At 44.2% G+C, this 212780-nt stretch overlaps 4 protein-coding genes and 1 pseudogene across 18 annotated transcripts in view; 3 read left to right on the top strand and 2 right to left on the bottom strand.

The window, feature by feature from the left end:
• Positions 1 to 4479: 4479 nt before the first annotated feature.
• On the bottom strand, positions 4480 to 100535 carry GRK4 (G protein-coupled receptor kinase 4). 2 transcript variants are annotated; one of them, XM_014607656.3, is made up of 16 exons: positions 100384 to 100535; positions 76165 to 76251; positions 74478 to 74590; positions 64873 to 64950; positions 63570 to 63670; positions 57765 to 57857; positions 56595 to 56658; positions 55685 to 55825; positions 48026 to 48216; positions 32134 to 32171; positions 21721 to 21810; positions 20914 to 21122; positions 19860 to 19997; positions 18984 to 19121; positions 14131 to 14262; positions 4480 to 11256 (listed from the first exon to the last, which is right to left on the bottom strand). In XM_014607656.3, the coding sequence occupies exons 1-16, from the start codon at positions 100433 to 100435 to the stop codon at positions 11203 to 11205; spliced, it is 1719 nt and encodes a 572-aa protein (XP_014463142.2). In that variant the 5' UTR covers positions 100436 to 100535; the 3' UTR covers positions 4480 to 11202. The 2 variants fall into 2 exon arrangements, with proteins under 2 accessions (XP_014463142.2, XP_059577512.1); XM_059721529.1 differs by lacking the exons at positions 63570 to 63670; positions 64873 to 64950; positions 74478 to 74590; positions 76165 to 76251; positions 100384 to 100535 and adding an exon at positions 62925 to 63554.
• Positions 100536 to 100734: 199 nt separating this feature from the next.
• Positions 100735 to 131737, top strand: NOP14 (NOP14 nucleolar protein). The gene is made up of 18 exons (XM_006262640.4): positions 100735 to 101065; positions 104378 to 104512; positions 106063 to 106204; positions 106659 to 106804; positions 108039 to 108176; positions 110849 to 110971; positions 112619 to 112750; positions 115729 to 116020; positions 117291 to 117421; positions 117671 to 117756; positions 118962 to 119097; positions 121216 to 121317; positions 125797 to 125950; positions 126861 to 127020; positions 128681 to 128828; positions 130285 to 130403; positions 131046 to 131201; positions 131583 to 131737. Exons 1-18 carry the CDS (start codon positions 100889 to 100891, stop codon positions 131680 to 131682), a joined length of 2577 nt encoding a protein of 858 aa, XP_006262702.2. The 5' UTR covers positions 100735 to 100888; the 3' UTR covers positions 131683 to 131737.
• A 15216-nt stretch (positions 131738 to 146953) lies between these two features.
• On the top strand, positions 146954 to 182799 carry MFSD10 (major facilitator superfamily domain containing 10). Of its 4 annotated transcripts, none has more exons than XM_019479035.2 (14): positions 146954 to 147044; positions 148772 to 148851; positions 149665 to 149860; positions 152588 to 152684; positions 153677 to 153780; positions 158053 to 158211; positions 159853 to 160041; positions 164804 to 164912; positions 165331 to 165442; positions 166958 to 167066; positions 172893 to 172983; positions 176116 to 176163; positions 178503 to 178592; positions 181698 to 182799. In XM_019479035.2, exons 3-14 carry the CDS (start codon positions 149672 to 149674, stop codon positions 181802 to 181804), a joined length of 1404 nt encoding a protein of 467 aa, XP_019334580.1. In that variant the 5' UTR covers positions 146954 to 147044; positions 148772 to 148851; positions 149665 to 149671; the 3' UTR covers positions 181805 to 182799. The 4 variants fall into 4 exon arrangements, with proteins under 4 accessions (XP_019334580.1, XP_014463245.1, XP_014463243.1 ...); XM_014607757.3 differs by having other exon boundaries at positions 147026 to 147172; XM_014607759.3 differs by lacking the exon at positions 148772 to 148851.
• A 2702-nt stretch (positions 182800 to 185501) lies between these two features.
• Positions 185502 to 185671, top strand: LOC132248975 (U2 spliceosomal RNA; annotated as a pseudogene).
• A 1877-nt stretch (positions 185672 to 187548) lies between these two features.
• ADD1 (adducin 1) overlaps positions 187549 to 212780 on the bottom strand; it is a 126783-nt gene continuing 101551 nt past the window's right edge. For 2 of the 11 annotated variants that reach the window (XM_059721524.1, XM_059721526.1), the window contains exons 11-16: positions 211353 to 211454; positions 207044 to 207133; positions 206124 to 206216; positions 197127 to 197283; positions 194527 to 194622; positions 187549 to 190142 (exon numbers count right to left, since the gene is read on the bottom strand). In XM_059721524.1, the coding sequence (XP_059577507.1) occupies positions 189784 to 190142; positions 194527 to 194622; positions 197127 to 197283; positions 206124 to 206216; positions 207044 to 207133; positions 211353 to 211454 (897 nt within the window). In that variant the 3' untranslated portion in view covers positions 187549 to 189783. Of the gene's footprint in view, positions 190143 to 193743; positions 193779 to 194526; positions 194623 to 195426; positions 195814 to 197126; positions 197284 to 206123; positions 206217 to 207043; positions 207134 to 211352; positions 211455 to 212780 lie in introns of those variants that run through there. The other 9 variants (XM_059721527.1, XM_019479007.2, XM_014607670.3 and 6 more) reach the window with 6 other exon arrangements.

The raw sequence follows: 212780 nt of genomic DNA, 5'->3' as shown, positions 1-212780 counted from the left end.
CGGGCATACAACTACTACCAACCACCAGGACAGCCAGGGGTGAACCAGCCCTGGATGCAGGGGAAACCAGAAAGCTGACAGATGGATGGGTAAAACAATGGGAAGATACCGGCATTGAAAAACTGACAAGGTGTAAGGAGCTTGATAGCAAAGAGTTTCCTGAAGAAGGGCAACGTCATCCTCACTTAAAGTGATACCATGTAGTGTGGCCCAAACTAAGTATTAGGCAAGGAGTCCTAGTGTGAAAGCTTCATAGTGGTGCCAGAGAAGAAAATACCAATAATTCTGCAAGCCCTGCATGATTCCAATACCAGGGACATTTGGGCATGGAGAACGTCTCTCCTAAGTTCCAAGTCCGGTATTTCTGGTTAGCCTGGAGCCAATCTGTTGTGGACTGATGCAGATCATGCAAGGTGTGCGGCGCATGAAAAGGGATGAGGAGCAATCCCAGGACCCTCATGGTCTCAATGCAGTCTCTACAACCACCGAAGAGAACAGCCATGGATATCCTGAGCTCCCTACCCACTACCCTACATAGACACCCAGTACCTTAAGTGTGTCTTAGTAGTGCCTAACTATTTCTCAAAGTGAGTGGAAACCTACCCTCTCCCTAATCAGGAAGCACAGACAGTGGTTAAGATTTCTGTGAGAGATGTGTGCGCTACCATGGTATACTTCGATCCCTTCACACCAAGGGAGAAATTTTGAATCACAACTATTCCATCACACACGAGCTTTTGGAAATTAATAAAATCTGCACCACACCCTATTACCCCCCAATCTGATGGACTAGTGGAGTGGCTCAACCATACTCTAGCTGGCCTGTTATCATCCCTGATTCAAGGCAACCAGACAATGTGGGATGTGGGTACTGTCATATGTCATGATAGCTTACGGGAGCAGCATGCATTCATTTATGGGGTTTGGGCAGGAGATTTGTCTACCTGTCGATACCGTCTCTGGAATAAATGTATTGGAAGAATTTAACAATCTGTCTGAATATGTTACAAAAGTGACAGGTTACCTCAGCTCAGTTAGCCATGCTAAGACGCATCAGGCTTCAACTACACGTAGGCAGAAAGCACTATGACCTCAGGGTCCCCGGACAGGTGTATGAGCCAGGGGAGCTGGTGTGAGTGTGGAACCAAACTAGGAGATGGGGTCAGTGCCGGAAGCTCTGCAAGAAGTTCAATGGCCTCTATACAGTCATCAAGGAATTGTCTGAGGTGCTATTTGAGCTGGTGAGCAGACCCAAATCAAATGTTCGTAGATTCATAGATTGTAGAGTCAGAAGGGACCACAATGGATCATTGTGTCCAACCCCCTGCCCCCGGCAGGAGAGAGGACCGAGGTCAGATGACCCCAGCCAGGTGACTATCTAGCCTCCTCTTGAAGACCTCCAAGCTAGGTGAAAGCACCACCTCTCTTGGAAGCCCATTCCAGATCCTGGCCACCCTTACTGTGAAAAATTTCTTCCTAATACCTAACCTGAATCCACTCTCAACTAGTTTACACCCATTATTCCTAGTCACTCCCTGGGGCGCCTTAGTAAACAGCGCTTCCCCTATTCCCCGTTGACCTCGCCTAATACATTTATAGGTGGCTACAAAATCTCCCCTCAGCCATCTTTTGTGAAGGCTGAAAAGATTCAGCTCTCTCCACCTCCCCCTGTAGGGTCTTTCCCGAAGGCCACTAATCATGCAAGTGGCCCTCCTCTGAACCCTCTCCAGATTCTCCACATCCCTCTTGAGGTGTGGCACCCAAAACTGGACACAGTACTCCAACTGCGGCCTGACCAGTGCCGTATAGAGGGGGAGCATCACCTCCTTTGATCTATTAGTCATGCAGCTGCTAATGCACGACAAGGTGCGATTGCCCTTGTTGATGGCCTCGTTACACTGTTGGTTCATGTTCATCTTGGAGTCAATTATGACCAAGATCCCTCTCTGCCTCTGACACTCCCCAACCTATAGGTGTGCTGGGGATTCCTCCTTCCCAGGTGGAGTACCTTACATTTATCTTTATTAAATTGCATCCTATTTCTCTCTGCCCATTGATCCAACCTGTCCAGGTCAGCCTGAATCTGCTCCCTGCCCTCCAGTGTACTAACTTTGCCCCATAGCTTGGTATCATCAGCGAACTTGGAGAGGGTGCTCTCCATGCCCTCGTCCAAATCGCTGATGAAGATATTAATAATACCGGTCTGAGGACCGAACCCTGCAGGACCCCACTGCCCACCTCCCTCCAGGCTGAGAAGGAACCATCCACCACCACTCTCTGGGTGCAGTCCCTAAGCCAGTCGGCCACCCACCTGACCATGTAGGCATCCACTCCAGTCTGCTAGCTTCCCAATGAGGATAGGGTGCAAAACTGTGTCGAAGGCCTTCCTGAAGTCCAGGAAGATGGCATCAGCCTCAGCTCCCGCATCCAGGAAGTGTGCGACCTGATCATAGAAGGCTACAAGGTTTGTTAGGCAGGATCTACCTGTGACAAACCCGTGCTGGTTTCCCCTTAGCATCGTTTCCCCTGCTGGGCCTGCACAAACGTGTTCTTTGATTATTTTCTCTAGCATTTTCCCAGGGATAGAGGTAAGACTGACTGGCCTGAAGTTACCCGGCTCATCGCTTCTCCCTTTCTTGAAAATGGGCACCACATTGGCCCTTCTCCAGTCCTCAGGGACCTGGCCGGAGCACCACGAGTGTTTGAACAGCTGTGCCAGCAGCTCAGCTATGACACTGGCCAATTCTTTCAGCAGCTGTGGATGGAGGTCATCCAGACCTGCTGACTTGTACCCATCCAGCTCCTCCAGGAGCTCCTTAACTATTTCAGAACTAACCGTAGGTGGACTGGTGCCATGTGGACATCCGTCAATGATCGAGTTGGGGGAATTGGCTTGGTCGGTACTTAGAAATACTGAAGCAAAGAACTCCTTGTAGAGCTCTGCTCCCCCCCCCCCGAGTCAACCACCAACTGTCCTGATTTGTCCTGCAGGGGCCCTATGTTGCTCTGAGCTTTCCTTTTGCCTGCTATATACCTGAAGGACTTTTTATTGTCCTTGATTGTTGAAGCCCGCCTGAGCTCAAGCCCCGCCTTGGCCTGTCTCCCTGCAATAGCGCGCCAGGGAGATATATTCCTCCTTGGTGGCTGCCCCTGCTTCCATTGCCTATACATCTCTTTCTTTGCCCCCAGACTCTCCTGGAGTTCCCTGTTCAGCCAAGGGGGCTTTTTTGCCCCCCTTACCTCCCTTCCTATGTAATGGGATAGACTCTTTTTGAGCCCCAAGGAACACTCCCTTGAGATGCCTCCAACCCTCATGGACCCCCATTTGCTCTAGATTCTTGATGTTAACAATACACTATAATCAGATGAAACCCTGTGTGTGCTCATGGAAGAGAGATCCTGCCTCCACAAGGGAGGTAAGGAGGCCTTTTCATCAACAACCAAGATGCTACTACGGGCTTCATAACTGAACATCCACCAATACAGCCCCTATTATTAAGCCCAATGGTGTGCTGCCAGAGGCTGCTTCTAGACCAGGAAGTGTCAGGTGGGACCCAGGATCTGACAGGAATGATGATACCAAAGAGAAGTGGGTGCGACAGAGGACTGAACACCCACTAGAACCAGGTTGGGGGTTTTACAATCAGCTGGGGCTCCCATTCCTGAACTCTCAGGTAGATCACAGAGGGAGCAAAGACCTTGCAGATGGCTGAGTGACTACATGATGTAACCTGAGTAGGATACAGGGGCACATTCAGTTAAAAGGGTAGGGGGGAGGGTAATGTAATGCATGTGTTGTGTAATGTAATACATTTTGTGCATTGCAAATGACACGTGTGCATGGATATGAATATGTAACAGAAGGAAAACAGCCCTGTGGAGTCCTGCTGGCTGTGATTTTGGACTACAAATCTCAGAGACATCTGAAACCTGTACAGAGCAACTCTGGACTAAAGGCTGGTTCTTGGAGACACCTTCAGAGGTGGGGGAAAGGAACTTCACGTGCTGAATGTGGTACTGACTGCTTTCCCTTTAAGTGACGTTGTTATACAGTGAACATCTAGTTACCTGTATTTGTCCCTCCCTTTTGGCCCATTGTCTTATGGCCCTAATCCCTAGAACCTCCTATATAAAAGTGAGAAAACCCCTTGTTGGATGTGGCAATTGTGCCTGAGACTGCAGGGCTTTGCTACACTATTATATAATAAAAGGTAATTAGTCAAAAGAAGCCTACTAAAAATCTGAAATTCTTCTATAGCTTGGAAGCCAATTAAACAAGTACATTATATATTTCCCATACTTTGTTCCTTATTTGAGAGTCTTAAATTGCTAAAGAATTATGTTATGCAATTACATTTGTTTTTAATTAAAAAGGATTGACATAAAAAAAAATTGAGTAAAATAAACAAACAAAACACTGTCACCGTAACCTGCTTCCCATGGAGGACGTTAAATAAAACAACTTTCCACTACAGCCCATGCAATCTAAGGACATGGCAGTGTGTTGTTTTTATTTCAGGAAAAAAAACGCTTAGTAGATTAACCACTAAGGGCTAAATTAAAAACATTTCAGTGGTTAGAAGACACTTATAAACTGTTAAGTTGATCGCATTTTACAATGAAAATGAGTATACTTGGAACAACAATTCTGGTGCGTTGGCACTATTATACAGAGACGACGGGAAAGTTACATATGCTCAAAACTTAAATAAGTGGCATCACATGGAATATATATAAAACCCCACACTTTTGTATAAACATTCAGAGGAGACAACATTACTAATAGCATCCAGAATAATTCAAGTCACAGAAAACTGTAATTTAGTTTAATGCTCCCTACTGTTGTATTAAAAGTAGATATTGTGCTTATTGGTCAACTATTTAATAAATGAAAGTTAATCTAGTTTTGAAAACTAGCATACATCTCAATATAGCTGCACACTTAATATTGAAGTTCATGTAACACCACCAAAATAAGTGCAAACTATAGCACAAAAATCTAATATTTTAGTTGACCTGTTTCCAGTCTCATGTAAACAGTATTTCTAAATGGTATTAGTAACACAATAGGAAATTTCTCTGCACCGTGTAAAGTGTTTAATGAATACAAAACACCACAAATGACATGGGTTGGGAAAGCACATTAGCCCCTTGCTAGAGTTGACCTTTAGTATAATTTCCTGTGTATTCTATGATTGGTTTCTCAAAATAGACAACTTTCCTTTTGAAACTAAAATATTTCTCTTTTATATTCAAGAAGAGGGCAGGCTAGCTTATGTTTAAAAACTGATTGAGAAAAACATGCTGCATTCTTCAGAGTCACCGTTTGCTAATGGCTACCACAGGTGTTCCCTGAGACAACACAACATGGTGCAGGAATTCTTCGTAAGTGGTGACATTTTCAAATGGAGACATTTGCGTGGGTGATGTACATCTCTGGGGCTGGGAAACAGAGTAGACCTGTTGAGGCCCCTTTCATCTCCTCCATGATCTGATGACCACAGAAGCATAATGCCATTTCAGTAATTAACAGTAAACACAACAAGAAAGCAGAAGAACTCTGTAAAGAAAAAAGACACCCTGAGGCATGACAATTTCACAGCTTTGACAATTTGAGCTAAATATGCAGATTCATGATGTTATGATGTCTGAGCAAGCAGACTTGAAGAAATGAAGAACTTACAGATACCAACATAAGAGAACACGAACTAAAGGTAAGAGGGATTGATTTCACACTCCTGAAACTCCACTGATATCAAATTAATGTAACAGTGCCATCAGGCCCGGAATTTTGTCACTTTTTTGTTATTATTAAAGCCACAGGAGTAACACACAGATCTTTAATCTTCTCTCTTATCTCTTGTTTTACACAGCTGTAGCTCCAGTGAAATCAACTGAGTTATTTCTGAGCTACACTATGCAAAAAAAAAAATCACTTTAGGTTTACAACTCGATAGAAAAAGCTGAAGGGACATCTTTGCAAACAGAACTTTTCAGTCCACCAACTCCTTTTTTGTCATTAAAATATTATATGTAGAGATAAAAAGTTTACATGAACAGTACTTGTTTTCAGCTCATTTGGAAAATTATGAAAATGGACAATTTGACCAAAAAACCCTAACAGATTGGGGTGGAGAGCAGAGAAGAGGAAAGAAGGGAGGGAGGAAGAACATCTGATCTAACTTTTTCCATTCAGAGAGTAATCTCAAGATCATTACATAAACCTAAGCTCTCCCCTGTGGTAGATGGCATGTACATTTTGCAGCAATGATCTGTAAAATGTAAGATGCTGGCAAAGTTAAGAAGAAAATCCAGAAATCTCAACTGGGAGTCCCTTACTCCATGGTTCATGTTTCATAGTATCTAGGGTCAGGAGGGACCTGAACAGATCATCTAGCCTGACCCCCTGCCACAGGCAGGAATGAATGCTGGGTTCATAAGACCCCAGACAGGTGATTGTCCAACCTCCTCTTGAATTTGCCCAAGGTAGGAGCAAGGACCACTTCCCTGGGAAGTTGGTTCCAGATGTTTGCCACGCTAACTGTAAAATATTGCGTTCTGATCTCTAACCTAAACCTATTCTCCATCAGCTTATGACCATTGTTCCTTGTCACCCCAGGTGGTGCTGGGGAGAAAAGGGCTTTGCCTATTTGCTGTTGATCTCCCCTGATGAGCTTGTAGGCAGCCACCAGGTCCCCCCTCAGCCTCCTCTTGCTGAGGCTGACCAGGTTCAGGTCCTTCAGTCTCTCCTCATAGGGCCTGTCCTGCTGCCCTCTCACCAAGTGGGTGGCCCTCCTCTGAACCCACTCCAGGCTGGCCACATCCCTTTTGAAGTGTGGCGCCCAGTACTGGACACAATACTCCTACTGCGGCCTGACCAAAGTCGCATAGAGAAGGAGTATCACTTCCCTGGACTGGCTTGAGATGCACCTTTGGATGCATGACAAGGTATGGCTGGCCTTGCTGGCTGCGGTCTGGCATTGGCAGCTCATGTTCATCTTGGGAGTCAGTAATAACTCCAAGATCCCTTTCCGCCTCAGTACTTTCAAGAAGGGAACTCCCCAGCCTGTATGTATGCTGTGGATTCCTTCTCCCAAGGTGCAGCACCCTGCATTTGTCTACATTGAACCCCATCCTATTCTCATCTGCCCACTTTTGTAGCCTGTCTAAATCTAGTTGCAGCCTCTCTCTCCCTTCAAGTGCATCCACCTCGCCCCACATCTTAGTATCATCAGCAAATTCGGACAGCGTGCTTTCCACCCCCGCGTCCAAGTCGCTGATGAAGATGTTAAACAGTGAGGGCCTGAGGACTCACCTATTTATGTAACTCACCTGTTTATGACAACAATGCTCAAAACATTCAGTTGGTGGCAAAGGTTGAAACAGTTATGATTCAAACCACTCTTACTTTTTCTGTTTGTTCATGTAAGAACAGCATTTCCCTTTGGGGGCAAAGTTACTGTAAGAGTGTGTTGATCTACACAGAGAGCTAAAAACAAATGTTATTGGGTGAGAGTATGGTGGGAAGTGATAGCAGCAAGCATCTGACTGGGTAGTTAAAAAAGCTCTTAGTTTTCTTCTCAAAACAGGGCAGGACTGCCTTTTTCTTCTTTGGAAGGTTGCCTGTAAATATAGGCTCTATAGCGATGACACAAGATTGAACAGGGATCTTCACAGACCAGTGATGCTCAAGTTTTTGGCCCTATGGTCAAATAAATGGTGCAGGGCTGGTCCATGAGTTGGATGTGGGATCTGCTCAGCTGGGATGAGGCTTCAGGGCACCACCTGGCCCTGCTTGCTGGGATTGGCCCTGGGATCCTGCACTGCCTCCACATGCCAGGATTGGGCCCTGAGCTGATCCCCCCACACTCCACATACATGTTGATTGGGCCTTGTGGGTCATATGACACTGTGCTGGGGGCCAGATCTAGCCCACAGGCTAGGGGGTTGAGCATCCATGCCCCAGACATTTGATAGGAACTGCAGCTTTTTGATTAGCAGAAGTAAAGGAGCAGAAATATAGTTTAGTATCATTTATCCTAATTTCAAACAATATAGTTCATGCTTAGTTACACATAAAGTCACATTTTGCTCATATCCATACGCACATATCCCACAGAAATCAGCAGAGACCTCACCTCCCCATTCACAGGACAAATCTTGGCCCACTTTCTTTTCAAAAGGAGTTTAGTAAACAATACTCAACTGCAAAGTTATCATTCACCTCCTAACCACAATGAGCCAAGTGAATTACTGCTGCAACTACTGAAATGAAGTGGTACATCATTAAGCAGAAAGTTGTCTCAGTACCTTTTTCAGTTTTGGATATTTTTTCTACTTAAAGCAGGGGTGCTCAATCTCTGGCCCGTGGGTCAAATGTGGCCGGCAGAACCATTTCATCTTGCCTGTGGGGCTTCCCATGAGTCAAGAAATTTGGTGGTGGGGGAGCAGTGGCCATTAATATGGCCACTGTCCCCACAGCCAAATTCCTAAACCCCAAGCTCTGCACAACTGGTTGGAGTCATGCTATGCTCCCTTCCCCCCATGGACCACACCTCCCTGCACATCTGGATCAGAGTGGGTTGGGGCCAGGCCATGCCCCCTTGCCCTCCTGTGGGGCCATATTGGGGCTAGGCCACATCCCCATTCCCCCTTGGGTCCAAGCTATGCTCCCCTCCCCTGCTGGGCCAGACTGCCCCCAACACTCTGTGCAGCTGGATGGTACACACTGTGCCCACCAGGGGTGCCAGATCAGGACCACTGCCTTGATCTGGCTTACAGACAGACCTGGCACTGCCCATGTGGTCCACTGAGGAAAAAGGTTGAGCACTACTGATCTAAAGCATAGATAACTTACAGTACATGGTAAATATAAATATAGTTTTCCTTCCTTTGTTACAGTTGCTTCTTGTGGCTTTGTCATCAAAACCACTCAGCTTGTGTCCATAGTATTCCTGCCCAAATTGCAAGTTGCTCTAAGCAAGCATTAAATCCAAGCTGTCATTCCGTATGTCCAAGGTTAATATCACCTTGATATTACTACAATAAGCCTGAGGATTTCCACAATTAAAGTGATCACATTTGAGAATTACTATTTAACAAATACAGAAAAAGTAAATCTCACAAACTTCAGTTCCTCCTCCAGCCCCCTATAAACTCCAGGTTATATCCAGGCCTTTCTACACCTGTGCCACATTTGCCCTTGTCTTATTCTGCTCCACATCCTAACCCCATTCTCTCTGGTCCCATCTAATAAAGTCCCTTTAGCTATCTTTCAGCTCCCCTGTGCATTACAGTGAGCACTCTTCCCTCTTCTCCGTACTACCCAGGAGGCAGCAAAAAAAAGAGTACTGAGAGCACAGGAGAACACTTTTTTCTCAGAGCTTGTGCTCAAGACAAAGCAGCTTCTACCAGCTAAGAGAAGAAATTTCAAGAAAAAGAGCTGAAGCAAGCTCTGCTGCTCTGTACACATAGCACATATGTGGTCCAGTTTGTTTGTAGCTGTGATCGGTTGATGTATGTTCACTGGAGGCACAATCTTCAGGGAATTTACCAAGCAGGCAAGTTTCTACTGTGCAAATCAGTTTGTTCAAAAGCTAATAACTTGAGCACATTTTTCTGGAAATGGCAAGAGGCATATCTGACTCCAGGGGATGGCCCTATCAAATGTAAAGTGTCTGATCCAAAGAATATACCAGGAGAGCTTTGCAATGAAACAGCTGTTTCAGGAAGCAACTGAGTTTTATCTGAAACTTTCAAAAACAGACAGAAATCTGATACACAAAGCTCTAAGACCAAGAGGTTAAAGGATATGAGCTACAAGCAACTGAAAAAGGGGCTTTTAACATGATGTTTCAGGAAATCTTATCTAGAAGTAACAGTACCTGGCTCCACCTACAAAGAGTATCAGGGGCACCCAAATCTCAGAGAATTACTTATCCTTGATATGTTTGAAAATTCATGAAGATTGTCAGTATTAAAATTAATTACACAAACACTTTGATTTCCCTCAGAGGTGATCATCAACTCAGTGATCAAATATAAGAAACTACAATGGAAATAAGTAGTGAAGTATTGTGTAGTAGTAAAGTTAAATCCTATCCCTTTTACAGTTCATGCACAGTATACCACATTATAGACTACACAGCCTGCATCACGGGGGTGATAGCATAGTCTTAGTTAAGAAGGGGGAGAAGGAAAAACACAACATTATGTATGCTGCTTTTATAGTAATTATAGTTATAAAGTATGAAGTATTCGAAATACAGTTGAGTTGTATAGGAGCATGGATCTACTTGCAATGTAGACAAGAACCTTATTTGTAAGCTTTATCTAAAGGGAAGGAGGAGGAGTTACCAGAAGCATAAATTACCACTTCAAAAAGAAAAAAAAAGAACCCAAACCTGGAAGTCCTCTCTTATGCTCAGTCTTGCTTCAAATATATGAACAGAAAGGAAATGATCCCAACACTACAGAAAGATGAATAATCTTAATCTTTCTTATAAGGCATGTGGGGGACAGGGTATATAAATACTTGCTGAGAAAGCCATTGTTATCCCCTTCTATCAATATTTAGCAAGATGAAGTTTGTTGCAAGATCAAGGCAATCTTCAGAATACACAATATATAAAACATACATTTTGAAACACACTGAAAACAAAAACATATCAAAAAAACTTTACATAAACTGGTCACAGTGTACTAAATTCATTCCTTCTTTTCCTAATGATTTCATTTTAAATTATTTAAGAAATACATTAAATTGCAACCTGAAATCTAATAGTATTGAAGTGCTTTTAACACCAGAAATATTTGGCTAAATCAATATAACAACTGTACTGTTAAGAATACCCCACACAGCTCTGCTGAATACGAAATAGAGCCTCCAAGTTAAGTTGTTAGGAACAAAACCAAATATCTCTAGGCACAGATATTAGCTGTGCTCTAAAAACCCCTTTCAATATTTTTTAGACTCATTAGAATTACAAATGTAATTATTTTACACATGCACACACACTTTTAAGTGGTACTCATGGCTTTCTGTACAAAAAAAAAAAATCGGGAAAATATACATCTTAACTGAAGTACAAATGTACAAAAGCATAGCTAATTTTTATAAAAGTTATAATATACTCTGCTACAGAGATATAAAACATTTGAAGCTCATTCATCCTTTTGTTTTTTGGTGATAGTAAAGTTAATTCAAAGTCTAGAGGACTCCTCTTCATTATCACTGTAACTCGATTTAAAGCAGACCTGAGGAACAGACCAGACAAAATGACTTCATTTAGTTAAACAATAGCTGGTGATTTTTTTTTTTTTTTAAGAATATAGCTTTTCTACTACATAAACTACTTTAGAAATATCAAAAGGAAAATAAAAGGCTTCCACAAATCAAAGTTCAGACTTTTAAAAAACTTCATCTTAGGTTCTTGATTTCCATTTCTGAGTTTACTTGGAAATAATACAAAATTTATTAATAAAAATATAATGATTGAAGGACCTCCAGTCATATTTGAAGAGACTGTTCATCAATGCAAAAAACAGTTCTTAGGACAAAATCAAAAATATGATCCAAATGGGTGAAGCAGAGTTGTGGCAAAAGACTCAAATATTGATTTCAGTCATACAAACTGTTGGTATATTTGCCAATTCATTATTATCCATTCACCAAATGAAACAACTGAATGAAATTCAGCAAGCTGAAATTTTTGGTATTTTGTTATGTGTTCTGTATATGTTTGATCAGCAAGGTACTGGGTTGACTCAGTAATAGAAATATCACCATAGTTCCTCACCTACAGCATGTACCTTTCCCCATAAAATCAGCCCCTGCAAAATTGGGGTGCATGTATTAAGTGGGGAAGATGATTTTCTGATTAGGATTGAAGCACCCTGCTTTGATTCCTGCTCCACAGTACACAAGTGTTATAGTAGTATTCAGACAGCTGAGTCAATTGACTTAATGGCTGTTTGTTCTTCGCTCCAGAGGCGTTAATGATTATTTCTCCTCCCAATGGCTTGATGTTCTACTAATTAAACTAATCTTTGAGCAGGCAATTTTACTGTCAGCTCCTGTTTTGACTTATGATTTCACAGCCTGGAGACTCTTAAGCTCTTTTCAAAATAAAAATCATAGATCCAAATCATAGATTTCAAAATCATAGATCCAGCTATGGAAACCAGTCTTCAACAACAACTAGGGTTTCAGCTTTAGTTAAGCAGGAAAGGGAAGGATGAGTGAGCTGAAGCTCTGTCTGTTCTATGAAGCCATAACTGAAAAAATCTTTTTTTTTGTTCTTCTTTCTTTTTTCTTTTCTTTCTGCATTTCAAAAAACAAGGTATGTTTTATATTCAGGGACATGCTGTATGTGAGAAAGAACAGTGTTTTACTGTATACATATTCTGACTTTGTGTTTGAAATATTTTGACAGTGCATTATTTTTTGAATAATTAATACTACCTCTTTTACATCTTTCATATAAGTTGAGTAACAACAAAAAGGAGAATTTAAACCAAAAATATGCCTTCCTTATGGTTTTTAAAGATGAAGGTTTTTAAGGTATATTAAATATTTATTGAATGCTAGATTTGGAAAATGAATTCAATCTTTCTTTAGGAAACACGGTACATACCCTAAAATGACTGAAAAAACTGTCAGCTCCATCTATAAAACACCCTTAAAAATTCTTAAAAGCCTCTATGCATTTAGTCATTTCAGGTATCTCCTCCTAATCCAGGAGTGGGCAAATTATTTGGGCCTGAAGGCCACATAGGGAGTTTTGGGGAGCTGTCACAGGCCACGTCAGTCCATCCCCTCCTCCACTGCCTCCATAACAGCTCACCAAACCTATGTGCGATGGGTTGTGGGACGGGAGAGAGGAGCAGCTGGTATGGGTGTGGGCACCAGCTTCAACCTCAGGCCCATCCTTCTACCCCTAGGAAGGGCTTGGGCAGATGCCCCAATCCCCAGGGAGAAGCTGCTGCCTGTGTCCACAAGTGATCCTGGCACCCACCCAGCGCTGCTTCCAGCACACAGGCTGGGAGCTGGTGTAAGCTGCGGGGCTGTGCTATAGGTACAGGATGGTAGGGGGGGGACAGGAGAGGAAGGATGGGGGAGAAAGAGGTGGCCCTGCCCATGATGAGCAGCAGTGGCTAGTGCTGGGCACTGGGTAAAAGCAGGACCCAGCAGTGGGCGCGGTCGCCACTTCTAGGACCCTTCTGGCTATGGCTGCCTAGAGCCCACGCTGGGGTTGCCCTGCAGTTCCTCCCTGCTGCTGCCCCTCTGCAGGCCCAGGGTGACCTGAATGTGGTGTGGGGCAGTGGCAGAAGGGAGGAGCTGCAGGGCAGCCATGGTACAGGCCATGGAAATGGCAAGCGTGCTTGGTGCCGGGTCCTGTTTTTGTCTGGCACACGGCACCAGCCACTGCTGCTCATCATTGGTAGGGCCGCCTTTCTTTATCTCTCTTCCTTTCTCCCCCTACCCCCCTAACCGCTCTGCACCTACAGCATGGCCCAGAAGCTTACACTCACTCCTGGCTCATGCACTGGGGGCAACACTAGGCAGGCGCTGGAATCAGCTGCAGATGCAGGTAGCTGGTTCCCGCTAGGGATCAGGGCATCCTCCCAGGCCCGCAGGTGATGTTACTATAGCACTGTGTCAGCTGTGGTCCAAGGCAGTCATCCTGATATCTGGCAGGAACCTGTAGACACCATCCACAGCTATACCAGCATGCACCCAGCACTGCTTCAAGGGTGTGGGGCCACAGCTGGTGTAAACTGGATGGATGGAGTTGGGATGGGGCTGGGACGTGCTTGCCTACCCAGCACAATGCAGCAGCTGGAACCACCAGTTCCTATGGGCCAGATCCTATGACTTTGCAGCTGCTGACCCGTGGGCCAGATATAATCAGTTGGTGGACCAGATCCAGCCGGGAGTTGTATTGTGCCCACCCTGTTCTGATCTAATACACTTTTAAAATGCATTACATCTCCATTTTAAGATAAACTATAAAAGTGTTGAGTCTGTCACTTGACAGACATAGCAAGGTTGGTCTTCCCTTGTGACTTTGCTTTTTAACTATTACTTTGTATTTTATTTCCCACAAAATGCACAGGAAGCCCTCCTACCATTCCTCTGAAGAGTCTATGAAAGAAGCCTTTCTTTGGTCTAGGAGTATGTTTGCTCATGTCCACATCTGGTGTCAAGGCGCTATCCATTTCATATGCATTGATATCTTCAAAACATTCTGTTTCAATCATCTACATGGAAAAATAAGTGATGCAAATGAGAAGTCAGTCACATGAAGCCTCCAAAACAAGGTGCCTTTTGGATACAAGCTATGGTCTGTAGGATCCTGGCAAACGACTCACAGTGATTAAATTCTTTGTTTCATCTAATTTACAGCCTGTGCAGGTTGATACGAGAGACAGCACAGAAGTAGCTTTGACCACCTTATGCAATCTAAAGGTACTTTATTATTTATCCTATATCCAGCTACAAACCATGCCACCACAGGAGCCATGGACTGCTTGAGAAGCCTTCTGTCCAGTCATTCTCCCTGTGGCATAGATCCAATGATTTGCTATCAAGGGTTGCATCCAGACAAATGTGGATGTTTGGTTTCCTGAGGACAAGTAGTGGCAGTGCACTTTGCACTGCCGCTACTTGTCCCTGGGGAACACCTGTGCCACGTGTGCTTTGGTCCACAACTTACTCTAGGCTGAGTAGGGAACAATGTTCCCTCTAAGGTGTAATGATCTGTGAGCGTGCTGCTTCACTCTGTGAGCGTGCCACATCAGTCCATTCCCAAATTGGTCCCATGTCTCCCTTTTGGTGTGCGCTGCTTTGGTCCACCCCACGGTAAAATAAATAATCATCTTTTGTTGTTAAACTTAAAGAAATAAACCAAAAACCAATTATTACACTTGGATTCAACTGTAAGGCCAATGACCATAAGTCATCTCCGGGAAGAGCCCAGGCCCCTCCTAATGGGTGCCAAACAGCCAAGTGAGGGCACGTGGGTGGCCCCTGATGGGAAGATAAATGAGCTGTCTTGTTAAACTTCTAAGTTTCTGCCCCTTGGGCAAAAAGTTTACCTTGGTGCCCAGCTCTCCCTGAAATCCTGGAGGAAGGACAGGCCTCAAGCATGTACTTGGGAAATTCAGAGTCACACCTGTTCCCATCCTTGCAGGCTTGCCCTAAATTTGCAAACTGCACCCCTGCTGCACTCCTGCTGTTGTAGCAAACTCCAGTTTTTCTTTTTTTTTTTAATTTTAAAATGCATTCCCTCCCCTTCCCCAACCATTTCTGACTTTTTCTCTCCCTCTCTATTCCCTATAGATAAGTATAAGTGAGCTAAGACATCGGATAAGCTTCAGCATTTTATTTTGGTAGCAAGTTGTATTTGTTTGATTTTTTCTCCTTTATATTGTATAATTATTGTTTACTGTTCTATATTACTGTTTTACTGATACTATATGATTTAGGCCTACATATGTAAGTCAGCATAAGTCATGTCAAGTTTCCATTTTGTCTGTCAAGTCTACATCTTGCCCCCATGCCTAGGTGCGCAAGTATGTTGTAACCTATGACTCATACCTACTGCTCCTATGTAACTTGGTTCCTGAATGAATGGGGATGAATGAGGGTGCTTGAGAGACCATGGCAGTAGGTCTAAAAATAGCTCCCTCTGAATGACCGAACCATCAAAACCAATACCTGGACTAACAACCCAGCTATTGGAACCACCCTCAGTATTCAAGACACAAAAGATGAGGCAACCCACCATTGTGCCAGGCTGCACACACTCAGTAAGAACACCTGGAGCCCTCTGGAACAGGACTGACCTTGCCTGGACAGGACCTCCCCATAGGAGATCAGAAATAGTCTGCCCCATAAAAAGGGGTAGCGAAGACTGACTCCTTGGGACACCCTCTCCATCTGGACCAGCACCATGCCACACCACCTATCCACCCAGAGGCCCTGCTGGTGACCCCCTCTGGACAACACCTGCTGGACAAAGACCCCTTTCCAGCCTGGATAGGTAAGGGGTCTTTGTCCCCCACCCCCTCTTCAACCAAGGACTTGGATTCTGTTTCTCTTCCCTACCTGGACTACAACCCTTCCACTGAGTCTCTTTCTCCTGCTGCCAGTGTGTGTGTGTGAGCCAATAACTTCATGGGGCTGTGTAGTGTGTTGTCTGTTTAATAAATCTGTTATTTTGAAACCCCGAGTTCGGTTTTTGTCTGTTTCCTGACTGTTTCCTCCTTGCCACCACTTATCTGCCCCCTGATCGCCCAGCTTCCGGCCCCAAGCTCCCAGCTGCCTGCCTCTCTCTCTTTCCTGGCCGTCTCCTCCTTGCTACCAGGCTTTTTCCTTTGCACCAGTGACCTTGAGTAACCCTGGGGCCACTTGACCTTAAGTAACCCTAAGCCTCAGTTCCTCAGCCAGCTTCTGGTTTCTAATCCTAGTTCTGGCAACTTTCACTACTTACACTTTCTCTGTCACCTTAACCTTCCCCCAGGTACCCCAAGTACCCCAAAACACACACATACATACCACACCATCCAAGTTAGGAACTCATGTGTGTGTATGTATACGTGGGTGGTTTGTGTGAGAACTGGTGAATATATATATATATATTATTGTGTGTGTGATATACGAATTAGTGATCCATGTACATGTATTGGGTGTGCGGGTATTGACAGCTGATTTTTGTCTAACTTTTCATGTGTATAGTGTATATGAGCATGAATTGGTACTAGGTGTGTATGTGCCTAGGTTGGTAATTTTGGATGTGTGTGTGTGCAAGAAGTTGGTAGTGTATGCGTGTATGTACCTAGTGTGCGTGTATGCACCTAACTGACCAATTGATTTGTGTGTTTGTATATGTGCAATTGTACACCACGCCCTCCCATCTAACAGAGCGATATTGAGCTCCTGAGCGCTGGCCTGAGCCCACAGGGCACACTGTGACCCCTCATCATTACGCATCTTGACTCTCTGAGGGTCTCCTTAAAGCCCTGCCATAAAGTCCAATGCTCCTCAGTCATATAAACGGTACAACCATGCAGTCTCCCATGCTCACTGCACCACTGCAACAGTCTCTGCACAAACTTCTACAGCCCCTTGCTGCAGCCTTTGAAAGCAATGTGGTGCCCTGTGCATCCCACCACTGGGCAGACCAAGCAGTGAAGAGGCACATGGCGTCAAGGCTCGGGGCAAAGCTCGCCCGAAGGGGCTGGGGAGCAGAGCAGTTCCCCAGAGCCAGTGGAGCCTGTGTGCTGCCTGGCTCTGCCCTAGCCCCAGTCTCTGCTCCCACCTCGCCTCGGGGAGGAGCCGCTGCCTGCCCCGCGCTGCTCTCCCTCCCCATGGGGATGCTGGTGAGGAATGCAGCTGAGCAGAGTGGCCCCCTGCACAGCTGAAGTAACTTACCGCTGGCAAGAGTTCCATGCCGGCCCCAGTGCCTCCGCCCTGAGCTGTGCTCTGGGGGCAGCACCTAAAGCTTCCAGGAAGCCGCAGCCCTGCTCCTCTCTGGACAGATGCGCGGCATTAAAAAGCTAGTGTGCAGAAAGATTTTTTATCGTGCGCAGCTGTGCACACATGCAGCTTAGCGGAAACCTTGGTAAGGAAAGCTGAGGCCAGCACTGGACTGGCCCCAGCAGCCTTTCCTGGGGTCCTGGGGTCTTCCTGGGGCTGCAGCAGTGGCAATTCTTCTGCACAGAGCCTGGCCAGCAGCCAAATCATGGCTCCCAGCAGCCCAGCTCCCCTTCTGAGCAGTGCACATTTCCCTTGCATGCGCTGCTTCACTGTCTTTTTCCATGGAAATAAAAAGCAGAGCAGCACAAGCATGGGCAGCACGCCCTTGCAGCACAGAGAACATCTAAATGTGCAGTATGTGGCACCGCAGACGTGTTTGCGGCGGCACATACTGTACAGCTGCACTCATCTAGGCACAGCTAAGGTGCCTATAAATAAGCCTAAAAGTAGCCATGTACTGAAGATGTATGGAAGTTGCATCTCAAGCCAGCTTTCTATGATTCTTACTTGAAATATAAAGTAAGAACATTTGAATTAGTGTCTCTCACTTTTAAAACTTTTGGAATGACCATGGAACACCTGTGTGCATGGGGAATAATGTGGACATGGTCATGAAGATGATCACATATATTCTACATATCGATTTTCTGCTGAATTTCCATTGGCCATACTGCATTAAGTAGCAGCTCTCTCAATTGCCACTGGATTTTATCCATGGAGGATATGTAAATATAGATAATTTGACCTTCAGCTCTCCTATCTTCAGAGAGCTTGGCCTAGAAAAGGGAACCCTGGGTATGCAGTTTCATTAATTACAATTAACCCAGGTTGCCTATAATATCAGTAGAAAGAACATAGTCTATGCAGCATCCTAAACCCCTTATTAAGTAATCTGTTTCCAATGCTTAGAAAACAGTAGCAGGTTGGGTTTCACTTAACAAGGGATGTTAAGCAACATCTCGTTCTGAATCCTTTAGCAAGGACAATCCACAGCTCTGGCACTGTACACCATGGCTGCATAGTTTACTGAGAAAAGCATGACAGTAAGCACTGAATGCATCTCACCCACCCACCTCCCCATTTGAACAGCATTTTGTAAGGTCCTCCTGCTTTGAAAGTCAATACTAGATTTATCTTTCTAAGAGGAGACAAAAAAAGAAACACATTAGTATTAACTGGTGGGTGCTACTGTTCTACAGGCTGCACCTGGCACAACAGAAGGTGATGAAGCTTGCATCTGTTTCATTTATGTGAATTAAGTGTGGCCCATGGGTTCTTGTTAATTTCTTAATTTGACCCTTACCTGGGAAGATTAAAAGAAAAAGATGACAATGACTTCATAAAAAATAATTAATAAAGTTTAGAGCATAGTCAAAGAATAATGCATTTTTTTTAATCTTTGTTATTGTTGCACTAACAAAAATTGCTGAAAGTACAGTACCTCATTTTGCCAAGGGATTGAAACACAACCAGTAACAAATCTGGAATAGAAATCATCATCTGCAGTATCCAGGTTCACTCCTTTTACTGTGGAGAACTGTTCTATATCCAAGACATCCTTACAATACACTGCACGTGGCTGCAATATGAAACAAGAAGGGTTTTTTATTTTGGAAAAGAATAAGCATTTCTCAGGCTCCTGTTGTTGTATATCACTAATCGTTATCTGAATTTCAAAAAAGGATGTCACTAAACTGCTTGTATTATATTGCTATTACCCAGATGGGGCTGTGAAACCTGTAGAGGGTCATAAAAAGAACACCTGATGAGTTGCATGCAGCCAGTTAAGAGCAGCAAAATTCATAGCCCCTGGGACCAAAGGGAGCCCTGAGAGGAAACAAAGCACAGCTTGCTCCCTTCCCTGCTTCTGAGACTGTAGCAGTTGATTCTTGCTGTTCCTACCTATCACCCCCATTCCAGTGCAGCTTTAGGCAAAGAAAGCAGTGACTGGAAGAGCTGCAAAGTCAACCGTTTAGCCCCTTGAAGCAGTATCTCCTTTGCAAATTATTTTGAGATCTAGGGATGAGGCACCATCACAGCAGCCGAATATCATAATTAACCAACACTTAACTTGTGGTGCCCATTTATCTTGTTTTATTACATCTCTCTGGAGTTCCTCACCATCTCCAAGTCTTGACTAACAATATTTAGAGGTCAGTTATCTACAGATATTGCTACCTCCCTGTTTGCCCATGTTTGAAGATAAAATCCATCTACTATACCCTTCTCATATTCAAATGGATGCTGATTATTTGACGTTCAGGGGCGCATGTCAAATCTTGTTTCAATACCAGACAAGTGTGTCTCACCTACTTACATCTGGCAAAAAAGGTGGATCTAACATGTTTGCTTCCAGTCGCTTGAAGTTAATACCATTGAAAATGGGATGCTGTTTTACAGAAGCAGCTCCATCAACACCACAGCCCAATCTTTGCTTTGGATCCTTGGCAAGTAACTGCACAGAAATAGGAACAATGTCTCTGAGGCTTTTATTTTATAAAGTACCAAAATAAAAGTATATTCTTACAGAGCATTTCTAGAGAAAAAAAAATATGAAGCGGACTTGGCTCTTTTGCCTTTGAAACATGAAATTTAATGCTCTAAGCAAAATGAACAGGAAATCTAGCCTACAAGAGCCATTTCAAAGCATAGAAATAATTTCATGAATTTAATTATAAAGCACTTATAAAAACAAAACATGATAGATTTTAGCAACTGAAGCTTTTACCAAAGATATTTAATGTAGAAAATCATAAAGTATACGCATATGTTTATGAACTTAGTAACACTGACTTCCATTAAATACAGATCAACTAACTCTAGCATAGGTGATTTTGTAGATGAATGACAATAGAATAATGGAAAAATATTTTTTGGTAAAGTTTTCTTCTGCTGCTGTGTAGGTCTGTGTTACCAAAATTTAAGTAGATTTTACTTCAAGCAATTAGGAACTTATTTTTTAACCTTATCTTGCATGGATTGTTTCTTGCACATGAGAAGTTCTATTTGCTTTCCATATTAAATTTCAGGATTTTGAACTGAATAGGCTTAACCATGCTCCATGCATATATTGTATGTACTTTAGCTTGAGTATACAAACAACTCCATTTGCAAAGTACACTATTCCTCACCAGACAATGCACAAATAAGAATTCAGAACTCTGAAAAAAGTAAGTTTGACAACAGCATAGAATTATTCATATAATAAATTTGTTGGAATTAGAAAGACACCTACATCAGCCATCTAGAGCCAGGTCACTTGACTTCTGAAATACTTCTGAGGGGAAAAAAAAAGACTAAAATTTAAAATGTCAGTTTTTTAAAAAAGTGTTAGAAATTTAATTTCCAAACCTCTATGTCTCTTCACCCACCATCCTGCAGATAGATTTTGCCTCCTCTGAAAACTTGTCTGAATACACCTCCTGCTCTTCCTTTACTCTTCGTTCAATCTCCTCCCGTTTGATTTTTTCCTTGCGCTTTCTGAATGGAGATTGTCCCTCAATCATTTCATAAATTAGGCAGCCGAGACCCCACCAATCAGGACTGAATGTATAGCTTTGATTGTTGATAACTTCTGGAGCTATGAGAATAATAATAAAAAAAAAAGATTCAGATATATTGTTCTTGAACAGTAAAACAAATCTAAACTACAGTTGCAGTTTATCTGAAGAGATGGTATAGTAAAAAGTATGGGATGCCCTTTGAACTCAAAGATTATGCTCAGAGGAAGCATTTGTCCCTTAACTGAGGACTCTTTTGCTCTTTATATACCCCACTAGCGAGTCCCAATTGCCTTTTTTCCCTAGATCAGCATTATCCTTAATCACCTTCCCCCCCCCACCCTTTCTTTTTAAAAATCGAGGATAAAAATGTTTAAAAGTGCCTCACTGACTTCTGCACTTCTACCTTAAGCCTCAGTGAACCTTAGGGGAAGTTAGATGATTTGGAACGTTTTACCCAGAACGATTAAATTATAAAGGTAAATTTAAATTGAATTTAGTTAATTTATCAGAAAAGTTATTATTTTATTAACATCTTCCCACATACTGGATCTTTTCTTTTTGCTCTACAATCAAGTTGGAAACAACATAGCTCTGTATGATATAGTCTTCCATACTTATTCAAATATAACATAGCTCACTGATATGGTACTACTTAGCTGAATGCATTTTACATACCCATGTATCCAACAGTTCCAACTCGCCCTTTGACTGTTTCTCCATCTGGGATTTGTACTGCTAATCCAAGGTCTGAAATTCTGATGTGTCCTGTTTCAATTAAAATGAATTACACAAATTCAGCAACAAATACAAGTACATTCACTTTTAAAAATACTGAATTTCAAGATTTACTACTATTTTTTAATTTTACCAAAACTCACTACAAGTTGTTTTCCTCCCTTTCTCTGTATTAGAGAGAAGCAAGCCATGGCACAGAGAATGAGCAGCATTTGAGATGATGGGAAGCCTGTGGCTCAGTTTACAATAGAATACTCTGCTGAAGACTGGTTTCCATGGGTGGATCGATGATTCTGAGAAAAGCTTAAGAGTCTCCAGAGCTATGAAACCAGAGACTAGGAGGTAGCAGACAGCAAAACTGCCCTAAGAAAGGTTAGCTTAATTAATGGAACATCAAAACCATTAAGAAAGGAGAAAAGATAGTTAACACTTCTGGAGTAAAGAACAATGAGCCATTATGTCAACTGACTCCCTCAGCTGCCTGAATAGTAATACAACACCTGCTGCAGTGTGGAGCAGGAATCAAAGCAGAGTACTCCTATCCTGATCAGAAAAATCATCTTCCCTGCTTAATATACACACCCCAATTTGGAGGCGGGGGGGAGAGGGGTGTTGTATGCAAGCAAATATGGTAATAAAGAGGAGGACTCGGCATTAATGAAATGGCCTTTTTTGTCTCTCTCATGGACTCCTAATTTTCTATTCAATATTAAGTATAAAAAGAAAAAGGTTTTTCAAGCAGCAACCTAATCAGAATGAGTTTGCTACTAAATCAGAGTGAAAGATCTTTGCTCATCATTGCTGCTTCAAGATTGCAAGCTAATGAATCTTGAAAAACAAAAATCACAATATATATTTTTTATTCCTCAAGATCTATAAAACAGGGCATGTTGCACTTCAGTTTCTCATTAATCAAGCATTCTGAAAGGAACTCAGAAATACCCAAGTTTCTGCAAAACATATCAGTGGCAATCTCATCATAGGCAATTCTCAGCAGTCAAGGATGATTGTCTTGTCTGTGGGTCCAAAGAGAGATGACAAGGCCTATCTGGGATATGTGCAGCTTGGGATATATGCATATTTCCATGTGGGGTAGGTGGCTCTGGGTTCTTGGTTTGGTCCATGACATGCTGTTTCTGCTGCTCCAACTTTTCCATCTCCCGTTATTGCTGTAAGTTTTCAAAGTACTAAGATTCTTGCAACAGACTCTTCCTCCATTTGTGGTGGTCCTGGGCAACAAGTCTCCCACAACTTGATGTTGATACTGTATTTTTTCAAGTTGGCCTTGAGGATGTCCTTGAAGCATTTTCTCCGCTATCTCCGAGTGTATGCCTTGCCTGATCTGGGAGAATAATACTGGCTTCAGGAGTCTGGAGTCACGCATCTGGATGACATGGGTGGCCCAGTGAAGTTGATGTTGGATGATAATCACCTCAATACTTGTGGTGTTTGCTTGTGAGAGAATGATAATGTTGGTATGGGTGTCTACCCACTGGATCCAAAGGACACAGGCAGCTTTGATGGTACTTCTGCAGCAACTTGGTGTTTTCTGTAAGTTACAGTGTGGTGGGAATCATGACTGCTTGATAATCATCAGCTCGGTTTCAGATCTTTGAACACCTGTTTGCTCAGGCATCTAAAGGCTGCACTTGCACATTTGAAGCAATGCTGGATTTCTTTGATGTCAGCCTTCTGCAAAAGATGGCTTTCAAGGTACGGGAAACACTCAATGTTCTCCAGAGTTTCACTGTGAATCTGAATTACCAGAGCTGAGGACTGCTCATTAAGAGCTTTTTGATAGAGGAATTTCATTTTCTGAATGTTAAATGTACCATTTTCTCATATGCCTCAGTAAAGATGCCAATGATTGCCTGAAGGTCTGTTTCCAAGTGAGTACACACTACACCATCAACAGCATATTGGAGCTGAATGAGTGAGGTCAGGATGGTCTTGGTTTTGGCTCAGAGTCAGCTGAGATTAAACCACTTACCATCCATTCGGTAGTTTAGCTCCACTCTAACTGGAAGCTTGTTGCGGGTCAGATGTATCACAGTAAGAAATATTGAGAAGTGTTGAATTGATGACCAGGGACCCAGGTTTTCCACTTCCCATGGAAAAACAGAGAAAACCACGGATTTTCCCCTTTACTAAAGGAAAATGTGGATTTCTCATTTTAATGAAAACCCATGGATTTTGCAAAGAGCTCTTTGCAGGCTGGCAGGGTTCCAGCCTGCAAGGGGCTGGGAGGAAGTGGAAGGGCAGTCAGGCGGGGGGGCCATGTGCATGTATATGCACATGGCTTCCAAGCAGCTTAGAAAGCAGCTCCTGCAGGTAAGTGGGATGGGGTCATGGGTGACTGGTGCCTCCCGAGTCTGGGGGGGGCACCATATCACCAACTGGGGGGGGAGGGGAGGGGGGAGGTCCTCCAGGGGCCAGCTGACAAGCCAGCAGTGAAACTGGAAGTGCATGGCCAATCTCAGGGGCACCCCCTATGCATCGCCAATGGATGGATGGATTGGGGGGGATGGGGCAGGCAGGGAGATTGAGGCCTCCACTGTGAGGGACAGAGGGAGTTGGGCAGGGCTGGGACTGCTGCCCAGCTGGGTGGTGCATGGGACTCGGGGCTCAGGGCTATAATGCGTAGCTGCAGGGCCGTGACTGGGAGTGGAACAGGGTTGCGGGGCAGGGGCGGGGTGGGCTGCCTGCTGCAGACTTGGGCTCCTGTCCTGCTGCCCTCCCCTAGGGCCTCCAGAGCCCAGCAGGTGCAACCTGGTGCTACAGGGCCCAGCAGGGCTGCCCTGGGATCTCCTTGCCACTGCAAGCTCTGCACTGTCCTTGTAATGCATTCCCTACCTGCACAACAGCAGCAGGGGCAGCAGCACAGGGTTGAGCCCCTCACTGATGCCGTCTGTGCAGTGGACGCCTCACCAGGGCAGCATGGAGTTTGCAGCAGCAAAGAGATTCCTGCACAGCCCTGCAGCACCAGGTCACACCTGCTGGGCGGCAAAGGCCCAAGGGGAGGGCAGCAGGGCAGGAGCCTGAACCTACAGCAGGCAGTCCACAACCACACCATGCACAGATCTGGGGGGTACAGGTCCCCTCTGCCCACCGGAAGTGTGCACAGTGGTAAGAAGCCAGCCCTCCCACCCATGCCCACAGCAGGCAGGCAGCAAGGGAGAACTCTGCTGCAGCAGCCACTGTTTCCTGCCAGGGCCCTGGCCCCATAGCTCTGGCAGCTGGAGGCCCCCTCCGGCAGGGACTAAGCAGCACCAGCAAGGCCAGGGGGCTGTGGGGCAGGAAGTGAGCAGCACCAGCAGGGTCAGGGGGACTGTGGGAGGGAGTGAGGGGCCCTTCATTTTAATAATGGATTTGGGGGGTTTTAATCAGAGAATTTGTGATTTATCAGATAATTTTCAATTTTTTTTTAATCAGGGAAAACCAGGATCCCTGGTGATGACACAACCTTGCTTAAATTCCACCTTAACCTCAAAGGGATCTGCGATAGATGCATTACTGAGAGCCAGCACTTGCATACTGTCATGAAGCAGGCAAAGAATGGCAATGGATTTCAGTGGGCGTCCATACTGCAGAAGGATCCTCCACAAAGCTTCTTGTGAGGTCAAACACCATGTAGAGAAGTTTATGTTGTTCCTGGCATTTTTCCTGCAGCTGGCAAGCAGTGAAGATCACGTCAGTTATGCCTCTTAATGCCCTACAACCATGTGGAGATTCCAGGAGGAGTTCTTCAGTAAGTAGAAGGAGACTGTTTAGGAGGGTTCTCACAATGATCTTTCTGGTGTTGGCCAGCAAGGAATCCCTCTGTAATTTCCACAGTTGGACTTGTCTCCTTTCTTGAAGGCAGTCATGATCACAGCATCCCTGAGGTCATCTGGGATTTCCTCATCATTCCAGATCCTTAAGACGAGGGCATGGAGCTGTGATGTGAGCTCCTCTCCCCCCTGCTTGAAGATTGCAGTGGAGAATCCATTAGCTCCAGATGAAAGGGCGCACCAGCATTTGTGCCAGGTGCAGGGGTCAGACTAGATGGCCCACTGAGGTGCCTTCCGACCTTAGAATCTATTAATCTAAGATGGCTTGTCATTTTTCATCTGCTTGATGGCTTTCTTCAACTCATCAAGGGTTGGAGGGATTCCAAGATAGTCTCTCACTGGGTGTTGCAGAAAGAAGTTGAGAACACTTTCATCAGCAGCACAGCCTTAATTGAAAAGGTCTTCAAAATGTTCCTTCCAACAGGCATTGATGGCTTCCCTTTACTTGATCTGGTCTCCTCCATCCATAGGTGTCAAGGGCATTTGTCCTGAGTGCTCAGAATGTAAATGGATTGAGTGGCACTGAAAAAATCATGCATATCACCATGATAGCATGATGTTGAATCTCTTTTGCTTTGTCCTCCCACCATCTATTCTTCATATTGCCAGTCTTCCTTTGGACCTCTGCCTTGGCTTGTTGGTGATTCAATTTCTTTTGCCTGGAGTTGATGTCGTCCTGCTAAGTATAAAAGACCTTGCACTTGCAGTCCATCAAGTCTTGGATCTCCTGGTCATGCTCATCGAACCAGTCTTGATGTTTTCTGATACAGAATCCAAGTGTCTCTTCACAGTTGCTGATGATGGTGGACTTGAAGGCACCCCAAGTCCTGCTGACATTTTCCTTCCTGTTTACCCTTCCAGAAAAAGGTGTAGCTGTGTCCTTGTTCTTTAAGCTGCCCTTCTCCCACTTGCCAGCTCTCACTCACTGCAGCAATGTCAATGTTGTATTGCCCGAGTTCAAGCCACAATTGCGGCGTGGCACTCTAGGTATTTGCTATTAGGATTGTCCGCAAGGGTCCTGATGTTCCAGGTCCTGAAACTGATTGCGTGTCTTCATTGATTTTGACCACGGTAATGGTACTGCCTTTGTGCCAGTTCATGATTGACAGCTGTGAGTTTCCAGACCTCACAAACTTACTCCTGTTGTCAATAGTTGGTTGCCAAAGGACTTGAAAGATGTGCTGGAAAAGCCGTACTCATGGAAGACGCCTGTATGTGATTTCTTTTACTGTGGAGAAGCTGCTGTACATCAGCCTCCAAATAGTTCTTGACAGAACAGGACCTCGATCCGATGGCAAGGGGGACAAGACAACTGGAGATCTCATTGTGCTGCAGCCTTCGTCCACTTTCACAGCTGTTGAGATTCTAAATCCAACATCGTTTTTTGCCTGCTGTGCTGTCGAGGACCCAAGGCTGGGAGAGTGGGCAGGCTTATTATAATGGAAATCTTTACTCACCATATCACAGCACTATCAATGGATATATGTGGCTTTTCAAACCATTACCATCTGCTGTCCCCACCACATCCTGATGGTGTTGCCACTGATTGGTCTACAGCTGCTTATTAGTCAGAATTACTTCTATTTATTTTGCAACTAACCTTCCTGGAAGGTCATTCCATTATCCAGCACCTGACTACATGGATTACAAACCCAAGGAAATGCAATATAATGCATGGCAAGAAGTGGTCAAACTCATTTCTGTTCTACAAGGCAGACCAGAAAGTCCAGGTGCACATGTTGGGGGGGGGGGGCAGGGGGCAAAACTGACACTCTCACTGTGGTATGTAAGGAACAACTAAGGGCATGTCTATACTGTAACTGCAGCATGTATAGGTATATCTGCATTAGCTTTAGTAAATACAGAAGTTTTGGCATGACTTCAGTACAAACAAGCAACTTTAGTACATATCAAGGTTCCAGTGGTCTTATACAACCCAAAGTGAAGTCTTCTGTGCTGCCATGTCTTTGATGCTGTTGTTACTCAAGCTAACTAAACTAAAGCCAATATAGGTCTGCTGCAACCACACACCCTTCCAGCATGTGGACATGAATCCATGTAAGAAATAGATTTTGAAAAACCACATGATAAAAACTAGAACTAATACCCAAAAAAGCACATATCCAAATTTATTGCATACAGTTCTATTCTCTGTCAGATGTAGTAGTTTTAGGTGTTACTTTTCAATGAGTAGGCAAAGGGTTCTCAGACATAGGTAGTTAGATCTCCAGAGTTCTTTAGGGAGACTTTTTTCTTCCCTTTTTAGCACAGAGCAAGAATTTTACTGATGCAAAATATATAATTTAGGTAGAAAGTTCAGAGAGCTGACTGCCTCTCAACACACAGATCAGGAAATAAATACGAATTTGAATTCTTCAGACTATTATTGCAAATGCAGGAGGATGCTTCTCCACTCACTGACATCTGGTGATACCATAAAATACAGGACCTAGTCTCCTGAAACCATTTTCTAATTAGCCTCCTTTGCGCTCTGAAACAAGAATGCCTTCTCTCTGTCAGAGGCATTGTGCTCTAGAGCAGCCATGCAAGGCCACAATTTTCCAATTAGGTTGTCAGGTTGTAAGCCTTTACTTGAGAAAAAAAAAATTAATATTAAACTTGCTGTCTAGTAAAGTGTTAGCTTGTGGAAGGTGACTTGTTCCTATGTACCACTTTGGAAATTTACCACCTGTTTGACTTGTAAAATGAACATGTATTAGTGATTTCATGTAACAGTTTTCCCTCAGAATTACAATATTTATCAGTTAAAAATAATAACAAGCTTGATGGCTGAGCCCAGCTTTGAGAAAAGAGAAAAAAGCTTAATAGCAGCTTTCATCTTCTATAAGGAAGAGTTAAAAGATTATTTTAACATTAACAGTATAAGAAGGGGATAGGAAAATGAAGGTGGCATCCTGTATGGATTCTTGTTTGCAGAGAAAAATATATTTGACTCATGTCATGTATACTGATTTCTATGATTTTTTCCATTCAGCCATAATATCATAATTTTTAGTTCAGATATTAAAATAATTTTTATCTAGAAGAAAGTTGTGTTCACGTTGCATATAATGTTTTCTGCCCATAACAGAAGATGTCAGAAAGTGAAAATTCTGATTATCCAGATGGTATCCAATGCTTAAGGCTTGTATGAAGGACTTCAAATTCAGTTTTTTATATTTTTTGGAAAAAAGCACACTTTTTAAAGCACAAATAGGTACACTTGCCTACTAATATACTGTGATTGGTCATTGATTTGATAAGGAAATATCTAACCTTCTAATATCTGGGCTTCACCTGTCCCCCAAAGGTCAGTGTGTGTTTTCTTCTAGGTTGGCGGATCTCCTCCGGCGGGCTTTAAACTAGGCTTGCTGGGGGGAGGGGAAGATGAGGGCGGGGGAAGCTGTGGACCACCAAACCATGTGGCACCCACAAGGACAGCCCAGCCTGAAGAAAGAGAACATTGGGAACCTGCAAGCCGCGGGGCGGCCAGCACTATGGCACAGGTAAGAAACAAGAAGGTAAGAAATAAGGGGTCCCTTGGGACTCGGAGCGGGGGGGCAGCAAAGGCACCTGTCTCAGGGCTCAAGTGCCTATATACTAATGCTAGGAGCATGGGGAACAAGCAGGATGAACTAGCGCTCCTGCTTGCACAAAACACCTACGACTTAGTAGAGCTAACGGAAACCTGGTGGGATTCATCCCACGACTGGGCGGTACATATTGAGGGCTATAGATTGTACAGAAAGGACAGGGTGGGGAAGAAAGGGGGAGGGATTGCGCTCTATGTCAGTGAGCATTATACATCAACCCTCATCAAGACAGAATCCAAGGATGAGGAAGTAGAAGGATTGTGGGTTAGGCTACATGGGGGGCAAGGAGAAAGGGATTTGGTGGTAGGGGTCTGCTACAGACCCCCACATCAAGGGGAAGAAAGAGATTCGGGGCTCCTGAGGCAGCTCACGGAGACCATAAAAGCTAAAGAGGCGGTAGTCATGGGGAACCTAAACTACCCGGACATCTGCTGGGAGACGCAGATGGCAAAGTCCCACCGCTCACGCAGGTTTCTAACCTGTGTACAGGACCTCCACCTGACACAGGAGGTACATGGTCCCACTAGGGGGAATGCCATACTGGATCTGGTATTGGCAACGGGGGATGACATGGTAGGGGACCTACAGATTGGTAGCCATCTGGGGGACAGTGATCACCTTATAATAGAATTCGCCATAAGACGTCGAGTGGGTAAGGTAACTAGTAGGGTGAAAGTGCTAGACTTTAGGAAAGCTGATTTCAATTAACTCAGGCGATTAGTCAAGGACACACTGCAGAGTAGGAGTTTTGAAGTGATGGGAGCCCAAGAAGGGTGGCTGTGCCTTAAGGAAACGATCCTTCGGGCACAAAGCGAGACAATACCCATGTGAGGTAAAAGAGGGAAAGGGGCCAGGAGGCTTCCCTGGCTGACCGCAGAAATCCAGGACCGCCTAAGGGACAAAAGGGGAGCACATAAAAAGTGGAAACAGGGAGAGATCACCAAAGACGAATATACCTCCTCTGCTCGTGCTTGTAGGGAGGCAGTTAGATGGGCCAAAGCTACCATGGAGCTGAGGATGGCATCCCAAGTAAAGGACAACAAGAAATTGTTTTTAGATATATAGAGAGTAAAAGGAAGGCCCAGGGAGGAATAGGACCCCTGCTAAATGGGCAGAAACAATTGGTGACAGTCAGGGGGGACAAGGCTGAACTCCTCAACGAGTTCTTTGCCTCAGTGTTCCTAAGCGAGGGGCACGACAAGTCTCTCACTGGGGTTGTAGAGAGGCAGCAGCAAGGCGCCAGACTTCCATGCGTAGATCCTGAGATGGTGCAGAGTCACTTGGAAGAACTGGATGCCTTTAAGTCGGCAGGCCCAGATGAGCTCCATCCGAGGGTGCTGAAGGCACTGGCCAACATCACTGCAGAGCCACTGGTGGGAATATTTGAATGCTCGTGGCGCACGGGCCAAGTCCCGGAGGACTGGAAAAGGGCCAATGTGGTCCTCATTTTCAAGAAGGGGAGGAAGGAGGACCCGGGCAACTATAGGCCAGTCAGTCTCACCTCCATCCTAGGCAACGTCTTTGAAAAAATTATCAAGGCTCACATTTGAGAGAGCCTGGCAGGACAAATTATGCTGAGGGGAAACCAGCACGGGTTCGTGGCAGGCAGATCATGCCTGACCAATCTAGTCTCTTTTTATGACCAGGTTACGAAACACCTGGACACAGGAGGAGGAGTGGATGTCGTATACTTAGACTTCAGGAAGGCCTTCGATACGGTATCCCACCACATACTGGTGAACAAGTTAAGAGGCTGTGACTTGGATGACTACACAGTCCGGTGGGTGGCGAATTGGCTAGAGGGTCGCACCCAGAGAGTCGTGGTGGATGGGTCGGTCTCGACCTGGAAGGGTGTGGGCAGTAGGGTCCCGCAGGGCTCAGTCCTTGGACCGATACTCTTTAATGTCTTCATCAGTGACCTGGACGAGGGAGTGAAATGTACTCTGTCCAAGTTTGCAGATGACACAAAACTATGGGGAGAAGTGGACATGCCGGAGGGCAAGGAACAGCTGCAAGCAGACCTGGACAGGTTGGACAAGTGGGCAGAAAACAACAGAATGCAATTCAACAAGGAGAAATGTAAAGTGCTGCACCTAGGGAGGAAAAATGTCCAGCACACCTACAGCCTAGGGAATGACCTGCTGGGTGGCATGGAAGTGGAAAGGGATCTTGGAGTCCTAGTGGACTCCAAGATGAACATGAGTCGGCAGTGTGACGAAGCCATCAGAAAAGCCAATGGCACTTTATCGTGCATCAGCAGATGCATGACGAATAGGTCCAAGGAGGTGATACTTCCCCTCTGTCGGGCACTGGTCAGACCGCAGTTGGAGTACTGTGTGCAATTCTGGGCGCCGCAATTCAAGAGGGATGCGGATAACCTGGAGAGCGTCCAGAGAAGGGCCACTCGTATGGTTAAGGGCCTGCAGACCAAGCCCTACGATGAGAGACTAGAGAAACTGGACCTTTTCAGCCTCCGCAAGAGAAGGTTGAGAGGCGACCTTGTGGCTGCCTATAAGTTCATCACGGGGGCACAGAAGGAAATTGGTGAGGATTTATTCACCAAGGCGCCCCTGGGGGTTACAAGAAATAACGGCCACAAGCTAGCAGAGAGCAGATTTAGACTAGACATTAGGAGAAACTTCTTCACAGTTCGAGTGGCCAAGGTCTGGAACGGGCTCCCAAGGGAGGTGGTGCTCTCCCCTACCCTGGGGGTCTTCAAGAGGAGGTTAGATAGGCATCTAGCTGGGGTCATCTAGACCCAGCACTCTTTCCTGCCTATGCAGGGGGTCGGACTCGATGATCTATTGAGGTCCCTTCCGACCCTAACACCTATGAATCTATGAACCTCCTTCAAAACTCAGTGTTGAATTCAGAATATATTTAACAATTTTTAACATACATGCCAGCAGGTGAAGTTTGAGTTTACTTACCACAGTCATCAAGAAGGATGTTTTCAGGCTTCAAGTCTCTACAAGGAAAACAAAACAAAAAGCCAGTCATCAGAAAGGGAAAGTTACAGCCACTATCAAGCAGAGTTTGCACAACCCGATACTTATAATCAGTTATTCTCTTTAGAAACTGAGAGTTAGGTACAAAATAGCTATAAGCATCTCAAGTTTTACAACTTCATTTTATAATACACAATATTACAACTTCACATACTGTCGATGAAGAAAGTTAAGAAGAGGCTGAGGAAAAAAAAAAAGAAAGGTCCCCTTCCCTCTGCCCCTCCCCCAAATTCTCATGGAAATATCAATAAATGATTTGGGGATTTTGATATGTTCAGTATTGTACAATGAGTATTGTAACAAGAAGCTGACATTTTCTCTAGAAAGCAGATTCTCTTTAGAAATGTTTCATATAACTGAATACCTAGTGTTTTATTGACAAAGTTAAATACAAAATTCTTACCAACAATAGCCAACAGTCTTCTGTACTGACAACCAAGATCAAACACATGCCAGCTACAAAAAAAGCTTTGATAACCCATTTCTTACAATAAACAAACATTCCAGAATAGCCATCCTTACCCTTTGTAAACAAGGACTTCAAAACATCAGTGAGCTCAGGAGGTTAGTAAGCAAGGCACTGAAGGACAAAAGCACAGGTGAGATGGGAGTCCAGGAAGGGTGGTCGCTCCTCAAGGGAACAATCGTTTGGGCACAGAAGGGGACAATCCCATTGCACATAAAAGGGGGCAAAAGGGCCAAGAAACCGTCTTGGCTGAACAGGGAAATCCAGGAAAGCCTAGGGATGAAAAAAAAGAGGCATACAGATTGTGGAAGGAGGGGGTAGCTACCAAGGTGGAGTATACCTCCTTGTCTCACACTTGCAAGGAGTCAGTTAGGAAGGCCAGACAGCAATGGAAATCAGGCTGGCAACAAAAATTAAAGGGAACAAAAAGTCCTTCTCCAGGTATATAGGGAGCAAAAAGGTGCATAGTAACACAGGACCCCTACAGGAGAGACTTGGGCAATTGGTGACAGATAAGAGGAATGAAGCTGAGCTTTTCAATGAGTTTCTTGCTTCTGTATTCCTAAACACAGATCAAGACAAATCTCCCAGTTGGACTACTGGCAGGCACAGAAGGGACACCAGTCCACCAACAGTTAGCACCGACTTAGTGAAGGGACACTTGGAGGGGTTGGATGTGTTCAAGTCAGCAGGCCCAGATAATCTTCATCCAAAAGATGCTGAAGGAATTGGCTACTGTCATAGCAGGACCACTGGCACAACTGTTTGAGTGCTCGTGGCGCTCAGGTCCGGTCCCAGAGGACTGCAAAAGGGCCAAAGTGGTCCCTATTTTCAAGAAGGGGAGGAAGGAGGATCCAGGTAACTACAGGTTGGTTAGTCTCACCTCTATCCTTGGGAAAACCTTTGAAAAAATTACGGATCACATTTGTGGGAGTCCAGCAGGAAAAACAATGCTAGACAGCAACCAGCATGGGTTCATAGCAGGTAGATCCTGCCTGACTAATCTTGTTTCTTTTTATGACCAGGTCACAAAATGCTTAGATGCAGGAGTCAAGATTGATGTCACTTACTTGGATTTTAAAAAGCCCTTCGATATGGTGTCTCACCCCATTCTCATAAATAAACTAAGCGGCTGTGGCATAGATGATTACGCAATCAGGTGGGGTGGCAAATTGCCTTAGGGTTCGAACCTAGAGAGTGGTGGTGGATGGGTCGGCATCGAACTGGAAAGATGTGGGCAGTGGGGTCCCCCAAGGCTTGGTCCTCGGACCGCTGCTGTTCAATATCTTCATCAGTGACATAGATGAAGGGTGTGGAGAGCACTCTGTCCAAATTCACAGATGACACCAGATTATGGGGCAAAGTAAACATGCTAGTGGGCAGGGAATAGATTTAAGTGGATTTGGACAGGTTGGAAAAGTGGGCAGAGCAGAATAGGATGCAGTTTAACAAAGATAAGTACAAGATACTGCACCTTGGGAGAAGGAATCTCCAACACACATACAGACTGGGAGATGGCTTCCTAAGCAGCAAGTATTCACTTTGGATTCGGATTCGGTGGGACAACGATTCGATTTGGCGATTGAAATCACTGTCCCAATTCAATTCGGCCGAATCTGAAGATATTCAGCCATAGGACTATACAGGCAGGAAGTGCTAGTGGGAGCAGCTGGACGAGCCCTGGCTTGAGGCAACAGCCCTGGCTCCCATGGCTGCCACCCCGCCAGGGTGAGGCAGGCAGTGCTGGCAGCCCCGGGAGGAGCCGCAGGGGCTGGGGGGAATGATTGGTGAGCTGAGGTATCGAACTGGGAACTGGGGGGAAGCCCCTGTTTGTTCCCACAGCTCCTGGTTCAATCCCCCCAGCCCCCATGGCTTCTCCTGGGGCTGCCAGCACTTCCTGCCTCACCCTGGAGGGAGGGCAACTGGGGGAGCAGCTAGATGAACCACAGCTTGGGCTGGCAGCCCAGGGAGAAGCCACAGGGACTGGGGGGAATGACTAGAAGCTGGGAGAATCGAACCAAGAACTGGGGGGAAGCCCCTGTTTGTTCCCTCAGCCCCCTAATTATTCCCCTCAGCTCCCAATCATTCCCCCCAGCCCCCACGGTTTCTCTCGGGGCTGCCACCACTGCCCTCCTTAACCCAGTGGGGCGGGGGCAGCCAGGGGAGCAGCTGGACAAGCCGCGGCTTCTCCCAGGGCTGCCGGCTGAAGCCGGGGCTCGTCTAGCTGCTCCCCCAGCTGCTCCCATTGGCACTGCCTAGTGCTTGCCTGTACAGTCTATGGCCAAATCTCTCTGAATCCAATTTGGAGAGATTAATGGGTCTCCTGATTTGATTTGGATTCGGCCACCGAATAGGGCCGAATCTCCTCCAGATTGAAATGGCTACCAAAGCTTTGCACAGCCCTACTAAGCAACCCAGCAGCAGAGAGGGATCTCGGAGTCATAGTCGACTCCAAGATGAACATGTCGTCAGTGATGAAGCAATCAGTAAAGTGAACTGCACTCTATCATACAAGTCTAGGGAGGTGATATTCCCCTCTATGTGGCATTGGTCAGGCCGCAGCTGGAGTATGGCATTCAGTTTTGGGTACTGCACTTCAAGAGAGATGTGGAAAACCTCAAGAGGGGTCCAGAGGAGGGCTACTCAGATGGTTCAGGGCCTGCAGGTAAGGTCCTACGAGGAGAGATTGAGGGCCCTGGATCTCTTCAGTCTCCACCAAAAGATGGCTGAGAGGGGATCTAGTGCCATTCTACAGACTAATGCGGGGGGTGGGGACAGCAAGGAATAAGAGGTGCTCTATTTACGAGGGCACCCCTTGGAGTTACTAGAAACAATGGCCACAAACTGACAGACAGCAGATTTAGATTAGACATCAGAAAGAACTTCTTTATGGTAAAGGTTACCAGAATCTGGAATGGGCTTCCAAAGGATACGGAGCTCCCCCCTACTTTTCCTGCCCAGAGCAAGGGGTCAGACTTGCTGATCTACTACTCGATGATCTACTAAGGTTCCTTCTGACCCTAAACATCTATGAAATCTATGACTTTTCTCCCTAAACTGTTACCCAGGCCTCTGCACTTGCACTTTCTATTAACGCAGTATGTGTTCACAGTTCACAAGCAAGTAATTCCCTATCCACTTAGGTCCTATGTTTGTTGCCATACCCAGATCAGTTTTCATGAAGAAAGCATCATAAGTAGAACTTTCCATTTAAAAGCACTAAATACCATATTTACTTGCATACCACACATAACCAAAAGCTGCTGTCAAGTTAGCAGCAGCTGTGACAAAGTTAAAACCTCAGCTTTGGAGCTGCAAGGAGAGGGTGAGTGATCCTGAGAACTAGACAGGCAAAGAGAATTCAGTTATGGTGAGCCCATGCTGTGGCAGGGAAAGTTTTGAGGCAGGGGAGGGGAGGTGGAGGAGGAGGAGGAGGGAACAACTTGCATCTCTTCATTCTGCCTTCCCAAAACAAGATGCAATTCTTATTTGTAGGCATGTGGTAGGTAAGAAAAGACAGGTAATGCTTTAAAAAACTTGACAGAAGGAATCATTTGCACGACAGACTTGAGAAGCCACTTTTATCCAGCCATTAGGGGTTGAAGGGAACTTTCTGTGAAAGGTTAACTCTCATGTCAGGAACAAATTTTAATTTGTATATTATTGTGATCTCGGCACCCATACTCTCCCTGCAGCTTCAAAAAGATTAGCGGGGTTTACACTGCTCTGAGATACTGAACTGTTAGTAACGATAATTCTTCACTAAATACACTGAACTATGTAGAAATATCAAGTCAAATATGATAGACAAGCTAGGATTAATATTCCCCAAGCATTATAAATGTATGGCCAAAGAAATGGGCTGTGGTTATTTTTTGAAGCAGGGGAAGTTGTACTTTTAGAAGTGTGTTTGCCTGGGTTTAGCAAGATCAGTTAAATGATGACTCCCTATAAAAACAAAGAAAAAAATGAATCTAGTCAGAGGGAGGAGTTATATAGCAAGGTACTAACACTAAAGAACTTAAAAGACTAAGAAGGTCAGGGAGATCAAGTCGCGTAGGAAGTGTGGAATCCATTTCAGTTTTAAAAAGAGAGAGAGTTAGTTATTTGAGACGAAAAAAGAGAAAAGGGGAAAAAAAGAGAAAAGAAAAAGACACAGGGACTGTACACATTTTAGGCCAAAACTTTACATTCATTATGAACTGAAATAATCTCCTTGAAACAGAGGCACACAAGTCCTCCATTCCAAACACAACTCTCCACTAAATTAGGACATCTTTCCTGATACTGATTAAAGCCTACCCAAACTTAACCACGATGCCTGCTGCTTAATGGGTTTTACAATTCACTTCTAGCATGTTTTTAGCACTTAGTAGCCCAACACATGCTGGATTTTAAGTCCCATGTGTTGGAATACATGATAAGCTCTAGGCACGGTGATGTGAACTTTGGAGCTATCAATAGTTCACTGGCTAAAACATGCTCTCTCTTTTTCTTCTTGGGCTGTTATCTAAGGCAGAAGCCTTTTCTTTTAGCAATGGCAAGAGCTGCCACTCCTGTTGAAAATGCAGACCCCAAGTCAGTCCAGTGGAACAACCAAGACATCAAAGAATCAGAGAATCACAGACTGACAAGGCACACAGGTTATTTCCTCTAACTCTCCTTTAGGATAAAGTTATCCTGCAGCCTTGACAGCAATTAGGCCTGTGTGAAGTGGCAAGTATTCGATTTGGATTTGGCTGATTCGGAGGGACAGCGATTCGATTCAGCGATTTGAATCACTGTCCTGATTCAATTTGGCCAAATCAGATCCGAAGATTCGGCGCTGCTTCAGAGATTCGACCACAGACTAAACAGGCAGCAGTCCTTGATGCTGGACACAGCTGCCTTCAGCTGGTAAGTCTGTTGTGGTGGGTGGATGGGGGAGGGAAAGGGGGTGGGGAGGGCAGATCAACGCCCCAACAGCGAGTGAGGGATTGGGGCTGGGACAAGCTGCCCAGCCAGGGGTGGGTGTTGGTGGACTCGGGGAAGGGGGTCACGCTACTGGTCTGGAAAGGCATAGGAGTGAGAGTGGGCATGCCCCAGATCTGTATGGGGTGGGCTGGGCCAGGCTGTGCTCTGGGAGGCTAGCCTCAACTGCCCACCATCAGGCCGTCTCTGTGGAACAGGTGGAGCCAGGGTTGCGCTCCAGGCAGCAAGTCCCCACTGCTGGGTTGCACTCTGCAGGGCGGGCAGAGCCAGGGCAACTGGGGCTAGCCTCCCGGAGTGTGGGCCTGGCTCTGCCCACCCTGTGAAGTGCAGCCCAGCAGCAGGGTCTTGCTGCCCGGAGCACAACCCTGCCCAGGGAGGGGGTGAGGCAGCTCATGCTGCTGCATGCAGCCTGTCTGGGAGCTGCTCGTGCGGCGGTTTGTCCGGCAGCTCTTGCTGCTGCTTTCACTGCCAGTCTGGGAGGGATCTGTGCAAAGCGGGCAGGACCAAGGCTGTACCAAGCAAAAGGCAGAAGGTGCTGGGAGCAGGGGCTATGCCCCACACACTGCTAGCCCAGCTGGTGTGGGGCCAGTGCGAGACTGAGCCCCTGTGCTGCCTCTGGACAAGCAGCGCACAGCAGCAGGAGCCAGCTCGGTCTCCCCACACCTCACGAATAAGCAGAGGCTTCACCCTGGCTGGGCAAGTGGCAGCGGGGCATGGGGGGGGGGGGGGAGGAGCATGTGGCCCTTGAAAACGCACTGCAGCCCTGCTCTGCTGCCCACCCCGCCCCGATCCAGAGGCACATATTCCCCCTCCCCCCCCCCCCCATATGCCCTGCCATTGCTCGCCCAGCTAGGGTGAAGCTGCTGCTCATCCGGGAGGTGCAGGGAGGCCAGGCTGGCTCCTGCCACTGAGGACCACTTGTCCAGAGGCAGAGCAGTGGCTCAATCTTGTGCCAGCCCCGCACTGGCTACGCGAGTGGCAGGGGGGCATACCCTCTGCTCCCAGCAGCTTCTGCCTTCCATCCAGGGCCCTGGCCCCACCCCGTGCAGATCCTGGGGCATGTGCCCCTGCCCCATGCCCTCCTGGACTGGTGGCGAGAGCAGCAGCGAGAGCCACTGGACAAACCGTCACACAAGCAGCTCCTAGACTGGTGGCATGAAGTGGTATGAGCCATCCCACCCCCTCCCTGGGCAGCGCTTGCCCCAGGTCGGTTCCCAGCCCGAGACCCAATCCCTCCCTCGCTGCAGGGGCATTGACCTGTGTCCAGAGCCTTCAAGAACTGCTGCCTGTTTAGTCTGTGGCCAAATTTCCAAATCTTCACCGAATCTTTTCTGAATCAATTTGGAGGCTTCCAATTCAATTCAGAACTTTTAATGGGTCTCCCGATTCGATTCAGAAATCTGGCTGCTGAATAGGCCCAAATCTCCTCCGAATCAAATCAGCTACCGAAGCCCTAACAGCAATGCTTCTCTCCTCTCCCTGCTACTTAATGAGGTTTGGTTTTGTTTTAAAGTGAAACAAAACCAATTGTAAAGAAAAGAGAATTAAGCTTAGTTTCACCTCTGGATTCAGGGAATTCTAGCCACAAATAATAAGTGAAGTGTCCTAATTAAGAAATTACATTGGACTAAGACTGTCTTGTTTATTTGCCTCTTCAAACACACACTTCTTGCTCCATATGCAGGCTCCATAAGAACAGCTCAAGTTAAATCATTGCCAGAAATATGTGGATTAGTTACGTTTTTACTGAGTAAACAATTTTAATCATGTCTATTGAGAATCTCTTTCAAAAGGGCTAAATATCCTTACTCAACTCCACTGAAAGTAAATAGGAACTGAAAAGCTCTGAAAAGTCAGGCCTTGGATAATTAGACTAGGTAAATGACTAATTAAGGCTTAGTCTGCAACACAAAGAGTGGTATTCAGTTCCAGTTTTCAAGATCAATTAGGGACCATTTTTAGAGTGACAGACATTGCAGTTCTATTCTGTATTTAGAACAAAGCTGCAATTAACATAGCTGATGGCCTCTAACATACTTTTTCATGTAGCCAAAGGGGATAATATTCAACTCTAGTTGAACTTCTTTCTTGTCCTAAAATGAAGTTCTCTCAAGGCTGGTTTACATTTGTAACAGGTTATTAAAAGTAATCGGCGCAGGTGAGGGAGCTCCGGGAGGAGGTTAGCAGGTTGAGGGGGATCAGGGAGGCGGAGGATGAAATTGACAGTTATTTCCTTTCCCTGCAGGCCCAGGCACCCAAGGAAGAAGCAGCCCGGGGAGTGCCCTCCACAGCAGAGTGGCAGACGGTCACAGCCAGGACCGGAGCAGCTCGCAGCGAACCAGTACCAGCTTCTCCAGTCCGACTGGTGAACAGGTACGAGGCCCTGGTGACCCTGCAGGAGATGGAAGGGGAGGAGGAAACCCTTGGGCAAGAAGAAACGCCATGTTCTTCAAACTCCGAACTGATCAAGAGATCCACGAGGACCCAGAGGAGGAGGCGACGAGTGCTCGTCATAGGCGACTCCATCCTGAGTCTTCAAGAGGAGGTTAGATGAGTATCTAGCTGGGGTCATCTAGACCCAGCACTCTTTCCTGCTTATGCAGGGGGTCGGACTCGATGATCTATTGAGGTCCCTTCTGACCCTAACATCTATGAATCTATGAAACAATGCACTAACTTCTGAAAAAATAAAGGATTTTACTGTTTTTGCTTTGTTTTATCATTATGTTCTTATATTCTTAAACTAGTACATGTACTTGATTTCAATTTAAATCAGTATGGGAATCACCCACAAACAGAGAGTAGTTACAATTGAGACGATTCAAATACACTTCCTAGCTCAGAACTATGATATACCAATGAATTAATGCTCCAGTCCTACTGCACACTGTACATCCTTAATCCACAACACAATTAATTGCAACTGAATCTGTTCAGAATCTGGTGGGGTCAGGCCAATAGTTGTAAAGTGATATGGATACTAAGACAGTAAAATTGTGGATACTAAGACTGAAAAAGCAGGCAAGGTTCTTTGGGTAGATGTGATATCTTTTATTTGACCAATTTATTAGTTGGAAAAAAGAACTTTTTCCCCAACTACTCAGTTGGTCTAATAAAAGATATCATGTCTACCCAAAAGAACCTTGCCTGTCTATGTACTTAGACCAACATGACTACAACCAAAAACCTAGCAACATGTAAGACTGAAAGGGTATTTTATGAAGCTGGGTTCTCAGTATCATTTACTGCATGCAGTAAACATGTTCTGCTTAATTAGGCTACAGCAGGGGTGGGCAACATACAGGGGTGGGCTGTATCTGACCAGCCAACTGATTCTATCTGACCTGCGGCCACGTTTTGGGTAGATCTGTATTATGTTTGTTAAACACTAAACCGGCTGAGAACCGCTACTGTGCACAGCCCCTCTGGCTGCTATGCTTGCCCTTGCCCACCATGGGCAGCAGCACTCTGGCTGCAGTCTGCATCAGCCACTTGAAGCAGCAGGGAGAACAGCGTGTGATCAGGGGCATTGTGTGCAGCAGCCATACACAGCAACGGAAGAGGAGTGAATGCACCCTAGGCTGTTATGTGCACAAAAGGATGGCTCTGACTCTTGCCTGATGCAAAGCAGCCTAGAAACATCCAGCAGGGAGGTGAGTGGCAACCCCACTATCTTCAGCCCCTGTCCACTCCCCTCCCTGAGCCACCCTGAGTGCTGGGGGTCACGGCCAAGCAGCAGGCAGACATAGGCTGCTCTTCCATGGAGCAGCAGCAGGCATGTCGGGGGGAGCATATGTCTCGGGATCGGGGCAGGGCAGGTGGTAAAGCAGGGACTATGGGGGGGCTGCAGCAAGTTTTCAGGCGGCACATGCTCCCCTTATGCCCTGCTGCTGCTTATCCAGATGGGGCAAACCCGCTGCTCATCCGTGAGCCATGGGGAAGCTGGGCTGGCTCCCGTTGCTACGTGTAATTTGTCTGGAGGCAGCACAGGGGCTCAGTCATGCACCAGCCCCATGCTGGCTGGGGTCATGGTGGGCGGGGCATGGAAGGTGCTGGGACCAGGGGCTGCCTTTCATCTGGCATAGCCCCAGCTCTGCCTGCCCAGCGCAGATCCTGGGGCACATGCGCCCACCCCATGCCCTCCTGAATTGGCGGCGGGAGCAGTGATGATAGTCACTGGCAAGCCGCCACACAAGCAGCTCCTGGACCGGCAGCGCGCAGCGACATGAGCTGCTCTACCCCCTCTGTGGCCAGTGCTGCACTCTGCGGGGCAGGCAGAGCCAGGGCTGCGCTCCAAGAGGCTAGCCCCAGCTGCCTGCTGCCGGGCTGCACTCCACAGACCATGTGGAGCAAGGGCTACACTCTGGGTGGCTAGGGCCAGCCACAGCCCAGAGCATAGCCCTGGCTCCACCCGCCCCACAGAGCACAGCCCAGCAGCAACCGGAGAGCAGCCCTGGCTCCACCCGCCCTGCAGAGCACAGACCAGTGGTGCACAGTGGTGCGAGCCGCCGTACCCCCTCCCTGGGCAGTATTTGCCCCAGCCCGGGTCCCAATTCCTCCCTTGCTGTGGGACCATTGATCTGCCCCCCTCATGCCCCTTACCTCCCCGCTCCACAAGACTTACCAGCTGGAGGCAGCTGTGTCCTGTCCAGCGTGGTAAGGACTGCTGCCTGTTTAGTCTATGGCTAAATCTCTGAATCGGCACCGAATCTTTTGTGAATCAATTCAGAGGCTTCTAATTTGATTCAGACCTTTTAATGGGTCTCCGATTCAATTCGGATTTGGAGATTCGGCCGCTGAATGGGTCCAAATCTGCTCTGAATCGAATTGGCTATTGAAGCTTCACACAGCTCTATTGTCCACCCAGGCCTTAAGAGCCTCCAAGGATGGAGATTCCACCACATCTCAAGGTAACCCGTTCCAGTGCTTCACCACCCTCCTAGTGAGAAAGGTTTTCCCTTCCTAGACTTCCCTTGCTGCAACTTGGGACCGCTGCTCCTTGTTCGGTCATCTGCCCCCACTGAGAATAGTTTAGCCCCATCCTCTTTGGAATCACCCTTCAGGGAGTTAAAAGACTGCTAATTAAATCCTCTCCTCAGTTCTCTCTTCTGAGAAACCAAAAAAGCCAAATTCCCTCAGCCTCTCCTCAGAAGTCATGTGCCCCAGCCCCCTAACCATTTTGGCCGCCCACTACTGGACTCTCTCCAACTTGTCTACATCCCTTCTGTAGTAGGGGACCCAAAACTGAACACAGTACTCCAGATGTGGCATCACCAGTAGAGAATAGAGGGGAATAACCACTTCCCTCGATCTGCTGGCAATGCTCCTACTAATGCAGCCCAGTATGCCATTAGCCTTCTTGGCAACAAGGGCACACTGCTGACTCATATTCAGCATATTGTCCACTGTAACCCACAGGTCCTTTTCTGCAGAGCTGCTGCCCAGCCAGTCAGCCCCCAGCCTGTACTGGTGCATGGGACTATTCTGTCCTAAGTGCAGGACTTTGCACTTGTCCTTGTTGAACCTTGTGAGACTTCTTTTGGCCCAATCCTCCAATTTGTCTAGGTCACCATGAATCCTAGTCCTACCCTCCAGCATATCTACTATTCCCCACCCCACATCTTGATGTTATCTGCAAGCTTGCAGAGGGTACAATCCATCCCATCTTCCAGATCATTAATGAAGATATTGATTAAGCCCCAGGACCAACCCCTGGGGCACTCCACTTGATACCGGCTCCCAACTAGACATCAAGCCATTGATCATTACCCGCTGAGGCCAACAATCCAGCCAGCTTTCTATCCACTTTACAATCCATTCATCCAACCAACCCATACTTCCTCAGCTGGCTTGCAAGAATGCTGTGGGAGACCATATCAAATGCCTTGCTAAAGTTAAGGTATATCATGTCCACTGCTTTCCCCACATCCAGAGACAGTCATCTCATCACAGAAGGCAATCAGGTTGGTCAGGCATGACCTGCCCTTGGTGAATCCATGCTGACTGTTCTTGATCACTTTCTTCTTCTCCAAGTGCTTAGAAATGGATTCCCCGAGAACCTGTTCCATAATTTTTCTGGGGACAGAGGTGAGGCTGACTGATCTGTAGTTCCCTGGATCCTCCCTTCTTCCCTTTTTTAAAGATGGCCACTATATTTGCCCTTTTCCAATTATCTGGGACCTCCCCCAATCACCATGAGTTTTCAAAGATAATGGTGAGTGGCTCTGCAGTCACAACAGCCAACTTCCTCAGTGTCCTCAGATGCACTGCAGCTGGCCTCATGGACTTGTACACGTCCAGCTTTTCTAAATAGTCTCTAACCTGTTCTTTACCACCAAGGGCTCCTCACCTTCTCCCCAAACTATGTTACTCAGTACAGTACTCTGGGTGCTGAACTTGCCTTGTCCAGGGTCCTTGCTCTGCTGCTGTCCATTCTTCCTTTTGTCAGGATCCTGAACTTGATTATCTCATGCTTACTGTTGCCCAGGTTGCCATCCAATTCTACATCCCCCCACCAATTCTTCCCCATTTGTGAGCAGTAGGTCAGGAAGAGCATGGCCCCTAGTTGGCCTCTCCAACATCTGCACCAGGAAGTCGTCTCCAGCATTCTCTAAAAACTTCCTAGATTGCCTGTATTGCCCTCTCAGCATGTGTCAGGATGACTGAAGTCCCCAATGAAAACTAGGGCCTGTGATCTGGAAACTTCTGCTAGTTGTCTGAAAAAAGCCTCATCTACCTCACCCTTCTGGTCTGGTGGTCTATTGCAGACACCCACCACAACATCACACTTGTTACTCTCCCCTCTGACCTTAATCCAGAGACTTTCAACAAGCCTATCTCTAGTTTCACTGGAGTTCCAAGTGATCATACAGCTCTTTTACATACAATGCAACTCCTCCTCCTCTTCTTCCTGAACAGTTTATACCCAGCCATGACAGTGCTCCAGTCATGTGAGCTCCCACCACGTCTGTTATTCCAATCATGTCACAGTTACCTGACTGTGCAAGGACTTCCAATTCTTCCCCTGCTTGTTTCCCAGTCTCTGTGAATTTGTGTACAGACATCCAAGGTCACTAGCCGAATGCCCTACTTCCTCAATAAAATGAGGCCTCCCCAGTTGTCCCCTTCTCCTTGTGCTTCATAGATTCATAGATGTTAGGGTCGGAAGGGACCTCAATAGATCATCAAGTCCGACCCCCTGCATAAGCAGGAAAGAGTGCTGGGTCTAGATGACCCCAGCTAGATACTCATCTAACCTCCTCTTGAAGACCCCCAGGGTAGGGGAGAGCACCACCTCCCTTGGGAGCCCGTTCCAGACCTTGGCCACTCGAACTGTGAAGAAGTTCTTCCTAATGTCCAATCTGAATCTGCTCTCTGCTAGCTTGTGGCCATTGTTTCTTGTAACCCCCGGGGGCGCCTTGGTGAATAAATCCTCACCAATTCCCTTCTGTGCCCCCGTGATGAACTTAAAGGCAGCCACAAGGTCGACTTCCTCCAAGTCTCCTGCTTCCCCACTTACCTCAGGGCTTTGGTCTCCAACCCTCAGCGAACCTAGTTTAAATTAGGGTGGTTATTTTCTAATTGTAGCTAATGTGAAGCTGTGTTCAGTTCTGTTGTTCTCCTATCTGTACATGTTATAGTATTCAATATACATGTAATCTTAATATATTATTAGGTTTCAGCTAAGGTTGTATTAGAGTAAGGCAGCAATTATCTTGAATCACCCACAACTGTTTGCACTTATAGTCAATGGTGAAGAATTAACATTTGACTTGGTTTGTGTTTTTGTTCTCCATTCAGAAGTGCTAAGAAGCAAGGAAGCCCAGGTCTGGACAGACAATTACATATTTATATTTTAAAAGAAGTCCAACACCTAGCTAATGAAACTACTATGCAGGAGAAAAAACAGCCTCTCAGGTGAATGAATCTGCATATCTAAAAGGATACAAGATTGCAGTCTGGTAAATATGCATTTTCAGGGGTTAGGAAATTACTGGCATAGTGTGAAGCACCCAGTAGAAATGAAGGGTTGGCATGTTAATGGCCAGACTGCCTAGAGAATATAGCTTTTGCCTTCAGTTTTCCCAAGTAAAAGGGAGTGGCTGAGTCCCCAGCTAAGGAGGCTGGGTAAAAAAGCTAATAAGGAAATGCAGGAGGCCCTGATAGAAAGGGTCAGAGCCAGAGATTGCATTTAGACCCCTGAAATTAGCTAAGGATTGCATTTTTGGATTTAAGGTGTAAGGTAAGAACAAGTCAATGTTTTGGTATTTCCTTTTGTTTGTGTACTCTTATATTTGTCTGTCTCTCAACATATGGTCACTGGTTTGTTATGCTTATTCTGCTTTTTAATAAATATTTTTGTTGTTTGTCTCCTTACTGGTTACCTATGACTTCTGGGCAGGTGATTTCCCAGGATGACCCTCTCCCTGGAGAGGGAGACATATAATTTCTTCCTTCATTACTTAAAAGTGGGAAACCACTTGATGCCAGCAGAGATCACTCACTGTAGCCACAGGGTCCAGCATAAGGGCAGAGGAGCTGAAGTGTGGGATCAAGAGCTCTCTTGAAGCAACCTTAGTCTGCTCCTTGGAGCCAGTGGCAGGACAGTGGGAAGAAACTCAGAGCTCTGGAGGTTGCCCGAGGACGAGTTTGAGACAGAAATATCCACACCAGTAAGGATGCAACTTCCATCTGTCCAGCACAGCACAGCTTCTCGCCAGCTGGAGACTGACCCGACACTTCAGCTGAGGAGTGAGGGCTGGGGAGAAGCAGGACAAAAGCATGGGTGCAGCTCCCACCTTCTTGGCCTCAGTGCAGCTCACCTCTGGCTGGAAGCCACACTCATGCCCCGAGCAGGGAGGTAGGACAAAAAGGTAGTGTTGATGGTGCAGCTCCCAGTTGCCTGGCCCTGGCACAGGCAAATCCTCCTTGCTGGTAACGCGTTGCCAAAGCCACCTGGCCATGCCAGGCTGGAACTGGGTTGTTTCATCCTATAGCTTGAAAAGGTTGCTAGCCTCTGCTCTACAGCTTTATTCAGTCCTCAGTTACAGGCCTCAGATGCAGTTCTAGCCCGCTGGAGGGAGCAGTAGAGCCGAAGATCTGCCAGTCTGATCTCTGCTCCCATCTTAAGGCCATATTAGAAACCTGTACAACTGGTACAATTAGCAGAGCCTAGCGCTTGTTCTATTAGACAAACAGGGTTGCAAATTAGATGCAGCTGCAGAGTTATTCAAGTAAGCTTGGAAAGCAATAGCTGCCAAACTAGTGATACAAATCATCTACTTCCATGAACATATTTCATTCAAAACATTTTAAAATGTTGCTGGCCTCCTGCTTGAATTAAATGGTTTAAGTGCAAGAAATACCCTGGCACAGACAGAGACATTCTATTTATGTCATGTAATGAACTGAGAAAGCTGGATTTGCACTTTGGCTGGCACCAATATCCACAGACAAGTCACTTGACTTCTGTGTCTCTTGCCACCCCCAACATTATATGTATGAAGAAACAAGAAGACCACGACCCCAATATTCTGAAAGTGTATGATAATCATCATATGTTTTTAAATATCTGTTTTGGCCCAAGTTATTGGTTACTTTACATACATTTGAAAAAAAGATAAAAGAGCTGATCCAAAGTGTTCACAAATTAGTTTAGCCTAATGGATTATAACATCTAAAACCTACCACTAGGTTTTAGTGTCTTTACACTGATTACCTACCTATGGAGGTAATCAGTGTAAAGACAGCCATAGACCACAGCAGTAAGGATAAAAGTTACTCTGTGATAGCACATACATCTTGATGGTTCCATTAATTTAAAAAAAAAGAGAGAGAAACTTTCCTTGTAGAAGACATTAGGGTCTGGGATAAGCAGTGCCAGAGACAGACTTGAGAGAGATTTATACAGGGCTACCTTGCCAAGGGGCATTTCTTTACTGTACAGCATTTCTGTGTCCCCCGCTTCCCCCCCAATGAATCAGTAGTTGGAGGGGAGCAAGAGAAGGGCTCTTGTTGAATCCCTGAAGCTTATTGGCCATACACTAGACTAGCTAGAATTCTGCGGGTTTTTTTTTTGTTTTGTTTTTTACAAGCCCAATATATGATTGATTTTTTTTCAAATTACATGGACTTTTGAATGGAACTTTATTTTACAGAAAAAGACTATAAAAGCATTAAGGACACAAAGTAAATCAACTTACTTTAAAGCAAGAGGTATTTACCCATGTTGATCTAAAGTCAGGCAGAAGGCAAGCCTGGGGGGCATCTTAGAAACTAATTGGTTGCCCTTATTTTAAAGCAAGAATCCTGATATTCATTCTACAAAATAATATGCTGAGTAGACAAGCAAGTTTTACTATTGCAGCTAACACTTACCTGTAAACAATTCTTTCTCTCTGCAAGTCCTCCAGGCCACAGCATAGCTCTGCAGCATAAAAAACAGCTCTTTTTTCATCAAAGCCAAGATCTCCCATGTTGTATATATGAAACTTCAAATCTCCTCCATTCATAATGGTTAATACTAAACATAGAGCATCCTTAGTCTCATAGGTGTAGCATAAACTAACCTGAAGACAGAAAAATATTTTCTATTTAATTCATGAACCCCAAATTTATTTTTTTCATCTTTCTAAGTTAGTCAGTATGTAAATCATATTTGTAAATAGCCAAATAGGCAATACATAAATTCTGCTAGTATTATTTTGGGCAACCAGTCACTTTCATTTTTAGAGAATTGGGGATACCCCAACTAACTACAACATCTTTAGCTTTGGCATTATAGATTCCAAACCATTTTTTAGTCTGGACAGAAAAGATACAGGATAATTTGACTTATGTCCAAGGAATCACCATCTCTTATTGGTGGTACCTCAGCTGTCAGTCCACATGAATAATGAAAACAACATGTATTTATACCATCTTTTATAGTCATTCTACAAAACAGTGATATTACCTATTTCTAAGTCTGCACGCAAGAGTTATTTTCTACCAGGAGAAATCATCCATCGTTAGAAATGATTCCAGGAGAGGAAGCAGTACATTCTACTCAGCCTGCAACTGCCCTCTCTCCCGTGCTCTTCATGCCTTTCTAAAACTAGGGTGATCCTGGTCTGGGGAAAGTCCAGTTTCCAGTTTGGCCTGGTCCAGAGTAAGAAGCAGACAGGAGGTTTGCAACACCACTCCCTCTGTTTGGTTCCAAATGTCTGGGAGCCAAGCAGACTATGCAGCAGGGCATAGCCTCCTGCCCACTTTTCACTCCAGGTTCTCAGATGTTCAAGGAGCTGATAGGGAGCAGCTTGTGGCTGCTCCTTCTCTCCTGGTCTACAGGAGGGGTCACAGCAGCTACTCCCCTCCCCTGCACCTTCTCCAGGTCAGGGTGACCCCAGTATATGGAAGGCACAGGAGCCTTTTCCTACAGCTCTTCCCCTCTGCTAATCTCTGGAAAGAATTAAGCCACTGGGAAAGTGTACAAGCATTCACTCTCCAGGAGTGACTTTAACTGATTGGAGGTGGGTTATTTTTCTCCTGGGACTGACATTTTTTCTCTGGGAGCAAAAGCTGGAATGTCTGTACACTCGTGGTGTCTATCAGGAGAATTATAATTCTCCCAGTAGAAATGTAAAGTCTGTACATGGCCCAAATAAGACTTTGAGAAACCCAGAGAGGCTACACAGGAATCAGCTGTAGCCCAAATTATGTAACTCAGAATACTCAGCTTCTAGACCCTTACTATAGCCACTAGATGATTTTTTTTTCTTGGTTACAGCACCTATTAGTAGTAAAATAAAGATATGTATTAAAACCAAGTATCACTTCTTGCACTGTTTGGCAAACAAAGTGAAAAAAGTGACTTTACAGTGCCAAAATTTTGTATAGTAACTTGTATTAAAAATAAACAAACCTAAAAGTATTTAATTGAATTCAAACAAACCTAGCCCGTAAAACATCAGGCAATGACAAAGAGAGGGAATAATGAATAACATAAAACCCTCATTCATACAGCCAATTAAAAGATGAGACTGACATTAGGATTCACAAGAGGAAAATAAGTGCATTTGTCCTGTATAAGAAATTTACTTAATGATATGAACTAGAGAAGCCATTTCTCCTGGCCAAACTGAAAAAGGAAGTCAAATATCAGTGTAAGATGGCATGAAGACACTGAACGTTGGCTAGAGACATGTACTCACCCCTTTAGATGAGTTCTTGGCTCTTGTTTTTACACAAGTTAATTGACTTGGCTCAAACAACCTAACACTGTGTCATCTATATATTTCACATTTGGCCTAAAAAGGAAAACACTTGCTCTGTGTGTTAACACATGCTGTGCATGTTAACCTAGAGCCCGGCATTTATTAAGATGTTAAATCAGATTAACAGGCAGCCTATTTTAAGACTGAAACTGAGTTGTATAAAGGACTAATCTGAGCATAGCATATACTGAAGCCAGGCTACGGTGAATAGTGGTTCTCAACCTTATTAGACTCCAGGCACCCTTTATTAGATATGAAGTACCCCTTGGAAAATTCTTGCTCTTAGCTTGCTTCTTTTTTTCTTTGACTATGGAAAAAATAATAAAGCAATTCTGTTGCAAATAACTTGGAAAGACCACAGCAGGTCAGAATGCTTTGGACACTAAGGATTCTTATTTCAAACCTCAGGGATTTTCTTACAAAATGTGTCTGGATGCTTGCACATCTAGCAGTGCTAATACTAAGCAGCACCCTACAACACTCTTAAAAGCATCTTGTAGCACCCCAGGGTGCCAAGGCAGTCAAGGTTGAGCATTGCTGCTTTAGAATATTAAAAAGGCAGGGCACGCTGGCACTTTATAGACTAACTCTTTCAGACAGACATAAGCTTTTCACAGCTAAAGTCCAACAGCCTACTTTTGCCTAACATCAGATTAACACAGCTAACTAACTCTTCTCTAGAGTATTAAAAATACAGAAGAAAGGTCTCTGTGGTAAGATATTTTATTGAACCAGCTGTTAATGACCCTTTTCCATTCAAATGGTCTTAGAATCATAGAAAATTAGGGTTGGAAGGGACCTCAGGAGATTATCTAGTCCAACCCCCTGCTCAAAGCAGGACCATCCCTACCTAGATCATCCCAGCCAAGGCTTTGTCTAGCTGGATCTTAAAAAACTCCAAGGATGGAGAGTCCACAATCTCTAAAGATAACCTGTTCCAGTGCTTTAATACCCTCTTTGTGAGACAATTCTTCCTAATATCTAACCTAAACTTCTCTTGTTGCAACTTGAGACCATTGCTCCTTGTTCTATCATCTGCCACCACTGAGAACAGTCTAGCTCCATCCTCTTTTGAATCCCACTTCAGATAGTTGAGGGCTACTATTAAATCTCCTCTCAGTCTTCTCTTCTCTAGACTAAATAGGCCCAGATTCCTCACCCTCTCCTCATAAACCATGTGTCTCAGCCCCCTAACCATTTTTGTTGCCCTGTGCTGGACTATCTCCATTTTGTCCAAATCCTTTCTGTAGTGGGGGGCCCAAAACTGAACACAATACTCCAGATGTGGCATCACCGGTGTTCAATAGAAGGGAATAACCACCTCCCTTGCCCTGCTGGCAACACTCCTACCAGTGCAGCCCAGTATGCCATTAGCCTTCTTGGCAAAAAGGGCACACTGTTGGCTCATATTCAGCTTCTTGTCCACTAACACCCAGGTCCTTTTCTGCAGAGCTGCTGCCCAGCCAGACAGCCCTAAATCTGTACCAATGCATGGGATTATTCTGTCCTAAGTGCAGGACTTTGCAGTTGTCCTTGTTGAACTTCATGAGGCTCCTTTTGGCCCAATCCTCCAATTTGTCCAAGTCACTCTGAATCCTTGTCATACTCTCCAGAGTATCTACTTCTCCCCCCAGCTTGGTGTCATCTGCAAACTTGATGGATGCCTCTATGCCATCTTCCAGGTCAATGATGAAAACATTAAACAAAACCTGCCCCAGGACCAACCCCTGGGGCACTCCACTTGATACCAGCTGTCAACTAGACATCAAGTCATTGACTACTATCCTGAGCCCAATGCTCCAGCCAGTTTTCTATCCACCTTACAGACCACTCATCCAGTCCATTCTTCCTTAGATTGCTTGTGAAAAAATGTTGTGGGAGACAGTATCAAAAGCCTTGCTAAAATCTACTAAAACTTGTTAAAAACATTCACTGGTCTCCCCACGTCCACAAAGCCAGTCATCTCATCACAGAAGGCAATGAGATTGATCAGGCATGACTTGCTCCTGGCAAATCTATGCCGACTGTTCCTAATTACCTTCTCCTTCAAGTGCTTAGAAATGGATTCCTTGCTCCATGGTTTTTCCAGGGACTGAGGTGAAGGTAACTGGTCTGTAGTTCCCTGGTTTCTCCTTTCTCCCTTTCTTAAATATGGGCACTATGTTGCCCTTTGCAAATCATCTGAGACCTCTCCTGATAGTCATGAGTTTTCCAAGATGATGGCCAGCAGCTCTGCAATCACATCAACCAAACTCCCTCAGCACCCTTGGATGCATCCCATCTGACCCCATGGACTTGTACACATCCAGCTTTTCTAAATAGTCCCTATCCTGTTCTTTCACCACTGTTGGCTGCTCACCTCCCTCCTAAACTGTGCTGCCCGGTGCAGTAGTCTAGGAGTTGACCTTGCCTGTGAACACTAAGGTAAAATAGGCATTGAGCACTTTAGCCTTTTCTGCATCCTCTGTCATTAGGTTGCCCCCCATTCAGTAAGGGACCCATGCTTTCCCTGATCCTCCTCTAGTTACTGACTACATACTGACTCCCAATTATACTGATGGTCTAATAAAAGATATTGCCCCTGTGCCTTCTCCAACCCCCCCCGCAAAAAAAAAAAACCCAACAACTTGCTCATTATCCCCTGGACCATGACCACTTTCCTACCCAACTGCAAAAATAGAGACAGGTTTAAAAACAGGTTTTTCTCCTTGAAGCAACAATTTTTTAAAATAATCAAAATGACTTATCCATGTTAGCCTGTACACATGCTGTACAATATGGCAATATCAACATATTTTGGGAGGAACTCTGAGCACTTATTCCCTCAACGTGTGACAAGGCAAAAGATTTCTCACAATTCTGAAATGTCGTCCTACACAGACACTAGGCAGTAAGAGCACTGGCTAGCTCAGTTATAAGTAGCAGGGTTGGAGTGTTATTGTAGCTGTGATGGTGCAGGAGGCACGCGAAAAATCAAGGGTTTTTTGGTGATATCTTTTATTTGACTGACTGCATAGTTAGGTGATATGTTAGGCAAGCTTTCAAGCACAAGAAAAAACATTGCTTCCCAGTTAAGGTGTCAGGTCAATCTGCCTGTGCAATCAAAGGACTGGGTTAGAATGAAGTTTCAACCTAACCAAGTTTCAGTCCTAGTTATAAACAGACTTGAAACAAGATATATTCACACAGTTAAAACCAATAATACTATATGGACATAGTCATGGTACAGTTTCACATCTATAAATATGACAGGTCTTTACATTTCTCTGCCATACCAGCTAGACAACTACAACTCTCAAGTGACCTAGAAATCTGACCTACCCTCTAATTCTTCAAGATACAAACCCTATGTTTGAGAAATAATGAAACTTCTTTAGATAAAGGCAGACAGAAAGTGACCACTTCATCAATTTTTCATCAGATCCTATATTGATAAATTCTGTAATGCACAAATTAGTCTTGAAAGTTAATTGGCTTTTGTTTTACAAAGAGCAATGCATTTAGCTTTTATGAGGTAATGCTCACTAGTGTGAACTAATAGGGATAAGGATTGGCCACAGGATCAGAAGGGTTTGTACCTCTTATGTATTTTAAGACTAGAAGGGACTATTATTACCAGGGATCCTGATCTTCCCTGATAAGAAAAAATAAAATAAAATAAATCACAAATTCTCTACTAAACCCCCCATATCTGTGATTAAAATGAAAGGCCCCTCACTCCCCTGTACAGCCCCCACGGCTCTATTGGTGCCCCTCACTCCTCCCCCACAGCCTCCTGGCCCTGCTCATGCCCCTCACTACTACCCATAGCCCCCCAGCCTTGCTGGTGCCCCTCGCTCCTCCCTGACAGCCCCCAACCCTGCTCATGCCCCTCACTCTCCTCCACAGGCCCATGGCCATGTTGGTACCCCTCAATCCCTCCCATAGCCCCCTGCTGTCTCCCCAGCCCTGCCAGAGGAGGCCCCCAGCCGCTGCATGTACTCCCAGGGAGGGAAGGGGGAACCCGCATCCTTCACATTTGTGTATGGGGTGGGCACGGGCTGCCTGCTGCAGGTTCAGGCAGCCCAGCAAGTGTGACCCAGTGCTGCAGGGAACAGCGGGACCATGCAGGGATCCCGTTGCCACTGCAAGGTTTGCACTGCCCTGGCAACGTGTCCCCTGCCCACACGGCAGCAGTGGCGCAGTGTTGTGCCCCTCACTGCTGCCATGCACACAGGGGACTTATTGCCAGGGCAGTGTGGAGCTTGCAGTGGGAAGGAGCTGCTCTCTGCAGCCTTGCTGTGCCAGGTCACACCTGCTGGGCTGCGGAGGCCCCAGGAAAGGGCAGCAGGGTAGGGAGCCCAAGCCCAAAGCAGGCAGTTGTGCCTGCCCCATGCACAGATCTGAGGGGTACAACTCCCCCTGCCCCCCAGGAGCATGCACAGTGCCAGGAAGCTGGCCCCACTTCCCTGCCCCCTGGACAAGCTGTCCGCGGCTCTGTCCCACTCCCTGCCAGGGTGCTGCAGCCACGCAGTGTGGCCCTGGGCCCCAAACCCCACCCACAGCCTGGCTGAGTCTCAGCCCCAGCCTCAGCCCTGCCCAACTCCCTACCTGTGGGGGCCTCAATCCCCTCCCCTGTACTTACCTGCAGGAGCTGCTCTCCAGGCTGCCTGGTAGCCATGTACACGTACACACACGGTGCCCCCTGCCTGACTGTCCTCCTGCCGCTTCCCCCCAGCCTATTGCAGGCTGGAATTCAACTGGCCTGCACAGAGCTCTTTGCAAAACTGCAAAATTTGTGGGTTTCTCCAATAAAATGAGAAATCTGCATTTTCCTCCAGTAAAAAGGTAAAATCCTCAGTTTTCTGTTTTTTTCCATGGGAAACGGAAAACCCAGATCCCTGGTTATTACATAGTCTGTCCCATGTGAAAGAGGCCATAGCATTTCACTAAACAGTTCCTATAATCAAGCCTAGAAATACAGGTTAAACAAGAACTTATCCTATAGGAAGGTATTCTGTCTTGATTTAAAGAGACTTTGGGAATGAAAAATCCCTTATGTGCCTTGCTATATTGTTCCATTAATAATTAGCCTCACAAAAATTAGTTTATTTCTAGTCTGAAATTGCTTAGCTTCAATTTCCATCCATAGCTTTTGTCTGCTAAAGGACCTTATCTGAAAGTTTTCTCAGTTAAGGTGCTTAAAAAGCATGATTAAAGTTAACTCTAAGATACTTCTTTTGGATAAATTAAATAGATTGAGCTTCTTTCTCTTGGTGCAAGCCATGTTTTCCAAACTTCAAATAATTTTTTCTTCATTTCACATTTAATTTTAAACAGACTATTTTTAGAAAGAAAAGTATATTTAAATTTGATTTTTTAAACCTCTGTTTATCCACCTTAATTATTGAAATGCTTTCTAGGTTAGTACCAACACCTTTAAAAGGATTTGGACACATTTGAAAAAGTTCATTGTGACCGCAGTAAAATACTTTTTTTTCCGCAACAGGTGAAAATCTGACAGAAGTTTTATATACATAAATAAAATAAGACATGTTGCCTGTGGACCATGAAATACTTGACAGTCTACTAAATGGGTGCATTTCAGATACAGGGGACACTTACAGATTGTATTATACACTCCAGATTTATAACAGTCTGAAAATCATGTATGTGAAAAGTTTTCACAGTTGAAAGGATCTTTACAAAAAAGGGCTGCAGTAATGCCTCTAGAAAAATAGGAATAAAGGCAAAAATGATAAACATATATACATATTTCACAAGGCCAAAAATAGATACTTACTACAAATCTACTATTCACTTTTTCTAAAATTCTTTTTTCATTTAAAGCCATTGATTCTCCTTTTCTCTTCTTTATTCTTTTCTTTTCTAGCTTTTTACAAGCGTACATTTTTCCTGTTGCCCGCACTTGACAGGCACATACCTAACAGAAAGGAAAAAGAGGTCTCAGAATGAACAAAAACTTAAGTTTATAGTTCCACCCCCTTAAATGCTCTCAGGACAAACAAAACACAGCGGAGCTAATTAAAACTCTTCCCTGGACAGAGAGTGAAAGAGACAGCATGCATGAAAACGCTGTGGGGGGAGGGGAGAGCGTAATAAAAATTAAGGATAAAAATTGTTTCAGAGGAATACACTGTCTTTTATCCCAAATTTGTGTTTGAAGGTAAAATATTATACACACATACACACACCCACCCACCCCTCATTGGAGTGAATAAGTCAGATTAAAATTCATATCCAATGCAAGTAGATAAAAGACCCTATTCATGATGTCAATAATTCTGTCCTTTTACATAACAATATTATTAAAAATACATAGAAAACATACAATAATGAAAGAATGAAAACAATAAGTTGAACGAAATAAATCTGAAATTGGCCACATTGAACTATTATGGTACTAAACAAGAACTGAATTACATTCTCACTCCAGAAGAAGCATTAAATGGAAGACTGCAATGCTTTTTTAATAATTCAGTGATAGATTTTTTTTTTTATTCTGGTGCAGAACTTTATTATCAACATGTAGGATACTAATAATAATGTTTAGAGTATCAATCTTTTTAGTTTGGATCAACTGTAATTAATTCAAGTCCATCACTTATTCACTGAATTAGGAGTAACAAGTTACTTTTTCCCCATATTCCCTTTAAGAAATGTCTAACAAACAGAGATCTCACAATACTCACCTCTCCAAATCCACCTTTGCCTAGTACTCGGTAATGCCTAAACGTGTGCTTGGTTACTGGTTGCCTAATTGACAAAAAGAAACAATTAGTCTCTAATTTCCTGTTACATTATTTGTTTTTCTTTCACAATCCTGTTTGTCTCTATCTATTCCCTCCTATCATGTAACTGGCACCCAACTGATTGGTAAATTGGAACAGAACCAAGTGCCATATAAACAGTGTGCTTCTGCTCATGGACCCAGGATCCCTCTTATGGTCAGGAGGGTGTTCTCTGAAGCAGAACCAAAGTTTTGTGATCTTTTTCACTGGTGCAATTCACAGTTTGAGAATGGATTTCCAAGTATTTCAGCATAAGATTTTCTGAGGAGTACACAGCACTGATTCAGCTTTGCTCCCAATGAAGCTAACAAGATGTTAGCTTTATTTGCCAGGAGATTTTGTGTTTCAAAGGAAGGTGTTTGGTCTACTGGTCTGCCCAAATTTCTAAGTTCTCCTCCTGGCCCTGCCATTAACTCAGCTCAAACCAAGTTTTTCAATGTTAAATTCATATCTAGACACCTGGAAGCTTAAATGAGTTGGCCTCATTTCTAAAACTTTTGCAGAGCTATCAACTGACACTGACTGATGAAACTGAATGATGATAGCACTTAAAAATAATCAGGCTATTTATTTATTTGCTTAAATATAGAGATTGAGAAACCTAAAAATAAGCTCCCATGTTTTTGTTTTGTTAATCTTGATCCCTACAATTATACAAGCCACTTGAATTGCACTGCAGTTAACCTTACTGTAAAACTGGCTAAATGCAAAAAGCCTGATTAATGTAATTGTCAGTGACGTGGTAGTACCAAGAAATGCCAATTAGTATCAGGACCCTATATATGCTAGAAAGTATACAAGTGTACAGAAAAGATTTTTAAGTTTTCAGTAGTTAAATGTAAAGTGAGATCATGAGATATTATTAATTAAGTATTAATACCACATGATCCCAAGCCCCACTAGGGCCCACTTGCCTGTACCATCCACCCAATCCATCTCGTTTTTCAGACTGTGCACTTCTCAGGCAGGGACTGTCATTTACTAAGTTTTGTAAAAAGACTTAGTACAACAGGACTCCTCTTTGCTTTCTGACACTGCTGCAATATATAAATGTTAACTATAACAACTTACCTTTCTAACCATTTCCATTGTAAAAACCGTGAGAAGTGTATGCTTTCTTGATAAGCCTCAAATGGTCTTCCACTTAAATAATCATGAACAACTCTGAAATAATAAGTCCATTTAAAAATAGGAAAAGGTACATCATCATCATTGTATTCCACAGTGGCTTTACCAAGGTTGTACTGTTTGTACCCATGGCAAACGTAGCAATGTCTAAATCACTCCAAGGAACTAATGAAAAAGTGGAGCTATACCATTGGTCAACCACCTGTGACTGTGGCACAGAGCCTCAGACTATGCAATACCTGTGGCAATGCCCAGTGCTCAAAGGCATATTTGCAACGAAAGTTCTTGCAAAATACAATAAACAAGCACAAGCATGCGTAACACATGGTCAAACATGGTGTAGAGACACAAGAAGACAATGCCCGTGTTTGCCTCAGACAAGAGATAAGTTTGCAGAATGGCACTGAGAAATATACCTGATGATGCACTAATGAGTAAAGAAGTAAGAGCTCTAGTTATTTTAACAGGAAAGGAATTTGTTCTCTAAATACCCAAGAATTATTTTCAAAATGAACCATCAGAACAGCTGATTTTAAAGGGTTAGGGGTAAAGGCCAGGGGAAAGATGAGATTTTTCTCCTAGAATAATTTAGGGTATGGAAGCAAGGGTGAAGGATCTCTCCTCCATTCCTGCCTTCCAGTTTCTAGACACAAGGTCAGGGTACCAAGTGTGGAGACACATTAACAAGCTGCTCAGAAGTGCTTCTAACTTCTTCAAGGCATGTCTGATAAAAACAGGATGCTATTATCCACTGACTTTTCACAAATAGACTGCACTGAATGACAACAACTATTTTAGAGCTTCTGGTCATCAACTGCATGTTAAAGGGCTGCACTTTGGCTAGATCACAGGCTTCTTGTAAATCAGGACCTGAAATTATTGAAGTGCCCCTGTTGTGCTTCTATTTTCTACCTATATGTATTCTTTTCCCAGAAGTCCTTCACCTATAAAACTTACCTAAAAATAGCAACATAAAATTACCCTGGCTGCATTATCCAACCTCTGCCCACAGTTACTTTTAGAAGCACCATTTCACAATTTAATGGAAAACTCCCCACCCACTCTTAAAATCTGTGTGTTCCATGTAATGAGTTCATAGGTCTCATTACTGAGAATGCAAAACTCAAAAAGCAGTAGATGCAGAATTGTACACTTCATTTACAGAAGGCATGAAACTGTGCCCACAAAAAAAAGATGTCCTGTTTGACAAAACCTCTATTACTTATACAGAATAAACAGGACCTCAGCTTTTAAGATGTTATCTGAAAGACCAATCCAAAGTTACTTTGCACAGCATACAAGTTACTTGCATCAAAAGAATACAGGACTCTACAATTTCAGGGATATGAACATGGACTGCTAAAAAGATAGATCTATAAATAATAGCCAGACATCTGCAACATTCCCATCAGACTAAGCACCCTAGTATAAGGGGAAAGATAGAACAGCCCCATCCTTCCTGTGGAGCTCAAGAAATTTACTGGAAGCAGGGAAGAGGATGACCTACATGACAGGTCATCCACTTTACTTAAAACTTCTTAATACGGTGTACTTCACAAGTCTGTTTTGATCTCTTATTCTTAGATTATTGTGCAGCATAGTGTTTTGAATTTCCAGGGAGATGACCCAAGCTGCAACAAACATGTTTCATGCAGACATGATCAAGCATGCCTTGAAGAACCAGTAATATTAGAAATATAAAGGCTCTACAAGAGTTGAAACATTTGAAGCATCACCACTTGAACTGCAAATTAAACAAAACTGAGCTTGCCATTCAATATTAAGATTAACTAATGTGACCAATCCTTTAAAACTGGATTTTTAGCTACAGTGATTCAACATCACCTTTGGCCACAGTTTCATGATTTCTAAATAGGCATTATCTGTGAAGGAATACTGCCATCCTAAAGTCCAATTATAGTTTTTGAAATATTAGTTATATTACACCTTCCCTGTGTCTTCACAAGGTTATTCTTGTGATTTTTACATTTACTTTTCTGAAAGGGAAAAACCCACTACAAGCCTAGATGGAAACAACAATTGTATCCATAACAAAATAAGCTGGTATAATGCAACTGTTACACATCCCCAATTCTGTAGCAGTACAAATGTGGCAAAGCAAATGCACTGCATTTATATCTATTTGATTCAAGTGAACCAGTGTACACAGTTGATGCCAGGGGACAGCTATCTTCTCCTTTTGAAATGGGTGGCCTTTTAAAACAGAAGGGGGCAATTATTTCGGCCAGAGAGCCATTTACCAAGTTTTGGTGAGCTGGTGAGGATGCACAAATAAAATCTTTTAGAAGATTTTATTTTAACAAATTATAGATAAAAAAATCATATACTAAAAAAGGAAAAATCAAACATCTACTATAACATATTTTAATTTTATTAAAAAAATAATCTTTGTCCCAATTTATGTTTTTTTGAGTAGTATATATAGAGGCGATTGCATAATAGCTCAGATATACCCCTGTATACTGGGGAGGGGGTGCACATCTCTGCGTGTTTGGGGGGGGAGGGGGGTATTGGTCATGCACTAGATCCTGGGAGCCAGCTGGGGATGGAGGGAAGGAAGGATGGGTAGCAGGGGGTACATGCAGCAGAGTTTGCCAGGTGGTGAGGTGCAGGTGCAGTCCACACCCTTCCCACCCCCATCAAGCCTGCAGCTGCCCCACAGCACTCTGCATGGGGCCAACCCTACCTGGGCCAGCCCACACTGCTCCTGCTGGCACCCACCAACGGCACTGCTGCAGCCATACATAGCTTCTCAGCCGCGCTGCTCTAGCTACTGCTGAAGTTGCCGGAGTACTTGCTCAACACCTACCACTTCCAGCAGTTCCTCCTCCTCCTGCACTGCTCCAGGCAACAGGATTTACAGGGAAGCAGTGACAGACATGGGGACATATGCTAGGTGCCACAAACCCAGCCAGGTGGGGTGGAAGCTGCAGCCAAGCAGTTCTTGCTCCAGCGCATGGGGCTTCAGCTCCAGCTTCCAGCCACCTTCCATGCACTCTACCCACCTGGCACGATGAGCAGCCACTTGTAGGCAGCTGAGTGGGTAGAAGGCATCCCCACCAGGAAGTTGTGCATGCTGGCTGGGATTGGGCCAGTGCCATAGGCGGATGCAGGCAGTAGATTGGCACAGTCTGCTCCAGGTGGGGTTCTGCCTTGTAAGGAGCACTATGGGGACGTACGTGAGCCAGATGCAATCAATTGGCAGGCTGAATCTGGCCTGCAGACTGTATTTTGCCCACACCTTTTGTCCATGCTGTCTCTCACAGCTGAGCACTGGCAGATGCCTAGGAGCTGAGAATGTCACTTTAATGCCTTATTTGAGTGAGAGAGCAATAGGCCAAAAATGCACTTAAGTATCTTAAATTGAGATCACCTTCTCGGCTGAAAACTGCAAAATTATTTTATAACGCAAGCATTGGACTGCTTTCCTTTTACAAAAAATGAGACGTTAGTAATGGATTTGGTAACAGTTTATAAAACAACAGAAGGAAGCTACCCTCAACACATTTCTGTACTTCTGTAAATCCTGACTTGTACATGAGGAAGTTATATGCAGCTCTACCACTCAATTTCTTTCCAACTCAGGACAACTACTTATTTGGTAGGATTATTTACTATCTTCAATGCCATGAAAGAAGCATCAGAGTTTAAATTACAAAAAAAAATTATTATATAAATGGAGGTACTGCTGAAGCTTTTATAAATATTACAAGTGGAATGAAAATAATGTTTGCTAAAGACCTGCCAAAAAAAATTACATTACTTCTAGTCCAATATAAGGAAGTAACATTCCTGGAAATTTTGAAGGCATTGGAGGAAGATGCACAAAATACCAGATTGGTCTTTACTGTCCCCTGGCCCCCGCAAAAAAAAAAAAAAATGCACATAGAGAATGCTGCTAGTCATATTTATGAAATAAATAAGTGTAAATGCTATAGCATTTACAGTTAGCAACAAATATATATAGTATTAGAGAAGGAGCTGTACACTAAGATACTTATGTACATTTTTGTCTGTAGTTATCTCACTAAAATAGGGAAAAAATTAAAATGTTAACAGAAACCATCAAAATTGTGAACTTGTAAGCAAGAAAGTTAAATCATAACAAGGGTTCTGAAATAGTATCTAAACAGACCTGTTTTTAGAAAAAAATTGGTAAACGAATATTCGCATACATATTCATTACAATATGTGATTGATACAGAGCCTGGCCATTCTATAATATAACTTAAACAGTTTAATGACCAATATAGCATGGGAAATACTAATTGGATTTGAGTTTTTCCTTGTAGTCCCAATAATCTCAACCTATGTATGAAAAATGCATAGTATGCAATTCAGAACTTTCACTATGACCTCAGGAACTTAACTGAACTGAAGATTTGCATGAATTGAAAGAACCGGAAATCTTGTTGCATGTTAGCTTCTTTGTTTATTTTGTACAAATATTTCCAAACATTGATTAGTTCCTTTAGCATCTAACAGAAGATGGAGGAAACCAGCAGATAAGCATCAAGAGTAAGAGACTGTACTATATAAAGGCCTTGCAAATTCCCTGAAGAGGTTCTGATTTTGCAGCATTTGAAAAAGTTTTCCAAGTGGCTCAGAGCATGTTCCCTGAGGGCAGGGGGTCCCTCATCTTGGCAGCGTGGCTGGTACAGGGCTCCTGGTGGCAGTGGCAGCAGCAGCCAGCCAGCCTCTCTGCCCCACTTTCCTGTCCTGGGACCAACCTGCTAGAATGCAGAGGTGGCCAGGCTGCAATCCCATGCCCCACTGTGGGGGCACAAATCTGGGGGGCATGTGCCCGTGCACCCCCCCCCCAGTGTCACTTCTGGTGCCCGACCCCTCCGTTGGAGTGTGTGCAGTGACAGGGAGCCAGCCCCCATGCCACCCCTCCAGGTGAGCCACCACCTGTGGCTCTGTCCTGTTCCCCCAGCCAGGCACCACAGCCATACTTTCCCACCCCAGTGCCAGGCCCAGGGCTGAGACCCTCAGCCCCAGCTACCAACCCTGCCCTGCTCCCTCCCTCACCATGGCTGCCACTGCCTCAAATCTCCCCTCCCCTCCCCCTCCCAGATTTACCTGCAGGCATCTGGGGGAGCTGCTTTCCACCACTGTCTGGCAGTATTGCTGGCCACATGCATGCACACACATACACATGGTGCCCTGCCCTGCATCCCCCAGCCCCAAGCAGCCCCTTGTAGGCTGAAACTCTGCCAGCCTGCAAAGGAAACACTCAGCTTCCCATGCACTTCCCCTTTAAAGCAGAAAAGCCCACGTTATCTGCCCCACCCAGATCCCTGGCTATCAGTAACACAAGTGTTTTGCCCAATTCAGATAAGCTGACCGTAGAAGATTCTACAGCCAATTGCAAGAGTTCTGTAAGTAAAATAAAAAATATACTCCTAAAAGACAGCATGTCATACATATATTAAAATCTTCAAACACCATCTCTTGAAGAGCTTCTTTGTTTTTTTAATAGGCTTTCAAATGACTTAAGCATACTTCCCCACTAGTTTTGCTAGTAAGTTGCAGGGTTAACCATTTTCATTCTTAATGTTTCCCCCCGATTCTTCTTAAAGACTCTCTCTGCTTTGTGAGTAGTTTGCACATATTTTAGCTTCTTTTGCTCTTTTCCAGATCTTTTCCAGAGTTCCCAACATCATGAAATTGTTAGCAGAGTACACTCGGAGCCCATAGCTTTAGTACTGGACATTTACCACATACCTTGTGCAGTCCTTAAAGAGTTCTTTGGAAGGATTCTTCTCCAACCTTGCCTTGCATTCATCCACTGTATCTTGAGGTATTTCTGGTAAGTGGGCTGTAGACTTCACATAAAGCCACAAAAATAAAAAAAAATAGTGAAGTATAAGTTAGCAGGAATTCTCCAGTGAAACAATTGTTAAAAAAAAGAAGTCACACCATGGGAGAAAAAAAAAAGATACCAGACTTGCCAGCAAGCCAGAAAACAAACAGTCAAATTTTAATAGAGTTTACCTTTGCTTTCCATTATGGAGTATCAGTATCAGAACACATTAGCAATACAAATTTTTCAACATGATTCTACTGAAGTATATTAGGAAGCAAACTTGTCAACAATTCAATAGCTTTTTAGGAGCTATCTAAAGGGTATGTTAAGGAAGAAAACAGTTCAGCTTAGCAGATTTTAAACCAAGGACACATGGCTTTAGGTGGCTTACAGAGGCCTGGTCAGTTTTCAGCAAACTTGTATCTATGCAACGGCAACTATGAAATAGTTGCATTTCTTCCAGGAGCCTAAGTCAGAAACTGATCACTTTTAGGATAATCTGAAAGACTTTTTAATATAAAGCTCTGAAAATAATCAGAATGACTGGAAAGGGGGAAGGAATAGCAAGAAGGTATAGAAAAGAGGTATAGGAGGTATAGAAAACCCAGAGGAAGGAAACTGTATACTCCCAACAGAGCTTCAGATCATTAGAAAAGAATAGGGAATCCTTGAAATCCACCAGTGCAATCAATGATCAGATATTTGTGAAGTCAGTGGGAGATGTGGGTACCTAAATCTCTCAAAAAATACTCTGTATTTCAAAACATTTTTTAATGTTCCCAACTAACTGCACAAGGCACACAAGTCAGCCAGAAAACCAGGTCTAAAACTCAGGAATTCCTTAGTCAGTTCCAATGTCTACAGAACCTATTACTCTGAAGTATTTTAATACAATAGTTTAACTAATCTTATTTTTAAGTGCAGCTTAAATTTTTTCCCCTTAATCAGGACTATTAGTTAAAAACATTTAAAATTGATAAGTAAAATATCATGGTGGCAATGAAAAAAAATGGAGAGTAGTTGAAATTTTGACTCAAAATGAAGTTTTAAAATAATCTATGAAAACAGTTTACATCTTAGAATGAAAAACATTAATGACAGTTTGTTAATCATTCTGAACTTAATTTACTTTAGCACAATAAAAGCAAAAAGGGAAATTGTTACAATGTTTTAACCTTTAAGTTGTTTGGGTCTTACTAGACAGTTTGGTGATGTATTTACCCCATTGGTGAAATATTTCGCTAGAACTTCCAGGCCACAGTCTTTACGCTTTTCATCTGAAGACACTTCATACTCTGCCTAGTGGAAAAAAATTAAAATTAATGTTAACTTTCTAGATAACTAGTACTTGAATATTTACTGCGATGCTATACAGTTTCAACCATAGATATTAAGAGACTTTGTATCTAAAGACTATAGAATGCTCTCATTCATGGAGTTAAGTAACTAACGTGATATTTTAAGATGCATAATGAATAGGGGTGCATTGATATAGATTTTTTAGGCTGATACCGATTGCCAATTATTAACCAGCCACATCAGCCGATACCGATCTGATTGCCAATATGCAGTCCAGCAGCTTGGAGAGCAGCATCCAGCTTGTAAGTCTGTTGGGGGGGAAGGGGCATGGGTGGGGTGAGCAGATTGGAGGCCCCTGTTGCGAGGGAGGGAGTGGGGCTGGTATAGAAGCAGGGGCTGCACAGCTGGGGTGGGTGGGGTGCAGGACAGAGCTGTGGCTTGTCAGGGGGCTGTGGGGGGGGGCATAAGGTGGCTCCCACCACTGCGCATGCCCCTGAGGAGGCATGGGGGGCATGTGCCCCTTGGATCTGTGCATGGGGTGAGGGTGGGCTGCCTGCTGTGTGCTCAGGGCTGGGGGCTATGCCAGGATCTTCCCAGTGCGTGGCTGGGCCCAGGCAGGGTAGATGGAAGTGGTACTAGAAGGGGGGGCTATAGGGTGAGCTACAATCACTCCAAATTTCCCATAGTGCCACCTCCCAGCCCTGCCACCCACCCCACCCCTGCCTGCCCCAGGGCACACAGCAGCAGTCTGCCCCCACCCCACACACAGATCCAGGGGGAACGTGCCCCTCATGCCTCCCCGGGGGTGTGCCCAGCAGTAGGAGCCGCCCCCCCAATGAGCCACAGCTCCATCCTGCACCCCACCTCACCTTGGCTGTGTAGCACCTGCCCCTGCCCCAGCCCCACTCCCTCCCTCACCCTGGGGGCCTTGATCTGCACCCCTCCAGTCTCTTCCCTCCCACATGCCCCTTCCTCCCACACAGACTTACTGGCCAGACGCTGCTCTCCAAGCTGCCGGGCTGCACTCCTGGTTGTGTGCATGGTGCAGCTATGCGCATACATGCAGCATGTATTGCCAACATTATCAACCACATCAGCCAAAAAAAGCCAATTGCCAATAATGTCTATTTTCCTTTTATCAGTGCTGCTATGACAAGGACCAATGTATCAGTGCACCTCTAATAATGAAACAAATTACCCACATGATCTTAAAAAAAAAAAAAAAAAAAAAAATCTTTTCTGAGACTTACTGAAACCTATAGTTTTGATTAGCACAATTCTAGAAACTATGGCTTAGGAGGTAAATGTAGCACATGCTTAATTATGGTTAAATAATATTTACATAACACCACAAGGACCTATAGCAGTACCTCCCAAACTTTTCATCAGCATAACCCTTTTTATGGCACCAGTTCCTCAGCATGACCCCATTTCTCCACAGCCCCACAAACCATCCGCTGATGTTGCAACCTCATTTGGGGTTGTGACCCACAGTTTGGGAACCGCTGACCAATACAGAAGAAAGACCTAAGTAATTCTAGGCCATTTAGCCTGACAACAATCTCAGGCAACATAGTGGAAATACTGATTGGTGATTTAATTAATAAAAAAATTAAAGCATAAGAATACAAGGCGCCCCCGGGGGTTACAAGAAATAATGGCCACAAGCTAGCAGAGAGCAGATTTAGATTGGACATTAGGAAGAACTTCTTCACAGTTCGAGTGGCCAAGGTCTGGAACGGGCTCCCAAGGGAGGCGGAGCTCTCCCCTACCCTGGGGGTCTTCAAGAGGAGGTTAGATGAGTATCTAGCTGGGGTCATCTAGACCCAGCACTCTTTCCTGCTTATGCAGGGGGTCGGACTCAATGATCTATTGAGGTCCCTTCTGACCCTAACATCTATGAATCTATGAATCATCCATTCCAGTAGACATGATTTTATAGAAAATGGGGCTTAAGTCAAACAAACTTGATTTTGTTCTTTGAAAAGATATGGTGGAAGTAACTGTGCAAGTGCAATTCTTTTCCCCCCCCATGGAGCTTGACTTAGTACCACATGACATTCCAATTAAAAAAAATATCACCATCTAGTTCACCAAGTCTCATGCTAAATGGATAAAGTTCTAACAGATCTCCAAAAGTAAATGTAAGAAGGAGTTGCTTCTAGTGAAGCTGTGCAGGGATCAGTACTAGGCCCAATGGCATTTATAACTTTTGCTTCATGATCTAGAAGTAAACATATAACAATCGCCGCTAACAACGTCTGTAAGGACAGAAACACTGATAGAATAGCAAATAATAATGAGAGTGGAGCAAATTACCTGCATTAACTGTCTAGTGAAGCCCATTCAATCAAAACATATATTAGCATAACTAAATGTGAAGTTTCACCCCCTATAGACAAAGAATACAGGCCATATCTCCAGAATGGGAGATTATATAATATAAAATAGTGACTCTGGAAAAAATGTAGGGGTCACAACAGTTGATATGAATTGCTAGGCAATGTCATAGCAAAAAGGGGTAACAGGTTTTCTGGATACAGAAATAGGGTAGTGAAAGTATAGAGGTGATTTTACTTCTGTACATGGCATTGGTGAAAACTGAACTACTACATACAGTTCTGCTATCCACATTTTAAAAGAGAATTTTGAAGAGTTGGTCAATGTTCAGAAGAAAGCCACAAAAATGTTTTGAGAGGTGAAGGAAATCTATTGAAGTCACAGATTTAAAAAAGCTCAGTCTGACTTGAAGATGACCACAATGACTTGTTTACAACATCGACGTATGGTCTATGGGAGAAAATACTGGATACTAAAGGGACTCTTTTATCCAGTAGAGAAATGCATGTTAAAAACTATTTACTGAAAGCAAAGGCCAGAAAAATCTAAATTAGAATTAAGATACATTTTTAACAGTGATTCCTTAAAATCACTGGAATAAACCAGCAAAGCAAATGTTACATTCTACATATTCTGATATCTTCAAAGCCAGATTGGGTGCCTTTCTGAAAAGCATGCAATAGTCAAACAAGTTACTGAGGTCAGTATAGGACTGGAGATATATTGGGTCACCATCCCTTCTAACTTCATAAACTATGACTTTAAGGCTCAGAATGCTTGTGCAGAATTTTAAACTAATTGTTATTCCTTTCTTGGGAGACTGGAAGTATTATCCCTACTGCAGACAGAAGGAAACTGATTGAATTATTGAACTGATTGAATTAAATTAAAGAATTGTAGAGAATTTTAGTTTGATATAGCACCCTCTCAATAACTTATCTTGAAATCATAAATGAAATTAATTTAACTGGATATTTTGGAAATAATTTTCTGCCTCCTGTATACGTTTATAACAGTCTACTTAGAGAAAGAGAAACCAATTGCCTACTTAAAGGAAACAGTGAAAATACATTAAAATATTGATGTAGTCTAAAGAACAAAGTAAATATACTATAAAACAAATAAATGTATTAACATTACTGTAACTGAAAGGCTGATGTGACCTGTCTATTTAGTACATTTCCACACAAGCGTTATCTCCAGTTTGGTAGCATCTCCAAGGGCCACAGTTTCTAATGGAGTTCCAATATGAGGGCCTACCTTGAAACATCTAGGCCACAGGTACATGATAAACTCATGTATTACTGCTAGAAGAGCTCCAATAAGCCTGTCCAGACAGTTTTCGGTGAACACTCAGTACTGCCCTAAAAGTGAGCACAGTATATTCTTGTGGGTGCCGTGTGTGTGAATTAGTTTTCTAGGCTTCCTCTGACACGCTTGAGCACAGTCCTCTTTGACGGTGTAATGCGTCTTAAATCAGTGCTGTCCAGCTAGAGCCCTGGGGGCCATATTTGGCTTGTGATGTGTTAAAATGTGGCCTTCAGGGCTTGTGGCATGGCTCCAGAGGGTGAACACCATTACTCTTGCCCCCCACGACCCTTGCCTACCACTGAATTCAGAATCCTTGGTCATTGCTGGTGATTAAGATCAGTAACAGAGGAAAAGGGGGTGGGAGAGTCATGAGTGGCAGTGATGTTCAGCCCCCAAGTTTGGAGCTGTACCAACAAATCATCACCCCCCCCATTGACAGAGGTTGGTTGTCTGGTCCCTAAGAAGCTGTGGTCCAGATCTGGACCACAGGGCCAAATAAATTGAATAGCCTTGCCCTAGATGACCTGTCTGAAGTCTTAGTTTATGGCGCAGCCAAGACTCAAAAGTTCAGAGTTGCTATACTACAATCCTATGAATGCCACTACACTAAACTGCCTCACTGGTAAATTATCCTTAAGATGCACCTTTTCTGCTCAAACATTATGATCTTGACTACTTCGGACAAATTCCAAGTCATCAAATAACTATAAGCCATTAATCTTGCTGTCATGGAACTGTAGCAAGAAGTACAATGGAAATATAAATCCTGCAAAATGATTAACCAAATACAGCAGTACATTGACTGTCTTAATGTTTTCATATTATGCCAAAATAGTAAGTCATCTAATATAAATATTTTGGCTTATTTTAACTCCACTTACCAAGGTTAAGTATTTCCTCTACTTTAGAGGGAGTTATATAAAACCTGTTCGATATCAACCAATTTCCATAACTCAGCATCACAGAAGTTGAAGGAAGCTTGAGCTGCTACCCCACCATACAATTTCTTCACGCTTAAGTAACCCTAACTACAGATACTAAAATGGGTCAGAAGAGGGTGAGGACTACGAAAATGATGAAATCCTATTCAGTAATTTCTCAACCGCTTCTTTTGCAACACTGCAAGACTGTCCACCAACAGTCTGACTTCAGACTAAAGTATTAAAACTACTAATAAGCTAAGAACTGCATGTACTTGCTATTTCACCCTTCTGACATGCTACCATATTTACTTAAGTATATGGCATAGATTCATAGATGCTAGGGTTGGAAGGATCCTCAATAGATCATCGAGTCTGACCCCCTGCATAGGCAGGAAAGAGTGCTGGGTTCAGATGACCCCAGCTAGATGCTCATCTAACCTCCTCTTGAAGACCCCCAGGGTAGGGGAGAGCACCACCTCCCTTGGGAGCCCGTTTCAGACCTTGGCCACTTGAACTGTGAAGAAGTTCTTCCTAATGTCTAGTCTAAATCTGCTCTCTGCTAGCTTGTGGCCATTATTTCTTGTAACCCCCGGGGGCGCTTTGGTGAATAAATCCTCACCAATTCCCTTCTGTGCCCCCGTGATGAACTTATAAGCAGCCACAAGGTCGCCTTTCAACCTTCTCTTGCGGAGGCTGAAGAGGTCCAGGTGCCCCAGTCTCTCCTCATAGGGCTTGGCCTGCAAGCCCTTAACCATATGAATGACCCTTCTCTGGACCCTCTCCAGGTTATCCACATCCCTCTTGAAGTGCGGTGCCCAAAACTGCACACAGTATTCCAACTGCGGTCTGACCAGCGCCCAATAGAGGGGAAGTATCACCTCCTTGGATCTGTTCGTCATGCATCTGCTGATGCACGATAAAGTGCCATTAGCTTTTCTGATGGCTTTGTCACACTGCCAACTCATGTTCATCTTGGAGTCCACTTGGACTCCAAGATCCCTTTCCGCTTCCGTGCCACCAAGCAGGTCATTCCCTAGGCAGTAGGTATGCTGGACATTTTTCCTCCCTAGGTGCAGCACTTTGCGTTTCTCCTTGTTGAACTGCATTCTGTTGTTTTCTGCCCATATCTCCAACCTGTCCAGGTCTGCTTGTAGTTGTTCCCTGCCCTCCGGCGTGTCCACTTCTCCCCACAGTTTTGTGTCATCCGCAAACTTGGACAGAGTACACTTCACTCCCTCGTCCAAGTCGCTGATGAAGATATTGAAGAGTATCAGTTCTAGGACCGAGCCCTGCGGGACCCCACTGCCCACACCCTTCCAAGTCGATACCGACCCATCCACTACGACTCTCTGGGTACGACCCTCTAGCCAATTCACCACCCACCGGACTGTGTAGTCATCCAAGTCACAGCCTCTTAACTTGTTTACCAGTATGGTGTGGGATACCGTATCGAAGGCCTTCCTTAAGTCTAAGTAAACGACATCAACCCCTACTCCTGCATCCAGGCGTTTTGTAACCTGGTCATAAAAAGAGACTAGATTAGTCAGGCATGATCTACCTGCTATGAACCCGTGCTGGTTTCCCCTCAGCATAATTTGTCCTGCCGGGCTCTCGCAAATGTGAGCCTTGATAATTTTTTCAAAGACTTTGCCTAGGATGGAGGCGAGACTGACTGGCCTATAGTTGCCTGGGTCCTCCTTCCTCCCCTTCTTGAAAATGGGGACCACATTGGCATCTCTGATTAGAAGACAGCCCCCCAATAATTAGATTGTATATATGAGAAATTTATAAATTCGTTATACTTTTCCAGGCATAGAATCTAATTATTGGAGGTCTGCCTTGAATTTGTCCCCCCCCTACTGCTACAGCAGGGAAAAATCTAGGGAGTCAGGTAGCCCCTTGCCCTCTGCCTTCCCCCAGCTTCTTTCCTCCCTTCTTACTGTCAAACCCTGCTCTTCCTGAGCACATGGATGTGAAGAGCAAATTTGAAAACAATAACCCTGAAATTAAACATCACTGCAGTAACTTGCATATAGCACCCACACACTTAGCTCAGCCAGAATTGAAGCATTTTGTTTCTTGAAACTGATGCAAGTTTTAGCATAGGTACTCTGTAAACACTTTTAAACAGCACTTTGGCACCTACTTATATATAACACAAACTAGGAGTGTCTACATGTAAAATTAGTGAGATATAATAAACTCCAGCACAGTTTGCACTGGAGTTTATTGCTTCTGAGCACAGCATTAATGCATGCACACAGGACTGCAGCACATAAAGCTGGGAGGTGTATAGCATTGGCTGGCAGGGGGCCTGGAGGGTCTCCCTGGTTCAGTGTTCTGTGCAGGGGCTGGCTGGGGCACAAGGGTACTAAAGTGCAGGGCTAGCCAGCAGGCAGCCCCACACTGTAGTACCCTTGTGCCTCATCTAGCCCTGGTCACTGTCTACACATGCTTCACAGCAGAATAAGCAACTCTGCTACAACAGTACTTATGTCAGGCAGTACTAACCTATGGCCAAGTTAATAAGTTTACTCCAGCCCAATAGCTCTGCATGTGTAGATGGTGATGCTTTACTATGGAGCTAATTAGGCAACACTGCAATAAGTGTCTCAAGAAGATGCCCCCCCCCCATGAATGATATTTGTCCAAAGCCATTTACTTTGTTGAGCTGGGCCCCACCAGTCAACAGTGTTTCAAGTCATGGTGATCCCACAACTCAACATGACTCAGTATGTATATGTACTCCTGGTACCTCCACAAAGGCCCCATGTGCTAATTAGTCTCCCACATAACTAGAACTGGGTGTTTCTGTCATGAGTCCGGAGATCCTCCAAAAATGTATATGCAAATGAGGTGCAGGGCAAACTGGCCTGGTTCCACCTCATGGGGGGTGGGGCCACAATAATTTTATGCAACAGGCAAGGGAGGGGACAACAGAGGGATTCTGGGTGAACTGTTCAGGACCCCGTTTGGTGGTTTGCCAGACGTTTAAGGCTGGTGAAAAAAACAGGAATCATTAGAAATCGGAAAGAATGGCACAGCTCACCTGTTGGAATGAAGAAGTTGAAATGTATGCAATGTAGTGGCTCACCATGACTTAAGAGTTGGTGCTAAGGGGCCTTGCACTTAATGGGCACTACCATACACCCGATTCAGATGGGCTGCACTAACTTATCCTTGTGGCAGGTTCCCATCACCCTGCCAGGTAAATACCATGAGGTAGTTTCCAGCCCAGGTGGTTTTACCTGGCAGAGGAAATACCATTTTTCTCTGCCTCAAATGACTTGGTGTAGTTAGAGGGTAAAGCCCTGTCCCTTACACTGCAGGCAAGTTGATCCCTGTGAGAGTCTACAAATACCTTCAAATGTAAGGATTTCAGCTACAGAATTTATGGTGATGAGGGATTGCTGTCAGGCTTTCCCTCTAGCTTGGTCCTTCAGCCTTTTGGCTAGAGGCAAGCAAAACTAGGGGACATCTGAACTCTAAAGCTTCTAGGCTCGGGACTTGTACATAGGATGCCTGCCATGGATTTGGGAATATGTGAAGCCCCAAGCTGATGAGTCTGGGATGTAGGATACTTGCCGGTGGTAATGCCACACAGACTTGAATGATTGAGCTCTCCTCAGTCAACAGAATTTGCAAATGATTTGGCTAATTTAGCTCAAGACACAACATTTCAAAATGTGACAAGTTCCCATCAGTATGTTTGCCCAATATGGGCCATGTGTTCTACAGTTATGCTCAGTGTTAGCTGCATTTAAACAGACTTCATAATTGGTTTCCACTGCTGAGCACATGCTGGTTTTGGCAGCAGTTTAATTACAGACAGTGTATTTAATGAGGTTTCCTTGTATGTGAATAAGACAAGGCAAAAATTCAAGTATTCAAGTAAATATGTTTGTTGTTGAAGTCAAGTTGCTCCACAAGGTACATTCAATTAAAAGACATGCACCCAGCTTCTATTTCAACAGAAAAAAAAATTACACCAGTTTGTTTATCCTATGGATCTATATCTTATTTTGTTACCTGATTTGCATTTCGTACCTGAAAATGGAAGGAAAAAATGAGAACAAAAGTTGTTCAAAGCTCTCCAGTATGGGATTGCAAGTAGTTTATGCCAAAGCTGTTTACTTACATAAAATTAAGCCATTATTTGACACTAAGAAACTGATTGTTCTACTCCACACCATTGCTTTTATCTATCTTAATTTGAGCTAAACTGATTGAAGATCAGTTTAGAAAAAAGAAAAAAAAAGAAGATGCTGGTCAATTAAGAAATTAATCTGTAAAAGATGACAGGTGCTCTATATCAGACCACTAACTGAGCTGTGCTAGCTTTCAGATTTTATAAGAGTTACAAGTTGGAGGCTATGTTAGATATTGAAATTTTGCAGGTTTACCAATGGTTCCCCACCATCACTTGTCAAATAGCAAAAAAATTGTGAACATATTCCTGAGATCTGAGGTGAAGCCTTTGATCCTAATTTAAGACTAGGTTAATTAAGATCCAATCCAGACGAAGCTATATACTTGAAGACCTCTCAGAAGACTCAGCACAAGCTGAACATGGCTCCTTCTCCGATACTTCACAATTAGTTTCGTTCCTGTTATCTCTTCCTTTTCTACTCTGAGAACCACATCCATACATGAGGCGGCAGAAATTTTATAGTAAAGTTAAGATTTCCTTTAGACCAACAGAAATAAAGTTTCCAAGGCACACCACAAAGCCTATCAATTTACTCTGGCTTTTATCAGACTTTGTAGTCCTTAAAAGCTGTTGAGTTTCTTTTGCCAAGTTCACTGTAGTACACGCAGCAAGTTTTGTTATTGTATTAATATGAATCTAGGGGATGCAAAAAACTTATTTTTTAAATAAGTTACCTACTTGCAGCTTTTCCTAATTTCTCAAAAAAGCAGGGTTGCAATCCTTATAAATGGACTACAGCTTACCACTGCATCCAGGAATTCAATGCACCTCTTCAAATCTGGCTTAGTGTCACAGAACTGCCTGAAGAGAAGTTTCCCTATTGGCTGCTTGTCACAGAGCTGGTTATAGTCCTTTTCTAGGGGAAGAGAAGAGATTAAACAAAAGCCATCATAACAAGCCATAATGTGTCTTTGCCTATTCATCTGAGATTCAACAAAAAAAGAAAAATGCAAAGCTTTTAGGTATTATAAGCCCCACTGAAAATTGGAGGCCCAAGATTTGATGAAATTGCCACTAAAAATTGAAATGAGTTGGGCCAAACTACCACCTCTGCCTCTACTAGCTCACCATACTTAGAAATAAACCCCAAAAGGCCTTTTAGATCAAACTGACCTTTTCATGCCAACATGAAATATTTTTAAAAAGGTCCTGTATGTAACACTACAGAGTGCTGCTCCCAATGAAAACAAAATGCTATAAAAACCTTATTCACATAAGTCTATTGACAGAAACAGGACAGCTTGGATGATCCACAGTTGGGAGATCAGGTTCACTATTCAAATCTACCATAACCCTGTAACCAAACTCCTAGAAATAGTATTTCCAGATCAAACTAGTGTTCCAAATAGTCCTGTACCTGACAGAGGTTACTACTGATGTAAATTGAGCTTTGTAAACTATTATGCAGTAAGATGTGCAAAGAAGAGATTTTCTCCTAAACTCTCTCAGTTACCAATCAGTTAACTTCCTGAAACATATCAATTTCAAGTCAGCCAAACATAAAATGAGCACCTCTACCCTTTCTTCAGACTGTATGCATCTTGAGGAAGAATTTGTACTTTTTGTTTTAAATACGGCTTGTCCAAAGAGACTCTTTGCCTGCCAATGCACATTTTGGCATTTGTTGTTGTTTGTTTGCTTTTGGGTGAAATGAGGCAAGAGGGAACAACTTGGATAGGCCGAAAAAGAAACAACATGGAACGAGAATGTAAAATTCGGTAGTAAGCAATATATGCAAGTGTTGGTAAAAAAAAAAAAAAAAAGACAGCCTGTTCCTGTTAACCTTACAGATGCGAACTCTGATTAAAAAGCTTCATGCTGATGATTATTTCAATATCTATGTCCAAACTATGAATTAATATGATACACTTTAGTGTTAGTTCAGTGCTTATGCAGAAGTTTTCCATTTCAGAAGGCTTCTGGTTGAAGAGGTTCACATCTTGTTTTCAGTTTTTCAGAACTAATTTGAAAATATGCTTTATAACCATAGACCAAACACACACACACACACACAATTTTATGGGGCAGTTATACCTTGTTTTGTTTCAAAAAGCATGTTGTCAGATTCACTGCAGTATGCCCAGAACTAACCAGATTTCTTTGAACAAAAGGGCACTATCATTTTGATGCAAGTAACTCATTAGCATCTGCAATTTTAATGTATTCTGGTAAATACCCTCTCTTTTCCTATAGAAATTGGAGCATAATTACTTCTTTAATTCAGTTAGTACTTTTCTTCCAAGAGTAGCTTCCTTGGGCATAATAAAAGGTGGCTGTGATGTATACACTCTCCTCAGAAATTCTCAATTAAATTAAATGCCATGGTCTGATTACTAACCAGCTAAACACCTATTCAGAAGCAAGATAAAACACCTTCACCAAACAAAAGCCCCTGAGAAACCAGACTTCAGAATTGTATACAATACTTACCAATTGAACGTCTGAGGCCTTCACAATAACTGATGGGGGGCAACTTCAGCATCTCCCTCCACTTTTTACTGCGCCCATTCCGTTTGCCTAAAAGAAAAGCTCCATAAATAAGCACAGTCTACAAATCTGCCTCATGCTAAAGTATGATCTACCCTCTATATAGCAGGATATTGTATTATTGATTACATATAGAGCTGCCAGATATGTTGCAAGTAGATCAGGCTACTTTTTCCGGCATAAAAGAGTTTTTCAATGTGTCTATCCAAATATGCATGCTAAAAAAAAAAGGCACAGCTATAATTTGCAAATATCCACGTATATTTAGATAGAAATATTTTAAAATATCAAGGAAAGTTTAGGACAGGCTGAAAGGTTAGAGCAAGTTTCCTTCCTTTACTAGAAACACAATCTTAATATTTATTAACAAGAATATCTCTTCCTATTGATTAAGGATCTTTAAAAAGTACATCCCTCACATTTGTACTATAATGCCATGAGCATTTCAATTAAGGTGACATTTTCAACAATCCTGAAACAACTGCCTTTTTTTACCTAGAAAATGATTGTGAACAAGATAAAAGTGACAGAAAGAAGAAAGTTAATATAAAACTGAAATCATTAAACCATGACCATTAAAGCTGACGAATCAGACAACACACAAATACAAGCTGTACAAAAATAGTGTTTTCTGATCCCTTTTTCCTTAAGAGAACTAGTAGTAATAGTAACACTATGGGCAGAACCTGAGAGATCTAGAGCATCATACAAGACCATAATGGCTATTTATACAGCCTACTCTATAACATATACAGCATGAACCCCATACCTTTTGAATGATGCTTAAAACTATGACGGCATATCCATACTGGTTTTTCACTTTAATAATTTTAAAACTATGGGTTGACTACGGACCATCTCTTATGAAAAATATATCTGTCACATGAAGATTACTTTTATCACGTAACATATTAAAAAAATTGAAATAAGGTTATCATCACAGAAGACGTACATATATTTAAGGGTGAGGCAAAGCACTAGATAAAGGAACATTTTACAAAAAAAGATTGTTATGAAACATCAAGAATATTAAACACATTAAGAATGATTTGGCAGAAAGGTTTTTGAAATGTATGCAATATTTCATTTCTTTTTTTAAAAGACATTTAATTTTACAAGCAGAACCAAACTAATTTCGCCTCCATGTGACAAAAGAACAGATAAATAACATTTTAAGCTGCATTCTCTGAAGAATGAAGCTAGCCCAGAACCTGGTAACCACACTGGGAGGGGAGAGGAAGGGAGTTACCCTTAGTAAATCATACTGAAACCAAGAAATAAGCATTACACAATGAAGAATGCAACATGTATGCACCTTTCACAACAGATGTAATGATATTATTATCCCTTAGCGAGCCTGAGTTTCCCCATGATGAAGAACATTCATCATTCAGATATCTAGGTTCACAAAGATTTACAATGCAGAGTCAGTGTTGTCACAACCCAAGGGTGTGATTTTTGTTTGTGCGCGCTTCGGCACTGCTAAATTATTTCCCACCACTCGGAGCTTTCTTTGCAGGGTGCATTTCTTCGTTGCAAAGAGGGAAATGCACGGTGCAAAGGAGTTCCCGCCATCCGCATGCAAATTTACGTCCCACTATTGGCTGTTTCTAAATTATTCCCACGTGGTGGCTAGTGATTGGCTTGCTAGCCGTATAAGAGGCTTGAGTGGTTTCCACCCAAGTTGGAGGACTCCACAACCATCTGGAGAGAGAAAAAGAGAAAGAGGAGGGCTTCACGTCTCGTGAAGATCTCTAAGCGCTGCGGAGCCTATCGGACCCAGTGCGTGTACCTTAAGAAGGCTATAGGGGCCTGATCAGCCTCTAGCCTCTCCCCGTCGCCGAATGATCCCTCGACGAACCCCTTCCCTGCACGCAAGTTCCACGGAGCCTAGCAAACTTCGTGTGAGTGTATTCAGAGCTCTCTGCTTCGAGTTATTTTCTTCGGTTGACATGATGGGCTCGCGGTTTAGAGCCTTCAACCGGATTGGGCTAGAAGATTCGCGAGGAAGGAACTCTAGTCCGCCTCTCTTCTTTTCTGTCTGTAACTGCAACTCAAGGAAGTTTTCCTGCCTGCACCGTGACCATCTTCGGTGTAAGTAAAATAATCTTTAATCAACCGCTAAGCTTCCATGCCTAATTCTAGCACGCCGCCTGCAGTCCCCGACCCGGCGTGTCCAGGCTGCTGGCTACAGCCTGCCGCGCGCCCCCGAGGGCCTCGGACCACTCCCAGCCTGCACAAGTGTAAGAGCATTAAGCTAAAACATTTTAATTTTTAAGTGTGTATCAAGTGCATCTTAATCCATATAAAATGAATCAACATCATACCAGCTACATATTTGCTCTAAAGAGGTTCTCATCTCTACTATGTTGTTGCAGGCAACACGTTCACATTTCAGCAACACCTAGAAAGGAGAGCTGAAAAATGAAAATATAAAACCTTACAATCTAGAAATGCAGATAGATCTGTGAATTGATACCAACTGTCTGACCTTTCCTGTTGCAACTCAAGTAAACAGAATTCAGAGGTATTTACTATCTCAGGAATGGGCATAATATGTTTTTTCCAGTCCCAAGATGGCAAACCCCCTTCCCAAAGGGAGTACTTCTGGGGGCAAGGGCAGGGATTTCTGGTGGCAAAGGTCAGGGGATGGTGGGGGCAGGGCACCTGTTAAGGGGCAGCGGCAGAGCTACCCAACAGCTCAACAGCTCGCCGAAACTCGTTAAGTGGCCCTCCAGCTGAAATAATTGCCCACCCCTGCTCTATCCAATGTTTTACTTAACTGTGGAATATACAGTTACAGGATATATAAGATCCATCACAGTTTTGTGGTCATTTTCTTAATCCCTATTCAGCTTCAGAGTCAAATGCTGTAGTACTAATACTACTACTATCTCTGCAACTAACCTACCCACTTTAGTTTAGCATGATATTTTGATACTCCAGGAAAAGAGGCTTAACATTGTTTTGGTTCGAACTTTTAAACAGAGGCATTTCCAGAAGCTGAGCTTACATTGAATCAGCTTTGAAGTTAGAAATGACAAACAGAGCAAAGTTACATACCAATGTATTTCACATAGGGAAAGGATTCAGTGGGGACAGTTAAAGGAAGTTCTCCATCTAATACTTAAAACACTCAAACTCTTCTCTAATAGAGAAACAGCAGTGCAGCTGAGTCATGTTAGCTACGGGGATGTATGACGATTAATTGTTCAGCTCTTTTGACAGAAATAAAAATATTATTTGTGCAATAAGTCAATTAAAAGGTTTGATGGCAACATTACTCATCTAAATGAAGAGATGAAGCATGTTTTGTCACTGCCACACTGATGGAGAATAAATTCTGATCTATGACATCTGACTGAATCGGGTATTAAGGTACAGAGGAATAAGTACCAATAAGGTTGATGCCCTCTGAGCCTCAAATATGTAAGGCTTCAATATAGACACATATTCAAGAGTTATTTCTTTGCCTTAAATATTGAGAGACGTTTAGAAAGATGATAAAAGAGACTGTCCTTTTTTCCTCCATTTATAACTGAGAAATTTTAAGATCATAACCCAGTCACTATCACCCTTTTATGCAAGTGAGAGATGAGGCCTTGTTAATGATATACTACAATCAATAGCTTATTAAATCTACCAAACCCAACATGGTTCTCTCTCTTCCCCATCTTCCCTCATTTTTGTGCTCCATTTATCTATAGTACACACAGGATATACCAATATTGAAAAGACAACAGAAAAAGTCAAACATATTGTTTATGGCAAAAATTGTGGCAGATAGCATTTTAGTTCTTAACTAATGATTCCTTCTGCTCAAAGTCTAACATTTCTGTAACAATGCAATATTATTCATAATTCAACCTCTAACAGTTATGATCTGTGACCACATCTCAACACTGATCCAGAGCACTACAGGCTGCTTTGGATAAATTTGTAAAGGCCAGTGCTGTGCTCTGCTAGGCAGAAATGATTCAATGGTCAGGTTGTGCACTTTCTGCTTTATGGCTCAACACAATGCTTCTGATGAACCACCAGTTAGTCGCTTTCAGATGTATTTGCTGGCTAGAAAGTTTTCCAATAGCAAATAATCCATCTCCATATGAAAGGGAAAAACCTGTTGTGATAATGCCACTATGGTTATGAGTTTTTTATCAACATTTTCAAGCACTTCCAAAAACTCCTTTAGATAAAACTTCTCATGTTTAGCCCTTTACCTTGCATACAGAGTTTTTCTTCTAAGAAATTTTAGTGACATTCTAGTAGAACATTTTTGAGCTACCAGAGCATACTACATAATAAGTGTTTCCAGATGCTTTTTATTTTTTCTTTTATTAAACAGTCATCTAACTTTAAAAAATTATTGAAAAAAAACAAAACACCAACCACCATGCCTTATACGACTCCTCAGTGAAGGCAAAGTTGTTTGCAACGAAGAATCCCTACCCTTGTGACAAAAAGAAATATGGTTTCAAAAGGAGGCCGATGGTATATAACAAAGCAACACTCTATTACCTAGCAAGTCAGCCTTTGGATACTTATATCTATACTGATGTGACTCTAGTTCAGTAACACTGTACATCCTGACCACAGTCTTTCTGGGGTTAGACAGAGGGAGAGAAATTGGACTCTGTCCTATGTGATTAAAGTCTGTTAATAAAGTAACAACAAAATGCTCCTCAACAGACATATTTGGTCCTTTCAATGCGATTCAGTGAATAACAGCCTACACGGGCTCTGTTACCAGCTTGCTGCATGATTTTCAAAAAGACCCGAGCCTCTGCGTGCCTTCTCCCACCCCCAACCTCACAATGTGAACTGGAGAGACTAGTTCCTATCCTTGTTTGTAAAGGTCTGCAGGTTAAGGGCATTCAGGCAGTGCTGCAGGTTCATCTCCATATACATGCACACACAACTGGTGCTAAAAAACCAGAAAGATAAGATGAGAAAGCCAAATCAGCCCCACCCAAAGAGCTCTGAAAGCAAACAGCTGCATCAAAGAAAGAAAACTGTATGCACTACCAGCCTTTATCTGAACATGTGATCAAAGGAGCTGTTTATCAGTTAAGCAACAGGAGGTATGAAAGGAGAACATGCACACACAGAAGTGTTGTTTCCATCCATCACCACAACATACATTATACCAGTATAATCCACCTGTATACAGTAATATAAAAGACCATGTGTGCACAACATGTGCAAACAGACCTCAGAAGGAAAGACAGAATTCAACACAGATTCATGGAAATGCAAAGCTTTTGAAAAGCAACAGCCAAGATGGGTAGGGAGGGATCTACATAATTCGTGGCAAGGGAAAGCAAATTTGCCATCATTTTGTGGCAGCCCCACCCTCCATGTTGATTAGCAGAGAGGATCCAGGGAGGGGATGGCCAAAATCTTGACTGCTGGCTGCCCTTCGTTTCCCCAGATCTTCCTGTGGGGCGTGGGCCCCTGGATATGTAGCAGGATGACAGCAGCCTGCTGCTGCCAGCTGGGGATAGCAGCAGCTCTGAGCTATTTCCCCAGCCAGCAGCAGCAGCCTGCTGAAACCCAGGGCACAGATCTGGGGGCCCATACCCCTTGGGAACAGCTGGGGGAATGACCAGAGAGCTAGAGGAAGCAATCAGAGAGCTAGGGAAATGAACTGGGAGCTCTGGCTGACTGCTGGAGCAGCTCCAGCTCCTTGACAGTGCACAGTGCCCTGCCAAGCTGTGCTGCACTTGCACTATGGGGCAGCTGCCGCATGGGTGCCAAGCACGGAGGGGGTGGGCAATATCCACTGCCCCACACTGCGCAGTGGGGCTCTGCCACAAGCTACTAGAGGCCCCAATTGCCGTTGTTACAGCAAGTGAGCATGGGGCTTTTTTTTTTGTTTTTTTTAAAGCTCTACACTCACCGACAGCAGAGCATGTGGTATGACAGCAGGCTGCTGCTGTCAGCTGGGGCCAAGCACCAGCACCCATGTCCGCCCGGCACAGCCCGCACTGAGCACCAGGAAGAACTCAAGTGCTGGTGCTAGCCCCAGGCAACAGCGGCAACCTGCTATCATACTGCATGCAGATCTGGGGGCCTGTGCCCCCCTAGAAGGGTTTTGGGGCTGTGCCAGACTCTTCCTGGGGGTGTGGGCCTCCAGATCTGTGCGCAGGATGACAGCAGGCTGCCAGCAAATGATACTAGTTTTGCTTTGAACAGTTTGAGGTGCAGTTTCACAAATCCCCCTGCACCTACCTCTTTGAAACTTGGCAGGCTTCATGCCCTCAGAAGGGGCTACCATCCCTTCAATTTTCATCTGAATCTGGCAAGAAATGACAAAGTTATAGGCATTTTACTGATTCGCCCTTATAGCCTATGGCTGAAACACCCAAACAGTGCTGAAACTCCAGAACAAGTTCGAACGAATCCAAATGGGACAGTGATCCAAAACACCAAAACAAATCACTGTCCGTCCAAAATGCCAAATCTGAAACCGAAACAAAACATAGCTGTTTTGCACTGCTCTAGGAGCCAGCATTTTATTTGTATTAAGTTTATGACCAGGTTACAAAACGCCTGGACACAGGAGGAGGGGTGGATGTCGTATACTTAGACTTCAGGAAGGCCTTCGATACGGTATCCCACCACATACTGGTGAACAAGTTAAGAGGCTGTGACTTGGATGACTACACAGTCTGGTGGGTGGCAAATTGGCTGGAGGGTCGCACCTAGAGAGTCGTGGTGGATGGGTCGGCTTCGACCTGGAAGGGTGTGGGCAGTGGGGTCCCGCAGGGCTCGGTCCTTGGACCTATACTCTTTAATGTCTTCATCAGCAACCTGGACGAGGGAGTGAAATGTACTCTGTCCAAGTTTGCAGATGACACAAAGCTATGGGGAGAAGTGGACACGCCGGAGGGCAGGGAACAGCTGCAAGCAGACCTGGACAGGTTGGACAAGTGGGCAGAAAACAACAGAATGCAGTTCAACAAGGAGAAATGCAAAGTGCTGCACCTAGGGAGGAAAAATGTCCAGCACACCTACAGCCTAGGGGATGACCTGCTGGGTGGCACGGAAGTAGAAAGGGATCTTGGAGTCCTAGTGGACTCTAAGATGAACATGAGTCGGCAGTGTGACGAAGCCATCAGAAAAGCCAATGGCACTTTATCGTGCATCAGCAGATGCATGACGAATAGGTCCAAGGAGGTGATACTTCCCCTCTGTCGGGCACTGGTCAGACCGCAGTTGGAGTACTGTGTGCAATTCTGGGCGCCGCAATTCAAGAGCGATGCGGATAACCTGGAGAGGGTCCAGAGAAGGGCCACTCGTATGGTCAAGGGCCTGCAGACCAAGCCCTACGACGAGAGACTAGAGAAACTGGACCTTTTCAGCCTCCGCAAGAGAAGGTTGAGAGGCGACCTTGTGGCGGCCTGTAAGTTCATCACAGGGGCACAGAAGGGAATTGGTGAGTATTTATTCACCAAGGCGCCCCTGGGGGTTACAAGAAATAATGGCCACAAGCTAGCAGAGAGCAGATTTAGATTGGACATTAGGAGGAACTTCTTCATAGTTTGAGTGGCCAAGGTCTGGAATGGGCTCCTAAGGGAGGTGGTGCTCTCCCCTACCCTGGGGGTCTTCAGGAGGAGGTTAGATAACCATCTAGATGGGGTCATCTAGACCCAGCACTCTTTCCTGCCTATGCAGGGGGTCGGACTCAATGATCTATTGAGGTCCCTTCCGACCCTAACATCTATGAATCTATAAGTTGGGGTTTTTTTAATTGATTTCCTGAGAAAATCGCAGCCAATGCCGTTTTTCACGGTGAGCGCACAAATCGCTGTTTTTCATCGTTTCCATAAAATCACAAATTGCGATTTAAGTAGGTTCCTAAAGGACACAAGGACATGTTCAACTTTTTATATTTTTTACTGGAGAATCAAAAGTATCCTGCTGAAGTGGGATGATCTATTGCCAAGACATCTGTAATACTGCCTAGTCACAATGGATCATTGAAACGTTCACACATCTAAATGCCATCCAGAACCCCAAACTGAATACCTAAATTTGCTAGAAGGTAGATGGGGAGAAACAGGCATCTCAGAATAACCTTTACAGAAGTAGCAAGCTGAGTGGGGAATTGTTAAGAGTAGACAGCAGGACAGTAATTCTCAACCAGGATGCTGCAGCAAAGACCTACACATGATTAGGGACCTACCCAAAATGAGGAGGCAGGTAGCCCATTTCATAGGCAGATGGTGGGGCCAGCTACCATTTTCATGGGCTTATCATGACAGCCCCCCCATGCCCCTTGCCGCTGATTCACTGAGAGAGCTGTCTGTCATACAGCCCCACCCCTTGCCACTCACTGGACAAGAGGGGCAGGGGGTTATGACAGGCAGCCCTCTCAGCCAATCAGAGGCAAGGGGCAGGGGCGGCAGCCATCGTGGCTGTTCCCCCTCATGCTGGCACCCCCACCCCCATTCCCCCTGGCAGGATGCATAACTGGGCTGCAGCAGCCATGAGGACTGTTGGCTCCCACTGGGGAGCCAGCATTTTATTTTTGGTAATTTTTATTTTTGCAAATATTGCCCGATTTCATGGACAATGCCCAATTTTGCAATCTCCATGAAATCTGCAAAAATCACAAATTGAGTAGTTCTCTACATATGATCCACAAGATAAACCAGGGCATTTCATATAGGAATCCAAAAGTATTCTGACCTGTGGTGGTCTCTGAAGTCTTGACAACAGAAGAATGGCTCTGTTACCATCAACATGGGTTCATCAAAGGCAGGTCCTGCCTGCCCAACCTGATTGCCTTTTATGACCAAGTAACTAAATCCCTGGATGATGGTGTCACCATGGACGTAGTCTTTCTGGACTTTAAGAAGGCCTTTGACACTGTCTCTCACCCCATTCTCATTAATGAATTGAACATTGTGGCATTGATGCCTACACAGTTGGATAGGTAAAAAATTGGCTGATGGGGCACACCCAGAGAGTGGTGGTGGACAGGTTGTACTTGACCTGGCGGGATGTGAATAGTGGGGTCCCCCAGGGCTTGGTCCTGGGGCCTACACTGTTCAACAGCTTCATCAGCTACTTGGACAAGGGGGTGGAAAACACGTTGTCCAAGTTTGCCAATAACACCAAGATGTGAGGTAGGCACGCTCAAAGGGAGAGAGAGGCTGCAATTAGATTTAGACAGACTACAAAAGTGGGCAGATGGTAATAGGATGGGCTTCAATGTGGATAAGTGCAGGGTGCTGCACCTGGGGAGAAGGAATCCACAGCATACATACAAGCTGGGGAGCTCCCCCCTTGTGAGCACAGAGGCGGGAACACAAGCTGCCAATGCCAGACCACAGCCAGCAAAGCCAACCGCACCTTGTTGTGCATCCAAAGATGCATCTCAAACCGGTCCGGAGAGGTGATCCTCCCCCTCTACGCGACATTGGTCAGGCCACAATTAGAGTACTGCGTCCAGTTCTGGGCACTGCACTATAAAAAGGATGTGGCCTGCCTTGAGAGGGTTCAGAGGAGGGCCACCCACCTGGTTGGAGGGCAACAGGGCAGGTCCTATGGGGAGAGGCTGAGGGACCTGAACCTGTTCAGCCTCAGCAAGCGGAGGCTGAGGGGGGATTTGGTGGGTGCCTACAAACTCGTTAGGGGAGATCAGCAGCAAATAGGAAGGGCCCTATTCCCCCCCAGCAGCACCTGGGGTGATGAGGAACAATGGCCAGAAGCTGCTGGAGAATAGGTTCAGGTTAGAGATTAGGAGGCACTATTTCACTGTTAGGGTGGGTAGGATCTGGAACCAACTTCCCAGGGAAGTGGTCCTCGCTCCTACCTTGGGTAAATTAAAAAAGAAGTTGGACGAACACCTGTCTGGGGTCGTGTGATCCCAGCGTGTGCTCTTGCCAGTGCGGGGGGTCAAACTAGATGATCTGTTCAGGTCCCTTCTGACCCCAAACTACTAGGAAACTATGAAACCATAGTTTTTCATGTAAAGCCTGCCTATGAATAAAACATAGACCCTGTTTTTGAAAAAGTAGTATGAAGAAAAAAAAATCTCACCGTGGGCATAAGTATCTGAGCAGCAGCAGCTAGGAAGCCAAGCCTGCTCCTGAGCTTGCTCTCAGCCCTGAACACCAGATGTAACCCATCGACTGACCCTGTATGCTGTATGCTAGGGCCAATTTGGTCCAACTGGCATGGTGCTCAGGGCCAACTCTGCACACTGAGTATGGCCACAAACCAACCTGGCACACTGGCCTGAGCCAGCACATGGGGCCATATCATCCAGCTGGTGAGATTCCCCACAGGTCAGAAATCTGGCAGCAGAGAACTGGTGGCAGTATTAATTGCTGCAGCTCTGGAAGCCACAGTAATTAACACTGCCACCCCTTCCCCACCACCAAATTTCTGAATCTGCAGGGAGCCGTTTTTCTTGCATATAATGCCTAAACCTGATTTTCAACAGCTGGCTTTGGGGGGGGGGGGGGTGTTATATGCAAGAAAATACAGTATTTTTCCATAGTAAAAAAAATATGAGTGAAATTAAGAGCTGGCATTGTCTGAGGGGTGCCTTGAATCTGAACAGGTTAAGAATCACTGCAGTAGGAGACACTAAAAAGAAGCCTGCTTTAATTTCTGTCCCTCTCTGTGGCTTAAACCAGGGGTGGGCAATTATTTTGGGCAGAGGGCCGCTTAATGAGTTTTGGCAAGCCATCGACGGCCGCATGATAGGCAGCTAGGGGCAGATAAATATTAATTTTCTAAATTTTTTAGGGGCACCGCAGTCTGGATAGAATGGCCTGGCGGGCAGCATTTTGCCCACCACTGGTTTAAACACCCACCTCTGGGCTTCAAAGGTGCCTACCTGTGATGCGAGTTTCAAAGGCCTGACCTGTCTCCTGGAGTTCTGCATAAGGGCTGCTTACAGACGTAACCCCTCCCCCAAAAAACAGCATTTTACCTTAAACTCGGCACCCCCCATGCCAAGCCCAGCACATGCCCAGAAGAGGCATTGCATTAGTTGGCCCCAGCTCACCTAATGCCTGTATAGATCGGGTACTTCAGCAGAGCTTTTTGGGTGCTTTTTTCTAATAGCTAATTGAATCAGCTTTAGATAAAAGTGCTAAAAAGCCCCACTGAAGCATGCAATCTATACAGGCGTCAGAAAGCCGGTTCAAACAAATATGCTGCCTCTTCCAGTAAAGCACCGTTTTTTGTTTTTTTCCCCCGCAAGTCTATCAGCAGCCTAAATGTCCTTTTCACAAATCTGAGAAGGGGTCACTTACTCCTTTTAAAGCACAGCCAAAGGAGGTGCCTCCTTCTATCCAGTATCCTAGCTGCTGGAGCACTCACCCAGGTTGAGGAACACCTGGGTGAGATTCCTTGTTTCCATACTTTGTCCAACGATCATTTAATGTAAAATACATAAACCTGCTGGGACAGGGGCCACAATCTAGGTCTCTCTCTTCCCCCAGTGAAAGCTCTAGGCAGTAAATTAGAGCTATACTCCCTTTCCTACTCATGCTCCCTCTCTAGTCCAAGAAAACCTGAATTCTTTTGTTTGTGACACAATGAAAGTCAGACAAGCTAGTTACTCAGTAAGCATAGCCATATGCGCAGATTTCCTGGTATACTGTTTCTGCTCCACCTATCAAATAGTTTGCTGGACAGGGCACTCTCCCTGATAGACAGAATACGTAGGTTTGAATCCCCCCTGGCAAAGGAAGGTGCAGCAGCTAGGAATTTCACATCAGGGCAAGCATTCTTCTGATCGTGAGCTATTATCAGGAGGAACCATCTTCGCTCCCTCTCCAGCTAGGTTTAACAATGTGGCAGCAGCCGATGAGTAAGATGCTTTTTATTGGTGTTTTCAGCATACCTACCGGTGATATCTAATGTGAGCAGCTCATTTCCTATCTCGAGCTCAACCCTGATATGAATCTTCCAGAGACAGGTGGGGCAGCACCTCATCTGAAGATTCAGATCAGGCTTTAGCACAATATAGGTATGAAGCTGCTCAGCCCTGCAAAGACAGAGGTGTGTCTAAATATGCACAGCAACATTTAAATAATTTTACTGGCAAGAGCCTAGACACTGAAGTCTACAGGTTGGGACTTAATTCAATCAAACTTGTGAAAATTTAAGTCCTCTCACGATTTTGGTAGACCCCTATCCATAGGTAACTATGTAGTTGTGGGGGGGGAAGAGACTGTACTTTAGGTTTACGTCTACTTATGGACCTGGCCATTAATGTATTTAAAAAAACTGTTTGTGAAAGCATGAGCATATTTCCACAACTAATTTACATGCATTCACTCTAAGCACAGATGTAACCACTTGACAGTAATGCTCCATTACATTAACTGTATATACAACCGCTATCATCACATGAACAATTAATACAATCTTTCAGAAATTTAACCTAGTAAACTAGTTTCAAATCTCAACAATTTGATTTTTTTTACATGAAATTCAGTATCATTATCTTAAAATAAAATGCAATTATGGACCACTTTCTATTGTAATGTGCCCAGAATTCCTAACATGTTGAACATGAAAGAGAATGAACTTCACGTTTACATCAACACTCTCAACAACGACTTTCAAATTGCAGGCTGCAGGTTGATAACATTCATAGGCTCCATGCAGATGTGCATTAAAAAAGGTAGGATCCCTTTAAACTGCTTGTGAGCCTTCCAGTGCTGTTCACTATGTTTAATGATTCAGAAACCAACAGAGCAGCAGTATGCATAGATTACTAAATAAATGCCACAATCAAGTTCTAGTTAATAGTTGTTTGGTTCCCCCTATGCCCACATAGGTTGTTCTTACTGTTTCCATTAGGTGAAGAGCAAAAGACAAGACAACCCTCACCGGCATAATGCCATTCAAGGACAGGAAGCACGTGCATTTCCTGCCATAAAGAGCTTATAGAAATGTAAAACACAATGCAGTGAGTGCAAGAAACTAAAGAAAAAGAATGGATATGGGGAGGAGGGACACGGGTAACAGTAACTGCAAGAAAAAAAAAAATATTCTTTTTCCCTCTGCTCCCCTTTTGAAACCTTAAAATCTACACAACTAGTGACACTTACTTAGTAAAAGGTTCTTGCTTTTTTCCCTGCTTTTACATTTACATATACGTGATCAGAAAAATTGAATATTTGTTTATACTACCAAACAGTATAAGTGTGCACAAGTGCTACAGCGTTCCATTTGCACATTATCTTCCAGAAATAGTTAAAAGTTAAGTTCATTTTTCTGTCAGTTATTGGAGCTTAGACCAACTTTCATGGGGATTTTCTTCCTATTCACAAGGACCTGGTCCCCAAAGGACCCTGACTCCTCTGAATCCAGGGGAAACCATATACCTGGGGACACCAGGTCCTGTGCTAGGGCTGTTCCTTCCCCGCATCCCCACAGCTCCTCAGAGGCCCAGCCATTGATGCAGAGACAGCATCCACCATCCCAGTCCTGGTGCTGATCCTGATAGCCCCAAAGCAGAACCCATTGCAAGGAATAAGCAATGCATTAGGTGGTTGGGATGGGGACCCAGCTGACAGAGTGAACCCTGCACTCCTTAGGGCAGTGACCAAGCACAGTCCACACCCATGGACAGGAGGAGAGGGTGGCTGTGAGGAGCTGGTGCCCTGCAGCCGGCAGCCCGCTGTCCAAGACTGTCACCTGAAGGCACTTAAGGTTCCCCTCCCCCTTCCCTTATGGTGGCAACTGGCTGTTACTCTGTATTCTCCTGGTCCAGAATGCCTGCTTGACCCATCTTAGCACAAACCCCCCACAAGGAAATTCAGGGACAGAGGAGGTTGGGGGGGGGCCATATTATGCCTCCACCCTAGCTAAACAAAGCACACAGCCCTGGGAGCCAACTGTTCACTCAACACTGGCCAGATCACACCCCCACTCTCCTTCCTCCAAAACCAACCAGAGGTGTCCCATGCCCAGCTTGTGACCTTGGGCAGTTCATACCTCATCAGTCAACTAGTGTTAAAATAAACCCAGCCTAGTCTCAACACCCTGAGTATCCATTAAGGCCCTTCTCTGTTGCCAAGAAGAGCTAACCAATCCTTCCCTAAATTCTGGAACAATACCCCCCCCCACCTGTGCCATCCACCTCAAAATGAACTGCAGCCTCCTTCCCACCCCACCCCTGCACAAACTACAAAAAGGGTCATAACCCCTTCCCCCGCCACACAACCTACTGTTGGTTGGTCCCTGGCTGGACCTTAATTACAAGCCTGGTCCAAGTATCTCTGGTGCTTGCAGACAATTGCCAAACTTTACATCCCCTACTGTAGCCTACAAAATCATCAAAAGGGCTTAATTGGCAGGAAAAAACTAACAAGCAGTGACAGGTGTTCGGGTTCAGCACCACAGGAACAGGTAGCAGATAGGAATCCGAAATCCAGGACATGTGAAAACACACAGTGATAGGAACCTCCAGCACTGCATTACATTAAGGACCAGGAACCACTGGCATAGTGTTGCATCAGGGACCAAAAAGGCTGTCCCCTTTCCTCCAAGCTCTTGAGGAGGCAGGAGTCCTATGAGAGAAAGCAAGTGCAGCCAGCCAGTGTTGGAACAAGGGTCCTGGAGAGGTTTGCACAACGTACTTGACTGGTCCAGTCCTGGATCCAATTGCAAAGTCCCTGGCTGTGATGCAACTCCAAGGCACACAGCAGAAGCAGTCACTGCATCGAATGCTCAAGGCTTTGTGCAGACCCAGACCCTTCCCAGAAAGAGCACCCTCCACCTCCTCATCTATTCCCCAAGACAGCACATACCATCACCCCCCACCTTCCCCAGCAGCCTGGTACCCCCATCTGCCCTGTTTAGGCACATCAGTGGTGGTATGGACCACAGGGAGTGATGTCTCTTGCCTTGTTCAGCCTGATCTCCAACCCCCTCAGCATGAAGTCAGCTTCAAGCCCCATCATGGAATAGATGAGTGACACAGGGCTGATGGACATGGGGCACAGGGTGAAATTTTGTGCCTTCGGGTTGAAAACACACTAGCTCAGGAGCAAGGGAGGTGACCTGAGGCTGGACAGCTGCTTTTCTGCTCCCCTCTGTTGCTACTGAGGACAACAGGTGGCAGGGCAGTACTCGGATGGTGTTAGATGGGTGGAAATCTCACTTGGATGGGTCCTCAGAAGGTAAGCACTATGTCAGTAGTCACCGTGACAGACGAGGCATCCTGGGGTGTGAGGTCATCATATTGGATTGTTTTCCAGCAACCTGACACTCCCAACTGGTATTAATACCGTCTCTCTGCAGGAGACACCCACACCAGACACTGCAGTCCTCTCCCAGCAACCCTGCCCACCCTCACCATGAGCACAGGCCCCCAAAATGGTATCGGGACAGCCTTAGTGAGATACCACATGGCCAAGGTCAAGGGGATGACTGTGGACCACTGGCCCCCTGTGCTAGATCATCACGAGAACAGGGCCTTGAGATGGCACACAGAACCCCACCTCCTCCTCTCGCTCTGCCCAGGACCCACAGAAAAGCATGTCCAGGACCCAGGGTCCTGCACCTGTTGCTAAGGTGAGAGGCACATCCTCCCCCTTGTCTTGGGCATGAGGCAACCCCTGAACATGGTCCAGGGATCCCCACAGAGGGAAAGGGGAATCCAGTGCCAACAATCAAGGACATCCTTGTCCCTCAGAGGCCTGTGAGGACCTGCAGTCCCAGCAATGGAGCTGGCTGCTCCACCACCCATGCTCTCACCACAGCCTTCTCAGGGGGACAGTGGTGATCAAGCAGTCAGTACTGCCCTGCACACTCAGCTGCACTTGCCAATCTCCGGCAGCCAGGGGAGCCCACAGGGCATGCTAAGATATTTGCCAAGGGGCCCCTGCCAGCACAGGTTGCCTGCATGCCTCCTGCCCTGAACACCAGATGCTTACATGATGCTCTGTTCATAGGGGTTAGGCTGATCAAACTAAACCATACAACTCAGGTCCCTTTGAATGCTTGCAAGCATCCAATGTCTGCCCAGATATCACATTCAAATATTGCTACATGAAGAGTCCTTTACATTAGGCAAATATATCCTGGGTCAATACAAACAAAGTCATTTAAACTCTGGAAAGAAAGCAGACCCAGTTCTCATATCTTCCTTTATACTTTTGGTTCAATAATAAAAACCTTTAAAGTGGGTCTAAATGCCCCAGAGGTGTTTAAAAAGCACCTTAATACAAACTGGTTTCCAGGAAATTGTAACAATATACACCAGCTGAATACCTGCCCTTCTGAGGTATTTCTGGAGCATATTACTTTGTCTGCTCAACTGTTAAGATACAAGTCAAAAAGTTGCACTTTTTTTTGCTATAAAAAATCCTCCTACGCACACACAAAAATGTACAGGCAGTGTATGGATATGAAATTATAAGCCATTCTAACTTTGCTTTCATAGCTAATGTCACCATAATTGCTTAAAAAAAAGCAAGTGCTTGTTATCCTTCCCACTCGCATATTAAAACTTGCAATGCAAGTTTGAATGTAAAAATAAAGAAAGGGTTTGATCCAGACATGCCAACACACACAAAAATATGGTGCAGTATTAAGATAGGACTAGCAGAGTTAATAGAAACAGTGGTTCCCATTTTCAAAAAGGGAGGAAGGAAGACCCAGGAAACTGTATGCCAGTTAGTCTTACCTCCATCCTGGGGAAGCTTTTTGAGAGAGTTATCCTGGCGCATGTCCGCAAGGGGCCAGCAGGGGAGATTATGCTTAGGGGCAACCAACATGGGTTCATTACAGGCAGGTCCTGTCAGACCAACCTGGTGGCCTTCTATGACCAGGTCACAAAATCCTTGGATGCAGGTGTAGCAGTGGACGTAGTCTTTCTGGACTTTAGGAAGGCCTTCGACACGGTCTTTCACCCCATTCTCATTAAAAAACTAGGAGACTGTGGCATTGATGCCCACACAATCAGCTGGGTCACTAGTTGGCTGGAGGGCCGCACCCAGAGAGTGATGGTGGATGGGTCATTTTCGACCTGGAGGGATGTGGGCAGTGGGGATCCGCAGGGCTTGGTCCTTGGGCCTGCACTTCATCAGCGACTTGGACAAGGGGGTAAAAAGCACCCTCTTCAAATTCGCAGATGACACTAAGATGTGGGGAGAAGTGGGCACACTAGAAGGGAGGAATAGACTGCAATCAGACCTGGACAGGTTACACGGGCGGGCGGATGAGAACAGGATGGGTTTCAATACTGACAAGTGCAGGGTACTGCACCTGGGGAGGAAGAACCAGCAGCATACCTACAGGTGGGGAACTTCCTTCTTGTCAGTGCAGAGGCAGAAAAGGATCTTGGAGTCATTATTGATGCCAAAAGGAACATGGATCTAGTGGCCGTTTACAAACTAGTCAGGGGGGACCAGCAGGCATTGGGAGAGTCCCTGTTCTCCTGAGCACTACCAGGAGTGACAAGAAATAACAGTCATAAGCTGGCAGAGGGTAGATTCAGGCTAGATATCAGGAGGCGCTACTTCACTGTCAGGGCGGCTAGGATCTGGAAGCAACTTTCAAGAGAAGTAGTACTGGCTCCTACCCTGGGGGTCTTTAAGAGGAGGTTGGACGAAGATCTGGCCAGGGTCGTTTGACCCCAGTACTCTTTCTTGCCATGGCAGGGTGTCGGACTTGATGGTCCCTTCCGACCCTACCAACTATGAAACTATGAATGTCCAGACGTGCAAAAAATGAGCTACCTGTTACATTGATCTGATGTGTTATGTCAAAAGAAAAACTAAAATGTTAGATAATTCCTCTGTATTACTTCTTCATGCCAGCAATTGCTGTAGTTGCCACAGTGCTGTCACACAATCATGAATGCAAAACTCTGACGATTAGAACAGTCGTGCTCAACCTCTGGCCCACAGACCACATCCAGACTGAGAGGCCATGTCAGTCAGCCCCTGGGTCTCCCCACAGGTCCAGAAATGTGGTGGCAGCATTAATGCGGTGGCAGCATTAATGCAACTCCTTGGTTGCCAAATTTCTGGACCTGTAGGGAGCCACACAGGACAGATGAGGTATACAGGGGTGGACCAATGCACAGGGTCACACTTGTGGACCAACCCTGAACACAAGATCCAACCTGTGGACTGATTCTGTGTCATTCATTTGGCCTGCAGGGCTGGACAAGTTGAGCACTTGAATTGGAATATAGTCCATACTACGAAGATGTTTGAGAACTCCTGCTTAGAGGCACTAATTCTTATAGAGGATATGGGATGTATTTGGTAGTTGTGTTGGTCTCAGACAAAAAGAAATGCAAAACTTTAGAACTATTGGTTCAGAGATCCCTTTTATTAAATCACAAAAAAAAATCATCTGTCTTTGCAAGCTTTCAGGCACACACCCTTCTTCAGGCTGTGGACAAATCCAAAATGGTAAAAATCCTAAAAAAGTTAAAAAAAAAAAAAAAAAAAAACGAAAAAAAGGAAAAAAACGAAAAGGGGGGGGGGGGGGGGAGAAGGGTATGTATCCGAAAGCTTGCAAAGAAAGATGATTTTTTTTTGTTGCAATTTCTTAGTTGGTCTAATAAACCCTATCATCTCTGAACTAAGACTTCTAGAATTTTTGCATTTCTAGAGGATAAGCCCACAGAACAAATTTGGAGTTTCTAGACCTTGCTATTTTTGGATATGATACGAAAAAAGGAGTGGGGAGTTGTACTAACAGGTGGATAAGGACTAGCACTATTATCAGAATGACTGAAATACAAGATTAACAATGTGAGTAGAATCAGATTATGCAAAGCTCTAAAAGGCTATTCAAAACCTTCTGATTCTCAAGAACAAACAGGAGCTTCACTAAAGTTCTGTTAACTGGCTTTTGTCACAGGAAGTTGTAAAATTTCCTGTTGGCTTCCAGGGAAGGTCAACCATACTTTTAAACAGCAATCATCTTCAAGTGAACTGCTTTTACCACTTAGACTTCTTTGGGCAATAGGGTGTCAGCAGGAGAAACAACAAGTATCAACTGCCAATATCATTCAAACTAATCCTACAAAAAAAGATTTGGATTACTTTAAGTCATTTCCAAAAGCTACAAGACCAATATTTTCAAACTAGCATTACTTAACCAAATGCCAAGATCTCGTCTGTTATTTTACTGGTGATACAAGCCATCATGGCTGCTTACAGATGTTTAAAAAAAACAAACAAAAACAGCACTTTACTTTAAATTCAGTGCGCTCCCACGCTCAGCCCAGTACACGCCCAGGAGAGGCGTCATGTTAGTTGGACCCAGATCACCCAACATCTGTACAGATTGTGTGCGTTAGTGGAGCTTTTTTGTGCTTTTATCCAACAGCTGATTAAATCATCTTTTATTAGATAAAAGTGCCAAAAAACCCGCTAATGCATATGATCTATAAAGATGTCAGAGAACCAGGTCAAACTAACATGCTGCTTCTTCTGGTTAAGCACTTTTGTTGTTTTTTTTAAAGGTCTGTAAGCAGCCTACGGGCAAAGCCACATAAGCTTTATCATTATTTGCTATGTAGGGAAACCATCAATATTTTTAAGCATGCGCCCCTTCTCAGCTAGAAAGAGTCCAGTGATCTGATTTTGTGACCAAAACTGGATGTTTTAATACAATATACATAAAGCCTAAACTACTAATAGTCTCATAAAGCACTGAAATGAAAATTGCTGGATCCATGAGCCTCTTATCGAAATCTTTGAGTTACAAAGTGTTCGCTCTTCTACATAAATGATAAGGTGAAAAATCATTCATCCTTTGAAGACAAGTTTTGTAAGTATGGCACAATAAGTTATGTACTGTATTAAGGGCTTAATCCTATAGTACAGAAGTGGGCAAAATGTGGCCCGGGGGCCCATATGTGGCCCACCAGGCCATTCTATCTGGCCCATGGGGCCCCTAAAAAATTTAGAAAATTAATATTCATCTGCCCTGGGCTGCCTGTCATGCGGCCCTTGATGGCTTGCCAAAACTCAGTAAGTGTCCCTCTGCCCAAAATAATTGCCCACCTCTGCTGTAGCAGGTCCAAAGGCTGTGCTACTGGTTGCAATCACTTTCACTAAGGCATATTTGAAATTTTCCTAAGCTAACCAGAAGTACTGTATTTTCGTGCATATATCCCACGGGGTATACGCGATTTTACAAAAAAATAAAAAATGGATGGGTGTGGGCTATACAGGGGTGTGGGCTATTGGCAAACTTTTTTTCCTACAGGGGCCAGTGCCGGGGCGGGCTGCACCACCTCCCCGCTGGGCCCGGGCAGGCCAGGCTGTGCCGCCACTGCCGCGGGAGCCAGGGCCAGAGCGGGCTGCGCTTCCTCCCCGCTGGGCCCAGGCAGACCGGGCTGTGCCACCGCTGCCACAGGGGCCGGAGCGGGCTGTGCCGCCGCTGCCGTGGGGGCCGGGGCAGGCTGCGTCGCCTCCCCGCTGGCCCCAGGCAGGCCAGGCTGTGCCACCGCTGCCGTGGGGGCCAGGGCTGGGGCAAGGGCAGGCCGGGCTGCGCCGCCACCACCGCGGGGGCCGGGCTGCACCGCCTCCCTGTGTATATGCCGCCACGGGGAATACACGGGTGCAACATATACATGGACTTATTTACAAAAATACAATTTTCTGCTGGTTATACGTGGGTGCGGCTCATACCAGTGGGCGGGGTATATGCGTAAAAATACGGTAATCAGTTTAGTTCACTAACTACAGTTAATCCCTCTAGTCAATAAATCATTTAATTGTAAATGTGATAAGAGAAATATATGCAGTCAAAATGTTAAAAGTTATTTTTAATACAAATACAATGTATATGCAGTTGTATCATACCTAAATTTCAGTTACCAACCTAATACAGCTATTGATAAATCATTTTTGTTTATGACTAGTAACAAGCATCACTCACCATTTTCTAACATCCTAAAAAGTAAAATTACTAAAAATCTGAAAATTAATATTAAATAGAAATCCTGAACTAAATGTATACAGTTGTAACGAAAGCTACATGGTTACAAAAGATAGACCACATCTAGTGTAAAGGCTCTGTACGGTTATAAATATACATGCTTTCAGAGTTATATCAACCAATGAGAACATACCTTTCTCTAGAAAATAAGTGAAATAGAACTGGAAACACTGATTAAGAGTGATTAATTAAACCAAGGATTTCCAGACGGTAATTAAAATCATAATATAAATTCCCTTGATTTAAAGTCCTCCATTAGGGGAAGCCCCAAGTTTCAGGACTCCAAGTGTTAAACCATTAAATCCAAAACTGTAATCCTAGATACTAGGGGTACACCAACAGATTTTTTGGACTGATACCGATGGCCAATTTTTAAGGAGCCATATTGACTGATACCGATCCGATTGCCAATATGCAGCCTGGCTGCTTCCAGCTGATAAATCTGTTGTGGGGGACGGGGCGAGAGGGGAGGGAAGGGGTGTGGGGGGCAGATCAAGGCCCCCGAGGTGAGGGAGGGAGTGGGGCTGGGGCAGATTCTGCCTAGCAGAGGCGGGGTGCGGGTCAGAGCTGTGAGTGGCTCATGGGGGGTGGGGCGGGTGAGTGTGTTCAAAGTGTTCACTCTTCTACATAAATGATAAGGTGAAAAATCATTCATTCTTTGAAGACAAGTTTTGTAAGTATGGCATAATATGTTACGTACTGTATTAAGGGCTTAATCCTGTAATACAGGGGTGGGCAATATGTGGCCAGCTGCACACCCACCCAGGAAGCTTGTGGGGGGGGCATGTGCCCCCAATCTGCATGTGGGGCAGGACAAGCTGCTGCTTCGGGCTGGGGCCAAGGCAGCGCCGGGCTCTTCCTGGAGGTGGCTTGGCCAGGCTGCACTCGGGATGGGCAGCAGTGGCAGCACTAGGAGGGGGCTCCAAGGGCGGGGGCTGAAGCCACCTCAAAATTTGCTGTAGCCACCCCCTCCCAGTGCTGCCGCTCACCTCCAAGTGCAGCCCAGCCCAGCCCCCCCATCGGGAAGAGCCTGGCCCAGACTGCAGCAGCAACCCACCCTCGCCCCACACACAGCTCTCGGGGCACACCTCCCCCATGCCTCCCTCAGGTGCATGAGCTGCTTGTGGCTCCTGCTCCATGCCCCTTCCCTCCCCCCACCCCTTCCTCCACAACAGAGACTTACAAGCCAGACACTGCCGAACTGTGCTTCTGGACGCCTGCATGCTGCACCGTAGCTGCACCCATGCACACAGCATATATTGGTGACATTAACTGGCCACACCAGCCAAAAAAAGCCAATTGCCAATAATGTCAATTTTCTCTACATTGGTGCTGATCCAATATAGCACCACTGTATGAATGCACCTCTACAAGATGCAAGTACCTGAAGTCTACCCTAATCATGCTTTGTGCTGAAGTCCGCTTTTGGATCCGGCCCAAAACACAGAACTTCCTAATTCTAACTAATGTTTTGACAGAAACTTACTTTGTGAATTTGTGCAAAAAGGCAACAGTCCTAGTTCACTTTCTTTATTTATTAAAATAAAGCTAAAACCCCTCTACCTCACAAGAATGTTGTAATGATTAATATATGTGTTTTCAGAATCAAAATGTTTTCCATCCCATCTCTGTTATGAAAAAGACGTTAAATTAGAGAGCAGACCTATCAAATCCATAACTATAGCAATTTTTCTTTTGGCATGACTGAAAAATGGAAATGGATTGAATATTTCCCTAAGAGCAGAGTCAGTTAGGTAAAAGTAATAAGCAGACTCGGGAGAAATATTTATGCCCTATACAAGTCATGTAACCTGCTTTTATCCAAACTTCTACAAGTGAGAAAGTTGCAAGATGAATTCCTGATATTCAGCGTTACATGCATAATTATTGGAGCTGTGTGGCTTTTTATCATTTCAAGATTTGACTGTTTACATCCGTAGCAGCACTGCACTTCCCTATTTTCTTGTGCCCCTTTGGACTACATCACGAGATGAGAAATGGGTTGGATGGAAGGAAGAATTCTGTCCCACCTATTCAGCCCTTTCTTGGCAAACCGTGCAGTCTGGTAAACCATGCAGGTGCAAATTAGCATCCAGACCTGTTCAATGCTTTCTCAGCCAGGGGCAGCAACTAAGCTGCTGTGAGATAGTCCTCATGAAATGACTAAAGCAGACATTCCAGGGACCAGCAAGCGCATGATGTCTGGCAAAACCCATTAACAGTTGGGTAACTCTGAAAAACATACGGCACATAAGAATACCTGCTAATTAAGCAATGCGGGGATATTCAAAGCCAAAGATCACTCTCTTTCTTGCTTTACTTGATGTGTGAGAAAGAGGAGGAACAACAGCTAGAAATGTAACATTTATTCTTCATTACTCCTCCAAATAAACATCCCAGGTAAAACTAGAGATGTTCATGACAGCTGCTGTCAAACCATTAGCCTGAGAGTACACTAAAAACACAACAAAACAAACCTCTCTTGTTAGGTCAGTCCTAGCACCATGATTTTTTTTTTTTTTTAAATATAGTGAAACCTAACCTAAAGAGGCAACTTGACATTAAAGAGCCACTTGAAAGCCTCCGCAGATTACCACCCTACCCGGAGCGAATCTGGCTCCAAGCGTTGCTGTGCCCGCACGCTCACCACATGCCCCTCATTGCTCAGATCGCTCCAGCACGAGCATCCAACCCAGGCTGCACCACCACACATGTGAGTGCCAGCAAAACCACCCAAAACCGTCGTCTCGTTGGCGGCAGCGCTTTCACTAACGTAGAGAGAGAGCCTGAAATTGTTCGACTTCCTAAAACCCCTCTTCAAAGTAGAAGTCTGATCTTTCCACGCAGCCGCCCACCCGCAACCCCGTTCCTGGAGGCAGATGAAGCTAGAAGCATCCGTGGTGTGAGGCAAGGATGTCTCTGGGCGACACCTTTCCTGGTGCCGACCGACCGTGTAGCTGGGATAAAGGCAGACAAACCTGCGAGGCATGAAGCGAGCTCTACCTCAGGACACCTTCTGCGCTGCCTCTCTGATTCAGTTAGTTTATAACAGGGATTTTCACTGAAAATTGTTCAACCTTTTTGAGATCTGAGGCAGCCCCGCAAGGTCTCCCCGTGCCCCCGCCCAGACCCCAGCGGCCCTGGGCAGGAGGCGCCGCGGGCCGGGCCCGGGGAAGGGGGAGCGGGACATGGGGGCTGCCCGACGCTCACCTTCCCGGGCTTTCAGCAGCACCGTGTTGGCCACGATGTTCTCGATCTCCATGGCCCGGGCCGCGCTCCCAGCCGCGGGCTACCGCCAGGCGCCACACCACCCCATCCCCGCTGCGCGCCCCTCCTCGCCGTTGCTGCTCCTCGGAGCCGGGCGCGAGGGGGCGGGGCGCTGGATGGCCACGCCCTTCGCCGGGCGGGCCCCGCCCCACCCGCGCCGGACTACAGCTCCCAGCAGGCAGCGCGGCACCTAGGGAGCGCGCGGGGCACGCCGGGAAAAAAGGAAGCGGCTTCGCGCACGTGGGACGCGCGAGATTTGGTGCGAGTTCTCGTGAGAGCCGTGGTGGTGGGAGCTGGGGAGGAAGGCAGGAGCTGGGGGATACCGGGGGGCTTCGCGCGATTTCGGGGTTCTCGCGGGAGCTGAGGGAGTGCGGGTCGCGCTCCCCTGGGCGCCATATGGCTTAGCGTAGCCCCTTCGCCTTCTTGGGAGCCTCCAGCTGGGCCTGCCATGGGGAAGGCCAGGGGCAAGGGCCCTGCGAGGTCAGCCACAGCCACTGCCATGGCCAAGGCCAGGAACAACCCGTTCGAGGTGAAGGTGAACAAGCAGAAGTTCAGTGTCCTGGGGCGCCGAACCAAGCACGATGTGGGGCTGCCTGGCATCTCCCGCTCCAAGGCCCTCAGGAAGGTGAGCGGGGCTGGCTGCGCAGTGGCTGGGGCTCTGGTGGGGCTGCAGGGAGGTGGCGTGTGCCCCGGGGCTGGCACCCATGGGGTTGGACGGCGCCAGCCGCGTCGCTGGACTCATAGAGAAAGAGGTCAGGGGGGATTTAGCCCTCGGCCTGCTGCAGGTGGGACCAGCCCCGCCTGGACCTGCCCAGTCCATCTCTGCTCACTCCCTGAGGCGGCCACTGAGGCAGGGGAAGCACTCGACACCTTCAGGGTCTTTCCCTCCATGGTAATTTGGAGGCAGAGGTCACCTTCATGATCTGGGGCAGGCTGAAAGGGCGTCTCAATGTTGAGAGAGAGGCCCGAAGTTCGGTAATCCCCTCCAAGGAGATCCAGCACAGTCTGGAGGTTTTCCTCGTTGTGCGCGAGGATCGTGCTGTCGTCAGCAGGTTGCAGGTAAAAGACATTTGGGTTGTTTGGAGCACCTTGGTCTTTGAGTGAAAATGCCCCAGACTGTCCATTTGGTATTTAGTGTCAATTCTGGAAGGAGGGCAGTCCTCAATGAGAACCAGATGTCATAAAAATGATGAAATGTCAAAAAAAATGGAGAGCAAAGTTGGGGCAATGATGCATTCTTGCTTCACCCCAGCCCGGATGACAAACTGAACTGTCTCTGATCCGCTACGTAGAACAGTTGCAGTCATCTGGTTGTGGAGAAACCTCAGGACCTTGATGTACTTTTTAGGACATCCAAATCTGGCCAGTACTTTGCACAAGATTTTGTGGTTAATGCAGTCAGAGGCCTTAGTAAGATCAATGAAAGCTGTGTACAGGTCCTGATGTTGTTCATGATGCTGTTCTTGCACCCAGTGGGCAACAAATCATGTCAGTTGCCCCACAAAATGGTCCGAAACCACACTGAGATTCTGGCAGGACTTCCTCAGCCAGAGGTAGAAGACGGTTCAGGAGGACATGCACAAGGATTTTCCCTGCTCCAGAAAGAAAGGCAGTGAATTAATGGGGTGGTTGTGGCCACGTGGTGTAGCAGTGTGGGGGTGCTGCAGATATGCAGTGTGTGGGGGATGTCCATGGAGCGTGCATCCTTGGGAGGCCCAGTGGCTTGCTCTTATGCACTTGAGAGTCGTCCGGCTCTTGGTCACTTGAAAGTTGGACATAAAGCAAGTTCTTTTGGAAACAGAGTGCCCAGGAAGTGTAGCACCGCAGGAAACAGTCTAGGTGATGCAGCAGGACTTTCCTGGTGTGGCAGGACAGCAAGGGGGTTAGGCCTTAGACCAAGGGTGGGCAAAATATGGTCTGCAGGCTGGGTCCAACCGATCAACTGATTGGATCTGGCCACTGGGCACCCACCAATTGGTTATATCCAACCTATTGCTGCCCCTGCAATGCTTCACTTGGGGCTGAGCCCCACCCAGGTCAGCACACACCATGCTTGTGCCTGCCAGCACAGCCCTGGCCCCAGCCAATACACATAGCTCCCTTGTGAGGCTGTTCCCAGTGTAGCTGCAGCCGGCTTTGTACTGCTCAGCTCCTTCTCCCGCCCATGCTGCGCCGCTCTGGATGTGGGGAAAGCTGCAGCCAGGCAGGCCCTGCCCTAGCATGTGGGGCTCCAGCTTCAGTTCCCAGCCACCTTCCACCCACTCTGCCTGCCCAGCACAATGAGCATCCACCTGCAGGTGGCCAAGTGGGTGGAAGGCAGCCTGGAGCCGTACATGCTGGGACAGGAGCCACCCACCCAGCTGTAGCTACCCCTCTTGCCTAGAGTGGTGCAGCAGGAGGAGCAGGAGAAGCTGCTGGAGGTGGGGAGAGCCAAGTATCACCTGGGCAGCTTTAGCTCCATTGGGAATCTATGAGAGCTGCTCAGAGCCAACAGATGCAGGCAGGAGCATGGTGCAGGCTGCCCTGAGTGGGAGTGGCCAGGGCTTGGCCCCATGCAAAGCACCATGGGAGTAGTTGTAGGTCAGGGCAGGGTGTGGACTGTACCTGCACTGCACGAGTGAGGTGTGCTGCACACCCCCCTGCCTCCCCTCACTCCTGGCTGGCTCCTGGAACCTAGTGCACGGGCAGCGCCCCTACACTCATGTGCACCTGCCCCCACACACACCCCATACACTCACCCCCCACACACCCTCCCATACACAATATACAAGAGTAAAGCTTTATTTGGAGCTATTATGGAATCATCTATATACGTTACTCAAAAAGATAAATCATGACAAAAATAATTTTTTGAAATAAAATTTAAATGTTATAGTAGATTTTGATTTTTTAGTATATGATTTGCTTTTTATCTATAATTTGTTAAAATGATATCTTTTTAAGATTTTACATGTGCAACCCTTGACAGGTCACCATAAGTAGTCCTCCAGCTGACATAATTGCCCATCCCTGCCTTAGAACCTAGCAAGGGCAGTAAAAGATTGTTACTACTTTACTTACTGTAAATCATTCTTTATATAATTTCCTGTAAATCAGCCTCTATCCAGCTCACTAGTACTAATGAACCACCAGAAGTTGTGGCGTTGGCTGTGGGAAATGGCCTGCCACTGAATCCAGGGGCCCCAGTAGCAGGAGGGCAAGTGAGGGATGGTATAGCCCCAGTTGCCCTCCAGTTGCTTCGTATGTCACCGCTGCCACAATCCTACCTCTTCTACCGTCAGCCCTGCTACTGCTCATCTATGCTGAAGCTCCTGTATGCACCACGTCAGAGCTAGAACTGCTGTCATAGCACAGGTTATACTGCAGTGACAGCAGCTCCAGCCTAGGCAATGTGGTGGGAGCTGAAGTTGTCGTGTGCCACATGTTGGTGTCAGAGCTATTGCAACGTGTGGTTGGATCTGGCCCCCAAGCAGCACCATGGTTCAGATCGACCCAGGTCACAAGGTGAGTTTAACACCTCTACTGTAAATAATAAAGCACTGTTTCCATACCAGAAGTCTGGTCAAGGTTCTACAAATTGTATGCAGCAGCTTATCCATCCTCACCCAGCTCATTGACTCTTCAGCCAAAAGCTACAGCCTCACCAGTGGTTGTGAGAGTTTTAACACTGGATTCTGCCCCTCCTTCTGCAGTTCCAGGATGAGGTGACAGCCATCTTGGTAGCCATGAGTCACAGTGTCTGCTCTGTTCCACTCTGCTTCTATGGCAGCAAAGAAAAAATAGTTTCCCAGTTTAAGCCACACACCTATTTTTGAAAGGCTGGTTTTGTGGAAGGTGTATGGTATGGGAGTAAATATGATATTTATAGAAACCTTGGTTTTAGATATGTTCCTTGTTAAGATTTTAATTTGATCTCTCTTTTCCTTTTTCTTTTTAGCGCACACAGACTTTGTTAAAGGAATACAAAGAAAGGGAAAAATCTAATGTATTTAAAGATAAGCGTTTTGCTGAGTATAATTCCAAAATAAGCCCAGAAGAGAAGATGATGAAGAGGTTTGCTTTGGAACGACAGGTAGAATATATGAACGAAAAATATTATTTTAAAAATTCCTGTAGGGTATTTTATTTGCTAAATAAAAATTCATGCAAATTTATTTTTTGTTGGGACCTCGGAAACTATCACCGGTGGGGAACCCATATTTCGCTTTCCTTCTGTGCTTCCATACTTCCTCTGCCTGAGCTCCAGGTGGTTTTTAGCATAGTCTAAATTAATTCCAAAATTAGAGCCTTCAGACCAGTGGTTCTTGACCTTTGGAACTCAAAACACCCCTTATTGGTCTTGGCACCCCTTAAGAATTTTTTGAATTGAGTAACACCCCAGTTCAAAAACTAATGTACCTATTACACTGCTTACTCCTTTATGTAGAGGGTCTGGCAGGGGATTGGCCAGGCACAAACAAGCCTGAGCCTCCACTTATCTGCTTATCTCCTCACACTGCAGCGCACCCTTCAAAGGGTTTGGCAATACCTCAGGGTGCCACAACACCCTGGTTGAGAATCACTGCTTTAAAACTTTCCCCTTGGAAACATTCAGTTTCTTGATGAGCTTTGGTTGAAGGTTCTGGTTTTGGGTAGTTGGGCTTTTTTATGAAAAAAAGAAAACCTGTTGAGCAAAAACTTTTTATGAAGTATTCTGTTTTATCAAAAATGCAGTTATGGGCTGGTGTGGGTGCAAATGCGAATGGTTGATAGCCCAGAGGCTGCAAGTTCGAGGCCATAGCAGAATCACTCGTGGTACAGCCCTGTCAGGTTCCAACACATCTGCAAATTCTGCTAAATACCCTGTAATGCAAGGAAATGAAAAACCCAGTTTTCAGTTGAGCAGTACACTTTTGACTAATGCTGTACAAAATAAATATTTAAAATCGTATTTATTTCAACACTATAAAAATAGCTAGGATTTAGGGGTTTAAACTAGACAAAACCAACTCCATCTCCACAAAATGTAATTCTTTTAGTTATTAAAATACAATTTTAAATTCCCCGTGACAGATGGAGAAAAGCCATTTCCTAAGCTTGCTCATGAAGCTTCTTGTCACTGACTAGTGGGATGGCTGTGGAATACCATTTCCTCCTTCACCATGTTCAAACTGAGCAGCCCAATAACATGTAAAGCTGATAATTGATATAAGTTCATTCTAGAACAAATTTAAGTTATTGCAGTAGTTTATAAGAAATCCAAATGTTTCAGGTTTAAATAAGATACTGAATACCCCACACTGCTTCTGTTTTACCTGTGTTTTTAAAAATTTGGTTTTAAGAGGAGACTCTAACTTGCTTCCTCCAGTTTGAATGTAGCTAAGACAGTGTAGGCTTGTGCATGCTGTTAGACTAGACAAGGGATGTCAAATTTATGTCCCATGGGCCAGGTGATGCAGCTTTTTGCTTCAGATCCACTCATCTGGCTTACAGGCTTGCCTCATGGGGTAGGATGAGTTTGATACTTCTAAACTAGAATGAAACAGAAAATACAGGTCTTTAAAAAAAAAAAAGGTACGGACTTATCTGGTGTATAAACTGAAAAATGTTCCTTTATTTAAAGTGGGTGACTTATTTTTATAGCAAAACTTTGGAAAGAAAAATATCTATAACCTCAACGAAGATGAAGAATTGACCCATTATGGCCAATCTTTGGCAGATATTGAAAAACTTAATGACATCGTGGATAGTGATAGTGATGCTGAAGAAAGAGGTGCACTATCAGGTAAGTAAGTTAAGGAGATATTATTTTCTGTTTTATTTAACAATTCTCGCTATTAATATGACTATATGAATTGTTGTGCATCCCCTTTTTAACTGTGAAAAGAATACAAGGTAAACCTGAAATTTTAAAATTAACCACCTAATAGTTTGATCCAAAATGAGCAAAACGACTTGTATTAGTATTATGTTATAAGGTTTCAACCATTCTAATTAAATATTTATTATATAGGACTGACCTTTTTACACACACACATGCGTGCGCGTACACACACACATACACACACAAAACTGTTAGTCTTTAAACAAGCTTTAAGTTTATTTAGTGGCTTATTTAAGAAGTTGCTAAAAAAACTAAAGCAATCAAGTTACCTACATTGTTTCTAACATAAGAGTTAGGCCATTGGCAAAAGCAACAGCTTAATGATAAACATAAATTCATCCTTCCTTTTCCCCAGCTGAGTTAACTGCTGCTCACTTTGGAGGTGGTGGAGGTCTCCTTCATAAGAAAACAGTTAGTAGGCAGCAAGACGAAGATGAGGAAAAACCTAAATCTCGCAAGGAGCTCATCGAAGAGCTCATTGCCAAATCCAAACAAGAAAAGGTGAGTATGTATATGCTTTGAACAAAACATGTCAATTGAGGATAGTTTTTCTCTGGCCTATGACATTTCTTAACCCATTTACATAAAAAGAAAAACACTAGTGATTTGAGTAGATTCATTGTGAATGTGAACCCAAGAGATGAAAAATGTCGTAACCTTTGTGAGGTTTAGGGCATGGAAAACCTCCATGCTTTTCCTACTCGGAAAGAGGAATAACAAGGTAAGCGACGGTTCAATGATTTTTTTAAAACATGGAGGCTAAAGATCCATGAATAATGCCAAAATGAACTTGGGTAACTTGTGAGAAAAATGCAGTTTTCCAAAACCTTTGCGTCACCCAGCCCTTAGCTGGGGCAAATCCAGAGAGGGAACAGTGGTATGGGTGGGTCACATATCTTTCAGACCATGCTATAGGAACGGCAGTTGGGGAGGGGGATTAAGTCTCTGAAGCAGGTTAGACTCTACCCCTCTTGGCACTCCCTTCCTTCCCCTCCATGTTCAGCAATATGTCTCTTCCCTCCCATTCATACCTTTCCCCACATGGTGCTGCCACTATGCCTGCCATGCTCAGCAGACCTGAGGGGCTCCAGGGCCATTGTTGCCCTGCTCCAGCTAGGGCTGTGGGGAGCAGCTGCATAAGGAGTTGGGGACAGCAGCAACAGGAAGATTCCCCCTCCCTCTCTATCTGTTCCCCCACACAGCCAAATCCAATGGCAGGAGGAGCTGGAACAGTGGTGGCAGTAGACAAGTTTCCCTTTCCTTCGCCCAGAGTATAGGTAGAGAGGACAAGCAGAGCTAGGGGAGGTGCTGCTGAGCATGGAGAAGATGGGGTATTAAAAGGAGGGTTCAGATGGGAGATTCTTATCTGCCTGAGGGACTTAACTTTCAAGTCTCTGGCTGCTGCTCAGAGGGCATGGTCTGCTTTCCTTGGTGAGAGGGAGTCTGGGAGGAGGCATGCAGTTCTGGTCACTCTTTCTGCACCCTCTTTTAAAAATCCTGGATCTGCCTATACACTTAGCCTGGTCAACTTGAATGCCATGTTCTTCTTCCATATTGCCTTTCAGTTTTGCACTGCTTGCTTCACCAAGGATGGTTAAAATTGCCAAACAGGGGTTGATAGAATTATTTAACTATGTAATCTCCACGTAAATAATCTTTGCTTTTTGTGCAGCAGATAATTTTTTTCTTGTTTGGTCATGTAATTGCCAATTTAACACATTATGTTTCTATATAGAGAGAGAGACAGACTCAAAGAGAAAATGCCTTAGAACTCACAGAAAAGCTTGACAGTGACTGGAAAGAAATCCAAACCCTTCTCTCCCACAAAACCCCCAAGTCGGAGAGGAAAGATAAAGAAGAGGAGAAACCCAAGGTAATAGTTGTGTTGGCAGTCTTTGTGGATTTAAATGTATTACTGATCCAAAGTAGTGATTGAGGGAAAGCGGGAAAATTGATAGTTAATTAATGATTAGTGATAATTTGCATATAACCATTTTTAGCAAAATTTTAAAAATAAAATGCCGCCTCTAGTTAAATTGGAAGAATGCTATAACTTTTTAGAGAGTTCCATTTTACAATCCTGAGGTTGGAATGATTTTAAACAGATGTTGTTATAGAGGAGTAAAGGGATCCATGAGTCATACATGTGTTTACCCTTATCCTTTTTCTTTAACTAGTGAATTTGCATGAGATTCAGTATAATATAGAATTGTCAACAGTGTTCTGAATTATTATCTGACACCAAAGTATTTTTCTGAAGAGTTAGCATTGTGTTTCATGAGACTGTTGTCTGAGACTCCATGTGCCTATGAACTGTTTCTTGGATAATGTTTCTCTAACTTGGCAATAACTTCATTACTGCTTCAACTAGCCTATGAGGTTTCATGATCTATTTTTACATAAAAAAATAAATGAAAATGCTCTTGATTTTGAGTAGGTTTGCTGTGTGAACCTACAAGCTCTGTTATCTACCTATTAACAAACATGTTATACCATGAATGATTGATCATTTTTAGGTAGGATGGATTTGATTCAAATTACTGGTCAGGGAGCCTCAATTTAATCATTGTTTTCTACAAAAAATGCATTCTTGTTGTTGGATATCCTTTATTCATTTAACTTCTTGAAACTGCACTTTTAGAGAAAGGTAAGTCCTTGACTCTACACAAACTTGCAGAGAACAATAGGGCTAATGGGTGGGTAATCAGGTCTGGTATCTCTTATCTCTATATACTGCTGTTATCAAGGATGTTAACTCTGAAGCTTGCAAAGAACAGTTTTTCCAACTGTTCAGTTGGTCTAATAAAAGATATCACATCCACCCAAAGAACCTTGTTTGCCTGTGATCTCTGGAGGCACAAAACCACAGTTTTTGAGAACTGGAACTGAGCATCACAGAGATGCTTAATGGTATCTTCTAGACTGAGCACCAAGTCCCGATGGGTAGAGTGATTTTCTTTAATCTTTACTAATCTGTAGAGGAGCCTCTGGGAACCCATACAACTGGGCTTCTAATATAGTCCATGGCCTGTTGTGACGTATTTATAAAATGTATAAAAAGGTTTCATGAAGATATTGTCTCAAATAGTATATAATGAGGCATTATGCTCCCTATTTCATAATGATATATTTGAGCTTTAACATATCTTAAATTAAAACTATCTTTATATATTTATGTTTTTTTAAAAGCATCTTAGCAAAAAAATTAAAAATACTATTAAATTAAAAAAATTTGATTTAATTCTTTTTAAATGGTGTTTTTATTTTTATCCTGTTTTTAGGAATGGGTATTATAATGTGTTGAATTTGTTTTCCATTTTTCCTTGCGCAAAGAAACCTTGCAAATAACAACTAGGAAGTACACTTTCCAAGTTAGTGAATTAAGAAAGTTGGCTTAAGAAGAGGAAGCGAGATAATGCAGTTGCATGTTAGTCTTGTTTATTCTGAAAATTGTTGTTTTAATTTTAGTTAAAACACTTCATAATATACCAATTAATGCACTGCAGTGTGTTAATAGGACACCTTGGTATAAGCACTTTGTTGTGTTTTGCTAAGAAAGGATATAAGGCTTTAGCAAAACAGTACAGGGACACATTCACAAATGAACAGCTTCCTCTTCACAAAACAATTCTGGAATAAATAGGAAGTGAGAATTTGTGCTTTTCATTTGCAATCAAGTGTAATTTGGGAGTGAATTAGTACTACGCTGGGGGGGGGTTGTGTAAAAGGAAAATTCCCCAACTTTATATTTCAGGGGACTGTGTATAATTTTTTTGAGGGAAGCAGCTTGTTTTCATGCAGAGGTACTCGACCCCTGGCCCACAGCACCATATCATCTGGTCTGTGGGCCTCCTCATGGGTTGGGAAATTTGGTGGTGTGTGAGGGGTGGCATTGCCCCCTGCTGCCAAATTTCCCGACTCTTTAGGAGCCCCTGGCCTTGCGTATTGGATTGGGCACCCAATCCCAACTTGCTGGGCCATGTGGAGGTAGCCCAGGGCAGTTCCAGGGGGGCAGTGCCAGGCCTCAAGGCCCTATCTGGCCCACAGGTTATCCCTATGCCACTCATGGCCCATGGGGCCAGAAGCTGAGCACCACTGTTTCTGGTGGATTAAGCATGTGATGAGGATCTAAGAACATTTGGATGTCAACCTCAGTTGTCACATTGTTTTTCAGTGTAGCTTTGGACACATTGCTTGTCCTCTCAGTAGCTCATTTTTCCAGTCTTTAAGATGAAGGTAATGTCTTTGTAAATAACCAGATGTTGCACAGTGCATTGAAGATCCAAAGTCCTATGTAGCTGCTAAGTATTAATAGTTTTGTTACCTGATTTTTTTTTTTAAGGAGGATAATATTTTGTTAAGATTTCAATTTAGCAAATGTGTGTAGGATTTTTTTTTAGAGTGAAACCATCTACAAATGCCTTTGGTGTTCCATGTCAGTTCTGCCTTTTATTCCATTCCTTGTCCATCAAGCTTTCTCAGGTAGAAGCAAGACATAAAAGTGTCATGTTTGTTAATCATAACTCGATACATTCTTCTCTTTAGCCTGATGAATATGATATGATTGTTCGAGAGCTTGGATTTGAGATGAAGGCACAACCCTCAGACAGGATGAAAACAGAGGACGAACTAGCAAAAGAGGAGCAAGAACGACTTGAGAAACTTGAGGTACTGTAGCATTTTCGGCTGTGGTATAGCACTCCTACGGAGAGTGACCCAGTACCATTTTATTCCCTTTGCTTGCCTCAAATTGAAAGTTGCTGTACTAAGAATAGTAAGAAACAAAAAAAATCTGTTGTGCTTAAAAGGTAATCTGATCATTTAAAAAAAAAATGGCTTGGGCCAAACACTTGACCTGCAGCATTACATAATAGTACAACCAATGCTTTCTCCAGCTAAAAACAACCATCATTGTAGCTGTCGTTGCATGATGTATTCAGATCTAAGATGTTCTTAAACTTTATTACAATTGCCTGTTTGGCAATACCAAAGCTGAATTAACATCATGTGCCTCTTCCCTTCTGGGTTGCAGAGGGTCATTTGCTAGGAGCATTGTGCTCTGCAGTGAAGCCAATTTTGCCAAGGAAGCATTGTGTGTTCCCTGCATAATGTGGAGCCTAGCGTCTCTTGTGCATTGGTGCAGAATGAGTAAATCTTAGTGGGGCCTAAGGCTCATCTTGTAAAGTGATTTTTCACATATTGGAAGGGCAAATTATTGCCAGGTACAGCAGCCTTTAGGGTACATGTACATCGTTGTGGACACTCTTATGTAGTGAAATTGGAGCTAGCCCTGCATGTTGTGGTTCCCAAACCCAAATTGATATAGCTGTGTTGGTGTAGTGCCAGCAAACAAAGTTATGCTGCTTGCAATTTGGGAGCTAGTGCACGTAGAGCTAGCTTGTATAGCTCTGCCAGTACCGGCTTGGCTTTTGTAGACATAACTCTAGCACAGCGGTGCTCAAATCTTTTTGGCCGGTGGGCTGGATGAGCAGTGCCCAAGTCATCCATGGGCTGGATTTAGCTGATGGTCCTGATCCAGCGTGGGGTGGTCTTGGCAGAGCCCCATCCAGCAGCATGGAGCGGGGCAGGGGCATCCCAGCTGCAACCTAGTTCCACCATTCCCCTGTCACCAAGTTTCCCATTCCATGGGGAGCCTTGAGGGCCAAATACCTATGGCTTCATGGGCAACATTTGGCCTGCAGACTGGAGGTTGAGCACACCTGCTCAACTAGAACTGTGGGGACTTTCTCCATACCTTGTAGCTCACCAGTGTCTAGTCTAGCTAGGTGCTTATTAATTAAAAAAAAATCCCAGTAATAATGGTCTGTTAAGTCGATTTAAGGTTCTGTAAAACTTAATATTCCTAGTTCTATATAGATGTGGTTTATATTTTCCATATTTGGTTTGATTTTGAAACAGATGCATATTTTAAAATCATAACTCCAAAGAATCTTTAACTTTTTGGTAACCTGTATTTATCAAGATATATCTATGTGGATTCCCCTTCTTCCCCATAGGAACAAATATTTAATTATCAGAGTTACACAGAACTTCTAGTAAGTCTTCCAAATTAGGTTTAGAAGAGTTAACTAGTCTTACCTATCGAAACAAGGATTCTCAGACTTCAAACTAATGTGTTGTCCTGTCTCTTGACTTGATGATTGTTTTTATCAAGAGGGATAATGCCAGTTAAGAACTTTGCTTTTTCTTTGCTTTTTTTTACCTATTGTATTGACATGATATTCTGTCTTGATGCAGAATTATTGGACTTTTATATAACTTGTGTTCATGTTCAAAATTTATTTTAAATTGCAGGCAGACAGACTGCGTCGAATGCATGGAAAAGAAGACCATGAGAACAAAAAGAAACCCAAGCATATATCAGCTGATGATCTAGCTGATGGTTTCATCCTAGATAAAGATGACAGACGTTTACTTTGTTATAAAGTAAGAGTTCATTTGTTTTATGGTGACTTTCAGAGCGGCTGAAATGAAGAGAAAAGAACATCAAGTGAAACAGTAGTCTTTTCTGTTCATTTTAGTCTGCTTGTCGCACTTTCTACCTGGACATTATTCTTTTAATATGGAGATTGTATCACATTTTCCCCTGCTTGAGGGTAGATGATCATAGAACCAGCAGAAAGAGGGCCGTCTTGAAGAGCTATGCCAGTTGCTGTTACAAGCTCTTCAGAGTTTATTCTAATTATCCCCCGCTGTGCAGCCAATGTGACTTACTGTGTGCTTTCCTTGCACACAGAAGACCCTGACTGGAAAAAGAAAGTAGTGACCTAAAGTAACAAATTCACCCTGCCCTCTGAATTGTGCCCAGCTGCAGTAGGAAGCTCGGCCCTCATGAGGGTTGTTTTTTTCCTCTGTCAAATGGAAGAATCATCCGGCTTTAAATGCATTGATTTGGCTACTCCCTCTGAAACATGACCCTGTAAAAAGACCAGAGTGGGCTCCATGTTTCTTTCAGTTAATCTGTATTTGTTATGCTCAATTCACAGGAAATTATGACTGCTTCTGCTGACAATTCTACCTCTCGCTTGCAAATGCTTTTACATATTATAACTGAAAATGGAAATACTGGAATTAAATTAATCTAGTTGATAATGTGTGGGACATACTATAAATAAATACTCTCTTCCAGATCCATATTGTCTGTAAAGGCTAACAGGAGTAAAAAGAAGAAAAGCTCTGGTCCCAAAATAGAGGTTTACTTACTTTTATACATACTGCAGTCCCACTGACAGCAACAGAATTGAAAAAGGTGTAATTCTGAAGAATTGGCCCAGTTGCAGCTCTTAGATCCAATTCCAGTGGCTTCTGACATCTTGGAACAAGGCTCCTAATAAATTCTAGATTGGGTGGGCAATTACAGTAAGCTTTGGTGAGCTGTTGAGGGCTGAGTGGGAGAAGTGGGGGAGATACCAGTTGATCCTATTCAGCCCTCCAGCCACCACTGGGAGTCTGAGGAGGGAAGGCTGACCCCTGTGCTGCTCTGTTCTGCCACAGGTCGGGCCAGGCTGCACAGCCTGTAGATTCCTCCACCCTCCTGCAACCATTCCCTCACCCAGCTTCCTGTTGGCATTGTGGCTGTGTAGTGCTGGCACTGAAATAGCTGGGCCTGCACAGGGCAGAATGCGATGCAGCACACTGAGCACCTGTCCCACCTGCCCTCCCACTGCAATGAACCACTGCTGCTGCACCACACCAAGAAAGTCGGGGATGACTTGACGCTGTAGTTCAAGCGGGATGCAGGCAACGTGGAGAGGGTCTAAAGATGAGCCACTCGTCTGATTAGAGGCCTGGAGGGAAAGCCCTATGAGGAAAGGCTAAGGGACCTTAACCTTTTCAGCCTTTCCAAGAGAAGGCTTAGGAGGGGGGGACATTGTGGTGGCACACATTCATAAGGGGAGAGCAACATGAAATAGTTGATGATCTGTTTACCAGGGAACCCCCTGGAACAAGGAACAATGGCCATAAGCTACTGGAGAGAAGGTTTAGACTGGACATTAGAAAAAAGTTCTTCGCGGTCAGGGTTGCCAGGATCTGGAATGGGCTTCCAAAGGAGGTGGTGCTCACCCCATCCTTGGGGGTCTTCAGGAGGTGACTGGACAGGCACCTGGCTGGGTTCACATGACCCCAGGTTTAGTGACCCTTTTCTTGCCTGCCAGGGGCAAGGGGTCAGAGCAGATGGCCCGCTGAGGTCCCTTCCGACCCTAGAATCTATGAATCTGAGTGCCTGGAGCCACCCCTCCCATGCCACCAAATTTCACAACCCAGGGAGAGCCCTGCAGGCCAGATGCTATGGTGCTGTAGGCCAGAGGTTGAGTACCTCTGCATGAGAACAAGTTACTTCTCTCAAAAAAACAAACAAACCAACCAGTTCCCTGAAATATAAATTATACACAGGCCTGTCTGTGGCTAACACAGACTCACCTCCTAGTGGTGCCACAGTAGCAGCAGCTCATGGCAGGCATGCAGGATGGTTACCTAGAGCACTGCATCACGTCCCATTCTGTGTGGGCCCAGCTGCTGGTTGTACTGTGGTGCCAGGAGTTCACAGCTGCAGTGCCAACAGGAGGCCGGGCGAGAGGGGTGGAGGAGTCTGCGTGCTGCCCAACCTGGCCCCAGCTCTGGCAGAGCAGAGCGGGGCAAGGTGCAGCTCTCCTTCCTCAGGCTCCTGGCAGCAGCCAGCAGGCTGGATAGGATCAATTGGCAGCCCAGATACACCCCATTCGTGCTCTGCATCCTGCCTTTTGTGCATTTCCACAGCTGTCTTGCAGCATTTTCCATTCCATCCTTGTCTTCCTTCTCTTGGTGACAGCTTTTCCATTGTTCCTATAGACTAGGGTTCTCAACCTTTCTAGACCCAAGGCACCTTTGTTTGACTCAAGGCACCCACTGGAAAATGCTAGTTCATAGTTTTTACTTGTGTTTTGATTATGGAAAAAGAATAGAGCTATTCTCTTCTAAAGAACTCAGAAAGACCACAACAGGGCAGAATGTTTTTAACCCTATGGATTCCTGTTTGAAATCTCTGGGTTTATTTGTGGATCATGTTTGCACACTTTACAGTGCTAACATTGCTTGGCATTCAGTGGCACCCTTGAAAGGATCTCAAGACACCCCAGGGTGTTGCAGCACCCTGGTTGAGAATCATTGCTCTAGGCTCCCCACAGCTGACAAACCATTTTATATATTGAACCTATCCAGGCTCTTTTCTACCATCATGTTGTCTGCCTCATTCCCCAGAATCTTAAGTGAGAGTCAGTTCATCTCAAGCAGATTCTGAGATGACAAGATTAATAATGTGATATCTTACCTGTAACATAATTTAGGATATTATTTTAATTTAAAGTTTTTTTTTATCTGAGAGTATACTGTAAACTCTTTTATGGTTTCTTTTTCTCTAATAATAGGACGGGAAACTGGATATTGGAAATGATGAGGAAGAGGACAGTAAGCATGAAGAAGACGGTGACAATGAGAGTGAAGAAGATAAAAGTGAGGAAGAACCTGATAGTAAGGATGAGGATGAGGATGCTGTAGACAGTCACTCTGACCTTGAATCTGGCCTTGAGAGTGAGGAAGAGGCCATTTCAAATGAAAGAGAGAAGAAACACCAAGAAAATGAAAAGAACTTGCAGAATGATGAAGGACAAAAAGCTGAGATAGAAGCTGCCAGGGTTGAGCTGCCCTATACATTTTCTGGTAAGCAAAGTACTGATCCAAAGCATATTGAAATTAGTGAATATTCCAGTTGGCTTAAACTGATTTACAATAGAAGTTTTTCTCTCTTTAATTGGGAAGTTCTAAGACTACTCCTCCTTGAGGTTCTATCTCATAATAACCCTTTAGGCTTAGGAGTACTAGAAGTAGCCCAGTGGAGCCATTAACAGCTATTCGTTCTCAGCAAGAATATTTCTGAGCAACTTGAGAAAATTGTCTTAGAGCAGAACCTGCTATTTCCACTCCCCTCTCAGCCCTTGAAGTGAAAGACTTAAGTCATGATGAAAACCCATGAAGAATTGTGACCGGTGCTGTCAGCGCATCCCGTTCAAAAAGGGCCTTTTACGATGCCGTCTTTGTCGATTCTCTTGCACGTATTATAAATTAAGAGCAGATCATCTTTCATATTTGAAATAAAGTTTGCTTGCCAGAGAAGCAGCAATGTGCCACTTATTCTTACCATGTAGTCCTTCAAGTCAAACTCTTGTGGTATAGCATCTCTAGAATAGTTTCTTCAGGAAAAATATTTTGTATACTCTGCAGGCTGATCATTGTTCTTAACTAGAATAGTTCACTAAACAAGTGCGCTAGTAAGAAATGCTGAACTACAGGGTTTAAAGGAGCTGTGTTGAAATTAGACATCCTTTTGCATGATTTGTTAGGCTGCTTGCAACTTCCATTGGAAGGGATCTGAAGTAATAGCAGATGTTGAGTAATGCATTTTAAATTGGATTCAGCATTTGCTTAACTAAAACATTTTTTTTTTTAAATCAGGAAGTGCAACGACTTAAGACTTTTCACAAACATTAATTTATGCATGTACATAATGATTTCCCTGTAAAACTGGCACATCTGTGTTCTTTTCTTTTAGTAGCTTGGTGTTTCATACAAAAAACCTTAATAAATTGGATTCAGATTCCACAGTTAATGATACTGTAAATGCAGAAACCAAAAAACATAGATTTGTATGTAAATGCATACTTAACTTTGACTACTGTCCTTTATGTGTGTATGTATGCAGATTACAGTAAACCTTAGTTATGTCATTGCCCTCTGATTCTCAAACAGTATAAGCATTTATATGATTTTTATGCATGTTTAAAAGATGCTAACATAAAACTATATTTTCAGTATAGTTTTGTTCTGAAGAATAGCTGTTTTAATATCAGTAGTTTGTTAATATATTTAAATGTTTTCAAGTTTATAATTAAGCCTAACCTGATATGAAGAACTCTTGTTTTTATTTTTATAGTTCCTGAATCATACGAGAAGCTTAAATCTTTACTGACTGGAAAAACAACAGCACAACAACTTGTTGTACTAGGGAGAATTCAGAAGTGCAATCATCCAAGCCTGGCAGTGGGAAATAAAGCAAAGTTAGAAGTATGTGTTTAAGACTTTAAATGAGCTTTGAATTTTAAAGCATATTTACAAAATATTCAAGCAGTTTGAAATATGCTGTTTTGTTTTCATGTTTGTGTGAAGTTTTTTCTTCAAAATTTACATAGGGGGAATGTAAATCACTGTTCAGTTGCTATTTCTTTCCCTATCTTCCTTGTGCTGTTTAAAAGAAAAAAAAGATGCACAGAGAAAATGAACTATAGTAGTTATGATGTGTTGTGCTTATTGCAGAAACTGTTTGGTTTGCTTTTGGAGTACACTGGAGAGTTAGCAACTATGGACGCCCCAGAGCTCAAAACAATTGACAGATTGGTCCTGTAAGTACCATATTAGAAAGCAATGTAGCCCCTCTCCCACCGTAGCAAGCTTACCACTGATCAGATTGGACCTAATTGTCATGTTTTCAAATGCCTTTCCCTCATTGCAGAGTATGCTTACTTCTCAGGCTTTCAAACCCATAGCCTGCTACTATGTACATAGCTGCCATAATGTACTTCTTCCCTTCTGCTCGTATGTCCATAGTCTTAACCACAGTGACAGATCTTGGTACCACTTGTTTTATTGTGTGTTAACATTGCTTCGCTGCGTGCCTTAAACACCTTAAAAAATGTCAGCATTTGAAAATAGATGGTCTGTCAGAGATAATAGAGATACGGGAATATATTATTACTTGCAAAACCTTAAAGAAAGCCATTTAGATTCCCAATTCAAGCATTTATCATATTTGTAATTGCTCCCCACAGGGTTGGGAATTTGGCCACAGGGCAAGTGGTGGCCATGGCAGCTGCCACTTGTCCTGCCACCAATTTTTTCACCCCTGCTATATGCTAAATGAAACAGGGAACCTAGATCATAGGACCAAAGGCATGTTCTATACAAGAAGTGTGAATTAAGGTCTCACAGTCTTACCTGAACCTGGCAAACTAAATAACAAATCAATACATCATTTTCTATGTGTTTTTATTCCTTTTTCTCTAACAAAAAGGTCAAAACAAATTATCTTATCTGCAGTTGGAACAATCCCCACATCGCAAATCTTCAGTTCTCTCACTTGAGAACTTTCTCCCTGAAAAATTCCTGAAGCTAGCTGAAAATATAGTAGATGAGGTCCAAAACAGTTTCTGAAAGAAAAAAAAATCAGAGGACCATGTTAGGCAACCTAAGTATAGGTTTCTCAACCAGCCTCCTCTTATAAAAACATGACCTTAAAAGACTGTGTGGCTGATTCTTAGTAGATGATGAAACTGTCTTTGAAATGGCTAGTTTGCATAATGTAAATGGAAGACAACTGAGTAGAGGTTTGGTTGACATATGCCATATACTTGTATATCTGGACATAATAAGTAACGTTAAGAGTCAAGAAATTCAAAAAGAAATATGTCCATTATGCCACCTTAACTTGATTAAAGGACAGTAGTATATTTTAAATGCATATAAGATTTCCCTGGGTGCCTTAGAAGTCCTAGTTCTTTGTTAGCAGAAGCAGTGTAACTGGATGGTGATTTGTGTTTCTTGTTAAAAGGCCGTTGTACAAGCTTTGCCAGATGTTTCCTGAAGCTGCAAGTAACAGTATGAAATTTGTACTTCGAGACGCTGCACATGACATGGAAGAAATGATTGAAGTCAAGGGCCGTGCAGCATTTCCGGGGTTAGACTTGGTAATTAATATGTTCTGTTTTGAAAGTCTGTTGCCTCCTCCACCCCCACCCCCACACATGAAATAACATGCCAACATAATATTACATTTTGTAGGAAAGCTAAAAACTCAAAATAATTACACATGGTTTCTACTCTGGGTTTCTTATACCTTGAATATCCTATCCAGATTATATTCAAGAACATTTAATAGATTTAGAGTTATGGCATCAGAAGTGTTAAATAAGTGATGAGAAAAACCCTATTTGCATCTAAATTCCCAGTGAGTCTAACCTTGTTTGCTTTACTTTACCTGCTGAGCTCTGAGTTCAGGATTATTTGTATCTTGTCTTGCTTTAGGTGCAACAGATGTTAGTAAAGATGTCTTCTTTTTTTCCTCTTTGCTCAAGTAAAAAAATACTCTTTATGTCAGTTGAAACTTTAAATAAAAATTATTCACAGAGCTGTAGTTTCCACAGTATAGCAGTTACTTCTTTCTTGTTGAAAGAAATGGCAAATTTAATTACAGGTAATTCTTTGAGCTATAGATTAATAGTTACTGAATTATTAACTTTGAAATAAAATGATTGGGTCTTCTTCTTTACATTCCTGTATGTTGCAGAGGAAGTTTAGGTTAGATATTAGAAAGAATTATCTCACTGGGAGGGTAGTACAGCATTAGAACAGGTTACCCAAAGTGGTTTTTAAGACCCAGCTAGACAAAGCCTTGGCTGGGATGATCTAGTTGGAGATGATTCTGCTTTGAGCAGGGAGTTGGACTAGATGACCGCCTGTGGTCCCTTCTAACCTTAATTTTCTATGATTCTATGACACTGGCTCTTGTAAATCTCCCAAACCGTAGGTAATTGGATATTTGGGAATTCAAGATGGGATGCATTTAACTCAGTGCTTCAAGGACAAGCTATAATGGTTTGATTCACAGGGACTGGCTTAGTGGAGTGAGAATTCTCACCAGATTTAGTACAGTAGTAGAAGAGTATTTGGTAGGATATTGGAGATGGATTGGGAGGACATGCTTGGTGGGCATAAGGTACTTTAAGCTTGATAGGTCATTTTTAAAACCTATCCTGAAATTAAATACCTTTTATTAGACCAACTGGAAAATGGCAAGAAAATTGTCCTTTTCTGTAAGGTTTTGGGATCAAAGTCCCTTCATCAGGCTCTGGGAAAAGTTCAGATGATACAAGATGGTAAAAAGTCCCCATAGGTAGGAAATAAACTTCATTTTTGCACAGAGGGAGCTGAAGATGGAAGTCTGTCCCTCTGGGTCCATGAGAGTGTCTTTGTGAGCTGTGTTGAGTAGCATTTTGATGTGTTGATCAGGTAGAATTCCTTCCCTGGAGGTGTCAGATGGCAGGCAGGGAGGTAAAAAAAACTTCCTTGTTGTTCTGCACTGAAGTTTAAAATCCCAAATCAGCTAAAATTCAGCATCTTCTATGTTATTTATTTCCTGAAATAAAGACTTTTCAAGATAGCTTGGGCATCACTTTTGAATGCATTGAAGAAAATTTTAACTTCTGGTCTTTGCAATTAGTATGTCACTGACGCAGACATAAGTAATGTCAGTGGCATCTAGTAACCAAATAACCTCCTTGAAATAAAATATGTATTTATAGTATAAGTTTTATAGAAAAAACAAACATGAAAACAATAAAAGACTACGTACATGTCCAGCTTCTACACCAGGATCCTAATGGATCTAAACCTCTTATGGACTCCTCAAGATCACAGCATTTTTGGGTGGCAAAATCTCTTCCCTTAACTCCCCAACAAATTCTGTCTCTTCAGCTTGCCACAGGTACTTTAAATATTGCTTTGTCTTTTTGATCACCAGCATGTTCTTACAAGTTGGTGCCAAGATACTCTTATCTGAGGGTATCCTGTTTGCTCATCAGAGAGCTCCCATTAAAGTAAAGTAATATAGGTATTTATAGGTATATAAAAAAAACCTTCTGCTTACCCCAGTGTAAGGTACACAGTGTGTTTTAATAACTAGGCTATATATCCATGGTTTATGGATGAGGAAATAAGTTACATTTTAATGTCAACCCTATTTTTCAGGTACTTAAAACAGTTATGTATTGTATTTTAATTTCTTAATCTGTTTTATTCTTTATCAGCTTATTTATTTGAAAATTACTGCAATACTCTTTCCAACCTCTGACTTTTGGCACCCAGTAGTCACACCTGCATTTATGTATATGAGTCAGTTGCTTACTAAGGTAAGTGCATAATGTTTTACCCCACTATAAGGCTGTATTTCTCCATCTCTTCCTTAAGTACAATTAAAAATACTTTTGAGATTTAGAAATATATTTAGAACTTTCTTGAAAGGATAGCTAAAAATAGGTTTGGCTAGTAAAGCACTTCATATCGACAATTGACTTGGAGAACAACTTGATCTGAGGAAGAAGGCCTTGTACATAGGTAAGCATCGCAGGGCACTAAGGTGCCTGCTCCTCTTAGAGCAGAGATTGCCTGGGGGGAGAGCACAAAGAGCCAAGTAAGAACCCAGGTGCAGGTTGCCATGACAATTGGCTAATGAGGGAGTTGGCTGCACCTGCAGCTGGTCAGCTGGCTGGAGGAGGCAGGGCCCTAGGCCCATATAACCCTAGGGCTGGGAGCAGGCAGGTGGTTCCCTACCAGCAGCCCAAGGGGAAGGAACCTCCAGGAAGGAAGGGCCCAGATATGTGGTAGCCAGCAGATATGCTACCCTTAGAACAAAGGGGACACAAGGAGCCCATAAGGTATCCTTGCCTACTTGGCACAAAGCCTCAGAGAGGGAGTTTTACTCTTTTAAAGGGGCAGGGCATGACATGAGTTTTGCATTGCGTTACAACCCAGGGACTCATGGTGGTTGGCTGTGGTGTGTGTGCGCTGCCTGATAACATTGGTGGTTTGGGTGAGGCTATATGGGGAAGGCGGAGGCCTCATTGGGGCCTACCACAACGTGGGGACCCCGGCGTCAGAGAGGGTGCGTTATTTGCGGTGCACAGACCCCAGTGCCAAGGGGCGCAGAGACAGGGCTGCAGAGAGCCCAGTGAGGACAAGGGGCTGAATTATAATGAGGCCTAGGCAAGACAATGCCAGTATCATCTGCAAGGCTTGGGGTGTGGTAAAGGGACGGTTGGAGCCACGCATATAGCTCATAAGGCTGAGAGATACAAGAACTGTCCACAGTGAAGCGGGACGTCAAGTGGTCTAGAAACAACAGGGTTAATAGGATCTAGCCAGACCATGTCCAAACCTAAAGCTTAAGGGCAGCTTCCCTATATTCATCATACCAACAAGACATGGCGGGCTTGAACGAGGGTGCTTGTAGGGCTACAGTAAGCCTAACCATCAGAAAAACGCACCCAGTGACTTGCCAATGTCCTGTACAGAAATTTCACACCCATTAAAAGGCATGAGACTTGTGGATATGCTGCGTAGTGATTCAAAGCAATGATCTTGCATGCTAAGTGTTCTTTTATTTTAAGAGCAGTCATTTTTGCTTGTATTAAAAAATCTATTTGGTCCTGCTAGAACCTGTCTTGTTTTGCAGTGAAGTTAAAATGCATCCCTTCCCCCTCCACCTGCTAAATAGAAGATGACCCTGATTTTAAGACCGTATAGAATAATTACATTTTATACATGGAAAATGTATACATGTGTTATAATTTTCCAGGTATAGGATCTAGTTATTGGAGGGTTTCCTTGAGTTTCTCAACCTCCCATTGTTACAGCAGGGAAAATAAATCGGAGCGGTCAGGTAGCCCCTTGCTTTCTGCTTCCCCTCAACATTTTCCCCTGGCAATCCCTTTCCCCTCTCCTTACTGTTAGACCCTGCTCTTCCTGAGCACATGGAAATGAGGAGTACATTTCAAAACAGTAACCTTGAAATTAAACATGGCTGTACCAGTTTGCATATAGTACCCACGTACTTTAGCTCACCCAGAATTGATGCATGCTACCTTTTTTCAAACTACCACAAGTTTTAGCACAGGCACTTCATGAACACACTTTTGAACAGCACTTTAACACCTACTTACCTGTAGTAGAAGCTGTGCATGATATTAGTCCAAAGTCAAAGGCTTGTGATGTACCACGTAGTTCATTGGGTCAACAGCATTTCTAGGTCATGGTGACCCCACTGCTCGGCACTGCTCAGTATGTGTGTATGCCCCAGATGCCCTCCCACAAAGGATCCAGATTCTAATTAGTCCCCCCTCATGACTGGAACCAGGTATTCTTGTCATGAATTCTTGGATGCTCCAAAAATGTATATGCAGATGAGGTGCAGGGCAACCTGGCGTGGATTCATCTCATGGAGGGTGGGGCCATAGTAATCATGTGTGCCAAGCTGAGAATGGGTGACAGAGGGGTTCTGAGTGAACTGTTTGGGGCTCCATTTGGTGATGTTTGCCAGGCATTTAAGGCTGGTGAAGAAACAGGAATCAGTGGAAATGGGAAAAAAAGGTGCAGCTCAGCTGTAGGAGTAAAGAGGAAGTTGAAATGTGTGTGTATTGTGGCTGACCATTACCTGAAAAAAGAGTCAGCCATGAGGGGGACTGCGCTTAATGGACACTACCATATGTCTTACTCAGATGGGTGCACTAACCTATCCTTGCAGTAGGTTTCTATTAGTCTTTTGGCTCAGATCTCCTGGCAGGGGAGATGCGATGATCACCAGGCCTCTTGTGGGCCAAGAGATGGTTTTCCCAGGGTGAGAATTTGGAACTGATTTGGCCCTTGAAACAAAAAAACCATAACCCCTAGCATGTTTGCCTGATGAGGACCATGTGCGTTATAGTTATGCTCAGTATTGGCTATATTTAATCAACATCATAGTTAGTTTCCATTGCTGAGTACATGCTTCTTTTGGCAGCAGTTTAATGATAGCCAGTGTATTTAGTGAGATTTCCTTGTTTGAAAAAATTAAGATACAGGGCTTTTTTCCCCATGCCAATTGAGTGAAAAACCTTGTCGTTTCTGAGTAAATACAGTATTTACATATTTGAAAGTTCTGGATTCAATTACTCAGATGTCAGCAATGATGCACAACCATTCTGAAATTCATTTTTTCAGATTGGTTCATTTCTCAAAAGGGGTATTGAGCTTTGTGGTCCGTAGAGCAGGAACCAAATTTAAGAATAGATCAGAAGTAAAGAATGTCATGGGAACAGAATGAGCAAGAAGAAATGTTTGTACTTTAGCGACCTCTAGAGGCCCATATAGTTTTGACATCTTTTCTACTGGATGCCACATCTTTCTTCTTTGGCAATCCCTTGCAGTCGAGGATGATTGTCTTATCTGTGTGCGTAAAGACAGCTGATCAGGCCTATCCAAGATCAACAGACTGACTACTCCAGTTGAGACATGTGCTTCTGTCAGTGTTGCCAGGTGTACAATAATTATCGTATATGTACAATAACTTAAATCCTTATATGACATATGATCAATAATAGTTAAAGTGTTCAGAACATATGATAATTGTAAAGGCTGCTAGTTGATGCAGCATATACAAAATCCAAGTCACTCTCGGAGAGTCTTAACTGACTTTTGGGTTTGCTGTCAGCACTTTCTTCTGATTACTTGCTGGGAAGTAAAGAAATGCTTCAACTTTGATCCAGTTCTCTCTCACTCACTGGCAAGCTACAGTGAGTAATATAAAGTAAATAAGATGGATCATTTGCATACTTATTTGCATATTTTTTCCTTGTACAATAGTTTTTTCAGCAAATATGATCATTTTGAGCTTCCATGACAATAATGTCATGTTTAAGATCTGGCAGTGCTGGTTTCCATGTGGGGTGGGTGGCACTGGCTTCTTGATTTGGTTTGCAGCATGCTGTTTCTGCTGCTCCCGCTTTTCTATCTCCTGTTGTTGTAGGTTTCAAAATACTGAGATCCCTGCAGCAGACTCTTTCTTCATTTGGGGTGGTCTTGGGCAATAGATTCCCATGAGTTGAAGTCGATGTTGCATTTTTTTAAATTGGCCTTGAGGGTGTCCCTGAAGCACTTTTTCTGTCTTTCTTTGAGCATATTCCTTGGCTGAACTGGACGAATAAAACTTGATTTAAGAGTCTGGAGTCAGACGTCTGCATGACATGGCTGGCCCAACAAAGTTGGGTCACATAGGGTGGAAATAGACGTCACCTGAAGTCTCGTTTGTGCTGCCATAATATTTTTTTATGGCAGCACAAATGCCAAGCAAATACATGTTGATGCCCTTTGTTGCGCCACATGAAAAGAAAAGCAGTGACACAACAAAAGGTAGTAATGGACTCTGCCCTTTTATTGCAGCGGATGTCTGTTACCTCTGTTGCGCTTTCCACACTCAGCCAGACCTGCACCCTAGGTCTGGCTGAGTGGGGAAAAGTGCTTCTGGGTGGGTGGGGAAGAGTCTGACTGGGTGGGGAAAAACTTGCTTCCACCGCCCAGGTCATCAGCTTCATTTGGCAACTTCCATCTCTAGCCATATTCTTTCTTCAGTGAGGTGTTGTAAGGGATCAGATTTTATTAGGGAGAAGTGATATGTTAGTAAAATAACCTTTAAAAATGTATTTTTAGAAGAACTGCAAAAAATGGCCCTTAGAGGTTAAATACTTGTGCAACTTAATAAAACAGTTTTCATTGTTGGGGTTATCTTTGCTTGACAGTTTCTTTTCTTTTTTTCTTTTGTTTTTGTTTGTTTTTTTTACTAACTTTTCTGTTAATAGTGCCAAGTTACAACACTACAAGATGTTGTTAAAGGACTGTTTGTGTGCTGTTTGTTCCTGGAATATGTATCTGTCTCTCAAAGATTTGTACCAGAACTTATCAATTTTCTTCTTGGAATACTTCACATTGCTCTACCTGAAAAACAAGCCCAGGGTAAGCCTATTCGGAGTGAAAATTATGACTGTGCAGTTGTTCTTAGGCTTCGGTTTGATTACGTTTTGGTCTCAAGATCACTGTGTTCCAAACAAAAGACTAGATCATTGCCTAGATTAGGGTATCAAACTCACCTTGAGCCCTAGGCTGGATCTAGACCATGAAGCTCCTCCTGGGCTGGATTTGCAGGTCAAACAGCTACAGTGGGTGCTGGGATGGGGGCCAGGTGGCCACAGGGTGACCATAGGCTGTCACGTAGCATTTGTTGACCTTCCTGCCATGTTGGCCATCTCTAAACAGGTCTGGGGGCTGCAAATTTTGCAACAGGCTACACACCTCCAGATCTGTGTCCCCAACTTTCAGTAGCTTGATGGACTGGATGGAGCAGCTCCATGGAGCTAGTGAATCATGCAAGTCATCTGCATGTTCTTCCACGCTGCTTCCCAGGTCCCACAGCAAAACAGTACTTCCACCTTAGCACTACTGTGTAGTAGGGAAAACAGCCTGAGGGTAATGAATGTGGATACTGTTAAGCACCAGAGGGCTTTAAGACTGATACACCACACGTAATCATTTGTCACATTATCACATTTCAAATTATGAAACACTTCGTAAATAATCTGTGAGCAGAAATCTCTTACTGGTCTCTGCTCAATCTTTGCCTTACTCGGTTAACTGATCCTTGGCTTTCTTTTTCTAGTTTTGGCTTATATGGTAAACTAAAACATACTAAAAGCTGTGATATACAAATTATTGAGAAAAACTTAATTAGGTAGATAGCAAATGTTTTTGCTTTACAGAAGGTATGCAAATAACCAAAATATGCAAGTAATCGATGCATGATGAAACAGAACCTATGATTTTAACATAAACATCTAACCTGTATGTAACTGTTTATCTGTGCTTTCAGGCTATACTCTGGTGCACCCTTTCAGGCTGCTGGGGAAAAATTCAGAATTGCTCATGGTCTCTGATAAGAAGGATATGGAGACCTGGCAAAAGCAGAATCTGCCCCTGAGTATTGTGACTAGATTAAAAGAAATGAGCAAAACAGAAATGAATCATTTCAGGTATGTAAGGCAAGTGAGCTTAGGATTTAGCCCTTCCTCTACGTTTTTCGAAGTGGCACTTTTATCTGTGAAACTGCGATTTTTGACACATGTATAGTTTGGATTTGGTGTAGCTGTGTTCATTTTGTGCTTCCCTACTGAGCAAGCCTAACAGAACCTTTAGACTCAGAAAAAACATAACTAGATGTTTGACACTAGAGGAGGAAGAGGACTCGGGGGAGTCCTCCCATCTTTTAGCCTAATAGCCTTGGCCGCTTACAGATGGGGGAGGGGTGGGAGGAACGGTGCTTTACTTTCAGGTCAGTATGCCCCCACACCGAGCACAGCACATGCCCAGAGGAGGAATCATGTTAGTTTAACCCAGCTTGGCCAGTGTCTGTATAGCTCGTGCACTTCAGTGGGGCTTTTTGGTGCTTTTAGCTTAGCACTGATTCAACTCAGTAGCTGAGCCGGGTCAAACTAACACAGTTTCTCTTCCGGTAAAGTGCCGTGCTGCATCTCCTGTTTCTCGGCTGAATGTTCTAACAACTGAGCCATGAGGTAGATTAGTGATTCTCAGCCAGAGTGCCACCAGTTCTTTTGAAGGATGCCATAAAATGTGAGGAGATAAGCAATTAGGGCATTTGTACATATGCATGCACCATAGCACTGAGAAAATGGCAGCAGTGCACTTTTGAACTAAAACACATTGAAGATGTTTTAGTTCAAAAGCACACTGCTGCCATTTTCTACACTGATGCGCATTTTGCCATTTATACAAATGCATGCAACGCAGCCCTGGGCACATCAACTGAGTCTGCAGAGCATGTGAGCTAATCAAGTCTGCTTGGAGGTGCTGGATTTCCGGCCCATTGGAGCAGACAAAAGTGCCTGTGTAAATTCCCTTAGAGTTGTTGGTTGTAGGAGATGAACAAAGTGTGAGAAAATAAGCAGATAAGCATAGGCTTAAGCTGGTCCCTCTGCAGGGAGGTAAGCACTGTAATATATTGTTTTTGAAACTGGATACGATTCAACTCACAGAAGTTATGGAGAGGTGCCTTGAGTCTAAAAAGGTTGAGACCCACTAGGCATAGATATTTCCTAGAATGTTCCCCAACTTTCTTTTGAAGTTGACTCACTGGACAGCCAGTGGGGGAAGATAGGTGGGGCCAGGAAAAGAACAGGCCAGAAAGAGTATAGCTTAGTAATGTAGATGCTGCCCTGAAAAAAAAAAAAAATAGCTGGGGGTTGTAGTTTGGGCTTCTGCCCCAGTTTCTGGCAGAAACTCTCCCAGTTCTGTTCAATCCATTTTATCCAGTGGATCTGAAATGTAAGGTACAGTGAGCTTCAAGAGCATTTTCCTGAAGTTCAAATCCTCTGGGTTTGCTGGGGGCCTAGAACCCAGATCTCCTGCTGCTTGGGCAAGTGACCTGATCAGTAAGCTGTTGGACTAGAAAGTAGACAGGCCCTCTTCTTTATCCATTTTACTTCTGGCAGGTACATGCACAGGACAGTCCTGTTCCTTCACAGGTGGAAATGGAATCCAAAATGTGTGCAAGTGCCAAAGATTGCCTGATTTTTGCTACATATGGGTCACTTAAGTGTGTGAACATGAAATAGAATTTAGCCTGAAATCTCTAGGTCATCTCCTATCTATCTCAGTAACAGTGTTATTTAACAGGTTATCATGCCTAGCCCTATGTCTGGATCTTATTAAGAGATGTGGAGCTCTCTATGGATCTTTGTCATCTTTCCATGAAATAGTACACCCCATCAGAGTACTCCTTACAGAACATATACCAGTGAGTGACTACCCTAAACAGCTGCAGGTAAGTGTTCTCCAGGAACCTCATTGCTGATATATATGTTAGTAAATTCTGGGGCGCCAGAAGGGATGCGCCGAAAAGGGGGGCGGGGGGCAGATTTAATTAAAAATAAAAAATGTAACATAAAATATTTATTGGAAAGACAAGCATATATATATTTTAGAATTTGTACGTAACAGTGTGTCATTGGAGAAGATGGAAATGGTAGGATAGATGTTTTTCACTATAGATCTAATGTAGACTCTTTAACCAGAGAGGTACCATTTAAGGCATCTTCCTAGTGGTAACTCTTTAAGTGGCTTTCTTTATACAAATGCTGTAGAAGTCTTAACTGTTCTGAGGATCTTTTATGAATCTGAAGTCACTGGCACAACTAAACAAATCTTTAAAATTCAAAGATACTGTTGGGATAGGTACCTTCATAGAGCAAGTATAAATGTCTGTTATCAGCTTCACCAGTTAAAATTATCTAGCTCTTTTTTTCCAGAGGTGAAAGGAAAAGGTATTTTGAGTCTATTGTCAGTTCTTCAAAATATGGATGGAATAGGGATGGAATCTGTGAGCAAAAAGACCATCATGAAATATGTTAAGGAGAAGTATGATGTAAATAAATCATGTTGAATGGCCCTTTGTTAAAGATTCACAAAAAGAACAGTGAATGTCATCTTTAGAATTCTAATCTGAGGGACAGCTATAGACTAAAGCTAGTTTCTAATGTTTTTGGTCCTCATCCTAAATTGCCCTCTCTCTGTTTGGCCACAGAGTCCTTCCTGCTGTTCATTAGATTGCCCTGTGGATCTCTGGCTAGGAATAGATGTCACAGAATGAAGCGAATCATCTGTGCTGCAACACAGCTAATCCATTTCATTGGGCAAAACATGTCATCCTTTGTCCCACCCTTTATGCTGCAGGGCAAGGAGCAGCATAATCTCCTTGCTTTTTCCTGCTCACCCAGATCCGTCCCTCACAATCGTGGGGAGTGGGTCTGGCTGAGCGGGGAACCCTGACTTTCCCACTTATGGAGAGATACTCCAAGATTCCCTGAGGTGCCTCTCTGTAAGTGGGGAAAGCTGACACGTGCTCTGGGGGCTTGATGGCAGAAGAGTAGCAGACACATGTCCAGGGTGGCTGGAGATTACAAGCAGCTCAGGCTGCCCATGCCCTCCTGCCACAGGGCTAATGGATCTGTCACAGTAAAGCAGCAGTCTATTATTTTGCCATGCTACTGATTTTCCTTTGAGGTGCAACAAAGGATGCAATATCTATTTGCTCACTGATGTTACATATTTTTATGGCATTATGAGATGATGTGAGGCAATGTCTGTTTTCTCACTGAGAGGCTATTTTGTTTGGAGTACTTTAGCCAGGAAAACAGTATTGATGAATCAGTTCATGAAGCTTTCTCTAACATGGAATCTTTGAATAGCTTTTAAAATTCTACCTTTATTTGCATTTTCAGGAATTGCATCAAAATGCTCTGAAAGAACTAGAGAACAAAGAGAAACACTATAACCCATTGGTGTGTGAGAAAAAGAAGCCAGTGCCACTGAAACTATACACACCAAAAATAGTGAAAGTGTAAGTAGAGTATCCTTCACTGGGTTGAAGAAAGGAAAACCCCTAAAGGAAGTGTTCCTGCCTCCCTGTCTTGACCTTTGTCTGACCAAGAAATTGTTTTTTTGTTCTTGCTGAATACAGACCTCACAATGATTATACACATCTTTATTACTCTGGGCTAGGTTATATTAATGTAATGTATTCAAGATTATCCTAGAAGTGTACTAGTATCAACTAGATCACACAGGCAGACTGGCAAGATATATTACAACTATATTCTGCATTGACAGCTAATTTATTCCTAGAATTTATATAGTTACTGTCTTCAGTGTTGCTTATAGCTATTTAGAAACTGCTTCTGCTGCACCATCTGCAATTTTCCCAAGTTCTACCTGGCGCTCTACACAAAGGATGAAGCAGACCCTCTTGCCTAGCATTTATCTCCAGGAACCTAGGCACGCTTACAATATGTTGTGAGAATCCATCTTCATAAATGAAACTGTTTAAAACTTTAGTGCTGAGTGTTGCCCCAGGAGCATGCAAGGGGTAGAATACAAAAAACCCAGCATCTGTATAAAACCTAGTTTCTGTTGAGTTTCAAAAATGACTATACTTTTTGGAAATTACTTCATGCTCAGACATACAAACATGTTCTAATTTCAGCTTGGAGTTTGGGAGAAAGCAAGGAGGCAGTAAGGAGGAGCAGGAAAAAAAGCGACTGATCCACAAACACAAACGTGAATTTAAGGGAGCTGTTCGTGAAATACGTAAAGATAACCAGTTCCTGGCTAGGATGCAACTTTTAGAAACCATGGAAAGGTAATATATGCAATGTTAAAACAGCAGGTGGGGTTATTTTACATGCTAACCGGTGTTCATTCTTAGTAGTCCCTGGCATGGCTGCCATGTTCTGGCCTCAGTGTATGGTTGACCAACAATTGGGGGGAAACAAAAACAGGACAAATTCAGCTACAAGCTATTCTTGGACCCAGCAGCCTTATCATTTGGAATGTATTAGGGTTCAGCTGTTTCATACCTTTAGTTTCAGGATGAGTATCATACCATTGCTAATTTTCATTTAAACTGCACTCATAGTATTTAAAAAAAGGAGGATTTTTTTCAATTAATATTTGAACACTTGCTGTTTTGTTTGGCATAGTGTTTTCAGAATGAAGATTTAAACATGATTTCTTTTTCTAGGGATTCTGAAAGAAAAAGAAAAGTGAAATATCTTCTTCATAACCTTGCCACACAAGAAGGTGAATGGAAGGCATTGAAGAGGAAAAAGTTTAAGAACTAATTCTGTCATAAGCAGAAATTTTTTCATTCTTTTTTAATAAATTTTATGTGAATTCCTTGAGTGTATATGTTATATGGAAAAACCCCATCAAGAACTGTCTTCAAAAAAGATTCTGATAATGGTTTAGACAAATGCTCCTGTTTATCTGTCTTCTCTGTGTGAAAAAAATAAGATGATATTCTTTGGTATTTGTTGTACTTCATATTTTAATTCATTAGTATTTTTGAGTGGACAGCTCTTCAGACAACTGTAACTTCATTCCAGGAACAATTTTATTAGTTCACATTGTGCCTTATTAAGTAGGTATTCTAAAAATAATCATGTAACAGGAGGAGACTTTTTATTCTTTTGAAAAATTGATGAGATTGAATTATCTCTCAAATCACAGAATTCTTGGAGACCAAGCAGTAAGCCTTTTCCTGCAGGAAATTATGAATTCCTTTTGCTTATTATATCACAAATGTTTTGAACCACTGAGAAGAACGCTTGCCTGACATGATCATTGAAAAACTGAATATTTATTGTCTTTATAAAGTTCTCCACAAACAAAGCTGATGGTTGTAATAATAACATACAGAATGAGTAGAATAGATAATGCTATAAATATTCTGGACCTTTTTCACTGCTTAACTGCATGGTCTGAATGGAATCAGGATCCCTATACTCACCACCGTTTTCATGCAGTTAAGAAATAATTGTAACTTTTTTCCCTGCAAAAAAAGTTTTAAATTAGATCTTTTACAGTTTCCCCATTTTAGAATGGTTAAAGTTAGTAAAAGGTCTGTTAGGGAACCTTCATTTATATGGCTCATAAAAGTTCTAAACGTCCTGCAGAATGAAACCATCTTTTCTTCAGAGTTGTACAAATGTGAAAACCTTAAAGTGCAACTCTTTGAAAAGTAACTGATTTAAAAATAGCACCTTTCCCTCACTCTGCTGCTCCCTGTGTTTATCCAGTTAATTTTAGTGAGAAAATATTTACTACCCTTTGCTCCTATTAGTCCTGCAGAACCAGCACAGAGCTAGAATTAGCCTGGTTCTGTTCTAACATAGATGTCATTCTTAGATTGGTTCCCATGGACTACTCACCTGTGAAGTCAAATGCAGTCTAAGTATTTTCCTGGATTATGGTTTCAATTCCAATTACAAGGCCAGATTCTAGCCTTAGTTACATCTGCATAATGCTGTTTTACCTAAGTATTTGAACATTGCTCATAACAATGATATCAAATCAGGCTGGAATGTTTGTGTTGACCAGTCTTTCTTCTCACCTTCAAATACTTTAACCTTTTTATAGGAAGGTGTATGGTACACCTGCATGAAGTGACAATAAGGTTGCACAGTTGAGACTAGCATTAATCTGGCAAAATTTTTATTGTTGGAAGAGCTAGACAAACCCCACCCCCACAAATACTGTAGCCTTTTAACTGCTCAGTGAGTTTGCAGGGCAGTTGGTTAAGAAACAAAATTCTTCTTAAGTGGGTTAATTTTGGTATGAAGAAAATGTGCAACCTAATTATGGGTGGTTGAGCCCAATCTATTCGAGTAGGTCGGGGACAAAAGGGTTCGGGCCTTTCCTCCTCCTTCTCTCTCTCCCTCCATTGACAGAAACACACCGGGGAGGCAGTGAGATAAGAAAAAATCACTTTTACTCACTATTCAGGCAACAATCTCGTACAGCTGTGTTTGGAATCTAATTAGCTGATTCCTCGGGAGCTCTTGAGCACACTTGGGTGGTATACCAAACTGTGATGGGGCCGTCCAGGTTTTCGCGGACGCAGGTCCTCCGGCAAGGGTGATCAGTCCTCTCCGATATTACACGGGACCCCCCATTGTTTTGGCGCGCCCCCCTTTTAACCGGGCAGCGTCTGCCCACCCCCTGCCAATCAGCCTGAGTGGGAACGCTGCTAACTGCGCCCATCACTCCTCCTCCCCATGCTATGAGCATGGCTTGCTCTCACGTTGGAATTTGGTCATATCTTTTCTTATTTCTTTACCACATGCCCCCTTGACCAAATGCCAATCTCGAGCATGGTTGGGCTCAAGAACTCCCTTCAAATACAGACAGCTGATACAGGTATACAATAAAATACTAAACAATGACTAAATCTAATCAAGTCTATCTAGATGCAGCACGACGTTTCTGTCGGGAGGTCATCGCCAATGGGTTCACTCGCGGCAACGAACCTCACATCGTGTTATGCATCGACGACTTCATGCCACTTCAGGCTGGAAAACAAAACTCGGGGTTTATTAATAACATGTACTAAACTGTACTGCGTCGACTTAGCCAATTATGATGAGCTAAGACAGTGCGTGTGGGTGTGACTGCTTCAAGGGAAACAAGATAGGTGTTTGGGTACTCGCCGGGGTCGAGTACGACACCGGGAACTGGAGTTGAACGCGTACTGGTAGCCGTGGGAATGGTCAGCCACACTGTTTCCTGGGATGAATAACATGGCTTCCAGGCCGGACGTGGCACTGGGGTGCGTTTATCCCATAAAGCTTTAGTGGCGTTCATGGCAATTAGTACATCGTTATTGTACTTGGTCCAGTTTTTAAATGATCCGTTTTCCCTCAGTCTTAGCTGTTCCTTGTACAGTCCTATCTGGCGCTCCACAACACCATTCGACTGCAGATGGTAAGGTAGATGATGATGCCACTGAATATTGTGCTCCGTCACAAACTGCTCTAAACTTCTGGAGTTAAAAGGTGGTCCTCCATCAGAATGTATGACATGGGGTACTTGCCAATGAGCAAAGGCAAGCTGTAGACATCCCTGAATTACGGGAGCGGTGGTCTTCCTTGTGGGGAGAATGAGGATTTGACGGGTTCCCAGGTCCACAATTACTAATCCTTTATTCGGAGGTTTGGCTCCTGGGAGTGGCCCGAGCAGGTCCACTTGCCACATCTTTCGTGGAGCAAAGTGTGCTGGGTCATAGACGCCTCTTTGGTGCTTGTGATGCACCGGTTTCTTTCGTGCACAAGCAGGGCAGGCCTGGACTATCTTTCTCCATTGTTTTACACTCGGTCCTTCGCTGCCTTCTTCCCTCCAGCGTGCTTGTGCTCTTTTTGCTCCAAGGTGTCCCCAGCGCTCGTGGAGCCAAATGAGAAAGGGATCAATGTCTACAACGTTGGCGACATGTAACTGAGGCACTTCCTTCTCATCCATGGATCCTTGGTGTGCCAGCAGCTGATCTATAATGGCATGTACAGGATCTGTATTGGGTTGATGAGACCGTGTGTGTTTAAGGGGCGAACAGAGAAGTGTGACAGAATGGTCTTGACATCGTCCCAGAGAGTCGTGTGTTCTGTAGCTTGAGCCTTTCCAGTGACAATCCTGTATATATATTCTGAATCTACGGCTATAACAGGTACCGGAAGCGTCCCGTTGTGACGGTACGCATGTTCAAGAGCTAGTTGGAACCCTCGTAGTTCAGATGCTTGAACTGACTCCTCTGGAGGGGACGTTTTGAGCTCGTCATGACAAGGGTCACAATAATATCCATATCCTCTGCCATTGCGGGATGTACCGTCTGAAGCTATCCATGCCGGGGACATGGTCCCATACAATTGCAGGACACTGGAATCGTCCTCTTCAGTGACTGAGATCACCTCTCCATCAGCGACTTGCCACGCTGACCAGTGATACTGGTGACGAAGGACTAGGGTGCTCCAAGTCTTCTCTGTGCCCTGATACTCTGGATGGATCCTGCTAGGATTAAGCAGTCCTAGTGTGGTGCCGCCGGATGCAACAAACACACCTGGGCTCGCTGCGAGATGTTCCCCTAGTTGGGCTGCGAGCATAACCTTCTCTAGACAACCATATCGATGTTGGTGGCTTTTTAGTGTGCGATGACCCGTATATGTGAGTTCCCCCGTTTTGGTGCCATTGGCTGTAAGCCAGATATGCTCCGTGGTGTAGCCTACATGGATCGTCAGGAGGATACCGGCGGGGGGCACGATCAGGCGCATTGCTTTGACCTCTCCCATAACCTGTTCTAGTGCAGCTTGGTCATGCTCACTCCGTGGGACTCTACGTCACATCTTCTTACGGATTTGTTGTTGTAGACGCTGGATAACCTTGAGATGCGATGGCGTCATGAAGTTCCGGAACCAATTTAGCTGGCCTAGCCAGCCTTGAAAATCTGCCTGTGTAGTCGGCCAAGGCAAGGACAGTTCCGGGGTAGCATTGTGTGCTGTCCCCAATCGCCATGGTCCAGTGAATCGTGTCCCTAAAAACTTGATGTCCGAGGACGGCTCACTCATGGACTTTGTTGGATTCACTGTCCATCCTTGATCGCTCAAGTGGTCTTTTAGGTCTGCTGTAGTGATGCGGACCACGGCACAGTCATGCCCCATAATAACAACATCGTCGACATAGGTCCAGATGTGGATGTCTGCAGTCTTTGGGCGAGTACGGACAAAACTGTTGATTGTCCCATTCATCGCTGCAACTGCTAGGGCTGGCGCGTTGCGGTAACCTTGGGGACAAACCTTCCAGGAAAACATCTGTCCGCCTACACACATATTAAGAATCCTATACGGATCATGTATAGGAATCGAGTAGAACATGTCCTTTAAATCTAGCATGGTGGCAAACCACTCTCCGCCTCTCTGTATCTCAGCCATGCCGTCCAGAATGTCCGAGACAGTCTGCATGGCGGGCATCTGGAGCGGCTTGCAGTGACGATTCGCTTGTCGGTAGTCCACCACTAGACGAGCCTCCGTCGGCTTTCCTGGTTTGGGGATTCCCCATCCGGCTGAGAGGTAGGTGGAGGACTTCACGGGCTGGATGCACTCTCGCTTGCACAAATCAGCCAGAAGATCTCGGATTTGGAGCTGCAAATCAGTGTGCGTCAGGATTGGCTGATACCGCCAGGGTGTAGAGCTTGCTAATGCTGGCTGGTGTTGTTCCCCTGATGTCACAGTCAATGGGAGTGCTAGATATATGACTTTTTTAAGGCCAACGTCTTTATCGCAGGGATACCCAAGATATTTATGCCCCCTAAGACTCCATGCAATACCCTTTTGTTGATCCAAAACTTGACCACGGGCGCAGATGTCATGGCATTCAGCCCTTGTACGAAGATGACCTTGGATGTCTTAACGTGGGGTGTCTCAGATCTCGATACATTTACTTGAGCTCCCGTAGTTAGCAAAAAGCGTATAGGGGTAGAATCTGCAGTCGTGCTCACATCATAAGCTGCATGCGGGCGTTCATCATCGGTAGGTCGGCCGTTGTTGCCCGTCTCAACAGCCGCTACTCGTTTTTTTCCTTATCTAGCTCCTGCTCCCTAAGCTTGAAGCCTAGGTTCAGTGCCAGCATCCTTTGCCCCTCATCTCCTAACCCACGAAGCTGATTCTTCGTCAGACCGCTCTTGCTCAGCAGGAAACTGAACATAGCGCGTTCCTTAAGTGTGTGGTCTGGTGGTCGTCCACGCAGTGAACGATCGGTTCGGGGTTTTCTGGGTGTCGCTTTCCACGTTCCTATGGCCTGTACCTCCTGTATTATTGCTGGCGAGGTAGGCTTGTTTTCTGCTTTACGCGCTGTGGTGAGCTTTCCCAAACTGCTAAGAACATTCCTTATCAGCCCCCCTACCAGTGGGTATAACAACAAGCGGAACATGGGTGTATTCATACCTCCATAAATCTCAATGCAGGCTTCCACTGCTGACGCTGATACAGGAACTTTACTAGGATCCCTGCACCAGCGATGCGGCCAGACATTGCTCACCTGAAGTGAAGTCAGGGTTAGTGGGTCCTGTCTGGCATCCCAAGTCAAGTAACTGACCCCCGCTATTGCGTACAGTAGCTGTGCGGGTGATGGATCATCGGGTGGGTCCGCATGCCAAGCATGAGTTCGACTCAGCAGTGCTGGAACCATGGCAGCACACAGAGGGATTGGCCAAGCCTGATTGCGCAGTACTTGAGTCGTGTCACTACACGCTCCTGCACTCCATGCGGGCTGGCGCATTAGGATAGCACACTCCTCTGGGTCTACTAGGTCTGACCCACGCTCTAGTATCAGTCGTCCTAACCATACTGCCAGTGTTTCACCCGGATTTAGTCAGGTATCCTTTGTTAATTCTTGGAGTTCCCCTCTAGTGCGCGTGCGGAAGGTAGTGAAGGTGCGCGTTTCCGCACTATCGATGACAATCTTCACTAGGGTTGCAGGGTTCGCATGCAGAACGGATGTGCCTGCGTCGGTGGGGAGGGCTGAGCATGGCTCTGGTGGGATGTTATATGGAGGCGGTTCCTTGGGCGGGGCCGACAGGGTCTCTAACATCGGGGTTTCCTGCCCGGGGCTCTTTGGCCACGCATTCTTCTTCGCCCGTGGCGCCATCTTTAAGCGTCGGCTCAGGCTGTGCGGCGTTCTGCTGCTCAGCCGTTCTAGTCAGCGTATCTATTGTGCTGGCTTGGTTCGCCGCATGCCACAGCAAGGTAGTCACTGAGCGAAACAGGATATTAATCATTTTTCCCTTGTTCCACCTTTGTCCCGTCCACCCCGCGGCATCCCGTCCATCGACCTCAAGACTCTCACAGAGTGCCGTTAAGATTTCATTCTCGGTACCCCTGAGATCGAGATAGGGGCAGCTGAATTTATCTGGAGGGGTTTCGTAGCTGCTCCCTTCCTTTAGGTACTGTATACACTTGGCATACTCTTTTGCGGGAATACGGTCATCCATGCCTGTGAGCCTGACAAAGCAATGCCTCGGGCTTTTTATTGGGTGGATGATAAAGAACTGTGGGGCTGGAAAGGAGACATCCTAGGGCTGCGGGACTGAGGCCTGACACAACCCATTCTTTAGGCAGCTCCTCACTATCTTCAGTCAGGCGGATGGAAACATAGCCTCCCATCTTCCCATCCTGCCCAGCTTGATGATACACCACATGAGCCCATAAATCTTCAGCGTTCGTGGTTGGGGGCCGATGATGGTTTCCCCATGGGCAATGCCTAATTAACTCGTCGGCATCTCCTTCGTTTTCCCTTTTCCCCGAGGATCCCATCCTTGTCACCGTGTGCAACCTAACTATGGGTGGTTGAGCCCAATCTATTCGAGTAGGTCGGGGACAAAAGGGTTCGGGCCTTTCCTCCTTCTTCTGTCTCTCCCTCCGTTGACAGAAACACACCGGGGAGGCAGTGAGATAAGAAAAAATCGCTTTTACTCACTATTCAGGCAACTATCTCGTACAGCTGTGTTTGGAATCTAATTCGCCGATTCCTCGGGAGCTCTTGAGCACACTTGGGTGGTATACCAAACTGTGATGGGGCCGTCCAGGTTTTTGCGGACGCAGGACCTCCGGCGAGGGTGATCAGTCCTCTCCGATATTATGTGGGTCCCCCCCATTGTTTTGGCACGCTCCCCTTTTAACCGGGCAGCGTCTGCCCGCCCCCTGCCAATCAGCCCAAGTGGGAACACTGCTAACCGTGCCCATCACGCCTCCTCCCCATGCTATGAGCATAGCTTGCTCTCACGTTGGAATTTGGTCATATCTTTTCTTATTTCTTTACCACAGAAAACACAGAACTGTATGATGTTGTAGTTGTATTGAAAATCCCGTTCCAAAGTAGAGCTGTGTTTAGTTTTCAGAACATTCTCAACTGTAACTTGCACATGCATGTACCATAACTGCAACCAAAGAGCCATATCATGGCACAAATGTTCACTTATGTGATTTCTAAAGGTGCACATTGTTGATTAGGAATTAAAAGGCCATATACATTTTTAAGCACACAGTTCTGGAGACCTGTTCCTTTATGATTTGGCCAATATATGAATCAAAGGTGACAGAATTGACTTAAGTTGCTGTTTTAAATTTTGAAAAATAATTGTCAGTGCAGATGAAAATTCAGATAAGTTACCTCAGACGATATCCATGATGTTTGCTTCTTACCTTCTCCTTGAATAAGATTTGCCATTGAAATGACAAGTCCTGAAAAATGCAGTTACAAATGAAAGCCAGTGTGTTCATGTTTAAATGTTACTTAACTCCTTAGCAGTGTTGTATGTCAACATTCCTTACAAAGATCACCCTACCTGGGGCAAATTAGCTTCTACTAAATCTAAAATTAATTTAACAATGTAACCAAAGAGTAACTAGCATAAAGATATATATAATAACGTTTTTTAAACTAGCTTCATTAAAAAGTTTAAATTCAGCGCATAATATATACACATTAGAAATGTTCATGCCAACTAAGGGAGGAAGATCTTCAATTAGCTTTTCCGAAAATTAGTGAGGATGCCTGTAAGGTCTTTATAGATTTCGAACACTTACTGTACACACTCTTTTTGTTTTCCACTGGCACGGTATGACAATTCTTTCTTGGTTGCATCTCTTTGGTCTTTAAAAAGAAGACATATTAGTCAAGCCAAGAATTAAATGCTAATAAACTTCCAGGAATTAAGAACCATTTTCCCTCTATATACTTTCTATTCTGTTATAGCTAAACATTCACAACTTGGAGTTTTAATCTACACCTGCCTTGCTACATTCTGCTAGTTTATGCTAAGCAGTTTCATTTACTTGCTCATCTGACACTCTCAAGCAATGGAGTTGATTCAGGAGACTCAGCATCACACAGTTTAACCACACAGAAACTGTCAGCTGCACTTTAAACAATAAATGTTAGTACCTCATAGATGTTCTTGAGGAGAAATGAGTAAGGGATATAGGCATATAATCTGCATGGGAAATGATACAGGCAACAATGGAGATTCTGCCATCAGCAGAGATGCACTGGAAAAGAAATGAGGATGTGGCAGAGTGGGGTAGGTGGGGTCTACTAACTGGGATGAGGGGTGTGGAGCTGGAGTTAGGAGGTGCAATACATTGTCTACACTAATGGGTTGGGGGGTAAGGAGCAGAGGAATGAGTGAAGAGGCTGTTGGAGAGAACAAAGCAATCAAAAACACTTGTGTGGTAAATACTCATGACTATTTTGGAAAGCTAGGCTACATTATGTCATGTTTGAAACAATGCTGGGTAAAATTAACATATAAGCTTTTGAAACCTTTCTTTTCTGCTGTCAATATATAACAATATTTTATATCTGGAACTAATAATATTTATGTAGCACTTTGTAGACACCATATCAACATTAACCAGTTAATCCTTTGGAAAGCGCTGTGAGATGGGATAATACTTTACCTAATTTTATATGTAAATGTGCTCAAGCAACTTGTCCAAACCTATGCAGCAAGTGGCATGGCAGGGATTAGAACTCCCGACTCCCCATTGCCTTTCAGGGCTTGTGAAGTGTTTTCACATTAGACTGACTGAACACACACTTAAGAAAGCATCTTGTCATGGCATCCTATTTGCATAGCTTTAAGTTGTTACTGTTTCTGGATCCAGTGTGCCAGACTCAGGTTTCAAGCTATCACTTATTTCACTGATGTTATATATACTCGAACTCACAATTTGCCAAATTATATCAGCTGTCTGTCCTCAAACTGCTTGGTACGCTTGCTTGTGAAGCAATTATAAAGCAATGATTTGTCTATTTACTGAATAGGCCTTGGTACATTGCGAAATAAGTTAAAACAATTGTCTGAAACACACCCAGAGAAAACATCCAGGAGGGATGTGTTCTTGGACCCACTCAGCTTTGGATGGCTGTCTATCACCATGCTCCACAACAGTTCTTTCATGCTACTTATCTAAGTTGTAGGTTGTCCTACCATAATAAGTCCTAGTTTCTAGTAGCTCACATTCTAGGTGGGCAATGACTTTATGCAGCCCAGCCATCTTTTCCAGATGAATGAGCCTCTTTCTCCTCAAATTACCCATTTTGGGCCCTCAAAGCAGCAGTTTGGTTTTCTAGGTCTGTTATCTGAGATTAAAACTTGTTGATCTCTTCTCTCACGAGTTTAGTATCCTCTTCATAGGTGGAGGCTTGGCTGTTAAGGGTGTTTTGATTTATACCATTTCTCTGTTTCTTGGAGAAGTGAAGAAGAGCCAGCTGCTCAACCTGGGCTCTGATATCCCAGAGGGCTACAGCAAGGTCTGGGCAACTGGAATCCAAGTCAACACACACCTTGGATCTCTGGATCTGATCAGCAACCTCCTCCTCTTGTAGCTTCGTAAGGAACGCAATCTCCTTCAACTGCTCCACTGTTCTCTACAGGTCGAGCTGTGGCATTGCCTTGTCTGCATCCTGACCGAACTCTCTCCCTCATCTGTCGTAGGTGGTATTACCTATAAAGAAATCAGACTAATTTACAATAGACCTTTATTCACCCAAGGTGACCCCATCTCAGTTTTAATTTCAGAATTACCACACCAGACTTAAGGAAGTAAACTTACATAGTTACAACTAATTTTTCCTTTTGTTCTGACAAATATTCAATGTGGTTTGTACCTCACTATCAACCACTCCAGAAAATAAGTGGATACTGTGTCAGACATTCAGATTGGAGTTTGTAACGTATCTGTCACATTCATCAGAAGCACTTTTCCAGCGTAGTAACAGCCACCCATATGTAAGGAGGCCATGGAGAATAGCAACAAGCAAAACCTATTCAGCTGGATATGGGTAACAATTAAATGTATTCTGATTCCATATACCACATCGTTTTTATTGTAGCACCCAAATGTTTGCTGCTTTTTATTACCTGCTGACTTGTTGACCTTAATTAGACTGAAAGGCTGAAATTTGGCCAGTCCTGTTCTCATCACAAATGAGACTGGTGTATTATTAATAGAGACTGCAATTTGTTTTACTATGTACAGTGAGTGCTTAGCTCAATGGGACCATGGTCCTTGATTAGAGCCTTTATACACTGCTGTAATGCATCATCCCAAATCAACTCCTCTGACTCAAATGCTCCTGCTCTACATTTTCTCTTCCTCTCTCATGTTAAGGAGTGCTGAATTGCCTATATATTTCCTTTACTTTTTAATATCAGTTCTTCTTTACAATTTGCCCTCCAGATATCACCCCCCTCCCCGTCAGCCACCAACTTGTCCTGAGTCAGATTTTCAGTCAGCTCTTTCACCTCTTTGAATTCATGGTCATACTCCTCTTCACTTGGAAGAGCTCAGTCAGCTCCTGCAGCTCAGCCTGCAGAGTTTGTTTCTTCTGCTCCAGGGACTTGACCTTTTCAATGTAGCCAGCGAAGCATGCATTTCTTCTTTCTTACTGTGGTGAGGGCAGTGGATCTCAGAGCCAGTTTCCATCAGCATTCCCTGTTCAGCCACGGGGACTGCTGCTGCTGTAGCATACTTTCTGGATATCAGAAGAAACAGAATGAAAGCCCTGAGAAGGGGAGGGACTTTGCAGTCTTCTGCTGGTGCCACTCACAGACAGGGTCTTTTGAGAATATGAAATCCTACTAATTTTTGGAGCATATTCTTTCCAAAAGTCCTTGGTCCTTCTCCAAGCCTCTAAGGGGCATGATGAAGTTTCTACAAAGTTTTTATAAGGAGCAAAAGCATTTGGCAATTACCTTATAACTGTGGTGACAGTAAAGGTTTAACCTAAGATGATGCCTGCTTATCCACTTTGACACCACCCACTTTGTTAGCTGCTGTTAGAAGAATATAATATCAAGACACCCAACCCACAATTGTGCACTGCAGTGCTACATACCTTTGTATGTATGCATTTGGCTGTGCCTTGTCTATTTAAAACAATTTGAAACATTTTAATTAGGCATCTGTTGAAAAGGCTCCCTTACAGATTGAGTAACTAAATCTCCATGGCCTCTAAACAGAATGTCTTTGAATATTTGAAGAAATTAAGAAGCCTTTTTTTTCTTATAGAAGACTAACTTCAATGCTTAATTGGACTTATAAATTAAGAACATTTGACTGAGAAGGTGAAATAATTGCACCAGGAAGAGTCAACTCCAGGAAGGGAGGACAGCTTTTTAATAGCTAAAGACAATCTTTGCATAAGAACGAATGGGTGTAAAATGGCCATGGTTAAATTCAGGCAGGAAATCAGAAGTAGATTTCTAACCATCAGAGGCAAGGTTCTGAAGTAGTAATGGGGGCAAAAAAACTAACTATTTTTAAGACAGAGCTAGACAAGTTTATTAATTGGATCATATGATGTCATGAGGGACGAGACCTTGTGACCCAGGAGATCTCTTCCAGTCTTATGTTCTATAACAGGAACTTGGGGATTTATTTGGAATTCTGAAAGGTTATAATCCCACCATACTTCCTAAATTATTACACAAAGATTCACTATAATCATCCCAGACTGTGAGGATGATTATAGTGGCATAAAACCAGAGAAATTCACAAGTTTCATGAAAGCATTTCTTCTGGATTTGTACTGATCTACCTGGGATTGGAGCCTCACTTTCAGCATTTATTTTACAGGCTGCAAAAGGCATCAGGGAATCTGCCTGATTATTCGGTTTTTATTGGAAACAGAGCTTGCAGGAGAGTTCGCTGCAGTAACATCACTATTACTAACTCATAGTGTTTGCTGTATTTTATAAAATGTGCTGGGCCAGGCTCTCAGCCGAAGCAAAGCCATATATCTCCATGGGCTTTACAAAATTACACCAGTGATAGATCTGGTCAATAATGTCTTGTTTTCTTTACTCAGTTCTTGAGATCCAAGCTGCCCTCTCAGTTGTAGTCTTGCATACATTTTCCAAGAAATTATTGATGTGAAGAGGATAAAGGTACAGGTACTTGGTTTCTTAAAAATCCACAACCCTCTTTCTATGCTGTTTCTTATAAACCCAAGAAAGTCCAGTTACATATCCCCCCTACACACTTCAGATAGATGCTCTATGTTCTGTAATCTTTTTCTAATCCTGTAAGGGTATTGGTGCTTCTGTGATACCTTAAGCCTTCACTTCTCCCTAATAATGTTCATTACTCATCTGAGGAGGGGTCAAGTGTCAGTTAAGCATGTAGCAGCATAATTAACTATTTAACCCAGAATGCATATGCAATTTATTTATACATAAATTACAGAGAAAGTCATATGTGTATGTGATGTTCAATAGCTAACAATCACACACAAATACTAGGAAGCTCATGCTATTCCTTCTGTGTTATCTGCCCAAAGTGGTAAATGCATCCTGGTGGATTCATTATCTGCCTCATCTTTTTCCCTTTTAGCACGCTTGGATTTACTTCAGTTCAGCTGCAAGCAGTTCACGTTCAAGTTTAAGAGGCCTTCTCACAATTTTTTCACCAGCAGCCAAGGGCTTTAGTAGGAGACACAATGTTCAGTTTAAAGCAGTCTGGGAACCCGGGGCTGCCCACAACTGAGCACAATACAGCAAAGCCTCTTGCAGGAAGACATAGGGCCAGTTGGGGACTGTGGGAAGTGAGAAAAGGAAGAAAAATAAGGAAACCAGGAGGTAAGATGCACCAAGAAAGTGAGAGAGAAAAATTAGTGAGAAAAAGGAATGGCTGCAGATAAAGATGGAAGACTTTTGTGAATCAGATGTTGGCAGCTTCATTAGAGTCCACTGAGAAACATGTAAATATTGATTCACTATAAATTACAAGTGGAAGGGGCTAGTCCCAGAAGAGAGAACAATCCCACTACTGTATTATCAGGACTGAGAACTGCAGATTAAAGCCAAACCAATAAACAACGCAAAGAAGGAAGTTCCCAGAATAAAAAAAGGGACTGACTTGTAAAACTAGAGCACTTCTAGAGAGCAGTTTGCTGAGACAGACATTTCATTACATGCCATTGTTATTAGAGTAACTCTAGGTAATCAAGAAATTTCTCCCCTCTTATCCCAGCTTCCACCTGACTTCTTTTTGGTAAAGTACTAATATTTTATGAGTTTTTCCATACGAATAAGTGGTTGTTTGGTTTCTGAAATCAGGTGCACTGATTTAAGTGGTAGGCAAGGGTGTAATGTAGTGTTGTGACTTTGCTGCAAAGCTAATGAGGACTCACAGATACATTTCAGCTTAAAAAGGACTTGAGTGTATTTGATGATTAGGGAAAAGTGCAGAGGCAAGCCATGCGACCGAATGCATGCCTGCAGACTATTGAAGTGCTCCCTGTCAGGAAGTCGGAGCAGAACAGGCTGCTTCCTCCCCGCGTACACCCGCCACACTGTAAAGCGCCAGCAGAGTCGTTCTATGGTCATTATTGCAAACCACGAGTACAGCAGGGTCACGGACGCAGCAATATGACACAGCGCCAAAGATGACAACACCGGAGTTTATGCCATTGGTAGCACCGAAGTAGCTACACCTTTGTTAAAAAATTAACAAGAAATATCCAATCGTGCCCTCATCATGGACTACTCTCTGCCCTGGGAGGTCATCATGCTCCACTACAGCAGTGTTTCATACGCAGTTATGAATTGTCTTGACATCTGTTATTTTCTGTTTCAAGGTTAATGGTCCCTCCAAGTAAATCATGTTCTTCTGTAACTTTCTTCTACCCCGACTGCCAGGATCGGAGCTGCTCGTGCACATCTTTCCCCGGTAACACTCCTCCAAAATATTCCATATAAAAGTGCAACAGTCGCTCGGACCAAACCTGAATTCTGGAACCGGGTCGAGGCCCAAACCTCCCTGAATTGCACCAGCTGAGCTTCTCCTTGCAGTCAGCATCTTTATTTGATTTCCTCTTCCTTGCGGTTTTCACGTCAGGAAGAGCCACAAGTTGGATCTCTCTTATCTAGAGGTTGTTACTGATTAGACTTTTTCTAAACCAAAGCGTGTCCGGAGGAGCGCGTGCGCACAAGCACGGTCGGCGACACCGCGGTGCGCTGCCGTTTGTGGAAAACGGTCTTGACGGCGGCAGGAGCGAAGATCCCAAGCTGTTAGAGAGGCCGCCCCGCCCGGAACAGGAAGCGGCGGCGGGGCCGGGCGGGGATGCGGCGCCGGGCCGCTCCCATCGGCGCCTCCGCGCTGCGCGTCGCCGGGCGTCATCCGCCAGCTGTTCTGCTGCGGTGTCCCCGGGGGTTGAGGCCGCGGCTCGGGTGTGAGGGAGGGTGGCCTCACGCAGCTTCACATGGCGGTTGGGCCGGGGCTGACCCTGCCTCAGAGGGGCGGGTCTCTCCCGTCGCCATCCCCCGCCCAGAAGCCGGACCGTGAGATTGGCACGACTGGCTCGGCGCGGGAAGCGGTTGGGGCAGGAGGTGCCACGACGCGCCCGGGGCCCAGCGTGTGAGGAGGCCCGTGGGGGGCTGAAGGTTTTCCTGGGGAGCGATCTCCGTGCCCCCAGAAGACCGGGGCTGACCGGCGGACGTGGCAACGCCCTGAAACGCCAGGGTTGCCCCCGTGACAGATTTGGCGGCTACCTGTTTTTTAGAAGAAACCCCGGACGGCTGTTGAGCCCCGCGTCACGCGGCGGCAGAGGGCGGACCGTGAAGGGGAGCGCGAGCGGTGTGCGACCAGGGGTCTCTAGGGTGCGTCAATAAAGATTTTCTTGGCTGATGCCAATATCTGATTATTGACCAGCTGTATCGGCCGATACGGATCCGATAACCGATTTACAGCAATGCAGCTGGGCAGCGTGGAGAGCAGCGCCCGGCAGGTAAGTCTGTGGAGGGGAAGGGGTGTGGGGGAGGGCAGATGGAGGCCCTGGTGTTGAGGGAGGCAGTGGGGCAGGGGCTGGGGGTGCTCCCAGCCAGGCTGGTGAATAGGCCCGGGAGCGGGGGCAGGGAGCGGGACAGAGCCGTGGGTGGGTTGTCCAGGGGATCCCAGCGCTTAAAAACAGTGGGGGGCATTTGAAGTAAATAAAGCTCATCAAATAAGCTTTAGTTCAAGTGCTGTCACCACTATTTTTAAGCATGGGGACACTCAACCAGAGAGGAGCCAAGCAGGGTGAGGGCAGATGCAGGCTGCTCACTGTGGGCTTGGGGCTCTCCGCTCTGCTCTCTTTGCCCTGGGGGCCCCGCGTCGGCGCGTGTCTCCTGCCTGTCTGGCGGCGGGAGGCACAACTCACCGCCCCTGCTGCTGCTGGGGATGCATGGCCGACATGGAGCCCCTTGGGCAAAGGCAGCAGAGCGGAGAGCCCTGAGCCCACAGAGGGCAGCCTGCATCTGCCCTGCACACAAATCTGGGGTGGGGGAACACATGCCACCCCAGGGGGTGCACACAGTGGCGGGCTTCCCCACCCCACTGCCCTCCTGGACAAGCCACCTACGGCTCCATCCTGCTTCCTGGCCCAGTCCCGAGTCCCATTCACCACCCTGGCTGGACAGCACCCCTGTCCCTACCAATGCCCCACTCCCTCTCTCACTGTGGGGGCCTCAGTTGCCCCCCCCCTTCCCTACCCTATACCCGTTCCTCTCCACAGACTTGCCTGCAGGGCGCTGCTCTCTCCATTGCCCAGTTGCATTCTTGGCCACTTGCATGTGTGCAGCAGCGTCTGGGGGCCCTGGTCAGAAGGCATAATTATATTGGTGAGGTTATCAGCTACACCAGCCAAAAAAACCCAGCTAGCCAGTAATGTTAATTTTCCTTTTATCGGTGCCAGTTCAATATGGGACCGATATTCTGTTTGGGTATACCATGGCGCTTAATAGTTATGATTAAACTGATTGTTCATTTGAGGGAAAAAAAAAAAGTTTCATGCCCTTTTACAGCCAGAAGTAAATAGTCCTTTTCAGTACTATGTTTACCAGCATCGTGACAAATGTGTTCATAAACAGATAGCAGGTTTTCTCCTCCTGTGCTTGTTTGTGCACTAATATTTTAGCCGCAGTAAACACAGCCCGTGATAGAGAAATGTCACAAAAACATTTGTCCAATGAATATATAACCAGTCTTATGATCTCTGCATGAGATTTAGTGTTCCACAGTTTTATGTTCCCTGTGATTTGTGCAGATAGTATGGAGTGTCCTTTTTGTAAAGAATAAATGCGTGAAATTACTCAGTGAGCCTAATCCTGCATCCCTGAAGTCAGCTGAGGTTTTGCGCTTGACAGACTTGAAATCAGATAATGCCCTGTATGCTTCATGTTTTCTACTTTTACTGTTTGCTTTAGTAAATTTAAATGCAGCATTTAATTTTGTTCTGTTTTTGAAGTTGTCAGGACCTTGCAGGCATTGGTTGTTGTGTGTGTGGAAATTGGGGAGAAATCCTGTTGTAGTGTTCAAGAAATCACTGATGGTCTGTTGTGTCTTACAGAATACAACCTCCTCGGGACAGGGGCTGTCTTTTGTGTTTGCACAGTAACAAACACAGTAGGGTCCCAACCAGGGATTTAGGTGAGATTGGAATACAAATATGGAAAATGTCTTGTTAGCAGTTATGTGCAAGAAAATGAAATGGTGTCTGTTAAAAAAACTGCTTTCCCTACCCTTATATCTTTCTTATAGTTTTGGTATAGATTTAAAGGCAATTCAGTAATTTAAAAAACTGATGTTTTGTTTTGTGGTTATTCTTCATAAGAACAAATTTTCTGGCAAGGAACCCCCCTACGTTGGTCAGCATATCTACTTTATTTCAGATCTTTATCTAAATACACACAACCCATTAGCTACCTAATTAAAGAGACTTCTGGTAATCAGGATAATCATGAAATGGAACAATTTTTATGCTAGATTTGAAACATTCACAGATTTACAGAAGTTTAGGACTGGAAGGAACCTCGTGAGATCACTGGGTCCAGCCCCCCTGCTCTGGGCAGGAAAGACAACTATATAAATAAGGCTTGAAAAAGTGTAAACATTGCAAAGGAATAGTTAGCAGTAATGTGACTAAGTACTCTGTGTCATAACAAGCCTCAGCTGTACTGAGTGCTTGGAGTTTTCCCCGGAACGGTGCTGCGCAAACTCCTTGCCACTGTAGCCTGCTTTTACCAGAGCAAATGAGCTGACTCGATAAGGATCAAGAATCAAGAGGCTGGTCTGTTTAAAAAAACCAAGCATGCTAGTGAACCACAGATTCTAAAAATTACTTCATGCTCTGCCCAGGGAAAAGAGAGTAAGAATGATACAGCAATCTTGTCCTGTCTAGGTGGAGTAACCCAAGTGCCTGAAAGCTTTCAGAGTTGAGTGAGTGTGGTTATATTTTTTCAGATGTGCAATGCCTGAGAACATGTTCCTGAGACAGGGGGATAGAAGCAGCAGCCCCACCAAGGACAAATCAGAGGCTGGAGATGGCTCTAGGCGAGTGATCACCACTGTCTTTGTGGCACTCTTCATAGACCTGCTGGGCTTCACAATCATCTTGCCACTTCTTCCTTCAATCCTTGAGCACTACAGCAGGAACAATGTGAGTAGAAACAACCTGCTGAAAACACACCTGGGCAAAAAGTAAAATGAAAAACGGGATCTGGAGAGAGGAGAACTGAAGGCCTATTTTCTGGACGCAGCTCAAATAGTAGCACGCAGAATAAATTCCAGTCCCCAGTCCGGGGGGGGCGTTTGAACTGTTCTGAAGTTAATTGATTTGTTTTGCTATGTCTAGTGAGACTCTCTCCCTTTTGCTGCTGAGCAAATATCAGGGATACAGTTTTTGAGAAATTTGTAGACTTCTAAAGGGCTAGCTCTTGATGCTGTCCTAAATCTGTCCTCTTTGGGCCCCTATAGTGATAGGTGAAGAGATGAGCAGTTTCCTTTAAAGCCAGGCTCATTGCTTTTGTCAGACTGAGGTGAAGCCCTGTCCCCTGGTAACAGTCTGTAGTCTCTGCTCTGTATTTTTTGGCTAGGAGAGCAGGAAGTTAGAACTGACTGTGCAAGGCAGAAGGAACTTTCCATCCCCAGGAACATCCTTGTCCCAGTCCTTGTAGTTTTGCCTGAAGTATTCCTGACTCATCTCTTGTGAGCTTCCTGCTTGGTTGTTATCTATGTGTTGGCTGTTTTCTTCTTTCTCCCTGGGTGTTTAGATCTATTTGTGTGGTGGCTCAGTCTCCAGTGCCAGCCATTAAGTTGGAAGGCAAAACACTCACATTTTTCACTAGTATTAGGGTTTATAGGTAAGTAGTGGTCTTTGGATAATGTAGGGGTGCTTAACCTCCAGGCCATAGACCATATGTAGCTCATGGAGCCATTGCAGCCGGCCTGTGGGGCTCCCCACGGGTCTGAAAATTTGGCAGCAGGGGAGTGGTGGTCATTAATACTATCACCCTCCCCCTTACTGAATCCCCAAATCCCATTCCGTGAGCTGCTGGTCAGAGCTAAGCTACATCTCCTTCCCACTTCTGTATTGGGGCTGGGCCACATCCCCTTCTGTCCATGGTGCCGGGTTGGAGTCTGGCCATGTCCCCTTGCCCCCTGCAGGTCTTAGCTTCACCCCCTTCCCTCTCTGTGGGACCGGGTTGGGGCCTGGCCACAGCCCCTTCCTCTGCAGGGCTGAGCCATGCCCCCTTGCTTCCTGTTGGGGCTGAGCTATGCCCCCTACTCTGCTGTAGGCCAGGTTGAGGCCTGGCTGTGCCCCCTTCCCTCTCAGGGCTGGAATACATTCGTTTTCCTCTTCACGGGCTGGATCAAACACCTTTCCCCTGCCAGGCTGCATTGAGACCAGCCTGCCTCCTACCCCCACTCGCTCAGATACCAGATTGGGAGCACTGGCTGGATCTGACCCATGGATGGACTGGGCACTGCCCATTTGGTCCACCAGGCAAAAGGTTTGGGCACCACTGCGTTAAAGCAATGGACAGGGCTCCAGGGTCATCTCTACCAGGTTATAATGCAGCCCTAAAATCTTATTCTCATCTTCCTTTAAGTGCCCATACTTTTTTTGTTCTGTACTACTTAAATTCCCTTTCAGGAATATACTCTTTTACCATCTGCTACATTGCTGGAATTGTCGCATATCTCTCTGTACTCTGTTTTGGTCCTCCAGCATCATGACTGGGATGATGACACCACATCCTTGGATGGAAAGCACTATGTGGAAGTGCAAGATTTCATGTATTTGTGAATACTCACCAGTTGGTTTTCTCAGATTAATGGGTTCAGGTGGAGGGCAGTGCCCCAGCTTCTGACCTTCCCCAGAGCAGATTAGCAATGAGTATGGTGATGAGTTTCAAGGATTTTTGAGGCCCTAGTCTTAGTTAGAGAAATGCCAGTCAGTGGGTTACTAGGGCATCTCACAGTCCTATGCTGGATTGGATAATGTTTTTGCACATTGGAGGCCCTTTTCAGTTGGTATAGCTATCCAAACCAATTATATTGGTTGTCAGAATCAGGAAGAACTTCAGTAAGAAAGGAGGAGTTTGGGCTAGTCTGGTGGCCTAGAACTTTACATAGAGCTAAGTATGAGACTTGGGTCTTCTTCCTAATAAGTCTGTTGCTCCTGAGGCGCTAAGATACAGAAGAGATGGAGAACCTTGTATTGCTCATTTGTAACCTTCTTGGTTATTTGAGGCTATTGAATGAGGAAAGGAGACTAGTATTGGAGATGCATGATTTTTAAGGTAGGGGTGCACAGTGGAGAATCTTGGGTCTCCAGCAGGATGCAGAAGACCTGGCTGAGGTGAGAGATTCTTGTATCTTGTATCTAAGTTGTATTATACATAAAACCCAGGTTTAGCCTCTGTAACAGGTAGTGTCCATAATCGAGTCATATATTTTCATGCTGTGTCATGGATTGAATTTGTATATGACTACCTGCAATGGAATTGTTATGGCTATGTGGTAAAGGAAAAGCAGGGTGTTGGGAGCTTGCACAGGGCTTGTGCGTTCCTTTGCTATAGCAGGGGATTTGACTCTGACCCAGGAGGTCCCTTCAAGCCCTATGTTACTATTCCATTGTTGCTTCGATGCGTAGTTCTGTGGGATCGCTTTCTTCTATTGCTACTAGCAGTCGATTTTGTGGGAGACAGAGAAGGGCATGAGGAGAGTTGTTACATTGGGCCTTAGGCACGCGCTAGGGGAGTGGATGTGTTTAAACTTGGCCTTTGGGATCAGAAGCCATGATGCTATGTTTTTGCAAATAAATGCAGGAAAGAGTTTGTTTCCCAAAGTACCCACTAATTGCTCCATTCTCCTTTTGCAGGATGGCTTCTATTTGTCATTGCAGCGCAGGGTGGACTGGTTCGCTGTAATGATTGGGGTGCCCCCAGAGAGGAAGTACAACAGTGTCTTGTTTGGAGGTATGAATAAAACTGCAAATTTGGGGTGGTTTCAGGATGTTTTCTATGTTGATGTCTTTATATATGAAAACAACACCAGGTAAAGAATGTGAAAACCTAGATAGCTATGATTAGTCTGGGAACAAAACTATAACTGTGCATCTCTAAATGTACTTTTGGCTCTTTAAAAACTTTTGTATTTGAGCAACCACAAAGCCCTTTTTCTTCCCCAGATATTCCCTATCAAACTTTGGCAGTGAACTCTTTGAAATCAATGTGAGCAGGATTTCATTGCTGCTTTTTAGCCTTCGCATTTTCAGCCTGGATGGATGTAAGATGTATAATCCAGCTTTTACCTTTTAAAAAAGAGAACTGTGACAAGGCTTCTTTTTACCAGTTTGTCACTAATGCAATGCAAATTAATGAGAGCACTGAGTTAGAAATGGCAAGAGAAGAGAGGAATTGAAGATCACAGGAACAGGATGCAACGTTCAAAGGATTCTTGAGATTGCTGGGCTGACTGCCGTTGAAGTGGGGGCTTTGTGTATGCCAATGTCTTGCTGCCACCTTCAATAGAAAAGGAAGAAAAGATAAGCTAATTAAATGTGACAGCTTCAAATTCAAACAGTGAAAAAGTACCTAAAGGAACTAAGAATTGTGTGCAAACTAGACCAAAACATCCCTTATTATCTGTTCTCTGTGAACAGAAAAGTGCTTCCTTAGAAAATAGCAAAGAATCTGCATTTTGCATTTATATGAAAGAGATGCGAGACCCTACTTAAAGTAAAGGAGGAGGACAAACCCATTTCAGCATCCTCACCTTGTTCTGGTTTGTCTGCAATTAAAAGCAGCATAGGTTCAGTATTAGGCCAAATGGTTGTTTCAGTGAGATCATTTCTCTTCATGCCATCATCTGATGTCAGAGGGTCATAGTGAAGTGAATGGCTTTGAACATGTTGACTGTTCTAGTGTTTAAAACTAAGGCAGTGAATCTAATGACATATCTTTTCTAGGTCTGATTGGCTCCATATTTTCCATCCTGCAGTTCTTCTTCTCTCCACTCACTGGTGCTGCCTCCGACTACTTGGGAAGAAGGCCAGTCTTGTTGTTGACAGTGGTATGTCTGTCTGTTAGCCTGACTGCAATGAGCATATCTCAGATGCCTGGGGGGAGTGAGGCAAGATGGTCCAGTGATTAGTGTGCAGCACTAGGAGACTGAAGTCCTGACCATCACTGCCATACCTGGCCTAATTATTTGGCCAAAGTTGGGCACCTAACTCCACAGTTGGGTACTTAAGACCATTTAGTTACTTTAGCACTTAAGTTAGGTTTTTCAAAAGCCTCTATCTGGGCATATCTACATGAAACATTTACTGTGGAGTTGAATAATTAGCTCTGCATTAAACCTTTCAGTGTCTATATATGCAGGACTATTAGGCTGGAGTAAACTAATAAACTGTGCAGCAGAGTAGTACTTATAAATACAAGTACTCTCCTGCTTTGGAGCTTTTTACTTCAGAGCACCTCACATGTTGATGCTGATGTGGCTGGCTGGGGCATGAAGATGCTTCAGTGCTGGGGCTGCCTGCTGGCTAGCCCTGCACTGGAGCACCCTTGTGCCTCAACCAGCCCCTCCACAGCATGTGGAGCCAGGTCAGAGCAGCCATGTTCTGGCAGGCTGGCCCCCCTAACTCCCTGGGTCCCTGCCAGCCGGGTCTCAAGGAACTGGCAGGTGTCATAGCCCAACCATTGGCAAAAATATTCGAAAACTCGTGGTGCTCAGGTGAAGTAGCTGAACTCTGGAAGAAGGCCAATGTGGTACACATCTTCAAGAAAGGGTGGAATTACAGACCAATTAGCTTGACCTCAATCCCCACTAAGATTCTGGAGGAAATTATCAGAGACCCTTCTTTGACAATCTGGCTGATGGCAACATCCTGAGGGACAGCCAGCACGAGTTTGTCGCAGGTAGGCCTTGCCTGACCAATCTCATCTCCTTCTATGACCAGGTGACATATCACCTGGACAAGGGAGAAGAGATTGACATATATCTGGACTTTAAAAAAGCCTTTGATCTGGTGTCCCATGATCTCCTCATGGAAAAAATTGGCCAACGGTGGCCTCGGCTACACTACATGGCTGGGAAATTGGCTCTGAGGGTGGACCCAGAGAGTAGTAGTCGATGGAAGCAAATCATAATGGTGCTCTGTGACCAGTGGTGTCCCCCCAAGGCTCTGTCTTTAGATTGGTTCTCTTTAACATCTTTATCAATGATGTGGACATTGGTGTCAGAAGCGCACTGGCCAAGTTCACCGATGACAGTAAACTTTGGGGCATAGCGTCCACGCCTGAGGATAGGCTAATGATACAGACTGACTTGGATATGCTTAGTAAGTGGGAGGATATAAACCTGATGACGTTCAATACTGAAAAATGCAAGGTACTCCACCTCAGGGGGTGGGGGGGACCCGCAGCACACTTGTAGGGTCAGCAGTGCTACGCTCGCTAGCACCATGGCTGAAAGAGACTTGGGGGTCATGACTGACCACAAGTCGAACATGAGCCACCAATGTGAAGTCGCAGCTGGTAAAGCAAACAAAACTCTGGCTTGCATCCATAGATGCTTCTCAAGTAAATCCCAGGATATCATCCTCCCACTATACTCAGCCTTGATGAGGCTGCAGCTGGAGTACTGCATCCGGTTCTGGGCTCTGCAATTCAAGAAGGATGTCGAGAAGCTTGAGAGAGTCCAGAGGAGAGCCATGCGCATGATTAGAGGGCAAGAGAATATGCCTTATGACGAGAGGCTGAGAGCCATGGGACTCTTCAACCTGGAAAAGTACAGGCTCAGGGGTGACCTGGTAGCTGCCTATAAATTTGTAAGGGGTCTGCATCAGGATCTGGGGGGGACATATGTTCACCAGAGCGCCCCAAGGGATAACAAGGACCAACGATCATAAACTCCTCCACGACCATTTTTGGCTGGACATAAGGAAAAACTTCTTTACTGTCTGAGCCTCCAAGGCATGGAATAGACTCCCTTCAGAAGTGGTGCAGGCACCTACTTTGAACTCATTCAAGAAACAGTTGGATGCTTATCTTGCTGGGATCCTTTGACCCTAGCTGACTTCCTGCCCTTGAGGCAGGGATCTGGACTTGATGATCTTCAAGGTCCCTTCCAGCCCTAATGTCTATGAAATGTGCTACAGACCCAGGCGCATGTTCAAAGGTGCATCCAGGCATGATAAGCTCCTGAGTTTATTTGCTCTGCATTAATTGCACATGTAGACATACCCTCTATGTATTTAGGTATCTAAATACTACTCCTAATCTAGTCCCCAACTGGTCTCATGCCAGCAATTCAGAAAAATCACACAGCTGTGTAAGTTCTTACAGCTGCATTTACATGACTTGATAAGGCACCCAGTTTCAAAATGGTGGACAAGATGTCTTTAGCCTCTAACTTATAACGAAGATAATTATAAGTGCATACCAACACATTTGTTTGTGAAAATCCTTGGGATCTTTGATTGGAAAACATCTCTTATAATTATGGACATTCACCAACTAGTTCTCTCTGAGCATTCTGGTACTAGTGAAAATATAGGGCTTTGATTAGAGGTATAATGTAGTGCAGGTGTGAACATGCAACAGCTGACATGCATGATCTATCATCTAGATTAATTCTGCAGGTGACTATGAGTTCTATTATTGATGATTGCCTGATTGCCTTCTACGATCAGGTCACAAAACCATTGGATGCGGGTGTCATGATGGATGTAGTCTTTCTGGACTTCAGGAAGGCCTTTGACACCGTCTCCCACCCCATTCTCATTAAAAAGTTAGGCGATTGTGGTATTGATGCCTACACAGTCAGATGGATAGCAAATTGGCTGTGGGGCCGCACTCGGAGAGTGATGGTGGACAGGTCATATACGACCTGGAGGGATGTGAACAGTGGAGTCCCCCAGGGCTCAGTCCTTGGGCCTGCACTGTTCAATTTCTTTATTAGCAACTTGGACAAGTGGCTGAAATGCACCCTGTTTAAATTCGCAGACGACACTAAGATTTGGGGTGAGGTGGGCATGCTAGAAGGGAGGGACAGGATTCAGCTGGACCTGGACAGGTTACAGGGGTGGGCAAATAAGAATAGGATGGGATTCAATACTGATAAGTGCAGGGTGCTGCACTTGGGCAGTAAGAACCAGCAGCGTACCTATAGGCTGGGGAACTCTCTTCTCAAAAGCACAGTGGCAGAAAGAGATCTTGCAGTCATTATTGATTCCAAGATGAACATGGGCCACCAATGTGACGACACGGTCAGTAGGGCTAACCGCACCTTGTCGTGCATCCACAAATGCATCACAAGCAGGGCCAAGGAGGTGATCCTCCCCTGCTATGCGATGCTGGTCAGGCTACAGTTGGAGTACTGCATCCAGTTCTGTGCGCCGCACTTCAGGAGGGATGTGGACAGCATTGAGAGGGTCCAAAAGAGGGCCAGTTGCATGATCTGGGGACCCTACAAGGAGAGGCTACAGGACTTTAACCTGTTCAGCCTTCACAAGAGAAGGCTGAGAGGGGACCTGGTGGCCATCTATAAACCTACTAGGGGGGACCAGCAGGGAATGGGAGAGACCTTGTAACCCTGAGTGCCTCCCGGAGTAACAAGGAATAACGGCCATAAGTTGTTAGAGGGAAGGTTCAGACTGGACATTAGAAGACACTATTTCACAGTCGGGGCAGCTAGGATCTGGAACTAACTTCCAAGGGAAGTAGTGCTGGCTCCTACGTTGGGGGTCTTTAGGAGGAGGCTTGACGATTACGTAGCTGAGGTCATTTGAACCCAGTTTTCTCTCCTGCCCAGGGCAGGGGGTCAGACTAGGAGATCTGCAAGGTCTCTTCTGACTCTATACCTATGAATCTATGATGAGCAAATTTGAGGGGTAAAACTAACACTCAGGCAAGTGGATTTTTCCTATTTTGCCTTGAAACTTGTGACTGAAACACTAGACATTTTAACCGTGTTGCAATCCTTTTCTGTGGCACTCCAATAAACCAAACGAAGCAAGAGTTAAAAGGTGTTCTAAAGTCAAATCTTGGATTAGCTGTCAAGATATATATGTAGGCGTTAGATCACACATACTTTCCCCTAATTTAAGGAATAGTAGGAGATTATTTGATATGGTTATAGATGAGTTCACCTTCCTGAACTTTCCATTGTCTGACATTCAGTGTCATTGTTGAAATGCCAGTTAAATCAAGGAAATGTTTTTTGCTGCATGATTATTGGAGCACATATTGATGTTGTTTAGACACTGGTTATAAAATAGCCTAAAATGACACTAATATTTCTGGACTCCTCCAAAGAAACTTTCTCATCTCTTTGCAGATGGGTTTGATAGCATCGTATGCTCTGTGGGCCATCTCTAGGAGTTTTGGGATGTTCCTTCTTTCCAGAATTGTAGGTGGAATAAGCAAAGGGAATGTCAGTCTCTCAACGGCTATAATTGCTGACTTGCACTCTCCAAAAGCACGGAGCAAGGGAATGGTGAGTTACAAACACGGGCTGTTGCATTAGATTTCTGGGTAACCTTTTAAATCAATTTCAGTTGCTTGTTATTTTTTCCCTCAGTTGCATGTATTTTCACTGATCAAGTGGTAATGATGACTTATGTTTGTTGAGTGCCTTTCTTCCAGGAAGATGCCAGAGCACTTGACAAACTTACTTATTAAGGAGACTGACTAAGGAATCATTTAGTCAACAAGTAAAATACAGATGTCTCTGAGTTGGGAAGCAGCCCTTGTGTATTATTGTTGTGATGGTTAACCTTAATAGTATTGAAAATGAAAGGAACTTGATTTAATTGGAACTATAAGGCAGACTTGTGTAGGCAAAAATTCTCATCTCTACAATAGATAAATGTCACATGGGGAAAATGTCAAGAGAAGTTTAAATTACATAATACCTATTGTTAATGCAGTGCTTTCATTTTCAACCCCCTTTTTCAGATAACATCCCTCTCTATACCTTGGTATGATAGGTGAGCCAGTGTTTCAGTTCTTATTCCTGTGTCTGTCATCACATTAAAGACAGTGGGGTCACAGGGTATAAATTGGCAAAGTATGTTGCATGTTTTTTCTATCTTAGCAAGCTCAAGCTTCATTCTGGTGCATCAGTTTCATAAGGCAGTAATGTATCTAGGGGAAGAGGACAGGGTACCAGCTCCAGGTGCCAATTTTAGAGGAGGTGCCAGACTGGCAGCCACCAGGCAGCCTGTGCTGTGGGGCTGCTGCAGCCAGTGTGTGGGGAGCCGATGTCACCACCAGAGCAGCAGCCACTCCCTCCCCTTTGCTCTCCCTTCCCAGTGTGCCAAAAGAGATAATTAGATCCCTGTTTATAGAGTGATGGAGGGATGAAGAGATGCCTATTGAGTCACCTTTACTATTTCCTGTATCACTTCCAGTTTTTCTTAGAAACCTCCAACCTGAATTCTAACCTAGTTTAAGCCTGCTCACATTATCTAATGTGTATCTGGGTATTGCAAAAGAAATCTGAGAGCTAAGACACCTTGTTGGTGCTGCCTATGATGTACAGACACCAGCTGGGCTCTGAGCAGCTCTGCAATCTAAAAACCCATCCCATGGATAAAGGATTCTAGATCTGATTTGGGTGAACAGCCCTGGAACTTAATAAAGCAAACAATTGCTCTGGGCATTTTATTTCCCCCTGCCCCCCTCTCTCTTATTTCATAGCAGTCTCTAAGTAGTGGGGATGGTCTCTGGACATTCTTTAATAATGTGAAAAATTACACTGTATTTTGTAGAGAGATATTGCCCCTCTTATTACAAGTCCGGTCACGAAAGCTTCAGTTCTTTCAGTTATCTTTACCATGTCAGTCATGGCTGTTTGCCCTCCATTCACCACTTCCTTCAAGATGGTTACAGAGTGGCTTTTTGGTATTTACTTCCTAGATGTAACAAGAAACAAAACAGTTTAAAAAAAGACTGTTTGAATTGGGAAATAAAGGAGCTTAACGTCTTTCATCTGCAGTACTTGGCCCAACAGTTTGGTTTCCAACAGGATACAACGGACCTGATGGCTATCAAACATCACCAGAAAAAATCAGTACTTGGTCATGAAGTAACCTCTGTCTAAAACTGCATATCAACGTTTATTGTATTTCTGCAGGCAATGATCGGTGTTGCTTTCTCATTGGGTTTTACCCTGGGTCCAATGATTGGTGCTTACCTGGCTATGGAGACGGGGAAAGGAGAAGTCTTTTACCTTCAGTCAGCTCTGTTGGCTCTCATGTTTGCTGTGACTGATTTAATTTTCATCTTCTTCCTACTTCCAGAGACACTTCCCAAGGAAAAGCGGGTAAAATGAACTATAGTTCTGAAAATCCATGTTTTCTACAGATAAGAACAGGTTCTGACCATCAATAAATTCTTATTATTGGTGGGATTGGGGCAGAAACCCTTATTTATTCAACTGCTTGGAGACTTAATTTTCTTTTTAGAGCTGGGCTTAACCCCACTCCACTTTGTGGTGACCATGCATAGTGAGTAGTGATATTCAGTCATATCCTACCACCTAGATACTACAGTTCATAGGAAATGTTCACTGTTGCCACTTAACTACTATTAGGTATGTTAATTCTGAAGAGATTGATAGAGACTCCAGACTGGTCCTGGCACATTAGACCATCTCATGGTGACATAATTTAACACCTAGTGAAGAGAATTTCAGATGGACACATTCCACTTTTAACCAGAAAAATGAAGTAAAACTTACTGGAAAAACATGGGTAACTCCATTTAGCCAAAATGTGCCACAAATTGTTTGTTTTTCTGAACTAATCAGGGTCCAGCTGCCACTAGCAGTCTGATTTTTGTCTGTCTACATTTACAATGTACCCAATACTTGTGATAGCTAAGCATGAGAGATATCTCAGCGAATGCAGCTGTGGTAAGGAAAGGTGGACAGTTCCCATGAAGGGTATACAAGGCTTCCAGCTTTGAGTGCATTGTTAGTTCTCCATTGTAGCTGTACCAACATCTGATAAACACTGGGTAAAACTTTCAGTAGTGACTTAGGACACTGTGTGGATGCGACTTCATTTCAGTGAGACTTAACAACATGGTAGCTCCATTTTTAAATGTATGACAGCACCTACAGAGAGCAAGATTTTCAAAATAGGTTTCAATGCCTAGATGCTTGTGAAAAACTGCTCTAGGTGCTTGCCTTTGTCTTAGGTGCTGACATACCTTTTAAAGTCTTATTGAAGTTACTAAACCACTTTTGAAATTGGGTCTTAGGCTTTTAATAGTAATAACATTAATACCATCAATATTATTATTAAGAAGAAGAATGCCTTTCTCTGACTTGCATGCTTTTTTGAAAGTTACAACACAGAGTGATTAATTCCTAGCCCAGTCTTCTGCTGTGGAAGAAGGTTGTAATAACCAAACATTAGCACAGGATCAGCGTCTCTGGCTTGGCTTCTAAACAGAAAATCCCCATCTCCTTGCCTGACACTCTTAATAAAGGCTCGAGAGCAGCAGGAGACTATTATCTTTTGCCACAGAGCTGCTATGTATAGAGACAGCTAGAATTCAGCAGCCAGCTTTGGTTTGTGAGGAAGAAAAATGGGTAGTGTTTTTAATAATCAAAAGTCATTTGAAGGATTTCTGATAAAATTCTACAGGACAGTTTCTTTTGAAAGTATGGGGGTAAAGTCTCCTGAGACCGAGACTTATGTACTGGACCAAATTCAGCCTGGGTGAAAGCCTCCTGCCATTAGGACTTGCAATGGGGCTGAATCTGGTTTATTATCTGACTGTCTCCAAGCAGTGCTTAGCCCTTTAAACAGTCCTTCCATTTGTGAAGCAGACGTGGAAGACACTGCAGTGTTTATTGTTAGTTGCTAGTTGGAGAATCCAGTGTGCTGAATTGGCCAGACCTAGGTTTATTGTACTACTGCAGTCAATCTGACTTCTCTTACTTCTCTCACCCATTAGGATGGGGCACTGTTTCCTAACCAGTCAGAAATGATGGCAATATCTGCCAATAACACTTCCTATATATCTCCAGTAGTGAAGAATCTAAAAATAGTTCCCAGCTATGAAATTTACCAGTTCTGATGGAAACTATAAACTTCAAAATGCTTTTCTCTCTCTTTGTCAGGTGTAGCTGGAGCCAGCCATTCTAGCTGTATGATCTTATTTTTGATGATGGTGGTGCTGTGTGTCCTCTGCATATTGTTGGCACCGGAGTCCTTATTGCCTGGGCAGCTAACTCTGGCTGCGTGGTGCTGTTTGATATGTATATCACTCTCGGGTCTAGGAGCATCCATTATGTATCAGAATCCAATTGCATTAAGTAATGCACAAACACAGGACAAAAAAGATGTCCACTACCGAAAGACTGTACAGTCAAAGTGTATGGCATAAAACAAGAGGTGATATAGACAGATAAGAAACCTCAGGTAACAAAGATAGTATCAACCAGCCTGATACAAGAGTTTTGAAGAAACCAGTCCATTTAAAGTTAGTCTTTATTTAATGGTTCCTGAAAAGCTCCTCACCTTAATTTTGATATCCACATCCTCTGCTGGTGAGAGAGCCTGCTCTGGGGAGGATTAGTCTTGTGAGATCATAGAGAGCTGTGGTTAACGTGGCAGGAAGGGTAGATGAAATCCTAAGCAGTACATGTTCCCGTCAATAAAAAAACTGGCAGCTGAGAAATAGCCTGTATTTACAGAATGCTCTGGTAAGGATGCTTTTCCCTGCTTCCCCAGTAGGTGTCAGTAGCTGGTTGCAAGGTCTGCAGGTACCAAAAAAGAAATATAACATGCTGTAGCATTGTTGGTTGTAGCCGTATTGGTCTGACGACACAGGCAGACAAGGTTTTTTGGGTAGATTTGATATCTTTTATTAGACCAACTAAATATTTGGAAAAAATGTTTTTTGCAAGCTTTCAGGCACAAATGCCCTTCTTCAGGTATGGGCATAAATACCCTATGCCTGAAGAACAATTTTTCCAACTATTTAGTTGGTCTTATAAAAAATATCACGTCTGCTCAAAGAGCCTTGTCTCCATAACATGCTGTGCTTTTGTGATAAAGATATTGTACATGCTTAATCACGTGAGCACACTGCACATGCTGTAAAGTTTTGCATGTACACTGTGCAGCCAGATTCATATATATGAGGAAAGGCCCGGGGGCACACAGCTAAGCAAGTAAAATCACTTGCATCTACATCTGTAAAGCATGGGGCATCTGACTGGCTGAGGAAAGAAAATATTGTAGTAGCTAAGGGCCATGATCACAGTTTGGGCCTCTCATTGCTACTGTAATACAAACAGTAATGCAGGCCTTATAATCAGGGATCTAGGTTTTTCTGTTTGCCGTGGAAAAATGCAGATTTTTTACTTTAAAAGAGAAAAGTGTGGATTTTTTACTTTAAAGGAGAAAACTCCAGGAAACTGAGGTTTTCCCCTTGTAGGCTAGCAGAGTTCCAGCTTCCAAGGGGCTGCTTGGGACTGGGGGGAATGGGACACGGGGTGCCACATCCATGTGTGTGCGTGCACATGGCAGCCAGGCAGTGTGGTGGAGAGCAGCTCATGCAGCTCCCTCCAGGTAAATCCATGGGGGCGGAGGCACAGGTGATGTGGCAGGGAGGTGCAGGAGCAGAGGCCATGTGATGGGGGGGCAAGGGAGGCACGTGATCCCTGAGATTTCTGCACCCACAGTGGGACACGGGGCTGCAGCCAAGCCGGACCAGCTCCAGGTCGGAGCCACATTTTGTGGCCCAGAAGGTGGCACCTGGCATGGGAGGTAGTGCTGCGCTGCCTTGGCCACCAAGTTGAGGTGCCCCCTACCTGCCTGGCAGCAAAGGAGACACAATTCTGTGCTGCTGCTGCACCCTCCTGCCCCCTGCCACATCTCCTGTGCCCTGCAGCCTCTCATGCATTGCCTGTGCTCACATCCACCTTCCCCACACACCCACCCCCATGCATTGGGAGGCTGGGGGGGGGCAGTGGGTTGGGAGTGAGGGGCAGGGGCAGGGGGCTGTGGGTCAGGAGTGAGGTGGTTTGGGTGTGAGGGGCACTGTCAGGGCTGGGGGCTCTGTGGTTTGGGAGTGAAGGGCAGGGGCAGGGCACCGGCATATCAGGGCTGCTAGGAACCACAAAGCAGCGGGGGGGAAAGTTGCAGCTTGGACCCACATTCTGGTGAGCAAAGGGGGCAGGGGGAGCTCTGATTTTCCATGATATAAAACCAAAATAAAATGCCAAAATATAGGTAATTAGAATTTATTTCATTATAATTATTGAGGCACTGGTAGGCTTCTAAATTGCTTTTAAATTGTAAGTATATCTATTAAACATTGTGTTCAAATTATACCTATATATATAGTGGCATTTAATTTTTATCATAGAAGACTGTGGATTTTAGCTTTTAAACCAGAGAATTGGGCAAGGGGTTGGGGGGGATTTAAATTGGAGACTTTGGGATTTTTAAACAAAGAAAACCAGGATCCCTGCTTATAATTATGGGGAGAGAAACTGAGTAACAGGAAAGTGAGTATTCCTGGTTTGAATACTCCTCCAGTCCATTCCTAATCACAAAACTAGCAGAGGTGAGGGAGGGAAGGAGAAATGCTGTTCTATCACTATAACATTTGATGCTCTTGACACCTATCCTGGCTTCTGGGGGCAATGGATATCAACTAGTAACCCAAATCACAGTTTGTAAGTGCTTGGTGATATGCTACCAGCTCTATTTACAGTTTGTCTGCCACTCTATGTGGACAGTACAGACAGCTCTTGAAATCAAATCTGTGGTATCAGGTCTAGTTGCAGGTTTTGTCCCGTGTCCTGTTTTCAACAACATATTTTTGTTGTTGAAAATGTCCACCTTTTGGCTACAGAGCCAGGGCCAGTTCTGAAGCACTGATTCAAAAGGTTTGGGATGTTGTCAGGGGTTGAATGAACCCATGGTCCCAACTAACTCTGCTGCAGCTCGTGTTTAGGTGCAGTCATCTCTTTTTTTCTGTTGCCTGTAATTCCCCATATGCCTGTAACTTCCCCAACCCCTGTTCCCTCAGACTTGAGATGGATTTCTTTCCATTGTTAGGTGTCCTCCGTGACATCTGGATTCCAGGCAGCAGTTGACTTGCTTAGTCCCCTGGCTTTATTTCAGTTTTCTGCAGTCACCAGAGGAAAGGACTCCCCTTCAAAGGAGAGTAAGTACTGTCTGACTCTTCACTTTGTGTTGTACATGTTTCATGGGGCGAGAGTGAGTGATGTCTTCATTCAATCACTTTATCTTTTGTTTTGACCATTTCAGAAGCTCTAATTGTTCAGTAATGAGCAGGAATCACAGACCGAGAACTTGGTTAAAAATTATTGGACTGTATGTGTGTGGGTGGGGGGTTGGGCTATGGAAGATAGGGAGAAGTGATGTCCTTGGCCCCATTTCTGTGACCAGAGGGAAAACACTGGTTAAAACTATTCTGTGGGGTGTGGCACTTGCAGACTCAGTATGAACTGCTGAGAGATGTCCCATCCCATGCAGTCCATATAAATCAGTCTGGATGTTGCTTTTGTTTTTAAACAAGGTGCTTAGAAAGTAGCATCACAGCCTCTCTCTCTCTTATTTAGACCTTCAAAACCTCAAGGTCCTGGGTCTGGCTTATTTCTTGTATCTCTTCCTATTTTCTGGTCTGGAATACAGTCTGAGTTTTCTCACCCACCACCGGTTCCAGTTCAGCAGGTACAGTGTGCTAACAAGAAGGGCTTCTCTGGCGATTGTTTTCCTGATAAGAGGCCCACTTGAGGCATCTCTTTCATTTTCAAGAGAGCTGTTTAGTGATTAGACACACCAAGACGATACAAAATAACATTATTATGAATGTGCATTTAAGGATCATTTGCTTTTCTTTTGTGAGCCAGAAAGAATAGATAAAATACAGACTCCCCAATCTTATCAGGAAAGCAACTTCTCAGAAATGCTGATTTAAGGTTAAAAAATATTGATGTGTAGAAATTAAATCATAATTGCTACAAAATGTGCTGGTGAACTTGTGCTCAAGTGGCCTGGCTGTACTGATTCCTGTAAGGTTCCTTGGAGAGCTTTTCTGCATCAGTAGAAATGTCAAGGCTTAATGAAGATGGACGGGGTATGGAATTTGCTTAGCATAGCTCTGTATTACATGCAGTGTGCAAAGAGTTAGGTAATACAGCTTCTGATGTTCATTAGCCAAATCCTATAGAAGAGAATAATAGAAGCAAGTTCTGTAAAGTAGTTAAGTTTGAAATATCGTTCTGCTAGCTTGTTTAAAGAGTCCCAGCTTGAGGCCAGATCTGGAAGCCTTTATTGCTCAGTAGTGCTTGTCTGTATCTGTGGGTTCCTGTTACATTCTGTTTCAGTATGTGCTCTCTGTTCCTGTATTTCTTTCACTAGAGTTCATGATTTTTACTAACCTCATCACGTGTTGTTGGAAACCTTTCCCTTTCTAACAGCCTGTGGCTACTGCACTTCACTCAGGGTGCAGGGAATATCCAGTAGTGGAATATATTGCTTTTTATGACCATGTGAGAGTGCTACAAAAGTTGCCTTGCATGCTTGAATGAACTGGTCAGAAGAGATCAACTTGTTATGTAAGTGAGATCTCGAGCTGAGACCATCCAAATAATTCATGGTCACAAGAGATGAAGGAGAAGAGGGAGCGGTATCTCTCCAGATCTGTAATTGGTGCAGAGTTTTGTTTTTAGCTTTAAATCTGTAGTGGACTGAAGTTCAGCTTCCCACTAGAGAGCAATAGGAAGGGCCATGATAGCACACACTTCCCACCCTCACTTCTACAGGCCACTGCCTGAGCCAAGAGGTCAGAAACTTTGCAGAAACACACAGTGGTAGTTACAGTTTTGAGGATGTGAAACACATGTCTTTTGAAGACACAACTCACATCCCATCCCATGGGTTAATGACTTAACTTAGTCTCATCTGTTACAGCTTGGAGTGTCCAGGTATTGGCTATCCTCAATATAACCAAGCTAGGTAGAGAGCAGCAGGGTGCAGCAGTAGACCTGTGTTGCATTTACCACCTGGCCCAACTTAATTTTTTTACTTGGTAACTGCAGAGGTCATTGACCATATCTGAATGTTAACAACCCTCAACTGCTGCATGGGCATCTACATGCACTTTATCTAGCATTTTTAATTATGCTGGAGCTGTGGATCCCAGTGGAAATTGGTGTATAATCTGTGCTCTTGCCTTATTTTCAGCATGCAACAGGGCAAGATGTTCTTCTTTATTGGAATAACAATGGCCCTGATTCAGGGAGGCTACACTCGCCGAATCAAGCCAGGATGTGAGATCAAGGCTGTGAAAAGGGTATGCTTCTCTTTTAAATGTACAGTGTTTATTCCCTCTTCTTTCCCACACTGCTTGCCTATGTTCATTTTTAATTTGGAGACCCACCAAAGAGTGTGGTGTCAGATGCAACTGTGTTTGTCAAACCAGAGAGGATGAAGGAGCTTTCATTTGCTTCCATCTAAATGGATTTCCTGGGCCTTTTCCTGATGCTCTTAATTGAATGGGTATAATTTGTTCCATTAACACAACAGTGCCACTTCTCAAGTACACAAAATTTTGAGAGAGACCATTTCTTCCAGGCTGTGTGTTCTAATGTTAGTGAAACGCCAAGTTCTTGGTAGTTGTCGACTCCATAGGGAGTTACACTTGAATCTCTGTGTGAACTGGACTGAGTGTCATGAGGGGTTATTTTCCAGTGCGTTCTGGAGCAGGTTAGTGGATTGAACACTGGTTGAGGAGGCAGGAACTCCTGAATTCTCCTGTCCCTGACTCCCTTTGCGGCTTTGGGCAAAACACTGTGAGGGATATGATCAAGTGTGAAACTTAGTCAGTTTGAAGAAGGGTGGGTACCATACTAGCATCCAGTGGGGTTGTGGACTTTAAACACTCTCAGGGTATAAATAAATAGTAACCAGGGTCAGGTACTGCACATGCCCACAGGTCCCTTTGCCAGGATTTGTGATTTTTATAATCACATCTTCATGCTCTTAAAAAATATCTTTTTTTTTCTCAGGAAAATAAATATATATAGCACAACTTACTATAGACAAAACACTGTCAAATCATAGAAAGTTGGGGTTGGAAGGGACCTCAGGAAGTCATCCTGCTTGCAGGACCATCCTCAACTAGATCATCCCAGCCAAGACTTTATCTGGGTCTTAGAAGCATCTAAGGGGGAGATTCCACCACCTCTCTGGGTAGCCTATTCTAGTGCTTTACTACCCTCCTAGTGAGAGAGTTTTTCCTGATATGTAACCTAAACCTCCCCTGCTGCAACTTGAGACCATTGCTCCTTGTTCTGTCATCTGCCACCACTGAGAACAATCTAGCTCCGTTCTCTTTGGAACCACCCTTCAGGTAGTTGGAGGCTGCTATCGAATCTTCCCTCAGTCTTGCCTTTTCCAGACTAAGTCCAGTTCCCTCGAATTCTCCTCATAAGCCATGTGTCCCAGTCCTTTAACCATTTTGCCCTCTGCTGGACTCTCCCATTTGTCCACACCCTTTCTGTAGTGGGGGGCCAAAATTGCACATGGTACTCCAGATGTGGCCTCACCAGTGTCAAATAAAGGGAAAGAATCACTTCCTTCAATCTGTTGGCAATGCTCCTACCAATGCAGCCCAGTATGCTGTAAGCCTTCTTGGCAACAAGGGCGCACTGCTGGCTCATATTCAGCTTCTTGCCCACTGTAACCCCCAGGTCCTTTTCTGCAGAGCTGCAGCTTAGCCAGTCAGCTCCCAGCCTGTTTCAAGTGTGGGATGGTTCTGTCCTAAGTGCAGGGCTTTGCACTTGTCATTATTGAACTTTCCTGAGATTTCTTTTGGTTCAGTCTTCCAATTTGATTCTCTCTGAATCCTCACCCTACCTCCAGTATATCTACTACTCTACCCAGCTTGATGTCATCTGCAAACTTGCTGAGGGTGCACTCCATCCCATCTTCCAAGTCCCTGATAAAGGACAGATTCCTGGGACACTCCACTTGATACCGGCTGCCAACCAGACATTGAGCCATTGATCCCTTTGAGTATAATGAACCAACCAGTCTTCTGTCCACCTTACAGTCCATTCATCCAACCCATACTTTCTTACTTTGCTTGCAAGAATGTTGTGGGAGACTGGATCAAAAGCCTTGCTAAAGTCAAGGTATACCACATCCACAGAGCCAGGCAATCAGGATGGTCAGGCATGACTTGCCCTTGGTGAATCTATGCTGACTCTTCCTAGTCACCTTCTTCTCCTCCAAGTGCTTAGAAATGGATTCCTTGAGGACCTGTTCTATGACTTTTCCAGGGACTGAAGTGAGGCTGACCAGTCTGCAGTTCTCTGGATCCCCCTTCTTCCCTTTCTTAAAGATGGATGCTATATTTGCCCTTTTCCAGTTGTTTGGGACTTCTCCCAATTGCCACTAGTTTTCAAAGATAAGAGCCAGCAGCTCTTCAGTCACATCAGCCAGCTCCCTCAGCACCCTCAGTCACTTGCATCTGGCTCTGTGGGCTTGTGCACATTAAACTTTTCTAAATAGTCCCTGACCTAGGGGTCAACAACCCCTGGCACACATGCCAGAGTGTGACAGATGAAGGCATTTTGCTTGGCATGCAGGCTTCAGGGCGGATGGTGGGGAAAGGGCCAGGGCTGTGCTTCCAGAAGGATCGGGCCCCTTGCAGCTCCCCAGCTATCTACTCCTGGCACACCAACATTTTACAAGCGTCTTTGGCACCTCTTCCAAAAGCGTTGCTGACCCCTGCTCTAACCTGTTCTTTTGCTACTGTTGGTTGCTCACCTCCTCCCCAAACTGTGCTGCTCTGTACCGTAGTCTAGGAGCTGACCTTGCCTGTGAAGACTGAGGTGAAAAAGGCATTGAGCACTTCAGCCTTTTCCACATTGCCTGTCACTGGGTTGCCTCCCTCATTCAGTAAGGGACCCATACATTCCCTGATCTTCCTGTTTTTATTGACATACTTGAGTAATGCCCATATTCTTCCCTAGTCATTTGTCCAAGTTTTGACTTCTTGTAAGCTTCCTTTTTGTGTTTTTAGCTCAGTGAAGAATTCCCTGCTAAGCCAAGCTGAACTTCTGCCATACTTGCTAGTCTTCCTGTGCATCAGGATAGTTTGTTTCTGTGCCATCAGTTAGGTGTTTTTAAAGTACAACCAGCTCTCCTGGACTCCTTTTCCCCTCAGAGTGGCCTCTCGGGGGATCCTGCTCATCAGTTCCCTGAGCGAGTCGGAGTCTGCGTTTCTGAAGTCCCGGGTCCTTACTGTGCCGCTCTCCATCCTTACTTCATTTCCTTAGGATCCTGAACTCAATCATCTCATGGTCACTGCTGTCCAAGTTGCCATCCACTACTACATTCCCCACAAATTTTTGCCTGTTCATGAGCAGTAGATCAAAAAAAGTATTGTACCTGGTTGGCCTCTCCAACACTTGGACCAGGATTGAGGAGAACACCACCTGAGCCCCTGTCCCCTTCACCCTGGCATCCAGAGCCCTGTAGTCACTTTGATCTGCTCAGGATCCATCCTCGCAATATCATTAGGTGCCTATACACGAGCTCTGAGGCTGCTCTGATGTGCTGGAATTCCAGCGCGTCAGAGCAGACTCGATTAATCAAGTCTGCTGGAGCGTGGCAATTGCTGTGCTCTAGCAGCTTCCTGCATTTTGTGTATCTGTGTCTGTGCTTAAGTCGTGGCAGGAGCACTTGAACTAAAGCCTATTGAACGAGCTTTAGTTCAAGTGCCCCTGCCGCCATTTTCAAGCAAGGGGGCACTGACGTGGGAGATGCGGTGGCATTTTCATTAGAGCAGCTCTCGGAGCCGTTCTAATTACAGTGCTGCCCTCCCCATCCTTGGAGCATGTTTAATAGTGCCCATTGGTGCCCACATGGATGAGCATGGGGTAGTAGTCAGAGGGTTGGATGAATCTCAGTAATCCTTCCGTGACTTCTTGGCCCTGGACTCCAGGAAAGCAGCAGACCTCCTAAGACCAACAGGTCAGGCTGGCAGACAGATGCCTCCACTCCTGCAGAAGAGAGTCTCAAACCACCACCACTCAAACCATCACTTTGTCTTGGTGGCAGTCGTCTTGATCCTCCCAACCATGGGAATGCCTGGCCTGGCCTGGCCTCTTTCACCACAGAACATGCGCCTCCTCTCTTGGTAGGGCCCCATATCTGTTCTCCAGGAAAACTGCTGCAGGTCGGGATGAAGACTTCTGCTTGCTGCCAGAGGTCACAAGTTTCCACCTTCCTGGGAGTCCATGTCCTCTTCATCCTCTAGTGCCACCTCTGAATTATGTAAATTTAACTGGGGGAGGTGGGAAGGAGACAAAATCTTTCTCATTTCCTTCAGTTTGAGATTTTTAGAACTCTGGAATAATTACAGGAAACAAAAAATTCAGACAAGAGTGGGGGTTAGTTTATTAAAATGTGTTTCTTTGCCTCTGTTATTCCATCTGTAAAAGGGGCTGATGCGAGTTGCATATCACCGAGATGGGTTGGGGGTGTGATGCCTGTTTTTGGAGCCAGAGACATGCTCCCCATTTACATTCCAGCATGTAAAACAAGACAAAACAGCTTTTCAGTGTTTCTGGAATCCCTGCTTTTTACTGGACATGTTCTCCCTGTCCCAAGTCACCTCTTTGCATTGCTGCTCAGTGATATGGTACAGGCTCAGCCTGTTAAACCACTGTCAATTTATTATGTGTAATTTCCAGGTCAGTGCTGTGTGGACTCATGACACAGTAGGAGGATTAGCAAGCTCCAGTTCACAGTTTGCTTTTCTTAAGTATGATCTCTACAGGGGAAACCAAGTCCATAGAGTTCCCTGATTTAAACCCCCCCTCTGCCCCCCAGCAGTTTATTTTGTGTAGGAGAGGAGAGCACCCTTCACAAGGAATCAAGTTTGACTGTGTCTGTGTGACTGTTAATGCTGTACGTCTGCACAGCTCTCCTCGACCCCAGGGATAGGCGGCCTTTTCCAGCTGTGGCCAGAACATGTCAGAGGAGGGTGGGTGGCTCTGGCCTGCTGCCATAGCTTGCTGACCCCTGCTGTACACTGACTCTCCCTCCCCCTCTTGTTTTCTGCCTTTCCCGCTGCAATCACCTCCGGCTCCCCACAGCATATAGGTGAAGCGGCATACGGTTCATTAATCTTTATGCCCATTCATGGGAATGCAGGGCTGGAAAGGCCTTCCTGGGCCACTGAGTCCACTCCCCTTTGGTCACAGGCAAATAGTTAACCAAAGGAATCCCCCAACTGACCTCTGCAAAGCCTCGCTCATAATTACTTGGAGTAATATCAGAAATGCCAAGAGCACCTTCCAACATACTGTAGGTAAAAGCAAGGGAGACAAGGGCACTATCAATGCAGTCACTGGGAAGTACTTGGTCAAAAAAACCTAAGAAAGAAACCAGGCCTCTGTATCCACCTGCGGGGGGTGGAGTTGTGTCTCTTTTCGAACAGTAACCTCTCCTCCCTGCACTGCATAGGGCACCTGTTGGCTGCATTGGGTGCGCTCGAGATATTAACTGGCTGGCTCCGGTGGGAATTTTGCTTTCGTCCCAGGTAACCCTGGTGTGAATACGGATTCTGTGGTTCCTCTCTGACACAGTGAGAACAGCAATTTGTTCATGGCTAACTTTAAACAAGAAACAGTTGGAAGAAATTAAAGTTCTCCTCTGGGAGTCACATGGTGGATCTTGGCTCCAATATTTTGTTCTCTAGCAAACCATGTAGCGTCTGTTTTGGGGGTGGGGGAGGGGAGAGCACAGTGCAGGAGCTGAGATCCTCTTGACAGCAGGGACAGGCGGGTGTTGTCTGGCATTCAGTACCTCGAGATAGGCGGTGTTTATGCACCCTCAGTATTCTCCAGTTCTCCCCTTCTGCCTCGGCATTGGAGTTGCTGATTTTTTCCTGCTGGCGGAGGGGGTGCAGCCTCTCACCAAATCAGTCAGTGCTGCCAGGAGGAAGTGGATGAGGCATCTCCCTTTTTACTCAGGCCACCAAACCCCTACCAGGCCAAGAGCTCAGCGCTCTCCCCTACCACTTCTCTAGAGACTAGAAAATCTAGCATTAGGCACTTCTAATAACTATGGCTTTAGCAATCATCATAACACATCCTTTTTGCAGGCCATAATGCTGCTGATTCCAGCTTTCTTGTTAGTCGGATGGGCTCCTAATGTGATCGTGCTGAGTGTTGGACTATTGCTGTACTCTTTTGGTGAGTTATTCAAGCACAGAAACCTGTGTGGGGCAAACCCACTTTGCAGATTTCTTTACCCCCACTGAAGAGATACATTTTGGGCTTTATAGAATAGATCATAGAAGTTGACTTTCTTGGTTAAAAAAATCTGGAAGGAATTGGAACTCTGGGTGTTTTTTGATACTACTTGTATCTCTGGATGTTGCCATGGTGATGTTTGGAAATGTCACCAGTGCTCATATTGTCTCAGTTTATAGGGGAGCGTTCAGATTCTGTGCCCTCTCCCCCCGAGAACCTAATGGCAAAGTGTTTATTAAGTAAAAGTACTCAACTGCTGCTTTTCCAGAGCTGCATTATTCATTGCAGCATGGACACCAGGTTGAGGATCCCTTATAACTTGGAGGTGAAGCATGGAGTAGCTGTAAGGGTACAAGTGAGAGGTCCTGCATAAGAACACTGATTAATGTTACAACACAACCAAGGGAGGGCTCAGCTGACTGTATTGTTTTATGTTCTCCTGCCCTGAGTACAGGAGAGGGGAAAACTTTGAGCAGTTTAGAAAGAAGGGGGGGGGGGGTGTGTGTGTGTGTGTGTGTGTGTGTGTGTGTGTGTGTGTGTGTGTCTGCTCTTATTATTTATTTATGCCCCCACACACCATATTTTCTCACATACCACATGCCCCCAAATAAGATGTGTCCATTATTTTGAGAGAGCAGACTGAAGGGACGAAAAAAAAGACCTTTCCAGTTATGGCTGGATCCTGACCATAGGGATTCTGACCACATGGCTGAATCCTGGCCCTTGCCGCTTGGCAAAAAAAAGCCCGTTCTAACCCTCTCACAGTTGCTAATTGGCAGCAGCTTTTGGCTGCTCAGAAAAAAGCCGCTGCCAACTTAGCAGTGGCTGTAAAAGGATTAAAACTAACTGATACTGAACAGTGCACTGCCCCTGCCTCTCCTTCCCAGGCTGGGGGAGAAGGAAACCCCAGCAGCCGTTGCAGCAGCCCTATGCTTCAATACAAAAACAGAAATCGGCTCTCCTACTCAAGACACAGACCACGATTTTGCAGGGCTGTTTTCTCTGAAAAAGGTGTGTCTGTTATGTGACTGTGCTTGTATGTATATAACCACGTGTGTGTAACTATATGTATATATTTATGTGTATATATAACATATGAAGGCAAGCAATTCTCACAGCTTTAGGCCTTCAGAAAGCATTTAAGCATGAACTTGATCCCACTTCTACTCAGAAAAGTACTTGTATACATGCTTAAACCTTTTCTTGAATGGGCCCAATAAGGTGATTCTTGAAGGGCTGACGCCATAACAGTACTCAGTACTCAGCTATTTCTTCTCCGTGTGAGAGCCAAACATTTAAAATAGATAAAGAATTTAAAATGCTATTTGCTTTAAGGTGAGGCCATGTGGCAGTGTGCCTGGCCAGGACTGGGTGGTGGAGGGGTGCACGTTAGGCCTATGCAAATAGGGAAGTATTTAATTTGGATTAGGCTGATTCAGAGGACAGTGATTTGATTCAGTGATTTGAATCACTGTCCCCATTTGATTTGGCCGAATCAGAATTGGAGATTTGGCACTGATTCAGAGCAGCTGGGGAGAGGCAGGAACAGCCAGGCAGTTGCAGGTTCTCCCATGGCTCCTCTAGTTGTGCCTGCCTCTCCCCGGGCAGGGGGAGCCACAGGAGAAGCCCCCATGGCTGCCCTGCCTGGCCATATCCCCTGCCCGACCCCAGCCTAGTCCTGGCACTTAAAAAAGCCCTGGACTTGCTGGCTCTGGCAGTGGGGATCAGGGCCTCTGAGGGCTCATGGAAGAGCACCCCTGTGTAGTGGGGAGCAGCGGGGATTGCTCTCCCCCAGCACCCGTGGGAGCAGGGGTGGCTCCAGCAGTTAGCCAGAGCCCAGCACTACTCAGCCCTAACTCCCAGACAGTGTGCAGCACCCTGCTGTATGCTTGCCATGGGGCAGCTGCTGCATGGGTGCCAGGTGGGGGGAGGCGATCCCCACTGCCCCACGCTGTGTTGTGGGGCTCTGCCGCAAGCCCTCAGAGGCTTCAATTGCTGCTGCCAGATCCAGTGAGTGTGGGGCTTTTTTTTTTTAAAGTGCTGGGGATGGGCGGGGGATGGGGCTGGGCAACGCAGCCATGGAGGCTTCTCCTGCGGCTCCCCCGACCAGACAGAGGAGCCGCGGGAGAACCTGCAGCTTCCCGGCTGTTCCTGCATCTCCCCGGCCGATCTGAATCTCCAAATCTCTCCGAATCTTTTCCAGATCAATTTGGAGGATTCAGATTCAAGTTGGGTTCAGAGGTTCGGCCGCCAAATCAGCCGAACCTGATTCAGTTCAGATTCTATGAACTGAATCAGCGACTGAAGCTTTGCACAGCCCTAGTACACATTGTACAAATTATTTAAGTGGTTAAGTTATCTATAAATTGAGCTGCTTGAAAATTAAATCATCCAAGCCTATTGAGCAAGGCCAAGCTTGCGCCATCTGATAGTTTTCCTTCTTGCCAAAGGAAGGCCAATTTTGTAGCAGTTTCTTGAGAGTAACGTGATCTATTTCAGTAAGAAAGCAGTTGTCACTGACAAATCTTGGCTCGTGTATGTTAACTTCCTTAGCCTTGGCATCTGCAGACTGTATTGCAGAACAACACAAGTGCTTTTATCCACCTACTCCACCCGTATTTTAATCTTCTGCATCTCCGAGGACACTTTCCAGTTCTGCGCGTGGCTGTTTTACTCAGACATGTGACCCATGAACGATTCCCTCCCCCACTCTACCTGACAAGAAGATGGAGATCTGAAAAGCTCCCATTTAATGGAATAGAATGTAACTGACCCATCTACTCCCCTCCCCTGCGCTCTAGGGGAGAGAAATTTTAATGTAAAACAGCTGCTGAACACTCAAAGCCCTTATGGCTCCAAGACTTGTTTGTGCAGGTTGGCTTTGAGGAGGCATTTTTATTATTAAACTAAATCAAACCTTATGATTCATTGTTGGTAGAATGCCCTAAGGCTCAGCATTTTTCTGTGCAGCAGTAACCCGTTGGGCTTCATTCCTGGTTGTTTCTCTCCTGGCTGTTTTTGAGCTTTCTGCTGCTCCATGATATTCTAACCTGCTTTTACCGATTTTTCTAGCGGCTGCTATCGTTGTTCCATGCTTGTCAGCAGTGGTGTCAGGCTATGGTGAGTGTCTCGCTGGATATTATGCTTGTCTGTATGAAACTAAATTAAACCAAAGCCATGTTTTAAAGAAATACTCAGTTCTAGTTGAGAGGTTTTGGTGAAACAGCGATAGACATTGCAGGCAAGAACTGCCCTTTCAGAGCAGAGGCAAGGTTGCCTTTCCAGTTTCGCCTGATGACAACCCACCAAAAAGAAACACCTGTGCCCACCTCTGAGCACCCTCAAGGGAAATCAGAAATGCTGTCAATTAAAAGTAAAGCCAGTCAGAAGATCCTCTGTGTTGACAGGCTGCACTGTTGTCATGGAGTGGCCCAGGCCTGGATTGTACAGGTTTCCCTTGCTTTTTGTGGTACATGCATTCCTGCAAAACTGTACATAACTCAGATTTGCATAAAGGGAACCCACTTTACAAAGTAACAAATAGGGACACATTCCAAGACCTCGACTGCATCGGCAGCAGGTAAGTCTGTTGGGGCTGGGCTGTACTTGAGGCAGGCGGTGGTGCTGGAGGGGGGGCAGAGGGGCCTGCAGCCATCCCAAAATTTGCTGTAGCCCCCCCCCCCCCCCCCCCCCCCCCGGGGCGCTACTGCTGCCTGCCCTGAGCACAGTGTGGCCCAACCGCTGCCAGAAAGAGCCTGTCTCCATGGTCTGGGGTGAGTGGGGCCTTGATCTGCCCCTGTCCCCAGGGGTGAGGGAGGGAGTGGGGCTGCGGCTGGGGCAGAGGTTGGTGCTGCACAGCTTGGTCAGGGTGTGGGATGCAGGGCGCAGCTCCTGCTGCTATGGACTGCGGCCAGAGGCAGTGCCAGGCTCTTCCTGGTGGAGGGTGTTGGGCTTCGCTGGGCTCGAGGTAGGTGTTGGCGGCACTGGGAGGGAGGTTTGGGGGGCTGTGGTGAATTTTGGGGTGGTTGCCGCCCCCCCTCCCAGCGCTGCTGCTGCCCACCCCAAGCACAGCCTGGCCCAGCTCCCTGCCAGGAAGAGCCTGACACTGCTCCCGGCCCCAGCCCACAGCGGCAGCCCACAGCAGCAGGAGCCGCACCCCATGCTCTGCCCCGGCTGTGCAGCACCTGCCCTAGCTTCAGCCCTACTCCCTCCCTCACCAGTGGCAGGGAGACAGATCGAGGCCCCACTCACCTCAGCCCCTGCTCCTACCTGTGCCCTACTCCCTCCCTCACCACTGGGGTTTCCCCTCTGCCCATAGCCCTTTTCCCTCCCCCTGCCAATTTACCTACTGCCAATCGCATAAGAGTGAATTTACCTCTTGTATAACAAATTTTGGGTATAAAAAGGTTGTTGCATAAGAGCGAATTCACATATACAGAGCCACATAAAGCGAGGGAAACCTATATTAGTAAGTTTTAGGATACTGATGTTCAATGCTAATAATGAATGAATATGCATACCCAGAGAGATCCCATCCTTTGATCGCTTCCTCAAAACTTGCCACCCTTGCCTTGGAAGGAAGAAGATACCTTGCTTTCCAAACTGGACCCTCTTGGCATAGAAAGCACAGAGCAATTCTGCCTACTCCTACTGCAGGCAAAATCATCAGCACTTACTGAGCAGTGGTGATGTCTAACTATCAGTGCACCACCTACACCCATTGTCATGAGATCCTGTCTCCATACCAATGCCACAGTTCCTAAATGGTTCCTAAACCTGCTCCTAAAGAAACCAATAGCATCTGGGTTACTTTTACATTCACTCACTCCCATTTCCTGTACAATCATAACCAAAAGGGAAGGAGGTCAGGAAGGGGACATTACAAAGCACAAGGAAATCAAGGGCCTCACAACAGCCTCCTGAAGGAGAGGGGCTTGCTGGCTTCAGGTATTCACCATCTCAGTGCGAGGAAGACGGGTCCAAAGTTGAGGCTGTTTGTTTCAAAAGGCAATTATGCAAAATACACAAAGAAAACACAGCTATTGTACCCTACACTGAAAGACTGATTTCTTGGCTTGCTCCCCATCCAGTACCATTTCCAGTATTGGTAATGGTTGCTAAGGAATAGCACTTGCTACTGCTGTGTCTAAATCAGTTAAGAATCATTTAAAAGATTTACAAATTCTTCGAGCAACAAGAACAGAAAGCAGCTGTTTAAAATCATCATTGCCTCACGTAGAGCAGTTCATTTGTTTGGCTTTTGCAGTGAGCTGATGAGCAAGCCCGCTCAGTAAGCACTTGTATTTCTGCTTCTCAATGAAGGAGTCGTGTTCACCGCCTGTTCAGTGGAAAGCAGAGCTGGCAAGGCAGCAGACTGGTTGGGAGGTGGGGGGAAGGGAAGGAGGTGTGCACAAAACCAATCCAGAAGCACTAACTGGTGCTGAACTTTGCCTCCCCAGGCTCGGCCAGCCAGAAAGGGAGAGTGATGGGAATCCTGAGGAGTCTGGGTGCCCTGGCAAGATCTGTGGGACCAATTGTATCAGCAACAGGTGGGTCCCTGCTGTTTTACACTGACACTTGACAGCATGAGCCTCAGCTCTTTCAGCCTCTTAGCTACCAGACTGGAAAGCAGACATTTTTGTGACCAGCAAACCCATGGAATTCCCAAAGGCTGGATGTCACAGGGAGGGCAGCCTTCACTGACGTCAGCAGAGCTATTCGTGATGTGTGAGGATATTGTCTTAGCCTGTTTTTCTGAAGTTCCTGTAGTATCAGCAGTTTCTGCTGATCCCCATGTGAGTGCCTCTGTGATGCACATGGTTGAGAGTTGAGGTTTTGGAAACCTGCTGCATAACAAGATGTTTCCCCTCTGACATTACATCCTTGTCAGCCAAGCAGGTAAAGCCTCTGGGCTGTACAGCCTTAAGGAATAACACACTCATTAGAGCATTACCATACTGCCTAATGGGCTCAGCAAATACTGGACCTTCTCCTTGCAGGCAGTGCAGACACAATAAGAGAGCAGCACCCTTACTGCAAAGGCTTTGCAGCGTAAAGTACCATGCTCTGTGTCACACCACAGGCCAGCATCACAGACAGACACTGAACCAGGTTCTGGGCCTTGTGCACTGCCTCGTCCAAAGGCTCCAGCTACCAAGAGAAACAGATCTGTACTGTGTTGATGACGTGATGCTTTGCCAAGGGGCTGTGCTGGATTGCAGCACATTTACCCCAGGGAGTGAGGAAAGAGCTGTTGGTTCTAGGGGCAGAATGAATCTTCTTGTCATCCTTCAGCGCTGGCTCTCTCCAGTACTGCAGAAACAAAAATCAAAAGGAAAGAATGTTGTAATCCAGGGGTGGCCAGCCTGCAGCACACATGCCACAAATAACATGGGTATCCTTTGCGTGTGACACACAGCAGATCAGGGAGGAGACAGACAGGGCAGCAGCAGATAGGGTAGGGAGTAAAAATCAAAAGAGATCAGGCAGGGGGCACAGGGCTCTGAGGAGAAAGCAGAGTAGCAAATCAGGGGAATGGCATTGGAGTGGTACTTGAGGAGGTGGGGGCTAATCTGGCTTGCTGAAAAGCTTCACTGCCTTTGCCCCAACTGCTCTAGTCTCTGGATCAGTTTCCTTTGGAATGAAACTCCTGCCATACTTGCACAAGAAGGCAGATACTGGGACAATGGGCCTAAAATATCTACAGAGGGAAAATCAGCCTACAATACTGCAAGGATGTTAGGAGTAAGGATGTCAAGCAAAGTAGAGCACCTGAGTGGGGTTTGAACATAGGCAATGACCAGAGGAAGACTGGAGAGAAAGACAGTGAGGATACAGGGGTGCCAAGGCAAGACATGAGGTCAGCTGTGGGAGAGCAAATGCCAGGTGCTGTCAGTGCAGCCAAGAGGAGCTACTGTTATGTTGCAACAAGTAGAGTGAACAATATATTAGCTTTATTTAGGTTTAGGGATGGTAGGTCTATCTGGGGCTATTAGACATAATGGTTGGGGATACCACTTACTGCTGGTGACTGCAGGGGTCTGATAGGAGATGGCTCACTCCACGTCACACCTTTTGCTCTGCCTTGACAGAATCTGCTGCTTGCCACTGGCAGAGACAGGATACTGAGCTAGACGGACCTTTGGTCGGATCAAGCTTAGCTTGTCTTATTGCAGTAAGCCCGGGAAAGGGAAAGGGACTAAGATGTAGAAAAGCAGTGAGGATTTTGGACAGAGCAAAACCTTCCTTGAGATGAGTCCACTTGTTCTGAGTAACCATCTGAGGCCTGGCTGAGCAGGACCATGTCTGCAGCACTGCCAGACGTGGAGATGCATTGAGCAGACAGGCATCTTCCCCTACTGGCACAGCTCTGAGCTTTTCCGGTAGCTCGGTTGCCTATTTGTGTTCTTCCACTGGGAATCATTACTTCACCTGTCGGAGGCAGAAGGACAAAGATGGCATGCTGGCCAAGGTAGGGAGCCTGCAGCTTTCCCCTCCTACACCCACAGGAACAGCATATGAAGCTTCCTGGACTTGAGCGTTTCTGTGAGTGCTGGGTGGGGTGGAGAAGCCAGTGCTGGCTGGATCCAGACCAGCAGTGTGATGTGACGCACCCAGACAGACTCACTTTAAAGCAGGGGTGCTCACTCCACGGGCCACATGTGGCCTGTAGAGCCATGGCATCCAGCCCATGCAGCTCCCCACAGGTCAGGAAATTTGGTGGTGGAGGAGCAGAGGTAAGTAATACTGTCACCACTTCCCACTGCCAAAATCCCAAGCCCCACACAGTGGGGTGAGGACCAGGCCATGCCCCCTCCCACCTCTGAGATGGGCCTCACCCCATTTCCTTTACATGGCTGGATTGGGCCCTGCCTCAGTGTCCTGCATGTGGGATTGAGCCCACTGGCTGGCTGGCTCATGGATAGACTGAGCATCATTCATCTGGCCTGAGGGAGAAAAACATTTGGATACCCCTGCTTTAAAGTGTTGTACAATCAGGCGGGAGGCAGGCTGTATTCTTGAGGGCTGGGCCAGGCCCTGGCAAAGAGAGCGCTCCACTCATCACCCTTGTGGACCAGTTCCACTGAATAAAAAAGCTGCAGGTCTGTCAGCAGCAAGTTCCAGACTAGCATTTAGCAGCAGCTCAAACGTATGGCTCTGGCTTCTTCTGCTTGGCCCCTGGAGCCTGCTTCTCCTGCCTTTCTTCCTCAGAATTGTCTTCTCCCTCTCCCTCCTCCCCACTGTGTTCCTTCTGCCCGTTGTCCAAAACCAAGGGCCTGTGAAGTGCAGCAGCAGCAAAGATAGCTCCACCTGGGAAATTAAACTACTGGAGTTAAACATGAATAAGGTAACGTAAGGTGGATTGGGGAGAGGGTGTGGGCAGCAGTGCCCATCTGCTGAGCAGCAAGGTGGTCTCTCATCAAGACCTACCCCTGAAAGTCCAGTTTGTTTAGATCCTGGGATGCAGACAAGCCTTCTGGTAGCGAGAGGCCTCTGCTGGTTTTAGCCAGGGGTTGCACATGGACAAGGAGTTGTGGGTGCCAGTGCACGGAGCTGTCTGCTCACCCAGACTATGCACATGGTCCGAGCTGTATCAAGTCCACAAACGATGTCACTGACTTGGTCACTGAAAAGAAGTGTTGTTTTCTTTGCAGTTTATTGGCTGGCAGGAGCAGAGGTTTGCTTCACTGTTTGTGCAGGCTTCTTCCTGCTCCCCTTCCTGCTTCTTGGCTGGATGAAACAGCAAACAAAGAAGGAGTAGCTAACGTGAGGAGCAACCTGATGGCTACTGCAGCACTGCCACCCAGTGACTCCACACACCGGATAACGGCAGCTGGCAAGAAGCAATTCCTATTTGTGGAGGGTTTCTGGAAGGGAACGCCACTTCTACTGTACAAACCCGACCAGCACTTGCACCAGCACAGCATCGCTCCGATTTTCTTATTTCATCTCCAATGTGTTCTTCACAACGCAGCCCGTGAGCCGGTTCAGCTGGCTCTGAGAACAGACACGCTGTACTCTGGCCAGCTAGGATGGTGATGACATACCATGGCTGGTTAAAAGTGTATTTATGGGTAGAAAAATCATGCTGCTTAGTACACTGAGACCTGCAGTACAAAAGAACTTGTGTTGGACATAGAAACCATGTGGGTTATGTACAATTTCCATCCAGACACAGCAAGTGAAATACCATCATGTCACATGTGATCATGAACACAGTGTACCAAATTTTCTTTTTTTTTTTTTTTTACATATACTTTCTTTGTAAGTTTCATTTTAAACACTAACAACTCATCCTAAAAGTCTGGCAAAACTTGCAGTCCAGAGGAGGGTAAGGGGTTGGTTACTGGCCAAGAAGTAATTCACCCAAATTAGGTCCTGGTGATGAAATAGATCATCTTTCTTTTTATTGGTCATACTTATTTTGCCAGAAATGTTTGCATTGCCCCCTTCAGTTACCAGTAGCCTGTGGGATGCATTAGGGGCAAGAGCTGGTCTCTCTCAAAATATGTACCTGTTGCCTTAAACTCTTAATATTAAAAATTGCAGCTTATGATTTGTAAGCCTTTCTAGCAAGAGCACATTCTGTCTCAACACTATTTACAGCCTTGACAAAGGATCATGAGCAAGTAGGTGCCCTCATTTTTATATGCAATATAGTTGGAAAATGTATTTAGCTACTTTTTATACTTGTTATCAGCTGTCACAAGATTTTGAAAGCTGCACTGTTGTTTTGCATTAAACAGTCACATTGTGCCTTTGTCTGCTGCAGTTGAGGTACACAGGAACAGTGGACATCACTAGGGTAATTGGGGAGGGAGGAGGAAACCAGGGCAGCAGCCCTGGGTGTCAATGTGGGGGTGGGGGGCAGAAAATTAACAGCCACTGGTGGCAGCCAGGAGCAACCACTGCCCTGTGTGTTACTCACAGAGCTGCCCAGGCATTTTTCCAATGGTCACTTCTGTTATGGTTGGTCCCTGACCTACTTCAGGGACCTAACATCATGCTGATGGCACTCTGCTCAGGATAGTAAGTGCTCTCTATTTAGCTTCACATCACTTGTGATAGACCAAGTCCTCTCCTAAAGGAGGCAGCCTCCAGGAATCCAAGCATTCATCTTACATAAATCAGCCTCAAAATATCAGGGGCTAGCACTGCAAAATTTTCCCTGCCTATGAGCACAAGTGTGAAGAACCATGCTTCCTGACATAGTACATGGACTTCAAAGTAGGAATTAGCATCCTGTTAGCTACTTCAATTTTTCAAATAGGTCAAAACGTGCAGAATAAATCAACAGGCCAGAAAGTCTCAAATGGTCAGGTTTGTTTTCTATCTTACTTGCTCCTGCCAACCATAGGCATCCACTCATGGGTCTCGCTCATCCTCCTTTTCACTTGTGCTGCTGAGGAAAAAAATTGCACTGGCAGGGAGATAGGTCTGAATTTCTCTGACTGACTGAATTTCTCTGACTCTATCAGACCACCCCAGTGAAAATACAATATCTTCACAGGCTGATTCCTGTTTCCTAGCAGATCTCTTAGCTTTTATTAAACCTGATAACATCCCAGGGTATGCAAGGGAAGACTGGTTGAGCTTGCTGTTACCTAAAAGGTTCCTCTCCATCTGAGGCATAATGCATGTCTAGGATCATCTGATTCAAGCTAAGTTTCTCTCTCAGACTATGATAAACAGCATCCAATTAGGTAGAGAATGCTCAAAAGAAAAGGCCTTTGAGAGAGATGGTGTGGGAGAAGTATACAAGCCTTCCTGGTTGGTTCATACATCTGTCCAAGTCAGGAAAGAGGGAGGGTCTCTCCCAGCATAAAACAGATGACAAGAAATGACCTACACCCGCTAAATGACTCCATGTTGCAGCACTACTTGTTAGACTTCTTGCCACATAGTGAATCCACAGTGTTTTAGGCACAGTGCATGGAGAGTAAGCTGCTGAAACAGGGGGTCTGCAGAAGCTGGCATGCTGAGGAGGAAGCCACCTGAGGTGGTCAATAGGAAACAATGAGGAGAGTATAGTGGCTGAAGTCTCACCCTTGTCACAGATTTAAGTGCCTAGCTCAAGACTACAGAGATGTCACCCTCCACCTAGGATTAACCCTGCCTGAACACTCCTGAGTCAAGACTTCCTTGGGCCCATCTCTCAGAAAACATGGTAGCAGGAGGGCATGGGAACTAACCTAGTAGCTAGCACACTGACCCAGTGTGGGGAGTCTCTCCTGTTGGAGCCATTTCATTTTGCATGGAAAAACCAAATAAGAGACAGGAGAGAGCGCAAGGGAGCACTGATGGCCTGATGCTAAAAGCTCTTACCTGTGAGGAGAGAGGACCTGGGTTGCAGACCCTATTCCAATGAATGTAGAAGTATTGTAATCATTCTATGCAAAGTAAGAGCTTCAGCAGGAGAGGACTGACTGATCCACATCCTTGAATGCCTTATAGCCTCCTAATTCACTCATGGATTTAAATCAGTTCAGGCTGGAGATGTACCACACTTATGGTCTCCCATGTCTCAGGCAAGTGCACTAACCCTGGACAACTATGAGTAAGAGACCAACACTACCTCTGCTAGCCTCGTTGTATTTGGGGTCATCTCGTACACCTACCAGACTGGGTCCCTCAAGCGAGAGACACAGGGTAGCATCCCGTATGGACACCAACTGGGTTTTGGCAGTTCTGGGCACTTAACTCACCATGTATCTGGGTCCATGAAGGCAGTTTTCCTTAAGTGCTCCCAGGGGTAACTGTTCTTCTGGTGTGGTTTAGTACCTGCTGAGGTGCTGGGGTTTAAAGCCCACTTTATGGAAGTGAGAGGCTCCTCCCTAGTTTGCTCCTGCAGCCATGTGGCTGAGGGCAGGCGAAACTTGGGGGTATCTGAACCCCCAACCCTCCGGGCTTGGGCCTGCATGTAGGATGCCTGCCAAAAGACTTTGGAAATATCTGAAGCCCCTGGTGGGGGTAGAGGATGTGTGCTGGTTGTAGGGCCACTTACGGTTCTGGACTGACCCATGGATTTGGCTGATCTGGCTTGGAATACGAAAAAGTTCTTTAAAAAAAAAAAAATCTGTTCTTAACCTGGCAGGGGGAATACCATGCATCTGTGTCCATGAAGGCAGTTTTCCTAAAGTGCACCTGGGGAGAACTTCTCTTCTGGCATGGTTCAGTACCTGCTGAGGTGTAGCACCTTTAAGCCCACTTTATGGAACTGGGGGGTCTTCTCCCTAGCTTGCTCCTGCGGCCTGATGGCTGAGGGCAAGCAAAACTCGGGGGCATCTGAACCCCAAGCCTCTGGGCTTGGGCCTGCAAGTAGGATGCCTGCCAAAGGATCTGGAAACATCTGAAGCCCCAGATGGAGGTGGAAGATGTTTGCTGGTAGCATGTAGGGCCACTTACAGTTCTGGACTGTTGGATTTGGAATTAGTTTTGGCTAATCTGGCTTGGAATGAATACATTTTTTTTAAGTGCCTGGTCTTATCAGCCATAATATCTGATATGCCTTCCATGGGAGGGCTTAGTGTTGAGGGATTTTTGGACCTGGGAGGGGAATCAGAGCTTGCTCTATTCCCTCCGTGCATCAGCGTGGTATTGCAATGTTTCCAGGAGTGGTTCCCCCTTTGGGGAACATGTGGCAGTATCAAAAATAGAATTTACACTTGTGTTACTTGAGATGCCTGGTGGTCTTAGCAGTAAGGTGGCGTAGTTGTCAGCAGAGAATCAGTTTATGTGACTGTTCCTGCACCTGAACAGAGAGTGTGGTTGAAAGGGGTGTGGGTTGGAGGCAGTGTGGATGCTGGCCTCATGGAATCATAGAAAATTAGGGCTAGAAGGGACCTCAGGAGGTCTAGTCCAGCATTTCTCAATCCCTGGGTCATGACCCACTTAGCAGGTCGCAGGAATATATGAAAAGGGTGCAAATGAAATTTTAAAAACGGATTCTCCTTTAAAAGGAGGAAATGCGGGATACCGCAGCGTTCCAGCCGACAAGGGCCTGCTTGGGGCCCCCATGCGCCACCCCACACGCCCCGCCCTACACACTGGGGGGTCTGGGGACAGGGGGCAGTGGGTCGAGGGAGGGGCACTGGGTCAGGACTGACCATCAGTGTTTATAAATGAGTCATGGTACAACAAAGGTTGAGAACCGCTGTCCTAGAGAGTAACTATGTTTTTTTAAGTGCTGATTTTAATTACATACCTTTATCCGAGCTCTTATCACTGCCACTTATGATCCAAGTTCAGTTCATTCCTTAGGTTACATCTTCTCTTCTTTCTTTCTTTTTTTTTCATTTCTTTTCCCCCTGTCTTTCTAACCTTGGACAAAAGTTTCTATAGCTTCCTGTTTGTCTCTGGGAACACTTAAATCCAGTTAGAACTGTGCTCAGAGGAGAAACGGAGTGATCCTAACGAATAACTGAAAAAGACAAAAAAGCAAATTTTATTCCCTTCTGTATGTCACTGCCTATGCAGCCAATCACTCAAAAACATGCCTCCTACTTTAAAGGAACGATCCTACTCTGTCCAGGGAGGCACAGAGCGCTCCTATTCTCTCAATAGGCAGCCTTTGTGTCTCACATAGCCTAAGCACTGGCAGGGAGTTGCTTATAGGCAGGTAACAGAAGCTAACTACAGGGTGGAGGGAAGAGAGGTGGGACCAGACATTTGGCCCTGGGATGCACACCGCCATCATCTTGGGATCCAGGTCTCGCTGGAGGTGGGGGTGAGGATCCCTCGCCACCTTTCCCCAAGGGCTAGTGGCAAGTACCTTAAGTAAACAGGAGAGCTGGAGTCTAGGCTCTTCTCAGCCTCAGTCTGAATCTGCATCTCCCACTTCCCAAGGGCAGTGCCCCAACAAACAGGTTTAAGGTGGGAGCAGCTTGGTTCTCACCACAGCATTTCAGCAAACTATGTGGCATTTTTCAGATTTCAAGCCACTAAATCAGTGCATGTGGACCAGGAGTTACTGTAACACAAATAACGGACCAAGAAGGGATCCGCCCATCAGAAGTGGTGCTTCTGAAACCTTGAGCATGTCCTGGCAGAGAGCAGCGCGTATCCGCATCCTGGTATTAGCCCTTTAAGGGCAATGTTATCAATCCGATACACTGCTTGAGCAGGCAGAACTATAACCAACCTGGAAGCAATGACTGACCTTCCCGCCGCGCTTGGCTCCGGCAAATTCTCTGAGGACGACACTGGCTGCAACATGAAGGGGCTTCTTTGTACTCTGTCTGCAAGCTCCCTCAATTAAATTTTAGATGTTGCTCCCTTTTACTGCCTGTCTCTGTTGCTTATTGTTACTTCAGTTCAGGGGCTCTAGCCAGACTGCTAGACACTGCTGTAGTCTGGAACAGAGATGTGACCAGTTTATTTAGAACAAAACCTTTCTTCAACCATCACAACGTGCTCCCACAGTGCTCCAACCAGGCTGATTTAGCTCCATTCTCATAGAGAAGCTAAAACTGTACCACTGCTTTCAGGAGAGAGAGGAAAAAACCCTTACACTTTTAAAGAAGACTTTTATTTGTGAGTAGAACTTAATGATACAACGAAGAAAGAAAAATACAGGACTTTGACCCCCCCATCCCGAAGTGTGTAGCCATACTGTACACAACTAGATTTCATATTGTCATACAAAGAATTCAAAGAACAGACTACAAAATTAGAAATTAAAAATCGTTGCATATGTGGTCAAAGATAAATGGAAGGACTCCATTAACTGAAACATAGAGCAATTAGTAATGTAATTACGACCCTGGCGATAAAACACAATTTAGCAAAGTAAGATAAGTACTGTATGCTTCCTAGTGTACAGAGGACATACAAGGTTAAAATACAAGCTCAAAGCCATTAGTGCCATGCAGTCCTTGCTAAACATTGCTGTTTAGGTGTCTCTCTTATGCAGTGATGTGCTGTTGTTTCTAATTCCACCTTACCTCTACCCTTTGCAAAATAAAAGTTAAATCTCTGGCGGTGTTATTTACTGCCACTAACCCTCTTTTCTCACTTGCAACCTTACAGTGCTAATTGGCATCTCTGGTGAGGTTGTCTTCCCTCTTTCCTTTACTACTTGAAACTGGTCTGAAGAATCTAGGTGTCTGAGGCCTAAAGTAGGCCTTATCTCTACAGCGCGTAACCTGTAGCTACTGTTCCTTGCTCCCACTGCACACATAAGGCATTCAATGTCTATGTCACTGGCTCTCAAACAGGGTTCTTCTGATACAGTCCTAAATGGTTCCACCCATAGTAAATTATTTTCAGGTACAGACACTGAAGGCAAGCCAATATTTTTCTCCCATGGAAGGACCTCTTAAAAGTTTTCTGCTGTTACCACCAGAAATGGGTCATATCTGACCCCCTAAAATTGCAAGGATTCCCCTTTTTTATGGTTGGGGCAAATGAAGATGTTTGCAGTCACATGCAAGTGCAGCAGAAGAAAATATTTTGCTTTTTCAAGGAAATTCCTTGATGCTGGATCTGCGCATGTGCTCAGCGACAGAGGCACAAGGAGTGCAAAGAGGATGGGAAAGTCAAAGGTGACTATCATCTTCCCAACTACACTATGTGCTAAATGGTTATGGCAACCCCTGGAATGCTAGAAGGAATTTCTGTTCCTGATTTAACCACTGCTGGCAACACAGGGGTCAAGAAATACCAGCGCCTGTAAGTGAAACAAAAGGATTAATATAAAAATGTGTAAGCATTTAGGTTTTTGATGGCTGGTGGGGGGAAGAAGGGATGAAGACACAAGCCTGTAAACAGCTTATATGCAGTAAGTTTGCATTTGAACCTGGGGAAGTTTGTCAGCTTAGGGGAACCTGTATTAAGAACCAAACCCAAAAGGCCCATGCTCTAGCTCATCACTTGAAAGTATCCCATATGCTTTCAGCTACTATTTTCCTGTTGAAAATAGGATGAGACCTCAAAATACCAAACTATTAAGAGTTTGATTCTTGCCAATGCATCACTTTTGTCAAGGAGGCAGGTCTATAAGGCAGGTTTCACTATATTGTAGTTAGTAGAAAAGCGAGGGTTCTTTGAACACACAGAATCAGCAGAAAACACCACCATCAGTTCAATTTGCTTAGACACCACGAGGTTAAGTGTAAGTCCCAGCTATACCACAAAAGAGAATGCAAGTGGAAGAGTGTTGGATCTACTGTTACAATAGTGAACAGGAGCAATACGGAGAGTCTCAAAGCTGTACTAGCACGTGATCTGTAATCACTGAGTACAGAAGCTTACATCTCAGTTCAAGAATGTGCCCTCTCTAAAATGCACGTGCAAAAGCATCCTCTCTGCAATGCACTAGTTAAAAACAAGCCCCCACTTGTGACAGGTTAAGTACAATATTGGAACAGAGCACGGTCAAGAGTGAGCAGATGCTGCATCGGGAATGTGGCCTTGTGAAAAATATGCTCTTCTGTTAAGCAACATGGGCTTGAAATTAAAAACGGTGGTTTAGGGTCTTCCTCATGGAAGCCATTTTGTTTGGTTACAAATTGGGGCTTGGATCTGTGGTTAGCTGCTGAGAACACAGGATTAGCACCTTTTTGCACATTAGTTTCCTGTTATAGCCTTAAACAATCAAGCTATCACTTGAAGGGTTGGTTGGTTTATTTGTTGCATTCCTTTACATAATAAGACAAAACACTCAGTACAATCTGGTACATTCTAGTGGTTAATGAGTTTAGATGTTAAACTATGACAGTGTTTCTGCAGTGCATTTGGCCTTTAGGAGTCACTCTTCTTTTTGTTCTTCTTCAGGAAGGAAGGAGTGCGGAACTTCTTTTTCTTTTTGGATGGGGACTTTCCCGGGGATTCATCACTCCCTGGATCGGCAGTTGCCCCTTCCTCAGCTGTGGGTGTTACTGCCTCTTCAGCAGGCTGAGACTGGGGTTCTTGATTTTCCACTGCAGGTGACTCAGTCTGGCCTTTGGTCAGATCTTCGTCACATTTACCTTCCTCTTCCTCCTTTCCGAAGGTTGGGAAGCTGAGTGCTTCTGAAGGCTCATCAGGGGTGAGGTCTGGGAGGGTTTGCTTGAAAGTTGCAGCATCACTGTCATCTTTGTAAGTCTGTTCCTGCAGTGTCTCTAATGGATTGACATGAAATATTTAGTTAGAGTGCACTGGCCTCCTTGAAAATGCATTAAGCTATATGATAGCCAGTGCTTCATGTGAGAGCCTAGTTCAGACTAATGTAAATCCTGCCAAACTTGCATATTTACTTTCGCTTTGGGCACTGGGATACATGTGGAATATCAAATGATTATTTTTACCTTCCACAGTTGATTCCATCCATGGTGGTCTAACTCACCAAGAGTAAATGGGAAGGGCTTATTCATAACATTTCAATGTTATTTTCTTTGCAAATGAAGGGACAATTTTTAGCACAGAGAACATGGGATTAAACCTACAACTTTGGCATTCAGGAGTTGGCGTCACTTGGTTCTTAATTCTAAAGTGCTTTTAGATTTGGTGGGATGGAACAAGGTTACAGCTCACTACAAGCCTATGGCCGAAGGTCAGCTAAAATCATTAATTTCCAATCTGCCAACCCACTTATTTATAAGTCCAGTAACTCACATGATGCTTCTCAGAGAGGATTTGATGACAAAGATAATTTCCAATTGAGGTCTTTTATTGCAAAGCCTTTATTAATTTTTACACTATTTACTCGTGTTATGGGGTTTAGCATGTTGTTAAATTAAATTAGCCAAGCCCAGTTTGCAAGACAAACTTACACTGGATGTGGCTGCTTATCCAGCCTTCCACTGGGGTTGGCCAGGGGGTAAGTACGTCTAAAGTGGTGCAAAGTCCTTGTAACAGTCTTATGCACAGTCTGCATTTCAGCCTGACCTGACCTGGATCTCTGTAGTCATCGGTGATGTTTAGCAACACTCAGCTTTAAACCCCTCTTCATAAAAAAATAATTTTAATTACATCCTGTTACTGCAAAGCAAATGGGCTGGCACTGAGCATGTAAGACCCAGTATGCATGGGAAGCACCAATTAATAAGCTTTCTGTTAGCTGTGTCAAATTCATAAGCACTGCTGCTGCTGCTGCATAAAAAAACCCCCAAGAGGATGAAAACCAGAGCATGGTGGTTTGTGAACTACAAGAAAGGGAGGGGCAACATTTCCCCTTTAGTAATTCAAGCTTGCTACAAGTGAGAGAATACATTTGGTAAGAGCATTAGATTTATTTCAAAACACTGAAGGTCATCACCACTCCTACAGACTCAGTATTTGACAGTATCTTTAAAGAACAGAACTGAAAAGTCCTCATCCTGAGTCGCTGTGAATACCTAGCGTGTTGTGAGCTCTCAGTGTCAGACTAGTGGAAACCACGTCAAACTCAGCATCAAGCCAAACGTTCCCAACACAGATGTTAGAGGCTGAAATTATGTTATTAAGGAGAGGATTTAAAAAGGTAAAAAAGAAAGCTTTTATGTATGTTAAGAGTTGCCTCACAAGGCTCTAGTCTGATTAGCCCCTTATGACCATTTCACAGCAGTTTATTTGTGGTACAAAAACCCCACTAGTCTTTTCAGTATTACCAACTGTCTGGTGTTTTCCATCAGGAATTTGAGTGAAAGGCATTAATCAGACTAATTCCCTTGTGCATGTACCATGAGTGATTTTCAAGGTAATTAGAAACTTAAAAAAAAACAAAAAGAAAAGAAAAGATTTCTGGATTATTCACAAAAAAAGCATTAGAAGCTACTGACATTTAAACAGCATCTGCCCTTTCCTGTACACTACACTTACATAAAAATGATTTACAACTCATTTCTCTAAATGAACTATTTTGCGTAGCCTTGAACTCTCCTCTGACGGATCATTCACTAGAGCGGAGCAAGTCTCTGACCCCGGGGCAGTTTTTGCTCGAATACGGGAACTCTACAAATTCCACATCAGTCCAATGGGACAAAGTCACCATGGAAGGGGCCAATGCCCTCAGGGACTTGAGGACTTCTATCAGCGAGGGGTTCAAAAGAAGTCCAAACCCAATTTCAGACATGACAACACTTAGGAATGTCAAAATCTCCCTGGAGATGTGGTATTTTCCATACACACAGACAGCGAGGCAGCGAACTCTGCAGCCGATCAGTAACATTTGTATTCACAACTCTGGCCCTAGTGGAGTTATGGAGATAAAAGGGGGGTTTTTCAAACATGGACACACATGCACACACTAGGGTTGCCAACTCTGACTCAAGCTATTCCAGGAGATTTTCTCCCCAATGTGATGTAATGTCATTAATTTCATTTTCTTAAAATATCCTATTAAGATCTCCCAGATTGCTTTCAATAGTCACCGGGAGATCGATGCCTATTCTGGTAGACTCCTGACCAATCTGGGAGGGTTGGCAACTGTAACCACACACACACACACACACACACACACACACACACTGGCATTACTGAATTGCCACCAAAGAAAGGTAACATTTTGAAAAGTATATTTGAAGAATAGTTGCAGTGAGAAAAGTGCCTGTGAGAACAGCACCCTCGCCCAACAGAGAGCCTGGGTGTCAGTTGCAGAGGTCATGGTATTCGGTCATAACTTCCTTGGTTTGGAAAATACCATATTTTCTCACATACTGCATGCCCTCAAATGAAACGTACACCTTGTTTTTTAAGGCAGAATGCAGAAAAAAAATCCAGAGTCAGGACTGAGTGTGAGATGTAGAGTAAATCCTCCTGGAACAGTGTCCAGGAAATGTGGCACCAGGAAGTTCCTCTTGTCAATTGTGCCAGGTGCCTGGACTGTCTCTTTTGGGACACCACATTACTTCTTGGACATGTTAGTTATGTTCCCAAGAGGACTTGTGCTAGCTAGGTCACACAAGGTTGGCCCCAAACCCTTCCAAGAGCAGTAATAAGACTGCTCGCTCTTTATTGTAAGTTGTTCTTTATTTAAAGTTCCTGTAAATCAAGTGTTGTTTCCACATAACAAGCCTCATCAAGATACACTACCAGGAGCTCACTTCCTGCTTCAGGCACAAGCTACAGCGCTCAGCCAAAAGCTATGGCTATGAGAGGGTTAACACAGGACTCCACTACCTGGGAAGCTGCCTGGCATGCACACGGTCTCCAGGCTTGCCTCTTTTTCAGCAAAGAAAACAACTTCCTCACTTAAAACACACACCAATTTTGGGGGCTGATTTTGGGGCAAAAGGTGCATGTTGTATGTAAGAAAATATGGTACAAGCACATCTGTATAAAATTAATATTTTATTAGCCCTGAAAAGCCAACACAGGCAAAGTTCCTGTTTTACCAGCTTATTAATGATGGAAGAGGCACCCAAGAATAGTTCAACTTGCATATTCTTTGAGTTGCAAGAAGCAACTGCCTTTTGAACAAGAACACAGGCGTATCAGGTGAAGGAGCTGTTGAGTCTTACGTATAGTCCGAAGGGAAAGTCACCGAGATACGTGGACTTTCCCCTTTCAAGATTCCAAACTTACATGTAAGATGCATTTAATTAACAAATATTCTGGGAAAGCAGCAACTAAAGAACTTAATGTCTGTCACTGTCTGAAAATGCCTGACTTTTTTTTTTTTTGTTAAAACACAAACAAAAAAAAACAAAACTCAGTAAACAACAAAGATGCAAGAGAATGAAGCAAAGCACAGAAAACTCTGGGAAAGAAGCAGAAACAAGTCAGAGTATGGGATGATACTTACTATGGTAACAGGTACTCTTTAGCATATCCACCTCCTGTTTGCAACGCAGCCACAAGAAGAAAAAAGCACAAGTAGAGAATCTGTGCATTCATCACAGCCATTGTGTTAAATTAGAAGAATGGTTGCAACCATTCTTATAGAAAACAGGATGCGATGAAGTAGTGAATGGAGACTTTGTAACAGACAAGTGATAATATCCAAAGTACAAGGTAAAGGTAACACAAGACAAATTAGATTACACCTGGTATTGATATTTATATCCTAGATTTTGCAACAACAGCAAAAAAAACCCCTAGACTTTCCCAGCCCTTTTCCCATTTGACAGATATTTTTGCTACACTGGGTTACCCAATCAAACTAAGATTCAAATATTTCTGGAGGTGTAATCCAAACACAATATTCAAGAAATGTGCAATCAGTGAGGATTTTCCAAACTAATTACTCATGTTCAGTTTAACGAAGCTCTGATTCACAAGGTGACAGAACATTGTGCTTCACCGCAGCAATTCTTGCTCAGAATGTGCCAAGGGAAGAAACAGTTCAGAAATTTCAAAATGGCAATTTGGAAGGATGCTAAGTGGTCCGAAGGACAGTGCACACTTCTTTGTTATTGTGAGCAGAACTCCTAGGACAGTTAGTTACAAAGCTCCACAAGACTGTTAAAAAAACTAAAAAATCCTTTTTACTAGTCTACATATTCTAGTTTGCATACATTCATGCTTCAGTCCATACTTGTGTAGCTACCGGATTCTGCCCCCCACCCCCAGCAAGAAGTAACATACCTTCTTCTAGCTTAATCGGTGTGCTGGGAGGAGTGCGAGCTGAAGGAGGGTCTGGGACACTCTTTTCTTTCTCTTGTCTGGCATCTTCTGAAGGCTCTACTCATGCATCAGCATGGAAGCGAAAACCAAACAGCACACGCAACTGTTAGGAATGCATACACCACACATGTCCCCTGCACCCCTAAAAATCATCTGGGAATAACTTTTTCTGAATGCAAATTGTCAGAATGCTTAATAATTCCAAAGCAGGCAAAAGATTCATGTGATCAACAGACCAGCGTTGTCCAACTCTTTGCCAATGAAATGGACTGAAAAGATATAGAGGTCAGACTGCTCTGGGTGCCTGCTTTGATAACGCCATTCTTGACAGGGATGGATTGTGGGGAACGACCCAGAGGAAGAAATGCCCACCTGGCCAAAGGATGCCAAAGCTGAATAAACAAAGTTCTTTTGCTAGCTTTGGATTTATTTGCAGAACCTTGAAATAAATAAAAGGGACATTCTGCAAAGGAAAGGATGGAAAGGTGCAGAGACAGATCATCATAAAGTGACATGCAGTGAACTGCAATTATTCCAGATAGATTTGGCAGTGGCTTTGTTTTTTTTAAATAATAAAAAAAGGTTCCCCACCCTCCTGCATCTTCAAGCAGGACTTATTTATCAGTGAGCAAATATTACTGAAAAGAAATCTTATTCCTCAGAAACAAGAGATTTCCTCAGTACCAAAGGACAGTTCACACAGTTCACCCCAGGCAAGAGAAACTCCAATTAAGAAATTAAATCAGCCCCTTTGCTCACAAACCAAGGATGTCCAGAGATAGAGATTCCAGAGGTGAAGATTAAGTGAGAGGCTGGATTCCCCCTTGATTGGCAGCACAGCTGTACCATACTCATTAATACCTGAGGCCTCAGCCAAAAGGTCAGGATTGGAGCTTAATGCTTTGATGACTGCTGAGTGAAATTCCTTGTGAGGGGACTCCAGCTCATCTGGCTCCTCCCGGTTAAGATGTGTGCTGACCTGCTGCGTGGTTTGACAAGAAACCTGCGCAGCAGAGAGCTCAGAATTTTCTAACTGCTTAGAAAGTGTTGATCCATCAGGATTCTGCAAAATCTTCAGGGCCGGTAGCTTCACTGCTCCTGGAAAGGCTTTGGATCTGCCTTGCACCTCCAGAGACTTTTTATCTGAACCAGTTTGTTCCCTGATGCTCTCACTCTTAAGTAAATCATTTGGCTTCCCAGGTGGTGTCTGTCTCAATAACACAGTCTCTCCATATTTTGAAACCTTATCTACGTAGAATGCAGCAATGCACAGAAAAAAAGGTGTATGCAATTACACAGGCATAGATAGTAACAGAAAAGCTCATGCCCAAAACCTGCTCTAATACCTGCACATGCAAAACAAAAGGTAGGCAGAATTCACAACCCTTTGAACATAAATATCAAGCTATCAGAATGAGAGCAAGTGCAGCACAGACTATTATTAATAATATGGAATAAGTCCCCTTACAGAAATTTGAGGAAATGTAATCAATTATTACAACATAAATTATTTAAAATTGGTATTACATTAATGCCTGGAAACCTCTACCAAGACTGAGGTCCCACTGTATGAACACGCACTAAAAAAATAGTCTGTGCCCAAAATTGTTGATAATCTAAAAAGACCGGGCAGTACAAGTCTGAGAGGGATCCCAAGACATAAAACAGGTCCCTGTCAGGACCAGTGTCAAGACCAGGTCATCTTAGTTTCAGTGCAATGTCCTGTCCAGAGGGCCTACTTGCCTTTGGTAAAGACTGGCAAAATGAGTCCTCCAGCATGCCAATGCAGGCCATAACTTCTGCTACATAAAATTTTATACACAAATAAAGCAAGACAAATCCTCCAAATGCTGCAGTGTCTTCTCCCATAGTGCAGTACGATGCTCTTCCATTTTCTGATCGTTCTATTTTTTTGGTTCTAGACAGTCCTGAGACGAACCATGATCATCTCTCTGCTGACCTTGCGATAAACATTTCATGTACCAACGTGCATTTTTTGTTCTGTGTTTTCCCAACTCAACATACTTAGCAGGTCTCCTACTTTCACCAAGTCAAAATATTTAATCTTGTAGCCTAGTAGCAACGGCATGTTTTACTCATCAGGCTAACTTCCAATATTAAAATGGGAACAATCTGCTGTTCCAAGTGCAATGAAAAGTTTGACGGAATGAAGTCTCAAGTTTCCACATGAAACTTCCAAATGGCAATAGTAATTGGCCAAATTCTGTAGAACAGGTGACCAATATTCACTTTTGCCTCTAATGAGTTTTGTTTTTTCAATCTAAATTCCTCGGATTTTGGTTAAATACTTCATAACACTTAAATGGTGCTTCTCATCTCCAGAGGTGCTTTCTAGGTCTCTAATTTACATTTGGACACACTAAAGCTGAAAAAGGTTAAGCAACATGTCTGTGGTTACAGAGGGGGGCCACTGTAAAAGTCAAGATTAAGAATGTAGAAAACTCTGGTTCCCATTCCTGCGAGTAAGAGAGACAGACAGACCACGCTCCCAGTACAAAATGACAGCAATACTTATTACTAGAGGTTAAGAGCAAACCAACCTTCAGACCCTTTCTGCTTCCTCTCAACTTCTTTGCGATACTCTTCCAGTTCTCGATCAGTGAGTTTATTGAAGGGATTTGGTCCTGTTGTACTCATTATAACTTTTGGCTGATATTCCTTCTCAATGATTGCTTTTGATGCAGTCACCAGTTCTCCCTGCCAAAAAAACAATGGGGATATGTGTGCCACTAAAGAAAATTCAGAGAACCGTGACAAAGGTTGAGGCTACAAGCAGCCAAAATAAAACAAAAAGATAGGTCTGATAAAAAAAAAAGAGAAAATGTTGGTGTTTATTTTCTTTGGGGTTTAATAAGCACTATTAACAATTAGGATCTTTAAAGGTTGTTTAATTTTAAATAAAAAATACGTCTCAACTAAAAGTCTACATAGACATCAGTGTTTTCAACCAGGGAATATCCACTATTGAACAGTACATCAAATAGCAGTGGCCAAACAGGCTTTGTTGGATTACATTTATTTATGTGAATATATCAAGTTTCTTTAGAATAATAGAAAGAAGATAACGGTCCCAATTCTGGAAACTTTCTGAGCATGGTGCTCCAGCAGAAATTAATGGGATTCTCATAGAGAATGCTTATGGGATCAAGCCTAGTATTTATAAATATTCAATGTTTAGAGAAAAAGCAATTACTAGTAGCTAAGAGATGTTACAGGAAAAAGTTAATTAGCTATCGTAAGTACCCCAAATTAAAAGCATTTTGCAAGTGTCTGTAATAATACTGAGTGTTTAGAAATGTTAATATGTCCTCACTGGTGTTAGCATGTTTATTTAATATCTTTCATATAAATGGGATAAAGAAAGACTGTTAGACTGCTAATAATATATGTTCAAAGGCCAAGAACAGGGAGCGCGCAGCTACCCAGGAAAGTCAGTCTCTCCCCACAAACATCATAGGATCGTGACGAAATGGGTTGCCACCAACAAAAACATATGCCTCTCTAAATGAGTTAGTCTCTAATGTGCCACCCTGCCCTGTTTTCTGGCATGATAAATAATATGCTGGAGAACTAGCATCTGATGCATAACCTGTGCTTTCATCGGAACAAATATCTAAGATTTATTCTTTGGTCAGTGAGGCAATTTTACTTAAGTCCTAAAGCTTTCTCCTTATGAAAGCACAAATGCAATCCAGATAGTTTCAAAGCTGTACAATACTGCTGTGTGGTAGGTGTAGGAAAGGATCGCTGGAATATGTTGAGAATTAAGTATGATGTATTTAAATAACAGGATGCATCTCTAAGTTGTTTCCATGTCAAACTGTTACTTGTATTAATACTTAAAATCCAAAGTGTAAGTGCTGTGTACAGTTAAAATAGTAAACAGTACTGAAGAGAAAAATTACAAGGTACAGCAGGCACGAGAGGTTTTTACTGTACAAAAAGCCAAGGGATTATTTTTCTGAATGATAAAAGCTGCTGAGAAGACATCATCAGCTCCAGCTGGAGTCAGATTAGATGCTCTTAGTGGACAATGAGCCAAAGAATGAATAAACAGTGAGATGTGCGTGAAAGCCTGAGACAACAGCTCCAGGCACCTGCATCTCTCTGGATGCAATCCAGGGACACAAAGAGACTAATTGCCAAAGGATACACTCAGGTCAAGCAGCCAACATCAGCAGAGTATGGTGATGACCAGATGACATGGAGAAACACTGTTGCCATGCTATGCCTTAAATTAATCCAAAGTGAAAGCGCTTCATATAACATCTATCACCACCTGCTCAAATTAGGGGAAGTGTGCAATGGAAATACCACTATATTGTACAGAGGTAGGAAAGAGGAAGGGAGAGGACATCTGTCCCTCAAAATGAGATGCTTTTCTTTGTTAACTCATTATTTAAATGTCCAACTGAGCAAGAGCCTATTTCCTCATGTTAGCATAGACTGCCAGCAACTACAATCTATTTTATTTTCATGTTAAGGGAAGAACAATTTAGGAACCTTATAAAAACAAATCTAATGTTTAGGGGCAAAGCAGGTATCAAGTATCCTTTTTTTCTCTTGCCAATTAGCTACCAAAATGCCCCAGAGAATCTGTTCTTGCTAACTTGGGTTGGCAGTAATGAAACTGCTTTCTGGACCAGCGTACCTCTTACTTTGGACACCCTGACATCTAATCCCCCACTCTGGTTCAAATGAAACATTTGCTATGAAAATAGCAAAATTATTTCTAAACTGCCTTAGCAGATTTTAACAAGAAAGTTCATTCACAGAAGTGTTGGAAGTCCTCTCTCCTCCTGCTCAACGATGAGAAATCAGAAACATTCATGAAAAAGGAAAGATTAGCATTATGCATTTGTCGTCATCTGCATCTTCAGAATAAGGAAAAGGCATCAATATAAACTACAAAATCAGATTATATTAATATTATAATTACTGATGAGGAACCATATTGATTATAATACAGTTCGTGCAATAAGTATTGAACTTCGTCAGATCTTTAAAATGTACTTCATCCTTTAACAGCCCATTGGTTCATGAAAGGCAGACTGTTCAGCTTTCTGTTTAGCAACACTTCTCTTATCACTGAATACTTCTTTTTAATATAAAACTAGGGACTATTTGCATGGACATTTCATTTGGTCCCTATCTGAATTTATGAGCTTCTGATTACAACTTCCAAACTGATTTTCTAGAAACTGACCACAGTAGGAAATTACAACCAGTAGCAAAGAAAAGACGAAGCATTATTTAAAGGAACTAAGCAGTTATTTTCAATAAAATAAGAATAACCCTTGCGTCAGCTGTGGAAGTAACACCTACCATTCCATTTTTAAAGGATGTATTTGCTGATTTCCATGAGCTACCCTTTTTAAGTACCGGAGAACCACCTGTTTTAGTTTGACATTCTGCTTACACCAGTGTAAGCACATTAAACTACAAAAGACCCACCAATTAGTAGTGTTTTCTCAGTGTCATAATTTATCTGTAAACAAGTTTAAAGCTGTGAGCTGTCAAGAGTGATAGTTTTTCTTGATAAAATGGAAGAAAACAAATAATGCTCACAACTGCTTTGGGTTCAAACAGTAACAAAACAAAACAAAAAAATCACACTGGCTGCATCTACATGAGATGCCAACTGTGCAGTAGTGTCACATGGCAGGAAGCATGATGAGACACTACTGTGTAGCAGTAACGAGTTAGTACGCAGTCAGCGTCACTCAAAAGCCGTTCGGCAACACTACTGCACGGTAACTCCAGTCACTCCGAGTCATTTAGTACTTGTTTATACAAGTACTAAATGCCTGCACAGTAACAAATGCGTAGTCAGCGTCTCATGTAGATGCAGCCACAGCGCATGTAAACATGTAGAAAATAATCAAACCATTAGCAATAAGCAGCATGGGTTTGTAAAGCAGCAATCATGCCAAAAAGGCATAATTTTACAGGATTACAGAATAACTAGACAAAGAGAACGTACTCAATACAAAGCATGTTGTTTTCAATGAAGCATTTGAAAGACTCTTCAAATCTTACTTGAAAAATTCCTATCATGTGAATTGAAAACTGACTGAAAAACTGTAGGCAAACAGTAGTGACAAACTGCATGGCATCCAGCCTGGAGCGGGGTGACTAATGGGCTATGATTATGCTTTGTTTCATTTAAAAGACCATCTTTATTTGTTTCTGGGAAGAGGACAGTAAGAAGGCACATCAAGTTCATGACACTCATCTAGGAAGCACAACATTGAGGACAGGGAAATTACACAAATGGGTCTACAAATATGGGCAGGAAATCAAGAGAGTAATCAAACATAGAAAAATGCAAGTTCATGTTTCTGTGGGAAAATAATCTCTCTCACAGATATTCACACTGACAGGAAACACCTTGATTTCAACAGTTAGGACAGTTTATGCTCTAGCTGAATATCTGCCCCCAGGGAGCAGTACTGCTGAAAGAGACCTCAGGCAATAACAGACAGAGATTAAGCATAAAATGCACTCATTGCGTACTACATAAAAAAGAGATTAAGACACAGGAGAGGAAGGGGATACTTGTGCTCTCCTGAAACTGTATCCAGTATACTTTTTTTGACAGTACCTAAAAAAGGAAAATCTGGTGGCAGTTCAAAAACGACCAGTGCAAATAATAATATAGAGCATCTTGGAATGTGAATTGTCTAATGGATGTACAATTGAAAAAAATCCTTTCCTTTAAGTCAGAAAAGGGGAAACATAACTAACAGTGATGGGATAAAATTAGATGATTAGGCTGACCAAGAAACAATCGCTGGATTAGGGCACAAAGCAGTCTCTCAATGACAGTCGAGGAAGCCTTAGGTCTCAAAACTTTAGCACTAAAACATTGTTAAAAATACATACTAGGGAACTAACATGTACTGGGGAAGAGAGGGACAAAATATGTGATAGACTAGAGGAGTCTGACAGGCACTTTTTTCATCTTGTAGCTTATATGTCTTAATGATGCCATATGGACTTCTGGATGTCCTTGTTCTTCGAGGCAGAGACAGACTGGGATCATCACAGAGGCATCTCTTACCACTAGGAGATTAAAATGGAAGAGAAATTCCATATGACCTTACAAGATGGCTTGGATTTGCCCTTGATACTGTCAGGCCTATAAGAATATCCCCAAGTAAAAGAGTTGGTTCTTTACCATAAAGCATAAAGAAACTTGAACTCAAGATAGAGAAACAAAATCATGAAGACCCACAGCTCCAGCATCTTCCACTGCATGAAAAATCTGGTTGGCCCAACTAGAAGTGCACTAGGACACAGAAAAAAAGTGCTTCTTTTTAATCAAAAGGTATTGGGCCTTCCTTCTCCAAAAAAAGAAATTCAGCAAAGTATGTCCAGAAAGCATATGAGATCTGAAGTATTACTACCATAATGAAAGCCAGGTAGAAGGTATTGCTAATAAACAACTCGACTGGTGGAAGACTTGGAATATCAAAAGCAAAGGTTAAGGCTAGGTCAGGAATTTTTTATTTTATTTTTAAATCAACTTTCCTGGGGTCAGCAAAACCTGAAAGCTTAAAGCTTCATCTTGAATACAGAGTAGAAGCAGACTTTCCAATTTTATAGTAGTAGCTGTACCACAACTTCAAATGACTTGCAGTTACTGTGGAGACGCTATTAACTGCTTCATTCTAGACACATTAACTCACAGCACATTAAGTTCCTCGTGATTTAGAAAGACGGGGATCTCCTATTAACTGCATATTTGATTCCCTATGAAAGAAGTCTTAGTTTTATTTTCCTTAACATAGAAAAATGTCACTTGAACAAAATATAAGATTGTGCAGCAGAAGCCTGTAAATTTGTTGTGCCTTCATCTGTAATGAGAGTGGCTCTTAAGGATAAGAGCTCAACGTATGAAGACACAGAAGAAGCCAGTGTTATAGTGATGTTATTTTATGCAACAGCTGTTAGGACCTGAAGCCTGTGCATGTATATTTGTATAGTGAGAGTGATTTCTCCAACACTTGTATAAAGAAAAGTGATGGGTAAAATAATACCTGTTAATACAATTTCTTTTAAACCCTGAAAAGTTTGAAGGGGCATTTTTTTCTTAGGAGGGTGATCAAAAAAAGACTCATTGTCCAACTCTAGATAATGATATGCACTGGTGTTATATATGAGACTGGATCTTCTCTCTGTAGAAATTCTGGAAAAGTTTACCCATTTTGCAAACTATCATATTTTGCTTTCATAAATACCAATAGGGAATAAAAATGGGCAGGAAACTCATCTCACTTTTGGGGTAAACATGGATAGTATTAGCATCTAATATGTACTTTCTTTTCTTTACCAAATAGCATATGCAGGAAGATAACTGGCTTATTGAAGTTAATTGATATTAGCATCCTACATTTATATCAAACCCTTTATCTTAAAAGGACAAATCCTTAAGATGTCTTTGAGGTCAGAGATCACTACTAAAATACAGCCACCTCTGGGGCAGTACAAAGAACCTATTCAGCAGAAGCAAAGCTGAATAATAATTTTTAGGAAAAGATACTAATAACTCTGCTTCACCAGGAAGTAACCTAGCTCTTGCAAATTTTATTATATTACAGAATAGCAGTGACAATAAAATCCTAATACTCTGGTTGGCCAGGACTGCAGCAGAAACACAATTAGATAATAAAGTATGTAACAAGATTGTAATTCTGTGATGCATAATGGCTAGGGACAGACATTCAAAAAGCCTGAGCCTGAATTGATTCAATCTTTTCAGGTTAGTCTAAGTTAGCTAAGCTAAATCAGTTTTGTAACCAGACAGACATCCCAGACATGCAGGCACATGCCTGCAGTGGCTCAGACCAGAAGCTGGGGGGCACTAGAGCAGCCCTCCCTTCCTTTCTACAGAGCTAAGGGGGGGTGTGGCCCGGACCCGGCAGGATGCTCTGATTAGGGAGGATGCCCCACTCCTGACCAGCCCAGCAGGGAATGTTTATCACCCCTAACTCAGTGTTTATCAGCCCATTAAGAAAACACCAGAGGGACATGACCAGCTATCTGCTGATTCTGCCTTTGCCCTGCCAGAGGTAGGCAGCATGTGGTCTGCTAGCTAATGCTGAGAGGTGTCTGTGAGGGATGGGGGAATGCCTGCTTAGCAGAGAGTGGGGAAGGGAGGGGAGAGAGAGTGGGCAGATGCTGCTGTGCCTGCAAGTCTCTGTGGAAGCTGCAGCCAGGGAACGGAGAGGAGGGGTCGGCCCTGCTGTAGAGAAGAAAGCCCCACCCAGCCCAGAGAGCATGCTGGGATGCTGGGGGAGTCTGATTTAATTTAAACTAGCAAGGGGTTTGGGACAGACATTGCAAAAATCGGTTTGAGCCAAATCAGTTAAGTCTGATACTACACTCAACCAGGTTTATCTCAAACCAGTTTCAGCCATTCTCAAACTGGTTTATCTGCACTGAACTTATGTTCTGTTACAGGTTTAAACTCGTTTCTGATCACTTAAACTGGTTTATGTGTAATGTCTGTCCCTAGCCAAGAAGCATGTATGACCAGAATTTCTCAGAATATTGTCAAAGCACATGACAAGACAAAATGATGTGTTTATTAATGTAGCCATGAGCAGACAGGACTCAAAACATGACATGCAATATGGGAGTTCTCTCTCCTAATATTCATGTATATCTAAACATTTAGTAAACATTTTTAAAGCTCTACTGAGATATGACAGACAGCAATTTATACTAGAACTTGAAATGTTTGACTGCAAAACCCTAAGAATACTTGACAGCTGAAGACCATGCACCAAACAATGAAAAAGTCCCACAGAATTTAACTTATGAAACAGGTTGTGAATTATATTTTCTGTAGCTATTTATTTGCTTCTGAAAATCTTAGATGAAAGGGATTAAAGAATGTGCGTGTGATTTTTTTTGGCATAATCTTACCAAGCAAATCTCTTCAATGTCAAAGCCCTCTTCTTACTATAGTAATTCTTCACAAAGTATTCAGATCCCATTCTGAATCCTTGTTTTATATAAAGATAATGAAATAAGGTAGCTACTTATTCTGCTCTGTGTGGTAAAATATCGTATTTTACAATATTTTGCTCTTATGGTATTTTCATGACACCAAACAGAAAAAAAGAGTACATCATTTGGGCTTTTATTTCTGATATTACACATTGGTAAGGTCATACTATTGTTATTTTCCCATTTTTCAGGCTTTTATCTTAATACTTGTATGCAAATAATCTTGTAATGTCATTATTAACAAGTGTTGGAAAAATGCCTTGTATTTTGCTGGGAAAAACAGTACTGCATGCTGTGACAACAAACAGATATTTCTTCTTTTGTTTTCTGCTTAATTGATTAAGCAGAGAAGTTGGCAAAGTGAAGGATAGACTCTGCTTTGAAGTGTCTGCTTTGGGTTTTTGTTCTCTAGCCTTAGATGTGGTAAAGTTATTACCCCACAGAGTATGGGTATCTTTTGGCAACAATATGAGCCTGGGCCTAAAAACGTGTTTACCAAATGCACAGCATTACAGGACATGCTGCATCTACAATGCAGGCTGGCTGATCACAGATGGAATGTTTAAAAAAAAAATCACAAGTTTAGCAACAACCATATATTTCAAATTATTCTCAATCCTTAAGAGGATAAATATTCTGATGGGAAAAGGCACTTTCTATTTGGCTTACAATGGATTTGGAAATTTGATAAGTTAGGGGCTGAAAAGAGAGAAGAGAACACATGTTTACCCACTGAAATACCGTGGTAAACTGATGCTACAGACCCTGTCAACATATGATAAGGAAGGAGAGCAAAGGATAGACTGAAAAATTTCCAGTATGGGAACTGCTCCAATTTTACTCAGCCTTCCAAGCAAATACAGAACACATTTTAGATTTATCTTGTACCTCAACTGTATTTTATAACAAGCCACAGATATTGTCTATTTATTCATTAACTGAAAATTAGTATAATTGAGGCCCAGTTATTTGCACTGTTGAGCATCTCCTGTATCTCAGCTTCCCCTACAGGAAGACTGACAGAGGCACATAGCACCTCACAATGTAGGACCATTAATCATGGGGAGGGGGGGAAGAGGGGTTGGGTTTTTTGGGTTTTTTTTGTAAACTTGAAAAATCTTGAACCTGTGGATATCTTTGGAATTACACTGATGTACTCAGGCGGAGACTGGGCAAGCTCAAAATGGATCTCAAATTAGGATTATCAAACACAGACAACATCATGCACACACAAAACACCACATGCAGAATTCTTGGTCAGCAGCTTATCTTCAAACACTATTTCATGTTATCCACCAGCTTGAAGATATACAAAAGAAACTAATAAAAAATATAAAAGGCACTTTAAAAGGGTAATTTAATGGCTTATATAATCACACATACATAATTTGTAGATCCATCTAGTCACTTTTTTAATTGCCAAATCATTACCTAAAAAAGGGAACAAATCAGGGTAAGGAAGAGGTAAAAGTGAAGGGTGAACAACATTATTTAGAGCAGTATGACAGGGCAGTAAGTACCTTTCTAACAGAGAGAGATTTAGCGGGACTAAAGGCCTGCTCTGTGAGATCGAGCCCTTCAATAGTTTCCGTACAGTCTGAGAGGGGAGCATCCTGCAACAGTAAATTGAGTAAACAGAGCAAACCAAGCCCGGGCTTTAAAACATCAACCAAGAGCATTATGATGCTAGCTAAAAACATGCAGAAAACAATACTTGGTAAAACAGCAATGACAATGAACTGACATGCACACAACATCACACCCAGACTGAATAACGCTATGATTGTGATTTGACTAGTCATACTTCATAAAGTACATCAGAAAATACTTAACTAGTACCAATTAAAGCAGATAACTTAAGTCACTGGGGTGTGTTCTGGATTGCATAACTATGCGACTTTAAACAATAATGGAAAGATAATGTCTTTATTCAATGTATTCCAACATACTACTTATACCGTAACAGTTTTACTGTTGATGCACACCAAGAATAATTTCCTTTTATGCCTAATTGTTATTCAAATAGTCAGTTGTGAAGTATAAGATTACATTCAATAACCATTATTATGAAAGGTGAACCTGCTATTTCTCATCTATTAAAATTTTAAGGTACATATACATGAAAAAGCCCAAGTTGTCACAAAGCCCGACTAGTTCTGAGCAGATTAGGATTCTCACCCACATAAAGCCTTTTCAGATTTCATGCATTACATTCAGCAATGAATCCAACAGCATCTCAGACATGCTTGAGCTACACAAATAAGCCTCTACATTTCTGACCCTGAGCACTCTTGCAACAACAATGGCATTACCTCTAACACTTACCTTATAAATAGTTACTCTCTGCCAATTAAAGAATATTTTATAGTGACATATTAGGTGAAAATAAATGATACTGAACATTAACTTTAATTATGTTGTAGGCACTCTGTGCTCTCACCTGCACAAGGCTCCTGTCCACAACTACCCCAGAAAGAACCTGTGACTGAGGGCCAGCAGTTTTAATATCTTGTAGGTTTTGCTCCCGGATCTGTGAAGAAAACAGCAGAATAAATACATGCAAACTATAGAGAGAAATTCAGTGTCAATTCAGCTGGAGAAAATAGTCGATCAGGGACAGAACTTCATCTAGAGCAGCGGCTCCCAATCTGCGGTATGGGTACCACCAGTGGTACGCAGACAACCTGTCAGTAGTACACGTGAACAGACTTATTAGAATTACTTTATATGACAAAAAATTGCTGGTGGTACTTAAGGTTGAACTGAAAAATTCGCTGGTGGTACTTAAGATCGTATTGTTTTAAATTGGTGGTGCGCAATCTGTCAGAGTTTGGGAACCGCTGATCTAGAGTACATCACCAGGGGCTCCCTCCAGAGGTGGTGCAATCAGCCAATCACCTACCCTGGAAATCTTCAAGAGGAGGCTGGACAGTCACTTTGATGGGGTCACCTGACCCCAGTTGTCTTTCCTGCCTAGTGCAGGGGGTCTGGACCCGATGATCTTGCAAGGTCCTTTCCAGCCCCTTACAGTCTATGAATCTAAACCACAGCTCTGCGGATGTCAATGAAGCTGTAACAATAAACACCAGGTGAAGAACTACTCCTGGATTCCTACTGATCTAGGTGAGGTTTTTTATATGCCAATCAGCAAAGTATCCAAGTACCACAGCACAAGCTCTCCTTCACTGTTTATTCTTGCATGGGATAAAAAGTAGAAAATCAGGTAGGAGAGAAAGCCAATTTGTGGGGAAAAAGGATTTTCATTCAGCATTTCACTCCAGGTCATTCTTCTACCATACTGAACCTTATTTAACTGTGACCATGTTCAGTCTTGTTGCCCCTAGCCATATGCCATAGCCACTCCCCACAGAACAGAAATCTAAACCAACAAAAGTTTTCAAAAAATACTGTTCAACACCTTACCTTCCCATTGCAAACTTGACAATGAGGCCTATATTTTCACCAGGGCACAAAGACTGTCGCCTCTTTGAAAGTGTATAACCTGATATTTGTATATGTATAAGAGGATATTTATAAAAGTAAAAATCACCAAACAGCACAGTGTATACTTGTGTATCCACCGGCTTTCTCTGTTATTCCTTTACTGCTTCCAAGTTCTTTTCTGACAGAATGTGAGGATGGAAACAAAATAATTCCTGAACTTGCATGTCTTGTGAGCACACTGAAGTTATAACAACTGACTCAATAAATTATTTCATTTGTAAAGCTGCAGAGGAGGATGCATTTAGAGACTGCCATTCTTTAACTCATATGTTAAATGGACATTTGACTTAAATATATATTGAAATAAAAAACAACTTTACCTAGGTTACTATCAATACCTGAGATTAAACACTGAAAAATGTAAAAACTTGCTTCCTCTATACCAGGACTGGGATCACGGGGCAGTGACAGCGCGGGGCCAGGGTCCTGTGATCCCAGCCCCAGCCACCGCCCAGATGCTGCTCCTCATCCATCCACCCATCTGTGGCCCCATCCCAGCCAAGCAGGGAGCAGAGCCATGATCTGCCACCTGTATGCCCCTGTGATGGGTGCTGGTTCTCTAGGCAGGGGCACGCAGGGAGCAGATCGAGGCTCTGTCCTAGGCCTCAGCCCCATATTGTCACCACCCCATGATCCAGGGGTCTCCTTGGGGACTGGCTGGAACCTGCGCGGGCAGGGCATGTAGCCAGGTGGACAGGATGGGGCCGCTTAAGGAGTTTTAGTGAGCTGTTGTATGGGGATGAAGGGGTGCTGACCCAGCCCACAACAGCTCACCAAAACTCCCTATGTGGTCTGCAGGCCAAATAATTGCCCTCCCCTGCTCTATCCTATTTATAATCTTGGTTTACTCTACATTTCTCTTAGCTGGAATAAGGAAATTTCATGAAAACAGTTTTCTTTTTATTTTTTGTTTTAATATTTTTCATATTGTAATGTTCGATTCTTATACACTACAAGTATATGGTTATTTGTTAAACAGCAGTCTTCACTCTGTGGCTTTATAGTTATGGAGATATTTTTCCACTCAGGAAGGACTCAACCCAAGTTAAATTACCATTGTTAAAGCAGGCATTTTAAAGACAGGCATGTCTAAACAAAAAACACTGTACCATCAGCCTGAGTAGTACAAAGAAGCAAACTTTAACTTTTGACCACTTGAACCTTCCACAAGTAGAGATTTCAGTTTTAGCATCTATGCTTTTGGATTATGTTGTATTTCACTTCCTGTGTTAAATGAATTAATTATTCTGCATCATTATGAAGATGAATGGGCCTGCTCGGTCTCTGACCTTAAACCAGACAGTAAGCACTGAATGGTTTTCATGTCAGTCGTAGTGTTGAGGTGATGCTGTTGCCGTGATAGTCCAGGAAATATGCAAGAGGCAAGAATTCTTGGGGAACTCTGAGTAAGGTAACTGTGATACCTGAAAGCTTGCCTGCATCCAACCCAACCATGCAGTTGGGTCCAATAAGAGATATGACCCACAAGAATTCTTTACTCTTTCATGCCAATACTGTTTACAACTTTACCTACAAGACAACAAGATCTTTACAAACTGGTATTTTCTACTGTGGGATTAATTAGTATGTTGTTAACTCTAGCTAACAAGTGGCTGGTATGCTTTATACTTTTACAAGCTAAAAATGATTATTCAGCCAACCCATCCCAGACAGAAGATCACTGGCAAGGCTTGAGGTCAATTTTGTCCTGAGACTGGAAGACAAACTGTTGGGCCATTTTAAAATGGATAATATCTGGCCCAATAAACGAGCAAAAAATTCTGAACATGGCAGCCCTATTATAATGTACATTTAGAGACCTAATTTTCATTAACATCAGCAGACCTAATTTTCTGCAAGAAAATTTTAACCGGCAAAGATTTGGAAATATTTTTGTAAGCGGGAGGACATTTTGGGAGTTTCAATAAAATACTATGCTTATCTTTTAGAAAAATCACATTTTAAGGATTTAATTAACAAAACTCTCCTTTCCCACTCCAGTAATAAATCATGCTACCACATGACAGTGATCCCTCCTTTTCCCTTTAGTTTTGCCTACTGAAACTGTAAAATCTTCGAGGCAGGGGCTATCCACTACTTTATTGGAGGCCAGCCTTTCTGGCAGGTCTGCTATCAGTTCGCACTGCACCCTCCGTGAGTGCCACTCTGCCCCCCTTCCCATGCCCGATCTGCTGCTCTGCCTTTTGCTTCCTGTCCTGTGTTCCCTTTCCAATCTGTTGCTTCTTGCCTCACGCCCCCAGCCCAATTTGCTACTCTGCTTTCTGCCCTATCTACCCTGGTCCTAACTACGCAATTGGTCCAAAAAAAAATCACCCGCAAGAACTCTTTCATGTTAATACTGTTTACTAGTTGTACCCATGAGAAGCAAGACCTCCATAAGCTGCCATTTTCTACTACTGCCATCAATTAACAGCAAGACATTCTCTGATCTGCAGCATGCCATGCATAGAGGTGGCCTGTGCCACTCGTGGCACATGTCACAGGCTGGCTACCCCTGCACTACTCTGTGATGGTACAATGCCTAGAAGTAGTTTTTGTTTAACTCCTACCATAGGAGTGATCGTACCATATCACGGCCATACCATAAGCAGCAGAATAATAAACATTATGTGTGCAGCTACTTCATTTTCAGTAACTTCCTCCTCCCCCCACCTCCCTCCTCCACAAAAAAAACCAAATCACATACAAATGTATTACTTAGCACCAGGTATAAACACTGGCCAAGCACTGCACCCCATGCACAGCATGAGGCTGGAGCTAGATGAAACATGTATTGGTAGCAGCACTCCCAGCTGGTTCAGGGTACATGCTGCATGCAGCACCTGTATCAGGCTAGATAGGGCGTGCAGGGCCAGATAATTTCGCCACCTATGCTGTAGCTGAAGAGCAGGTCTGAGGTTAATATAACTGCGTTTGGCTAGGTTTTTAAAAATTGGCATATTTGAATTTGATTAAATACAAAAAAAAATTGTCCTGATGGAGTGAAAGAGGAGACAAAACAAGTCTTGATAAGATAGGTAACAAAAGTCTATCTTTGTCAGAACTTAGTTCATCACTAAATGTTCTTGATTTTTGCCTTGAGTTTGAAAGGTGAGGACAATGCAGATGCCATTCTTCTGATTGCCACGCGACCCCATTAAAAGCTAAATATATCAGCTCCTTACAAGTATGCAATTTAAATCAACAGTGATTGCAAATTAAATTGTATAACTGCTATTACAAACCTTGTTCCTCATTTCTTGGACTTCTTTTGGGTTAGTGTTCAATGGAACAAACAGGTTAGGGACAGCAGAGGTGGCAGTTCTATGTCCATCCTCTTTAGTCCACTGTAATGTCAAGAATAGTTCAATAGTCAGAATTGCTGTAATGGTTAGGTACATTTGAAGTAGCAAATTTACATCACAACTGATCATGCATTATACATAAAAGATAGAGAACTGAACCAATGATTATATACTATATACTTACAAGAGCACCTAACCTGTTTTGCTCAGAAATTAAACTGCATCTTTGCACACATTTATTAAAATTAGATATATTAAAATTACTCAAACTAGGGGCCACAAAATTAGGAAAAGAAGAAAACTAAATGCTTAGAGACACTGTCAACTTGGAAGTCACTTCTGACCACAAACTTTGGTATCCAGCAGAGCTCCATGTTACACCCAGACATTACTGAACTGGAAGCATTAATCAGCAGTTCCTTTTCCTGTGCACTTGACAGCACTTGTGTGCTTACTCAAATTCTCTATTCTTCCTACAAAGTCTTTGCTTGTGAAAAGACACTTATCAATGCAATGGGAAAACCCATTTCCAATTAAGCAAGTAAAGAAAAAGAAATTGAGATATGCTCTCTTTCAACACTTGTGTTATTAGATTTTTTTTTAATCAGGTATTTTTTAAAAGTGAGTTGACAGGGTCCCTTTACTCACAGGGAAAAAAAAATCTATGCAAATATAGTGCAGATGAAAGCTAAACAGAAGTGTTTTAAAATCCAGCTACTGTGGTTTTCATAAAGGTCACTCAGAATTCTAGCATAAAAGAGCGATCATTGATTCAATCCTCTGATACTCAACAAACATTAAAGCAAACTCAAAGCATAAGATGACAGGAGTATGAAAAGCAATGTGATGTCGCTAACCAGGTTTAGTGAATGATTCTGTACTGTGAAGCAAGAGTGGGCATCACCAAAGTTTTGCATTAAAACAAACTACTGCGTAAGAATGTACTGTTTTCAAAATTAGTTCTGCACGGATAAACAGCTGTACAACACAGCAGCCTAGAGGCACAGTTTGGTGATGTCGAATATTTTATATAACTTACAGCTCAAAAGGTTACAAAAATATCCCAAACACAAACTTTAAGCGCTTCATGAGTTCTTCATAGTAGGTTGTTTTACATGGTCAGTGCATCTAGTATGTTGAAAGGATCAGCCATTTTTTTTCTCTCTCTCTGTTCCTCAAATGCAGAATATTAATAATTTCCAATTATGGTTGCATAGAAAATGCACTGAACATTAAAACAGACCTATTTTAGAGAGCAAATGCTGTGCACTTTTCTGAGTAACTTCAAAAGACAAAGATAGCCAGAAATCGTAAAATTTTATAAAGCAACAGAATTTTAAAATGTTTTGCAACTGTAAAGTAAAAAAT

This window comes from Alligator mississippiensis, chromosome 2, assembly GCF_030867095.1.
Source record: "Alligator mississippiensis isolate rAllMis1 chromosome 2, rAllMis1, whole genome shotgun sequence".
Taxonomy (NCBI): domain Eukaryota; kingdom Metazoa; phylum Chordata; order Crocodylia; family Alligatoridae; genus Alligator; species Alligator mississippiensis.
This window is presented reverse-complemented; position numbering and strand designations above follow the sequence as displayed.

Bases quoted from the DNA above. Each gene is read 5' to 3' on its own strand.
- GRK4 (XM_014607656.3), bottom strand. From the start codon at position 100,435: ATGGAGATCGAGAACATCGTGGCCAACACGGTGCTGCTGAAAGCCCGG. The intron at 57,858-63,569 runs GTATGTGGTAAA...TTATTATTTCAG, and splicing joins CTCTTTAAGGACTGCACAAG to AGTTGTTCATGATTATTTAA. The intron at 19,998-20,913 runs GTGGGTGAAGAG...ATTTCTGTGCAG, and splicing joins CAAAATCTATCTGCAGGATG to TTACTTGCCAAGGATCCAAA.
- NOP14 (XM_006262640.4), top strand. From the start codon at position 100,889: ATGGGGAAGGCCAGGGGCAAGGGCCCTGCGAGGTCAGCCACAGCCACT. The intron at 116,021-117,290 runs GTAAGCAAAGTA...TTATTTTTATAG, and splicing joins GCTGCCCTATACATTTTCTG to TTCCTGAATCATACGAGAAG. The intron at 131,202-131,582 runs GTAATATATGCA...TTCTTTTTCTAG, and splicing joins CTTTTAGAAACCATGGAAAG to GGATTCTGAAAGAAAAAGAA.
- MFSD10 (XM_014607759.3), top strand. From the start codon at position 149,672: ATGCCTGAGAACATGTTCCTGAGACAGGGGGATAGAAGCAGCAGCCCC. The intron at 158,212-159,852 runs GTGAGTTACAAA...GTATTTCTGCAG, and splicing joins AAGCACGGAGCAAGGGAATG to GCAATGATCGGTGTTGCTTT. The intron at 178,593-181,697 runs GTGGGTCCCTGC...TTTTCTTTGCAG, and splicing joins ACCAATTGTATCAGCAACAG to TTTATTGGCTGGCAGGAGCA.